This window comes from Cnephaeus nilssonii (assembly GCF_951640355.1).
Source record: "Cnephaeus nilssonii genome assembly, chromosome: 20".
NCBI classification, from domain to species: Eukaryota; Metazoa; Chordata; class Mammalia; order Chiroptera; family Vespertilionidae; genus Cnephaeus; species Cnephaeus nilssonii.
In genome coordinates this window covers 15,918,348-16,206,705 of record NC_137091.1, presented here as the reverse complement: position 1 = coordinate 16,206,705, position 288,358 = coordinate 15,918,348, and the positions used below count along the sequence as shown (strand labels likewise).

Here is a 288,358-nt window from a genome sequence, read left to right as displayed (position 1 = left end):
AAGTAAAGCCGGAATTTTGAGATTAATACGCTGGTGGGGGGTAGGAGGGGAATGAGGAGGGCAGAGGCAGAGTCACTGGCCTCCCATCACAAGGCACTTGCAGTAAATAGTGATGGAGGAAGTGCTCAGTGTTCAGTCTGTGCAAGGAGCCCCTTCACAGAAAGGCTGCCTTACAGACAAAGGTGTTGTCAGCCTCATGATTGTTGGCTCTTTTCAAATGAGAGTACCTTAGAAAACATTGTACCTGCCGGCAAGCCCAGAACATGAGGTTTTGATAAGATGTATTTGCTTACGGTTAAATATTCTCTCAGGACACTCATTTTTTTCTGACTAAGCAGTATTGTTAGATTCAGTGGTACTATTTTGATTGAAAACAATGGAGAAAAGGACGCTGATACTTTATGCCTTTGCATAGTTTCAGGGTTGGGCAGCTGAGGACAGTGTGATGGTGTCACCAGGCAGATGAGGGAGGTAGAGAGAGCTGAACCCGTAGTCAGAATGCTCGGGCTCAGTTCTTGCTGGTGGTGTACTCCATGTGGTCTTGCAGTTACCATATGGAAGCTCAGTTTTTATTTATTTATTTATTTATTTATTTATTTATTTATTTATTTATTTATTTATTTATTTTATTGGGGGACATTGGTCAACATGAACATATAGGTTTCATGTGTGAGTTTCTATGTTATAAGATCTGTATATGGCACCGTGTGCCCACCATCCAAAGTTAAATCTTCTCCTGTCACCTTATATTAGGACCCCTTTCTCCTCCCACCCCCTTTCCTCTGGCAACCTGTGTAAGAGGAACATAGAAAGACCTTCCTTGTCATAGGGTTTACCGAACAAGACAACGTCTGTAAAATCTATACAGGCTCTAAAGATAATTCAAAAGTGAGGGGTCATTGGGTACAAGTCAGCATCCCTGGAGGAGCAGGATTTTCCAAGCTACTGGTAACTCATTGTCCTATAAATTCACACTATTGGCTGCTCCCAGCCCAGGCCATTCTGCATAATACCTAACCAGTACTCAAAACTGTCAAGGTCATCAAACACCAGAAAAGTCTGACAGCTAAGAGGAGCCTGTGGTTATGTGGTATACTGTATAGGATCCTGAAACAGAAAAATGGCATAAGATGAAAACTAAGGATATTTAAGCATGGACTTCAGTTAGTAATAACATGTCAATGTCAGTTCATTTTAGCATATGCACCATTACATAAGATGTTAGCAAAAGGGGAGGCTGGTTGTGGAGTATATGGGAACTATATCTTCATAAATTTTCTGTAAATCTAAAACTGTTCTGCAGTAAAAGTATCTTTAATTTTGTAATAGCATTACAGAAAACCCCATTCACTGATCCAGCCAACAAATATGTGTTGGGTGGCTCACATGCCCACACCCAGTATCTAGGAGCAGGGGATAGAGTGATGAATAAAATAAAGCCCCAGTCCTCCCTCAAAGGGTTTGCGCATCAGTGGCGGGGGGCGGGGGGGAGGTGAGGGGAGGAAAACAACTTAAATATAAATATATTTAAAATTATATCACGTGGTGCTAAGTGCTGTGAAAAAAAAGAGACAGCATAAGAGTGATAAGGATGAGAGATTGGCAAGGTGATCAGGGGAGGCCTCCTGGCAGAGGAGCCCTGAGCAGACAGGAATCATGGGAGGAGAGAGGTAGGCAGACATGCTAATGATACCTCCATGAGAGCATCCTGTACAGAGGTAACAGTGAGTGTGAGAGCTCTGAGACCAGAATGGACCAGGAGGGAACTAGGAACAGTAAGGAACCCACGGTCACTGGGGAAAAGCCAGAGAGGGTCAGAGTGTGAGCCAATGAAGTCGGAGAGGTAACCAGGAACCATATTGTGCAGGGCCTTATGGTCCCACATCATAACTTTGGATTTTATTCTAAGTATGCTGGGAAGCCCCTGGAGGATTAGTGCAGGAGAGAAATATTTTCATTTCCCAACATTTTACTATAAAAAATGTCAATCATACCAAAAAGTTGAATAAATTTTACAGTGATTACACATGTACCCATCACTTAGGTTCTACAATTGTTTTGCTACAGTTGTTTTAGAACATATCTATCTGTCTATTCATCCGTCAATCTATTGTATTTCTTGATGCGTTTCAGATTAACTTTCAGTCACCAGTATAAATCCTCCCAAACACTTGAGCATAATATCATTAAAGTTCAATATGTGTTTATGATTCTTTATATTTAGGATAAAATTTACATATATTGAAATCTACAAGCCTTGCATATCTATTCCATGAACTTTGACAAATATATACACCTGTGTAATCAAAACCCCTTTAAGATGTAGAATATTATATCACCCCAATAACTTATCTCAAGCACCTTCCCAGTCATTCTCATTCCTACCCACTATTTTTTTCAACTTTATCTTATCTAATAAAAGGCTAATATGCAAATTGACCGAACAGTGGAACGACTGGTTGCTATGATGCTCACTGACTACCAGAGGACAGACGCTCAATGCAGGAGCTGCCCCCTGGTGGTCAGTGTGCTCCCACAGGGGAAGCGCCACTCAGGCAGAAGCCGGGCTCATGGCTGGTGAGCGCAGCAGTGGTGGTGGGAGCCTCTCCTGCCTCTGCGGCAGCACTAAGGATGTCTGACTGCTGGCTTAGACCCGCTCCTGGAACCAGGCCTAAGCCATCAGTCAGATATCCCCTGAGGGCTCCTGAACTGCTGGAGGGTGCAGACTGGGCTGAGGGACCCCCTCCCCACCGCCCCACCTCCCAGTACTTGAATTTTGTGCGCTGGGCCTCTAGTTGAGGTATAATTGACAAATACAATGGTAAGATATTTAAAGTGTACAATGTGATTATATGGTATATGGATACCTTGTGAAAGGATTCCACCACCAAGGTACTTTACACATTCATCACCTCATATACTTACCTTCTCTTTGTTGTTGTTGAGAACATTTCAACTCTCTTAGCAAATTTCAGTTATGCAGCACAGTATAGTCATTATGTTGTACATTAGATCCTCAGCCCTTATTCATCTTATAATTGAAAAGTTAGTACGCTTTTACTAACCTCTCCCTATTTACCCCACACATCTACCTCTGGCAACCACTTTTCTTATCTGTTCAATCAATTAGAATTTTTTAAACCCCACATATAAGTAATACCATGTGGAATTTGTCTTTTCTCTGACTGGTTTATTTCACTTCACATAATGCCTTCCAGGTTCATCCATGTTGTCACAACTAACAAGGTTTTCTTCTTTTTTAAGGCTGAATAATGTTCCAGTGTGTGTGTGTGTGTGTGTGTGTGTGTGTGTGTGTGTGTGTGACATTTTCTTTACCCAGTAATCTATCAGCAAAAACTTAAGTTGTTACTATACCTTGGCTGTTGTGAATAATGCTGCTAAGACCACAAGAGAGCATATATCTTTGAGATAATGATTTCCTTTTATTTGGATATATACCCAAAAGTAGGATTACTGGATCACTTTGTAGTTCCATTTTTAATTTATTGAGTAACTTCTATACTGTTTCTCATAGTTGATGTATCAGTTTACATTCCCACCAACAGTATAAAAGCATTTCATTTTCTTTGCATCCTCACCAGCATTTATCTTTTATCTTTTTTTTACAATAGCCCTCCTAACAGGGGTGAGGTTGTGATTTACATTTCCCTGATGACTAGTGATTTTGAGCACCTTTACATGTACCTGTTGGCCATTTATAAGTTTCCTTTGGAAAATATTGATTCCAGTCATCTGCTCATTTTTCAGCTGGGTTATTGGTTTGTTGCTATTGAACTGTATGAGTTTCCTCAGCCACTTTTAGAAGCAAGCTGTGATGATACAGTAGTTCCAATGCCAGCACAGTATAGTCATTTATTTATCCAAGAGAAAGGTATTTATCCAAGAGAAATAAAAATATAGCTGCAACAAAAATTAGTTCAAGAAAGTGTATAGCAGTTACATTGATAATACTCCAAACTGGAAATATCCCAGTTATTCACCAACAGGTAAATAAATTTAAAGACGAGTATATTCATAAATTGGTATGCTCATCACATTAAAAAGCAACAAACTATTAAATCACAGAATACTCTGGGTAAATCACAAATAAATTTTACTCAGTAAAAAAAGCTAGACAAGAATATGCTTATGCTACAATTCCATTTAAATGAAGTTCTTGCGCAGGAAAAGCTAACCCATGATGTAAGTAAATGACTTTTAAAGGAACCCTCACCTGCATTGGGTCAAAAAGATTTCACTCAGATGAATGAAAGCAAGAGATATCTTCCTGCTTTTGAACCCACTTGCTGGATTCTGGATTACAGTGCTCAACAATCATAGACTGAGTGAATAAAGAGCTAAATAAAACGATGTAGGATCTAAAGCATCCTTCTTTGAGGTGGGAACTCTCTGGGATGAGCCCCCTCTCCATCCTGAGAAAAAAAGTCTCCAATCTGAAACCCTTGAGGCAACACCTCCATATGCCATGATTGTTCTGTCTTTATCTCCTCAGACCTTCGCTCAACACCTTTGTTCTTTGACCTGAAACGTGCATGCTAATCTCCAGGCAGTGCTTTCAGAGGCTCCTCGTTCATCTCTGTTCCAGGCACCAACTAGGCTCCAGCAGTTTCTATTTCACAGCAATGATGGGGCTCTCACTCCATGCTGAATCCTTAAGGTAGGTGTCAGGAGACAGAAGGAGATCATACATGGCTATTCCTGGAGAAGGCCATATTGGGAGAGGCATAAAAATAATACCGTGATAAGGACCTGGGTGGAAATAGGAACACAGGCATCTAAACCAGACTGGGTGGGAGGATGGGGATAATCAAATGAGCCTTTCATATGTTTAGTCTGGGGATCGGCAAGTACAAAATGTATTAAATAACATTGGATATAAAAATAGGTGATACCCCATGACAAGCAAGCATGCAAGCCTCTTCTGTTAGTAGGTGTAATGAAACTTAATTAGAATTATCCTTTGTGCAGCTCTTATATCTAAGAGAAAGCCAACATTCTCAGTTCCAGCTCAGTTTTATCTTCCTTTGTTCTTAGGATAGGTGAAATATATTTAGTTTTGAAAAAAAAAAAACAGCTCTTTTTTTGCAAACAAACAGAAAATCACATATAACTTTACCACCCAACCATGTTAACCATGTTTAACATTTAATACACAGTATGCATTTTATTATTCATAGGTGATTATATTCTATAAGGTACGTGGGGGCCTACTTTTGCATAAACTTAATATCACCTATAATTTTCTCAGCCAGTTGATATATGTCTACCTTGTCACTTTAATTGGTTATATAATATTCCATGGCATGGACATAACAAGATTTGTATAATGAATCCCCTATTGGTGAACAGGTAGGTTGTTTCCAGTTCTTCACTTTTAAGACAGTGACTTCTTCATTTTGCCTACAATGGAGGCTTAGCTGGATGCGTGGCCCTGTGTTACTTTCGAATGCCATTATTTAAACAGTTTTGCCCCATTCCCTTCTAATGGGAGGTTATAAATGGCACTGCTTAGCGAACGGAAAGGGTTTCTAAAAGCTCAGGTGCTACCTCGCAGCTGATGCTTGCATATTTGAGCTCACCTAATGCAGGGATCATTAATCAAGGCACAGGACTCAACCCAGGAGGAAGCAGTGGGGGTGGGGTGGGAGGAATGGGACACCTGGCTCTGAGTACAGGTAACCAGTTATCCTTAGTTCTATGACCTTGGGTGCATTCCGGACCCTTTCCAAAGCTTAATTTCACAAGTACCAAGTAGAAATATTAATCCTTCTTTCTTCTGTGGGGAAATCATGAAATAAGGACTGTGGGTAAAATGTAATGAATGTTTGAGGCTATTGATTTATTTATAGCTTTGTCCACATTTCCTGATATTCTTGAAGATATCTAATGCATACAGTAAACCTTTTGGCAAAAGTTAAATTGGTTACTAAACACACAAAAATCCCTTAAACTCTGTCATAAATCTAGTGTTAGGTAATAGGCTTCCTATAGGTGTTAAGATTTTTTTAGGGAACTTCTGCCTTCAAAGGCTGTGGAAGTTTTTCTTAGCCTCACTCATTCCCTAATACAGAGTAAGCCAGCTACCCAACGAGCAGGCATAAATCTAAGTCTCAAAGGAAGGGCCAGCCTCTCAGGGTAATCTTCCCTCCAGTCCACACTGCCGCCTCTCTGTGGGATTTCTTCTGTCTCCCACCGCCCTCATCCAGGCGCTGATGTTTGCACAGTGCTGTCAGACTCTCTTCACTGTTGATGAAACCAAAATGTGGTTTGTTTGAGTCTGAGTTTCTTGTCTCGCAAAACTGAAGAATGGATTCACGGACAAAAATGCTTAATGGAAGCAAAGTTTATTGAGAGAAGCCAGTCCTAGAAAAGGTGCAGCTGGGGTTCCATGTTGCAGTTGGGTGTAGTTCAGCATCCAAGGGAATTAAAGTCTATTAATTAGTCCATGTGTGGAATCCCACATGGCCATAAGCCACGTGGGCACAGGGGAGTGAGTATGTCTCCTGCCATCAACCCAAGAATCTAGCTCCTGGGGGTGGGGGGGGGGGGGGAGTGAGCGGAAAGCTAGAGGAGGCATGCATTTTTATTTAGGGAGTGGATACAGCCTTGCTAGCTCCTGATTGGTCTTTTCAAATAATCCTGCTTTAGCAACATCCTTGGGATTAGTTTATACACCTTACTGCATTGTGATTGGTTACCTGCAAGCTGCTTTTCTTAGCAACAATCCATACATTTTAAAGTTTGTCTCTTGTACTTGCCTTTTTTCTATGCCCAATTGGGTTGTCTAGCAATTTCGCCTAGTTGGGTACCCCAGTTCGATGTCCCCCGCCCCACCAAAAGGTCCTTGTCCCTGTCTACCTAGCTTCCTTCTGTCTCCTCGTTGACACCTAATTATTTTTCTAAGAGAGAGAAATAATCATTGAAAATAGAGAATCCAGTTACTGAAGCCCCATCCAATGGATCTGCATCCAGTGTGACATTTGCTAAAGCTGCCACGCTACATAAGGTCACTCTAGAAATCCAGCTTCATTTCCCTCGTGGAGATAGGCAAGCCCTCAGCCAAATGCCCAGTTCTTGGATCTTGATTTTAAAAGCCACTTAACAACAAGTTCCTCGTTGACCTACATGTTTTCATAACTACTGCCTCATCTACAGGTGATATCTTTCTCTTTGAGTCACCTGCCTGTATGTGCTGAATATTTTTTGCAGCTTCTTGGACACCTAATGAACCTACTTGAAGGCCAAGTGACATGTATTTGGGGAAAACGATCACCCTGCACTTTGCAGGTCATGAATTTCTTTATTATTTGCCATGGCAGGCGTTGCTACCCCAAAAGTTATTATCTATTCAATCTCAGTTCTAACCTGCAAGCAAACCTGTCTAGGAGCCAATTTATTCCTGATATAACAGCAGCTGGGAAGATGAGTTTGCTTGTTTAAAGAGATGAGCAGCATCAGCAATGCTATCAATTTTCGCATGCAGAAATCCCATACATGGGAATTTTTGTAGTTATTAAAAAATCATGCATAGCAATGGTCCTATCCTTCATGGTGCATTTGCTGGGATTGCACATCCATCATGGCTTGTTTCTCTCTAAATGTCCTCGTCTTTCAGAATTTGGTAGCTTTTAGGGTTCTTGCCAAGCACCAAGTTGTGAGACCAGAAAGGTCATGATGCCATCTGCATTTGTCTCTATGTTGGGCCATGAAGGGCCAAAAGGATGCCCTTTGTGTGTGACTTAGCCTCTCTTTTATCAGGTTTATCCATTCACTCACTGATGTAATTGCATTATGCATATCCACAGGCTCTCCAAACTGGGAGGGGGTGTGGGTACTGGATAACATTGCATGATATAGATAACTATAATATTGGCCAAAAAATTTCCACACACACACACGTATGTCCATACACACACATGATTAAGCACACAACTTATTAAATAAAACACACCTGTATTCTAACCCTGTGCTCTGCTTACTTGCTGAAAAAAATTGGGGTCAGTCACTTAGCTTCTCTGAATCTGCTTTGTGTCTAATCTCTAAAAGGGAACAATAAATCTTGCCTCATAGCAACACCTTAATAATTAAATAAGATAGCACATATAAATCAGTAAGCACAAGTTCTGGCACATGATAATGACTCTTAAGTAATCATGTTAAATTATTATTAATTATAAGATATTAATGACAAATATTTAAGATGACCTCCTTTGAAAACAGATGATCTAATACTGGATGAGAAAAGGGCACCGACATGCATGCAATTAACCATTAAACCAGTTGCTAAAAGAGAAAATCTCAATAAAAGGGAAGAAAATGTACTCCGCTGGTGACCTCTGGCTGAGGAGATCAAAGGAGATGGATGGGGCAAGGAGGTATAGAATAAGGCTGATTTAGAAGGATGGGGTATTCAGGGCTCTTAGATTTGCAAGAGAGAGAAACTGAACTTTGACTAATTTAAGCCCAAAAGGGAATATATTGGCTATCATAGAACTGGGAAATCTAGGGTTTGGCTTTAGGAACAATTGAATCCAGATGCTCAAAGGAAATTTTAAGGGCTCTGACATGTTTGTGTCTGAGTTCTAAATCCTTCTGTGTGTCAGGAAAACCATGGCATACTCAAGCCTAAAACTTTATAACTTAACTAGAGGCCTGGTGCACGAATTTGTGCACAGGTGGGGTCCCTTGGCCTGGCCAGTTATCAGGGCTGATAGGGGCCATCTCACCCAGTCCCGATCAGGGCCCATTGGGGCCAGCCGGCCAGGGGGAGGGACCGTGGGAGGTTGGTTGTGGGAGCGCACTGACCACCAGGGTGCAGCTCCTGCATTGAGTGTCTGTCCCCTGGGGGTCAATGCATGTCATAGCTACCAGCTGGTTATCCAGTCTTCTGGTGGTAACAGTCACTTAGGCTTTTATATGTATAGATATCCTAAAGAAAAGAGCCTTTCTCTTACAGAATTCATATATTAAATCTTAGAGAAAACTCTGATTGGCCCTGGTTGGGTCAGATGTCCTTCCTGGACCAATTGTAATGGCCAGGAACAAGAATACTGTGATTGGAAAACTTGAGTCATTTTGGATTCTGTGACTGATGGCCTCACCAGAGCCACCTGGGATGACCACACAATGGTTTCTCAAAGAAACATGGGATTTGTAGAAGAAGAGAAGAGGAAGAGCAGAAAAGCTGCCACCCACCAGGATACAACCACATTTGAAAATAATGAGATTGATGACTGCCATGTTGCTTTCCCTGTCCCTGTCCCAGCCACCTCTTCACATCCTAAATCTTCTTGTCATTTAATAAAGACAGACGCCTGTTTGGGTTAAGGAAGTGAGCCAGTTGGGCTGAGGGAGGAGGGGGAATATATACAGGGAATGGCTCTGTGTGTGGTCTCTTCCATTCTGCTTTTTCTTGTTATTGTTGTTTAATTTAACTTTATTGTTGACAATATTACATATGTTCCCCTTTTTCCTCCACTGACCTCCTCCACCCCCCTCCTAACCCCCAACCCCACCCCCAGGCCTTCAACACACTATTGTCTATGTCCAGGGATTATGCAGATATGCATATGCTGGTAAGTTCTTTGGTTAATATCTCCCCCCTCACCCCATTTCCTCTGATTATGCCAAAGACAGAGCCTACTGGCTTACTGGCTTCTGCCCCTTTCTACCCTCAGCCCTCAGTTTTTTTGTGTGTGTTTTTTTTTAATTTTGTTTTGTTTTTAAATATGTTTTTATTGATTTCAGAGAGACAGGAAGGATAGAGGGAAAGATAGAATCCTCAATGATGAGAGAGAATCATTAATCAGTTGCCTCCTGCATACCCCATTCTGGGGACCTGAACCCACAACCTGGGCATATGCCCTGACTGGGAATCAAACTGTGACCTTCTGGTTCATGGGTTGACTCTCAACCACTGAGCCACACCAGCTGGGCTCAACCCTCAGTTTTAAGGAAATCTTCACACTTTTGCTGATGGCTATGAATGATGTGATTCTACATCTCCAGCTTCAAATTGTGTTCTCTGGTAATGGAAGTCTCTATCCACGTATGGTATACTCCTCCCCTTTCATCATAAACCCTGGGGTGCTTTATAAACATTCAAACTCCAGGACCCCTGCAAAACTTAGTAAATTACAATCTTTGAGCATCTCAAAATACTTTGGAACTCCCTGAGAGATTCTTGAAAAAGCTAAACTGTGGGAACCTTACCCTCTTCATTTCAGTGAGAATAAGAGGTTTGTCCAGGAGAAAGGGGGCATGGAACAGGCTGCTTCCATTGACTCTCAGTCTAAGTCCAGAACCAGAGGAGCACTTAAACGTTAGCGATGGCACAGCCAAATTGGTTAGGTTAGGAGACTCTACTGAAGTTTAGGAATGGAGCTCTGCTTGGGTGTAATGGGCATGTTTCTGGAATGCATTTTGTACCATATGTTTATCTAGGGTAATGCTTTTCAATGTGGAGGTTAAGACCCATTGATGGGCATGGCCATCTTAAAATACAAATGAGTCATAATAGAATATTTTATTCTGAATATTTATTTGATAACAGAGTATCACATTTTGAATAAAAAATGCATTGTGCATTGCAATGATAAGGATTGCTTTCTGAAACTGTTTTTAGAAGTATATGTGTGTGTAGATGTGTGGGGTTGACATGTTCCATATATTTCTAACCATAGGCTATAGTAAAAAAAAAAAAAGTCTGAGAATCATTGAAGTAGAGAACCCCGAGTGCCAGACAATTTGCATTAAGGGTATGCATGTTTCCTCACTAGTACAATTTTACAGATGGGAATACTGCGGTGGGATATAGTAATAAATTCAGGATTGAAAAGTATGGGGACCATAGAGCCCAATCGTCGATAGAGGACCAAGGAGTGAGAAAATAAGTATTGTCATTGCCATAGGTCTACCTAGGTCCTTGCTCATCGTTCACTCTATTATTTAAATCACCTGACCCTCTAGCCTTGGACTTCTCCTCCCGTCCTTTACCCCATGGTGTCCTAAATAGATCACTGGTCAGCAGTTCTACATCTTAGAAGATCTGCACACTAATTGCTATGCAGTGTTGTGCTTACTGCTGTTTGACAGGAACTTGTGAGGAGTTGATAGAGTCTTGTTTGTTTAGCTTTTACCGAAGGTCAGAACCAAGATACACTGCCCTCGCTGGAGAACTGGCATTAATATTCAGATCCTCTCTCCCATATCAAAGGCTCCTTGTTAAGGGTTCTTCCTTGGGCCATCAAAGGCATCTTTGTTTACTGCCTTAAGAATCTCTTCAAAAAATTAACCGATACCTACTTAACACATAAGACTCGGTTGGTGGCAAGTGACAGAAAAAACTAGACTCAAACTGGTTTAAGCAGAGAGAACTCTATTTTTTTTTGTCCAAGTAAATTAAGCATGTGATGGAGAGCTGGCTAGATTCTTGATTAGATCTGACTAGGCACCAATGATGTAACTTTGGATGGGCTTTCTCTCCCTCCATGTTTCAGCTCAGCTTTTCCCGTGTCAAATCCACTCTAGGAAATTATCTCCCCTAATGGTCACAAGAGGATTACTGTCACATCCCCTGATAAGTCATGGGGACCTTTGATTCTCACCAGGTACCATGGACATTGGTTGAGTGACTGCCCAGTGCTGAACCAATCACAATCACTGAGACTATGCAACGTGATATGCTGATTGATAGGATGCTGCATTCAGATATTACAGTGAATCAAAGGTGGATTCCCACCTGCACCCCACGGGAAATTAGGAAGCAGTTACCACGCTAAACTTCAGGCAAAACTTCAGGCCGGTGCTAAAAACTTTGGATAAGGAACCTCTGCCCTTGAAGAGCTTATATTCATGGGTTCAGTCATTCTGGTGTTACTCTGTGTATATGGGGTGAAAGGGTGTGTGTTTTCTATCTACATGCAGGTTCAGGTGCTGAGCACCATGAGAGATCTCTGGAGAAATAGCAAGGGTTCTTCACAAGGGAATTTGTAGTCTAACATCAAAGAAAACATTTGCATACATCATTTGTAGCTTGAATTTAATGAGGAAAAAAGATAAAGTACCATTTATTCTTCTATCTGGGGGAAATTGTGAAAGACAGACAATAAAAAGTTCAAGCCAAGCCTTTCTGCCCGTGTAGGATTTGGGTTTTAAGGGAAGATATATCTCCATGGGTTGGCAAGTGGAGCAGAGAGCAGGAGGCTGTGACACTTGGCACCTGCAGGGGGCAGTATGAGGAAGGAGGAAAACCTGAAAAGGGAAGGGCCAGAGTACTGAATGTCAGGCCTCCGTGTTTAGGTTTTGGAGTCTGTGCAATGAGTCAGTTCTTACCAAAGGGGACATACCAGCCCGGAAGTCACCCTGATAATAGTGACACTGATAGTTTTGTGGGGAGAACATTGAGAATACGGGGGGTTATTAATCCATAGTAGAGATTATGTAAGCATGAATTTAACAGCTGTGGCAGAGATAAAAGGGAAAATGGTTACAGATATGACATCCGATGCAGAGATGACAAGACGTAGCAGTTTCTTAGGCCTGGGAAGCACTGGAAAAAAGGGTTAAAATTTGAATCAACCTCCATCTTTTATGATTGTGAAAAGGTGGTCCTCTGAGTGGTACCCTCACAAGAGGAGGGCCTGGGAGTGAGCATCTCTTCTTTACTAGTATGAGCAGATGTCCTGGTTGTTTGAGTTGATGTCTGGTCAAGAAGGAAGGCAAGAGGGAATTGCCAGGCATCATGGAAGGACTGTTACACAGGCAAGTCCATGCTTTGGATGAGAAGGGTCATGAAGTTTGGAGCTACCCAGAGCTGAGTTGAATTCCAGTTCTTTTAGGCCACTCATCTAACATCAGTTTCCTTCCTTGAAAGTGAGTTTTATAAAACCAATATCTTGGGATTATTGTGAGGTTTAAATGAGAATGTGTACACCATTCCCACTCAAATATATGAGCTCGATATCATTTCATTCTTAGAGCAATACGAAAATGAGGCACTGACAGTACCTTCATTTAATATTATAGGAGGAGACTGGTGAAAGAGGAAGAGAATAAAAGAAAATGAGACTAATTCAAATTCTTGGCAGCCAGCAAGTGGCAAACCTCAGGTTCAAACCCACATGGATCTGAGTGAAAAGTCTAAGCTTTTCATTGCTCTTGGAGTATTAACTTCTTAAATGTCACACTCTTAACATTTTACATAAGACTAAAAATTGCCACTTAAATTAACATATGATATCAGTGTTGTGGTCAGTGAATTAAGTATTCTACCTATCTCTTAGGCCACTCATGTTTTTTATTTGTTTGTTTACCATTCTATAGGTAAAGACATTGAAAGTTAGAGTTTAATAAGTTTCTTAGAATACACAGGAAATAAGAGGCAATCTGAATATTAGGAGTCAATTTAACATTTCTACAAATTCCATGCTGTCATGTCATTTCACACTTGGAATAGCACTTTTACATACATATATAATTAATGTACAGTTATTCTGAATTTATTCTTTACACTAGACAATGAGATGGGCAAGTCAGATGATAATCTTGTTTTGTATTATTTTCAAAGATGAGGAAGCTGAAGTTTCATTCTTTAGTGCAGGCAGTACAGTAAGAGACTAATCATGTATTTGTTTATCTTAATTTTTAAAATTTTAACTGAATTTATTGGGGTGACATTGGTTAATAAAATTATATAGGTTTCAGGTATATAATTCTAAAAGACAGCATCTGTATATTGTATTGTGTGTTTATCACCCCAAGTCAAGTTTCTTTCCATCACCATTTATTCCCCCTTACTGCCCTCCATCTCCCCCAATCCCCTTTTCCCTCTGGTAATCACTGTACTGTTGTCTATGAGTTTTGTTTTTTTGTTTGTTTGTTTTGCTTAATTGCTTCTCCTTTTCACCCAGTTCCCTAACCCCCACCCCTCTGACAGCTGTCAGTCTGTTCTCTATATTTATGAGCATGGTATTTGAAGGAAGGAAGCATTAGCAATATTACTTGATTACCTTGATGGTGTATTATTGTAATAGCAACTCTTTTGGTGGATGGCAGTTAACATCTTTGCTATACAGATGTTCCAGGATTGAAGAAGAGATATACTGATTACTGTCTCCCTCAAATCCTGGGATAAAGATGAAAGTATTATCTTATCCACTTACAGGCCAGTGCAATAAACTAGATTAAAGCAGGAATGAGAAGCCATCCCTCCAAGCTGAATGAAATATGGGTTTAGTGGAGGAAGTTGGTTCAAATGGAGCCTCCTCATACAGACATCTGTTACCAAACAATGTTTTTGTTTTATTCTGTCTTCTTTCTATTATTATTAACTTTGATGGAGAACTGTCATTCTTTCTGCTGCCTTTTGGGTTCTAAAGATGTAGTAAAACTACCATCATAAAAAGATGTAATCCCAATGACCACAATGAAGAGAGAGGAGAATAGGCTGGGCCAATTTTTGGACAAGGCATAGAAAAGTTGCCGATCCCTTAGCGCCATAGGAAAGCGTGAAGAAGCCAACTGTAACCTGCAGGGACCCTGGCAGCAGAGTGTGGCCACTGTACTATGAGCTAAGGGCTCCTGCTTGCAACTTGCTTAAAAATGACTAAATCGTTTCTCTGCAGAGAGTTCAAAACCAAGATTGCAGCTCCATTATGACTTGAGAGACATTCATGGGTGTTGGTGTTAAAAATTCATTCTTTGATCTTGCTACAAATGTGTATAATAAATTCAATTCAAAGCAACTCCTTTTTGTTTCCCCTAAAACCTTAACTTTCTTGTTTAAAGGGTGAATATACTCTGTTACTAGGTTAAGTTGAATCAGAAACCTTCTTTGGTGCCCTATAAGGCCATGTGTAGGCTGGCCTCAAGCCCACTTTCTCTACCTAATGTTGTCCCATTGTCCTGCTTATTTCTTTCCCCTCAGCAATACTGAAATCCTTTTGCTTCTCCCCTCTGCACATGCTGTTCCCTGTGTCTGAACATTCCTTTCCCTATGTTTGCCTGGTTTTCTCCTCATCCAGTGCTTACTCAAAGATACTAGTACCTTCCTTAGCCATCTTCTCCAACCCCCACCTTTCTCCCCACCCACACCACTGACAATAATTCTCTATTGCACCACCCTGTGTAACTCCCTGTAGAAGTATCACTAAGACTGCTGAATTAATCTGTTTACTTTGTAAACTAGCTAAAATTAATCAAATGTAGTATGTCAGCCAATTTCCAGGTATATAGAGTTATTAAAAAATTTGATCGCCCTGGCCAATGTGACTCAGTTGGTTGGAACATTTTCCTCTACACTGAAAGGTTGCAGGTTCGATCCCCAATCAAGACGCATACAGGAGGCAATCAATCCATGTTTCTCTCTCTCAAATCAATAAAAAACATATCCTCAGGTGAGGAAAAAAAAGCACACCTTTGATCTTCATTACACAATGTGAAGTAGGGGGAACAATTAATCCCCCCTTTTTTTTGTTTAGGCTGAGAAACTGAGATTTACTAAAATTGGTTTACTTACCCAATAACCAGTAAGTAGAGAGGCCAGGATTTGAATTCAGGAAGTTTTTATCCAGAGGCTATGCTTTTAATTGCAATTCTATATGCTTCCCAGCCCTGAATATCATTTATCTCTCACAATTAGAAATAAAAAGTTCAGGGATTCTTATAGTTGCATGCATTATTTCATTGTATCCTTATTGAAAACATGCACACATGCATAATCATTCACAAACATGGCTTTTCCTGAGAGCTAGTACATATCTACTAAGATATAACTACATAGACCTACATGCACATATATACATATAACTAAATATACATGTATATAACATAGCACATAATTATGTATGAGGCACAGTTCTATTCATATTAATATTCATAATCCAGAACTCAAAGTCCGACTTTACAGAGGAGCTTGTTTAGCCTTAGTACTCATCAATGAAATAAGATACCATTTCCTACCTCTCTAATCAGCAAGGATTAAAGAATAAATAATACCCACTATTGGCAGGAGGACAGGGAAAGGACTTTGTCCCACTTTAGTGGTGAGAGGAAAAGGCATTTACAGCCTCAGTGCAATGCAAATTCGGCAACATGTTTCAAAGGATTGCAAGTTTACCTTGGCCTTTGATCCCCCCCAAAATCCACTTGTAGTAAATTAACTTTTAAAAAAAGTAAAGAACCAGACTAATATTTAGGCTGAAAATGTTTCACTGCAGGACTGTGTGTGCGTATGTGTGAGCAAAAATAAAATGATGTTGATAATATAAATATCCAACTACGGTCAGTTAGTTGACAAACATTTACTGGGCGCCTACTCTGTGCAGGACTCTGACAGAGGGGAAGGAGATGTGATGGTGGATAAGCAGATGGGATGTGGTCCTTACCTTCTTGGAGTGCACCTCCTCCTGTGAGTGATTAAGAACATACTGTTAAATCCACAACCAGAACGTTAATTAACTATGACAATAACATTATAATAAGGACATCCCAAAGCATAATTTAAATAATAGTGATTGAAAACCTGTGAAAAAAGGATGTGGAAGTTAGATAGTAAATGAGTCTTATTCTGCAAACATTGGTTAGCATGTAGTGAGTATATAGAAATAAAGTAATCAGAAAGCACCAAAATGTTAACAGTGACTATTACTAGGAAATGGAACTAGGAGAATTATTTTCCTAAATTTTCCACCATTAAACAAACAAATGTTTTATTGTGAGAAATGATGCTATTAATACCCAGAAGTTCCCAGTGTAAAAGAGGTGATTAGTACCTTTCCATGGAACTTTCCATTCCCAAGTCTGCTAAGTTTTTGGTCTCTCTGTGGGGAAACAAAAAGTCTGTTTCTTCTGCTGCTCATTCGTTGGCACCTCATCTCCCTGAATGTAATAAAAGCATAATCTCTTTCTAGAACCACCCTAGAGCCTCAACCCCCAGACACAATGAGGTAACCTCAGCTCTCAGCACGCCCCCTCCCCCAGCACTCTCCCCTTCTCTCACCACTGCATCCTGGCTTGATGTGAGTCCATTTGGTCATATACCATGAGCTCCTGACGGGTATGCAAGCATCCTACTTGTAGCTGGGACTCAGAGTTTACAGAATTAGTGAAAGGATTAGCTAAAAGACTCAACCAAGGAAGCTCTGGGGATTAATAAAAAAATAGCACCATTAAAAGAGAGGCAGCTCACCCTGGCTGGTGTGGCTCAGTTGGGTACGTGTTGTCCTGTGCACCAAAAGGTTGCTGGGTCAGGGCACATGCCCGAGTGCTAGCTGGATCCCCAGTAGGGGGTGTGCAGGAAGCAGCTGATTGATGCTCAATGTTTCTCTCTCTCTCCCTCTCCTATCCTCTCTCTTTAAAAATCAGTTTTAAAAAGAGAGAGAGGAAGCTCTGCATAATGCAAAAGTGTTGCTCTCTTGAATAGGTCACACCTGAAGCACAAACCTGCCCTGACCTCTAGCTGCATGAACTTGGGCAAGTTGCTGATGCCCTTGAGCCTTAGCTTCTTCCTATGCAAACTAGCTGTGCAGGGTGCTGAGATGGTTATAAGATAGCAGGGGTAAAAGTGTTTTGGTCAAGTAGGTGTTTAAAGTGTTGTAGTGGCCTGTTATCTTCAAGTGTATATTCACTTTAGGGTGTGGTTGACAATCTTCTTTCACTGCCTCTGTCTTTGATTTTTAACGTCTCAAGTGGCCCATTGGAACTCAGCAGTTTTTAAAGTCTAGGGCTCTGAATAGTTAGTATTTCCGACTGACTTTTATTTCTTTACTACAGGCCCAGTGCACGAATCTGTGCATGGGTGGGGTCCGGCTGGCCCACCCTGATGGGGGTCCATTGGGAAAGGCCAGTGGGGGGTGGAGGGCCCACAGGCTATTGGCGGCCAGCCCCACCCCTGATCAGGTGTTGGGGGCCAATTGGGGACCAGGCTGGTTGGGAGGGAGGGAGGGGCGATCGGTGCCTGGATCTGGCTGGTTGGCTGCTGCAGTGCACGTCATAACCACCAGTCATTCTGGTCATTCTGGTCATTCTGCCGTTCCAGTCGCTGGGCTTTTATATATATAGATTTTAGTGTTTATTTTATTTTTTTCCTCTTTATTTTTTAATATATTTTTATTGATTTCAGAGAGGAAGGGAGAGGGAGAGAGAGAGAGAAACATCAATGATGAGAGAATCATTGATTGGCTGCCTCCTGCACCCCCCACTACTGGGGATTGAGCCCACAACCCAGGCATGTGCCCTGGGACCCTTCAGTCTGCAGGCTGACACTCTATCTACTGAGCCAAACCAGCTAGGGCTCCTCTTTATTTTTTTACATTTATCTTTATTGTTGAAAGTATTACAGATGTCCCCTTTTCACCCCCATCAACCCCCTCCACCCTGCTCCCACCAGGCCTTTTAAATTACAAAATAGCCAACTTGCTTTCAGAAAGGAAGGTTAAGTGTGTGTGTGTGATTTTATTTGTTCGTACCACAGGTTTTATTGTCAAATAATATTGGGCTGGAACCAGGCTCCTCCATTTATAGAGGAGGAAATGGTATAGAAAGAGTTTACTTTTAATTAAAAACAGTGGTCCAGACACCTCAGAGGCATTTTACATAGTCTCTTAATCCTTATAGCGATCCCACATGGAATGTATTGTCCTTTCTCACTTTTTCGATAAAAGGATTTCTTGAAAGTTTGGAGAGGTTTAGAATGAGTCAGTATTAGAATCCATGGGTAGATAATAGTGTGGGGGAAGGCCTGGGAAGGGAAAGGGATGGAAGGGGAGGGGGTCTCTGTGGGGAAAGGGGGACTTCTGTAATACTTTCAACAATAACGACAAATTTTAAAAACATAATCTGGATTCAAACTCAGATCTCTCTGAGTACAGGATCGATGCTGAGAGAAGCCAAGTGAGCTGCAGTCTCAGAACCTAATGTCCAGTGTTCTGTTGGTCCTGAACCCCTGCCTTTGCATTACTCTGCAGCAAAGAAAAGAGGGGTCTGTGACCGACGGGCTCACACTCCTCTTCGCAGACATCCCTTCCATCTATAACCCACCGGGGAGGCACGGCATTAATGAGACGCTGGGAACAAACAGAATCCGTGCTTCCGCTCATGGCTCCGAGACAAGCCGCCTAATTGGGATTTATAGGCGGCTGCGATAAAATCCCTGCATAGTAAAATCCTGAGATTTCTCTGGAACTTTAAAATAATGGCCAAACAAAGCTTTAATGACAGAAGTAATGGGTCGAATATACCTCCACATGGCGTGTGTGTGTGTGTGTGTGTGTGTGTATGTGTGTGAGTGAGTGTTTGTGCTCACATGCATGTATGTGCAGGAGGAAGGAGATGCTGGTTGCTTACACAGGTCAGGTGAAGAGGAGGGTCTGCAAGCTCCAAGGAAGCCTTTGTTCATTTAGACGTGGAGAGGGTTACGTCCAGGCCTCCCACCCACTGTCATTGGAGAGCCATATTGCGGTGTCTGGTGCTCAGTGGTGTGTTCCCCCAGCGCCTTCCTCACCTGATTGCTGAGCCAAAGGGTTTGTCTCCGGAGCCCAGCACAACCTGCAGGATCCCAGGTGCATGCCATCACTCTCTCCTCTGTGGTGAGATGATAGGTAATAACAATGATAATAACTATAATAGTGCTCACTAGGTATGCAAAAGCTTCCTATTAATTAGATCTCAGATTCTTCAACCACCCAACCAGGCAGCTAGAAAAGACCTCGTTTTGTAGCTGAGCAAAGAAATGCTCACAGAACAAGAGTCCGGGATGTGGACACAGTTGTTTCCTGGAACAAGGCTTTCACTGAGACTTAAGACTTTTAGCCACTTGCTTTTATTATGATTTTTAAAAACTAGATATAGACAGAAACAGTGTGAACTATTACACAGATAATCTAGATAGAAGGCCTCAAAGGAAGAGAAGGCGTGTGAGCTTTGCCTAAGTTGCCACGGGGAATTGAAGTGATGGTGCAGGAGACATTGGAAGTGATGACTGAAGGCAGGAATGTGTGTGACATGTCGAAAAGCCTGTGTTGATAGAGCTTATGATATTATGGACCTCCTCCTCCCAAAACTAGCTTTCCTGGCCTTTGGATGTCACAGTCCTCTACCCAGTCACTGAGACCAAAACCATAGGCGTCATCTTTGATTCCTCTATTTCCTTCCCAGCCACAGTTCAACTATCACTGCCCACCATTAGCACCCTGGCCAACCCATAACCATTTCTGACCTCCAGGGCTGCACAACCTCTTGGTTTCCCTGCCTCCACCTGCAGCAAGGTGAGGATCCTAACAAGTAAACGAGATCACTTTATCCTCCGGTTCAAAACCCTGCAATATAGTTGATAGTAGTATATAATTTTTGTTCATTTTAGCTTTAATAATGACACTAGTGGTATATCTAAGAAGTTGTTGTGCTTGGAATATTTAAGATGGGAATATTTAGAGGTGACATTTGATCATATCTGGGGTTGGTTTCAGGGTGATCTGGGTTGAAGACGGTGAATGGGGCCATGGATAGACAAGATTGGCCTTGGAAAGCCAGGTGACTGGTTACACGAACACAGGGTAACTTATGGCACCATTTTACCAATTTGACTTTGAAACTGTCCATACAAAATGTTGAAAGAGCAGCTTCTGATGGCTGCCATTGAAAGCAGAGTTAACTCTGACTGCCCAGCCCTGGCCTGCAATGACAGTTGTGACCAGGACCGACCTCACTGTGTCTCAAAGGGCTTTGCGCTTGTTTATCTTCCTGCTTGAGATTTCCTTTCTCTTAACCTTGAGCTGGTTGCTCCTTTTCAACATGAGAACTCAACTCAATGTAACCTCCATAGATAGGCCTTTTATGATCACTCCAGAAAAAGCATACACTCCACCCCTTCCCTCTCCACTGTCTTACCCTGCTTTTATCTCCTGTAGCATTCAAACTGCCTAAGTGTTTAGACAGGAATTCTTTTTTGTTGACTCACATCAACCAGTGTCACAAGACTTCCTGGTGTTCAGAGTTGTCCAGGACATACTGGTTGAATATTTATATATTGTTTACAGTGATGCTCAGATGTAACACTCCCAGGGGATTCGATTTTTGTTGTCACAATGATGAGAAACACCACTGGCATTTAGGACCCAAGGAGTCCAGAATGCTAAATGTCTTGTAATGCTTGGGACAATGTTCTGTCCAGTGAAAAATTTCCCATCTCAAATACCAGTGATGTCCCTATTGAAAAAGCTAGGGCTGGAGAATGGAGTGAGAGGAGGTGGTGTCGAGGGGCCAAGGAGTATAGAATGAAGTGCTTGGAGGTAAATCAGTCCTGGACCTGGCCTAACACCGTCTTACAGAATAGGAAACTTATTTTCAGAAGTTGTATTCATTTTCTACTGGTGTCAACAGCAAATTACCACAAACATGGTGGCTTGAAATGACCCCAATTTATCATCCTACAGTTCTGTAGATCAGAAGTTCCGGTGGCCCCATTGGGTGCTCTGTTTGGGGTTTCTCAAGGCCAAAGCAAGATGTCACTTGGCCTGGTTCTTACCAGGAGGCTCTGGAGAATGGCCAGTTTCCAAACTCCTCTAGGTTATTGGCCAAATCCAGTTCCTTGTGGTTGTAGAACTGAGGTCCCGGCTTCCTTGGTGCTGTGTGCAGGACACTTGCCTGCACTTCTCCGTCATGCCCACATTTTTTCTCATGCTTCCAGGTGACCACCTCTCATGCTTGGGATCACTCTTCCTTCTCCCTTTAACTCAGCCCTCCACCTCCAGCTGCAGAAAGTTCTCTGCTTTTAAAGAACTTTGTCATTCCACTGCGGCCACTTGGATAATCCAGGCTATCCTCACTGTTTTAAAGTTGGTAACCTTAGTTAGATCAGCCAAGTGCCTTGTGCTGTTTAACATGAACATGGTCACAGGTTTTGGAGATAAGGGCATGGATACATTTGGGAAGCCATTCTTTCTACTATGGGGCTCACTGAATTTTTTTTTTTAATCCTCACCCGGAGATATTTTTTCCCACTGATTTTAAGAGAGAGAGAGAGTAAAAGGGAGGGGGAGAGGGAGAGAGTGAGAGAGAAACATCAATGTGAGAGAGACACATTGACTGGTTGCCTCCCACAGGGACCCTAACCAGGGCCGGGCATTGAGCCTGCAACCAAGGTATGTGTCCTTGACCAGAATCAAACCCTGGACCCTTCTGTCTGTGGGCCAATGCTTTAACCACTGAGCCAAGCCGAGTGGGGCACTGTATGTTTTTAAAGAGGCAAATTAAATGACCTAAACCTGGTTAAATAAGCATTCTGTTCTCTGTGGCTGTCCTTTACCAGGAGGCTTTCTCCTCCAGAACTATGACAGGGAAGCCTGCAGGGACACTGCTGGGGAAGCCATCAGGAGCCAGCAGCTGCCTGTCAAGCCAAATGCTGCTGAGGCCCCAGCTCCAAGCAGGCAGAGCTGAGAGGAAGGGAATGCGGCTGCTTCTCCAACAGCGGGGCTCAGCTGTGTCCCCATTTCTGGGAGGATTTATGAGTGGAGCACATGCCAGGGGGCATGGAGAGCTTTTCTCCCCGAAGCAGATGCCGCTGATCCCTACCCAGCAGCCACCTCACCCTCTTGCACTCCCAGACACTGGCTGCCAGATGGCCGCAGCCAAACCCACAGCTGGAGAGATCTCTGCTGTTGGTACCACACACCCCTCTCTAGGACGGGTTAAAGCCCCGAGGTGGCATGGCAGGGCATCAAATACAGACAAACAGTTGAAATGCATAGGATGTGCCAGGCACTGTGCTAAGTACTTGGCAGACATTCACTCAACCTACACAATATCATCAGGTGGATGGTATGGTTCTCATGTCCATTTCATAGGAGGGGAGACCAAGGCTTGGAGAGGTTGGGTAGCTCACCAAAGATAATAGATCCAGTCATCAGCAGAGGTGGAATTTTTTTAAAAAATATATTTTTATTGATTTCAGAGAGGAAGGGAGAGAGCGAGAAATATCAATGATGAAAGAAAATCATTGATCAGCTGCCTCCCACATGCCCCACTCTAGGGATTGAGCCTGCAGCCCAGGCATATGCCCTGACCAGGAACTGATCCATGACCTCCTGGTTCATAGCTTTACGCTCAATCACTGAGCCACGCTGGCGGGGCAGCAGAGGTGGAATTTGAATGGAGTCCAATAATACATATGATCACAACCTCTAGAATCTCTGATGTTAGACACGGCACCAGCTAAATCTCAAGAGGCCTTTAGCCCTCTTCCCCAGGTTCCATGGCATCCAACCTCACCTTGCACCAGCTTAGATATGCCCAAATCTGAGCAGTTACTATCTGATGCACCATCCTCACTTATAGGTCAGTGGGCCAGAATATTTGCCTCCTGTGGAAGGAATGGCAGGTAAAACTGAGAAGGGACTAATTGAAGCTGACACACACACAAAGAAAGGATATCTGTTGCCAAGAAAAGCTTGGGGAATTGAAGCCAAGTGTAGGAATGATCCCAGAATAGTGTGCAAAGAGGGGAACAGACTCAACACTCACCTTAGGAACGAACACTCAGTGCCCAGTGTGAAGTTGTACTTGAAGGGCAGGAATCAACATCCTCAGGGAGGATTGAGTGCCTACTGTACACCGGAACTGAACTGTACCCATTCCACAGGTGCTCTCATTTCATTCTCACATCATCTCTATGAGAAGCAATGTCATTGCCCCTAATTTACAGATGAAGAACCCGACCCTGAATGATGATGTCACCTATTTCAGGTATCCCGGCTGATGGAAGGCAGTGCTGAGATTTGAACTCAGACAGCTTGAGATGAAAAGTGATTTGTTAAATCCCATGTTTTCTGTTCCAAACTGTCACAGGACAATCTCTGTTTGTTCTTTGAGTGTTGGGGTGACTCAGGGGAGAAACACAATCTGTCTTAGCACCACACTGAAACTGGCATGAGTCAGATGAGCATATGCTTTGTGGAAAAATGCCCACAGATGAGAGATGGTCTACTTCATGCTGGTACACCTGACATAGGATGCATTTCACAAATGATCATTGAATGAATGAACTGACTCACACTGGAAGAGTACAGACAGTGGAGAGATCAGGACTATTGTTGGGTTGCCAAATCAGAAAGAATGTCATGGAAAGCATATGGAACATAATCCAGAGAGAAAGGTGGAATTACATTTGAGATAAAAGTAAGCTGCTAAGTCAGGTTGAAGGTACTGTTAGGTGGAGCCATTTAGGTATGAACTGTGGCTGGGACTTGGATCATTGCTTCCACTTGCTCTCAGATGTCTACCACAGGTGCTGGCTTGGTAATACAGAGGCACCCCGCCTGGCTGGACACATGGCCAGCATCACTCAGGCTGTGTCAGGGAGGTGAAGGGAACAGAATAGTCAAGTCCTCCTGGAAACCTAGTGACTATTATGGTGTGTATATTACAGAGACACATCTGAGTAGGGTATGTGACAATTATTGCCAACAGAATGGGGATTTTTAAGACATCCACCATCTTATGAATGGCCAAGGAACATGGGCTCCCTCCATATATATACTGGGCACTGAATCTATACCAGCGCTGGCAAGTGAAGTTCAAATGTATGAAATTTATTACCTGAAAAATAAAAACAATGTACAAGCTCCATAGAGTTATGAGAGTTAAATAAAATGCACTCAGAAACATTCCTGAGAAGAAGAAAGTAGGAGATATATGTAGTATCTATCTATCGATGTATCTATCTATTTACCTAGTGAATGAGTTAATACAACATGAGTATCTCCAAAGGAACATAGTAGGGATGCATTAAAAGTTGGTTTCCTTTTCTCCCTTTTTTCTTTTCAAATGATCTCTTGTTCTAATAGCTATGAATGACTACTTTGTGAACTTAGGGACATAAAAAAATCATTTATCATACTCATAGATATGTGTCACAGTCTGTGACAAGTCACAGCTGGGATGGGACACTTCTACTCAACAATATTCTGAAGAATCTCAAAGGCTGGGGCTGGAATCATCTCAAGGCTTTGTCACGTATCTAGCTGATACGTCTTTATCATATATGATATCCAGCACTAGGTCAGTACTGGCTGTGGACTGAAGCTTTAGATGAGCCATGTAAACAGCCAGACTGTCTACAGGCTGACTCCTCAGTATGGTGGCTGGGTCCCAGGGGCCAGCATCTTGAGAAGAAGACAAGTTGACACTGTACTCTGTTGGTCAGAGCAGACCTTCCCACTCACATTCAAGGAAAGGGACTAGTCTCCAACTCCTGATGGAAGTGGCAGGCTATAGAAGAATATGCAGAACTACAAATACTGCTGTGACCATTTTTTTCCCCAAAATAAAATCTGTCCAAACTCCCATGGTTACCATCCATCTGATTTATTATTTTTAAAAAGATAGGAAAACATGTTTCTTACATGAACCTTGTGTCAGTATTCTAGCATATCTAAAATCTTGGCAAAATTATATTCTGAAATTATGAAGAAAGCTTGGGTTGGAAATGTGTCTTTATTGCTTCCCATTTCAATGTCATAGACACGCCCAACCTTAAAAATGGAAAAGTAAAAGGATAGATGTTTATTAAGCAAGCACAGGAAGTCCTCAAGGAGTCTGTAATGGTTTTGCATAATATGCATGTTCTCATTCTCCCGTGTGTTTGGATATTTACAGCTGTGTATTTATTTCTACTCCAAACATAACAGTTAGGAAAAACAGATAACTAGGCCTCCCTTTGGCTCAATTTCTTCATCTGTCAAGTGGAAAAGAATGGAATACATAAGCAGTGCACAAGGTACAATCTTTGGCATGCTAATTATGATAACATAGAAAGGGTACTGTGATCAAGCAATTTAAACAGTGTGACAGGATTTTCCTTAAGAGTTCTCAGAGCCTGTAATATTTTCCTCAGAACCTTTTTTGATCAAGGGCTTTCTTTTGCAAGATCATCTTAGAGGGCTAGAGGTCCCTGGACTTTGCATTGGGAAATGCTGGGATGGGTCAATCATTCTTAATTTGTGTTTCTATAGAGCACAGTGTTACAGAGAACAGTCATCTTTCCCCCAAAGGACAGGGAAGGAAATGGAGATAATTCACTCAATGTTTTATGTCAGTCTCTTTCTTTATTTCGATCCATTTTGTAATCCATTACATTTTCCTCTTCTAAGATACAGTTTGAAATAGCATTTTTCTCAATCTTGCTTTTTAGTAATAGTAATTGCCATGTATTGAGCCTGTATCATAGGCTAGCTCTACCTCAAACACTTTGCATTAGTGACTTTATTTAATTCCTTAAATGATCCTAAAATGCTAGAAATGTTACTGCCCCCATTTTTCAGATGATGAAACTGAGACTCGGAAATATTTAGGAACTTGTCCACGTTCCGAGGTAAGGGGCAGTGGCAGGATTTAAAAATGAATTAGGTTCATACCTGGCAGTCTGGAATTTGTATCACACAGCTATCATTACAAACATAATGCATGGGTGAGCCTTCACACCTCACAGAGGACTCATATTTTGAGTAAATTGCCTTATGTTCTAGCTCATCCTGCAAGCCCATTCCTGGCCATTTCCAACCTTCTCATATTGTACATCTTTAAACTGGATGATGGTGAAACTGATCATTGTGTATGTGGCTGCTGCTGAAAATGAGAATAATGGTGGTGGTTCATTATCTTATTGTCATTCATTGATTGTTATTATTATTTTATCATTGGCTGTAGAACCTGACTGTTATCATTGCCTTTTTCATGTCAGTTATGACTTTCTTCCTCATCTGAAATTCAAACTCGTTCTCTTGTTGTGTGACTTTTAGCAGCTGTGGAAGAATACCGCATCTGACCCATCTTGGCCACGGGACATTTCCTCTTGTGCTGGTTCCCCACTGCGGTACCCTTGTTGTTCAGGTCCCACTTAACATAGGTGCACTGCTTTGGTCCCAATTCCCAATGGGGCGACTGCAGGGTGTTTCCATAAAGAGTGCTATCAAGGTATAACCTCATGAACACAAGGGTGAGAGTTGGTGCCAGGTGATCAACTTACCAAGTATTTATTGACCACTTACTATGTGGTGAGCATTGTGCTGGTGGTACATGGATGAGCCAATCTCTGCCCTCATGAGACTGGTCGTCTGGTAGGGGAGACCAAAATTGGTGCCATACTCATGTAAGTCAGTTTATAAAAACAAACTGAGATGAGCAGTATGAAGTAAAGGAACCAGAATTCATGAGCCTATAAACCAAACAAGTCTGATTTTTTTCATGGGGCCTGAGAAATCTTATTTGAGAGAGTAATCCTATAACGATCTGAAAAACAAGTAGGATAAATGAGGTGAAAGTGTGAGACATCCCAAAACTGGAAAGGAGGCAGCATGTGCAAAGGCCCAGTGGTACACTGGAGCATGGACTTTGCAGAGCAGAGGCTGACGATTGTGGCTGGAGCACAGGGAATGTGATCTAGCCCATTCCTCCTTTTGCATGTAGGGCCTTGTAGGCTAAGAAAATGAATTTAGTGCAAGAGCAGTGGGATGCCCTGAAGGTCTCAAACAGAGAACTGAAATGAACTTACTTGCATTTTTAACAAAATCAATTTGGTTGCAGCCACAAGAGAGAAGTAAAGGGTCCCAGTTGAATTTAGGGAGACCAGTGAGGAGGCTATTACTCTAAGTCCAATAGAAGGCTGCTAACAGCTGATCTCTAAGGGCCTTTCTGTTCTTATATCAGGGTATTTTATGTTTATCCAGCAGAAATTATACACAGTATTGGTCTGCATTTATTTGAACCAAACACTAAGTTTTATTGAATTTTTATACTATTCCACAGGAGACAGGCCTTATTTGAAATGGGGCTGCCCACGCTGTCATATTGTCTCTATAAGTAGGGGACACTTTATTGATTAGGATTGTTCAAGAAGCAGCCTAGTCAATCAATGTTTTACAAAGTCAAGCTGTCTGGGGTGTGAGATGTGTGAGGGGTGTGAGATGTGTGAGGGGTGTGTGTGTGTGTGTGTGTGTGTGTGTTCTACTTAATGAAATAGAAATGCCCTTGAGGAAAGATGGAATAGAGGAGAAGGGGGAAGATATACATTTTTGCAGGCAATGTTATCTACTGGTTCACTGAATAAATATGTATTGAGAATATTTCTTGAGTTTGCACTGTGTACTCACCACTGTCCTAGCCTCTAGGCTTAGAGTGGAATGAAACAAGTATTCTCTCTCTCTCTCTCTCTCTCTCTCTCTCTCTCTCTCTCTCTCTCTCTCTCTCTCTCTCTCTCTCATTCTATTTGAAAAAAATGCAGGGTTTGGATGCAAACATTTTCAGCCTCACAACCTTGAATAGATCTACTTTCTGAGATTGATGAACCTTCTCTATAATTTCAGGAGAATATACGTAAGGATTTTAAGGACAATATCTAAGGATCTTCTAAGGATTGAATTTACAAAATTCAATCACCTAACTCAGTATCTGGTGCATATTCTCAAGATTAAACTAACTGAGGTTCCTAAAGTGAGATTGTCCCATAGTTGTTTTCGGCATCCATGTTCATGTTTGGCAATAATTTTAATGACATTAGTGAAACTCGATCCTCTTTTGACTGTGAGATACTTACCAGTTTTGGATAGTTTATTACTTTAAAAACTCCCACAGCTGGAAAACCAATTTCAATTTATGATTCCAGGTTATGATGCAAAGTGCTTTAAATCATACCAATATTGTGTTCTCTCCCTCTTTTTTTGGTGGTGGTTGTCCTCTCCCTCTTTGTAATCTTGAAGACTCTAGTCAAAAATATATGCGCATGTGATTATATGTGCAAACATATACAAATACACACAAACTCACACACACACACAACACACACTCACTCACACACACACACACACACACACACACACACACACACACACCAGCTGGTGGGGACATCCTTGATTTTTGCAGTGCTTCACATTTTGGATGTATTATCAAAGCACTAAAGTAATTCCTGAAGCCTTGAAATAGTGTGTTGCTGGCAATTTAATCCCCACTCTATCCACTGCCTCTGCCCCAGGCTGTAAAAAAACCACACACTGTTCATGGGTAATTTCCCAGTCCTTCCTGCTGCTAACAAAATGGGTACTTTCTTTAAACCAGAAAACACACTGTCTGGCATCGCTCACTTCAATCGGCAATGGGTTCCAAGTGATCAAAGTCACAGCCTGCGGATCCACAGGTCCTGCCTTCTAAAGAAAGACTCAGTGGTCTGTAATTCACAGGAGTTTACCCACCAAGGTTTGAATACATTCACTCTCACTAGAATATGCTCGGCGAAGACCACATATGCCCAAATATAAGTCGATCTTCTGTTTCCCAACCCAGAAAGATGTGACTCTGATGCATCAATGTAAGTTATTGAATTGATTTAGTCACAGATTCTTTTATCATTCCCCTAGAAGATCAGCCTCTACTCACCCTCCTTCTAGATCAGTGTCTTTGTGTCACTGAGCACAGTTCTGTAGAGCACATCCTTAGCACTTCCATCATGTTAGCTAAATGGCAGAGATTTTGAGCCTCTGTGTGACAATGTCCCTTAGTCCCAGTAACCACTCCTGGAATATACTCCTTTGCCCTCTGGGCTTCTACATGTCTCTGATTAGCTGTATTTCTGACCTCCATCATGTAACTACTTCCTCTATGTCTTTTTAAAAATCATCGTTAAGAGGTTTGTTTACAACAGTATCTAAGCTTACAGTTGTGAGGGAAGAGCCCCAGGAATAATTGCTAAATTGTGTTAAATCCCTTGCCTTTTTCTTCCTTCCTTCCTTCCTTTTTTCTTCACCACCCCCCTCTTTGTTTTTTATTTTTAGCTGATTCTGCCAGTGACCTCTTTAAGCAATCCAAACTAGTATTGATTGAGGTCCTTTCAGGCTAATGTGCAGTACTTTGTTCAACCTGCAGTAATTGAGAAAGTGTTCTGTAATGTGGGATATTTTGTTAGGATGCAAATCAGAATCTTCCAGTAGGGTGGGGTGATGTTTCTTGGGCAGGGAAAAAAACATTTCTTACTATGTAAACATTATGTCTCAGTGCATAAATACCACTATACCTCCTCCCCACTTACCTTTGAAAAGAATCATTATTTTTAAATATGTTTTGATTGAATTTAGAGAGATAGGAAGGGAGAGGGAGAAAGGGATAGAAACATCGATGAGAGAGAAACACTGACTGGCTGCCTCCTGCACACCCCCGACCTGGAGCTTGCACCCCAGGCATGTGCCCTGACCAGGAATTAAAGCAGCCACCTCCTGGTACATGGGATGATACTCAGTCCACCAAGGCACACTGGCTGGGCTGAAAAGAATTATTTTCAAAACTTCATGACATTCTTTTGTGTGGAGGCCCAACCTCCAACTTTCAGATAGACAACCCATTTTATAAGCTATTCTGACTTACCTTACTGTGTAAATTTTTCTCTTTAGCATTCACTATAGGTTAGGCATTGGGCTAAATGCTTATCATTTATTTTTCAAATCTCACTATGTGCTCACAACAGTCTACATTAGAGAACCAGAAAAATGATCTCTGGAGGGGTCAACAAATAAGTGGACCCACTCTTACTGTAAGCCAGATTTTAGACAAGACTTGATTTATTACTTGATCCCCAAATGGCTCACTCTTAAAAAGAGAAGCTATGATGATTCTTTGCTCGTAGGTTTCTTTGGAAAGCTTTAGACCTGGCACTAGTTAACTGGAAAAAAAATGTCCAGGTCTCCATAGGGAAGGACCCTGTAACAAGATGATGATTTTTTTAAAATTTCTTTATTGATTAAGATATCACATATTTGTCCTCATCCCCCCATTCCCATCCCACACCCCTCCCCACACATGCCCCCACCCCCCTGTTGTCCTTAACCGCTGGTTAGGCTCATATGCTTGCACACAAGTCCTTTGGTTGATCTCTCCCCTTTACCCCCACCCTTCCCTACCCCCCCGCCCCCCGAGGCCCGACAGTCTGATCCATGCCTCCTTGTTTCTGGGTCTGTTCTTGTTCATCGGTCTATGTTGTTCATTATTTCCCCTAGATGAGTGAGATCATGTGCTATTAGAAATACACTTATAAGAACCGAAAATGAGACAAGCAATAATTGTTATGGTGACAGGCAAATGAATCAGTGTGTAGTGAGTTTCTTTCTGGGCCAACAGTTCTTTTGAGACCCAATTTCAATGTCCAACAGTTCCTTATGTGTACATGTCAGCACTGACATTTCAGTTCTGGATGGTGGACAAATGGTGGTAATGCAGGTCCGACTCTGTCTGGTTTGGTCCTGGACAACCTGCAGTGATGCACAGCTGCTAACTGCTAGTATGGGAAGGCCACATCAGCGTCTTCCGTCTCTGGACTGCTTCTCTTCTGTCTTCATGGCTGGAGTAGTCCTGTCGATTCCTCTCTGTTGCTGGAAGGATGATGATATTTTTAAAAAGCTAAGGGGAGGGCAGTTTTGGGCGACCAGGCCGGCAGGGGAGGGCAGTTAGGGGCAATTGGGCTAGCAGGGGAGCAGTTAGATATCCATTAGGATTCAAAGCAAAGTAATTTTCTTTAATGAGTATATACTATAGTAACGTCCCCCAGAGAAACCTATGAGCATTTCAGAGTGTTTGTGCATCTGGAGAAATGGGACTGTCCAGACATTTTAAGGACAGATGCACAAACACTCTGAATTGATACTGTTCCTCAGAGACTCAAAGAATCCCCTTCACCATTGCATAGAAAGAGATTCCTGATTCATCTCTAATCTTCAACACCTCCTGTAGTGCTTCTTCTAAGATATGGGCAAGCAAAAAAGTTTCTTTCTCATCCATGTTCTCAGGAAAGTGTGTTCCATTTCTCAAACCACAGTATTGAAATTTCTTATGTCTGCCATCTCATCCTAAAAAGGGAGGTTCTCATCCCAGCGATATCAACTTATTATTTTCCAATCCTGAGCAACCTTCTTGAATGAATCCAATTGTGGGAGACTTAAAAGTCTCCAAAAAAAGAAGTGAAGAAAGGTTCTGAAACTAAAGGCAAAATAACAATGTCTTTAATTTCAGAATAATGTATTTAAATCCACTTTCACCCAAAAAGAAACAACAACAACAACAAAAACAGAGCATAGTTTGCTCCTCTTCATATAAGACGGTGGATAAACCACTTCATTTCTTTTAAAAAAATATTTTTATTAATTTTAGAGAGTAAGGGAGAGGGAGAGAGAGATAGAAACATCAATGATGAGAGTCACTGGCTGCCTCCTGCACACCCCCTACTGGGGATCAAGTATACAACCAGGGCATGTGCCTGGACCAGTAATCAAAACATGACCTCCTGGTTTATAGGTCGACCCTCAACTACTAGCCATGCTGGCCAGGCTCACTTCACTTCTTAATGAAATTGGTTCCTCATCTATGAAAAGAGGTAGATAGACTCAGTTACCTGAAAGTTCCCTCCCTCCTCCAAAACCCATACTCTTATTTCCCTAAGACCATGATCGGCAAACTGCAGCTCGCGAGCCACATGCGGCTCTTTGGCCTCTTGAGTGTGGCTCTTCCACAAAATACCATGGCCTGGGCGAGTCTATTTTGAAGAAGTGGCATTAGAAGAAGTTTAAGTTTTAAAAATTTGGCTCTCAAAAGAAATTTAAATCGTTGTACTATTGATATTTGGCTCTGTTGACTAATGAGTTTGCTGACCACTGCCCTAAGACATTAAAGAACTTCCTTGACACATTTTTGAAAACTGTGGAATCTCCAAAACAGTGTGATTTTAATGTGTTGTTGTTTTATTTTGCACATGGTGTACATCTACACCTTTTATTCTCTTATAGCTACATGTCACCATGAATTTTATATTACTTTTGAATCTCTTCACATTTGAATCAACCTCGATGTGAAATCTTAGCTTTTTCAAGATATTCATTAGGATTCAAAGCAAAGTAATTTTCCTGCCAAGGTTTCTCCCTTTGCTATCTTGTCTTTCCATTAGAGGCTCCATTCAGTCTGTTGTGGAACTGGGACAGCGTTTATTGGGTTGCCCCCTTGCAGGGAGTATTAAATCATTGGCTCTCCTTTCCAATGTATTTGCACACAAAGGCCTAGTATGAAGGTTAAAAACCCATCTTGATATTATCACTTGGGTAATCAAAGAAGTAATTACAAAAATTCTCTTGGAAGAGAGGCAGCATGGTTCAGCCTCAGAAAGCAATTTATTTGCTTTTTTAAAAAAAAAAATATTTGGCACATGTCCATGATTAATTTAACATTTACTCAACACAGCAATGAAGGGGAACCTCTTTTTATTATAGACAAGTTATTACAATCAAGTTGAGGAATGATTGCATATTTAAACATGTGCTTATATCATAGTTCATATGCTGAATATATGAATTACTAATTAAGACAACTGTAATGTTTAGGGCATGGTAAATACTCCCCAGTGCTAGCTTTCTGTTTTAAAACTTTCTGATGAGTCACTTCCCACTAAATCATAAATCCATAAAATCACTGGACTGGCAGGAAGCAGTAAGAGCATCGGCTCCAGAATTTTCCAAAGTGTGCTCTGTGGGAACCCTGGTGTTCCCCCAAAATGACTCAAGGCAAACAGAAGAAGGAAAAGGAAGGAGAACGAAATGAAGTTCCTTGGCCTGCTTCAACTTGAGCAGCCCTTTTATGTAGTTTGACGGCTATGCTACCATAGAAGTAGTATATGTTTCTCATGCCACCATGCCAGTGGGCTTCTGGGTATACAGTTGGCCCTATGTATCCTTGGGCTCTGCACGTGGGGGTTTGACCAACCTCAGATTGAAAATATTTTTGAAATGTTACATTGTTGCTGATGTTTACTGTGTAGTTGGGCCTACAATGGTTGTGTGTAATTATTGTCATTATTCCCTAAACAATACAGTATAGCAACTATTTATATAGCATTTATATTTTACTAGAGGCCCAGTGCACGAAATTTGTGCATAGGGGTGGGGAGTGTGTGTCCCTCAGCCCAGCCTACACCCTCTCCAATCTGGGACCCCTCGAGGGATGTCCAACTGCCCGTTCAGGCCCGATCCTGGTGGGATTGGGCCTAAATGGGCAGTTGGACATCCCTCTCACAATCCAGGACTGCTGGCTCCCAACCACTCGCCTACATGCCTGCCTGATTGCCCCTAACCGCTTCTGCCTGCCAGCCTGATCACCCTCTAACCACTCCCCTGCCAGCCTGATTGACACCTAACTGCTCCCCTCCTGGCCCAATTGCCCCTAACTGCCCTCCCCTGCCGGCCTGGTCGCCCCCAACTGCCCTCCCCTGCTGGCCCAGTCACCCCTAACTGCCCTACCCTGCAGGCCTGATCATCCCCAATTGTCCTCTCTTGCAGGCCTGGTCCCTTCCAACCACCCTCCCCTGCTGGCCTGATCACCCACAACTACCCTCCCCTGATGGCCATCTTGTGTCCACCTGGGAGCAGCCATCTTTGACCACATGGGGGTGGCCATCTTGTGTGTTGGAGTCATGGTCAATTTGCATATTACCTCTTTATTATATATGATTAGGTATGATAAGTAATATAGAGTCTATTTAAAGTAGAGGGGAGCGCTGACAGGTGTGGCTCAGTGGTTGAGCATGGACCCATGAACCAGGAGGTTACATTTTTATTCCAGGTCGACGTTCATGCCTAGGTTGTGAGCTCCACCCACAGTAGGGGATGTGATTCTCTCTCATCATTGATGTTTCTATTTTTCTCACCCACCCTCTCCCTTCTTTTCTGAAATCTATCTATTAATATAGAGTCATATATATATACGAGTCATATATATATGAGGATTGTGTAGATTATCTGCAGATACTAGCCATTTTATATAAGGCACTTGAGCATCCATAGATTTTGGTATCTGCAGAGAGCTCATAGAACCAATACTCCATTAATACCAAGAAATGATGACTGTATTTGGACAATAGATCATACTGGGAAGTTGAGGGGAGGGGAAGAAAGAAAAGCAGAATTGTCTATCTCCTTCTGTTTGGGAGCATTTTATGTTAATGGTTGAGTGTCCCTAATAGCTCCAGCTTCTGAGTTCCTTTCTCTGTGGAAGGAGGCAGCCCCTCTCTGATTCTAGCTCCCACCATATAGGTCCACCTCCTGGGTTCTATTAATACTCCCTCCTTCTTCTCTTTGTTCCCTAGGGATGGTAGCAGCTTCCCAGTGTTGCTAAAATCTCTTTTGTTGTTTGCTTTTTTACCATGTTTTAGTTGGCTTCTCAACTTTCATCACTTGTGGTGACCCATTAAACCTGTATACCTTGCCTTGAATTAAATTTGAATTGCCTAGGGTGGTCTCTATTTCTAAATTTGATGGAGTCTTGACTCATAACATTGGAAAAACATATCTGGAGACTAAAGCAAAAATTTAAAGCCCCCTACTGACTCTCTGTCTCAGAGAATAAGCGTAAAATAACAAAAGGGGTCCAGTTTCACCATTTTAACAGGTGTAATTGTTATACCTATCCAGTGGAAAAGTGAAAAAGTAGGAGAAGAGGCAGAGAGACAAGTCTATTTCCCACCTGAAGACTAGGAACACAGGTTGAGTCAGCACATTAGAGGGCAGAACAGGAAAAGCCATGAACTTCATCTCTGGGCTGAGAACCCACTGGTATACAAAATCCAGGGTCTCATTATCTCATCCATCAGGTAAGTCATCCCCCAGGTGAGTCCTTCCCTTTGAAGGACTGCGTCACAGGGAAAAGAGAGCACTCGCAGGCTTACTCACCACACCATCTTTGATGGAATAGAATGGCTAGCACCTTCCCTCGATAGAAAGCTATGGTCTGGAAAATTAATTCCTTCATTCTGGTAACTGGGAATCCAGGAAAAAAAACTGGTGTGGCTGAGTCCAAAGAGAAAGTAAACTTTAATAAGAGGGAGAGTTCAATAAGATTCAGTGTTCCAGAAACCTCCAGTGAAGATAACAATTGAAAATTAGTTATTGGATTCACCAACTAGGAGTGCTTTGATGAGTTTTAATGAGCAGCTTCAGAGATATAATGGAAGCATTACCCAGACTCCAGTGCCTTGGGAATTGAAAAGTGAGGAAGTGATTCCAATGTGTTTGGACAGTTTTTTAAAGTGGTTGAGCAGGGAAAAGATATACACGGGTGAATAAATCAATGGAAAGAAAACTAGGGAGGATATTTTTTTAATTAAAAATACTTGCCTATGTTTATATGCGGATAGGAAGGAGCCCACAAAGACACAAAAGGTTGAATGTAGAGGAAAAATAGGATTTATTGATGAAGCAAGGTCATTCAAGGGCTAAAAGACAGTAGGATGGAAATAGAGTGGACAGGTGAACCATGGAAGGAGGAAACTCGATTCTTGTCTTGAAGCCAGGCAGTGAGAGGTAGAGATAAGTATAGATGCACTCAACTGGGATGAATGCATGTAAACACCCTCAATCATTTCCCTCTTAAAACTCATTCATGACACATATTATTGCTATTCAAAGATCTTGATTACTATACAAAATCAAAATAAAAACTTAGTAACATCAGTAATGTTATCTTAGTGATTTGATATGATTCCAGCCAAAGTAGAAATATTCCCAATGTCACCTGGTGGAAGAAGTCACTGTCCCTTACAGCTTCCCTTAGCTTATCTGACCCCATAATTTCCACTGATGATGGTAGTCCTGAACCAATGTTGGACAGAGAAATCTGCTTCATTGGCCTATTAAACCAACAGTTTCCATGATGTGCAGGCACATTTGGGAGTTACACAAAAAAAGTGGTTCCATGAGATAAACCATAATAAATGGTTTACTTTACTGCAAAATATATGGCATGCCTCATTATTTATTGACTGTCTCAGGAGAATTCCACAAAATGTGCTATTCCCCACCACTGGACCATAGAAGATTCCAATTAGTGGCAATGACACATGATTCCGGGAAGCATGACTTTGCAGTGAAGTTTTGCAGACTGTTCCACTTCTACCTCCTGAGCCTTCTATGTGAAAACAGTGATGTTTCCACTGGGCTCCAAGAGCATTTCTTGGGATGCCATAAAGCGCTCGTGTTGTAATGCCGTTGGCACACTCTTGTTCACACAAGATGGGAAGTGGTGACTTGAGCACAGGAATTGTTCTATCCCAACTATCAGAACCCCGCTTCTTCCATAATCTCTGCTTCAAAGATCTCTATATTGCTATTTATTAAACAGAAAACATCCCAAGAAGAATGGCTCTATTGAAAATAGCAAACCCTGCAGCTGTGCTCTCCATGTTAATTTCTTAAGTCAAAAATCTTAGTGAAGACCCTGGTTGGGTAGCTCAATTGGTTGGAATGTTGTCCTGATACACCAAGGTTGCATGGCAAGTTCAATCCCTGGTCAGAGCACATGCAAGAAGAAACCAATGAATGTATAAATAAGTTGCACAACACCTCTCTCTCTCTCTCTCTCTCTCTCTCTCTCTCTCTCTCTCTCTCTCTCCCTCCCTCCCTCCCTCCCTCCCTCTCCTCCTTCCTCTCTCTTTACAAATGAAATCAATCCATATTTTTAAAAATATATTTTTATTGACTTCAGAGAAGAGAGGGAGAGATAGAAACATCAATGATGAAAGAGAATCATTGATTGGCTGCCTCCCACATGCCACAACCCAGGCATGTGCCCTGACTGGGAATTGAACCATGACCTCCTCGTTCATAGGCTGAGGCTCAATGAACTGAGCCACACCAGCCAGAGCTATATTATTTTTTGTATGGTGTGCAATCTTTCTCTCTGTGCATATCCTATATAACAAAAGCCCAGCAATCGAAATGGCGGAACGACCAGACAACCAGAGACTAGAACAACTGTGGTCCCTCGCCCCAGCTGGCCCTGCCCCCCAAGGGGGACCCCCACCCCAATTGGGGGTGTGGCTGGCCTGAAAACTGCCTGTGGCCCCAGGCCCCAACAAGCCCCGCCCCCCAGCAGGGACCCCGCCCCGATTCGGGGCCTCCATTAGGACAGGCTAGCAAGCCCCCACCCGTACACTGGGCCTCTATCCTATATAACAAAAGGGTAATATGCAAATTGACCCTAATGGAGGAATAACCAGAAGGACCACTCAACCAGTCACTATGAGGAGCACTAACCACCTCTTGGTCCCTTTCCCCGGCTGGCAGATTTCGATCGCCCAATGGTGAACAGGGAACCAGGGTGGGTGGCATCGAGGGGCAGGGCCAGCTGCGGGAAGCTGGGGAAGATGACACTGATCTCAGGCAAGGCCTAGGTACTGTACCCGCACACGAATTTTGTGCACCAGGCCTCTAGTATGTGTGTGTGTGTGTGTGTGTGTGTGTGTGTGTGTGTGTGTGTGTGTGTGTGTCTAGAGGCCCGGTGCACAAAATTCGTGCACGGAGGGGGTTGTCCCTCAGCCCAGCCTGTACCCTCTCCAATCTGGGACTCCTGGAGGGATGTCCGACTGCCCATTTAAACGGGCAGTCGGACATCCCTCTCACAATCCAGGACTGCTGGCTCCCAACTGCTTGCCTGCCTGCCTTCCTGACTGCCCCTAACCGCTTCTGCCTGCCAGCCTGATTACCCCCTAACCACTCCGCTGCCAGCCTGTTTTCCCCAAACTTCCCTCCTCTGCCTGCCTGGTCACCCCTAACTGCCCTCTCCTGCAGGGTTGATCACCTCCAACTGCCCACCCTTGCAGGCCTGGTCCTTCTCAACTGCCCTCCCTTGCAGGCTGGGTGCCTCCCAACTGCCCTCTCCTGCTGGCCATCTTGTGGTGGCCATCTTGTGTCCACATGGGGGCAGGATCTTTGACCACATGGGGGCAGCTATATTGTGTGTTGCAGTGATGATCAATCTGTATATTACTCTTTTATTAGATAGGATAGAGGCCTGGTATGGGGGGGGGGGCAGCTGGTTTGCCCTGAAGGGCGTCCCGGATCAGGTGGGGGTTCCCTTGGGGCGTGGGGCGGCCTGAGCGAGGGGCCTGTGGTGGTTTGCAGGCCGGCCATGCCCCCTGGCAACCCAAGCAGAGGCCCTGGTATCTGGAATTTATTTTCCTTCTACAATTGAAACTTTGTAGCCTGGAGCAGAGCCAAGCCTGGGGCTCCCTCCGAGGCTGGCAGCCATTTGTGTTGGGGTTATAATTGAAACTTTGTTGCCTTAAGCAGGTGGGCCCTGCCAGGGTGTGCGGAAAGCTTTGCTTCCCCTGTTGCCGCTGACAATCCTGGCCTGCTCTCTCAAGCTCCATTCTGCCGCCATTTGTTTGAATTTGTTTACCTTCTATAATTGAAACTTTGTAGCTTGAGTGGAGGCTTAGGCCTGGCAAGGGCAGGTGGAAAGCTTGGCTTGCTCTGTTTCCTAGGAAACCTTGCTCTCTGTGGCTGTAGCCATCTTGGTTTGGGTTAATTTGCATGCTCGCTCTGATTGGATGGTGGGCGTGGCTTGTAGGTGTGTCGGAGGTATGGTCAATTTGCATATTTGTCTATTATTAGGTAGGATATAGATATATATATATATATATATATATATATATGTGTGTGTGTGTGTGTGTGTGTGTGTGTGTGTGTGTGTGTGTGTGTGTGTACTAGAGGCCCGGTGCACGAAATTCGCGCATGAGTGGGTGGGGAGTGTCCCTCAGGCCTGCCTGCACCCTCTCCAATCTGGGACCCCTCGAGGATTGAGCCTAAACGGGCAGTCGGACATCCCTCTGACAATCCAGGACTGCTGGTGCTCAACTGCTCACCTGCCTGCCTTCTTGATTGCCCCTAACCGCTTCTGCCTGCCTGCCTGATCACCCCCTAACCACTCCCCTGCCAGCCTGATTGATGCCTAACTGCTCCCCTGCCACCGTGTTTGCCCCTAACTGCCCTCCCCTTTAGGCCTGGTCACCCCTAACTGGCCTCCCCTGCAGGACTGGTACCCCCCCCTCAACTGCTCTCCCCTGAAGGCCTGGGTCCCACCCAACTGCCCTCCCTTGCATGCCTGGTCCCTCCCAACTGCCCTCACCTGCTGGCCATCTTGTGCTGGCTATCTTGTGTCCACATGGGGGCAGGATCTTTGACTACATGGGAGCAGCTATCTTGTGTGTTGGAGTGATGGTCAATCTGCATATTACTCTTTTATTAGATAGGATAGAGGCCTGGTGCATGGGTGGGGGCCAGCTGGTTTGCCTGAAGGGTATCCCGGATCATGGTGGGGGTTCCCTTGGGGTGTGTGGCGGCCTGGGTGAAGGGCCTATGGTGGTTTTCAGGCCAGCCATGCCCCCCGGCAACCCAAGCAGACCCAGGCCCTGGTATCTGGGATTTATATATCTTCTACAATTGAAACTTTGTAGCCTGGAGCAGAGGCCTAGGCCAGCTAGGGCTGCAGAAGCTTTGCTTCCTCCATTGCCGGGGGCAACCCTTGCCTCCTGCTCTTTCCAGCTCAGTGGCTGCCACCATTTCTGTTTGGATTTGTTTATCTTCTATAATTGAAACTTTGTAGCCTTGAGTGGAAGCTTAGGCCAGCAACGGCAGGCGGAAAGCTTGGCTTCCTTTGTTACCGGGGAAACCCAAGCCTCCCTCCTGCTCTCTGTAGCTGTAGCCATCTTGGTTGTTTTTTTTTTTCATATTTGCTCCTGATTGGCTGGTGGGCGTGGCTTGTGGGTGTAGCGGTGTTAGGGTCAATTTGCATATTATTATTTTATTAGGTAGGATATATATAGCCTAAAGAGAGGGCCAAATTTGCCCAAGAGTGCACATCTAGTACAAGGAGGCTGGTTATACTATAACCGTTATAGTGTCACAACCCACTTAGCTACCTGCTTCCTTTTATTGGTATGGTTATTTTAGTTCTTGGCATTGATTTCTCCAGGCAAAACAGCCTCACCAACTTATGGTTCTGTTATAAGTGGAAGTTCAGTTCTTGGGGTGCCTGAGGGAAAGAATTTCCTGAGGCCCCCAATGGGAGGATGAGGTTGTGTGGAAAGCTTTATTGATGATGTAAATTTAAAGGGTCCCATCTCTCTCTGGCTCATTATGGAAGAAGTCCAATCTTATCTTCAGCAGGCCTGGAATTAAGACCACTGCTGAGAATTTCTTCTCCATATTAAACACAGTCCAGTCCAGAAGCTGGCTAGCTTAGCTTGTATCCCAGCTGCAGCCCATTGTGTGGGGAGTCCACACAGCCCTGGACCATTTGAATACTAAGACCACTTGGCTATGGAGCGAGAACAAGCGGACACACAGGCGAGTGTGGGTCATGGATCACGCCAGAGAACAAGTGAATAAGAACACAAGGACAAAAGCAAGCAAAGGAGAAAGAACTCTGTCTGGGGATTTTAACTTTCCAAGATTTTGCCCATTTCTGATGGAGTCCACCCCCAAGCCAATCCATTGTTCCCCAGGCTAGAATGACAGGCAAGCACCCTGACTTCACTGCACATGAGCTTTTCTCCCCCTCTGGTCCATCACCCTGATCGCAGGGAATTCACTGTGGATGCCTGGGGAATGGAAACTTGCAGCTTTCTGGCGAAGCTGCCCAGATAACCTTGCTTATAATGGCTGGCCTGCCCTTTGCTCTCTTCCTATTAGAAATATTAACTAGCTAATTATGACAATAACAGTTCCATTTCAGTTCTTACTTCTTGACTGCCATTCACATATGAACCATTTCTAACTCCCCTATTCTTTAAGTAAGTGTCTTATTGCATTTAGGGCAAGACAGATTTGTAAAATAAAACAAAAAAAAAAAAAAAAAAACACCTCAGCACCCTAACCCCTGGGTTGCATATTTGTTATAGGTAGCACCCCTTTTCTAACATGACTTTCAGTCATGGTCCCCAAATATCCTGGTTCCATCCTAGTCTTTTTATTTAATTACCTGGAGAAAACAAGTAAATTTGTGTCTGTTTTCTCACTGTAAAATGAAGGAATAGAATGAGAATAGTTCCAAGTTTCCTTTCAGATCTATTAAAAAAAACACACACTATGATCCCATTACTTTATTTTATTTTCAAAATAGCCAGTCCCTCTCTAATTATAGCAATGTATGACACATTTTCTCTTTATTCATTCACTGCACAATAAGAATGTCTAGATATTATTAAAACTTAAGGACATTCTGTGAAAGCAACTCGAAGTATTTAAATTCTTGCTATACATAAAAAATAAAAAATCTTATCTCCTTATTGCAGTTTGCCAAAGGATTTCCATTTTAAAACCCAACTCCAGTCTGACACCTTCATTAACCACGCAGATGTGTTTGATGTGTTCTTCCCCTGTGAAGAAAAAAAAAAAGCTCCAGTTTCCAACCAGGCAGGAAAGACAGATTGAGAGTGAGGCCAAAGAATGAATGTTATTAATGATCGCCGCCTGGTTGTGTATACATATCTCAGCGCACATCCTGGGGGATTCATTTTCACTCCATCCATTTCTATTACAGTCCTGCATCGTGTTACCACCTCATTATCTGTCGGAGAGACTGACTCAAAGTGAAGTTTAACATGCTGAGCATTTGGACAGCAAAGACTAAGAATTTATTTTTTTTCCCAAACAGGAAATTCCTGGGAGGTCTCAGGCCACTTTCTTTTTATCGTTGACAAGTTGGTTTTGATATTTGAGAATGTAGAGATCAATACCAACTTGGCCGTCAAAATGACATGATAGAAGAGATTCAAATACCGTGCCAGGCATAATGCCTCGTGCCTTTGAGACACATGCTTGATACTTTGCAACAATTTCCCAGTGTCCCCACGGCGGGGGGGGGGGGGGGGGATCCCCTGGAATGGCTTTAAAGGATTTAAGGAAAGCATGTCTACCCAATTCTAGACCGGACCCACTCACAGCCCTTAGACCTGTGTCCAGCCTTTATCAAAGGTAGTATTAGGGGTCCACAAGAAGTTTCCACTATTTTAAATGGCCTGAATAAGAATGGGATTTTATTGACATTCAAGCTGCCCAAGGCGATGAAAATTCCACATTCCTTTACTATTGGGAAGTTTCAACAAATCATTTTAATTACTCTGGATCTCTTACACAGATCAGAAACTGTACTGTAAGGTAACTACTAGGGCCCGGCCAGCGTGGCTCAGTTGTTGAGTGTGGAACTATGAACTGGGAAGTCATGGTTTGATTCCTGGGTTGTGGGCTTGATCCCTAGTGTGGGGCATACAGGAGACAGCTGATCAATGATTTTCTCTCATCATTGATGTTTCTCTCTCCCTTCCTCTCTGAAATCAACAAAAATATATTTTTTTTAAAAAAAAAGAAGAAACCCTGACATAAATTATGAACTTTAAGTAATAATAATATATCAATATTGGTTCATCGATCATAGCAAATGAACCACACTGATGTGACATCCTATCTAATAATAGACAAATATGCAAATTGACCATAACTTTGCTATGCCCACGATTGGCCAGGAGACGCAGGGGGGCGGGACACGGGGTGGCCGGGGTGGCCGATTGGGCCGGCGCGAGCTCAGCGTCTGCACCATGGCTGTGCTGCGGCACAGAAGGGGCCTCTGGGGCATCGAGCTCACGTCCCGCCGAGGACCATCAAAATCAGGGGAGCTGGGTGCCTGTCCGCTCAGGCACCAGGCCTTTCAGATGCCTCTGCTGTGCCAGAGGCTTCTGAAAGGCCTGGTGCACCAGCGGACAGGCACCCAGCTCCCCCGTGATCGAAAGAGAAAGCGTGTAGGGGACCCTACACGTGCATGATTTAATCATGCACTGGGCCTCGAGTGTTAATAATAAAAGGAGACTGTATGTAAGTGGGAGTGTCTGAGGTGGCATGGGAAACTATCTGAATTTTATTCTGCATTTTCCTGTTAAACCTAAAACTGTACTTTTATTTCTTTTTTAAAGAATCTTTACTGTTGAAAGTATTTCATATGTCCCTCCCCAGCCCCCATTGACCCTTTCTAGCCTGCCCCTACCCCAGCCCCAGGCCTTCACCACTCTATTGTCTGGGTCCATGGGTTATGCATATATGCATACAAGCATACAAGTTCTTTGGTTGATCTCTTCCTACACCCCACACTCCCCTGCATTTCCTATAAAGAAAAGTCTTCTTTTTTTTTTTTTAAAGGAATAATTTATTGACTTTTAGAGAGAAAGAAAGGGAAAGGGGGAGAGAGAAACTTCAATATGAATGTGTAGTAACATTGATTGGCTGCCTACCAGAGATGTGCCCTGACTGGGAATCGAACCAGCAGCCAGTTGGTGCAAGGACAACACCCAACAATTTAAAAATAAATTATATTTATTTAAAAATTAAAAATAGGCATGTATTAAGATTATAAAAGAAAAAATGTCTCAGTCTGTCTTTGAGCAGTACCCTTCCCCACTACATTTTCTCTAAGGCAGGCTATCATTTTGTGACAGTGTTTTGTCAGAATTCTCTGTTGACTTTATCATGATCCTTACGAGTTCTTTTATATGTGGTAGCAGTATTCTTTCACTTGTTCAACCTGTATATGCTGAAATATCTTCTGCACACGTCTCCCCAGTAGGTGTAATGAACACATTTCTTCCACTTTGCTGGAAGCAGGAGTCAGCGAGTGTCGTGAGGATAGCATGCTGGAGGGACATCTGGCGCCCAGTCTGTGCAGGGGCCTCAGACATGGGGAGGATGTGGTCACAGGCACCTAGGGAAGCAGGCACCTCCCACTGTGCTGGTAGGATTCGTGTATATGACAGACTCCTGAGTCTAGTGGCTAACAGACAAAAGAATGTTATATTTAGCTAATGTAACATACAATTCAGAGTGGTAAAATTGTCTCTCTTCCTTCTCTTATAACTCTCAGTGCCTCTCTTCTCCATTCCTCTTCTTCTTTTGTCTGTTTTTATTAACTTTATTCCCATTCAGATTGTCTGTTTGGGCAGGAAAAAAGATTGTGTCACTCCTTGTAGTATTATTTTCTCCATTTTCCAAGTGAGGAAAATAAGGTTTAGTGTAAGTTCGCATTCTGGGTGTTTTTTTTTTATTTTTATTTCCTTCTATTTAAATCCCCTTGCATATATACATTAGATTCATAGAAAAAAAAAAGGGATTCTGAATATGTTTCCACACCTTTATATAACATTTTGAATAGGATTTTAAGGACAGAATAATCTTCAGTCAAATGAATGTAACATTACTTATTCTGAGAGCGTTTAGGTCACTCCCATTTTTTATGGTATTGTAAATAACACTCCAATAAACATCCTTGTTTACAAAAGAATGGATCTCTGGTTACGCTCGCCAGTGAATTCTTAGGAATAGATTTACTAGATGAACATGTCTTAGTCATAACATCTTTTTCCAAATTTTGGAAAGGTTTCCTAAAAATAGCGCTGCAGCTTGGTGATACTGTGGATTATCATAGTTTTAAAGTATGGTTTTGGGAGGGATTGCTGGGTTAATGAAGGAAGAGCTGATAATATAGTCAATTACATTGCTTACTAATTTAATTTGACTTTTATTTCCATCATAAGCTCATCATAATGCTGCTTTTAGCCCAGCTGTGTGGCACAGTGGTTGAGCGTCAACCTATGAACCAGGAGGCCATGGTTCGATTCCCAGTCAGGACACATGCCTGGGTTGTGGGCTCGATCCCCAGGAGGCAGAAGATTAGTGATTCTCTCTCATCAGTGATGTTTCTATCTCTCTCTCCTTCTCCCTTCCTCTCTGAAATCAATAAAAATGTATTTTTTTAAATAATAATAAAATAATGCTACCTTTAACAAGTGAATCCTGTTTAAGAAAGAGTCCAAAGCTATAAATGTTATCACTGACTTAAAAAAAGAAACTGAATCCCTATTTATTTTTATCTACTTTACTTATAGACAATACATATTTTAACTGTAAATATTTGATAGAATTGTAGGTAAGCCATTTTAACATGCAAATCACAGAGCAATGGAAACATTCTCAAAACATCCTCTTAGCATGAGCTTCTTTCAAAAGCATTATTTCTACTTTGTCATGAATGGAGAATAATATGCTTAGAATGAGGTTTACCTTAGATGTAAGGTAATGTAAGGGATGCTGATTTCTCTTTACAATCATTTTTGAACTTAGAGAAATATGGTTGCCAGAAGCTGGCGGGTGGGGGAAATGAGAGGTTGGCAAGAATATAAACTTTCTGTTATCAGATGAGTAAGGTCTGAGGACCTAATGTATAGCATGGTGACTGTCATTGATAACACTGTATTGTATAACTGAAATTTGCTAAGAGAGTAAATTACATGTTCTCACCAAAGGGGGGGGGGTAGTAAATACATCAGGTGATGAATGTGTGAATTAATCTGATGAAGAATCTGCCTATATCAAATCATCACATTGTACATGTTAAATATTTTACAGTCCTACTTGTCAATTATGCCTTACTAAAAAGCCAGAAACAATAAAAGTAGATTCAAAATATGTTATCCAAAATGTCTGTGAATTTATAATTAAGATGGTTAACAGAAGAAAAATAAAATTAGTACCAATGTAAAAATATATTAAAAAAAACTGCTTTATTTTTGTTAGAATTTCAAGTGTTTTATAGTTAACTGGCATTTTGTCTCATTGCCAGGATGTTTCTCTCCTTTTGTAACTAGTTATTCATCCACCTTGAATTATTTGAATAAGGTTCCCATTTGGAAATGATTCTAAATTTCCAGAAAAGTTGCAGAGGTCGATCATACTGTTTCTCTTACAGATAGTCTTCACTCACTGTCTCTTCATGGTAATGATGTATACAACCCTTTATCAACGCTAAGACATCCATACAAGATGATTACATACATTATAGACCTTATTTGGATTTCATGGGTTTTTCCACTGTCCTTTTTCTGTTTAATAACTCCATTAGTACAGAATCCAAATACTATATTGCATTTGGTCTATTTTTTGTTTTATCGAATTCTTCATAGATTGTTAATACGCTCATTTTAAAGGTGGCTGATGGAGCGGATCCTCAGAGCGGTGGTTTCTTCTCTGGTCCTGTGGTCTACTTCTGCTTGCCTTGTTAGTATTACCTTCCATCTATATTCTCTTTTCAGAAATTTTAAAAATCCCCTTCTTTTTTTAATGGATTAATTTAGTCAAATTCCCATTAGAGAATCCATAAACCTACTTAACTGGACCACCCTAAGTCCCAGGACTCCACACAATGGTAATAGAATAATTGCCAACCTTCTCAAGTGATTAAACTCTCATCCCTTCACAGGACACATCAAACATGTTCAGGACCTGGATGCTCTGGAAGATGGCGACTAAGGGTACTGGCTTCCTTCAATGAGTAAGTACCACACAAGTATTTCTCTTATGTGCTAGATGAATGGACACAGGTCCAATTTAGATACATGAATACAGCCCTAGCTAGTTTGCCTCAGTGGGTAGAGCGTCAGCCCAGGGTCTGAAGGGTCCCAGGTTTGATTCCCATCAATGACATGTACCTCCATTGCCAGATAGATCCCTGGCCCCGGTCGGGGCTAGTGTGCGAGGCACCCAATCAATTTGTCTCTCTCACATGGATGTTTCTCTCTCAGTGTCTCTCTCCCTCCCTTCCACTCTCTCTAAAAATCAGTGAAAAAACATGTTTGGGTGATGATTAAAAAATAAATAGGTACATGAATACAAAAAGAGATTACAGTATTTTCTTCCCATACCTCCGTGGATTTGCTGGACCCTGGAGAGATCCTGCCCTCAAAGAAGACTCCCTGACTTCCGCAGGCTTTGATGATGCTGGAGGAGGTGACATTGCCACAGGGGCTGGCCTGCTGGAGCCCCCACCCACAGCCTCCCTTTCTAGCCATAGCCTCTCAGGATGCCTCCTTGTTAAACCAGGCTCAGGAGCTCATGTGTCTACCCTGAGTCAGGAGGAAGGCTCCTGAAGTATGACACCCGCCGTGTCGGGGAGAGCAGGGCTCGGCTGCGCGAGGTTTCAACTTTCAGCAGGATCACCGAACATCTGTTATTCCAAGTCGGACTTGATTTTTGTGTGTTTTTGTGGGTGTGTGTGTGTTTTTTTTTTTGAAACCGCCAGACTTTCAGACCCTACAATACCCGCTTTCTTCCAATGGAACTCTTTAGCTCCTTTTATGGGGAAGTTTAATACTGCGAACATATGGAGGGTCTGAACGTCTGCCAAATGTTTTAAAAGACAAGGTTATAAATACCACGGCAGCGAGCTTTGTTCCTTAATGTATGACTCTGTTACTCGGAGTCAACGTGGAAGATACATCAGGACCTAGAGCTGGCTGGGCATTAACTCGATGTTTCTGGCAAGTATTCCTAGCATCTCATTTGACCGAGAGGAAGAGAAGTGGTTGCTCTGAGGTAGCATTAACAGAATGCAAAGGAAAAAAATATATAAAAAGCCAAGAGCAGAATGATAGCTTTACTGCGACATCTAAAATGTAAATACCATACACAGTCCAATTTTCTTACCAGGTAATTGAAGCTTAAAGAGTTCTATTGCCCAGGGGGTTGGAGATTATGCTCGTGGCCACTCTCCTCTCCATTGGCAATAGGTATCTCTCCGTTTCCTTGGTGATGGATCCCCCTCTCCTACCCCATGTTTAGTCCTTCACTAATTCTCAGCACCCTATTCTCAATGTCTCTCTGCCCAGGTTTGGGCTCACCTGCTCCTGACTCAGGTCCAGACCCACTGCTACATTTCTCTGTGGGAGCAGGGGCCTGCTCACCTACCTGTGCTGTCGCCAGCATCTGACAGAGCTGGTCCCGGGTGTGGCTGGGTTGACAGCTGGACGGACCGTCCCCGCTTTCGCAGTGTGTGATGCATTGTGTCAAGACTGGGCCTAACTTGTCTTTGAGGCGAGGATTCTTGGGAGAATAAACCTGAGCCTGGTATAAGGAAAGCCCTTTGCATGAACTTTCCAGATCACTAGGGTGATGCTTAATAATTCACGGCCTTCTCACAGTAAGTGCACTTAGTCTCCTGAATGGCTTAATGTAGCTGCCAAAGAGTCCAGGATCTGCCCGGACAGAGCTCATTGATGAGGCAGGATGTGATTAAGGGCAGAGAGCTAAAAAGAAATCCAGAGAACCTCCCTGAGACCATCTTTTCATCTTTCACTTCCTGGATGAGGGTTATTATTATAATTTTGGCATGCCATCTTTGCCTGAAGGTCTCCATCTCCACAATCTGACTTGCCTAGAATGTTGATATGGGACTCAAATGACATAGGGCCTGAGAAAGCTCACAGGAACCTGAAAAGTGTCCCTGTTATTTGCATGAATGAACTGGGTTTTGCTGGAGTAACTAAGAACCTTCAAATCTCAATGGGTTACAAACACAATTTAATCTCTCATACATGATATATGTTGCCTCTGGGTTTCTTGCCACCTTGTCCCAAGTGTCTGCTTCATTCCAGGACCCAGGGTGCTTCTGTGTCTGGGATGTTGTTTTTGGGTAGTGAAGGGGGAAGGTGAACCTCATGAAGGTTCTTAGACCTTCTGCTCAAATAGTGCCAGGTGTTATGTCTGCTCATAGTTTGTTAGCCAAAGCAAGTCATGTGAACAAACCTAACCTCAATTGGGCAGGAAAGTCTACTCATCTCATAGGAAAGGGAACTAGGACAGGATCTCACAGGGCTGGGCCTTGTGGAGAGGACAAGTGACTATTTTGAACAAATAATGCAAGTATAAAACTTGGGTGGAATGAAGATCCAGTCATGTCCCTGGGAGATATTCCTTGGTTTCTAAATAGCTTATTTAAAAAAAACAACAACAAATTCTCTCTTCTCTGCCTTACCCATTGCCCTTGAACAGTTATCCTGAAGAAGTCTAGAAAGAAGTAGATTATCTGAAATTTAGTAGACAGGGAGGTCATAAAAGATGAGAGATGTTTCTAGAGAAAATTAGAAAAAAAATAAGGATTGAAAAGGAGAAAAAGAAAGAATAAGACATTGAACATGACACTTCTGTCACCAGAATTTGTGAAGATGTATTTCATAGAATGAGATGAGAGGTAAATTCCTAGTGAAAGCCAGAACTCACACACCTGAGCTATCAATGACTGTAACAATTTACACTAGGCTCTGGGCCTCTCTGAACCTTGGTCACTTTGTTATAAAATGAGAAGCATTCAGGCAAGTGAATCTCATAAGTTTCAATGAGATCATAGATATGAAAGTATAAATCACAGAATGATCAGACAGAAATATGAAAGCAAAATACTTTTTTGGGGGGTTGTTTATTTTTTCCTCACTCTAAAAATTTATCATGATAGGCTGACCCAGTAACAGTCATTCTGTCCCTCCACCTACCCAGACTCCAGCCACCTGGTCATCCATCCACTTGTACCATCTATATTTCCCTAAGTCAGTAATTTAAAAAATTTGTGTGTTATATGCCATTGAGTTGACTGGTTCACAGAGTGACTGACTCCTATGGTGACCCGATGAATGAGTGATGCCCACCGTGTGCTGTCTTCCACCGCCCAGCTCATGCCTATGGTTCTGTATGAAGGCAGCCCATCTCATACGTGGTCTTCCTCTTTCCCTGCTGCCTTCTATTTCCCCCAGCATTATTGTCTTTTCCAAAGAACCCTGCCTTCTCATGAGGTAACTGAAGTAGGACAGTTTCAGTTTTGTCATTTTTGCCCCCAGCGATTTTTCAGGCTTCATTTGCTCTTGGACCCACATACTCATCTTCCTGGCGGCCAGGATAGCTATAGCGCTCCCCTCCCACCCCATATTTCAAATGAATCCTTTGTCTCCCCATCAGCCTTCTTCGCTGGCCAACTTGGCATCCATGCATAGTAATGGGGAATATGAAGATGTGGATGATCTTAGCCTTGGTCCCTAATGACACATCTTTGCTCTCGGTGATCTTTCCTAATTCTTCCATTGCTGGGCCTAAGAACCGGTATTTTTTAAAGCTCCCATGGTGATTCTAAGGTCAGCAAAGACAATGTAACTGGGCCAGGTGATGTGGAAACTGTTCCAGGTTGAGTATGATCCTTATTAGAGTTTGGCAATAGGGCAGGCTCTGCTAACCCCGTATCACAGTCTTTAGATGCAGGGGTAGCTCTACCTGCCAATCAAGTCAAGTTACTTGTTATGCTTTCATGATCTCCCTCTTTCCCCTTTCTCTCTCTCCCCTCCCAACTCCCTTCCTCTACCACTTTATCCTCTGTATCTCTCCTTCTTTACCTAGCAACCTGACTCGCTCCTGCTTCAGATATGGTTGCTTCCAAGATCTGGAAAATGGTTGTTGCCAGCAATAAACCCCTATCCTCAAATTTATGATGCAGAAGGAAAGGAAACCCTTGTAATCCCATAGAGGTTCTTTGTTTTATGAAAGAACCTGCTTGAATCAGCTGTTTATCATTCATATCCGCCTCTGTAGAGAGACAAACAATGCAAGACAATGTGCATGCAAGAAGGATCTTGTAAGATAGTCCCTTGAGAACCAGGTGGCATGGTCAGGTACAGGTCTTAGTGAACCAGGACAAGCACAACAGCTGGCCCCTGAAAGTACCTGGGATATGTAGTGGCCATTACCACAATGAGCTCCCTATGGCCAATGAGAATTTCCCCACTTAACAATCCTCAGTGACCGTGGTTCAGCACTGTCCACCTCTCCTGCACTAACCAATTAATATGAGCTTCCCTCTCCAACTCCTTGGATATCGCAGGACTTGAGGAACCCCAGATTATACTCTGTCACCCCCAAGTTAGGAGGAGCCTGAGGTACATTGGCACGCTAGTTGATCACCAGCAGTGCAAAGTTTACTAATAGAATATCACTTTGATTGTTTTCATTTCCCTCTGCCGTGGCCACCTTGGGAATTGCAGAAACTGAACTGTTATAATTTCCTACATACATTAAAGAATTAAATGCAAAGTAAGTTAGGTTATAGTGCAAGTGTTATGGGGAGAATGTTATTTTTTAAATGCATCAGTGGCTTCCACACAGTGGGACCTTAATAAATGTTTAATGATGGCTATATTAATTTACTTTCTATAATTGTTTCTGTCGTTAAAATGCACTTCTACCTTCGGGAGGAAAATGACAAGTGATGCCTGGTGGGGAGCACGTGAGGAGAGTTAAGATGTGGGAACAGTGAGCCACTGTTTGTGGTGCAAAGGGCATTGTTTTTCTCACCATGACAAAACAGCCCAGGACTTTGCATTTCCAAATCCCTTGCCTAACCACACATACGTTGTCTGTGTAGAGACTGCCAGATCCAACCAGTGGGACCCACCACCATCTAATCCATTGTTTTCAGGGCTGAGGTTTGGAGTCATCAGTGAACAATACTCTTTGTGGGTTATTGACCCAAATAGAATTTCCACTTCAGATCAATTCCCCAAGCATTTTCAGAATGCCCCAGTGAACAAAGAAGGGTGCCAGGTGATGTAGGCAATGCAGAGATGAAATTGAGAGTGTTCTTGTTTCATTGGGAAAGAAAGATTTTTGTGAAGTTGACTATAAAGCCGGTTATGAGTTTTTCTGATGTGTGTGTGTGTGTGTGTGTGTGTTGGTTGGTTTTATATAGGCTCACATTCAGACAGCGTACAGACACTGTGTTTTTGAGTTACACTATCAAACATCCATTCAAATTAATTAATGCTCCATGCTAAGCTTAATCACTTGATGAGGACAACAAATTCTGACACAATGCTTGAGAAAATCCCTTAATTCCTCATCTAAAAATATCAAACACGGCACTGTCCTCTTGTGATAACCTGCACAGGCAAGTAGTCAGTTTCTTTCTTACTTGTTCCTTTTTTTTAACAACAACATAACTGACATTTTGAAAAAAAATATTCTTCAAATTATGAATTGTCAAAGAAACGGGAAAACTGGAGAGAACTTTCACACCTGATCAAACATTATTTACTACAATCCATTGAAAACAATTTTCCAACTCTGACCAGTGTTCTCAGTGGTTAGAGCATCAGACTGTAAACCAAAGGGTGGTGGGTTCGATTCCTGGTCAAGGGCACATAACTGGGTTGCATCTTCAATTCCCTGCCTTGGTCGGTGCACATTCGGGAGGCAACCAGTCGATGTGTCTCTCTCACATCGATGTTTCTCTCTCTCTCTCTCTCTCTCTCTCTCTCTCTCTCTCTCTCTCTCTCTCTATATATATATATATATATATATATATATATATATATATATATATCTTCTTTCTCTCTCTTTCTGTCTCTCCCTCACTTCCTCCTTCCCTCCCCCCTTCCTCTCTCACTAAAATTCAATGAAAAAAATATCCTTGGGTGAAGATTAACAAAAAACAAAACAAATTTTTCCCCAACAAACAGGGATGTGTGCTGTAATTTATATTGCTGCTATCCCTAGGGCCCCAGGGCCACATCTTGTGGTACATGTTATTCTCCTCCATTTTCCTGGTAATTAAGCTTTTTAAGATACTAGTGTGTGGAAGATCTGAGGCTAAGCCTGCGTCTCATTTGTTTGAAGTGTTTGAAGAATCCTAAATAGCTCTGCATATCTGGTCACACAGATGTCTATGGAGATATCTGAGGCAAGAATGATGGGCAGCAGCTGGCGTTAGGAGCTTTACACATCATTTCATAATGTTAGCAATGGGAAAACACTAGAGGATTCTAAGCATGGTTGTGATCAATGTGTGTTTGAGAGACATCACTCTTGTGATTAGCCAGTGGACAAGATGGATTGGACAAGATGACTTAGAGGCAGGAAGAATGTGCGCAGGAAGATCAGAAGGGAGATATTTTGTAAAAGCCCAGTGCAGATGAAAAAAGGCAGGAGGATTTGAAATTTATCAAAGAGGCAAATGCTATTGGATGTACGAGACAGCGGAGTGTGGGGCTGGGAGATTCGAGGGTGCCAACATAGCAACAGGAGAGACAGAACCTGGACTCTCCTGCTTCATCTTGTTTTCCTCTCCCATCAGGGATTCTTAAAGGTGCTGTGATCCCTGGGAAACATGTTCATGTGGAAATAGAGAGACGTACATGGGAACCACAGCCTGCATGGGGAATGTGGCCCCTCATTCTTATTAATTCTTATTAATGGCAAAAGCTAGGACCTGAGCACAAGTTAAATAAATGAAAAAAGAGGGGAGATGCTGCCTTCTTGTGGGTTATTGACCCAAATAGAATTTCCACTTCAGATTTGGGACTATGGAAGTTAACCTCTATATTACACTCATGGTCAAAAAGCCAGAACTCAATCCCGAGCAGTAGTAATAATACAGTTAAAATTCGGTGTGACAGAACTGTTAAGAATACTTACATGGGTTTGTGTATTTAACCACTGAAACAATTCTAGGAGGTAGATATCATTATTAGTGTTACTGTTATGTGTAAAACCAACGAATTTCACATTAAAAATCTTGCATCAAAGAAATTGCTTGACAAGGAACAATTCACCACTGAGAACTCAGATTCTAGTATGACTAAAAATGAGTTTGCCAGCCTTAGGAGACATGAGAGTAACGAGGATAGAAAGTGAGGAGAGGTGGGTGCCAATTTTATTTCTACTCCAACCTTACAGCTTGAAAATTCTTAAAGACTCAAGAATTTGGGACCTTGAGTTTCTGACAAGAGATATTAAGAAATTACACAAAAATATCCTTTAAAAAATTTGAGGAATGTATGATTTAATGAAACTTATTTGCTAACACCAATTGGTCCTTTGTGATACCCATGCCCATGTTACCATTCATTTCACACTGCCTTAATCATGTGTAGCACTCAGTTCCACTGAACCAAAATTGAGCCTCAGGATCCTTCTTAACACAGTGCCATTGCCAATAAACTAGCGTTGCCACATAAGATGGAACTTGCCACCCAAAGGGTACAATACCTATCTGGTTGAACATGCAGTAAATAGCTTTCCATAAAGGTATCTCCCTTACGTAGATCTGAAACCACAAATGTTTCCGCAAATTTTATGGATGACATTTGTACCAAGCCATGAAGAAGTGCTCAGAAAAATGGAGTATTTTCCACAGTTGTCCTGTTTAGATATAACCACCTCCACACCCTTTATCCTCACACTGTTCAAAGAGAAAGACCTGAGAAAATTCTCTGCTGAGAAATCTCATTCAGAGGCTGAGGATCTATTTATAGGCTGGAGAATGAATAATCATGTTAGCTAGGCAGTAGGTGTTAGGTTAGAAAAGGAAGCCTGTATTCTAGTGTGTTAATGGGTCAGCAGACAGACACCGGGACCCACCATTGGGGACCGCTGGTCCTGCTGCTTCTCACAGTCCCCACAACATGTGGGAAAACCCCAAAAACAAGCAGCATGCTCCCATCCAGTCTCCGAGCTCATAAGAGGTGGTCTGGGGCATGAGAAGAGACTGGAAGCTGAAGCCAAATAAGTAAGGATTCATAAACTGCTTATGCTATTTGTGACTTGTTCTTGGGAACAACAGAGCGGTGCTCCCAAATCACTAAGGAAATGAAAGTGAGCTGGCATTCTGAGAGCATGAGAGCATTTGGAGCATACGGTCTCTGGCTGCCTGGACACCACGACGTGACCGGAACCTGGTTGATAGTAACGTATCCAAAGGTAAAAGGTTCCCACCCAAAAAGGCCAGAGGAAGTAATCTAGCATGGAGACCTAGACAATGAGGGTCACAGCGCCCCCAGTTGCCAGTGTCTCTGTAAAGACGGCTGGAAGGGGAGAAGTCTTTTTTGACCACTGCTCTTTGAAGATGTCAGGGTCGGAACATTAATATGAGAACTCAGTGACCTTCTAAAAATGCATTCAGATAACATCTTCCAAGGAAATGAAAATGTTCCTAAATCCCTAAAATGATTTTTTTCTTTTTATCTCTCAAGTCCGAACTGTACATTTCAAAGTGGGAACTTTGAAACCAAAATATCGGATCGCATATGAAAGGCTACAGCTCACTTCTTGAAGAATTGCCCTGACTGGGTTGTTCTAGCAGTAAGAACAGGTTCTTTTCATCAATACTCTTGTCTAGAAGCCAACATTTTTATGCTGAGGAGGGCAGGAGCACTTTGAATCCCAGGGGAAACTTTTCTGACTTTAATTTTTAATTAAATCGTTTCTTGCCAGCAATAAAATACTTTAGGGAAAGGTCACCCACAAAAAAAAAATCATCATTTTTAAGTGGAGCCAAGAGAATGAGGGTAGGGAGTGTTTAAATTCTTCTCTAATTTTCTGTAATACTTTTAGAGAAGGAGGCAATGTTTCACTTGAAATAAATTAACATTTGTCGATTACCTACTGTGTCCCAAATACTGTGCCACTTATTTAATACATTTAATCATCTGTTAGCATCTCAAGACCCCCATGAGGTTTGATCCTAATTTTATCCTGAGTTTTCAGGTGAGAGAATTAAATGTGGGTGATGTTACAACATACCCCTGGTTCCAGAACTAGGAGGGGGAAGACCCATGAATTAAACCTCAGGTTTAGAAACTGAATGCCCACTTTCTCAGGCAGAATCCGTATCAGCGAAGGAACAAACAAAAAACATTTGAAAAAAAAAAACACACACAAAACAAAACACACAACACAGACACTTAGTAATATGTACACCTAGAATCTGATAGAAAGTCAATTCCCTGAACAATGTCCCATGACATGTGATCATCAGGCCCACCTCTCTTCTAAAATCAGACACTGTAATCCACTGGGTCAATGTAAGCAGCCGATCAATGATTCTCTCTCATCATTGATGTTTCTATCTCTCTCCCTCTCCCCTCATCTCTGAAATCAATAAAGATATAGTTAAAATCAAATAAATACATAAATTAACAAGTATAATAAAATCAGTTGCTATAACCAAAGGGTGATAGCAGCTTGGGCAGAGAAAGGCTAATGTGACTTCATGGGGGGCGGACAATCTCAAAGAGACTCCACTGAGTTGGCATCCTCCCAAGGTAGATAGTGATATCTCCACCACATTCTCAGCCAAAACGTGCACCATAAAAGCAAGCAATACCAGGTCAAAAATCAACCCCCCACACCCCTTTTTGTGTGTTTGTTGCTTGTTTTACAAGGACTGAGTCCCATGGTACAAGAAGGTTGGGGTAGGGCCACCGTCCTCATCATGAACCCCTAAATATTAATGACCTAAAGGATTGCCTTCAGGAGTGCAGATAATCTGAGAAAAGCTTGAATGCTGGCCCTTCACCTGGGAGGCAAGGAAACCAAGGGTCAGGAAGTGAGTTACCAGAATTCACAGAGCAAGGGAGAGTCGGAAGGGGCGGTTTCTTCGGCTGCCTTAGAATATTCCATTTCCAGGGAGATGCGAGCACATTTCCTGGGGGACTAATGTCTCCTCTTCATTCTGCACTGCGTGCAGCTGAGATGATCTGGTCCCTCCTGATAACAAAGAGCAGCCACTCTCCATCGACTGCCAACTATCCATTTCAGAAGCAGCGGGGGTGGGGGGTGGGGGGTGGGGGTGGGGGGTGTTTAAATACAGGAGTCACGGGCACATTTATGTATTTTCCATATCAGAAAATGACCTTGTTAACTGTCACCTTCCCACCCAGGCATCTCCCTCAGCACAAAATATATTAAGTTTATGGACAGAAGGTATAAATATAGTCACTAACCACTCATTCCGCCAGCGTGGATTAATCACTTGTGAGCACAGCACCATAATTCAATTAAACGCAATTCACTTGTACACGTCTTTGGGAGGCAACAGGAGGAAAGGGCAGCAGACCCAATTTCAAGTCCTGGTTTCACTGTTTCCTGACTGCCATATGAGGGCAGACACAGAAGCTCCATAGGCCTCCATTTCCTGGTCAGTAAGAGGCTGGGAATAAGTAATGACCTCACTGCCTGTGGCACAGAGCAAATGAGCTCTGGCCGCACCTAGGGCCGGGCATGCAAGTGCTTAATAGATGTTTCCTAAATGCATGGATGACTTTTTTTAAAAGACCACTCTGGATTGTTTTTTCTTTCTTTCTTTTGGTGATTCCCTCTGTTTCACGGATACTTTGGGTATCTTTCTACTTGGGGACCTGCGTTAAACTTTCAGAGAATCTGTTAAATATGGAAGAACACACGATCTGCATCTCAGGGAGTGGTGAGGAAGTGGTTGAAAAGTGTGATCCAAGTTCTTTATTTAAATTACTGTTTATTAAACAGATGTATTTTGCTTCATTAATTCTTATCAAAATATTATATCATGTGTAATGTTGTTATTCTTATATTAGATGAGAAAACAGGTTCAGAGAAACTCAGCAGTTTCCCCCCCAAAAAAATAATCAACTAGCAAATGGCCAAGCTTGGATTCCAACCCAGCCGGACCCTAGGACCTCGATCTTTGTCTCAAAAGGGACCTTGGCACCAGGCAGGCAAACTAATGTGGATAGTTGGGCTTAGCAAGTAGATACATTTAATCCTTCTGATCTTGACATTGTTTTGAAATCACTTTTTTAAAATCCTGATGTTCTCTGTGAAGTGGTTTCATTGGCCCCAGTCCCTCTGAAAATTATAATTGGGAACTCGGTGTTTGTGTTGTTCCAGGGACTTTTCCAAGACCTTGACCTCTCAGAAGTCATTTAGACCTCAAGCATCCCTGCAAGGTAAGTACCATTATGATTATCATCTTACAAATGAGGAAACAGAGGACCAGGGTGGTCAGTGGCTGCAGTGACCACCCGGGGAGTTGACTTTCTCACCCAGATCTTTATACCTATACCTGCTCCAGTGGTGTTTCTGGCGGCACCTCACATCCCACTGTGGATGCAATCATGGAACCCACAAGAGCTGCCCGGACTGCACTGTAGCTCAGGTGCAACCCCACAGGCAGGTCCTTGTTATACCTGGGACTTGGAGGATATCAAATAAGGATGAAAAAATCAGCCGCCCCATGTCACCAAAAATATATGGTGGTGCTTTACCATCTTTCCTGGATTTGACAAGTCTGACCTTTAGACATAGGCACTGCCTGCATGCCCATGACCTACATCTGCCCCCTATTTGAGTGGGTACATGCTCAACATTAATTGCCCAAATGGCTCCATGCAAAGAACAGCAGATGAATTTGAGCAGCCAACCATCCAACAAAGAAATTTCCATTAATATTCACAGAACTTAGAGTGAAGGAGAGCAAAGCTTCAAATCGATGCTGGTTTTAATCTGGTGGTGAATACATTCCGACTCGTCTTGGTGGGGGTAGAAGGAGGGGGCAGGGAAGGATGGAGACTATTTTTTTCATGCAATCAAAACACAGTGCCTCCCTGGGCTCTGGCATGGATGTAGCCAGGCTCCATCTGCACCATGACCTTCAGCTTAAGGTAAAGGCTTCAACTTCTTTAAAGACCTGAATGTGTCCACATGCTACTGTAGCATCTGAGTAGAAAGTAAAAAAAAAAAAAAAAAGGTGGGGCGGGGGGGGGGGGGTAATTCCCAGATATTCTCTTCTTGTATTTGGCACCAAATAGCAAAAGAAAAGCCTCAGAGATAGATTGCATTTTTCCTTTTATATCTACACATTTTTGTAGGGCATATCAAATAGTACGCTGCGGGAATCTGTTTCTGGTTTGAATGAATAAACTAACCCATGATCAGTTTGCTGTTTCACGTAGCAGAGTAGAAAATAGCCAGGAGGCACAAAATCTCAGGGCTTCATATTATAACCCACCTTGCCATGTAAAAAATAGGGTTATTATTTGGCAGAAAGAACACAGCTTGTTTGTAGAATGGATAAGGGACAGTTTGTTTTTTGTCTGTTTGTTTTTTGTATTGTTTTTTAGTATGTAGAAGAAATTTGGAAATATTTGTTAAGAGGAAGAGAGCATTTGGGAAGAGCAAGGACTGGGAGTCATACACATTTTCTGTTTATTAGCTGTGTGACCTTGAGAAAATTACAAAACCTCTCTGGGCTTTGATTTGAGTGTCAGGGAGGCTAACATGCTCTCTGTTGCTGCTAAGGACTAGTGAGATGGCTTTTGTAAAATCTCTAAATATTAATACCCAGTAACTCATATTGACCCATGATTTTGTAACTGTTCTAAGATCTTTATGTGAAATAATTCACTTTAACTACAACAACCTAACCCTATGAGATAGGAACTCTCGCTCTACAGAAGGAGAAACTGAGTCAAAGAGAAGTTAAGATACTTGGCTTGTAAGTGATAGAGCTGAGATTTGATTCCAGGCAACCTGACTCTGGGATTAATGTTCTCAACCACTGTACAATATCGCCAATAATGTATAAGTGATTTATAGATGCCTGCTGTCTCGGGATTATCAGAGTCAAGTTCTAGCCAAGTTCTCCTAACGAGTTCCCTACAATCAGAATGCATGTAGGCGTGACCCCTAACTGTGGCTCAAGAAGTCCAGACTTGTGATCCAAACATTTGATGTACCCTAAGCATGATTTACCTGAAAAAGAGGGAAACTACAGAAGAGAAGTGGAAGTCCTGGGCTTTGGAGTCTATATTTAGGTCTGAAGCCTGAGCTTACGTATCTGCAGGTCCCGGGGAGTAAGATGAACCTTAAAAGTAGCACAGTTCAATTAATCTTACTATTGGGGTGGTTGGGGGGAGAGTCACAGTAGTGATTGCAAAAGTAGTAATAATAGTATATGGTAATTGCAATAGTATTCCTAGTAGTAGTAGAAAAGTAGGTGTATTAGTTTGCTAGGGCTGCATAACAAAATACCATAGATAGGTGTCTTTTATAGTAGAAATTCAACCTTAACATAGATAAGTATGTATGTATAAGGAAAAACAAGGTCTGTATAAGGTTTGATACTATCTGTGGTTTTAGGTATTCACTGGGGGTCTTGGAACTTACCCTGTGGATAAGGGAGTGTTGCAGTAATGATGGGCATGAAAGGATATTGGTATTTTAATGGGTGGAGATGAGAAACACAGTGAACAGTCCTATATAGAGGGAAAGTTACCTTGAATTCTATAGGACTTTTGAAAGCCCACCAGTATTTAGGTAGATTAAGAACTCTTTATAATCATAGGTACCTGGAGTCAAGGCCATTTTACACATGCAAATGTGGCAAAACCATATTAGTAACAGGAATACTCCTCTTGGTATATGTGTTGCCTGTATAACCAACCAATTTCAGTGCCTACTATTAGCCATGATGATTTTGTGCGTGGATCTTACTACTTCATTATATCTTCTTATAATGTCATGTCAGACATTATAACAACTTATGGAAAATAGTTGTTAGTGTTATAACATTACTATTTAACTTATGGCAAGTAATTATTACTTTATTATAATGTACTTTCTTTCATTTCTTGTCTGTATTACAATTAGGGCATTGCATTGATTTCTTTAAAGAATTATGTATGTAGACAGTTTATATTATCTATGAATTTCATTTCATAATAATAAAGGAAGTGTTATATAAGATTTGTAATAAAAAGAGGCATTAGAGCAATAAGATTCCAAATAACTACACTCATCCATGCTCCCAGGATTAGAAAAGTGACAAGCGGCTAATGAGTCAAATTATCAGACACTGGAACTTGAATCCAGTCCATCAAATCCAAATGAAGAAACTGAGTCCAAGACAGGCTGAGTGACTTACCGAGGTCACAGAGTCAGAATTAGAACTTTTGCATTGTAGAAATGGACACCATGTTAAAACTCTGACTCTGTCCTGGCCGGCGTGGCTCGGTGGTTGAGTGTCAACCCATGAACCTGGAGGTTGCGGTTCAATTCCTGGTCTGGGCACATGCCTGGGTTGCGGGCTCCATCCCCAGTGGGTGGGAGGGTGTGCAGGAGGCAGCCAATCAATGATTCTCTCTCATCACTGATGTTTCTATCTCACTCACTCTCCTTTCTTAGCTGAAATCAATAAAATAAAATAAAATAAAAAGACAGCAACAATAAAAACCCTCTGACTCTGAATAGGGTTTCTCCACACTGGTTTCCACAGGAATCTCAGCACAGCTGAGCACGAATACAGGGGCATCGGGTGTGTGGGGAGGAAAGCAGACTTAACCTGACACGTCTCTTTTATCAGTTTCCTTCCAGAGGCTGGTGGTTTTGTTTGTTTGTGGCCCCAAATTAACTTTTCACGTTTACTCATTCAGTGTGGAGTTCTATGAAGGAAGAAGATAAAACACAGTAATTAGCTTATTGCCCCGCAATTATTAAGAGCCTCTGATGGCTGTCCCCATAGGAACCTCCCCTTTGTGTACCACTCTTGGAAGGAAATGTTACCTGGACTTAGTTTTGCTTTCACTTGTTTTATAGTAAGTCCCATGATTTTCCCACCAAAAGATGTGTCAGGGCCGGCAGCAGCACCCTCCCCTGAAGTTTAGATGAAGGAACGGAGTCCCTTCACCCCCATCACCATGGCTCTGAGAAATATCTCTGTAAATAAAGCCATTGTCTGACAAAGCAAATCCCATCAGAATCTGCAGGGATCCTCCAACACCTCGATGATAGAATCCAGATTCTTTAGAATGGCATTTGAGCCCCGCCCTATGATATGATTCCCACATTTGTTCAGTTTCATTTCCCACCTCATCTCCTCCAGACCAAAGCCAGTCCAGCCACACTAACTGTAAAAGATCCTTTCCACATCATGGCCTGTCATCCAGACTATTCCCAACGCTGGGCGTCCTGGTCTCCTTGGTGAATGTACACTCCATATTAAAGACCCAGCTGAAGTGGGAAGTGATACTATTTCATCTCTTTTCTTACCTCTCCCCTATGGGTCCCAGTGTCTCCCCACCATATCTCTTCTTGCCTTCGAGTGTCATTGGTGAGCCTATTTCTGCTGATCCCCATCCAACCACATAGTGGATTTTTCAAAGGGAAATGCTTATGGTACTTGTATTCCCAGAGACTAGGGTTGTCCTCAGGACACTGCATCTTAGTGATGTGCAGTGACTAGTCCACAGTATAAAGCATTTGACCTCCTTATACTTTCAACAATATAAGGTGTGTTTTCCCTTTCTGGCGGCCTCCTTCTTCAGTCCACCACAAATGAACTGAAATTTATCTAGTCTGTCTGCACATAACTCTTTCTCATGGATTCAGCACTTAACATGAGGAGAGAGAATTGATACTGAAGAACGGGGAGCAGTGGACCAGGGCTGCCTGTAGAATCTTGTAAAAAGTGTAGTCTCCTCAGAAAGGATAGGCTAGTAAGTCTGCCAGGTTTTGGGGTGAAGGTTTTTTGAGTTGGGCGAAAGGAAACCTTCTGGTGAGGCCATTAGTGCTTTACCAGTGAACCTGGTGCCAGAGTGGCCCTCCCGCATCCTGCTTCAGCACCAAGGCCGACGGAGGAACTGAGAGTAGTCGCCCTCACATGCATAGCTGGTGGGAGTAGCAAGTGCTGCAAAGCTTCAGCCCGTGTGGCTCAGTGGTTGAGCATCGGTCTATGAACCAGGAGGTCATGGGTTCGATTCCTGTCCAGGGCACATGCCTGGGTTGCGGGCTCGATCCCCAGTAGGGGGCATACAGGAGGCAGCCAATCAATGTGTCTCTCATCATTGATATTTCTATCTCTCTCTTCCTCTTCTTTCCTCTCTAAAATCAATAAAAATATATTAAATATATATATATATTAAAACCCTTCCAGGGAGGAACTTGTACATCTGTGTGCAGAAAATTGTATTAATAAAGATGTGAAGATATTTATTCTAGAAGTATTGATATTAGGAAACTCAGGAAGTAATTAAAAGTTTAACAATAGGGATTAATTTTTGTAAATATCTACACGATTAAATATTGTGAACCGTTACACACTGTACTTTTTTTGCAGTGGAGAAGGCCTATTTATTTACTTATTAATTTTTTTATTGAGGTGTAATTGACATACATTATATTAGTTCCAGCTGTACAGCATAATGATTCAATATTTGTATATATTGTGAAATGATTACCACAATAAGTCTAGTTGGCATTGATAATCATATTCAGTTGCAGAATTTTTTTCTTGTGATGAGAACTTTTAAGATTCACTGTATTAGCAACTTTCAAATACATAAGACAGTATTATTAACTATAGTCACTATGCTATACATTACAGCCCCATGACTTATTTATTTTATAACTGAAAGATTATACCTTTTGATTCCCTTCACCCATTTCACCCACCACAAACCCATACACCCCCGCCTCTGGAAACCAACACTCGCTTTCCTGTATCTATGAGCTTGGTATTTTGTTTGTTGCTGTTTATTTGTCTTTAAGATTCTACATTAGTGAGATCATATGGTATTTGTTTTCTTTCTCTGTGTGACATATTTTATTTAGCATAATGCCCTCAAGATCCATCCATGTTGTCACACATAGCAAGATTTAATTTTTTACAGCTGGATAATCTTCTATTATATGTGGTATGTCATAATTTATCTATGTATACGTCAATAGACACTTAGGTTGTTCCCATAGCTTGGCTATCCTATCTAATAAAAGAGTAATATACAAATTAACCATCACTCTGCTACATACATCCACAAGCCATGCCCACAAGCCAATCAGAGTGAGTATGCAAATTAACCCCAACCAAGATGGCTGTGGCCACAGAGAGCAGGAGGGAGGCTTGGGTTTCCCTGGCAATGGAGGAAGCCAAGCTTTCCACACACCCTGGCGGGCCTAGGCCTCCACTCAATGCTACAAAGTTTCAATTATAGAAGGTAAATAAATTCCAACAGAAATGGCGGCAGCCACAGAGCAAGCAGGAGGCTTGGCTCCGCTCCAGGCTACAAAGTTTCAATTGTAGAAGATAAATAAATTCCAGATACCAGGGCTTCCGCTTGGGTCGTCGGGGGGTGTGGCCAGCCTGCAAACCACCACAGGCCCCTCACCCAGGCTGCCCCACGCCCCAAGGGAACCCCACCCTGATCTGGGACACCCTTCAGGGCAAACCAGCTGGCTCCCACCCCCACTCTTTTATTAGATAGGCCTCTATCCTACCTAATAAAAGAGTAATATGCAGATTGACTATCACTCCAACACACAAGATGGCTGCCCCCATGTGGTCAAAGATCCTGCCCACATGTGGACACAAGATGGCCACCACAAGATGGCCAGCAGGGGAGGGCAGTTGGGAGGGACTAGGCCTGCAAGGGAGGGCAGTTGTGGACGATCAGGCAAGCAGGGGGCGGGGGGAGTTGGGAGGCACCAGGCCTGCAAGGGAGGGCAGTTGAGAGGGACCAAGCTTGCAAGGGAGGGCAGTTGGGGGTGATCAACCCTGCAGGGGAGGGCAGTTAGGGGTGACCAGGCCGGCAGAGGAGGGAAGTTGGGGGCAAACAGGCTGGCAGGGGAGCAGTTAGACATCAATCAGGCTGGTATGGGAATGATTAGGGGGTGATCAGGCTGGCAGGCAGAAGTGGTTAGGGGCAATCAGGAAGGCAGGCAGGAGAGCAGTTGGGAGCCAGCAGTCCTGGATTGTGAGAGGGATGTCCGACTGCCCGTTTAGGCCCGATCTCACCAGGATCGGGTCTAAACGGGCAGTCGGACATCCCTCGAGGGGTCCCAGATTGGAGAGGGTGCAGGCTAGGCTGAGGGACACTCCCCCATGCACAAATTTCGTGCACCGGGCCTCTAGTTGTAAATAATGCTGCAATGAACAAGGTGGAGCACATATCTTTTCAAATCAGTGTTTTCATTCTCTTTGGACAAGTACCTGGAAATAAATTGCTGGATCACATGGTAGTTCTATTTTGTAATATTCTGAAGAACCTCCATACTGTTTTCCATAGTGGCTTCACTAATTTATATTCCCACCAACAGCGCATAAGGTTCCCCTACTCCACAACTTGGCAAACACACACATCTCTTCTATTTTTTATAATAGCCATTCTAACAAATGTGATGTGATAGCTCATTGTTTTGCTTTTGGTTTGCATTTCCTTGATGATTAATAATGTTGATCATCTCTGTATGTACCAGTTGGCTAGCTGTATGTTTTCTTTGGGAAAATGTTTATTGCTGTTGAGTTATATGATTTCTTTGTGTATTTGAGATATGAACCCCTCATCAGATATATGGATTTAAAAATATTTTCTCCCATTCAATAGGTGGCTTTTTCATTTTCTGATGGTTTCCTTTGCTGAGCAGAAGTTTTTTAGTTAGATGTAGTCCCACTTGTTGGTTTTTGCTTTTGTTGCCTTTGCTGTTGGTATAAAGTTAAAAAATAAAATCATTGTCAAGACCCATGTCAAGAAGCTCACGGCCTGTGTTTTATTCCAGGTGTTTTTATGGTTTCAGGTCTTACATTGAAGTCTTTAATCCATTTTGAGTTTATTTTTGTGCTTGGTGATTGTCCACTGTGTGTGTTAATTCATAATAACATAATACCAACAACTAGCTAAGTTTTAAACATTAGCCTTTTTATTAAATTTATGATAGAGTAATTGTCATCCCTGTTTTACAGACAAAAACTCTAGACCAAAAAAAAAACACAAAACAACAATGAACATGCAAGGGTTTGCCTACCATTACATGGCTGGGTGAAACGGGTTTAGACCCAGACGGGCCACATCAAGAAGTGTGTGTTCTTCCCACTTTAGTGAACTGCTTACAGTAAGACCATTAGTGACACGTGAGTGCTCAGGCTGCCGAGTTACATGACACAGATGACCATAGGTACATGTTTTTCATTAAGACCATGAAGGGAAAATAGAAAGAAGGAGGAGGAGGAGAAAGAGGAGAAGAAAATAATGAAGTTTGGGTTTGATTAAATGCAACTTGTATTTTCCTTTTATTTTACCGCTCTTCCTAAAAGTTCTACAATGTGCATGCATTACTTATATAATGCAAATGTTAAAATAATATAGAATGAGAAAATATTCTAGTTAGATTATAATATTCACATATGATGACCCCCACCTGTCATTGTTAGGCAGAATCCCCGTGTGCCTGCTGCATAAAAGTAGGCAAGAAGCCCCTTCTCAGAAGGGACCTGACAGCGGCTAGTTCCCAGCAGGCCCTGCTGCACCTGTAACAGCCTCACAGAATAAATAAAGCAGTGTGTCAGGAGTGATGGGTGGTCAGTGTGACAAATGACCCAATCTGGCTGAAGGTGGTAGCAACAGAGAAAAGCCATTAGCTTTGGTGATTAGAAGGGTATTGACAGCACCGTGCCAAAAATCCGTGGGTGATCAGGTCCAGAGCCAGACCACAGGGCGCAAAATAAGACAGAGAAACAAGAAAAATGTCAGCAGGTATGTACCTCTTTCGATCAATGGGAGAGTAATAGTGTGTCGATTGACGTGTTGCCCAAGTTTCTCTGAAGGTTGCTCATTGCAATTCGACAATCATTTCAAATCTCTCAACTGCACATATGCATATGCCTTTGACAGGAGGTAGAAATTGGTGTGAGTGGGTTCCAAAGAAAGGGCCAAGAATGAGCCGTGTTGGATCGCCACCTTAAGCGCCTGCTAATTTCAAAGACGGAGTGAATTTTTTAACCTTTCCATGGCCTCATCTTGAAAAACGGGCTCTGATGGTCATTAAAGGACATGGTGTGGATTCACTACTGATTTGAGTCCTTGTGAACAAAACACTCTTATGCCACGTAGCTTTCCAAGAAAAGGCCACTTCAGGAAAAGCAATCGCCTGCCCTGGGGGAAGTTAAAGAAGAGAAGGAACCTGGGGAGAAAATAGCTCTTTTCAGATGAAACCTGGATCCCTTGGTTTTCACCAGCTTCTCCACCCTAACTTATCTAAACTGGACCCATTGCCCTAACTGGTTTGGCTCAGTGGATAGAGCATTGGCCTGCAGACTCAAGGGTCCCAGGTTCGATTCCGGTCAAGGGCATATACCTTGGTTGTGGGCACATACCCAGTGGGGGGGTGCAGGAGGCGGCTGATCAATGTTTCTCTCTCATCGATGTTTCTGACTCTCTATCCCTCTCCCTTTCTCTCTGTAAAAAATCAATAAAATATATATTTTTAAAAATAAAATAAACTGGACCCATTTTTCTCCCGGGCCCCACAAGCTTGGCCCATCTGCCTTCCTTCCTTTAAGTGGCCGCCTCCAATTTAACAGGCTTATTGGCATTCTCAAGTGAGCCTTCCCCAGAACCGAGCCATTTAAAGGTCTGCCCTCATCTCATTAGAAATTAGTTTTGAATATCTTTCAGTATGCACAGCATTCCTCAGCTAGCCAAGTTAGACCTCCTTATTAGACTAGGAAGAATTTGCGTTTTAATTAGTTTTACCTCTGCTATACGAAGCCCATGGAGATTACTACACTTAGTAAAATTTAATTAACTTGACAAAAGATCCTAATTGTTTTTGTGCCACTGGTCCTTTGCAAGGCTAAAAATAATGCCCTCCAAATTAAGCAGCCACCACAAAGCTTCATTCTGGTGCCCTATATTTAAAAAAAATCCAAATCATAATTCACAGGAAGCGTTTCTTTGTCAGATACCAAGTTTTCCATGCATAGGCAGAGATTTACAGCCCCCTCGGGAAGAGCTATGCAGGGGTGAGGATGAGTGGGAAATGGGTAGGGAACTCCCTGATTTCCTACTCCCAATCAACTTCATTCTTGTGGAAATGAGAGGTGGAACATATTGATTTGTTCAACTCCTCAAAGACTCAAGCAGACATAATATATCATGTGAATTAATAATGAAGGTGTATAAGTAAAAAAAGTACTGAATGAACATATATCCATTCATTCATTCATTCATTCATTCATTTATTCTTGTAATGTGCATTCCTCAAGTATGTTTGAGGTCAGGTGCTCACAATGGAAATGTCTAATCCCTTAGAACCCTGTGTTTTGCAATGTCATTCTAAGTGTGCCTCTTCCTTTGTCTTCTGCTCATTCCAGCTAGCATGGTCAGCCTTCAAAATCAGCTGCAAATTTTGCTCACTCCTTTGTGTCCCTAAAGTGTTTTGTTTTCTCATTCTGATTGTACTCACTGTCTTGGAAGAAAGTATCATGACATTGTGTGTTACTGTTATGGGCTTTGGTTTGTTGTTTTGTGGCACTGCAGCAAAACCAGGTTTTAGCCTGGTTACTGTTTGACTTTGTTCAAGAATATCTACTTTGTGTTTTAGTTTTCTCTTTGGAATGAAGAAATGATCATCACCTCTCCTTGGTGGAAGGATTGAATGAGAATAAAATTAAAAGAGATGGCCCAGCAGGTGTGGCTCAGTGGGTGAGCATTAAACTATGAACCAAGAGGTCACAGTTTGATTTGATTCCTGGTCAGGGCACATGCCCAGGTTGTGGGCTCAATCCCCAGTAAGGGAGCGTGAAGGAGGCAGCCAATCAATGATTCTCTCTCATCATTGATATTTCTATATCTCTTCCTTTCTCTTCCTCTCTGAAATCAGTACTATCTATCTCTATATATATATATAAAATCCTAAGCAACTGGCGGACCAGCCCACCGGCAGACAAGCGGCAGCTATGACATGCACTGACCACCAGGGGTCAGACGCTCGATGCAGGAGCAGAAACCACAGACATGGAAACATGGAATAGACTGATGAATCTCAGAGGAAAAGGGGGAGGAGGGAGGACAGGAAGAGATTAATCAAAGATCTTACATGCATACTAAAGGCCCGGTGCACGGATTCATGCACCAGTGGGGTTCCTCAGCCTGGCCTGTGGGGATCGGGTCGAAACTGGCTCTCCGAGATCCTCCGAGGGTTCCAGATTGCGAGAGGGAGCGGGCCAGGCCAAGGGACCCCACTGGTGCACAAATCTGTGCACCGGGCCTCTAGTATGTATATGACTCACCGCTGTGTAGTCATAGTGGCCAGAAGGTTGGGGTACCCTGAGTGACTAGACCTGGGTCACATGTCCACACTCAGGGGGACAAGATGCCGTGAGTGTCAGCCAGAGCAGAGCTACATGACATGGAGGAGGGGCAGGTTCCAAGGAGGGTTTCCAGAGTGGGAGGAGCCTAAATAATATCAAATGGACAAGATTTGACATAGAGTTGAATGAAGCTCAATATTATGAGTGTCACCACTAAGAGCCAAGTCAGTTCTCTCTATCCCAATCCTACCAGGCCTACTTCCTTCCCTCCTTCCACGGGCCACCATATTGCTTGAGAATGTACAGGCCTTATGACTATCTCCATTTGACTTATGGTATATGTTGGCCTGAAAATATCATAGTCATCATCATTATTATTTATGTAATGAACACAAGACTATACCTATAGCAAAAGTTGTATCCATCAAGTTTAACTTTAAAAAATTATGATGAGGATGGAGCATTTCAAATGGCCTTAGTTTCACTTTGTTGGAGAACCAGGCCATTCCTTCATGTGCTGGAATACTGTGGCTATGTCCAGAGATTCACTATCTTTGCTCTGTTTCTATTGTGCTACCTCCACCAATTTTTTTTTAACTCATCAAAGACTCTGAATTAATGACTTGACTCAGAAAAAGTATTCTACTTCGCTGGTCAGTGGTGGTAAACTGCCTAAAATATTTTTCCCCATTTCTAAAATGGTAGGCTCCTCCCACTCTGGAAACCCTCCTTGGAACATGCCCCTACTCCATGTCATGTAGCTCTGCTCTGGCTGACACTCACGGCATCTTGTCCCCCTGAGTGTGGACATGTGACCCAGGTTTGGTCACTCAGGGTACCCCAACCTTCTGGCCACTATGACTGCACAGCGGTGAGTCTGTCACCAGCCTGGATTGTGCACTAAGTTTCCATTTCCTTCAGGCTCAGAAAGTTAGGTAATGTAAGCTTGGAGCAGAATACACCCAGGTGCTGCTTAATGACAATTTGATCAGTGTCTACAGCAGTGGTGTCAAAGTAAGATTATAATGGAGTTGAAAACTTTCAATTGCCTAGTGACATCACAGCTGTTGCAATGTCTTAACTCAATGCGTTGCTCACATGTTTCCGGTGAAGCAGGGGAAGCAAACCCACCACTCTGCTAGTCATATAAAAGTACTGTCTACTGCCCAGCCGGGTGTAACTCAGAGGTTGAGCATCGACCCAGGAACCAAGAGGTCACTGGTTCGATTCCTGGTCAGGGCATATGCCCAGGTTGTGGGCTCAATCCCCAGTGGGGGTCATGCAGGAGGCAGCCAATCAATAGAATCATTGATGTTTCTATCTTTCTCTCCCTATCCCTTCCTCTCTGAAATCAATAAAAAAATATTTTTTTAAAAAAGTACTGTATACCATAGTTTTACTGTAACTTTCCTATGGGTAGATATGTTTTGATACACAATTACCATTGTCTTATAATTACCTATAGTATTCAGTTCATTAACATGCTGTACAGGCTTGGAGCCAAGGAACAATAGGCCGTACCATATAGCCTAAGTGTGTAGTAGGATATACCATCTAGGTTTGTGTAAGTGCATTCTAGGTTGTTCGCACAACAACGAACTTGCTTAACAACACATTTCTCAGAATGTATCCCCATGGTTAAGGGACGCATGGCTGTGTTGCCTGCACCTCTCTTTGCCAGCTACATGGAGGATGCTTACTGTATCTACCAAGTAGAAAAACCAAAGGCAACCTACTAAGAGAATCAAAGCTAAGACACGGAGAAAGGGAAAGAAGGAAAAGAGACCTGGAGAGAAAGAGAAGGAGATGACAATATTCTTGAAGTCACTGGAGACTGGCTCCAAACCCAGACTTTCTCATTATGTGCGAAAGGAAATGCTTTTTCTCACCCCACCCCAGCTTAGCTTGAGTCCCTTTGAGTCGATTTCTTCTACTTGCTACTGAGAGACCTTTTCCTCCATTCCTTGGTGCTTTCAACCCCCTGTGTCATGCCTTCCTCCGAATTCCTTACCTTTCCTCAACAATGGCATAGCCAGTTCCAAAGATCGGCTGCCACGAGTGCCCAGTTTTATGGGAAGCTAGGTTAAATCCTGAGTGGCCTTGAGTTTCACTCTTCCCCCTGTCTCCAGCCAAGTACGGCCAGACCGCAGCAGATGGATGTGGTTTCAGGGATTTGCTGTGTGCTCCCTGATGAAGTCTCACAGGGTCAGCCTTAGAGAATCTTAGTATCTTTCAGCCCTTAGTATCTTTCAGGCCTTTACACATTCAAAATTAGCCAGACATAAAAGTGGCCTCTTCCAAACCACTGGGCTCCACAAGTCAGATTTCTAGCTGAGAAGCAGGCTTCTTCCTCCAGAAGCTGGCAGACCTTGGCGGTCTCCCCTCTACAGTATAAGAATGAATTTTGGACCGTATTTTAAACGGAATGAAGTCATCTTTGTTATTCAAATACCATATATTTCTAAGGTCAGCCATTAGCACGCTATTTATGATCTTTGACAAGCACACATTTTAGCACAGGGAGACGTGTATGTGATTGATATGATATCCATATTCATAGCCACATCTGTGTCTCCCCTTATGTCCTAAATTTCCCAGCGATCAGAGCTGTAACTCTTCTGGTATTATAGCAAATTAATTGTCCCCAAGCCTTGTTTAGTCTATCCACAGCTATTCTTATGGAGCAAAGCTTTAATGATCACCTACTATGTGTTAACACAAGGTACCAGTACCACAACAAAGATTAGTGGGACAAATCCTTGCTTTTAATTTATACTGTGCACAGTCTGCCCACTATTTCATAGTCACATTTTGTGCTTGTACTTTTTCTTCTCTCATTGACGCCCTTTGATTCCTCACATGCATTTATTTGTCCAAATCCTTCCCAAATTTCACATTCTATTAAGTCATTTCTGATATCCAATGTGGAAATGAGGTTTCCTCTTTTATTCTAAATTCTCCTAGCATAATAGTTATCTATTCCTTTTAACATTTAATAGGTTTGATCTTTTAGAGGTTTTTTTTTATGCATGCTATATCTGCAAATAAATGGTTCTATTATACACATATATGCCTGCATATGCATATATTCTACAGACAGTGTGTTTAGGTGAATGTGTGTACTAGTATATCCTAGGTAGTGCTGACTATAGACACTGTCCTTAGTACCAAGTGTGACACATTATCGGTGTTCAAAACATAAAAATCAAAGAATATGTAATGACCATACGAATGACAGACTCAAACTCCCCTTGAGCATAAAATCCTTCCTGCTAAAAATGGCTCATTAGACAAAGTCAGTTCTCTGAGATGGTTGAATTTTCCAACAAAAATGCTGAGGTCTGTTTGCACCGGACAGGATGAATGGCTTCCCTCTGGCTCAAGTGTCTGACTGAGGGGGTAACATCGCAAGTTCCTGTAATGACCACTGAAAAGGATAGTATTGATCTCTGAAATTGGCAGAGACATGTCCGATAGATGGAATATTCATTTAAGAAAATTACAAGGATGGATAGCTCAAAGGTCCTCAAGAGAGATGACAGGTTGTAATTTCAGTATATGGGCTGCTACCCGCTAATGAAAAGGGAAAGGGCCCCCTTGTCACATCGGGCTGATAGATCTTCCATGTGCCTCTTTATTGAACATAAAGCCACGCAAGCTGTCAGCAGCAGTGGCCGGGGCATCCTAATCTGAGAAATGGGGTAAGGCTCACTTTATTTGTCAAAAGTGCTATCTGAAAAGAAAGAGGGGAAAGGCAGCATTTGTTAAAAGCATGAAGCATGCGCCAAACTTGGCCAGATGCACTTCCACAAATGCTGTCGAGCTCAGAGCCACAAAAGTTTCATGAGGCAGACACTGTCATTTCTGCCTTCCAGATGGAAAAATGGAAGCCCCCTGGGGTGGCAGGGCATAGCGAGGCCCTATAGATGTAAGGGGAGATTGCGATGGGAACCAGCATTGAATTAATTCGGAGGCCCATCATCTCACCACTGAGCCATACGGTGTGAAGACACCTGTGAAAGGCAATCCATTGTTGCAAGGGCTGAGCCCAGAAAGAGCATCTTGACCCCTGGCTGGATCTGCCACTGTCCTTCTGGCTGACTTGGTTCTCTCAGCCTTGGTCCCCTCATCTACGAAGTAGAAATAATATGTGTTAGAAAGAGAGTTAAAACAGTGGCGGATTCTTGAAGCTCCTACACATCACACTTTCAAATGTCATAGTATTTTACTTACTTTAGGATAGGGGACTATTTTTTTTCCTGTAAAAATAAGGAAAATGCCACATATTGGAGAGAGGGCTCTTTCTTTTAACTTTTTGTTATTCATCTATCTAATTCATTTATGATCCGGTCCATTAACTTGAACACTAGGCTGGGAATTTAACACTACCTTCATCTCCTGGAGATGGCAGAATTAATTTTGGATTCTTAGTTCCCCCAAAATCCATGCTTAAAGTATCCTTTAACTCCACTCACTATGAAAGGTACAGGTAAACAACAGATAGCCCATCCCCATCACACACACACACTTTCTGAGTTGTTCTAGAGGAAACCAAGCAAGTTAGACTCAAATAGAGCTACACTCAAATCCCAATCCTGCTACCAAAGCTGTGTGAGCTAAAGTCTTCAAGCTAACTCACCTTCTGAGGCTTGGTCTCCTGATTTCTAAAATGGGGACATTATCTAATTCACAAGTTCATCCCAAGTATTAAATGGATGTTATATGTACATAGCCCCTGTTCTCTAGCACATAGTAATGACATGCTTACTAGTTTAGTTCGTAGGTGGCTCACACAGGTTCCTAGGTGTTAGTCTATCTGAGTGTACACAGGAAACACATCTTTGGGAGCCATCCTGAAGTTTATGTTTCTTACAGACACGGACTTCATCTGAATTAAGTGCCATCAAAACAGTAGACCAGAAGGATCATTCACGCGTGAGCATATACTGTGTGGTGGTTGGGAGAGTTTCCGTTGTATGATTTCCTGGGCACTGGGGGGCAGGGAAGGGGGTTACGAAAGAATGAAGGATGACAGAGGCAGATACAGGATTGTATAAGCATGAAAATTGTATTGCAAATCATCCCAGTCTTTTTGCCAATACTCAGCTATCTATTGCTCTTTTCTTTGGTGGGAAGGGCACATCCTTGCTCCATTTAGCTGTCACTAACCAAAGTAATTGAGGAACTTCCTTTCCCCATAATAACCGTGGGGATGGAATTGATGATAATAACAGCAGTGCTGCTCAGCTATTGCTCTCATTGGGGGCAGACAAGGATGAGTTAACTGGGGAACAAGAGATGGTGCCTGAGCCCAGGCTGAGGGCACAGAGGAAGCTCTTAGTAAGTACTTGTTAAGTAAATGAAAATGAAATTAATATGTTGACTGTAGTCAAGGGACAGTGCATGGGATGTCACAGTGCCATTCCAGGTTCTCCATCCTAGGTGCCTTCAGGGACAAAAGGAGGATCCCCTTTGCATGGGGAGGCCCTGGCAATGCCACCTACTGAATCCTAGACAGAGGAACAGAGCTGCATTCCTCTTAGGTCAGGACCTTTAACGTTAAGGCAAAAGATGTTATATGTACATAGCAGAGAAGGGAGAACCTGGAAGTGCACTGAGGAAGAGGAGGAGAAGGGGCCGGACCACTGAGCCCATGCTTTGTGCAGGCCTGTGCCAAGCAGGTGCCACACATTACATGGTTGATGGTGGGACCATCAGGAGGCAGGGTCTGGATCACAGAGAGAGTGGGATTTCCCTGAGTGCATGACTGGGAAGATGGGAACCCAGGCTTCTGACATAACAGACATACCTATGTATGTATGCCTTGGGGCTTGCGTGTGTCTTCTCGGGGTAAGCATGCCCTTGGATTCCAGGCCTTGGTCCAAGAAGACTGCACTCATTTTTAATTCCTTGGGGATTTTGGAAGTGACCAGAGACAGTAACCAGCCCCACTCTGTCAGGCTGATAAGATGGGAGATGGGAGTGAGAGAGAACCTGAGGGCCTTGTTTGTGCATTTCTGGGCAGGGAGACTGGATGGGGGTGGTGCAGCTGGTGCTCGTTGGCCATTGCTGGTGAAGGAAGAGGAGAAACGGTCTCTTGATCAGGGCTTGTCCTGCAGCGCCCGCCTCCTGGGACCTGGACTGCAGACCTCGCCATGGGAGCAGGGCGCTGCCAATAAAAGGCCTCCTCTGATCCACTCTGTTATTTCTGGAGCCTCCACCACTTTTGATCTGAGGCCATGCTGGGAAGTCCAGCTCCAGTAACTACCGATGGAGGTGATTGCTCATCTTCCCTCCCCGTCTTTGCCCTCTGTGTTAGCCCTCCTGCATTTTTAAGATACTGAAATATTGTGTGTCACAGCATTTTCTTTAAATAATAAATTCACAGCAGCAAAATTGGAACAGCCTCCAAAGCACCTTTCTTTGAGATGAACCTTGGCTTGATGTATTACAACATTTAAAGCAGGCATTCCGCACACAAAGGACACATCGGGACCTGCAATGATTAGATACATATGAAAAAGAACAGCAATGGGATGGCAGACACCCTCTCTGACCTTTGCTTGCCACAGTCAATACTAATCTTATTCTTTTTTAATGACACCCACCAGCTCTGGCCTAATGAAAACGTTCCCACTCTGAGCTCCTGTCAGGAGGAGCATGCACCAGGATGATGCATTCGTCCACATCTGTCACAGACAGAGGTGATCAGCACATTGGAAAGGACCAGCCTTTGTAACAATACATGCTTCTGTTCCACAAACTGATGTTAGCTATCCCCACTTGGTGTTCATGTCAAGGGCGGTATCAATTATGGCAAGCCCATGAAGAATATGATTCTTGCCCTAGCCGGCTTGGCTCAGTGGATAGAGCATCAGCCCCTGGACTGAAGGGTCCCAGGTTCAATTCTGGTCAAGGGAATGTACCTTGGTTGCAGGTTCTGGTCAGGGTGTGTGTAGGAGGCAACCAGTCGATGTGACTCTGTCATATTGATGTTTCTCTCTGTCTCTCCCTCTCCCTTCCACTCTCTCTAAAAAACAATGGGAAAAATATCCTCGGGTGAGGATTAACAAAAACAAACAAACAAAAAAACACACACACAAAAAAGAAAGAAAAGACAAGAACGTGATTCTTTGTCCCTGAATTAATAATGTGGGGGCAGCTTCAGAGGCATATTTCTGTTCTGCCCTTTTCATTTACTTTAATGTATAGTCAGACATGGGAAGGGAGTAGACAAAACCATCTCACTCTTTGGAGATCGCATACAGTGCACTGGTTGACACTTCAAAATCAAGACTGTTGGTCCTTCTGAGCGAATGATGGCTTCTTCCTGTTGTGCCCTTGCATTTTAAGGCACCTTTGCAATCTTCTAATAACTTATCATTGATTGGTTTAGGGAATTGCACCATAATTGAAAACTATCATGTCTGAAAGCTATTTCAATTAGCCCTTCTACATGCATTTAGCAGCCAAGCTGCTGCAGACACAATAAAATAAATAAATAAGTGGGTAAATAAGCGCATTAAGTGACTTGCTGATGGCGATGTTCTATTTCAGAACCCGGAGTCGCCAACTGGGGCTGGAGGCGCAGTTATAGAAAGACTAAAAATGGGGTCTCAATGTGACTTCAACTTCAGGCCAGAAAAGAGAGTGGTTTTTCACCCTAGTCATCATACCCCATTGAGTTTCCTTTATTCAGTTACCCAGCTGCTGTTTCAAAAATAAGGTCTTCTGGACAGGGCTTATTTTAGGTTCAGAATTGTGGATTCTTTGCAAAAACTTAAAGGAGTACGCTACCCACAGGATTGTTCCACATCATGGAGTGGGGGATTGAAAAACTATGGAATAATGCTTCAAATTCAACTTTTAAATAATTCTGATTTCTTTCCATTCGGGTGATTATTACAGCAATATACAGCTGTGTCATACCTCACAGCTGTACCTTGAAATGTGTTTACTATATGTAAATTATACCTCAATTGAAAACAAAGAAGTATTGGAGAGAAAGACTTCAGTTTACCTAGATGCCTGGCCTGCTTAGCGATTTGAATGTGGTACCTGCTGATTAAGAGAGCCACTCACTGCTGGTGAGGACACAACCATTTCCTCACTTCATGTTGAAAGAAGATCATTATCATGTAACACCTTCTATATTCATGGCATTCATTCAAAAATGAACCAAACAAAAGGGTCTCAAATTCCGGAGGGGGGGGAAGAGGGGGGGAGAGAGAAAGGGAATTGGAAAACTCTTGCCAAGACAAAAGACATGAAATTGTAAACTTTGTAGGTCTTGGGGGTACATAAAAAGAAAGGAAGGAAAAAGAGAGAGGGGTGGGGAGTATAAAGCTGAACCTGTTTATAATGTGTTTAACCAGCCAATTACACTGTTAGCCCACAAAGACAGCTTTCTCTCAGAACACCGCTTCGCTTTTCCTTGTTAGTGGCACTAATTTTCCTCCAATTTGCCAGTGTTTCCTCAAGTTTTGTCAATCATAAGCATTTTTCAGAAGACTGAGATGGGAAGTTAATGGTTTACTCTGAAAGAGACCAACACGGGGAAAAACAGCTGCAGCATTTAAACATCGATAGAGAATGTCAGCGGAATGAAGGAGCAAGCAGGCGATTAAAGAGAAGGAAATGCTCACAGAATGAAATTCTAACGCAGGGAGTTCTCTAATTTGTGGATCTATTGAGAATTGTCTAAACACGCTCCTTTTGATCAATAAAAATCCCGGTGCCATTTGCATTTCCTCTGAATGTCTCCACACTGGCTTCTGCGATTGAGTTTAGCTGAGTTGAACACAAATGAAGTCCAGGCAAAGCCAGAATACTGAAGGGCCGTCCCTGTAAAACTTTGATCTCAAGAGCAGAAATGATGTGGGTCTTAAAGATGGTGAATTGAAAAGATAAAAGATACTTAGAAGAATTCTAGTCCAAAAATTTCCTGCCCCAGACTGTCTTTTTTTGCCTTTGAAATCTGGAGGAGAATGGAACACCGATATTTAAGTCTCCACATAAGGCAGTGTGGCATATGGGAAATAGATGTGGGGAGAAGGGCGTGTGTTTAACCAAGCATTTGCCAAAAAGGACTGCCTGTTCTTAATTATTTTTGTTTATTCTGAATTCCTTAAGTTATCGAGTCTGTTCCTGACAGCATCAAATAAATGACCTTCTCTGAACGTGAAATTGCCTCAGAATGCGATACATTCGGCTGTCATCTGCATTGACATACTAACCCCAAGGTTCATTCTCTGGGGCGGGGGTAAGTGGGGTTTCAGGACAGTGGATAATGTCTGTTGTTTATTTGATTTAAGAAGAAATTTCAAAAGCAAAAAATTATACAAGCTGCACTCATTTTCATATGAAAGGATTTCTCTTGGCTTAACCTGCACAGTATTTTCAAACCCTTCTCATCCTTCCCATCATTGGATGGTGTGTGTGTGTGTGTGTGTGTGTGTGTGTGTGTGTGTGTGTGTGTGTATGTGAGCATGCTCTCAATAGCAAATTTTCTTCTTAATTTAGCTCTCTTTTTGCTCCAGTCTCCTGCTTCACTTATGAATTAAGATTCGAATCCCACAATTCTATTGCCATTAGCTGCCCTGGGTAAAAAGCCCTGCCTTCGTTTTGCGTCTCTGTGAAGGGCCTCTTCCTGTTTTGTTAATCAGAGAATAAAACTGCACAAGGACTATGTAAAATAAAGCCTGTTGCATCCTCTTTGGGAGTGAAGGGGAGATTGGTCAGGATGTCTGCATAAGGAAGGTAGGGTTAGCATACACCTAGGAAAAGGTTCAGTTGGGCAAGATAGTTATAAGCCCCAAAAGCTGATGACTGGGGGCCTCCAGGGACCCTCTCAAAGTGAGAAGATGGCACTGGTTGCCCCAGAGTGCTGGGACATTCATGTGCATTGGCTTTCATTAGAAATTACAGCAAGAGAAGAAAAGAGATCAAATTCTGGTTATTGTTGACATCCACAGTTGAATCTATAGACTTTTTCAAAAACATAGAAAGACATCTTTCAAATAGAACATTTGTTTCAGAACTCTTCAAGAAACACAAATACTGAGGTAATGCAGTCCCATGTATGCGAGTCACTTGATGTGCGCTACGGGAAAGACCATCCATTCTGACAGCAACGTGTAGAGGAAGATTTTGTTGCTACTGTTGTTACGTGACAGCATCTGATTTGATAATACATTAAGACCCATTGAGTAGTCTCTGAGGAGTGTGGTTTGAGGCGTTGGGGTGGAGGAAAGCCCAGCACAAGTAGTCATTGATACACCCAAGTGATGTTTTCACTATGACTGAAATGGTAACCATGAGCCCATCTGACAGCCGGACGGACTAGACCTCCATAATGCGTGTATTGAGTAGGGCAATGTCTCAAGGGGACCCCCAGATAATGATGTTGACATGGTTTCCGAGAAGGGTGATTCTACCCGACCCAGGAGAGAGCCTGAGTAACAGTTTCCCCACATCACCCATTTTCATTATCATCCAAAAATGCCTTCATGGTTGATTGTGCTGAAAATGATTGGTAAAAGCTGGGATGAAATTTTTATAAATTATTCTGATTTATCTTATGATGGACATGGCTGGCAGCAAAGCCTTCCATTAATCTGAAATTGCTTTCTTAAATGGAGATTCTTAAACACACACACACACACACACACACACACACACACACACACACAAAGAAAGGATCCTCTTAATGCTGGTGTGGAATAGAGGGCCTTGAAATCCTGTTACTCCTCACCCAGCATCTTCTATGCCTGACATTAAAAAATTGTCATTGCTGAGAAGATTCAAAAAGGGAAGTTAAAATTTATTTATAAATGTATTCATTCTGCAATTTGAATACATCCTCCTGTAACAATTATGCTAAAAGCTGGGGATACAAAGATGATTAAGACTTCCTGCTCTCAGGAAGTGAAAGGAAAAGACCCATAAATCGACATTTATAACACAATATGATTACTTCTATAGTGTGTATGTGTGTGTGTGAGTGTGTGAGCATGCACATATCAGATAAGAATGATGAATTACTTAAAATGCAAAGGATAAAAGGCTATAAGATCACAGACTATGGAGTTACTCAGATTTTGGCTGGAATGCACCAAAAACTTCAGCACATTGAGACAAGGATGCTCAATGGATGTATGTTAGGACAGATGAAAGGAAGGCACATGCCACAAAACAGCTAACAATTCTGAGAAAATTATTTGCTCTAAAATATGATGCTTCCTGGAAATAAAGTTCCATAAATACTACTGCTACTTGAATTGTAAAGACACATGGAAGCATGTCCACAACCCAAGCTGAGTAACTAAAGTTCTTTTTACACTTAAAACCATCCAATCATTGTAAAAAGTAGTCAATTTGCCTCTCTACTTAGATGCCGGGAGACAGTTCCAGCATGTCATAATTGCAAGAGTTTCATCGAAAGGTTGATGGAACTTGGGGACTCAATAAGGGCTGAGTCACATATGTTATCGCCTGCTGGAATGGCTAAAGGCATTTCCCCAAACCTGAAAAGGATGATTGCTTGCTGCCAAACAGTTCAGGGCATCTTAATCTACATGTTATTGCCTCCTGTTGGCCAAACACCTGAACAGCCGAAGGCAATTCTCATTCTGACAATAGACTCTGTAGAGAAACCCTACCCTTTGATGTGTGAATCTCCACCTTACCTTAGGACAAATTGTGTTAATAAAAAGCAAGGGGTCCTGAGACAAGGATAACTTGGTTTCTTTAGCCAGGTCCTCTGCCTCCCCCCCCCCCCCGTCACCCCCAACAAATGCCCTTCAAAATTATGTTTCATCTCTGGACTCTTTTTTAATTTATACACAGCCCCTTCTCCAGATTGCTGAACCCTTCTAGATGCCAGATCAAGACCACTGGCGTTAAATGGCGCCCAACATCTGGCACGTAGAACCTAAACTGGTTGAGAAAAGTTTGCAGGTAACTTTTCTCAACCATTTTAGAAACCTTCGGAATTAGGCATCTGAACCCCTACGACTTACTTTTGGACTTCATTTGAGAAATGAAAGACAAAGGTGTTTTACATTATAGAAGATCCTTTTCCCTTAATGGGACCCTTGGTCGAGATTCCACAAAGGAACCATCTGTCATAATTGTAAGAGATTCAAGCCTAAAATGCAGAGTATTGATCCTAAAATATTATGGGGAGTGTTTAAAAGGCAGAAGAAACTTCTGGAATCTTATATTTTGAAGAGCCCTTAAAACAAGAATCCTCCATTGCTACTAAGACCATTGTCTAACATTTTCTTAAAAACGTCCAGGTGCATGGGTTCCCATTATCTGCTAAGACAGGGCATTTGACTTGTTTGGCAACAGCATTGATAGACAGTTCTTCTTTGGAGATGGCTTTTGTCTCTCCCAGTTCCAATCCCACCTAGAAGGAGGGTGACCTCTCTTTATCATGACACACATTCAGGGGGAGAAGGTGGCCATCACCCTCCCTCCCCTGACCCCAGAGTAGTCTTTGAAGTGAGGGAAGAGCTCCGGAAACAAGCTGCAAAGGGTGGTACTTCAACAAACCTGAGAGAGAGAGAGAGAGAGAGAGAGAGAGAGAGAGAGAGAGAGCGAGCACAATTATTTTGCGATTGGTCAAATCTTGGACCGAAGGTACACGGAAGTGATTTTCCTGGGAGGCGAACAATAATGAGAGAAATGGGTGTTGCTCAGAGGAACTACAGTGCTGATATGGATGTTTCTCCAGCAAGCACATGCACTTAAAACTCCTTTCTTCCGGTGCCATTCTGGTCTTCCATACATAAATGTTTAATTCTCCATTTTGCCATCCATCAGCCCGCTGCTCTGGGAAGGGTCTGGGGATAAAAGCTGCCTCGTTCGGTCTGCCTGAACCTCCAGATGCACTCAAAGCTCCAGAGAGATTCTAAAGAGCTGCTGTCAGGAGGGGGCCCTTGATTAATGACTCCCTGGGACATTTTGACACCCCTGCATGGATGGGAGAGATAAGAGCCTGGCCATGGCTGCCAGAAAGTGCTGCCTCAGAGAAGTGAGGCCAAGGTCAAAACCATCGGGAAGTCCACTGCAAAACACAAGGCTCCAAGTTTCCTCTGGGGTGTGTGTTGGCCTGCAAAGGCCAGGGAGAGAGCAGAAGATCATTGCATAGTACTCAAAGACAAGCCAGAGACAAGACAGATGGTGCTGAAAGGGAGGCCAGAGACAAGAGGGGGCACCCACAGATTGCTGAAGCAGGAGGCGCCAGGGATTCGTTCTGGAATGCAGGATTGCTTCTGTCAGAGGGAGGACTGCTTTGTGTCACCAGCCTGTGGGTCTGCTGACTTGGAAGGGGGGCAACCTGTTCAGTGCAGGAACACCTCAAATTACAGGACTTTGTGATAAATTGCAGCTCTAAGTTTTCAAGACCTGGAAACAATCTTCTCCATGGTATGTGTCCGCACCCAGGAAGGCCCTCTGGCCTCTCACATAAAGTGTACATGTCAAGCCAGAAATACTGCTTTCACGGACACACTCAAAGCAGCATCAACTCCCAGAAGGGGATTAGCAAGAAGGTGTCTCCACGAATTCACCTCCTGAATGCTTTCCCCTCCCCCATCATAGCTCTTCTCTCCGTGCTGCCTTGGCCTAGGCCTTTAGCATTCACAGCTTAGATTAGCACAGTGGACCTCTGTTTGGCCTCCCTGACGTCTCTCCTAGTATCATCATAGCTAGTGTCTACAGTCAGTGATCCTCAGAGGTTAGCAGAGCAGGTGTGGGCAGGCAAAGGGGTGGCGGGTGGGGAGAGGAAGTATATAGTGCGCATTCTCATATATATATATATATCCTCTATAATCCTCTATAATAAAAGTGTAATATGCTAAGTGTACAACTGATCAGTTGATGGTTTGGTTGACAGTCGCTATGACACGCATTGACCACCAGGGGGCAGACGCTCCGACCAGTAGGTTAGCTTGCTGCTGGGATCCGGCTGATTGGGACTGGGCAAGAGGGCTGGACATGCTCTGGAGCCCTCCCGCGGGCCCCATCGGCCCAAATCGGGACTGAGGGAAATAGCCCTGATTGCCAGCCAGGCCAAGGGACCCCACCCATGCACAAATTCGTGCACTAGGCCTCTAGTATATATATTATAGATTTGAGAGAGAGAGGAAGGGAAAAGGATAAAGAGATAGAAACATCAGAGAGATAGAAATGTCCATGAGAGAGACATCAATTAATTGTCTCCTGCACACCCCCTACTGGGGATCGAGGCCACAACTGGGGCATGTGCCCTGACCTGGAATTGAACCGGAGACCTCTTGGTTCATGGGTCAACACTCAACCACTGAGCTACACTGGCTTGGCCAGTGAACATTCTTTAAATATGATCCAGTTTAAATAAATATGTATATATATGCACATGCACCCATAGGGCATATAAGCACATGCATATGTTTAGATATATGTGTGTGTTGACATAGATATATAGGGACAATATCTAGCTAGCTATCTGGCTATCACTCTGTTGCACCCTGTGACTTTAGATGTTTCCTGTCATCATTCTTAGACATCTATAAAAAGAAAGGTCCTGATCATAGGATTTCTTAAAGGTCTCTCCTGGCTATAAACTTCTCAGACCTTTTGTGGTTCTGAGATGACATATTTGTCAGAGAGAGAAAGTATTGACCTTTAACTTTATTGCCAGGTACTATAAGCAAGGTCCCATCATTCATTCAATAAATACTTATTTACAGATTAGGTGCTGCATGAGATGCTAGGGTGACAATGGTCAGGACAATTCGGTGTCTACTTGAGAGTCTCACAGTTTATTGGAAGAGACAAGCAAGTAGATAGGCCAATTTCAATACAATGGAGCAATTTTGGAACAGGGGGTTATTCAGGGTATTAATTACCCCCCCCACCAAAACAGAACATACCCTCTTGAATAAGCCAAATGGAATATGGGAAAGCAGATACTGATTTTAGGAAGTAGTTTTGTTCAAAGAAAACAGGCACTTAAAAACAAATTTTAGCAGTAGATAGTTTAAACCAAACTACTAAAAATTCTCTTGATATTACTTTTGAATAATTCTCTTATTTTGGCTGAGTGGTCGCCATCCCAGCTGAGCCTCCCTCACTTCTAGGTAAACTTGTGAAGGTGGCAAAGGGAGCTGCACTTTGAGTGGTCAGAGCTCCCCGTCCAGAGGCCCAGAGATGGTAAAAATGCCTCTTAAGACCATGCAAGGGGTGGTAGAAAAGCCCAAGGGAGCAAGTGTATGATTTCTTATTGGACCATCCAGCCCCACCTGGTTGGGAAGGTGAGGCCACTTCTAATGCATCCTGTAGGGCACACACCCGAGTCCTCCAGAGATCCTGCAGCTTCTGGCTGGAGAACTCCTAGCTCCCACCCCTAACCCCCTAGGGGTGAACCTGTGGGTGGCAAAGCAGGCGCTAGCTCACACAAAGCACCCGTGCTGTCTGTCATAAATGGCCAGACTTCCTTCTAGCTCACTGCTGAATAGTATTCCATTGTATCTCTACATACCACTTCTTTTTTTGATCCATTCATCCATTGGCAAACACTTAGGTTGCTTCCATTTGGCTAGTGGAATAATGCCTTAATAAACATGGGAAAGCAGATACTTTTTCAAAACCCTGTTTTTATTTCCTTTGGGTACATACCCCAAAGTCAGATTGCTGGACATAGAGTAATTCTGCTTTTAATTTAGGGAGAAGCTCCGTACTGTTTCCATAGTGTCTGAGTCAACCTGCATCCCCACCAACAGTGCACAAGGGTTCCCTTTTCTGTACATCCTTGCCAGCACTTACCTCTTGTCTTTTTGAGGATAGCCTTTCTGACAGGTGTGAGGTGATAGATAGCTCATTGGGGTTTTGGTGTCATTTGCCTGATGGTTAGTGATGTTGAGCATCTTTTCATGTACCTGTTGGCCAATTATATATATTATTTGAAGAAATGTCTATTCAGTTCCACTGTTCATTTTTAAAATTGGATAGTTTAGATTTTGTTATTGGATTGTATGAGTTCTTATATATTTTGGATAGTAACTTTTTATCAGATATATAGCTTGCTATTGAATAACTTCCTTAATATTAATTCTTTGGTTAGTGCTTCAAAGGGCTTGAATATTTTTGTGACTGTTGATGTTTTGTATATTAATTTCCAAATGCATCCTTTGGGGCACAGTAATTTCTATAGATTTTCATTTTCCCACACAGCATAACAATTTACCACTTCACAAATTTAAAAGTTTAAATTAATTCATTTTTCTGTACTTGGTTATATAACAGATGAAAAATTATTTTTTTCTCATTTCTGATTACAATTTGTTCTTTTTTGCAAATTATTCTTTACTAATATATCCATTATAAACAGGGGTGGTTTTTATTATAAATATGTATAAATCCTATAAGTATTTTAGATGTCATCACCTTCACTGATGATTTTAAGAATTTTTTTCTGAATTTGATTTTTAATTATTTTGTTTTATATTACTGTAGAGTAAATTTTCATTTTATGAGAGATAAAACTGTTGGATTTTTCCCTTAAGAATTTTTATCACTTCAAAATTTGCAAGTATTTTCTCCTCAAAAGATCTCATAAAGTGTCAATTTTATTTTAATTTTCTGTGCTTATATTATTTTATATATAAGCCCTTTATCCATCAGGAACTTATATTAGTATATGCAGGGTGCCCTAAAAAATGTATGCACACTTTAACAGCTAGTAGGTCAATTTTGAAAATGAAATGTACTTTAATAAACACTGCCTTTATAATTATTCAAAGTGTGTATATACATTTTTTAGGAGACCCTATAGTTGCAAAGTATATATTTAAATTTTTATTCCCTGAAAAATTAGCAAATTTTACAAACATCATTTATAAAATGGCCTCTTCCCTTCCATTGCACATTGATATGTTGGAAGTCATATGGGTAAAGAGCACATATAGGTTTTCCCATTTGTCCCACTGACCCATTTGTCTGATTTTGTATAAGCTGCAAAATAATAGTTTTATATCCCAGAGAGCTGGCATCTCCTTATTCTTTAAATCATTACTGGACATGCATGTGTACAAATGTATTTTTAAAATATATTTTTATTTATTTCAGAGAGGGAGAGAGAGAAAGAGCTAGAATAATGAGAGAGAATCATTGATCGGCTGTCTCCTACATGTGCCCCCTATTGGGGATCCAACCCACTACCTGGGCATGTGCCCTGACCAGGAATCAAACCATGACCTCCTGGTTCATAGGTCGACTCTCAACCACTGAGCCACACTGGTTGGTCCAAATGTATTTTATAATAATTTTACTTGGTTGGAGGGCATTTCCTTGTGATGTTCTATTTAGGACAAGCTGAATATATGAATTTACTGGTAGACAAAAGGTTCAGTAAGCAAATGGCTTTTTGCACACAGTGGAATTTCATAACAGAGCCACCTCTTAGGGATCAAAGGCAAAGGCCTGGGTTCTAATAGTGCTCCCTGAGGACCGAGTCTCTTGTCAAGCAGAGATCTGGGTAGGAGAGTTATGGAGAAAAAGCATGAGATATTTATTTCCACTTTCCAACAACAACATTAAACAAACAGCGTAATAACAAACCGATGACTGACACTGGATTTGGATTCCACCTGCAAACAAAGGGAGCAGAGCCTCTCTAACCGGGAAAGGGAGGGGTGATTATGCAGGACAGTCACGTCAGGGGCCAGCCTTTCCCCTGGCTCAGTTCAAATATTATTGCGTTTAAATGTCAGCATATCACCATTGTGGGCATGTGTACTTATTAAAACTCCTCTGTCCTGAGACATTTCCAGTGGACACCTTAGAGCGCAATACATATTTAAATTTTAATCACAACTCCCAGAACAGGGAAACTTGGGTTCAAGCTGAATTGTCTGTAAGAAGAGAACTAACTTTGACTAAGATGCTCCCATGGGTGTGGCCCGGTGTCAGGCACCTCACATCCAGGGCCACATTCAATCCTCCTGACCTCTCTATGCCAGAGGGATGTTTCTAAGCTCCCGTTTTATAGGTGATGAAATTGAGTTGTAAGTTTGGGTGCTCGACGTGGGCCTTCGAGAATACCAGAGCACTGCCCCGCCCATTCCTTGCTCACAGGTGTCTTTAATGGCTTGTTAACTGCAGAGAAGTCTTTCCCACACGTCTGAACGCCTCTGAGAAGGAGCTCACACCTCTCTTCCAAAGGATGGTTCAGGCCATTCCGGGCTGGCTCTGGGCTGACTGTTTGAACACAAAACAGCCAACAAACAAGAGCAACACTCTCTATTCGAAGAGACCTAGTGCCCTTAGAGCAGGGGTGGGGAACCATTTTCCTGCCAAGGGCCATTTGGATATTTATAACATCATTCCTGGACCGTACAAACTTATCAACTTAAAAGTTAGCCTGCTATATTTGGTCAAACATTTAATTAACTCACCCTTATGCCTTGGCAGGGCCAGACCAAGTGATTTCATGGGTCTTATATGGCCTTCGGGCCAGATGTTCTCCACCCCTGCTTTAGGGTTCTGATCCAGGCTCTATTTAAAGTCAAGTAAAACAAAAATTTGTGTTTCTCTGCAAAGATACAACTTTGAGGATCAAAGCGACTAATCATTGCCCCTGAGTGACATCCTCACCATTTCATGAGACAGGGAACCTGGCACCTGTTGTGCTATTAGGGCCACACCCTTCATTCAGGGATACCAAGCAAATCTGGTTTCCCCCAACCGTCAAGGCTTTCACTAAAATATCCCCAGGCCTTACCCTGAGCCCAGGGGAAGCTGTGTCCTCAACATCTAATTCTGAGATCTGTGTGTTGCAGGAACATGTCACCTTTCCTTTTTTTAGAATTTCAAATCATCGTTCTTTCATCTCCTTTGCAACCTCTCAGGTGACAGAATCTCAGTGCCTTGTTTGAGCCATCAGAGCCCCTTGGAGAATGGATAGGTGACATGTCCCTTAGCCGGCCTTCCTGAAATCTCATTCTCTTGGCTGTTTGTGAGAGGAGTCAGGGGCCAGGCCCTTCAAGGGTATGCCCCCTAATGAGGGTCTGCAGTGACAGGACCCAGGGTAGGGGGTTGATATTGGAACAATTGACATCTAATCAGTGTGGAATTATTTTCTGAGTCCAGCTGACCGCACATTTTTCTTTGCAGCTGCAACTTCATTAAACAGGGGAGTGAGTTTCCAACAAGAAAAGGTCAACATTTCCATTCGGGCATTCAGACATCTCCACGATGGGTCTGAGGCTTTAGTGTTCTATTGATTCGGCCATCCCCATGCTGAGCACAGAACTCTGCCCAGAATAGATGGGCTGCGTCAATGCATGCTCACCAGTGGGGCTATTTATTTTCCATTTGATTCGCAGGGCTATCAAATATTGAAGTTGAGGGGACCGAGGTAATTCCACTTCACCATAAATTTGCAAGTGAGACTTGACTTTCACAACTGATACCTTCCTGAAACTAAAATTCAGGGAGAGAGCTTGGAAATAACCATGTTTTCTCCTGCATGCATTCAGTCCATGTTCACCAAACACCCACTCAACATAAAAACGCTCAAGTAGGGATCTCCAGAGGAGACACTGACTCTGTCTGAAAGAAACTGCTGTGGTTAAGTGACACAGAAATATAAAGCACTGTTGCCCGGCCAATGTGGCTCAGTGGTTGGACATCGACCTGTGACCCCAGAGGTCACATGTCTGGGTTTCGGGGCTCTGTCCCCAGTAGGGGGTATGCAGGAGGCAGCCAGTCAATGATTTTCTCTAATCATTGATGTTTCTATCTCTCTCTTTCTTTTCCCCTCTCTGAAACTGGTAAAAACATATTTAAAAAAAGAGAGAGAAATGTAAAGCACTGTTGATCAGGGACGAGGGGTCTTTGATTTGGAACATAACAGAGATGGGTAGCATTTGCACATGCAGTGATAGAAAGAATTGTCCATCTGTACTAGTTCACCTAAATTATTTTAATAATGATAGCAACTCCTCAAAGTAATTTTATACTTTTTGTAAGCCTTTGTGGCATTTAATTGCATCCTGATAATGTTTTTTATTTTAAAAGGCTATCTTTATATTATGCAAGTAAGTTTCTTTGCTCCACAGCTTAAGCTATAAGATAGATGTTGGTTATCCATTTTTATAAACCCTTTTTTATTTTTTTAATATTTTTATTTATTTCAGAGAGGAAGGGAAAGGGAGATAGAGACGTCAATGATGAGAGAAAATCAACTGGGGATTGAGCCTGCAACCCAGGCATGTGCCCTTGACCAGAATCTAACCTGGGACACTTCAGTCTGCAGGGCCATGCTCTATCCACTGAGCAAAACCGGCTAGGGCATAAAACCCCGTATTTTTAGAACTTTGTTTTTCCTTGAAATTTTCCTTTTTTTTTTTTTTTCTTTTTTGTGGAAGAGAGAGGAAAAGACAGAGAGAATCATCAAGTAAGAAATACATCAATTGGTTGCCTGCATGAGTCCTGATCAGGGCCCAAGCCTGGGAGGATCCTGAAACCAAGGATGTGCTCTTGACCAGAATCGAACCCGGGACCCTTTGGTCTGCAGGCTGATGCTCTATCCACTGAGCCAAACCAGCTAGGGCAAGTTTTCCCTTTCTAATTTCCAAAAGAGTGTTTTGGCGTCTTAGTGGATCGCATCTGTTACACACACACACACACACACACACACACACACACACACACACACACAAGATGTCAGCTTTTCTCATGTCTTGAAAAGTTTGTTCTTCATGTTTTCCTAGTCTTTCCATTTCAAGATAACTTGCTTTATTGTTAAATATATTTAATTAGCAGTAACTGTATCAAATCAACATTATATAAAATGATTCAATTACCTATAGTAAAATCACCCTAATTTCAAGGGCCATGTGCAAACCTCTGAATAAAATGCCTTCCCTTTACTTAGTAAATATTTTTAGATCTTCAGCATCCATAGATCTCCAACATCTTGGTTAATTGACTTCATAGGATTTAAGTCTTTTTTTTGTGTGTGTGTGTGTGTAAAGAGAGAAGGATCAATTTATCCCTCTTAAAGTGTCCTTCTTTTTTGAACTTTTCTTTAAAGATGGCTAAACTTGGACTTTGCTGATTCAGAATTTAATACCTATGTTTAACATAAATTACATATGCCATCTCTTTCCTTGAACAGACTTATGACTATCCAGTGAAAGCATAAGATCAGTGTGAGACATGACTGATTCTATGTATGTGAAAGTCATGTCACGGGAGGAGGAGAAAACCCTGAGTAACTCACTCTTGTCCCTCCTGTGCTGCGATGTGGTGTGAGTTACAGTGGCAACAGCTCTGTCTGCCCTTCATGTTTGGAAGCTGGCCATGCCTGATGCATTCACAAGCTATTCTGCCTGGCCCCAAACATGCTGCCCCAGGTGGGCTCAGGAGCAGGTCCTCTGGCCTTTTCTGCATCTCACCATTTAGGGGACTTTGGCTCACTCTCTGGCAGTGCCTCTGAGGAAGGCACCCTTTACCTGGGCAAAGCTGTGTCTTGATGGTGACTCTATGCGTGACCTCTCTACAAGCTCATGCTCCTCTAGCTCCCTTTCCTCCATCCCTGAGACAAGCCCCTTCCCTGAAATCCACACAGGGCTGCAGAGACATGCTAGCAAGGCATGGAGAGGTTGTGCTGAACACTTTATTACAGTGAAAAGAGGTACAGCCTACATTTCTCTTCTGTGGGATACAGGACACACTGACCATCTCTGCAGAAATCAGGAGGTTGTCTCAGCCTGCTTCTTGCCTCTTCAAGATGACTTCTTCTCAAGGTGATTGATAGCTAAGGTACCCATTTCCTTAAAGAAACACTCTCCACCCTTCCCTCCCCAGCACACACTGCAGGAGTATAACCTGGCATTGCCTCCCATGAGACCTCACCACAATACACAGACATCAGCACATTCTCAAAGGGTGAGTACTCAATCTCATGCCCACACGTGCATGACCTCAGCCTACACCAGTTCTCTCTCTCTCCTCCTCGACGGCTTCAGAAACTCTCACTGCCAACATTTTCTTCACCAGGATCAAAGGGAAAGCCAACTTTGCACAGTAAACTGATTTGCTCCCTCCATCCTGTCTCCCATAATTAGCCACCACTCATCTTTCTTCCTGCTTCCTTTCGGTCCATAGTCCCATGGGCCTTGGACATACAAATTAAAGTCAGCAAACATTGCCTGAGTACCTGAGATGAACCTGGACCTGAGTAGGCACCATCGGTGGAACTAACTTTAACAACAGAGGTCAGAGGAAGGTTCTGAATGGCACAAGGGAGAGAGTAGCCTGTATTGACGGGAGAAACATGGGAAGGTGTCAGGAGGTGGTGAAGTTGGCTATGGAATGAAAGTGATTCTCTAAAAATAAACAACCACTTATTAATTAGGCACAAACCAGGAATATTCTCTATGTGTACATCATTGATATGATTTTATTTCCTATCATCCCTTGGGTGATACTCAGTAGCTCATTCCATTAATTCCTACCTAGAGACTCTGGCATACTCTCTCTGTGTCTTAATATTTATATTTCTAAGACTTCCCATAGACTACTTGGAATTATGAATAGATGAAGAAGTCTTGCAAAGCAATTTGGCATTCATGGAACAAGAATTTTAAAACGTTCATGCAGGGTTATTACGAGCCAGCTATTCCACTTCCGGAGATCTACTTAAATGAAATAACCTAGGACATAGGGGAAAATAAATACACATAATATATTTATAGAAGTATGTTTATCACACCATAGTTTTCCATTCTATTATATAGTAAAACTAAATGGATTATAAGATGAATTATTAAATGATAGCACATCCATATGATGGATTTCTATGCAGCCATTAAAATAGTGCTTTTGGAAAACTGGTAACATTAAAAAAAAATGCATATGAGCCGGGCCGGCATGGCTCAGTGATTGAGTGTGGACCTATGAACCAGGAGGTCACGGTTTGATTCCCGGTCAGGGCTCATGGCCGGGTTGTAGGCTCGATCCCCAATGTGGCGCATGCAAGAGGCAGCCAATCAATGATTCTCTCTCATCACTGATGTTTTTATCTCTCTCTCTCTCCCACTCCCTTCCTCTCTGAAATAAATAAAAAATATATATACACATATATTTAAAATACATATGATATATTGTTAGGAGAAACATGCAAGTGCAGGAAAATGCATAGAAAAACTTGCATGTGACATAGGCCAGAAGCAAAGAGAAGAGTGAGGGACAGGAAAGGGGCAGAAATGTGGACACCCAGAGTCAGTGTGAACTATTTTTACCCTTTGTGTCTACTTTCATGAGTGGTGTAGGGACTTTTCGAATGGAAAGGCTTTTTTTAATGTATAATGTTTGCAGTAAATATTTAAAGGCACTTTTTTCCTCCTCCTCCTTGCCAGGGTGATGTTTTGTGCATAGCCAGCCAGCCAGATGTCTCCATTTGCCTCCCTTCCTTATCAGGCAGGATCCCATAAACTTCCCATATGCTTGAGGCTTCTCAGCCCACACAGGCAGCATCAGACACAGAGGCCGGCTCTCTCCCCGCCTGGTCAGGGTCATTTCCGCCCAGCCCACCCGCAGAATACAGAGAGTCTGGCAATTTTAATATACAGTAAACATACATATTTCTGTAACTTGTCTGGTGCTCTTGACCCCTACGTGGTGCTAAAGAGAAAACTCCAGTTCCTTCAATACACACTTTGTTCTAATCCGGCCGCATGCGCCATGGTTTGCTTTCCCACAGGGGGCAGTGCTAGCACATCATAGGAAGGTCTCTGCCCTTCCACTCAAGCCTCCTGCTCTCCCAGCAGCGTTTGCCTCTGGATTTCCATAAAGGCCTGCAACCTGTGTTTAGCCATGACAGTGTGCTCTTCTCACATCCGATGGCCTCTTTCTTACCTTTGGGATGGAATGCTGATTGTTGCCCCAGGTCTTCCACCGTCTGCAACTCTCATGACCCCTCCACCCCCCACCCCCACCCCTGATTATGCAGCAGGAGATTTCATCCCAGTAACTCAGGTTGCCCAACAGCCTCCTCCACCCTTGGGTCTACTGCTAAGATGTGCAGACACCCATAATCTGATATGCCTATCTTTCCTGCCACTTTCTCTCTACCGTTCCTTCCTCTGGAACAGTGGTCGGCAAACTCATTAGTCAACAGAGCCAAATATCAACAGTACAACGATTGAAATTTCTTTTGAGAGCCAAATTTTTTAAACTTAAACTTCTTCTAATGCCACTTCTTCAAAATAGACTCGCCCAGGCCATGGTATTTTGTGGAAGAGCCACACTCAAGGGGCCAAAGAGCTGCATGTGGCTCGCGAGCCACAGTTTGCCGACCACGGCTCTGGAAGAACTCCAGCATGGGCAGTTTCACTGTGTCTAGTTAATCAATAAACAGATATGCATTGAGTGCCTGACCTATGACAAGAATAGTACCAACTCCATGGGAAATTCAGAAAAAGAAAAATGGATGCCCTTACCCTCAGAGAGTGAGGAGTCTAGCAAGGAAGATAGATAAGTGTGGTTAGCACCTAAACCTAAGGCATAGCAGGTGAGTGCTGCAGGGGAAGGAAGGAAGGAAGGAAGGAAGGAAGGAAGGAAGGAAGGAAGGAAGGAAGGGAGGGAGGGAGGGAGGGAGGGAGGGAGGGAGGGAGGGAGGGAGGGAGGGAGGGAGGGAGGGAGGGAGGGAGGGGAAACTAAGATTTATTAAACCCCTTTCAGATGCTAAGCACATAGAAATCTGCTACAGAGAAATGAAGTCAAGGGTTTGAAAGCACTAGATAAACACTTTCATAGAAAGAACAGAAAGATAAATGAACACTAAGTCTGTGGGGGAGGGGTGAAGTTGGAGCGGAGTTCCAGCAATCCAGACTTAAGAGATCGAAGTTTAGATGGATAAAGCAAAGTGATCAGGGAAGCAAATTGAGATCGTGTGTGGACAAAGCATCCACTGTTCCCTGCTTTGATGTGTTATGGACTTGGTGGGGGAAGAAAATAATTCCAGGACTTCTAAAATGATGGAGTTATGAGCTTGGTGGTCCCTTTCCCCAGCACAAAACAATTTAACTGGTGAAATTATAAAACATAACACACAAAAAAAACCGCAATTATTTAATGTGTCTAGAAACTGTCCCAAGGACATTTTCCAGTGAAGAGATACATATTCAAGAAAGTTTGCTAAATTCCATTATGAAAAGCAAGAGTCGGTGGTGTACAAGCCAAGACCAGCTTCCTTTCCCCAACCCCATGGTATAAAGCTCTACCCTGAGCCCTCCACTCTGGACAAGGACGCCCAAGAACAGAGGTCCCCTCCCCAGCTCTCAGTGTGTGTCCCCAAGCCCCACGTCGCAGGCTCTGTGCTCTACTCCAATATAGGCTGGGAGGTGAGAGGCTGTCTCTACCCATCCATCCCTCTCTCCTAGGGGGGAAGCTCTATTTTAGGGGAACAGGTCAAGAATGCTTCCCTCTCACACTGGGGATGAGCAGGACTTCTTGTGCAAGCCCGCCAGCCTGCACTGGCACTGCCCAAAGGGATGATGGGAAGGGGCTTTTATCCCTTGTATTCACAGAAGCAGTAACCTTTCTGCACCCCCACAGATGCCAGGTGGGCCTAAGAGTCATGAATGGACATATCAAGACAGTGTCCCCTCTCATGCTCAGACAGGAGACCTTCCCAGTCACAAGGGGGTTGGCACCATCCTCAACTGTCCTTGTCCCCAAATCAAGTGTTTACATTAATTCCTCTCCAGGAAGTATTGGCCTAGCCGTTGCTTAGACTATGAAGCAGATGGAGTGGAGTTTATAGTTCAATCAGGAATCCAAATTAAAGTCGTTGGCTTGTTCTTAATGGGATTAATGGGAGTTGAGGGCTCCATCCTGGCAGCTGGAGAAGCCGCCTGGCATTGGCAGGAGGCCTGCCCGGTGTTAAGTACACATAGGTACGCCAAGCAGCTAAGTCCCCACTCGTGGGACTTCCGGTCTGGATCAGGAAGCCTGCTGGGAGGCTGGCACAGGATGCAGATGCTCTTGTTTATTAAGGCCAGAAAGTTTTGTGACCTAATTCTTCCTTTTTTCCCCCTTTATTTTATTAAGCTGTAAGTTCTGATGGTCTTTTCATTTTAATTATTTTTAGCATATCCTTTCATGCTTAAAGTGTTTTTTTGTTTTTGTGTTTTGAGTTCTCTGTCATTATGGACTTGACACATTATATAAACCCTGGAGCTGTTGCAAGCTGCGATGGCTCATTTTATGTGTCAACCGGGCTAAACCACAGTACCCAGATATTTGATCCATCATTATTCTAGATGTTTCTGTGAAGATATATTTTAGATGAGACCCACATTTAAATTAGTAGACTGTGAGTAAAGCAGATCACCTTCCATAATGTGGGTGGGCCTCATCCAATCAGTTGAAGGCTTAAACAGGAAAAGACTAATGTCCCCCAAAGAAGAGGCAACTCTGCCAGTAGACTGCCTTTGGACTCAAACTGCAACTCTTCCCTGGGTCTCCAGCCTGCTGACTTACACTGCAGATTTTGGACTTGGGAAGCTTCTACAATTATGATAGCCAAGAAATCTCAGTCTCTCTCTCTCTCATATTTATATCCTGTTGGTTCTGTTTCTCTGGATAACTCTAATACAGGAGCCATCATTTCCTCCACATGGAGTAAACATAAAATATATGCAAGCACACATGAATATAGTTTGTAAATTTAAACTATAATCAAGATCCGCATACTAGTATAATGCTCTATACCAGTGATGGGCAACCTTTTGAGCTTGGTGTGTCCAACTTCGCCAAAAAACTGAGCATAACTCGGGTAGTGTGTCACTTTGAGGAAAAAACATTATTTCGCAAATGTTTCATCCTCAGGAGCAGCAAATGTTTCATCCTCGGCATGCGGCCCCCTCAGCGGCCGCGTGTCATCAGAAATGGCTACGCGTGTCAGTGCTGACATGCGTGTCATAGGTTCGCCATCACTGCTCTATACTGACTCCACCCACTCCCATTTAACAAGATGTCATAGGCATTTATCATGTCGACATATTACTAAATCATGTTTGAATCATTACTTTTAAAAGCTACATATATAACCCCCTGAGAGAATGTGCCACAATGACTTGGTCCATATGGTGGTGCTAGGCATTGGGCATTTACTAGTAAGTTGCTTCTGATACCATTGACCATCTAGTGATATACACATGTACATACTTTTCTATGCTTGGATGACATCCCTGGGTAAATTGCTCATGTGACAATTTGGCTCATGAAACACACTGCCAAATTAATTTTCAAAAGAAGTATACCAATTTTCATATCTGCCAACAAAGCATTAAAGTGTTGCCCTGGCCAGTGTGGCTCAGTTCCTTGGAGCGTCATCCTTTGTATCAAAGGGTCTCCAGTTCGATCCCTGGTCAAGATACATGCCTGGGTTGTGGGCTTGATCCCCAGTTGGGGCAGGTGCAGGAAGCAACTGATTGATGTTTCTCCCTCTCCCTCTCTCTCTCAAATCAATAAAAGCATGTACTTGGGTGAGGATTTCAAAATAAACAAACTAAAAGTGTTGGTTTCTCTGAATTCTTACCAGTGCTAGTTTTAAAATTTTAACTGTTTTTATTTTGGTTTCATTGAAATATAGCAGTTCAAATGCTAATTTAGTTTGGTGTGTACGGTATTTATTTGATTACTAGCTGATGGTATTTTATACATGGTTTTCTGGCTTGTTGCTAGTCAGTTGCATTTCTTCTTTTGTGGTTTGTTCCTAATCTTTGCTCATTTATCTGTTAGTACCTTATTGATTTATATGAGCCATTGAGATGTTAAAGGTATAATCCCTTTACCTAAAGAATTTCACATAAATATTTTTCCTTCTTCCTCTTTCGCCTTTGTTCCTGCTGCTCCCACTGCCTGAAATGCTCTTAGACCAGATGTCCTCTGATTAGCTGCTCATTTCCGCCAGGGCTTCCCTCAAATACCACCTTCTCACTGAGGCCTTCCCTGGCCAGACCATAATACTGAGCACTTTCTCCTCCATCTGGCAGTGTCTTCCCACTTCCCCCAGTTTATAAATGTTTCTCTCCTTACCACTTATCACTACACAACTACATACAATGTTAGCTAGAACCATACATGTATTGCCTGATCAGCCATGGCTATGTCTGCCCCCTCCCACCACCAGAATGACCTAGCAGAATACTTTTGCTAAATATTAATCAGATCTGACTCTCCTTATATTTTCTGCCCCACTCGATTCAATTTTTAAAAAGACTGCCAGCCAGGATGTTCTGTGCTTTAGCCTCAAGGATATTTGCCCTGGAGAAAGCAGACATAGCCTGAAGCCAGATAGCTTTGCAAGCGGTTTGCTACAAGATTAAACCCAATGAAGAAATAATAGCAGTGAGAGGGGAGACGTTGAACGCTCCACCTCCACTCTCAGTGAAGACACAGGGGTGTGATGTCCATCTGACTGAGCTGACTCACAGGTCACCCTTTGGCATGACCCCAAGAAACTGGGCATCAGTCAGAGGAGATGGGTCACAGAGTGATTAAGGAAGTGAGACCCTAAACATTAGATAGTTCTACATGTCTTGCACAAGCAAGGTATCTGCTGGGACTACATTTGTGAGTCAGGGCCCAGTCTGATCTTAGTGTGTTTTAGGGGAATATCCATGGAGGAATATCCAGCCCTGTCAAAGTCAAATCTAAATCCAAAGCATGATAAACATACTATCACAGCCTAGGGGTCGGGAGGAAGGGAAGATAGCAGAGGAATTCTTACTCATATATGCATTCCTAGTAGTTTGGAACACTCTACGCCATAGAATATGAAAGGAAGAATTTATTTTTCTTTATCTGTCCCTATATTCCTGGCCCTATTGTTTTCTCTGCACCAATACTATGTTGGAAATCCACAGTGAAAAAACACAAGAGGGTGCCCCACAGGAGGGCTGGGCTGGTTTGCCAGGTCAGCACCATCACAAGGACCTCTCTACTAATTCATGAGAGAAACTTGAAAATTACATTTCCAAGCACTACTATTTCTTTCACCTCCCAGTTAGTGCTTGGAAAAAAAAAGGAAGAAAATTTCATAGCACAAAATAATTTCCAATTTCCTGAGTGCCAAATGAGGTAAAATGTGATTAAATTAAACTCATCAGAAATGTTATAAAAAAAGTATCCTAATAAAAATTATGTCTTCAGATCTAAATATTTTCAAAGAATTGTGTCTATAAAAGAAGGAGCACCATTGTTTAAAAAAATGAGCAAAAATATATCAAAGATAAAATTGCTTTATATTAGAAATGTCAACATTTGTGCAATTCTTGACAAGCTGTAAACCAAAATTAATGTTAGATGCAATAAATAATAAAAAACATTTATGTGAGCAAAAGGAGCTGCAGCCCAGGAGACACAGCCCAGGAGACACAGGTGCAGGTAGCAACCTAAATTGTGTGCCATTGAGGCAAAGGGGAGCTGTCTTTTACAGAAATAGTTCCTGTCCAGGTTCCCAATTAGGTGCATTTTATGTAAATGAAGTATCCAAATTGTGCTTTCTGATTGGTCGGTATAGATGCAAATGAGGATGAGGTCTGTGTAGTTCTGATTGGGCGGGGCAAGTCTCATTCTGTAGGTAGAAAGATGAAACCTAGGTTTTTCTGTAGGGTTTGATTCATAAGGTGGGAATAAGCTGGGCATAGCATTGAAAGCTGAGTTCAATCTGAGATTCTTCCCAATATACAGAGCAGGGGAAGAACGCCCATCAACACACGGTCATTAGACTCTTATTATTCATAAATTCATAAATTTGTGCCCTCGATTCACCCAGGGGAGTTCATCTCAGCAAATTAATTCTTTCTTGGGGTTCACATTAAATGAATCTTTCGTCTCAGGGTTCACAAAGCTGATCCAAGTTTCAAATACCATTTGATGCATAGTTTCTATCTAATTAAAATATAATTCATAATATTGTGAATTTATTATTATTTTTTAGTAAGACATTTAAAAATTATGTTGCCTCTTGCCTTGCCAATATCGTGCTACATATTATAGTCCATGTAAGTGAATTCATGATCAGATAATTAGTTTTATTTAAAATAAATTATTTTTTGGGTGGTAGGAAACTCTTGATTAACAGTTCAATGAAACTAAACTACCATGTGCCCAATTGTACTCTATTGTTGGCTCAGGAGAGAGAAATGAGACAGTGACCTGATTTTGAAGTTTGGATCCTGTGCATGCTCTGGAGAGATGCTAGCCTCTCTGGTCTACAGTTTCCTAGGGTAACATGGGGACTGTAGCATGTACTCTGTCTTCTCAAAGGAATGAGGTCAGTGTTTTATATCTAGGACATTCTCTCCCCCACTGTATGAGCTAGAAGAAGTCTCGCTAATTGAAGAAAAGTATTAGTGAGTTAATTAATATTCCCTTCTTATTTTTCAATGCATTTGACATATAAGGATAAGGTTTATGTTTTCTAATTATCATTATTAATCGAACACAAGTCAGCATTACTCTTCAACACCAGAGGGACTCACCTCACTACTGAAATACCCCTTTAAAGTTGGGAGTGAGCAGCGAACCCAATAGAAACACAGTCACTCCTGAGACTTCAACTACCATCTGATGACTCCTACTCACCTGCCCAGCCCTACGTCTGCAGTGAGCCAGCAGCATGTCCATGTTTCTGGTTAGTTGCTAGACCATTCCATCCAGTACACCCGCACCTCCAATCTACATGTCCAACCTAATCTTAATTCAACTTCCTTTCCCTAAACCCACTTCTTTAAAATCACAATCCCAGGTACCAAGATCACAGTCCCCTCAATTTCTTAGGTAAGGGAGCTTAAAAATCACACTGGCATTCTCTGACCAGTCATCAAATCTGGATACATCTGCCGTCATTCATTTAAGAAGCATTGATTGCATGCCTATTAGATTTCAGGCACCAGGCAAAGAACTGGGCATATGATGAGACAAGATCCCTGCCCCACCCACCCACCCCCTTTTTTTTTTTTGCCATTTTATAACTTTATTCGACATTCGGCAGTTAGTTCTCATCCACATGAACTGTTTGTAGATTTTGAAAGCGTGACAGGGACATAGGTGACCAATGTTTGGAGCTTGTTTGGTGAATCTTCCTCCTCATTACATTTTTGGATAACCGCACCAGGATACAGTATGGGGCATTCCTTATTCCTTTGGCCCAGACAGCTTTGTTGAACCCAGTGTCAACGCGGATGTCTGCAGTTCCCATCTCCTTCAGGAAAGATGTCCACATCTCTCTGCGTGCCCGAGGGGCACACTTCTTGAAACCCACTCCCTGGATGCACTTGTGAGTGTTGATAGTGTAGTCTCTGGTCACTACCTCGTTGATTGCAGAACAGCCTTTCCTCTTCTCGCCACCCTGCTTTGCGGGAGCCACTCTGTCCGCCCATGTTGGAAAGGAAGAGTGCCAGGTATTGTGGGAGAGGGAAAGCCCAGCCTTGCCTCTTGAAGCTTCCATGCTGGTGGGGCCGTGAGACCCACAGACACAGGAGAAACCAATGAGCAAAGTTTAAAGAGTTGCAATTGATGCAAAAGACATCAACGAAGGGTGACTTGCTTCAGAAGGAAAGGGGGTGCATTTTATCTGCAGGAGGACCTGACAGGTGGCTGGCGAGCCTGAGCACAGCGCACCGAGAGGAGGCTGGAGTAAGGTGACCTTGGAGAGGTTTGCAGGGTCCTGGCCATGGACAGCAGTGAGGTAAGGGGTTAGGAATTTGTGCAAAGACTTGGGGAAGCTAGTGAAAAGAGTTCAGTGGTGGAGTCACGTGATCTGAGTGGTGTGTTCCCGTGGCTCTGGCTTCTTTGGGAGGAGAGGTTGGAGGTAGACGGAGGCTATGAGGCGGCTGTGGGCTTCCAGGTCAGAGATGAGGAAGGTCTAGACCCGCTGGTGGCAGTGCCGGAGCAGAGAAGCTCTGCCTCTTTGCCGTCCTCAGCTTACTGGATTATGTTAAACCCTCCGTGTACTGCATTTTGACTTTCATTAAGCCCCTCCCGGCCTTCCTCTAGGGCAGTGATGGGCAACCTTTTGAGCTTGGTGTGTCAAACTTCGCCAAAAAACTGAGCATAACTCGGGTAGTGTGTCACTTTGAGGAAAAAAACATTATTTCGCAAATGTTTCATCCTCAGGAGCAGCAAATGTTTCATCCTCGGCATGCGGCCGCGTGTCATCAGAAATGGCTACGCGTGTCAGTGCTGACACGCGTGTCATAGGTTCGCCATCACTGCTCTAGGGTGATATGCTCCTAACCCATCCTCCACACTGCCTGCCAGGTGGATGTGGCTGCTCTTCTGCTCAGGGATCCCCACTTGTCCCTCAGTGTCCTGCAGTCTCTCTGAAGGAGGGGAAGGATGTCTCCCTATTACCCCAGAGAAATTCTGAACACTGCTGACCAGGTCCCGCCTGACACACAGAGCCATATTCTCTGGGCACCAGGATTGTGTATGTTTAGTAAATTTCTCCAAGTGATGTAGATCATCTGCTCTCCTGTGTCCCTACCATTCCCAGGACAAATGGCCTATAAATTTAGCTACACATCAGATCTTTCTAGGACCTGCAGCACTTGGCCTGCCCTCCATTCACGGTCCACATCTCACCATCTCCCATTATATATTTTATTCATTTTGTTCCCTCAATCCTGAAGAAGAGAAAATACCGAGTTAAATTGTTAGAGAGGTGGGTAAGCATAGAAGTAAGTGGGAGACCATAAGACAAGCAGATAGATATTTTGGAACAGATTTGGGAAGATTGAAAGGTGTCAAGGAAGGTAGCAAGATTCATTCTACATCCCTTAACCAGCACAAATGAAGATAAGGCCCTTTAACCAGCACAAATGAAGATAAGGCCCTTTAACCAGCACAAATGAAGATAAGGCCCAGCTGGTGTTGCTCAGTGGTTGAGCATCGACCTATGAATCAGGAGGTCACAGTTCGATTCCTGGTCAGAGCACATGCCTGGCTTTTGAGCTCAATCCCCTGTAGGGGGAGAGGAGGAGGCAGCCAATCAATTATTCTCTCTCATCATTGATGTTTCTATCTTTCTCTCCCTCTCCCTTCCTATTTGAAATTAATTAAAACATATTTTAAATATATATATAAGATGATGATGAGAGAATAAATGAATGAATGATGAATGTAAGCAATACCCACTGCCCAAGGCCAAGAAGGACAGAGAACAGGGCAGTGCCCCTTCTTTTAGCGGAACCGATGTCAGAAAGCAGTGAAATGAGGGAGGCCCACTGAAATTAAGGGTGCTTTTAAGGCAATAGGTTCCAAATGAGAAAGGACTCCACTAGCCGGAAAAGACACTTTATTTCCAAGCTTCTGAGAGGGTTCTACAAACAATAGAGGCTTAAAGTAAAAAAAGAGAAGAGAATAAGAAAAACAAGTATTTTAACTATTGAAAGGAAGACAGCCTTTAAAAAAAATAAAGCCTTAAACATAAAAACATGAAAACAGACTTGTCAAATTGAATCCAAATACATCTGTAGAAAAGAAGATCATCCATGGTGACAGGGTTACTTAGAGCTGCATCCTTGTTTAAGTGCTATTCATACTCCTTGTGCGTGATGTCTTCATTTCAAATTCAATTGGAGAGCGGTGCAAATCCAGCAAAATATTCTTTGGATTACAAAAACTATATAAAAAAATGAACAAAACCGGCAATTATGGCAGTGCAGTATTGAGAATGTGCAATCCTTCGCCGAAATGAAAGATTCCAAAGTGACATTGTCCACAGAATTTATCCCACTGAAGCGTTCAGACAGCTTGATTTAAATGCAAAGGAAGATGGAAGTGCGCACTTTCGTGGAAACATTTCTTTGTATGGATTTCGACTCAGTCATAAAAATAGTACGTAGCAAGATACCAAGAAATGCCTCAGAGAAATTTTCACAGTAAAGTAAAAAGAAGACAAAAAAAAGATTAGTCTAAAAATTGTCTGCAATCCAAGAGCAAGCACGTGCCCCATGTCCAGGGGGGAAGCGGGGCAGCACTTGCAGCATTACTTCCTTGTTCTCCCCCCCTCCCTCCCAGTATTGCTGTGTTTCTGACCTTTGGCCCACCTGAGCAGGTGCGATGTCCTTCACAGATGTCGCTGTCCCCTGGCAGCTGGATGGGACTGCGGGAGACGGTAGGCAAACTCACGCATCAAATGGCAGCGAGCCTCAGAACCCACCAGGGTCCCTGCCCTCATTCTGAGCCCATGGCCCAAAGCCCATTTTAAAACAAAGGTTTGGAAATGAATTGCTCTTTCTTTGACAAAATTTAAAACACCATCTTATTTTAAGAGAAGCTAAGATTAAGAGGAGAAGTGAGCAGTTTTAACCATCAGAGGCATGATGACATCCTGGCAAGATCAAAGGAAGGGAACAGAAGAACATTGGAGATCTGACAACTACTTGTGGCAAATTTATATTTTTGACTCTTCTCACCCCACCCCGAAAATGCTAGGTTGGGGCATAAAATCTACATCTTGGCCTGGCCAGTGTGGCTCAGTGGTTGAGAGTCAACCTAAGAACCAAGAGGTCAAGGTTCGATTCCCTGTCAGGCATATGACCAGTTTGCGGACTTGATCCCCAGTAGGGAGCATGCAGGAGGCAACCGATCAAAGATTCTCTCTCATTGATGTTTCCATCTCTCCCTCTCTCTTCCTCTCTGAAATCAATAAAAATATATATTTTTAAAAATCTACATCTTGAACTTTAGAGTTCTGATCATCTCATTTCCTCTCACAGATTCATCTCTTAGAACTATCGAATTACTGATATACAAGATAAATGCATATGATTTAACAAGTATTGCAAAGTCATACACTGACCTAGATCTTTAGCATCCTCATTTTTCAGAAGATGTGTGCGAAGAGAAGCCAGGAAGCTAACACTGAGATTGTACAAACAAAGCTATGCACGATGTTACAGAATGTTATCCGAAAACATATTTTCAAAACACATTTGATTTTAAATAAACAGTAAAAGCAGTGGACTCGAACAGATCATAAATAGGGTTATTCAAAGATCACAATATCTTGAATTAGAAATATAAAGGGGTCATTAGAAATACTTAATTTTTCCAATGTTAAGAATCAAACCCAGAATTAAAAAAGAATCTTTTTTTATTTCAAAGGTTGCTTCTTATATTGAAGCTCATATTAAAGCAACAGTACAATGTTCATAAAATATAAGTGTGATGCCGTAACATTTCTTACATGTCAGAATACTGATATTTGTATGTATACTAAAAATAAGAACTTTAAAATTGTACAAATAGATACATTAAAAATGACATAGAAATAGGGCGCCTCTCACTGAAACAAGACAGTTATATCTGGCACGTATTAGTTTAAGATGAAAGTAGAAGCAAAAAGATTTACAAGAATCAGCAGTAACAAGGTTGATGCTCAAGAGACATAATTGTACATTGTATTGTACATACATTGTATGGGTTTAAGCTGGCTGAATAGTATATATTTCAAGTTTAAAAATGCACTACGTATAGAGTGTCCATAGTTTAAGGCGAAATTACAGCTCAGAACTGTTGTCCTTTCTAATTTTGTGGAAGCTTCTTTGACAAATAAAAAAAATAAAAGGAAGAAAAAGAAGAAAGAAGGACTTAGATGTTCATAACACATACACGATTCCCCTTCATTGCAAGTTCACCGTTAGGTTTCTCCTTCGCTTAAATATTCCGTACGCCAAGTGGTTTCCCTCCAGCAAAGCTGATAAACAACTTCAACCTTTGCCTTTTTTTTTTTGTGAGAAAAGGTACTTCACAGTATTTACCACTTTGATGTCCTTTCGGCTTTATTAAACGTATCCTCTCTGTAAAATGTTTCTAAGTTTCAAATGAGCCTTTCCTTGATTTAAAAAAATACCTGTTTCCATATCTCCTAGGTTCTCCAGAACGCCAGACACAGTTTTTAAGGCCAAATTTGTATCGTTATTGTTAAGAGTCGTCATCAAAAGTGTCTTTGGAACCGTACAAGTCCGCTAGTTTCTTAAAACGAGGTCCCCAGTTCTGTAGGTAGTCATAGTCCAAGTCTGAATCTGTGGTGGCCGACTCCAGGGAGCTCAGGGACCCGGCCACCGAGCCCCGGCCTTCGTAGCCGTAGATTTGGATGGAGTCATAGGGAGGGGCGGTGGGGTCATTGTCCGCCTCCTGTATTCTCGTGTTGATGAAGTCATCAACATCCACGCTGTTGGGCGCTGGCCGGAGCCCAGGTCTAGGCATGTACTGGTACTCGGGCTTGATGTCTTTGCGTGGGATAAACCCGTTGATGCCATCGGGATTCTGGAGGGTGGCGATATCAAAGGCCTCTGTGTCTTCCTCCCCGCCCCCTTCGTCGTCGTAGGTGATGATGTTCTCTCGGACATCTTCTTCTTCAAAGACGATGAGCGGCTCTTTCTTCTGCCTCCTCAGAGTCACAAACAACACCACGATGACTACAAGGGAGGAGAAGGCAAGTGAGAACAGGTGCAGCCCAGTATTCCTGGGTTCCCTGCCCGGGGGATCGCTGCTTCCCGCAAAGCATAGAACTGGGAACCCGGTCCATGAAAGGAGAGGTTTACCTAGAACCCCCACAGACGTGCTACGTGCCCTCCACCCGCTCTCCCTCTGCAGAATGCTGCCAGGACAAAATGCTATCCAAACACACCGGCACGCTGGAGCTATTTTGAGCTTTTTACAAATGAGTCAGACACTACTTGGAAGTCATCTTCCTAAGAATTGGGAGCGTCCTAAAATATGTGATCTGCAGCCTCTTAAACATGGCTGAGGCCAGTTCCTTTTGGCAAAGGGAGGCAGCTGCCTCTCTAGGTTACGGACGTGTCTGCTCACAGGGCTCAGGCCTCCCTTTGTATGGGAGGCGATGCCCTGCTCCCACCCAGAGCTCCGGGGGTGGGGTCAGCCTGGACCTACTCCCTCTTCATGAGAAATGGTGCTATATCTTCAAGCCACCGTACAGAGGAGGGAACGTTTATAAAGACCCCGAGAGACAAAACTTCTCTTATTTGATTGAATGGAGGAAAAGAGCATCATCTTGAACTCCAGGTGAAGGAAGGGATCCCACTAAGCCCAGGCAACATGGGCGAGTGGGCAGAGCTGCTTCCAGGGGAAGTTCAGGCAAGGTTCACTCTTTATCTGTCGCCTCCTCCCAGGGGGCTTCTCCACTGTTCCATTAGGACACTCCCCCACACTCAGCAACACTGGAGAAGATGTTCGTGGCTGAATGTGGCAGGCGGTTTGAGAACCCCCCTAGTCCCCATCACTGAGATGCAGGGATGAGTGCTTGCACCTGCCCAGACCGTACCCAGCCCCCAGTGCTCACCAAGCAGTGTCCTTCCTCTCTGCCTTGTTCTTGACAACACTTTTGCCCAGACCACTTCCTCTCACTCGCTTTGCTTGGCTGACTCTGTCTTATCCTTCATCCTGGAAACCTTTCCTGGCACCAGATCGAGCTCTTAGCACCTGCTTCTTGCACCAACTTGCCCCCGTTCCCACCATCATCATAATCCTTATCAGGTGGTACACAGCCCTGGCTCCGCAGGTAGCCTGTGAATTTCTTAGCGCTCTTTTGTGTCCTGCTTGCAATAGCCATCCATCCCAGCCTCTTTCACCCACTGGGAAACTCAGGACCTGACCAGTAAGATGCCTCTGACCTTTTGACCTTCCCATTCAAGGTCAGGCACTTTCTATTCTTGTGCCCCCACCATCTTTGGTTCACCGCCCTATGTGCCTCTGTAGTTTATCTGTTCAGGTGTATTTTCCTCCACAGACGATGAACTTATCCATCACTGAGATTTGTCTAGGTCTTCTCTTCAACCCATCCCCCCGCCCAGGGCCAGACATGGGGCCTGGTACCCAGACAATCGTCAGAAACTGTGGAACTGAGCTCACTGGTTCTCCCCTATGTAACTGAACCCCATTCATTCATTCAGCAGCGAACTACACATCGTGAAAAAAGCATAAACTTGGTGTCAGACATACTTGCATTTGAATCTTGACTTTTGTCACTTACAGGTTCTGAGAAGCTGGGGGAACTGATCTACTCTTCCTGAGGCCCAGCCATGGTGGATGTTATGAGCCTCAGTACATTCCTGTTATCACAGATGGGAGGAAAGAGCAGAAGAGGGGTCCCTAGCCCAGTTTGTCAGTGCAGAAAGAGTTCTCAGGGTCCCCTTAAGCCCAGGCATAACCCCAGATATTGCAAATGCTAATTAGAGGGGGAGTCAAGACCCAGTTTCCGGCAGGGGACCTTCAACTTTCCTCCAGTTCCTCGAGAGTCCTTCACACACTGTCATTTGCCTCATGATTATTCTTTCTGCCTCTAATCCTTCTCCTTCCTCATGTGTGGCAAAGCGTTGCTCATATACAAGGTCTCTGTCCATATTCCTTTCCTGCAAAACCTCTGGTGACCCCACGGCACCCCCAGGTGGCTTCTATTCAGTCCTGGGGTGCCTGGCAAGTTGCTTATCAGCCTTCCCCCAAACCTTCTCTAGCTGCTGGTTCATTTGCCTCCCTGTCCCTCCTCCCCCTGCCCACACACACACCATTCCATAAAATGCAGGAGCAGGAACTGCCTGTCTCAGATTTCACCCACAGCGCACAGCCTAGTTCTAGCAGCCAGCTTGGCCTCAGAAATATCTGTGTTTCAAGGACGGGCATCTAGGAAAGCCCTCCCTGCAGGTGCCAGGGGAGCCCTTACCCAGGAGAATGACGATGCAGGCCAGGATGGCAATGAGCGCGCCCGTGCTCAGGCCGGCGTTCAGGATGTAGGCCTCGGCGTTGCAGGAGAGCAGCGCCCCATTCACGTCGCACCCGCAGACCCTGATGGTGAGGGTGTTGGTGCTACTCATGGGAGGGATGCCACCATCGCTGATCACGATGGGAAGGAGGTACAGATCCTGCTTCTGCCGACTGAAGCCCCCACGCCGGGCATACACCCCCGCGGTGTTATCTGTGGGAAGAGGGGAGACAGGGTGAGCTCTCGGAACCAGACCATTTGCATCACAGCCTGTAGGATTGGAGGGTGATCCTCTCATGTCCAAGGTTAACAGTCTTCCCCTCCTGTTCTGTAGTCTAGGTGTCTCGAGACGCTGCAGTCATTTGCTGTGATAGGAGCACAGTATAACCTCTGCAGTTTTGGAACAAAACTCAGAACTGGGCTCTTTCATTGGCAAGATAACCACACCCTTTTTTAGTTGGGTGTTGTCCTTTTCCTCAAATACAAGCAAGTGTGGGCTTCTACCACATAGTCTATGTTAGTGCAGGATGTAAATAAATACTTAAGTGAGTATGAAAACAAAACAAAACAAAACAAACAAAAAAACCCTTCTTTGCACTTTTCCTACTTCATGACAAGCCTTTGGCCAGTTTTTGTGTGTTTATTTGTTTGTTTCTCAGAGATTCCCTGTCCACTCTCCAACCTTGCCCAAACTATGAACTCAATCATGAGTCCTAAAGGAAAATATCTTTGGTAAGAGGGAATACTTTATAAAACCCAGCAGCAGGGTTATAGTTTCTTTGAAAGTCAAGCACCATCCGGCACCCAATTGAACATGCCACCCCTCCTGCTTAAAACGATTCCAGGTTTTCGCTGCTGCCCACACAGCACAGCCCACATGGACACAGTCAGCCACCAGAAAGTGCCTGAATCTGGACCTGGTCCTGCCTTCCAGCCTCACATCCAGCCCCTCCCCACCGGTCCCCATCAGCCTGGCATGCTGGCATGCTGAAGTCACTGCCCCCAGGCACAGCACTCTTCCTTGGCCTCCTGGTCTCTTTGCTGCTCTAATGCTCCCCCCTCAACCCTCCAGCCATTCCTTTGACCCAGGCAGGTGGACGCCTCAGGCCTCCAAATTGAATCCCAAAGTCCTCTCTTCGGGGAGGCCTTTCTAGACCTTTCCCCTCAGCTCCTTTGTGACCTATAACACTGTGTATTCCTGCAAAAATTGGTATCCTGCTGCTCTGTCATTATTTGACATCTCATAGACTATGACCTTCTGGGAGAATAGGGGATTTTATCTGATTCACCGCAGCCTCTCTAGTGCTGGACACACAGCAGACATTCAATCAATCTTTGTTGAACAAATGATGTAACCATTCTGGGAAAGGATTGACCCAAATTCCAGATGTGAGCTTTTACGTGTTTCTCAATCTTTTGTAACCTATGCCCCAAATGCTACCTCATCATTTTCTCTGCATCCCTCTACACCCCAAAAATATTTTTTCCAGGCTGGGGTGCGGGGGGAAGGATACAGATATGATAAGACAGTTGAAGTTTGGAATATGCTCCATCAAATTATACACACACACACACACACACACACACACACACACACACACACACACAGCTCCTCTGTGTGGCCTGCCTCCATTTGTGAGTTAAGAATCAGAAATTTATAGCAACATGAATATCATCATCGACACAATGGCCCAATAGCTAGCAGGCTCTCAATGGATTGACAGTGCTATGAATTAGCTCTTGTCATAGGAAAAAATACCTTAGACTCTCAAAATCGCTTTGATATATTTTAGGTGAAAGGAAATGTAACATGTTCTCGGTGAGAGAAAATACACATTTAGGGATGAGCAGATACTCGAGGTAGCGCAGAAGGTAAGATATGTGCTCAGCTGTTGGCTTGTCATGACAGGTCTCTGCCCTTCGCTGCCAACATCTCAATCAAAGCAGGGCCGAAGAGCTAGCCCTCGTCTCTATAGTTTCTGAATTTTGTGTGATTGACATCCATGACTCTTGTCTCTGGAGAAAAAAATATATATACTGTGGAAAATCATGAAAAAGTTAACATAAACAGGTCAAATAAAATGTTCACTGTAAACCCAGTTTCCTGACAATTTTGACACATTTACTCTAGGGTACACCACTATTCTGTGCTTAACAATTAAAAAATCATTTATATATCTATAATAAATTATTTCAAAATATATTATTTTTTCCTTCTCATAAATTCTTTGGAGTTCAGTAAGACTTTTGCAAATTAAGTTACAATATCTACCCCCCATATTAATGATCTGAAATGTCACTAACAACATCATGAATAAAAAGGAAAATTAAAAATTTAAGAAGGAAAGCACCATAGTAAAATTCCATGGTTAAAGGTACCTCTCCGATATGGGTGAGATCCCCAGTGTTTATCTATGGGGTCCCACCCTGTTAGCCATGGTGCTGGTTTGGAGGGATTGTGAGCTGAGTGTTTTTGGCGCTTTAAACCTGTGGAGGCCGTGATTTAAAATCTGTTCTTCAGTGTGCCATCCATGCAAGACTGTCCCTCTGGATCCCAGCAGGCCAGCTTCCACATGAAAGTAAATGAAAATCAAACACTAATGGGAACCAGGGATCTGAGCAGGACACCAGCGTGTGAATTCAAGACGCTTTTTTACTGTGAACAGCTGAGCCCTCTCAGGCTCACTGAAACGATGGCACAGAAGCTCATCAAAGTACCCAGCTGACTGGAGCATTTAAATCTCTGAGGGACAGATCAGTAGAATCTCGAGAACTCTTGTTTAATCTCTTCTAGTCAAACATGTTTGACATATGAATGTTAAGATTAGCTCTAGAGGTGGGAAATAAATGGGCTGAGGCTCTCTTCTTGGGCATGTGCTAATTATACACTTTAGAAGAAGACTTTGTCCCATCTAGAATGTCCCTTGTTCATCTTTAAAACGAGGACCCTTGCCTGGCTGGTGTGACTCAGTGGTTGAGTGTCGACTTATGTACCAGGAGGTCATGGTTCAATTCCCAGTTAGGGCATATGCCTGGGTTGGGGGCTCAATCCCCTGTAAGGGGAGTGCAGGAAGCAGCTGATCAGTGATTCTCTCTCATCATTGATGCCTCTCTCTCTCTCTCTCTCTCTCTCTCTCTCTCTCTCTCTCTCTCCTTTCCTCTCTGAAATCAATAAAAACATATTTAAAAAATGAGGACTCTGGTTGAGATCAAGCATGCCTTAAGCATGGGATTGTCATTGGAACCAAATCATGTCATAAAAGTCGGTGGTTGTCCTCCATGTTGTGCTTCCAGAGGGCTCAGGGGTCCTACCAGAAAAAGTAACACCCAGTACCGAGATCTTCCAGAGCTGGAGACCCGGGGAAGGGTGAATGTGGGTCAGGAAACGTGTTCCACCAGCCTGGCTGGACACCTAGGTGCTCCATGTGGCTTGAGCAGATAAAATAGTCCCCCTCTAGATCCAAGTGGCCCAAGCACCAATGGAAGGACGCGCTTTCTTTTGGGAGGGACATTCCAAAGGATTCAGTGCTGCGGCCTGTGAGAGTCTTTCTTGTGGTCCACTCTGGCCACTGATCTTTCCCTCAATGGGCAGACACTTCGTGAAAAACAAATCTAGAAAATAAATGGAAAAAGAAACGCACTAACAATAATAACAGAACCCCTATTCTGGAAATCAACCTTGCATTTTAGGTTTGACCACAGATTCTCTTCCATCTAAATTATTTTAATGAGCCAGCCATTCTCAATCTGTATTTAAGAGGGTCCCCTCACTTGGGACATACATGTTTCCAAGCTTTCTGGGTGACCCAAGGGAAAACAAGAGGTTCCATGATGACACATTTTCATGGACATGTCAAATTAACTCCATATTTAATAAAATGAGGCCAAAAAAGTCAAATGTATTTAGTTTTAAATTTCCACCAAGAGATTTCTTAGGGCCTTCTCCTTTATAAAGTTTCCAAAGAGCAAATTTCTTAGTATTTAGGGTCAAACAGACCTGGGTTTGAATCGTAAGTCATCTACAAATTAATTGCTTTGCTTTAGACATACTAAGAAATGCCTTGAATTTCTATAGTCTCATCTAAGAAAGTAATAAATTTAGGGTTAAATTTGATTACATTCACAAAAGTATTTAGCATGGTGCCCGACTGTTGGAGATGTGCAGTAAATATTAATCCTTTTCTCGAATCTCTCCTTTTTGCAGTAGACTAATGAGGAAGAGAGGTTTATTGGCAAAGAAAGGAAAGTGAATTCCTGGAAATGTCAGCTCGGAAAGCAACTCGCTGCCTACATAGAAGGCTCGTCATCAGGTAAGGAAACCGTCTGCGCTCTTCAGTCCTGGGCAGCATATTCCCAAGGTAAGAGAATGCTTCTCAAGCACCGCACTTTTTCATCTTGACACCCAATGTCCTCACCCTTGGCTACAAGCACATAACCAGTTCCATTTTATCCCCCAACTTAGGCAAAAACTTGCAAACAGACCATTAATTACTAGTAGATGTCATGCACAAATTATAGTGTTCTATTAATGGGAAATAAATTCAAGATTCAAAATGTTATGTCTACAACCTGGACTGCTAATCATATGCTGGTTTTGCCTGTGCACTCTGTCATTACACTAACACAAGGTAAAGGTTCCTGATAATAACGGGGATGCAAATATAATGGTTATGAAGACAATGTGGCCCAATGGAGCGATACATACAATTGACATTAAAAAGGGAAAATATAGTTCTGGCCCATGTGGCAAGAGGTTAGAGTGTTGGCCTGAGGACCAAAGGGTCACAGGTTCAATTCCTGGTCAAGAGCAAGTACCAATCAATGTGTCTCAATTGATGTGTCTTTCTCACTTCTCTCTCTCTCTCTCTCTCTCTCTCTCTCTCTCTCTCTCTCTCTCTCCTTCCCACTCTCCCTTCCACTCTAATAAATAAAATCAATGGAAAAAATATCCTCCGGTAAGGATTAACATAAAAAAAGGAGGGAGGGAACTATACTTGAATAACCTGGGACATTTTGGTGATATGCTAAGTTAAAAAAAAGCAGGACATCATGGTTTTTCTCCTCTGCCTTTCTTAAGAATTTCCCAATGTTATTAAAATTTCCAAAAAATATGATTAATTTATCTATAATTTACTCCTGGGTTCTTACACTGCATGCTGTGTTTTTCAACTCATGTATAATGTTGATATAATATATAATTTTTACCTAATGGTTTCAAATTTAAGACTGTTTTCTGAGATGAATGTCTTATGATTACTGGTTCATTGGATATGACTTTTTGTTAAAATATCTGGTTCATAGGATGTGACTCTTGATAGTCATCGGCAAGATGGTTTCCATAATCCACAAACTTTTTAAGGCAATGTCTTCAACTTTTGTTGATGTCACTGGTTATTAAAACTCATCATTTCTTCAGCAAATTTTTAAAAAATAAATAAGGAAAATTATGATGGGGAAATAGTCCTTGATTAGTTACCACTCTTGTATTACACACACACACACACACACACACACACACACACACACACACAAGCAAGCCCCACCACCAACAAACAACAACAAAACCAAAAACCAGGGAGCAGAGCAAAATGGCAATGTGTGGGCACAGCCCCTGTGTATTAACAACTTGAAAAGAGGAAGGGCTGCTACAAAGGATTAGTGCATTCTGCTCTTGCCCTGATGTCATGAGAGTGGCTTGATCCAGGGCTGGCAAGCTTCCCTAAAGCTCATAAGATGCTCTTTCTCACCATCTTACCACCTCTCCTCTGTCCTTCTCTGCCAGGCTAAAGCTTCCCCATGGCCTGACCTGATCAGAGACACTGTAGCTTGTGAGAAAGGCCCTGGGGACAGCAGTCTTGGGGCCCTTGTTTTGAGACGCTTAAAGACCTGAAGAACCTAGGCCAAGTCTTGCTCTTACTTTGTTCACTTCGGACCCAAATCTACCTCCTCTACCCTTTCTGCTCAAACCTCAAGAGACACAGTAGATCTATGTACCACATAAAAGCTCCCACACCCTAAAGGCAGTGAGTTGTGCAGTCACCAGCAGAATAATCATTATTTGATCTCTCTCCTCTGGGCCCTCTCTACTTTCCCTACGAACATGGCAATAGCACTATCGACATGATGGGAAATACATGCATAAGCACACATGTGAAATACATACATAGTGTGTGTCCAAAGTCTTAGTGGAGTTTTAAGCTTTAATAATGTTGGAAGTATGCATGCTAAGCAATGGCATAAGACATGGGTGGATTTTTAGATTTTTTTTAATACTCAGAGTTGGGATGTTTGAAAAATCACTTTTAATTTTTGATGCCAGTATTTGCCATCTTCATTCTGAGGAACTGAAATAATAGATATTTCAAATGATATTTTTAAAGTTTGAGTTATTTATATTTGATATTACTAATGCTTAAAGATGAGCATAATAGCTTGGGCATATATGTTTACTTCCTTTCCTTTCTGAACACCATATGAACTCTCTCCCCACCTGTAGTCAATGCACATAATTGCACATTTCAGTCTATAGCGATTGTTTGAATGTCTATCCTCTTCATGAGACAGTAATCTCCCTGAGGGCAGGGGCCTTACTTGCTGATCTTGGCCCATTTAGCGGTGTTCTGAGTGCTGACAGAATGAATAGCTGGATTATATTCTTTCCTCCACATCTCAGCATCAATATGGCTCTTCCATAGTCAGATCTTACCCGTTCCTTAGCCTGCAGTTCATTCCAGTCTCCACCTCCTCCCCCTTCACTTCTGAACCCAACCTGATCAACACTGCCTATGTCTATACTGTGGATTGTGTTCCTGCTAAATAGCTTCATTGTTTATCTCGTTATTCTTTTCTATTGTTTATGTTGAGTCAGATTCAACTAGGCAACATTTATTGAGCTGCTAATATGTGCAAATCTATTCCTCGTTATTTCTGCACACCTTTCCGCAAAGAATTCTTGAAACTGTGTGCAGAAAATATAATTACCCTTATTTATAGGAAAGGAAATTGAGAAACAAAGAGGGAAGCAATTACTCACAATCACATGGAAAACACAAAACGAGGAGTCAAACTCCTCTAGGTGTCCCTGTATTTTTGTTAGCACATAGCCATCCCTAGAATCCTGACACCATAGCATGTCAATTACATTGGTTCTTTTTTTTTTTACCAAATGTCCCCAATATGGTTATATAATTATTTGGACCCCCCTCATAGCCTATGGGACGATCCAGGTAGACTCAGGTCCCAGAAAAAGAAAAGAGTGGCTCCTAGAAACCTAAGAATTGTATGGCAGAGAGACCCACATTTAACACCTATTCCCACAGCATTTCCTGAAACACACACACACACACACACACACACACACACCAACATGCAAGAGGCAAAAAGAAACCTACCATTTTCTCAATATTTTGCAATGAAGCAAATGCTGCCATGAGGTAAATTCTAGAAGAAGCTAGTTTCAATGTGCTCATGAAAAAAAAAAAAAGTGTTTGACCCAAGACTGAAGGCTGTAATATCTCCCCACTAAATCAAGGGTCTGGGAGAGATGGGGGAGATAAGAGATCAATCAAAGGACTTGTATGCATGCATATAAGCATAACCAATGGACGCAAAACTCTGGGGGGTGAGGGCATATATGGGAGTGGGGTGGGGGGGGCAATGGCAAGATATGTACACATATAATACCTTAATAAAAAAAATTGGGAAAAAAAAATAAAATAAATCAAGGGTCTGCACTCCACTGGGGAGAGGTGATCATGATCTTTTCATTATCACTTTAAAACAGAGGGAGGGGCAACCTATGAGATACAATAAACAGCATTGTAGGAATAATTGCTTATGTGTGTGTGTGGATAAGATATCTAAGTGCTGTGCACTGTTTGTTCATTGTTATAATAGATCTTTCATTGTTATAATTTATCACATCCCTTAGACTCAACTCTCCCTCCACTTCTGTTTGGGATCATTTTCTCCTTGGTGATGGGGAAGGAGAAAGAAATATACCACCTAACTGTTTCTTGGTTCAAAACCTCTAAAGAATTCAGTGGGATATAAACATTTATGATCTTTTAGTGAGCTGAGAAATCCCAGGAGTTAGTTAAGTCAGTGACAGGAGGAAGCCTTGAATGCATAACGTGTGGGATCTATCAAGGAGAACTATGGCTTTTTTTCGTCTGGATGGGGAGGGGCGGGTTCCCAGATAAACTGTGCTCTGCGTTGGACATACTGCAGCAATGAATTTCAGGCAGGAAAGGAACATAATTATTTACATAGTGAAAATGGCAGGGCATTAAAAGACATCTGCCATTCTGATCTGCCAAAAGCAATTAAAGGGGGGAAAAAGTTCCACAGAAATCTGCTTGGGTATCTTCAAATAGTGAAAGTAAAAAACCAGAGGCATATTTGAATGTTATTTGGTGCTGCTCATAAAAAAAGAAATGTACTTAGTTTAGACAAAAAATAGTAAAAGGGAAAGAAAAGGAAAAGATGCTTGCCAATTGATCCAATCAGGGTGAATCTTGGCTGTCTTCCTTACTCAGCCAAATCTGTTTGTCATGCAAACTTTTTGTTACGTTTGTGTTTTTGAAGTTCAAATGAAACTTTGAATGTATCACGTATCAGAGCTCATTCGACCTGCAACTGGACCATCTTAGATATGATTCTTGCCAAATACTTTCATGTGAAGGTCATCTCTCGCCCTGGATATCCAGGGTAACTTTATGGAATTATCAATAGTGGGTGATGTGACATCGACTCCTTTGGAACATTCCAACATCAAAAGATGGGTTGTCTTTTTCAGCCTGAGGCTTATATCATGACATAATAATTTCTTTCATAATAGTAACTAATCTTTGAAATTTCTAAAGCACATGACATGGTATTATTCCATCCGCTCTTTAATTTTAACTCTTGCATTTGGTCAACTCACTTTTCTTAATGTTGGGATGATGCCCCCACTGAGCTCATAGTCTAGTGGGAGACAGGCATGGAAATAATTGCTTAGAATGCAGGGTGGTAAGAAAACTAAGGAGCACAGAGGAGGAAGCCTCTAAGATGGGCTGGGGTTGGGGACACCTAGAAGAGACTTCGTTGACAGTGAGACATGGAAGAGGAATAGGCAGAGGAGCACATTCCCACAGAGCAAAGCACAGATGGGTGAGAGTGCGGCGTATTGGGGAGAGTACAGGTGGTCGGAAGTTTCCGGAGCTTAAGGTTCAAGGTAGCAAGAGAAAAGAGACAAAGGCCAAGTTTATATGGATGGAGGGAGATCACATAATTCTTTGCTATAAAGTGCCAGTTAAATCCATAGGAGATGGCTGGTCAGTGGGTCTGAGTGGTTGAGCGTCGACCTATGAACCAGGAGGTTGCGGTTTGATCCTCAGTCAGGGCACATGCCTGGGTTGTGGGCTTGATCTCCAGGTAGGGGATGTGCAGGAAGCAGTCTATCAATGATTCTCTCTCATCATTGATGTTTCTATCTCTCTCTCCATCTACATTCCTCTCTGAAGTCAATCAATGTACATTAAAGTTGTTTTATTTTTTTAAAATATATTTTATTGATTTTTTACAGAGAGGAAGGGAGAGGGATAGAGAGTTAGAAACATCAATGAGAGGGAAACATCGATCAGCTGCCTCCTGCACCCTCCCCACTGGGGATGTGCCCACAACCAAGGTACATGCCCTTAACCGGAATCGAACCTGGGACCTTTCAGTCCGCAGGCTGACGCTCTATCCACTAAGCCAAACCGGTTTCAGCTTAAAGTTGTTTTAAAAATGCATAGGAAATGGAGAGCCAGAGAGGAATTTTAATTGGTGCGGCATCTTCAGGTATGTCTATTAGTAAGGGCTTGTTTAAGTGGTGGCAAGACTGGAGTCAGCCAGGCCTGTTTGGGGGCCACCATGACCAGCAGGCTCCTCTGTGCACAGGTCCTTCATAGCCATTATCAAAATTAGCTGAACTTTCACAATATAACTAACTTAGCCCCAAGGGCTTTGAGAACACCCTGGCATCAGGGACTATGTCCTAGTCACTGCTACAGCTCACTCCTAGGACACTTCCAGGCCACAGTACAAGAGAACAGCTCATTTGTCCATGATTATGGAGGGACGGAAAGAAGAGATTGCTATAGAAGAACAGGGGAACACCCAGCTTTTGATGGAAGTCACAGTGGCACTCAATGTGGAAGAGCCATCAAGGGCGGAGTAGGTCAAATGAGACAGGGAAGGTGTTTCAAGTTGTCTAAAGAATTACACTTTCAATTTGTTGACTTGTAAGTCCTAAGAGTATTCTTGTTATTATAATAGAAACTTATTGGAAGCTCCTAAAATTGCCCCTTACTGCTCAAATCAATGATCAATGTTTTAGTAGCCAAGTAACACCGTGGTCTGACAGGCCTTCAACGTTAGTTGAAATATATCTATTTTGTATTGGGCAGCACTCAGCCCCGGGGTCCTGGGAACCTGGGATGCGGTCCAATTATGCCAGCTTTCTGTATTCTAGGGCCTCTGTCTCTCAAAATAGCAGCTCAGCCCATGAATTAGATGTGCTGTAATAATTGACAGTTCTTAAAATGAGATTAATTACGTGCTAAATATTCATGTATTAATATTAAGACTGATCCCCTTCTAGAGATAAAATGTTAAGACAGATGTTTAATCTCTAACCCTTGCTCCTTCCTCTCTACTTTATCAAATGATCATTGTTTAAAACAAGAGGTTTAGAAATTAAAAATATTAACTTCAATATTAGGATGTTCCCATTCAATTAGATTATCCAATCATTAGGTCAAAAGACAAAATCAAACTATCTTATTGTTAGAATCCAAAGTTGTGATAAAAATTGGGCATTCATTTCTTAATAAAATAATGGAAAGGAAATTCCCTTAAAACACACATGCCCCACCACACAAATATTAACTATAAATGGTGAAACTCCAGAACTAATATTCCTATTTAAGTAGCAAGTAAAGTGAGAATATCCATTATTATTGCTATTATTGAACACATATTATAAAAGTGCACATTTATCCAATTAGACAAAAAATAACCAAATACTAAAAAAGAATGAAGCAAATTCTCATTAAATTTTTACACTGGTGTCTCCTTAGGAAACCCATAGAAATCAGCAGAGAAGTTGTATCACTTTAGAACAATGACCAATTAAAATAGCTGCAGTTTGTACTAAAAGTAGTCACTTGAAAAACGTAAGTTAAAAATCCACTTCACAACAGTATCCAAATGTAAAGTAGCTAGCCACACACATAATAAGAAATGTGTAGAACAAAATGAAGGAAGCTACAAAACATCCCTGATGGAAATGAAGAAAGAACTGATTCAATGGAAAGTCAGACCATGCCTCTAGAATGGAAGAATGCTTTTAAATATTTAGTTCTTAAATTTAAGATAAACTCAATAAAATTCACAAATGTACTTTTTAGGCACCTTAACGTTAATTCTACATTATATTTACAGGAACAAGGAAACCAAAACTTAAGAAAGAGTACTAAAATAAAAATAATATGGAGAACATATACATCAGATTTTAACATATATGTGTATGCAACCATTAAAGAGAAATACAATACCAGCACTAGAGTTAAGTGGAGAGAATGCGAAGAATTGAAAGCCCCCCAAAATCAGAGATGATGATAAAGATGGTATTACAAAGCCTTTAAGAAATAACAGATTATTACTTAAATGATATTTAGGAAATGGGCAACAATTAGGGATTGTCTATTTCATATGAATAAACGCTGGAAACGGGGAGCATGATGGATAAGAAGGGAAAAATAGGCGAATGTTGATATCCATTTGGGATAAGGAAAGCCTTGCTAAGGATAATATTAAACAGAGAAAAAATGATATAAAAAGTGCACCATTTATACTTGAGAACACAGCATGATTAGAATCAGAAGGGCGTTGAAACATGGAGGAAACCTATGAAACAGCTTCCACAGCTCAAATGTCAATAGCATTAAAAGATGAAGAACTTCACAAATCAACTACAGACTAACGGATACATGTACAATTCCAAAACCGGGTGAAGGCCATGAATAGCAGATTTACAAAGAAAAAAAATTATCAAGACTTATTTAAAACTTCTAGCTTTACTAATCATAGAAGAAATTGATATTTTAAAATGTGATTATATTTCACCTATCAATTTATCAATGATTTAGCAAAATAATATCTAGAGTTGGCTTGACGGTGAGGAAATGGGACCTCACCTATGTTACTAAAGATTATTATAAATATTTCTGGTATATAGTTTGTCAACAAGTATCAAAAATTTTTGATCCAGTCATTCCACTCCAGGAATTTAGCCTAAAAGAATAATTAGATATTTGTCAAATGTATGTGAAAATGTACTTAGGCGTCCGCCCGGCGTGGCTCAGTGGTTGTGCATTGATCTATGATCCAGGAGGTCAAGGTTTGTTTTCCGGGTTGTGGGCTCCATCCCCAGTGTGGGGTGTGCAGGAGGCAGCCGATTAATAATTCTCTTTCATCACTGATGTTTCTACCTCCCTCTCCCTCTCCCTTCCCCTCTGAAATAAAAACAACATATATTTAAAACAAAGAAAAAGAAAATGTACTTACGTAACAGTAGTCAACTGTTATCAGACATTCTTAAGGTGGAAATTAGGAAGCTATTTAGAAGAAGATGTTGACATAAGTAAGTGGGGGAAAACTGGATGTGTGTTTTATGACTGCCTTGTTTAAAGATCAAAATATATGCCAAGCCGAAACCGGTTTGGCTCAGTGGATAGAGCGTTGGCCTGCGGACTGGGGGGTCCCGGGTTCGATTCCGGTCAAGGGCATGTACCTTGGTTGCGGGCACATCCCCAGTAGGAGGTGTGCAGGAGGCAGCTGATCGATGTCTCTCTCTCATCGATGTTTCTAACTCTCTATCCCTCTCCCTTTCTCTCTGTAAAAAAATCAATAAAATATATTTAAAAACAAAAAAACCAAAATATATGCCAAGGGCAAATCTGGAAGGGTGTACAAAATATCAGGATTATTTCTGGACACTATATTACCATCAAGTTATTTTATCATTTAAATGTTTATTTGTTTGGATTTTCTAATTTTCCTTCAAGGAATATGCATTAATTATGCCCTAGAAGAAAATTATAAAACTCTTTGCAAATTTATTTTACCACAATGACGATGGCTATGATTAAAACTGAAGTTGAAGTAAAGTTTGTCTTTGGTTCACACTTTCCCTGGAAACCTAGATTGATTAATTGAATTTCAGGTTCTACCTCTTCTGAAGACTGTTATTATTTGACTACAGGATAAACAAAGGTTTTGCAAAAAGAATTAACTAGAAAAGACATGAGCTTTATATTCGTAATACACTGTGTTATGCTCACTAGCGAGAACCCTCCGACTACTCAAACTTTTCCATTATTTCACTCATTGGCAGCATGAACTTGAGCCTCTGAAGCTTCTGATGTCCATATCCCTGCCTCACCTAGAAAATGAGGATGAAAATATTCAACATGCCCACCTCATAGGGCTGTTTGAGAAATTAAGTGAAACAATGGCCATGGGAGGTTTTATAAATTCATGAAGAGCTAGACAGATGAGAGGGGCTAGTCTCAGCATTTCTTTTGCTTGGCTCATTCCTTATCCATTCCATGTTTCTTGTGTTTTTAGAGATGCCATTGAGTCTGACATTTTCAAAGTAAATGCATCTCAAAACCTAGGCGGATCAGCTCTTCATCTGCCCAAACAGCACCCTTTTCGGTATTAACAGCCCAGGAGGGACTGAAATGTTGAACATTTTTATCCCCATTGTCTGCCTGCAGACTCGTCTCCGAAGCTGGGGCTGTAGAATGGAGCAAGATAAAAGGAATGAAAAGATTTGTGTGTATAAAGATGGCTTTCTCCCTTATATTTCTAAAGAAAGACAACTACCATATGATTTCACTTCTATCTGGAACCTAATGAACAAAATAAACTAACAAACAAAATAGAAACAGACTCATAGATACAGAGCTCAGACTGACAGCTGTCAGAACACAGCGGGGTGGCGGCAGGGTGAAAAGGTGAAGGGATTAAGCAAAGAAAAAAACAACTCATAGACATAGAAAACAGTATGGTGATTACTGGGGCAGGGGAGGGTTGAGGGGAGGTAGAAGAGGGGACAGAGGAGATAAATGGTGAGGAAAGGGACTTGACTTGGGGTGGTGAACACATAATACAGTATACATAAGGTGTATTATATAATTGCATACCTGAAAGGTATATACTTTTATTAATGAATGTTACCCCCATGAATTCAGGTTTTAAAAAGATGCCCTGTGCTTATGTCAAATTTAGGCAAACACAGTCCCAGATATTTACATGGCATAATGAAAGTAAACACTCAAGGAGAAAGAACTGATGCTTTTACCCAGGGTGATATAAACCATTACTGCGTGTTTTCTATGGAAAACAGTCTCAGCCGAGAAATCTGGCAACTCAGTAGGCTATTAATAGGATGTGGAAAGTGATTCCTCCTTTTGGATTACTTCAATATGTAATTACTTTTAGGATCTAGTAGAAAGATACTCTATTAAATGATAATTATATGACTGCATTTGCTTTAAGGTTTCATAATAGCTCTAAACATGGGAGTTTTCATTAACTGTTGGCCATAGTTAATAAAGTCGTTTTTCTTAAAAAGTAGCAATTTCCTGCAAAAGTGGTGGCTCCAATCTAGGATGAGACTCTTATAAGAAAGGGGACACACATTGTGCAATGGGTTGGCTCATCTATGGGAATATAATCTCCTTGAAAATACATGTGGCATCCTTGAAGCACGGGGACAATGTGACATACTCATAACCCCCCAAAGAACAGTATATCTTTTGTAATGTTTCAGGGAGTTAACAGCAGCTGAGTATTATTGCACACGTAAAAGTAAGGAAGACAAGGCCGATGATGGAGGTGATGTTGGCACAGCCAGGAAGTCTAAAAAACACCTGTTGTTTTAGGGAGTGTCAGGATAAACTGGGGATGTAGGCAATACATCCAGCAATGAAGCTCAGATGAGAATTGTGGGTTATACAAACACAGATAGTTGTCTGACCACAGGTATTAGAGAAGACAGGCAATAAAAGAGGTGGTAGCATTTGAGGCATGTGAGAACACCAGCGTTTCCTGGACAACCATGTAGATCACCTCAATAGTGATAAAATTTTTAGTTGTTTGTTGTTTTTTTACCATCATAAAACTGACATAAGCCTAGGCTGAAACAATGTAGTTGTGTAGCAATCCAGGATGAGCAGAAAATAATTTGGGAATTAAGAACATTCCAAGAGTGGATTCTCAGAAGCTCAAAGATGCTCACATATCGTAGAAAGTATTATAAAGCACTGTGTGTGCCATCTTGTTCACCTCAGCTCAGTGAACATTCATGTCCATTACCTGCCAGGGTCTGCCTTCTCTGGAGAGATGCACCTTCCCAAAAGGAAGCAATGTGCTCCTCGCTGAGAATCACTTATCTAGCCCAGGCTTTGCAGAATTCTCTCTTTATGGGGTTTAAGGCGCTCACACATGCACATGAACCAAAGCCAACAAGTACAAGAAAAACCTCAGATGAAATATAACATTAAAGAGCTCCAAGTAATGTTTCTATTTTGAAATGATGGAAATCATTTACAAGGGGAATTAGAGATTGTTTTGTCCGGTTCCTTTAAAATACATGTCTCTCCCTCTAACTTCCTCCACACCCTGGCTGTCCAGAGCATGTCCACCGAGAAAGCACGGCATCAGGAGAGGAATCTCGGCCACAACACCTGGGCCGTTGTACCCCAGAGTCTCATTTAAGATGTGCCTGATTGCCGAAACCGGTTTAGCTCAGTGGATAGAGCGTCGGCCTGCGGACTGAAAGGTCCCAGGTTCGATTCCGGTCAAGGGCATGTACCTTGGTTGCGGGCACATCCCCAGTGGGGGGTGTGCAGGAGGCAGCTGATCGATGTTGCTCTCTCATCGATGTTTCTAGCTCTCTATCCCTCTCCTTTCCTCTCTGTAAAATATCAATAAAATATATTTAAAAAAAAAAAGATGTGCCTGATTAAGAAGGGCTGCATTTAAATGCTCAACTCAGCCCTGACCGGTGTGGCTCAGCTGATTGGGCGTCGTCCATGCACTGAAAGCCTGCTGATTTGATTCCCTGTCAGGGCACATGCCTAGGGCGTGTGTGGGAGGCAGTCCATCAATGTTATGCACTCACATCAATGTTTCTCTCTATCTCCCTCCCTCTCTAAAATTCAATTAAAAATATTTAAATGCTCAAATCAATGCAAGAAGTAATAATAAAATAGGTCAGGTCATCTCCCCCCAAATCCAAGTGGCATGGGGAACGCTCCTGTGCTCTAATAATCAGCCCAGCAGGATGCAGTGGCTCAGGCTGCAAGCTCTAGTCTCTGCGTGCCTGGGTTTAACATCTAGATCCAACTCCTGTGCAGTTGATTGACTTTAATTTTTTTTCTTTTTCAATTACAGTTAACATTCAATATTATTTTGTATTAGTTTCAGACCTACAGCTTAGCGGTTAGACAAGCATACAAAGTGTTCACTGATATTTCCAGTATCCACCTGGCAGCATATGTAGTTATTACAATATTGTTGACCATATTCCCTGTGCTGTACTTTACATCCCCATGGCTATTTTGCAACTGCCTATTTATACTTCCCAATCCCTTCTCTGCTTGTAGCTGATCGACTTTGAACAAGTTACTTGATAATTCTGCACCTAATCTTCCTCATCTTCTAAGTGGAACTAATAATAATAATCCTTAGCCGTGGTGGGCTGAGAGAATTCAATGGTCAGAGTGTGGGAAGGGTCTTGGCATGGTGTTTGCAACATAGCTGCTGGCATTTATGATACCGATAATAGTGGATAATAAGAACGATGATGAAGAAATAATAATACTTATTCAATTAATTTAAGGTCCTATAAGCCTGGCCTCAGTCACCAAGAAAGCAATCAATGTATATCCTAGCACACAGCTAGCACATAGCTGATGAAAACTTATACACTCAGGACCACCTTTTATTCCTATGTCCAATGTTGGCGTTTGTCAGCCTGTTTTACAGATCTGCATCGTCATAGGTTTATTGGAACAGCTGCAGACCAAACTAGTCCGGCTGGGAGTCAAGAAACTTAGTTTTTTTATCCTGGCTCTGCCACCAACGTTGTCAAGGAACTGAATCCATTTGGGTCTATACAACACAAACAATTTGAAGACTTTGCCCTGGGAAGCAGGAAGCATTTGCCTTTCCCAAGTTTCCTGTGGCCACAAGGTACCTTGTCCACGCCCTTCCGGTGGTCATCCCGCAGCCACGTTCAGGGACCCAGCTCTGTACCCATCACACTGCATCCCAACTGTGCATGGAAGAGAAGGCCAGCCGAAAATTTCCATTGCCTGGTAAACTTGACCTAATTTGTTTTAATCTCTACTTGATATCAACATTCATAAAGCCACACTCCGCCCCCTAGGGTTCACCAACCTCTGAAAAAAAATATGAATGAAGTTCTTTGCTATTGACTCTATAAGCTTCCCCACTTGGTTTTGCCACCGCTTCATGATCATCAAAGCCAACAACAACAAAAGTAAAATACCATCAGACTCACTCATTCATAGGCGCCAAATGAGCCCATGCCTCATAATAAAGATGGCATTATGATTTCTCGTTTGCTCTTCACCAGAAAGGCATTAATTATTGAGATGAGGGAAAATACTTGCGCTCTGCAACATAAAAGCCATCTATTTCCCATTTCTATGTCTCTGAAGGCATAGGAACCTTGGTACGAACCTCTGTTGTCTCTGACCGTGAAGTTTGGATTGTGAATGATTTCAGGAGGCAGACTGAAGATAAATCTTGGTCCATTGGCCGTGTCATCCTTGTCATCTGCACTAATTGTAACAATCGGCTGAAAGAGAAAGGTGGCCCATAACTAAATCATGCTGACATTGTCACATCATTTATTTAAAAATTCCCGGCTGGCTAACAAGCCTGGTTTTAATCAGAGAACACAGTTCCAGAACTGAACTGAGGCTCTGAAGCTTTCTTGGGTAGTGGGAGGTATCTCCAGGTGATGCTCTCAAAACCCAAACTCGGCCCGGCCAGTGTGGCTCAGTGGTTGAGCATGGACCTATGAACCAGGAGGTCACGGTTTGTTTTCCGGTCAGGGCACATGCTTGATTCCCAGTGTGGAGTGTGCAGGAGGCAACCTATGAAGGATTCTCTCTCATCATTGGTGTTTCTCTCCCTCTCCCTTTCTGAAATCCATAAAAAGATATTTAAAAAAAACAACAACAACAAAAACCTCACAAACTTGTTTCCCAATGCCTTGCTCGTAGCCAGGGGAGGGGAAAAGCCAAGGTACCTGGTTAGAAAGTGGCTTGGTCTGGTCACTCTCACAGATGAAGCCTTCGTAAGGGGCCGCGAACTTGGGAGCGTTATCGTTGACGTCCAGGACCCTGATGGACACAGGGACTTTGGCTTCCTGATGCCGGTTGTCTGGAAAGAGAGCATTCAGTCAGTGCTAGGCAGGAATGCACGTTGGTCCAAGGTTACTCTTAGGAAGGAGTAAGCGCCAGCCATTCCTCCAGGCAGTGCAGGGACAGGCATTGTTGGCACAAAAGCCATCTGAAACCGGAAGTATGCTGGGACCAGGGTGCGGGGGATGCTCTGGGATAAATGTGAATATTAGTCCAGGAAGAGCCACTTTTCTATTTCTTCTGACTCTGATGCTGAGGTTATTTATATTCTAAATGCTTAGAATACAGCCTGCCACCCCTGAGTGTAGTCCATAGCAGTGGTTCTCAAACCAGGGTTCCCCAGAGCAGCAGCAGAACCACCTGGAAATTCCTTGGGAATGAAAACACTCAAGCCCCAGCCCAGACCTACTGAACCAGAGGCGCTGAGGGAAATCTTTGTTATAACAATCCCTCCATCATATTCCAACACATGATCAAGTTTGGGAACCACTGGTCTACAGGTAAACAAGACGCCACAAATCTTGGCTCTAAGGATTCTGCTGCTCTGGGTTTAAACAAAACTGAGTGACAGGATATAGGGAGAAATCCTTCAATGAAGGACGTGAGTGTCAGGCTGCTCAGGGTGATCAGCTCACTGGCCAAGTCTGCACCCAGAGGAAACAAAAACATCTCTATGTCTTGACTTGTATGACTTCCTAGACAGATAACCAAAAACAAGTTATAAAGATGGAAAACATGTTTATTCTATCTCAGCTGTCTGTCCCTTTCCAGAATATGTGGAATCTGAAGGAATAATAATTGATAAAGCAGAATCAAAGCCCTTAGGAAAACACTTACGGATTTCTGCCGCAAAAACAGAGATGTTGAGCCAGGCGGTTTCCTCTCTGTCCAGAGGTTTTGTAGTTTTAATAAAACCATCCTCTGGATTAATAGTGAAAAACCTGTCCAGGTCAGTATGCCGATCAATTGAATACCTAAGCAGAATGCAAATGAGGCAATTAGAAGAGGCATTCCAAGCAGCTTAATATTTAAGTATTTTCTCCATGCTATATTTAAAGCAACTTTTCCAATTAGTTGCTTGAGCTAGGTGTTTTCTTTTTAATCAAATTTACTTTTCAAACTTTGTACATGAATCTTTTATAGAAATCATTTTGCCGCATTAGAATTCTTTATCCAGTGCAATGAATGAAAGAGCTGTTTAGCATATTTGATTGAGAAGCGTAATGCCATGTTGCATATTTCTCCAGATTTACTACAATCACCCACCATCTGAATATTTATAAAAGTGCATTTTGGGAAGTAGGTCTGCCTTGCTCCCAAATTACTCAGAAAGTCATAAATGTATCAAACCTTTGCCAGATTTTTGCATGAGATATTAAATAGTTTTACGTTTATCTAAATTTATCAGCAAGGATCATTTATGGTCCAAAATAAACCTTTTTCTCATTTAAAGAACAATGTGAACTGCGTTTTGAGCAGATCTATTTAGCTTATTTGCCTAGTTTTAGGGGTCCTCAGGTAGCTCGGTTCTGAATTCCAGGGTGAAATATGCAAAGCAGGCTTGGCCATTCATGTGGAACATTCACACTGCCCACACTTTAATGACCCCAGACTGTGCCGAACAGCACAGCTACAAGGTCTCAGCTACGTCTGTCCACTAGAAAATTTATTTTGTTTCAAACAAAAGACAAAATAATTTTCAAAATATTACTGGAGTATATTTATGGCAAGGTGAGGTGGGAGATGGGGCAAGCGGAAGGGCCGTTATTGAGGTAAAAGGGAAAGGGACTTTCTCAGGGCATGCCGAGCTGTAAGTATCAGAGCCCTGGCTTTCAAGAGTCTGCTGAACTCTAAAGGCCCTTCCTGCCCTCCCCCACACGGACTCCAAGTGGAGAAGATGGTCATGTCAACTCGGGTAGCATGCTGGGCTTCCTCACTGTGTAGTTTCCTGTTCTTGGAGGGCTTAGCTGTGTTTCCCTGAAGTTTACAGAATACCTATGCCTGGAGGCATTCATCGAGGGCCATACAACCGCATATTAGAGGTAGCAAAGCCCATGGAGGTCACAGGGTGTATTATCTTCAATTTACAAATGACGGGATTGGCCAATGGCCTATTTTCTAGTTTCTGGGGGAGCCACTGTTAGAACCTGGATCTTCCGATCCCAGATCCTGTTCTTTGCAGGAGAGAGGGACCATGTGCATCAGGAAGCACCCACAGGAGCTTATCGCTGGGATCACGTGACTGCACAGCTCCCTGTGGGAATGGAATGATCAGGGCCCTCACCCAGAGAAGAAACGGTAGACATTACACATCTCGTAGATGTCAACAGAGGATTAGCAACTGAGCCCTCAGCAGAGAGCCCTACTGAAAAGGAGGAAAAATAATAGAAGATGTTTTGTCTCACCACCAGGAAATTTACTGTCTAGTTAACATGATAAGACACAATTGTAGGAAGAAATGGAAGGATTCCAAGCATTATTCCATACAAGTGAATTGGTTTTGTAAAATCCTAGGTATAAGTTCATGCTCCAGCACATATAAGCTGAGTGATATTGGAAAAGACACTTGAGTTCTTTGAATCTCAGCTTATTATCTTTTTAACTGGAATATGAAGAGTACCTAACTTTGGGTTGGTTTTGAGAATTGCATGACTTAATAGATGTTTAAAATATCTGACTTAGCGCCTGGGCAGGGTTCTGAGACTAGTGAAGACACCAGGTGTGGGGCTGTTGGAAGCGGGAGAGATTCCTGCCAAGGAAGCTAAGAGGAGAGAATATTTCAGGAAGACAGTTGTAAACAAAGGTGTGTCTAATGCTACAGACTGAGAAAAAGAAGATAGGCAAAATGTTCACGCGGCTAAGAGATGGGGTGACACAATAAGGCAGGCGTCCTCAAACTACAGCCCGCGGGCCATATGTGGTGTTTTTGCCATTTTGTTTTTTTTACTTCAAAATAAGATATGTGCAGTGTGCATAGGAATTTGTTCATAGTTTTTTTTAAACTATAGTCCAGCCCTCCAAGGGTCTGAGGGACAGTGAACTGGCCCCCTGTTTAAAAAGTTTGAGGACCCCTGCAGTAAGGCCTTACCTATATGTCCAATAATATGACACAAATTCCTTTAGAGATGAAGATAAGCTATTAGCAAAGTAGGTGGTGAGGATAGGAGACCCAGTGAATAAAAGGAGACCCAAGGGGGTGAAGGGGGTTGGTGCAAGGGGGTTGATGCACTGAGCATCTCTGGATAATTATAGACATGGGAATTGCCTGCATGCACGAAACAGCTACCATTGAAAACATGACCCCAATACCCAGCTGCTGAAGTGGGTCCTGGGAGACAATGAGGTGTAGAGGGGATCAGCAGTTGCTCCACGTGTTTTTACGTCATCACTCTTCTAAAAAGTCGCTAATGCACCTCGATATTCCTGACCAAAGCAAAGCTATTTATAATTCACACCATGAACAGTGTTGAGTAGTTGAAAGGTGTTATAATGACCCTCAGTCATTATGTAATGCATCTTCCTGCACAGGGAGAACTCAGTACGCAAACCTTGTCAGGAAATCTTGTCATTAGTGGCGGCTTGGCTAGAGTAAAAAGCTCAAAGTGGACTCAGGGTAGATATGGACTAACATACATACTTTGAGGAATTCACATCATCCTTCTGAGCATCAGTATTTCCATCACTGGGATCCTAAAGCAGCGAATGCCTCAAAAGGTGCCTATTAACTTTAACTTAGTGCAACAGGTTGGGATCAAGAAGATGCTCAATACAGGGAAATCCTCTTCCTTTCTCACAAGGAACAAGGTTCAAAGATTGAAAGGCAGTGGAGCCCTGGCTGGGTGGCTCAGTTGGTTGGAGCACTGTCGCATGCACCAAAAGGTTGTGGGTTTGATCTGTGGTTGGAAGGCAACCAATTGATGTTGATCTCTCACATCAGTGTTTCCCTCTTTCCCCCTCTCTTCCTCTCTCTCTGAAATCAAGAAGAACATATCCTCGGGTGAGGATTAAAAAAAAAAGGCAATGGACAGTGTTTACGTTTGGAACTCCCTTCTGCTCTCTCGGCATGTTTCTTTGGTGTAAAGAGAAAGATGTCACTGTCCGTGACAATATTTTGTCATGCTCAGATCCATTTACCTTTTCTTTCTAGTTTTGCTGAGGTAGAATTGACAAATAAATACTTGCATATATTTAATGTGTACAACATGGAGTTTTGATAACAGTATACCTTATGTAATGATTACCATGATCAGGCTAATTAACATATCCATCACCTCACAGAGTTACCATCGTGTGTGTGTGTGTGTGTGTGTGTGTGTGTGTGTGTGTAGTAAGAACACGTAAGATCTACTCTCTTAGTAAATTTCAAGTATAAAATACATTAACTAGAATAGATCTCTCGAACTTCATCTTACAACTAGAAGTTGTACCCCATGACTAAGATCTGCACCTCCCCAGCCCCTGGCCACCACTGTCCTGTTTGATTTTTTTTTCCCATCAGATTCTACATATCATGCTATATTTGTCTTTCTGTGTCTGGCTTATTTCACTTAGCATACTTTTCTCCAAACTTATCCACATTATCACAAAGGGAAGGACTTCCTTTTTTAAGGCTTAATATTCCATCATATATATGTACCACATTTTGCTTATCCATTCATTGGTCAATGAACACTTAGGTGGTGCCCATGTCTTGCCTATTGTGAACACTGCAATGACAACGGGGGTGCAGCTATCTCTTCAGGATACAGTCATTTTGAAAACAGTACAGAAATCCCTCAAAATGCAAATGGCAGCTGATATTGTCCTGCAGGTGGACCTTAGCAACCCTGAACTCGACAGACACGTCCTGGCCCTTTGTAAGGATGCCGTGGACAACATGCCATAGTGAGGTGTCGCTGTGATGCACCATGGCGAGCACTGTGAGGTGCATCTAAGTGCAGAGGGGGAAGTCAGCACCCCATAAGCAAGTTGCAAAGAAAGGGGAAGAAAGAACCAGGAGGAAGAACGTGGAAAGTCTGGAACTAAGAGATGCAGTTCTATGTCAGAGAACAGGAAGTAGGCAGGTCTCACCGCAGCCAAGAGCTGGGTGGGAAGAGAGAGTGAGACAGATAGGGGAGAGCAGAGATGAGCAGGCTCAGCAGGAGCTGGATGCAGGGGCTCCAGCAAGAGCCTTGGTCCAAGTAAAAGAGTTGAGATTATTTTTGGGGGGACGATGGGGCATTGGGGACAATGTGATCATCGATCATATTGTTGTTGTTGGACTGAGTATGAGGTGATGTTGGCTATGTTGTAAACTGATTGCTCTGGCTCTGGGATTGATGAGAGAAAGGTCGGGGGAGATTGGAGGTGGGGACACGTGAGGAGGGGGAGGAGGAATCCAGGGAGCAGGGAATCAGGAGACGGCCGTGGAAAGAGTAACGTTTGCTAGAATCCAGGCCAGGACAGTTTTCAGACAACTATGAGTTTCTGTCCTATAAACCTCTTCAATCTGTGACTCAGCCTCCTTCTCAACCACTTCCTCATTAGCCTCGTCCCTCATTAACTCATGTCACTGATGGGAGAGGCGGGATCCTAAACCACAATTCTCTATCTTGCTTTTCCCAGTCACAAAAAACAATGTGCACAACACACAAGCACCCTAAACCTGCCCGGCACTCCGTTACCTCTCAGCAGCAGCTGACAAACAGAAGGCGCTCGCCTGGCCTCCTGTTCGCTGGCTATGCCTCCCGGGCAAGTCACTCTGCCGCACAGAGCCCCGTTCCCCCTCCCAGTAAGGATAACAATTCCTATGAAAGGCAGGGGAGGGATAAATCAGATCACATGTCTGCATACCCAGTGGACTGACTGGAGCATAGGAAGGTGTTCAATAAGTCATAATTACTCTACTTATTTTATAATTAGTATTTATTCTTCCCCTCAGTTCCCCTGGGCACACACGCCCAGCTGAGGCTTACGTCGCCAGAAAATCTGCTCCAGAGAGAAATTATGTAGCTTACACAAACCCATGCACAAAGCGAGCAGCAGGGGCAAAGTTGACGTCCATCTTCTAACTCTTAATCTCGGTTACATGGCATTGGACCTGAGCGTCTGGGACCCTTTTGTAACTGAAGGATGTGGTTTCGGGTCTCTGCAGGGCTTTGCTAAAGCCTCTTGCCTCTAAAATTCCCCATCCAGGCTTTTACGCTGCATCCGTCTGTACCTTATCGGGCTGTTGGCAGCATCAGGGTCTTTGGCATGGACTCTCCCAACCACGGTGCCAGCGGCTGCATTTTCTTGGACTTCGTGGATGTAACTTGGGGCCAAGAACATGGGGGGCTCGTCAGCATCTTCCACTGCGATCTTGATCGTCACCGTGTCCTTGAAAGGCCCGTTGCTGATGAATTTGGGGTCGATGTGCACGTTGGCTGCCTCTACCTTCAGGCTATATGCTCTCTTGGTTTCGAAATCTACGGGCTGACGAGAAGGAAGAGAAGAAGATTGGCAACAGATTCCTTGAAAGAATAATGAAAGAGAGAGGCCTGCTTGTGTTACAGGGCAGAGTGTGCAGTTCCTCAAAGTGAGAAAATCAGTGTCTATTCAATATCCAATTACCTGAGCCATTTGGTCAGAAAATCAGACAAATCAATGACTGAACCTTGGAATACGCTTAATGGGCAATTCTAGGAGCACAACAGACACAGAAGGGGCCCGTGACCTCAACTGTACCTCATTCTATACAGCAACACTAAGGCTGCTCAAAGCCCCTAAAAGTCACCCATGATGAGAAGGAATGAAAACACTACAGAAATAAATGGTATAGACTGTTCTGTAAAGTACTGAGAATCTTGGCAATGAAAATACCCACTGACCCAGCTGGTGTTGCTCAGTGGTTGTGCATCAACCTATGAACCAGGAAGTCTTGGTTCGATTCCCAGTCAGGGTACATGCCTGGGTTTTGGGTTTGATCCCCAGTAGGGGGCATGCAGGAGGCAGCAGATCAATGATTCTTTCTCATCATTGATGTTTCTATCTCTCTCTCCCTCTTCTTTTCTCTGTAATCAATAAAAATATATATATTTTTAAAAAGGAATACCCCAGTATGATGCTGATTTTTAACATATCCATCATGCTTCTTAATCTCCCTTTTCAGAGACTGTGTTGTAACTCGCTAGTCAGACGGGAATGACAATTTGTTTTGATTGTGCTCAATTCTAGAATACCTTCTATTTTTAGCAAGTCATAGGCAAGTAAGAATTATGCTTCCATGTTATAGGAATGTACATATGTAAGAATATCCATTTGAAGAAACACAATTATAAACAACACAGATGTTACAAAGATATGAAAAAATAATTGGGAGTAGCATTGGAATGGCTGTAGTTACTGGGAAATGGATGGAAAACACCCTCATTCCGAACGAGAGGCGGTACAGTGAATTGATGGGCAGAGGATGAAAAGTAAAACTGCAGCAGAGAACAGAGCCCTCCTGCCTAGGAAACAGGGCTTTCTAATTAGCAGTGTGGATGATGCTAAGCTACCAAATGTTTGCAAAGTCTTGGGTCGTTTAAGGCAAACAGCTGTCTGCCACGCTGTTGCCTCTGCCCAGCACACTTCCTTTGAATAGGCGGGCAACCATAGGGTTGTCATTCTACAACCTCCAAAGGAAGATGATCCGGCTCCAGGAAGGTTAAACACAGTCCACACCCTGGACACTTTCCATCATCTTCCCACCCTCCTGCTCCCCAGTCCAGGACACTCCCTCTTCCTGGAGCAAGACCTGCCCCCAGCTGCTCGGCCATTCTGGAGCTTTATCCTTCACTGGGTTACTAAGCTGCAGAAAAAGATGATATTTCTAGGCTGAAGGTATGAGATTGCTGATGTTTCTCCAAAATCTCTGGGTTATTAGATTTAAAAAAAATATTGGAAGATGATAGTTCTGAGACCTGGTAGGTAGAACATTTCTCATCTCAGGTAGCTGGGTGCTCCTAAAGCCGAACCTTTTGATTTAGGTGTAGGCACCTGCCCAGAGCATGTTCCCAATGGCAAGCCCTGTGGGCATTAAGGCTGGTGCCATCATGCTGCAGTTGGATCAATGCTTTTCGGAAACCAAGCAAAATGGCCCAAATCTCTGCACACATTGGTCTGGAATGCCCTGTTCTACATTGGTGAGGTCTGACTAAGTTTTCTGGTGGTCTGTCCACACCTCATGGCCTTGGCAAGTCCTCCTCAGTGCCCCCAGACAGATCAAGGTGGTCCATTAGCTGCCCTCTGCAGCCCCTCACCTCCCACCCCCGGAAGGTGGGGAGCAGCCCAAAGGGCTCTAGCGGATCTTGTGGATATTTGCTCATCTTTGCCTCCCCGATGCCCAGGAATGACTGTGCCAAGTGATCGTATGCACCCATAATTCTGACTAAGTGGGGAGCAGGGCAGATGGGTACCATTTCAACATTTACCTAAAACATGTCCCCTGCCTCCTTCCAAAGGAGATTTAACGTCACTTCCCACATGCACATTTATATCCATGTTATGAGTAGTTGAAATAAAGCTAAATGAGGCAACACTGTATATGAGCCATAAAAACCTTACTACCCCCTCATTTGCTATCCCACCTCTGAAAACTCTCCCTGGGGGATGAATTCAAGAGAATATAACAATATTCAAAAAGGCACGATGTTTGTTACATAGTGTAGAGGGTTATGTCTAATCACCCACAAAACACCAAATCCCACTATGAGATTTTATCAAGGAAATAATGGCCCATCCGTAGGATGGGATGTCATGTAGTCATTAGAAATGATTATGCTTGGTATATAACAACATGTAAAATGTTTACTTTGTGACACTAAGTTAACAAATCTGATAACCCTATGATTGCAGATGTGTGAAATGTTATATATCCACATCGATATGCATGTGGGCAAGGAATCTAAAGAAATACTTAGACATCAAAATGGCTTTATTAAAGTGGGGAATATTTAAAATGTTTTCCAATGCTGCTCTCACACTGTTTTACATGGAATTTATTTAGTTGAAAGTAAATAACTCAGAAACAGTGCCAGGGTATCTCTTTGATAAATAGAAGCCCCACTGGATCAAGGGTGTTGCCATGAACAGATTGGATTTTGCCCCGGAAGTGGACCAGCCAGTGAAAAGTCTCACCTTCATTTTGCATCGGTTCTTCTTTAGCCCACCACCCAGAGGCTGTGTGAGTAGCCTGAGGGCAGTTCTCTCCTCTGCACCACTGTAACCTGGAGGCTGTTGCTTCCTAAGCTCTTCAATGAATGAATGGCTCTGCCTCCTAAATATCTCTTGAATTCTTCCTCTTCCCTTCCTCGGCCTTCTCCAGTTCTTTATAATTTCTCCCTTGAGTTCCAACGACTGTTTTGCAATGGTCCCTCTTTATCCATCTCTAAACCCTGGAGACTGAACTTATTCAAGTTTCCTAAACCTGTCCTGTTTCTGTCAATACCAGATTCCAAGGAGTTCTTCAGGAGCTCTTTTTCTGCCCTTCCTCTCCTTATCTTTCTGGCAAATTCCTACTCATCCCTGGAGACTCCGCTCAAGATTGGCCCCGATAAGAAGTCGTTATGTCCCTATTCATAGATCTGACCACACATTGTTACAGTTGGTTCTCAACCTGGAGTGATTTTGTGCTAACTTCCCTCAGGGTTCATCAAGCACTGCCTACAACTATTTATTATTATCCTAACTGGTGGGGTGTGCTTACTGGCATCCAGTGAGGAGAGGCCAGGGATGCTGCTAAACATCGTACAATGCACAGAACAGCCCCTGCAAGAAAAATGATCTGTCCCACCCAAAATGTTGTTAGGGCTGAGGCTGAGAATATTTGCTCTGTTGTAATTGTCATTTTATTTCTCTGTCCTGTTAAATTGTGACCTCTCTGTGGCCAGGACTCTGTCTCTTCAACCTCAGATGTCTAGTCTCCCTCACAGGGCCTGCACGACAAATAATAACTCAATAACTCTTGGTAAAAAATGGATAAATAAATCAAGAAATTAGCAAAAAAAACACACACCTATATTAAAGAATATTTTTAAAAGACAAAATATCCCCATTATCTATCCATATCCTTTTATATTATTAAATCATATATATGTCTTCCACAAGGACCCATCATTTTACTCTGTTAAATTCACCTCTCGTTTTTTGTTTTTCTAGTGGACATTTGGAACTTGGTGCTGTAAGTTTAAGGAATGAAAAGACATCTTACTCTGTTTTAAACCTACACAGCAGTGCTTTATAGACTATTATCCTTTTGCTTGGAATAAACACGCTGCATTGGGGGGAAATGTGCAAATTAATCTTATGCGGAGAGCTCATTTGCCATGTGCGAGTTCCATGGGGTGATTTTAATGCTTCAGGATTTTGGAGACACGGTGTGTGTTTATGCCCTAAATACACTGAAGACAGGTGACAACCTTAGCATAACCAACTACCCAATTACTTTGAACAGCAAAGTATGCGAGGCAGAAATCGCTGATGTCAATGCTCATATGTCAGTGTCAAGCCAAAGAGATAGTAACATTAATTAATGCGCTAAGTTGACAGCGCTATGCTACACACAATTCACACGGAGATTCTTCCGGAGGAGAAGCCCAAGGGAGTGATTACCCCAGGCCCTGCGGACACTCCAGTCACTGTCACTAATGTCCATGTTTCCAAGTAGCCAAAGCTCACCCGATTCCATATGCGTTTACAACAGAGCCCCCCCCCCCCCATCTTCTCTTTGTTTTGTGACCCATCATATTTCTCCCAAACCCAACAGTGCCTTCCAATGTTATGACAAGTCAGCCCCCTGGAGGACATCTCTCCTGCCACCCCACTTTTTTTTCAGTCCACCCTCCATTTCTCCCCAGCTACTGGCCTCTTTATTGATTCTTCAAATTATATTTTTAGCAGTGTTACAGTCCTATCTCTTCCATCACACTAAGAAGCTTAATATTCATGCTAGAAAACCAGGTTGAAAATGAATGCTTGATTAAAACCAAGGTAACCCCATCATCCAATTCAGATTAAATGCTCCCCACACTTTGATGATGGAGAGGGGTTGATTTCTCAAGTGGTAAATCAGGAGGGAGACCATTTTAGAATAGACTGTAACGGTTTCTTCACTTAAGTGAGTCCTATCTGGCTGTCCTTTATAAGCCCTTGTGGCCCAGCTGTTGCTAAAATGTCTTGAGAGTGAAGTTGTTCAAGAATACTCTAGGTTTTAACCCCTGCCTGTGAATTCCTAGCTGTGTGACTGGGACGGTGTCAAGTTGTATAGTCTGAGCATGCATGAAGTCTGAGCCCCAGTCTCCTCATAATTAAATGGAGGTCTCCTTGTCCACAGGAATCAGATTATCTACCTTTTTAATGATTTTTGTGAAAGGTAAACAAGGGAGTGTTTGGAAGAGGCTTGGGCTTTCTCTGGCCAATATTGAGTATTGAGAAAATGTTAGATCTTAAAAACAAAGCAAGGAAAAGAACAATAAACTCCCCATTGTCTTGAATTAATTCCAAGGACACATGTTTAGGGACAGTTTAGCATGGGGGAAGGACCATTATTGTTGTTTCTTGGGTTCAATTTTTAAAAACATATGTTTTTCATTGATTTTTAGAGACAGAGAGGAAGAGAGCGGGATAAAAAGATAGAAATGTCAATGAGAGAGAAACTCCATAGATCAGCTGCCCCCTGCATGCCCCCTAATGTGTATTGAGCCTGCAAACCAGGCATGTGCCCTGACCGGGAATCGAACCTTGACTTCCTGGTTCATGGGTCGATGCTCAACCACTGAGCAACACCGATTGGGCTCTTTGGGTTCAATTTTGAGAGAAAATGACAGCAGTGCAATGGAACTTGGGTGTTTTAGATAGGGAAAGTCCTGAGCAGCCCATTTGAACAGACTTGGCTGGGCCAAGCCATAGGGGGAACTTCATACATGCTCAGTGCTGCTTCTCCCAAATGTAGATGTGTCTAGCTGTCTTTCCTTCCAGGGCAAAACTGTGACCAGAGCTAACTAGCGATCTCAGGCAGGCGTCCCAATCTCCCTTGCTGCCGTTCCCCCTCCCCACCCCTCTGGAATACAGTCCTGCTATTTCCCCCAGAGCTCAGAGCTCAGCTGTAAAAGCAGGTCAGCTCCAGATACCCATGTTTGCATTTTTTTTTAACCTTCAACTCCCCGTGTCTGGCCACGTTGCCTTGGCAGGGCAGGCCATACTACTGATATGTCTGGTTCCTCATCCTAACTCACCTTTTTCAGCTTCACCACGCCCTCCTGTGTGTCATAGTCCGTTGTGATTTCAAACAATTCCATACCGTCTCCATCAACAATAGTGTATGCAACTAAGCCGTTTTCACCAATGTCGGGGTCTTTAGCCTTCACTCTCCCGACTTCCTCCCCGGGGACCGCTGCTTCTGACACAGACATCTGGTATACACCTAAAAGAAGAAGACATCTACTCTTATTTTCCCTTTTATTTATTAGCTGTAGGACTTTAGATTCCGTTGAACCCCAATACATTTCTCAAAAGCGTTTGAAATTGAACTTCCTATTGATTGAAAACATGAAAAGAAGCGAATGGATGGAAGAGCCTACATGGCCTGTGTGTCAAAGAAATGTGTTCTACAAAGAATGATGAAACAATCCCAGGGTCTGAAGAGATGGAGTGGGGTCCCCTACCCCACATGAGGAAAGAAAGATTGCTCAGTTACATTTCCCATCAGCAAGTGCTGGAGGGCCATGTCATCCTTAAACATTCAATCAGCCAAGACTTCTTTTCCTTCCTTTCAAGGTCATGACCCTTTCTAACTCAGTATCTGACTTTCCTCTTACTTTACTCCCTTCACCATTTGTTCAAACACTAGCTTACCTGCAAACATTTCCCACAGCGTGACCCTGCCATATATATTTATTTATTATTTATTGGCAACTTATGTGCCAGTCACTGTCTCAGCCCCTGGATACTCAGTAGTCAATGAAATCGTTGAGATTGCTCCCTTAAGGAGGCAACTACCCTAAAGGGAAACATGAAATATGTACACACACTGATGTCAGTGCTGGGAAGAAGGGAAACATGGTAGGTTACGGGGAGGAGCGTAATGAGACAGTGAGGTGTGGACTGTATGTAACTGTGTGACAGCAGGTTATGAATATATGTGTATGTGTGTGCATGAGTGTGTGTATATGTATGCATTAGATGTGTGTCTATGTGTGACGCTATGTGTACTTGCATTAAGTATGTGTGGTGAGAAGGAGAAAGCTGGATAGAGAGATTTTGAATTGGGTGGACAGGGAAGACATCCCTTAAAGAAGGCACCTGAACACCCCCGGAAGACCTGAGAAACACAAACCATGTGACTATCTGGGGCTACAAATGACACACACAGGGAACAGCAAATGGCAAAGACCCTGGGGTGGGAACGTACTGAGTACAGAGCAGCAAGAAGACGGGTGACTGTGCCTTCTACTAAGAGATAAGAGCTGTAGGTAGAGTGGGGCCCAATGATGTAAAAAGGGCATTGTAGGAGGGGTCCTGAAAGTTTTGTTTAGACATAGTGGGAAGTCACTGGCAGGTTTTCCACAGGCAAGGGAGACCTGAGATGGCTTGACCGGCACTTCCACATTCTGAAATTACCCTGCATGAAAGTATATGGAAGTCACGCCCCAGCTGAATGGTTTGGGGCAAGTTACTTAACCTTTTTAAGTTGTAGTTTCCCCTCATGCAGATTTCTTCCTGTTCCAGAACTCTGTCTTATATGTATGCGTATCATCTGGCTTTGAATACTTTCCATTTGGACCAATATTCAACTTAACCCCACCACGCCCTTCACACTGAAGGACGAGTGGAAAGTGGGAGTCCGTAGATAATTTACCAGTTTACATGAAGGTTGAGAAACCTGCTATGAGTTGATTTTCTCCAAATCTCATTTGCATTCATGTTTATGTGATGGTAGGAAGGCCAGGACCTGAATGGCTGCCTGCTAATAATCCTGCTTGGCCTTTTCCTTCCAGACACCAGACAGTTATACGGTGTGGATAACAGAGCATGCAGCTGGTAGAGCACTATATGAGCCTTAAGCTTATTGGGGATGCTGAACTTCGTGCCTGATCAGGCAAAGCAGTCTTTCTCCAGCTCTTTCAGGTCTTCAGGACAAAGGGTGTTGCCTGTAATTCTCTATCTAGCATCTCTCTGACCTAGATTGTTGTCTTTGGAGTCCTTTGAGTGACCATGGTGCCTTCACGGAGCCATATTTGGTTGTCTTCCTTCTTCCCTCATTTGGAATGTCACCTCTCTGGCAATCAACTCATAGGCCCTACCAGCTACTCTCCTAACCTGATGAAGAAGACACACTTACGGTGAAAGTGTACTAGCAGCAGCAGCATCATTATGATTGCACTGAACCTGTCTATACCTAGACAAAGGGAAACAGACCTGTGTTCAAATGCTGCTTTGCCACTTTGAGCAATTTACTGAGCCTTTCCAGAACCCAGTTTTACATGTAAAATGTAGGCTCTTAGAGATATTGCAATAGTAATGACTATTCACTAAATGATGGTAGTTGTACTTATGATTATTAATAACAACCTTTCAAAATCAGTTTTTCTTTCATGTCCTTCAGCAATCCTATATATTTTGTAGAAGGGCGGACCATAGTCCCTCAGATAATAATCAAGGCTAGCATTGGTTGACCACTTATGACAGATGTCACTGTAAGATTTTATACTAGCTCATTTAGTTCTACAACATCCTATTATTTAGATCCTGTGGAATCTGTATTTTCCCAAAATGGCCAAAATGACATCTTCTGTCCCCCATGCTTTTCCTTTAACCATCCTGTTGAAAGGTGGGGTCTACAAGAACTCCACTTACATGTGGGCAGTCTTAAGACTACAGTGGGAATGAAGGACTTTCTGAAGATAGGCCACATAGGCAGGTCAGTTCTGCTTGATGTCCCTGGGGGCCCCCCTTTCAGACCTTATCCAAGCCACTCCATGGAGAGGCCCCCGTGGAGAGGAACCAACAGCCAGCACCACCTCACCAGCATATGAGTGAGCCCCATTGGAAGTGCACCCCCTAGTCTCAGTGAACTATCCCCAGTTGACACTATAGAGACAAGCAGTCTCCTCCACATTTTGCCCAAATTGCAGACTAATGACAAAAAAAACCCCACTATTATTATTTTAAACCACAAAGGTTCCGGGCCGTCTGTTATATAGCAGTCGGTAACTAATTCAGGTACTGCTGTTCCGAGGTTGGAAAGGAGGACACTGAGTCAGAGACGGGCTCATTCATCACTAGATGGCATCACTAGCATCTGGTAAGATACCTAGCACAATCAATTTCCTGTTTCCAGGATCCTGGGACTTTTTACATCTCCTGTTTCTCCTACTAGATCTATTCCATTGTTTTTGTTGTCGTGGCTGTTGCTGTCTTGCTTTAGTTTTTGGCAAGGATGATGTAAAACACCTCCATTTCTTCAGACTTTTTCTTCCAAGCTGAGTAAAGCAGGACTGGGTCACAGAGGATGGCTGGCTGCAGCACCACTGAAAAGCGAAAGCTAAGCCCACTACTTACTCTGTGGAAACTTTGGTGGGTTATCGTTGACATCGGTCAGTGTGATCGTCACTTTGGTTGTCCCTGAGAGTCCACCCATGTGTCCGCCCATGTCCTTGGCCTGGATCACCACGTGGTACTCCTCCTTGGCTTCCCTATCCATGTTGGGAAGGGCTGTTCTGATGATACCTGGACAGGGGAGCAGAAAACATCACAGGCATTCACTTATAAGAGGGGTGGGGAACCTTTCTTCTGCCCAGGGCCATTTGGATATTTATAACATCATTCTCAGGCTTTACAGAATGATCAACTTAAAAATTAGCCTATTATATTTGGTCAAATATTTAATTAACTAACGCTTAATGCCTTGGCAGGGCCAGACCAAATTATTTCGGGGGCCTTATGGGGCCCACGGGCCGGACATTCCCCATCCCTGACTTATAACAACGTATAACCAAAAATGACTAGGTCCCAGGGATGCAAAGGTGAGTGAGACAGAACCTACCCTCACAGAAAAGTTACTTCAACATGATAATTATAACCCAAAGCAGCTGTGCCTGGAACACCAGAGATGTATTTCCAGTAAACTGCCATAATTACTAATACAGCATTGAAATTTTATGTTTTATATATTGCATTTCAAATGCAAGTAACAGCCTCATATTCTCAGGTATATAATAACTGAAATATTTGAGGGTATCCATGACTGAAACCAATTTCTGGACTAACAATAGAATCTTTTTGAAGTCTATCCCTGCATGCAATTCTTGGAAACATTTCTATGTCTGGTCCATATTAGGTTAAAAGAAGAAAGCATATATTTCATGCAATACCTTAAAATGTTAATACTAAAATTGAAAAGAGTGAACCATATGGATTAAAAATATACACAATGCTTATACAAACATTTACTCTATGATTACCTGTCACTGACAATAGTGATAAATTAATGATGTAATTTAAAATACCCCTAGATATTAGCACACGGTTTATATAAAAATCAGGCTCAGTTAAATCTCTTGGGCACGTGTGTGAGCTTTCCCCCTCTGTACCAATGGCAACATTTCCAATGGAAATATGAAGAGCACTGTGGACGCCTTAGGTCCTACCGCTCTCTTACCCCCAATGTTTGCATGTTTCTGGAAACACCCTTGATCTCATAGGGCCTCATTCTTCTGATCTGTAAACAATTTGTTAGTTTCAAACTATGAGACCCTGAACCCAAGAAGGTTGCAAGTCCCCCACCCGTGTTGAACATCTCAAAAGTCGAGATGAAATCCCACATTCATCCTTGGGTAAGCTGGAAAGGCTACATGCAAGTGCTTTTGATGAAACCAAAGCAAGTAGCCCCGTACATTGTGATCTGAAGCACAGTGGCTACAAATAAATGATGGCATAGGGAGGCGGAAATAATATCAAGGAAATGAGCAAAGTATCTGATGGGTGGCCTATGTGCACATATATACACATAGATATATTTGATAAATGTTTAACTGTAACAATAAGTGTGAATTGTTTGTAAACATCTTTCAAATATATGGGGCATATTGTGGAGAGAAGGAAGGGGCTGTCGGGTGTAATATTGTGGACGAGCAGTTTCACAGGGTTTTGGTGTGTAGTCTAATGAGAGGACCCTCGAGTCACACTTGGCATAAATGAAGTGCAACACTTCGGTTTGGGTTGTTACCAGCATTCACTCTCTGGGTGTGCTATTTGTTTTCTGTAAGAAATGCGCAGGAGCGTCTTTCTGATGCTCAGGCCCACAGGGTGTCTATCAGCGCGATGGAGAGACCCAAATGTGCCGCCTCCCAAACGCACTTGCGCATTAACACCCCTGCGCGCACCCTGCACTGTGGCCTCTGGGAGCGCCAGTCTTTATATCAGCCTTCAAGTTGTGTGGCCTCTTCATTTGGATCCACTGTTGAATTTTAAGATAAAACTTAAATATTTTAAGATAAGTTCTTCAATTTGAGTTGACTTTTAAGATACAATTTTAAGATAAAAGTGGCATTTTAAGATTATATTTATTGTTATGACATGGTGGAATACAGATGGAAACAACAGTATACATGGTTCATTGGATGCCAGGCACCTGCACAGTGTTCGATACTCGCACTAACCCTGGGAGGTGGCCCTTTCCATATCTGAGAAAGCAGAGAGTCAACTAGGTTGAGTGAGCAGGTCTGGGCTCCTTATTCACAATGTGTCACAAGCCACAGTGACATTTCAGGGTACCTGTCTGTGCCTCCACCGAGAAGTAGGGCTGTCCTTCGAGGATGCTGTACACCAGCTTGGCGCTGTTTCCGTAGGTGGGGTCATCCGCATCTGAGGCCGTCACCTGGATCACTGACGTGCCTTAGAAATGAAAGGGTGCATTAGCAGCAGTCCCTCGGCTTTTCAAATCCTATTCTAGTTTACAAAGTTTCGTCTTAAAATAAAAAACAGAGATTATTTAATATGCTTTCATTTCCTGGAGTTGAAATGCAAAGTAGCCTGCCTTCCTTCCTTCCTTCCTTCCTTCCTTCCTTCCTTCCTTCCTTCCTTCCTCCCTCCCTCCCTCCCTCCCTTCCTTCTTTCCCTATCCCCCTCTCCTCTCCTACTGTTCCTCCCTCCCTTCCCTTCTTCCCTTCCTTTCCTCTTAATTTCCATACCTTAAAAATGAACTTTCTATATTCATAGTCCGCCCTGCTATGCTTGGTAGTTAAAATGCTACTATGAATATTATTGCAAAAACATTCTAAGACCCATGGCAGTTGAAATATTCAATCGATTGAATAATTAAATAAAAATCTCCCCAAAGAGTATAAGAAGGGGTAATTAGTGATGACTTGCTTTTCATGAAAGGACAGAATGCAGGCCTCCTTCCATCTGTGGCAGAGCAATAAACACATCATTTTATTGTTGCTCTGCATGTAAGAAAGTGGCTGCTCATACTACATTTTAATTAATTCATGGCTATAAATATCACACAGAAGGCCATTCCCTACTGGCCTGACAGTTGCTTCGTCCCACCTCTGAAGGGTGTGGCGGTCAGACCACAGAAAGCACCAGCAGGCATCTGCTGAGACGCAGGCTGAGCATGTGTGGGTCAGAGTGAAAGCAAACCAGGGGGCTGCAGGGAGATGAGAGCGCTTTTCCTAGAAAAATGTGCTCCCTGATTGTCACAGGATCTGAGGGCACGAGGTGTTGGGCTTCGGAATGGCGGTAGAGAGGCAATTTTCAAATTCCTCTGCGCCAGGCACTGTTTGGGGCACATCCCAGGTACCCTGCCCCTGTCCCTTTCTCAGTATTCATTTGCATCCACTGAACTTGTGAGATATCAGCTAGGAGAGGAATGAAGTTTTACAATCTATTTTGAAAACTGGAATATGATTGGAGTAGGGAGTCTACCCCCATCCAGCGAACAAGCAAACCCGAGTTGCTGCCGTGACATTTTCAGCAGCCGGGCCAGGTTCCCCGTGGGAGGCAAGGGAGCGGCTGCGCAGCCTCTGACAACCTTTAATGCACACGGTGGCCGTGATTTCCACCTGGTGTAACAGTAACTCTCACTTTCTTCTAATGACGCTTCTGTGATTCCTGATTTCCTGCAAACAACTTTCCGGAGCTCTTCCCACATAACCAGACTCTATTCTAGGTAGAAGAGCTGTATCAGGGCGAATAGGATCTATTTTCTGCCATCATGAAACAGCTAGGAAAATGCTTAATTTTGTTATGCTTCATTTGCGTCCAGAGCTCCACTAAGTACAACTCTTCGCATTTTACATCCATGTTAGTTCACCCTCCCCATTCTTTACATTACCCTCATTTTATAAGTGACAAAAGGAAAACTGAGAAAGATGTAAGAACTTGTCTGGGTTCCCCTAGGTGGTCAAAGGTGCGGTGTGACTGGAACCCAGGACTGTCTGCCGCAGTCTACTCTCAGGCCATGGGGGAAAGTCTGTGTGTTATTTCCGAGAACCGAGGAGCCCCCGAAGGTGGAAGCAGTGAAAATTCCCCCGGAGAATCCTTTTTGGTGACTGGCCTTTGCCCCCCTGGCTCAACTGCTGACACTACTGTCTCCTCTGTAATGGTTTATTTGATGCCGACTGTTTCTCATTAAGTCCCCAGGTGACTACTGAGAGACGAGGAGCCTGGGCAGGGCCCAGGGGAGAGAAGGTGGTGAGGAATGGCTCAGCCTGGCTTCCGTAAAGTACGAGAGGGGTGACTTTTCCTGGAGGAGGAGTAAGGGACTACTTCTTTTAACATCACAAGCTCCACATGCAAAGTGCAAGGAGCTTAGGGTTCCAGGGTCACTTCTGCATCTAAATTTCTCAAGCAGGTTGATGCCCATCCCTGGTGCTTGGTTTTTCTCATCTGTAAAAGGGTGGCCTAGCCCTGATGACCCTTCAATTCATTTGAGCTCTCAACCTCTGATCCATATAACTAGGCTCACTCCCTGACCAGAACAGCCCTGCTCACTGTCTGAAAGGCAAACCTTTCTTAACAGGGGGCATGTTTCTCAAAAGACCACAACTGCATGCATTCTACAAAGTCAAGTGGAAGTCATTGCCAGGGGAAGGTGGCTGGCTGGGAATCATGCAACGTGTCTTGATGCACGGTGAAAAGACATGCCCACTTCTGAATTATTCTAATAGATGGTGACATAGTGCCATGCTTAAGTGTGTATTCTGGATCCACTTAAAGGGTCAGGTGATCTTGGATAAATTAGTTCACCTATTTCAAGCTTGGGTTTCCCATATGCAAAATATGTTAAATAGGAACCACTTCATTGCAAAGGTGAATCGTTGCAAAAATTAAATGAAATAGTGCATGTACATCATTATCACAATGCCTGCAAGTTACAAATATTACCACTAGTTTTCCTAACCAAACATCAACATGTACTAGTGACTGAATACAGAGTACCTCTAATCCTGCACGACTAGAAATTGTTATTCCCATTTTATAGAGGTGGAAACTAAGGCTCAGAGAACAGATGTAACTAATTCCAAGTCACTCAGCTAAGAATGCCAGAGCAGAGAGGACCTGGATTCAATCATATCCTTCCCACTTCCCCACGCTCCCTCATAGTTTCTAAGTTTAGATGTTAAACCCTCAGGTCCATTTTAAGTGTCTAAGACTACACAGATAAAATTTTCACTTGTTATTCCATCATAGAAAATACAGCCTAAATTCTCCTTCCTGATCTGGGAGAAGGGTGCCTCTCCTCCCTCACCCCCCCCCACCCCCAGAGACCACGCTTGCAGGCAGAACGGGTCTCCCCTGCTGTACGCACCCACATTGGACCTCTCGGGCACGTTGGCATGATATGTCTCGTGCAGGAACTCGGGAGGGTTGTCATTAATGTCCTGGACCTTGACGATGAACTCGGACGGCGGCTCCAGCGGCCGGTTGGTGTCCCTGTCCACTGCCTGAGCCATCAGCGTGTACTGGGCTCTCTCCTCGCGGTCCAATGTCTTGGTAGCGTGAATGTTCCCTGATTTGTCATCAATCACAAAAATGGTTCCAGCCCCTTCACCTGAGAGAATGTATTTAATGTTCCCATCACCAGAGTCAATATCGGAATGAAGCTAGAAAAAGAGAAATTGAGATTTGTAATTCCACGAAGGCTGCACGGGGAGATAGAGACCCACTTCGATGCTGTTTGCTGCAACACGCCATGTACACCACACACACACACACACACACACACACACACACACACACACACACAAACACACAAACACACACACACACACAGGAGAGGAGACGTTCCCACCCCATTTTACAAATGAGAAAATGGAATATTAGAGAAGATAAACGCCTTGGTCAAAGTCACACAGCTGGGAGTGGTGAATTTTTTTAATTCTAAGAATCATGCTCTCTCTCCTTCCTCCCCGTATGTATGTAACATACAAAATATGTACACGTACATATCATTAATATGCAGTTATTTTGAAAGAAATATTTGCATGTTACAAATAATAAAAAACAAACATTTATGCAATAACTAACTTTTCCCTCAGTTTCGATTCCTATTCCTTCATTTTCCCTACTCAGACACAACTGTTGTTACCAGTTTCCCATGAGTCCCCTGTGACACATTCTATCATATGCAAGAAAAGCTATACAGATATGCAAATGCCCTGTTTATTTTTATGCAATGAAGTGCCACAGGGCACAAGTCCCTCTTCCCCTCTGTTGCCCTTGAGGAATAAACTTGGGTGACCCTCCCACCTCTGGACATACAGATTGACCTCCATATACTGTGTGGATGCCATGATCATTTCTTTTAGCAGTTTTCTTCCAAAAGACATGAAAACTACTTCCAGGATTTTGGTGCTACAAACAATTCACAGATTAGACCTTTCCAGAAGACCTGCAGAGTGGGGCATGGTGAATGAGGAAATGGGGCTGGCAGATGGGAAATGGGGAAATGGGGCTGGCTGATAGCCTGAGACACATGCAGCTTCTCAGACCATAGGACGAATCTTAAATGTCTGTATGTTTCCCCCTCCTTTTATAAAGCTCAGGGAAATTGTGGTGCCTACCTAAGTCCACACCTGGCAGAGCCAGGAAGTCACCTAGGTCTCCTAACTCCCTATCCTGTGCTTTCCTGCCTTCTCTCCCCCAAACTCCACATCTGATCTTCCTGTAATAAACTCACCCTCCCTTGTTGTCCAACCTCAATTTCTGCAGCTTTCATCTAAATCTGCCCTCATTCTGCCTTCAGTGGGAAAAGATAAGCATCATTCTCATAGGTTGTAAGAGTAACTGACAGGATAAAAAAACACAAAACCCTCCATTCTACGGACTACATGAAAAAAGCCAGAAAAAAATAAAAAGCTTTAGTTTATTATTATATAACTAGAGGCTCAGTGCATGAAAATTCATGCACTGGGGGGGAGGGGGTGGTTCCCTCAGCTCAGCCTGCCCCCTCTCACAGTCTGGGAGCCCTCAGGGGCGGGAGGCGACTCAGCAATCAGGGAAGGTGATGCCCCATCACACCTCTGCTGCTGCCACTGCCGGCAGCGCAAGCCTCAGCTGGCCCTGGTTACCTGAACCTCGGGCGGCCCTGGGAGGCTGGGCAGTCGCCATCCAAGGCTTGCTTGCGCCTTGGGCCAGCCCTGGGCGGCTGGGCAGCCGCCATCTGAGGCTTGCCTGTGCCTCGTGCTGGCCCTGGGCGGCTGGGCAGCCACAATCTGAGGCTTGCCTGTGCCTCAGGCTGGCCCTGGGTGGCTGGGGGGCTGAGGGGACTGGGGGACTCCAGAGGCAGGTGTGCAGAACAGCTGGGCCTGCCTGGGGGCAGGCCCAGCCTTGCCACACACCTGTCGCCCCAGCGGGGCTGAGGGGACTGGGTGCCACCATCTTGTGGCTGTGGGCGCCACCATCTTTGTGATGATCAATTAGCATATTCCCTCTTTATTAGATGGGACTAGAGGCCCTATGCACGAAATTCTTGCAAGGGGCTCTGCCTCACAGCCGCACGGCTGTCTTGGCCCTCACAGCCCCGGTTTTGTCTAGAAGGTCATCCGGCTGTCTGGTCTAATTATCATATTACACTTTTATTATTATAGATAATAAATTATTATATTATTTTACACTTATTATTATCAATGTCATTTTAATTATAACTCTTATGAAACCAAGGCTTTGAGAGTTTGTCCAGAGTCACAAAACAAGATTGAACACAGTGCTTTGTAAAATTTTTTGTATCGATTCAATTTTTCCAAAAATATCTCATTAATTTTGCAACGCCTCAGTGAAACACCAAATATTTCAGCTCAAGGGATCCCTGTAGGTACATACAAATTTGGCAAGACTCTTGGGAATTAACTAGACATTATTTGATGACCAACTAAAACACTGAAAAGGTTTAAAATACACTGCTAATAATTTTTTCTTGCTTTCGGATTTCAAAGTCACACATAAATTCCTTTTTTTCTCACCAACAAAGATAATCCATACAATTGACAATGATATTTATTAGGTTCAACACAAAAAGCATTTTGGGAAACCATCCAGTGCTATGGAGGGATCCAGTAGCTGAGGCGGACACAGCCAACTCCTGACTCTGCGGACGGATGGCTCCGCTCTGCACAGCACAGCGGGACACAGACTGTGCTTCCAGCAAGAAACCCGCAAGCCCTTGGTTTGCCAAATTCCACGTTCTCAGAGCACCTTAAACCACTTGAAAGTCGTCCAATAAAAGATTATTAGGGAACCAGTCATCTAGTCTATTCCCCCGATTCACTGGAAACTGCAGATCAGCAGTACCTCCAAAGAAAGATGCATAGGATCCAACCACTTTATTCTTTCCCCCATCCCACCCGACACCTGACGCATTCTTGTGTCCCTAGATTTTAAACATCACTCACTACTTCTCTTTCCCCACCTTTCCCCTATGCTTCCTTTTAGTGGGCATGGCTTGTTCCAGAGATCCTGAAGTGCCTGTCCAGGTCCTGTCTCTTCTGCAGCCTTGCCCCCAACACACAGGTACCACCCCTGGGAAAGCCCCATGGCAGAAGTTCTGAACACTTCGTACATAGCTCGCCACGTGATTCAACCCACACAGCCCCTGCCATAGCCAGAGCCCCCTCCTACTCTCGGCACAGAGTCATCTCCTCCATGCAGGGGATTCTACAGTGACCTCCCCATGCTCTCATTTCCCATGTCGACTTCTATCTTGGGTATACTCTTCTCATTTTGGGGTATAAATGAATGAAATTCTTTAGTACATCTCTTTAAAAAAAACTGCCTTTCCCAAATTTAAACAATATTATTGAGACATTAATATGGACGTCCTCCAAATATGCAATTTCATAAATAGGGAATGCTCTGCTGATGTTTGGAGCAGCTGAGATAATCTTATTGAATCGACAAGGCTCAGAAATGAGCGCCTCCCACCTGTTCTTGTCCCTCCCCGCTCCTGCTCATCTTTCTGGCCACAAGTTATTTTCATGGTCTCCACAGAAGCTCCCTTCATCCAACCCAAATGTTGCCATGTAAATTCAAAATCACTCATATTGAATTTTATCATTGCCCTACTCCTCGGTTTAGCTTTTCTAATTGCTCAGGTAAGACCCCTCTGAAGTCACGGGCTCTCTACCCTAGTGTACCCTTTGCCAAGCTCTGCACCCACACACAGCGGGCTTTCTGTTCTTAGGTATGTGAACACTATTAATGTCACTATTCTCTGAAAGACAGTGGCATGTTTTACCGTAAGTGATAGTGAGCAGTCAGTCCTTCAAACATATTTTGGACTCTCTTCCTCCCCTTGCACATTTTAGGTGGGTGTACATGGAAAATGCAGTCTGAGTACTGCCAGGCCTCCCAGCCATGCCATCTTACCTTTGCCAGGCCTTAGCCAGAGGGGATAGAATCCCACCTACTCTATGACACATCCACCCTTGGGACTGGGGACCCAGGGATGACACTGTTCCTGATGGCAAGTGGCACAGGCTCCAGGGAGGGAGATGGGCAATTAAACAGGCATGTGTAATACAGAAAGGAAAGTGATGCTAAAAGGGGTAAAGAGGGTTAGGATACCAAGGAAGGGTATCCAAGTTGGGTTGGGGAGTGGTCAGGAAAATGCCTCCAGCTGGAGAATGGTTAAGTACATAATGACCATTTCCATTCAGTAGACTATTGTGCAGCCAATGGAAAATGTAGCCTTGCCCGGCTGGTGTGGCTAAGTGTTTGAGCTTTGACCTATGAAACAGGAGGTCACGGTTTGATTCCCGGTTGGTCAAGGCACATGCTCAGGTTGCGGGCTCTATCCCCAGTAGGGGGCGTGCAGCATGCAGGAGGCAGCTGATCAATGATTCTCTCTCATCAATGATGTTTCTGTCTCTCTCTCCTCTCTTCCTCTCTGAAATCAATAAAAATATATATTTTAAAAAGACAATAAAGAAAAACATAGCCTTTATGGTATAATGTTAAGTGGAAAACAGAAGTGTTCTCAACATGGATACATCTATTAATTAAATGAAGAAAGGCTGGAAGGATGGCTCCAGGGTTCTGAGTGGGCGGTCACACCATTGGTGTCTCCCCTCCTAGATTTTCTCGGCGATACTCTCCTATTGGGGTGGAGGGAGAGAAACCACTCCGGAACAACAGCAGCCTTACCCTGCCCACGAGCACGGGGTCCGGCCCAGTGTACTCCTCGATCACGAAGAACTGGTTCCAGACCCAGCCTCTCTTGGAGCGCTGCAGCACCTGGCCCTCCTTGCCCTTCTCGTGGTGCCCATGGAACGAGGGTCGCAGGTGGCTCCTCCGCTCAGTGCTGAAGGCCTGGCTGTGGCACAACATGCCCAGGCACACCAGGGCGGCTTGTAAACAGTAGTTCTCCTTCATTTTTGGTTACGTGGTAGGCACAGGAGAATGTGGCTGTCACCCCTTCCACCAACCGTGCGTCGCCTGGCCGATGGTGGCCTCCCGGACGTGTCACGCAGACCTCTCCAGGAGTGGAATGTCTCTGCTCGCTGAGCACATCACGTCAGGGCTTCCCGCTTCCCCAGGCGGCTTCTGCAGGCAGAGAGGGAGATCGGATTAGCTGCACGCTTTACCTCCACTTCATCTCAACCCCATCCCTCATTTTTCACCCAGACTGGACCATGTGAGCCCTTCACTCTGGGTACTGAGGAGGCAGACATGAGTAAGAGATAGTCCTTCCTCTATCACAGCTTCTCACGTGTGGGTGAGATACACACACACACACACACACACACACACACACACACACACACAGCAACCCCTCCATGTCTACATGAGGAGAAAACGTGTGCTGTGGAATCCAGCTGCTCATGTCCGAGTGTCCTTTTGACCACTTACTGGCTATGGGTCTGGGATAAACTGACTTCTTGGAGTTCAGCTTACTTGCTTATGCAATGGGGGTGAGACTCATACTCACTGCAAGGCTGATTAAGTGAGTAATGACCCTAAGTCTCAGCACAGTGCCTGATACACAATAAGCACCTCAGATTTATGTTATTGATTGTAATTGTGTTTGGGTAGGTTTTTGTAATAATAGAAAAACTTAGGGCATCATGGGAGTCCAGGAGAGGAACTTATGATTGATGGAGTCTTGAGTGTGGAGATGGCAGACAGTGGGGACAGTTAAGGGAGACTTCCTTGAGGACAGGATGAAGTGAGAGTTACTGTGATAGGAAGGGAATGGAGTGGATGTCCATGCAGAAGAAACAACATGTCCTAAAGCCCAGACAGAGCTGGTCACAAGTACAGCAGGTCCCAAGACACCCAGCATCTGTGGATACTAAGGAAGCAGGAAGGCAACAATGGACCCGGCTAGATAAGGTCATTCATTCGGGACAGATCCGGAAATCAATGATGGTCACTAAAACATCTGTCAGTGAAATCATGGGTCCGGTTCTCATTGGTGGATCATTGAAGGCTACAGTGTCAATTCGATGGGCAAGATTTGCTTTTGTTGGTCAGACATCTACATGAGAAGCTGAAGATTGTACCTTAACCTGGCAGTGTGTCAAAGGATACTTTATATGCTCTTTCCAACCAACAACATGCCCTCCCTGCTTGTTCCTGCACCCAGTCATGACTCAGCAACTCATCAATAGGAAGGATGAGCCGCTATCACCTTTGCATGGCCCTTGTAGGTGTCTGATCTCTAGTCACTCCAGTCCTCTCCCCAGCACTCTGGTTCTTCTCTCTGGTCCTTAACTTCTGCCTCAGGTCCCTGGGCTTCCTCACTGGACTGAGTCTTTCTCATGCTGGAGACTTAATTCTCCCCTAAGGAACTTCCGTTGCTATTTTCCTTCTCTTAGCACCCCACACTTTCTTCTGGACAATCATCCCCTCTCCCTGGAGTCCCAATCAGACTCCTCATTCCTGGAACCAGACAATCCCCTCTCCCAGCCCCGCCACCAATGTGATGGGCTCTCAGAAAATTGTTGGGCATAGAGGATGACAGATATGGAGGATGACACTTCAGCACTGCAGGTTTAAATGAAATTGGTGAGATTCCCAAGTACTGTATGACTAGAAACTGAATTATTTGCTATCTAGTTTAGATAAAGTGGTTGGGGATGAGGAGAACAGGAAGGAGGGAGTATGAGTCTTGGCATAGTGGCCTAAAGCTAGATTTGGAGATCAGATCAACTAGATTGAAATACCATTTATATATCTTACAATCTAGGTAACGTTAGGCATGCCAACCGGGCACTCTGAGCCTCCACGCTTGCCTCTGAAAGTAGACACGACAAGAATTTCTGCACACACATAGGGCTGGACACAGAGTGGGGATTGGGCACACACTGGGTCTCTTTCTCTCTTCCTAGACTGTGTGTCACACTCAGAAGAAGAAGGAGGTGTGCTTAACTTGCAGAAGAAGATGCCCTGAAGAGGGTGGAGAGGTGCTCTGTCTAAGAGAGGAGTTGAGGAATGAGTCATGGACATACCACAGCCTCTGCCTTTAGTTGTCTAGAAAATAAGGGAATGGGTGGAATTCTAACTTGATGGTGCAGAACCCCTTTCCTTTTGATGGCCTTTAACTTCATCTACTTGAGCCTTTCTGCTTCCTTTCTAATATGGCAACCTGGTATCTGGGGAGGCCCAGAGGTGCAGTTAATTTCAGGTGTCCATTGCTGCCCCCAAAACCACTCTGTGATCTATTATGTTAGTCTCTTTTTGAGGTACAGCAACTTTAATATTTATTGTAGACAGACACTTTGGGATGTGTGGAAGAGAGAGATTAAAAAGGCAGTGTCATCATTTAACAGTTTCACCCTCAGACGCAGGCATTTCCTAAGAAAGGCTATTTCTTGCAAGCCAAACCGACTGTGTGGGAAGAGCACATAGAGGGACCCAGGAGGGATGAGACCCTAAAATGAGGCAATGCAAAGCAACAGGAAGATCCTTGGCTTATGTCCGGAAGCTGGAGGTATGGCCCAGAATCTGCCACTAGCTTTGCAGGAGACCTCATTAGCTCCCCTTGTGGTAGCTCTACCTCATTCTTTCTAGAAGCCATTGGCTGCCATTTTCTCCAATTGGCTTCCAGTTTCATAGTCATGGTTGGAGCTCTGGTGAGAGCTTTTGGAGTATTTCTTCTACGTGCTCCATACACCTGGCTGAGACTCAGTTCCAGGGGACACTCTCACGTTACCAGTTACAATTGAGTCATAGGGATACGTGGTTCTAGACACTTCACCACCTCCCCCTCCTTGGTGAATTGTTGACAGTGCCACCGGTGGTCATGTGATCTTACATCATCTCACCTCCTTTGCTTGAAAACTCTGGCCGCTCTTGCTCCCTCTCTCCCACTAGGTCTGATCTAACCTAGTGAAAGGGGAAGGAATAGGATGGTGTTTCGGTTTTGGTGCCTCTTAGCCCACAATGCATCTTAGTGGCTGGGATTCTATCTTATTCGAGGTATATCTCCAGTGAGTGAGCTCTTCAAAGCAGGCCACTCAGAGAAGGATGAAGTATGACTTGAACCACATACTTCAAGTTCAAACTTGACATTGCCATCATAGAGTCTCAAAAAGAAACAGAAAGGGAAGAACATATGGTGCAGCAAGATCCCTGCCCATTTTACACCATGCCAAGTATTAAGTGTTCATCCACATGGTGATAAATTATTCTCGCATATAAACTGCGAAGTGTATTGGAAAGAAGGGGTTTAATTAAAGTTGATATTTCTGCACCTCTTTCTTCTGGCTGCCATTTTGCTGTAAAGCACAATTATTTCTGACACTAAAAGTGTTGCAACTAGATGACAACTTTTTCTTTTCCTTTATAAAAAATATTCTAGCTTGATACTAATGAACTTAAAAGCTTTCATACAACCAATAAATAATAAGCCCTTTGTTGAAAAGATGAAATGGTGTTTTTTTTTTCTGTTGGAAATACCAGTTATACCAATTTGCTTTTAAAAGTAATTCATTGGACCCATTATTTGTAAGTGCTTATGTGACTATGTGGTATATAAAGTTATTTAATGATCAATCTCAGGTCTGTATGAGATTAACTTTAAGACATGATGTTTTTAATTTCTTCAATTTCAGAAGCAAATTTTACTTAGCAAATGCTTTTTATGGTCATTACATTGTTGTCTAATTTCTATAACAAACTTATGAATAGGTACTGAGAATATTCTTAAGGATGAGGAAACGAAGGCCCAGATAAATGAAGCAACTTGTGCAAGGTTATGCTTCTGATAAGTAGCAGAGCTAGAATTAGAACCCAAGACATCGGGCTTTGGAGTCTGTATTCTCAACAAGTGATCAATACCAACTCTTTCCATGTGTTTAAAGTTCACAAGGAAATGCTATGGACACTGTGATAAAAACAGTGACCTAGAAGCAATCTAACGTAAACCAATATTAGGACTTGATGTCTATTAAAAATATGACTATGATGAAAATAATAACATTTGCTAATTATTATCTGCCTAATACTCTTCTAAGAGCTTTCAATGAACTGAACCATTAGATTTTTACAATAACCCTACACTGTAGTACTACTGCTGTCTCCGTTGTACAGGGAAATAGTCGGAGGCATGGTGAGATGAGGTATCTTGCCTGTGGTTATAGAGCCAGCAGGTAGAGGAGCTGGGATCTGAGCCCTGGATGGTTGGTTCCACAACCTGCATTCTTATCCCTTATAATCCTATTGTAATAAAGGCTCTCTAAAGAGAAACCTGTAAATTCGATATAGACACACATCCCGATAGTCTTATAACAAAAGTAACTTAAGTTTTGGTGGCACCAGCCATGGGGCAGGGGTGAGAGGACAGGAGTAATCCTGTGACTGACCTGTTCAAACCAAACCAGAACTAGGAAGATAAATTATTTTATAGCTCACATCACAACGTAGTGCAGGTCCTTAAACAGCACCATTCAACAGAAGTTAATCTTTGCTATTTATTTTTAGACTCCTTTCAGAATTTCTAAATATATAGGTTTAAAATGATGTGTTCAGGGAGACATATTTGATTTTTTAGAAATGCTTTTAAACTCTAGAGGTCTGGCCAATGCATTCAATGGTAGAATTTGCGGGGATCACACATGAAAATGAATAGGAGACACCCCCCCCTTCCCCTAAGAAGACTGTGGCATTGGTAACAATTAGGAAAATATATCGGTGTTCTAACTAGTTTTATTAAAGACCCCCAAGGCGGTTCTTGCACAGTCCTTCCATTAAAGCACTTTCTAACAGTATGCCAGGAAGCCCACGCAGTGGGGTTGCACTGAAACATATCGCGACTTTATTTTATGATCGGAGCATATTGCTTGGGAGGAAAAATAAATGTTGTTGAAAGTCACGGGAGTAATAACATGACGGGAAAATGGATTTGCAAAACCACCAGCTCTAAGTGGAAGGCTCGCCTTTCTATCTTAAGAGCAGATCGCCCGTCATAAGCGACTGCGCCTTGAGCATAAAACTCTCTTGCGGCGCCTGCTTTTGTCTCCGTAAAAGAAAATGACATATATGGGTGTTTAAGTATATTTGGACTCCTGCTGGAAATTGTTACCGGGGAGAGAAAGAAAGACGGCGGCGCTTAGCAGAAAGCAAGCGGCTTGGGTTTTTCAGCTTCCTCCCCCGCCACAGAGCTGGAAGGATCAGACAGGCTGACCCTTTCTTTTCATTTCCAGGGAGGTAATTTACAGTTTAAGACACGTTATCATTACACTAAGGATATTACCGGGGCCCACACCAGAACTCAAAACTCCATTCTGTGTGTGCAGAATCCCCTTGCTGGTCTCCACTTCAACAAACACAGCTTTGTAACCAATGGGACTCTATTATGCAAATTAGTGCAAGCATATTTTATTCCCCATTCATTTCTCATCACTCAGCACTGAGCGGGGTCTCTCCTTTCAAATCAAATCATAGGAATTATGCTATGTCTGTGGAAATCACCGAGAATGGGAGAGGAAGTATGAAAAGACCGCCTGAATCCCATTTCTTATTCTCTGATTTCTACACTGGGAACAAAGCATAGGCGCAGGGTAATAATCGCTTCTGCTCAGGTGCCAAATACACAGCAGAGACGGCAAAAGGGTCACTGCGTATGTGGCTGCGCACTCTAATACCAACTCCAGATGTTAAAGTTTGCAGCAAACATGGGTCCCTTATCCATGACCAGGACGTTCTCTATGGGCGGGTGGAAATTTGGAAACTGCTCCTATGTAAGTCTGATTCTCCACTTCTGGAGAAGTAGGGAACCACAGGAGGTCAGCATGGGAGATGCAAAGTTTGCTCACAGCCTGGCACTGGGCAGACCTGGGTCCAATCCTGGTTCTATCGCTTAAAATTGAGTAATGATAGTAAGGATAGTAAGGATTATCCTTGACCAGGTGCTTGATTTTTCTAGTGCTGGGCAGTCTACTCAGGGCTCGGTACACACCATTTTGTTGTACTTTTACCTCAACTTTATGTAAATATCACCCATATTTTATCTAGGAGGAAACTGAGGCTCAGAGTGGTTAAGTAAATCACGCACAGATACACCCTGAATCCCTGCAAAGGATGCAATTCAAACTCAAGTGTATGTGGCTGCAAAGCCCATGCTTTGGCTTCACCTGGCTCCCAAACTCTGGGAGGCCATGTTCCTCCTCTTCAGTCCAAGGAGACTGCATTGTTGGTACCCAAGGACCACCTCAGGTCCAACACTGTATCTGGCACTGGATACCGTCTCTGTTAAGATGGGAATGTCATTCTCAGGCTCTCCTGGCCACACAGGATCATAGCAATCCCACTTAAGCCTGCAGACCCCAAATGTATAGAATCATTCAGTGATTATTTATCTCTTCAATTCATTAAATCATCTTCAAAGGATAAGATGGTTAAGTATTGTGTGTGAAATGAAGAACTTATCTGTGCTTTTATTCAGTCCCTAAAGTAGTATTTTTTCTCTCTGTAATATTTTTGAATTTTAATCATTAAGATGAATAACATATACCAACACATACAGGAAGCAATGTAGTTAGCAGTATCATCGCAGACTGTGAATAAGCACTCTATGAATGTGTGGAAAGAGAGAGATTTTATCTCCAGTTTTTCTTTTCCATGAGCTAAAATACCTGAGGGAAGATTAGGGCAAAAATGGCAATGATCAACAGATGAACCGAATGAATCGTCATGTGTGGTATCAAAGCCTAGATGTAGATTTCCCTTTGTCTCAGAGCAGTAAATATCCATAAAGCATACTTTTTTCACCTGCCTCTTCATTCAGCAGTAAATTTCCACAGTGCAGGCCTGGGTTGGATCTTGGGGATACACGGCCATCATGAATCTCTGATGTGTAGACTCTACTTAAGCAATGGTGAGACACCTGCGTAAGCAGATGAATGACGGTATGATGCCATCGATGCCAGCAGGACCACATACAGGACCACAGAGGAATCAGTGGCCATATCTGGGGAGGCGAATCTGCACCATGTCACTCCAGTTTTCCAGTACTTGCTCGCTCCAGCCTTTCCAGGGAAACAATGATGCTCACAGTCTCCAATATCTAGTCCACTGATGGCCAAACCTTATACCGACCACTGATTGTTCCAACCTGTGTAACCTGGCCCAAAAGCATAAGCTGGGTGAGCCAGATTTGCTTGAGACCTTGAATAAAAGAAACTACGAAGCATTTGCCAGTTAATGGGGGAAGGTGATGAGGTGCCTGGGGGAATGGAGTGGACACCAAGTTACACCCTACAGCCAACATTTCAGTGAAATTAAAGTTATGAGCAAGCCAGTCAGAAACCAGACAGAAACAAACATAGCCTTTGCCCCTGGACCATGTGAACAGCAGGGAGAATGGCCTGCTCTCTGAAGACCTTCGTAATCAAGGATGCCCCTCAGCTGCTGTCGCCATAGGGCCCCACCCCACTAATGTCCTGTTCCTGAATTTCTATGTCATTTGCAACGTCCTGTGCGTTGACGGACCATAAGCCTCCTTCCTGTTAGCTTCCTGTTAGACATAACTTGAGTGCTACCTTTTATCATCAAACAGAAAAACTAGTAAACGGCAATCATCATGAGGAAGAAGTTACGTGGTTCTTTTGGTCACGGAGGAAGTGCTGTAGCTGTGAGGACCATTTGTCCAGATGAAGAAAACGTCCTTTTCATCTATGAATGTCCAAGGAATCCTGAGGCAACTGGGAGATAGTGACAACTGAAGTCAAGACACTTGCATTCTTGCAAGGGTTCTGCCACTGAACTGTTGTGTAACTTCACAAAAAAGACGAAGTCTTTCTCTGGGACTAAGTGTCTCCTTCTGTAAGAGAGGAGGCTGGCAATAGCGTAGTAAGGGTCTTCCGTTTCTGCAGGAGCCTGAGAGTCTGTGCTGACACAGAGTGACTGTCCCTGCATGAAGGTTTTCTCCTGATGTAGAAGATTTGGGTCACAGCTGGCAGGGCTGCTCCATGTGCAACACCAAGGAAGCCCCACCAACATCGTATAACAGCAATGGTGCCCCATGCAGCCAGGCAGTGCAGGGCTCTGCTAATGTGCCAGGTCTGGAACCCCGGCACTAGGAATCAGGACTTTCTCTGCTGGACAGCGGCCATCCATTAAGGACTCTAGCAGATGATGCAGGCCTAGCTGTCAGAGGTATGGGGGAGAAACTGACATGAGAAATGGCGGCTCTGACGAAATGGCTGAGAACATGGGCTCGGGCGTCAGATGGACTTAGAGGTTTAGAGCTCAAGATTTATTGCTCACTAGGGTCATGACTCAACTCCTGAGTCCAGGCTGCCATGTGAAAAGGTAACCACCACCAGGACCGATCTTAAAGGAGTGCTAAGATGAAAGGAGATGATGCAAGGAGAGAACTTTGCATAGTCCTTGACATGACCTTGCATACAGTAGGTGATCAAGAGGATAACTCAGGAGTTTCGCCCCTTCAATAAGAATACAAAGATACAAAGTACGTACTATATGCCCTGAGTACACTAATATAACATACTATATATATATTTTATATATATACATATTTATTTAACACCAATATGCAAATAGACCGAACAGCGGAACAACGCACAACCAGTTGCTATGATGTGTGCTGACCACCAGGAGGCATGTGTGGAACATGGCAGAAGTCGGTTGTGGAGGAGGGGGAGGGGGGAGATGGTGGAGCAGGTAAGTGGGGGCGCCAGAACAAGGCGGGGCGCTGGTTGCTGTCATCAGGGCTAGCCTCTAGTGGTTACTGAAAATTCTTTGCTCTCGTGCACCCCAGCCCCACTCGCACCCGCTGTTGGCACCGGCCCCAATCGCTCCGCACCGTCAGTGGGTGTGAGCAGGGCCAGCGCTGTCAGCGCGTGGAAGCAGTGGCAGTGGGAGCGGGGCTGCCGGCAGACAGGACGGGGCTGCGGCAGGAAGGGCTGGGCGGAGGCGCAGAGGATGGGCTGAGACCCGCTCCTGTGCCCACCGCAGCCTCGCAGCCCACAGTTCCTTTCAAGGTGCACGAATTTGTGCACTGGGCCCCTAGTATACATATAATATGCAATACAACAAATAACATGTAATAAAGTACAAGCCTTCCCAAAGACTCCAGGAGATTGTCCATTAAGAGGATATACACAAAATAATACTGTAACAGGGACTGATGAAAATAATGATACAAATATTTGAGGGAAATGAGATAAAATAGACCAGTGTCATCCATTAGAAATATAATATATTGGCCCTGGCTGGGTACTCAGTTGATTAGAGCATCTACTCAGTTAATTAGCATCGTCTTGATACACCAAGGTTGTGGGTTCCATCCCTGGTCAGGGCACATACAAGAATCAACAACCAATGAAAGCATAAATAAGTGGAACAACCAATTGATGATTTTCTCTCTCTCCCAAATCAATAAAGAAAAAAGAAGTATAATGTGTCACTAGTATAATTTTAAATGATCTAGATGCCACATTATTTAAAGCTTTATAACTATAGAAAATACATAAACATATATATATATGTATATATATATATATACATATATATATATATATATATTTAGTCCATTATGCTCCAAATTGCATCATTTCCATATGTAATCAATATATGAATCACAGAGATACTTTGTCTTAAGTCTACAAAAGCTGGTGTGCATTTTAAACTTCCAGCTCATCTCAGTGTGGACCAGCCACATTTCAAGAGCCACAAGGGGCCAGAGGCTGCCATATAGGACAGCACAGAGTAGAGGTTTCTAGAGAATCTCTGAGAGGAGGGTGTGTAGTCAAGGGCACATGCCTGGGTTGTGGGCTCGATCCCCAGTAGGAGGCATGCAGGAGACAGCCAATCAGTGATTCTCATCACTGATGTTTCTCTCTCTCCCTCTCCCTTCCTCTCTGAAATCACACACACACACACACACACACACACACACACACACACACACACACACACACAGACTGTCAGGGAGGAGACTGGAAGAGGGAAACTAATCTGCAATCCTGCCAAAAACCACTTTTCACAAAGTCTGTTTTTTAAAGAATAAACAATAAGAGGAGGCATTATGCCAACCTGGCCTTCATAAGACAAGGGTTTGATATGCTTTTTGTTTTGTTTTGTTTTTTTGAAATAATTACTGAAGCGAGGGCAGAAAGTTCCTCCATTCCCCACTGCTGAGCGCCTTTAGAATTCTGAGAAGTCCTGTCCTAGCCGGTTTTGCTCAGTGGATAGCGAGTCAGCCTGTGGACTGAAGGATCCCAAGTTCAATTCCGGTCAAGGGCAAGTATACCTTGGTTGCAGGTTCCCCAGCCCTGGTTGGGGTGCGTGCAGGAGGCAATCAATCCATGTGTCTCTCACACATAGATGTTTTTCTCTGTCTCTCTCAAAAAATCAATGAAAAAATAGCCTCAAAAATATCCGTGGGTAACCAAAAAATAATAATAATAATAAATAAATAAATAAAAGAATTCCGGGCTTTACTCTAAAGAAGCTGGACCCATGTGTGTGGACCCGCGACCCCCGCCCAGCACGGTCCACATGCATTGGCCCAGCTTCCTCAGCCACAAACAGCGTGAGGAACTCAGGAAGGCAAGCGGCTTCCGATGAGTGGAGGCTAGTTTTCCAGCAGAGTCCGGCAGGGGGGAGGGGGGAGGAGGCTGCTCTGAAGGCCTCGTCCTACTGCATCTCCCCCAAAGTGCCTCACTGTGCTACAGTCAACCAGGCCCTGCCCCCTTTTTAAATGACCTTTTTTATTTGTATCTCTCATATACCAGAGTGCACCCCCCTTATTTTAAAAAGAACACCCCAACAAGAGCTTCATAATGATCTCATTGTGGTTTCAAATCACCCAACCTTTGAAGCCCAGTTGTTTCTTTTCAGAGGTATTAATGTCATTTGTCCAAAGGAATGGGATTTTTTAAAAAGACAAGCATAACAGAAAAACAGTGGGTGACAGCGCACTGGTAAATGCGTGTCCATGTGCGAGAGCCTGCTGACACGTGCGCCCAGCGTCCGACAGGCGTGACTTCCGAAGGCGGCGTCAGGGTCTTGGTGGGTCTCAGATAATATGGTTCACGTACTTAGAATTTCCATAGTCCCAGGTTAACCCGATTGTGAGTGAGTGACAGACGTGAGTTTTGACTTGCCTGGCAGAAACGTCTATTGCAACAAATGGAAAAAAAATATGCCTTATTTATCATTCATGACCGGAAGCATTGCCATAAGGGGACCCTCTCTTCTTCTCCTTCCCCAGGTAGAAATGAGCAGTTCCACTCCTTTGGATCACACTGTCCTTTTAAATAGGTTTTAATGATTTTAGAGAGAGAGAGGGAGAAACATTAATGAGAGAGAAGCATCGATCAGCTCCCTCCTGTATGTCCCCCACTTCGGATTGAGCCCCCAATCCAGGTATGTGCCCTGACTTGAAATCAAACTGCTGATGACCTCTCAGTGCATTGGTCAATGCCGACTGGCCAGGCACATTGTCCTTTTAAATAATTTAGTAAGGGCACTTCCTCTTCCCCAGGATATATAGGGTGTCCCCCCAAAATGTATACATACACTGTGAATGATTATAAAGGCAATGTTTATTAAAATACATTTCATTTTCAAAATTGAGCTAGCAGCTGTCAAAGTATATATACTTTCTTTTTTGGGACACCCTGTATGAAGTCCCCTAAGATGTGGGAGCACAGCGAACTCCTCACTGAATTCTTCGCCATGCGTACGGGGATATGTACAGCCGACGTGGCCTCTGTCCCTCGTGTAGCTTAACATCCAGACCGGTGTCTCTAGAACTTGACTGCACATTAGAATTAACCAGGGAGCTGAGAAACCCCATTGCCCAGGCTTTACTCTAAACCAGTTAAAGTCAATGGAAACCAGGAATCAGTATTTTTGAAATTCCCCAGGCGGTTCCACATTGGAGCTTGAGAACCACTGGTCTGGGGCCCCACTATCCAATATGGTAGCAACCTAGACGCAGGCGGCTTTTTAGACATAAATGAACTAAAATGAAATAAGACGGAAAGTGTACTTCCTCAATGCGCTAGTCCCATTTCAAGTGTCCAACAGTCATTTCAATCCCCGGAAACAGTCCTGTGAGTCATGTTGGTGTCAGGCACTGAAACACCCTCAGTGGAAGCCTAGGACGTCTGTCCCATGAAGGAAGGAGTGGGAGGAACCCTGCACCAGGCAAGACCTGCTCACTGCACCATGTCCCATAACCTAGATCCCTTCCCCTGCGCGGGAATTGAGGGGCTGGAGGAGGTGTGTGGCTCTCCAATGGTAGGCAGCAGCATGTCCTGAAACATTAAGGGATACGGGGCTATAATGGGTGGGGATGGCTAAGCCGACCAGCCCCTCACCCCACAGCAAACAGATTCAGCTAAATGGTGCTTTAAAAAGCAGTTCAGTGGCATTAAAAATGATAATAATAAAGAGAAAAGAAACCACTCCTGAGATCTTGATACTCACAGATTTGCTGCCTCAGTCCAGTGGTGGGTTAGTAAATTCCTGCCTCGGTGCCCATAATCCCCGGTTTAGGGAGGAGGCCCTGGCTCAGGAGACTGTGGGGCCACTGACAACTGATAACTCACTACCCTTCTCTGAGTCTGTTTTTTATTAGGCAAAAAGTGCCCAGCCTCCCGGGCTCTCAAGTTAACGTGAGGGTCTGATGAGGTCATGAATTGGGAAGCCCTCTGTAAAAGCATCCTGCGGGCTGCCCAGGCGAGGGATGATGTCATGCCGACAGCAGAGGCAGCTTACATTTCTCTGGGTACATTTTAAGATTCTACCTTTTAGCCTTTAGCGGTGTAGGTTGTAGATAAATGTAAAGGACCTGTTACTGTAACAGAAAGGAGATGCGATTTCACTCCTTCTCTCTGATAGGGACTTGGATCTGCCAGATGCTGCACATGAGCTCCTTTCATGTACATGGGCTTCCCTTTGGTGGTCCAGGGACGCAAAGGGGTTCTGTAGTGCTGATCTGTGAAGACGCTGCCCTCGGGGTCGCTCCTTGGGGGCGGGAGGTTGCTGGGGAGAAGGGGGCGTGGCTGATTCCAAAGGAAAGCTGTGAGAATATATCAGGGCTCAGAATAAATAAGGAGGCAGAAGTCCCTCTGCAGACGCCACCGGGGTCTCCACTGTCCTTGACATGGGATGAGAATGGAGCAGCCCTGGGGAGGGCGGGCCAAGCTGCCAGGTGTAGTCACAGGAGATGGCATGGGCTTTCCTGACCCGGAACATGCCAGGAGGCCATCTCTGCAAACCTCTCATTCTCCATCCAGCCTGTGCCTGATACAGTCCAGGCCATGCGGACGGGTACCTGAGGACCTACTATGCCACAGACAGTATGCTAGGTGATCTACAGACATTCTTCATAACCTCTGTCCCTCAGCATCCACAGGAGTCTTGTATTACTGCCTCCCTTGTCCAGATAAGAAAACAAGGGCATTTCATCTTCAGAGCCTTCAGTGTAGCTCACGTGTTTAGTTAGCGCCGGGAATGGGGTTGAAGCCAGACATGGCCCATTCGTAAGCTCCTGCCTTTCCACCTTTCACACTGAACTTCTCTGTAATTCTCCTGTGAAGGTTTTAATTTTTTCTTTCCGGGGATGCACAGCACTCAGTTACATTTTGTTCCACATAGCAACCATTTAAAAAATCTTCGTGGAGACCAGGGTGTCTGCAGCCGTTCAATGCTATGAATTCCCCGAAACATGCTCTTTGCCTCCAGGAACTCACAGGCTCCTGGAATTTTTTATTTTAAAATATATTTTATTGAATTTTTACAGAGAGGAAGGGAAAGGGATAGAGAGCCAGTAACATCGTTGAGAGAGAAACATCGACCAGCTGCCTCCTGCACACCCCCTACTGGGGATGTGCCCGCAACCAGGGTACATGCCCTTGACCGGGACCCTTCAGTCCGCAGGCCGATGCTCTACCCACTGAGCCAAACCAGTTAAGGCAGGCTGCTGGAATTTTTAGAAAGCAGGTATTTCACCCAAGGGTCTCGCATCCTGCACTTCAAACACCACCAGCTCCTTTCATGTTTCCTGAGAGGAACTGGCCCTGCCTTCCCCAGGTGTCCGCCCGCCTGCCCAAAGCTTCCCAACAGCCCTTGAACGAATGAATCGCGTTCTTCAAACCTCTCCCTCTGAACGTTTTCCACATCCAAACAGCATTTTGCTCTACACCCTTCACTGCCTCAGCCTCCAAAGGTGCTAATGACTAATAAAGTGCGAGCAGCGCAGGGAACTGTAGGAGGGCAGCCAGACAATAAATATCCTCTAACAAAAGGCACCGGCCAGACAGGAGGCAGCTCTGGGAGATCTCATGAGCTAATCATTGTGGGAAAGATTAGGTATGTCGCTCACGGAAGGAGGAGTTAGGTGGTGGGAGAGGCAGGTCCCACAAATCAATATTTCCTCCAAGGGCACAGAGGTGAGGCCCCGAATTATTCTCTGACCGGAAGAGCGGCTGTAACCCACCACTGCTCACACCGCCGGCCTCTTCCAGGCCCGCACTGCAAAGGAGATCCAGTCCTGTTCTCAACAGCAAATGGAAAGGAGCCAACACTAGCTTGTTTTCATTTGTTCATTACAAAATTACATAAACAAAATAATATCAAACTTTGGAATGGGTTCATGGAGCCCCAGTGTGGCAAAGTCCAGCGGGATGTTTCCTCAAGCAGGCATGATGTCTCCCTGGGACATGCATGGACAGCTGGGGCTGGGCTCTGCCCTCACGATCAGGGATCTTACACCCATCAATCAAGTCCCTCTCTCCAAGAAGATGTTACTAGAGGGCAAATCTGCAAGCCGAGGTACCACCGGTCAGGTGGCAAGCAGCCTCCAGCATCACTCAGTAAGGAAAGCCCCTTTGGACCACAGCTGCCCCAATCAAACAAGAATCAGACCAAGAAGGAACGAGAAAGCAGTTATTGTAAGTCATGACCTTTGCCATCAGGACTCACTGGCTTCCTGGCAAGAAGTTCAGACAGAATGCCTACTCGTGCATCTCCAGGATGGCTGCCCACGAGGCCACAGAAACACGGCATAGTCTCCTGGTCTGGGATCTCTTCCTGCTTCTGAACCCAACCATGACCCTGGCAACCCTGGGCTTGAGCCCTCCGCATCCGCAAGGTCAAAGTCTTCATCGTCTGTCTCTTTCAAGTCTAGATATTATAAAGATCTACTAACCTCCAGCCAACGGGATTAGGCGGTACAAACTGGAAGTTACAGAATCGTCACAGAGACAGAGATGACAGTGTGGGGAATGGAGTCAACGATATTGTGATAGGTCTGTATGGGGCCAGGTGGGTGCTTCAAGCATGGGGCGGGGGGACCCCTCTGTCAAGTTCATGATTTTCTAACCCCTTTGCTGTACATCTGAAACTAATACTGAATAATATTGAATGCAACCTAATTGAAAAATTTTAAAACATTTAAATTAAAAAAAATCTAGCAACCCAATCGAGCCCACCAAGAACTCATGAGGTGGGAGTGGGGTGGAGATTCAGAATTTGAAAGCTAGCTGATTTGACAAATGTACACACACAGAGTCTCCAATAACTCCAGGTCAAGTCAGCTCATTAAAATCAAGGATAAATATAAACAGTAAGCGAGGTCAAGATATCCTCAGGGATGGCCTGGGCAGTTCAAGAAGAAATGAGATAGGACCTAGGTCTGGAAAAAGTGGGGAGGGGGGAATTTTGAAAGCCATGAATGAGAATGGCATTGTAGCCTCTCCTCTCCTCTGAAGTCATGCTCTCCACACCCCAAGCCGATGCCTTTTTCCCGCTCCCCCCACCCAAAAAAAAAAAAATCTGGTCCTTACTGTGACTGTTACTCTCGGAAATGCCCAGCTGGACTGCCTAGGGCAGGGGTGGGAAACCTTTCTTCTGCCAAGGGCCATTTGGATGTTTATAACATTATTCACGGGCCATACAAACTTATCAACTTAAAAATTAGCCTGCTACATTTAGTCAGACATTTAATTAACTCACCCCTATGCCTTGGCAGGGCCAGACCAAATGATTTTGAGGGCCGTTTGAGGGCCGTATGTGGCCTGGATGTTGCCCACCCCTGCCCTACAGCATGAAAAGTATCGGGAGTGCTCCCTGGGGCTGCCGCCTTGTGGAGAGAACCACACGCAGCTGAGAAGGTTGTTCAGTGAGCACAGAACCAGGAAACCTGTAACCAGAAAGATCTGTTGGATACATTGCCTCCTGTGCCATCTTTCCAAGTCTATGACGGGTCTATAACTTTTCTTTGTAGGAATTTGAGATGGTGAAAACTCAGGGCTGCTCAAGAATGAGGACATGGGTGTGGCAGGAAAACGTAGGTCAATGGTAGACCACACACAAATAATAAATAATAGTTTTAATTATAACATTTACTCTTTGGCCAATGCGGGTGAAGAGAGCTTGTGTTCGTATCTATGCTGCCGCATGCAAAGATGGGAAGTCAGCCGACCATGCAGACATAGCCAAGTGTCCATAATTTGGGTGTCCCTCAATGAACATAAATGGATTCTGCTTGAGGCATTCATTTTCCATCTGAATGCATTAAGCCCTTAGGACTTTTAGAAGCAGCAGACTGAGGCCTAGGTTGGGTGTGTGACTGGTGTGAGGATAAATAAAACGAAAACAACCACCTCTGTCCCACCTGCAAGGCTTGGTGGGGGGGGGGGGGCGGGGGTCAGGGAGCGAAGGGACAGAATCGTGTATTGCGTAGCTACCATGTTCGACCTTGAACTAGAGCACGAATGATCCTTCCTCCTTATAGTTGTGTGAAGTCGACCAATGAAACCAGAATCAGACAACTTCAGTTCCCCAACTTCTGACATCAGATAAAATGGCATAACCCAAATTTGACCCCAGCCACAAGACATGAGCCCAAATACATGTGCCAGGCGTTCTCTAAATCCCCAGCAAAAACAGCTTCGGGAAAGTGGCTCCTGGTAGAACAGACGTGGTGCCTATGCAAAGAAGGGGATTAATGTCTGCTGATTTCCCCTGATGTGTACTGCATGTACCAAATCACAGCCCTCTCTGCAAAATTAAGGGCATTAGTTATCTCCTCATTCAGCCGGAGTGGCATTATACTTGCAGACATTCCTAGCTGCGCTGAGGAATATCAAGTTTTTACAAAATCATTCATCAAGAGGTGAGACCTCACCGTGATTAGCGCTTCAATAAGAAGCCAGGGACTAAATGGAGAATAAGCGCGCCATCGCAGCAGCAGCAATTAGGCATCTTCCAGGCAGCCACGCTTTTTCTCAGACCAATCGAGTTAAAGCAAACGAGACATATTTCTTTCCTTTCTCCCCCACCCCCCTGCTGTGAAATAAACTGCCTTAAATAACTGATGAGCTGCCAGTAAACCTGTTTTTTTTTTAGGAAAAAAGTTTTTCCATTAAGTGAAGCTTAATTAAACAGAGCACAGGGTAATAGTTCTTCCACCTAATCAGGGATGCGCCCCGCTTACATCACCTACTTGCGGGGCTTGGTCAGGGAGGCCTGTGATGAGACCCCACCAGGAAACTAGAGGGGGGGAAGCACATACAGACTTTAAGAAATCACAAGTCACTTTGCAAAGCAGTGGATGGATTGGAGGTTTTGCATTTCTCTAGCTTGTTCTCAGAGCAGTGTACACGTGGCTGCATCTGGACTGGCCACACGGAGTTGGCTGGTCACGTAGGGTCCTTGGCATCCAGGCAGGTCCTCGCCATGTGAGGAGCATGACCAGGAATTCTGGCTGCTCACATAGAATTACCAAGGGGAGGTGGCAGAGTCTGCAAAGACTTGGCCATGCTGGGCCTGACCTTGGAGGCCTGGAGGTGAGCAGAGTGAGGGAAGTGCTGGGAGGTGGACTGCTGAGCTGGTGGCAGGGGCAGAGGCTGCTGGGAGCCCAGCTGGACAAGAGAGAGAATACCTGTCAATCAGAGGGGGCGTGGCAGCATTCGGAGGTTTCCCGGTCCCCTCTAGGAGGTAATGTGCCCAGGGCTTTGTGAGCATTATCTCATTTACTCCTCACAACAACTCAGTAAGATGTGTATTGCCATCTCTATTTTACAATTGAGAAAAGTGAGGCTCAAAAGACCTTTGATAATTCAGGGCAATGCCGCCCACCCAGTGGAACCACCGAGCTGCCATAGCCCACATTGTGCCCACTACCTGCTGGCATCTGCCAGAAAGTCGCTATCAGTGGGGTTACCGATATTTAAATCAGAGTGAAGGCACAGCCATCAAACCCGTTTGCTGACAGTTTATAGCTGTATGTTTAAAGAGGCATAAATGCATTTCGAATACCAGTAGTATGCATCCCTAATTTTCAGTACTGTTTAGGCAATGCCCGGAGGAGATCAATTACAGTCATTCATACTTCGCGGCACTCTGCAATTCACAAAGGGCCCTCACTCAGGTCAGCTCGGTGTACCCTTCGGCCCCAGAAGGTAAGGGTTATTAGTATCCTTGTTTTGAGGGTGGAGTGTGAAGGAGTAAGTCATACTCCTCTCGTTCATGTTCAGAGATATTTGTGAAGATGAAGGCTGCTCTCGGAAAAGCTGAGAATCCTGCCCCAGGAAAGGAAAAAACTTGCTTGAGGGGGAACGTCATTTCCGTTTGGGAGTGGACAGCTCCAAAGTCCGCCTCAAAATAGATGTTTGCCCGTCAGCGTGGCTCAGGGGCTGAGCACCGACCCATGGACCAGGAGGTCAGGGTTCTATTCCTGGTCAGGGCGCATGCGGGGTTGCGGGCTGATCCCCAGTAGGGGGCGTGCAGGAGGCAGCTCGTTCAGCTGAGCTGGGTGCTTTGTGTCCAGGACACAGATGATTAATAAATAGCAGCTGATGACGAGGTCGTCCCACAGTGACTGGGTGTTTATTCCTCGCTGAACACTGTGCCGAGCGCTCCACGGGCTTTGTTCCGTGAATCCGCACACAGCCCCGTGAGTTTTGACTGTGGTATCCCCGCTTTTTCAGTGAAGAAATGGATGCTCCAAGAGACCAACTTGCCCAAGGTCACCATTAGTGACCCTGGCCATCTGATGGTAGAGCTTTCACTTTTCACTGTTGGATGTTGAGGTGGCGGCCCAATTAGCACAGCCTTCCTCATAGAAGAGATAGTCTGTGGTGTTTGTGTATTTCTTTTCTCCACCCCCAGGGCCTTGGTTTTCGCTGTGGCCCCTGCGGGGTCAGAAATGAGAGGTGCACTTGACTCCAGGCTTTTAACTTCACTGTCCCCAGGACTCTCAGAGGCGCTGAATCTGACACTGCACCTGCTTGGAGGTGTCTGCTCTGTTCCTCCTCCTTGGGGACCACATTTTGCAATTAAAGAGATTGATTTTTTTCCACAGCCGGCGTGGCTCAGTGGTTGAGCGTCAACCTATGAACCAGGAGGTCACGGTTTGATTCCCAGTCAGAGCACACGCCCAGGTTGCAGGCTCGATCCCCAGTGTGGGGCGTGCAGGAGGCAGTCGATGAGCTCATTGATGTTCCCATCTCTCCTCCCTCTCCCTTCCTCTCTGAAATCGCATCCAGTTGTCCTGATGGAGAAGTTTAGGGGTCGCCAGAGAAACGCAGACACAGCTCGTTAGAGCCACAAGCCACTGCTCACCACAAGCCACGTTCAATGGCGCCATCTCCTCCCCTGCTTCCCCCATCTCCTCCCTGGACAACCCTGACGAGCACCCAGGGATTCTCCCAAGACAGGGTGCTTGCAATTTTAAAAATGACTCAGAACACAAACCCCTGAAATAGTTCCAGAAAGATCACCCGGGAGGATGGGGCCACAGGCAGTGGTCCAGGTCCAGAGGGGGGTGAACTCTGAGGGGAAGAAGGGTCACTGGGGATGCCGACATCTCAATGTGTGTGTGATCACCCACTGCTCCTCTCTCGGTCGGAAATGACTTGGAAAACGGGGAGTTTGAGATGAGAAGACGGAGGGCTGAAAGGAAGAGGCAGGACAGGCAGAAATGATGTCTGTAAAAACTTGGGGTGAAAGGGAAAACACTGAAATAGAATGAACCGTGGCCTTGGGTTCCCGACCATTAGGGAGAGAGGGAAGACCTTCCAGGGGCCAAGCGAGTGGCCTGTGTCGTGGGCATCACACACAGAAATCCTGACGCTCAGGCTGAGGCGGGGCCTGCTGTTACAGCCACGCAGCTCCGTTTTGTATTTGAAGTATTCATTCAATTTCCCTCGCCTCGTGCCACTTCCCAGCTGCGGGGCATCAGGCAAATGACTCCATTTTTCTCAGGCTCCCTTTGCTCATCTGAAAAACAGAGATGAACTGCTCCCCAGCACAGGGCCACGGGGTGGGGGCCCAGTGATATAAAGACATCAGCCGGCACGTGTCTGACGCACAGTAGGCTTCTTCCCCTTCCCACTTTTTCCTCTTCTCTCCTGGATCCATGAATAACTAGTCTTCGAAATAGAACAATTCAGCCCCCGCCTGAAGCTTGGAAGCCTGAGCCCAGATCCTCACTTGTCTGCGGAGCCTCTCCTTGCAGAAAGTGCCCGATGCCAGCCCCCGCACACGTCCCTGCATGGCTACCTGGGCCAGAAGCGGCCACAGTGAGGAACCCTGTGTGGCTCGCGGGTGGCTGGAGAGGGTGAAAGCTGTTTCCGCCGCTGTCATTTTGCAATGGCAGTCTCCCCCAAAAAGCCCGTAAACACACCTTAACACCAACATGCACATTTTCTGTGTGGTAATCCTCTCCTGAGGGTATTTTTCCCATTGCTTTTCAGAGAGAATAGAAAGGAGGGGTGGGGGAGAGGAAGGAGGAGGAGGAGGGAAGGGAGAAAGAGACGACATCGAGGCAAGAGAGACACATAGACTGGTTGCCTCCCACACGTGTCCCACCCAGGGTAGGGATCAAACCCACAACTCGGATGCATGCCCTTGACCAGGAATCGAACCCGAGACCCTTTGGTCTGCAGGCTGACACTCTAACCACACCAGCCAGGGCACCATGCACATTTTTTGATTCACCTGTAATCAGTGATTGCAATTCCTAGATTTTCAGTGGAAATGAGAAGCCCAGAGTCAAGCTCCTCCCCTTGACCCCAGTTTACAAATAAGAAAGCGGAGGCTTAGAAAAGAGGCAGAACCTGGCCAACCTAGCGCTGTTGGAAGGAGCATCATTCAGACAAAACCATCTCTGCAGACTGGCTTCCTTCCAGGGCCCCGATGAGTGGCCGCCTCCAGCCCAGCCACCCAGGGAAACTGGTCCAGCCAGAGTGCGGCATTGTGGGCATTACTGCCGAGGTAATCCCCAGCTCTGTCCTGGAGGTACCCAAGCAAATGGGGCTGCCAGTGATTCTAAGGACGAGAGTAAACATTTGTTGAGTTGTTACTATGTGCTGGGAACTGTGCGAGGTATTTCACATGCACTAGCTCACCTGATCCTTGCAACAGCCCTATGAGTCAGAGTAATGCCCCCTCCCTAAAGATGTCCGCACACCAGCTCCCAGAACCTCTGCATGGGTTCACTTGTATAGCAAAAAGGACTTTGCAGATGTGGTTCAATAAAAAAAAAAAAAAATACAACCAACAAAACATGAGCAGGAGAGAGTACCTGTTCTGTTCAAAGCCACACAGTGAGAGGCAGAACAGAAATGTGACCCAGGTCGGCTGGCCCTTCCCGTGACGCCACTCCTGCCCCATGAACTCTGCTCCTTCTGTATTCCCAGGGGCCTCTGCACAGGCCCCAGCCTCCTGCAGAGAGAGCACCCTGCCCATGCAACCAGCTTGTGGGCCAGCAGAGCCCTGGCAGGTCGGGGCAGGGGCAGGCTGAGCCTGCTGCCACCTTCATAAGCCAGCTCCACAGGAGGTTGGCACATGCTGTCAAAACCTGGCTGCAGCCTGGCTGGTGTGGCTCAGTGGTTGAGCGTCAACCCATGAACCAGGAGGTCACGGTTCAATTTCCGGTCAGGGAACCTGCCCTGGTTGTGGGCTCAGTCCCCAGTGTGTGGCATGCAGGAGGCAGCCAATCAATGATGCTCTCTCATCATTGATGCTTCTATCTTTCTCCCCCTCTCTCTTCCTCTCTGAAATCAATAAAAACAAAACACAATAACTTGGCTGCAACCTGGATTGCATTAATCATGGCCAACCTCTGTCCCCACAGCCCCACATTTGGACGCATCTGGATATTTGAAAGTGTATAGACCTCTGTACCGCCATCACGACCACCACCCCCCGCCCCGAGTCCTGTTTAGGGAGCCCTCCCTGTACGACAGGCCTGGGTCAGGCCTGGGTCTCAGTGTGTTAGAGGTATAACCTCCTTCAGGCATCACAAAACCCTTATAGAGCAGACACTGAGGATTGGATGGTTGTAATAACCTAAGCATTCACATTTTTTAAAGTGTTCTTTTAATTCCTTTAAAGCTGACAAAACTGTCCCGAGTTGAGAAAGAGGACGTCTGCCGCTTGGGAAAGATTTCCATTTCATTCATTCCCAGTTCCTTCTTCCTCCTGGAAGATATGGTTTTATTTGCACTTCCTGAATGCGGCCAGACAGTGGGGACTGCCTGGCTCTGGGCTCTGGGCTCTGGGCTCTGGGGGGAGGCGGCCAACGCAGCGTTTGTTTTGATCTCAGTGGTTAGGTGAATGCCTCGAGATTCCTCCACAGGCTGTTTCCCAGGGTGCTGTGATTCCGCTGTCTCCCCGGGAAAATAACCCCAGTGCAGCCGCATTGACAAATCCTGAGTCAGGTTTCCATCCTGTCCAACAGGATGGGAATTTGACCCATTATGTACATGAGTAAGCTGAGAATGACATCAAAAGCTCTCTTAGTCACCGCAGGGGAGATAAGGATGTGAGTGGCTTTAATCTAGACATGTGCTGTACAGTAGAAATAAGCATCTACTTCTGCGGAGGAGGAAATAAGCCAACATTTACTCATTTAACGGCGGAACACCTCATTCTGAGACTTGGACCCCACATTTCACCGAGACATCCGGCTTGCACTGCGTGAATAGGATGCATGTAAGAATCCAGGGAGAGGCAGAGCCCCAAATGGGGATGGAAACACCCTGAATACCTGAAAAGAGAATGCAGCCTGGGAAAATAGACTTGGTCTCCTATCTCTAGGTCCCTTTTCCCCTGAGACACCCACCTCTGCAGCTGCACACTCACCCATACCGTTCCTCACAATGTGCTTAAGATCAGATAAGAGAAAGGGCGAGGGCACCCTGCACAGAGAAATCATCCGTATCCTAGTTGTCATGTATTATTATCATACTAGAGGCCCGATGCAGGAATGAAGATTCGTGCAAGAATGGGCTTTCGTTCCCCTGGCTGCCGGCACTGCCTTCGCTCTGGCCGGAGCAGCCTTTCTGCCTTCCCACACTGCCCAGAGGCCCAGAGCAACTGGGGTGGTGCGGCACGCCTGTGTTGTCGCCATGGCAATGACGCAGGCCTCCCGCCCCATCCCCAGCCGCTCAGCACCTGTGTATGCAAATTAACCCGCCATCTTTGTTGTAAGAGGCTCGGCCCCTGCAGCCCCGGCTGCCTCACGGCCCTGCCCACTGGTTGTTCAGGAAGGTCATTCTGCCATCTGGTCTAATTAGCATATTAGCTCTTTATTATATAGGATGGCTAGATCTGTTTTTCTTTAGGCACCAGGCGGCTGGTGTGGAAACATCTGAGCACTGGGGCCACAGGGCCAGAGATAAAGTCCCAGCCTCCTCTGTGGCTTCTGGAGCAAGCCACGAATATCTCACTCTTCATTTCCTCATCTGTAAAATGGTTATATGTTTCCTCCCTAAGGGTGCTAGTCTGCCCACCCCTTTTGTCTATTCCATTAAAGCCCGATTCTTTGGACATACAATAAAATTTACTATAATTTTACTGTGTAGAGTTGGTAGAGTACTTAAAGAACACCTTTGAGATATCCAAATATCATAAATTCTACCCTTTTAAAGTGCACAATTCAGTGGGTGTGTTCTTTGGTGTGTCTGCAAAGTTGCATATCCATCACCACTATCTCATTCCAGATCATTTTGCTTACCCGCCAAAAGCAAACCAGTAACCGTTAGCAGCTACTATATTTAGAACGTAGTTTACTAACCAACTTCCTGCTATTCTTCAAGGGCTAAGAAGTCTCTAACGTCCACCCTGAATCACTCCTGGACTTAGGGTCAGCACCAAGTGCCACGCATTTGGTGCACACCCCTCGGTGGCCCTCAGATTGACAGCTGAAATCTTCCTGGCTTCCCCAAATAGATGGTATGTTCCCAGAAGGAAAAGGCCATGTTTCTCGAATGTTCTTTCCCCGGCACCTTGGCCCAGGGCTGAGCACACCAGCAGGTGCCTGGTAAACGCTTCCCAAAGGCCGGCGTGTTTGTCATCTGACGGCTCCTTCGAATGCCGATGCCTCCACAAGCTATCCTGTTCTATGACCATCCTCCCCAGAGCATGTGCTGTTAATGCTTCATCTTAATGAGCCTTCCAGTCGAGTTTAGCCACGGGAATCATTATAGCAGCACAACAATAATGGCCCATGCCTTGCTATTGTCAGAAAACTTCTCCCTGCAACAGGAGCCCATAGTTGAAATAAACTATCTCAATGGGTACAAACACCATTTGTCAAGAACAAAGTGGAGTAAGTGCTATTTCAAAAATTCATCGTAATGGGCTTTATACACATGGATTATTGCAACCTGCCTCCAGTTGATATCTGCTCAAGCATTTAAGTGCAGGGCTATTGTTCTCAGTGTTTGCCTGAGGGAGACCACTTTGGGTACCAGGCTGCACGTCCACCCCAAGTTTCCAGAGGATGACAGATGCGCGTTCTCTCCTGGCGGGAGACGGCCAGGCAGCTGCAGAGGCCGAAGGGCCCTGTTAGTGCACAGACGCACACGCAGGGAAGCCATCATGCAGCTGTTGGCATCCTGAGAGTGGAATGATCCGGAAACCGATGCCACTCAGACCTAAATGATGGCCCAGGAGGAGCTGAGAGAGTGAGAGAAAGAGAGAAAAAGAGAGAGAGAGAGAGAGAGAGAGAGAGAGAGAGAGAGAGAGCGCGCGCATGAGGAAGGGAGGAATGTCTGAAGATTATGCTCAGCCACAGCCAGTTTGGCTCAGTGGATAGAGCGCCGGCCTGTGGGGACTAAAGGGCACTGCATTTGATTCTGGTCAAGGATACCTGGTTGCAGGCTTGATCCCGGCCCTGGTCAGGTGCATGTGGAGCAACCAATTGGTGTGTGTCTCTCTCACATTAATGTTTCTCTCTGTGTCTCTCCCACTCCCTTCCACTCACTCTAAAATCAATGGAAAAAAATCTTTGGGTTATAATTTAAAAAGATTCTGCTCAAGATGGCAGCATGGAGGTGCCCACACTCCAGCCCTCTGCCCCATGCAGTTTTCTACGGCAGGCAGAGCCCCAGCCTTCAGATCCCTGAACAACCATAACGGAAACATTCGACAGTTAGGTGTGGCTTAGTCATTCATTCCAGACATATTTTCTGAGCTACGACAAGTGTAGAACGACATTGCTCTGTTTTTCCTTTTTCTTTATTAAATCTTTATTGTTGAAAGTATTATAGATGTCCCCCCTTGTTTCCCCATTGACCCTTCTAGCCACCCCTTCCCCACCCCGCTACCGCCTCAGGCCTCCACCACCCTATTGTCTGTGTCCATGGGTTATGCATATATGCATACAAGTTCTTTGATTGATCTCTTCCCACCCACCCCCACCTTCCCTCTGAGATTCCACAATCTGTTCCATGCTTCTGTGTCTCTGGATCTATTTTGTTCATCAGTTTATTTTGTTCATTAGATTCCACATGTGAGTGAGGTCATGGGATACTTCGTCTTTCTCAGACTGGCTTATTTTGCTCCACATAATACTCTCCAGGTCCCTCCTGGTGGGCATTGCTCATGACGCTGAGGGTAGAGGGGTGGGCAAGGCAGGCAGGCCATGTCTCTGAATCTTGGGAGCCTTAGCCTCATGGGGGGAAGAGAAGATAAAAAGGAAAACCAGGAAAGGGAGTAGTATGATATTCACACATTGTGATGAGCGGTGTAAAGGATTAGACAGATGATAAAATGTCATATAACTGTGGGGGAGGGAAGGTGAGGCTTTAAAGGGTGTGATGTCAGGAATGGCCCATCAGGGGACATCATTTTGGCTGAGCCCTAAAGGATGAGAAGGAGCAGGACAGGAGGAGCGGGGGACTGAGGGAGCAGGAAGTGCCAAGCCCCTGCAGCTCAAAGGGGCTGGGCCGCTCAGGGGACAGAAACAGCCGACTGGGTGAGGGAGAGAGGTGGGCAGTGGCCACCTAGGGAGGGCCCTGGCCACACAGTTCGGGTCTGGGTTTCATTCTGGGTAAAAGGAGATATTGTTGAATACTTTTCAGGAAGGGCTATGGGCAATTGCCAATAACCTCCCATTTCCATCTCTGTCCCTTATTCCACGCTGCTGCAGACTAAATCAGACCCATCTCAGAGAAGAAGAGACCTGAGTTCTGTGTGTCCAGAGGTCCTTTTCCGTCGTTCCCCTCAGTCTCTCGGTGCCCCGCGTGGCGCTAAGCCTCCAGGGAGCAGGCACTGAGTGACCACAACGAAGGAACAAATGACTCGGGTGTATGCATGTGGACCAAGAAGGCTTGTTGCAAAACATTCAGTAGAGCGTGTGGCAGGTTGGGTTCTCTGGGAAGCCAACTGTGAGGTGGGGGGGTCACTGGGGACATTATTAGGGCGTGACATGAAAACAACCCACATGGAGGGCAAGGAAGGGAGGCAGAGGGGATAGGGAAGGTGAGATGTGGTGCAGGCCCAGCACCAGCCTCAGACCACCCTGCATGGTGCTCCGGGCTGAGGATGGCCCTTCAAAAGGATCTCAAGTAGAGCTGAGAGGGCCAGGCCTTGACTGATGGGTCATCAGATGTGGGCTGCCCCCGGAAGTGGCTGAGGTGAAGCACTGCAAGGGAGGCAAACCCCGAAGGGCAGAGAGCTGCAAGTTCCCTGCCCAGAGCCCTTCCTGTGGCCGGAGTGCCAGTCCCCCAGTGGCTGGTAACGGGGCCATGCAGAGCAGTGTGCAGCTTAGAAACAATTCTGCCTACACTGGGATCTACTGCTCCTAGCGGGTCTTGCTTCTCCTAAAAGTTAAGTCTAGTTACCATCCCTCGCCAGGCATCACTCTCATCTTTTTCATGACAAGAACTCTTTCGATCTGTTCTTTTAGCAATTTTCAAATATACAATGCAGTGTTACTAAGTATAGTCACCATGTTGTACATGACACACCTAGAGTTAATTTCATAGCTGGAAGTTTGTACCATTCGACCACCTACTTTTCCCACCTCCACACCCGTCTCTGGCAACCACCAGTCTGTTGTCTGTATCTGTAAGTTTGTGTTCGTTGCAGTTTTGTGTGTGTGTGTGTGTGTGTGTGTGTGTGTGTGTGTGTGTTCTTAAGATTCTACATATAAATGATAGCATATGGTATTTGTCGTTCTCTGTCTGACTTATTTCACTTAACTTAATGCCCTGGAGGTCTGTCCATGTTTCGCAAATGACAAGATTTACTGAGTCCCTTCTCTTTAAAGGCTGAGTAACACCCCATTCTTATATAAGACATCACATTGTCTTTATCCACTCATCCACCCATGGACACATAGGCTGCCTCCATGATTTGGATATTGTAAATAATATCCAGATATTATAATGTACAGATGTCTTTTCGAGTTAGTGTTTTTGTTTTCTTCACATGGATGCTCAGAAGTGGATTGCTGGATCCTATGGTAGTTCTATTTTTACGTTTTTGAGAAACCTCCAGACTGTTTTCCACGGTGGCTGCACCAATTTGCATTCCCACCAACAGTGCACAGGGGGTTCCCTCTTCTCCACATCCTCACATAGGAATTCTTTCATTTCTTTTAAAGTCAGAAGGAAAGTCAACCTACTAGGGCAGAAAATTGTATTCCTCTTTACACCAAAGCAAGCATAACACGCAGTATCTAATATTTTTATGGAAAAGGGAGCTTATGAAAGAAAGGTGCCTGGGACCCAGGAAGGCATATTGAGATGCCCGAGGAGCCAGGACACTCAGGGGGCAGAAGTGGCACACTGCCTCTCACCAAACCCTGGAAGCCCACCTGGAGGAGGGGGCCCTTCTCAGCACAGCCAGACAAACAGGGACAGAGACGGAAACCAGAGCGAAGCAGCACAGTGTGTTCGGGGACCAGCAGCCATTGGGTCTGGCAGAATGGCATGGGAGCTTCGGGGATGAGAGGAAGTGGGAGCTGGGTCACGTCAGACGCAGAAGCCAGGCGGAGGACCCTGCAATTTATCCTGTGATGGGCCGCACGCCGCCAAAGCTTGGGGTGTTAGATAGGAAAGTCATGCCACTCAGATGTCAGAGAAATCATGCCGTGGCTGGTGGAGAGGCCTGGGGAGGACAGCATGGAGCTGGTCATAGGCCCACGACCCCAGGCGCCAGCCACCCTGCCCTGGCCATTCCAGCACGAGCCCAGGCCGCTCACTGCCACAGTGGGGTCCAGCTCAAACCCTTGACAAGAGTGACACTGAACAAGCAGCCGAGGCTTTTTCTTTCTTGGCCCAAAGCATGGTGTACACGGGTTAGGGGCAGTGAGTGGCCATCCTCCTGGGCCCATTCTTCCAGTGGAAATTCTGAAGAGAAACCGGGACTGCTGAGATGTGCACACCAGTATCTCTTACGGACAGACACCTGGACTGCAGGGCACTTGCTGGGCATCCCATTAGAGAGGCACCTTCTCACTAGCCCTTGCAAATATGCAGACGATTTAAAAAACTAAAAACTGTTTCTGTAGGGGAAAAAGTATAAGAACTGTTGCTATGGCAACCTAACGGATTCTGGGATGGTGCTTAGGTTCCCAAATTCAGAGCCCCTTAGAAAGATGAACTTATTGGCCCCTCCACGATTTTCCTAAAGCTCCCAAATGGCGGCTTCTAGCCGCAGCCTTCTCGATCCTCAGCAGACACCATCAATGTTCATGTCCTGCTACCTGCTCTGTCAAACTGCCTGGAGCTCCGAGGCCCCCACAGGGCACAGGGTAATCTGGGTTAGGAGCCCCCAGAGGGAATGGTGATTCTGAGGCTTCGGAATCCCAGGGGGCCAGGGAGAGCCGCCGGGCGATGGCCTGATTTTGTCCAGAAATACTCTGGGAGCAGCTGGGCCTTCGGGATGCAGCCAACTTCAGGAAACAGGCAGATGTAGTAGGGGGTCCGGGGACCCCCCTTAGGGGCATATGAGTGCTATGAAAATGAGAAGTCCGATGGCCTTATTCACAGGTGCACCGTGGCATGAGCACAGAGGGAGCAGTTCCGGAGGGTGTTTAATGAGTGAAGGAGTGATGAATGGCCAGGAAGTTGTTCCTCAGAGATTTCACCCCATTATGCTCGGGTTCGACTGCTTCATTCAGTCAAGATCTGGAGCGCCCCGCCTGCAGAGAGCATGCACGTGGCTTGGCACAGAGCACGAGAGCGTGCCCCCCAGGCTCTCGGGAGTATTGGATGCGGGAATGAATGGGTGAAAACCATCCTTGTGGGCCCAGAGGCAATGGCTGGAAAATGGTATCAACACAGTCTTCTTGGGTTACATCCTGCCTGTCAGTGTTCAAAGCCCCTCTCGCGCTGACCACAAACAGTCCTCGCCAGGTAATGCGTGGAGGGAGTGCGCCCATAAGCAAGCCCTGCTCGGGCGCTTTGATCTTTAGAAGAGGGAACCCTACACCAGCCTTTGAGCTGCCCATGGACTCTGACAACAGAACAGAGGAGGCACACAATCTCCATGGCCAGTTGGTCGGAAATGAAGTGATTACATTTCAATCGGAAGGTCTGTTCCTACCCCGGGCCACTGGGCCTCGAGGGCAGGTGCAGGGAGCCTGCTGGCTTCACCCAGGACACCAGGATCTCACTGAGTGAGCGCCTAGAGACAGGCAAAGACCCTTTCCCAGAGATGAGTGCGAGGTGGATATGAACTGCCCCTGCCATCCCTGTCCTGGGTGTGCATTTGCTGCTATGGCATCTCAGGGAACTGTCACAGACAGGAACATGTTCTGTGTCAAGTCCGGATAATGGACAGCCATGCTATGCCTTGATTAGGGACTGAAGTCATACACATCGTGGCGCGGAACATGCAACAATAACTCTAGAAAGGTTGAACATCATTTTGTATTGCTTTTGCAACTTTTCTATACGCTTAAAATGTTTTAAAGTATCCCATTTGCATTTTTTAAAATTTATCTTTCGTATTGAAAGTATTTTACCCATTGGCCACCCTTCTACCCTGTACCCTTCCCCAGCACCCGCCGGATCCCAGGCCTTCCCCACACTACCGTCTGTGTCTATGGGTTATGCATAAATGCATACAAGTTCTTTGGTTTAAAATCAAAAGAGAGCAAGCAAAACAAACAAGAGGGAAATTACATTTTCATGTTAAAAGCAAGAAATAGAACCATGTGCACAGCAGTGTTCACGCTGGGTACCATGCACATGCATGGGTGTGTTGGAAGAGACTCTAGGATTGTGTGGTTTTAACTGCCCCTCTTAGCATCTGTGGAGGGTCACATACAAAACCTAAAATAGTAGTTGCCTCTGAAAAGGAAGTTCATGGACTAGATCAGCGATGTGCAACCTTTTGCATCCCATGGCACACATAAACTAATTACTAAAATTCTGCAGCACACCAAAAAATACAGTTTTGCTATTCTGACAAAAAAAAAAAAAAAAAGAAGAAGAAGAAAAAAAGATAGCCCTAACCGGTTTGGCTCAGTGGATAGAGCGTCGGCCTGCGGACTCAAGGGTTCTGGATTCGATTCCGGTCAAGGGCATGTACCTTGGTTGCGGGCACATACCCAGTAGGGAGTAGCAGGAGGCAGCTGATTGATGTTTCTCTCTCATCGATGTTAACTCTCTATCCCTCTCCATCCCTCTCTGTAAAAAATTAATAAAATATATATTTTTAAAAAGATATAATTTTGGTTCATCCACACTAGACGGCTATTGTTGTGTTGGCTGTTATCATCATCATAATCATCATCATCATCATTATTATTATTATTATCATTATTATTTGACAATGTCAGAGAAAAGAGGTCAGTGCCCCTAACTAAACAGCCAGGTACTGCATGGTTTAAAAATTCTTGGGGCACACCAGTGTGCCTGCCATGGCACCGTGGTTGAAAACCGCTGGACTAGATACTAGGGAATAGAGGCGACTTCATTCTCTGCAACCCTTTTTTCACCTTTTGAATTGTAAACTATCTCCATCTATTTAGCTATCTCATCTATTTCAAACTAATAAAAATGAAAACAAAAAAAACCACCTAGTCAGGACAATCACTGGCTCAAGAATTTCTATACTGTTCTTTTGCCTGAAAAATCCTCCCAGATCTCCTAGTAAACTCCTAGTCATGCTCCATGTGTAAACCCAAAGGTCACCTCCTCCCTGAAGCTTACCCTGATTTCCTCTATCAAAGTCAGCCCCTCTGTGCTCCTGCGGCCCCTGGAAGCTGTTTAGAGGAAACCCTGTGCCTGTGCTGTGGTTATTTCTCTGCTGGCCTGGCTCCATCGTAAGAAGGGGGCTCTTAGAAGGCGTAACTTGACGTTTCACTGATGTATTCCCAGATGCGGGTGCATTTGGTTCCTTGTTGTCGCCCCAGTGCCTAGTCCAAGGGCTACAAAAGGAATGGTTCTCAAGAGATGTGATGAGTGGACACCCCCAGAGTTCCGCTTTCCTCTCCCGTGCACTTCCTCTCCCTCAGTGTCCACATTCAGCTGCATACTGCGCACTAGCCAGCAGGCGCCAGGACTCGTCTAACTCCAGAGGAGAATCAAGACACGGCCACCCCAGAAGGACTGTAATAGAGCTGCCCTCCAACCTGGAGAAGACCGGAAGGCGGGATTAAAAACGAACTGGAAGAGCTAGTGCTTAGGAACGGAGGAGACCTTGGCTCTACCCACTGTTAATCACGTGGCCTTGGCAAGTTGATTAACCTCTGAGAACCTCAGGGTCTTCATCTATGAAAGAATATGATGGCTGCCCTTACTACGCAGAGTCCTGGGGACATCACTAAGGTCAGGCGTGTGAAACACGGAGCGGAGTGCCTGGCACACAGCACGCTCATTAAGCATCAGCCCTCACTGTGACTATCAGGAGGGGTCTCTGCATTTTGTCCATCGTCAGGTAAATACAGTGGGATCAGAGAACCACACTCTGGTTCTTTGAAGGTTTTCCTTAGGTGCCGATCTGGGCAAAGGTATTATATTCCCACCGCCTGGCACGCGAGAGCTTCCTGTCATCCTTCCTGAGCTGACGGCAACAGCCACAGTCACATCGGACCCACTGAAGGTCTGCAAGGTAGTCAGCCCGTGAGCTGCGTGTCTGTTTGTAATTCTGGTGACAACAGCGACAGACAGATCCTCGGCCTCTTTCTCCACAGTGGCCCACATCCCAAAATAGGAAACGTGCGTGCACAGACAGACCCAGCGGGCACCGGGCTAGGAGGCAGGCTGCCAACATTCCCGACTGTCAGGGGCAACGCAGGTGAGCCAGCCCCTGGCGGCTCTCGGGGATGGACTTTCATGCAAGTGAAAGGTAATTGGTAACTTGTGACCAGCAGCCCCTGCGGATTCTCACTCAGGAGGGTCTCCACGTGTGTATGCTTTTCATGAGCATGAGGACAGCCTCTTCTCCCTTCCTGTCATTCAAATCTGTGCCCCGTGCCCTGTGGAAAGCCCAGCAAGACAGCAGGCATGAGGGGGCCCTGTCCTGTAGCTACTCAGGTCCGTCCTCCCTGCTCCAAGGAGGAGCCTAAGGGAGAAAAGTGCCAGGAACGGAATCTCCAGTGAAGATTGCCCTGGAATCAGCCAGAGAGTGAGCTGTCCTGTAAGCCTCAAGCACTTCAGCACCATGCGTTCAAAGTCTTGCCTGGCTGGCATGGCTCAGTGGTTGAGCATCATCCCATGCACCAAGAGGTCACAGGTTCCATTCCCGGTCAGGGCACATGCCCGGGTTGTGGGCTCGATCCCCAGTGTGGGGTGTGCAGGAGGCAGCCGATCAATGATTCTCTCTCATCATTGATGTTTCTATCTTTCTCTCCTTCTCCCTTCCTCTTTCTCTAAAATATCTATTTTAAAAGAAAGTATTTTCTTTCTCTCTCCCTTCTCCCCATCTTTCTCTCTCTCTCCCTTCTTACTTAGATTTTGAGTGGTTTATACAAAGCGAATTGACTGTAAGTTTTCCCAGGAAAGGGAAAACACTTCTTCAGCCCTGACCATGAGTGTGGCCCGGCTCAGGCACCTGCTCACACAACACTAGCATCGTAAACTGACTTGGGGACCAAGGATCGGAGTCTTGATCCCAAGTCTTTGGTTAGTTTTGTTTTGTTTCTCCAAAACCTGACAGCATGATCACAAACAAGTCCTCTCCTCCTTCCAGGCAAACGAAATCCCTCTCTGTAAAGTAAGAACCTTATCCTGAAAGACCAAAAGGCCATCCCATCCATACCAGGCTGTGGTTTCCTGCTTTGTTTTTCCTTGTTTTGCTTTTCTTTAAAGGTCCTGCAAAGCATTAGGATGGTTTACCTTCCTCTCCTTGAAATGAAAGCTACACAGAACCCTTCAAAATAGGCGGTTCTTCATTACTAAGTGGAAAATAAATGGAGCAGATTTCCTAGAAGAGAAATTACATTCAAGCACTTTCCACTTAACTTCTGACTCGCTTTCATTGCTACCGCCTTCTAATTGTCCCTATTATCTAGAGAAATGGGAAATGTCAGCCTCGTGTCCTGTGGAGGAACTCAAAGGGCTGAGGAGCTGAGAGACACGTCTGACCGTCTGACCGGGCAGGAAGGAGATGCTCCCCCTTCGCGGGCACAGCCACGGGAGGGATGCCTCTCCTCTGCTGGGGCCTTGGAGCAAATGAGGGCAGAATATGCTAATGCACGAGGAGGCAGGCACACAGCTTCCCAGTCCCACGGGCGCATGTGCAGGGCCTGCAGCTCTGCTTCCCACGGAGCATGTTCATTCATTCCTTTATTCCCAGCCCACACACTGACCAGAGCACGGAAGACAGACCTGGGGTGGGGGTGGGGGCTGGGGGACAACCTCCAAATTGAACTCTGTCCCCAAGCAGACCCACAGTATAATGTGACTGTAAAACACCTGGGACATCACCCAAGATCTCTGGGTCCTCGCCCCAGGGAGGACCGTGTGCGTGACAACAGCTTGCGTGGGCTGGAGCAAGAGCCTCAGGCCTCACGTGGAGGAGATGTCTTTTGTCAGGAATGTAGCAAATTCATTTGGAGAGAAGGCAAAAGAGGGAATGAGGAAATGGCACAAGATAGAGGCTTTTAAAGTCAGACTTCCCAAGAATAAAAATTTCCATAGTTAAAAAAAAATGTGGATAGAGGGAAGTTAGTCATCTTCTCTAAAACTCAGTTTCCTCATTTATGAAACCGTGGATATTAAGAGTACCTCTCACATGAGGCTTTTGCAAGGATTGAGGGAGGTGGTGCCTTTAAAGACCGTAGGTGCCTGGCATACAGTAAGCACTTAATACCTACTAGCTTCCATGACTGTGACTTTTCCTCGGTGGTAACATCAGTCCCCTTTCCTCGCTTTGTGTGCAAAGTATAAAGTCTCTATCCAGATGCTTAATAAATATTCACCGAGAGCCTATATGGGGTGCGATACAGGGCTTGCAACTGGGAGAAATGGTGCTCCCGAAATAAGTTCCGACCTCAACAGCCACCTGGTCCAGCTAGGAAGACAGACAAGTAAATAGACAAGTACAAGCCCATGTGGACATCGCCGTAAACGGTGTCATCTCTGACGGACGGGTGCGTTGTCTATTAGACACCCATAGCTCAGTCTTAGGGATCAGGGAGAACTCCTTCGAGACAGTGAAGTCCAGGCTAAGATATAAAGTGAGTAAGATCTAAAATGAGAGAGGGTGTGGATTTGGAGGAATGATGGTTGTGCCATGTGGTAGGTCCCAGGGCGGACGTGAACGGCGAGGGCTGGGTGTGCAGAGTGCCTGAGGGACGAGCCTGGACAGCAAAGCGGGGCCCCTTCCTCGCAGGGTCCGGGAAGCTTGGTCAGGTGTCCAGACTCTATCGTGGGAAGGGATTAAGTGGGGAAATGACATACTATCTGGGCTTAGGGACAGTCTGTCGCACACGGAAGATGGGTCACGCTGGAGCTGACGAGGGAGCAGTAACCTTGGAGGTAAACAATCTGTTGGGTGGCGACGGCAGTGTCTGTGAGAAAGAGGGCTCGGTGTGTATGCGAATGGGGGTAGTGGGCTCGGAGAGAAGTCGGAATACTTCAGAGATCATCAGAGAGTAGAATCGAGAGGAAGAAATTGCTGTCGGAGGTAAGGGATTGCGAGGCAGGTAGGGTTTCCGTTCATGGTTCTGTTCTGGGTGAATTCTGAAACGCGGCGCACAGGAGACCGTGACGGTGCAGAGGAGGAACGCACAATTTGTTGTTTGAATCTGCATTTAAGGTTGGGCGTCCATGTGGAAAGGAGCGATAGACATTAGGGCGGACGGAACCCGAACGGGTGGGGAGTCACGCTGCTGTAACTAATACTTAACTTTCTCTCCGGACACTTGGCCATTCCGTAACAATAGCGCATTACCACCAAGCAGCAGGAGGAGGGAAATGGATTCAGAGAACCCTAAAATATAAGAACTGGTGGAGAGCCTACCAGTGGTCGGCAAACCGCGGCTCGCGAGCCACATGCGGCTCTTTGGCCCCTTGAGTGTGGCTCTTCCACAAAATACCACATGCGGGCACGCACGTACAGTGCGATTGAAACTTCATGGCCCATGCGCAGAAGTCGGTTTTCGGCCTGGACGCGTCTATTTTGAAGAAGTGGTTATAACGCCGAGCCACACTCAAGGGGCCAAAGAGCCACATGTGGCTCACGAGCCGCGGTTTGCCAACCACTGGCCTAGCCCAACCCCCGTCGTGGCCGCGGAAAGCGCTCATTCACCTAAGGGGGCACAGACAGGGAATGGCAGGGCTGGGCCTGGTGGCTGATGGTCTAGCATTCTGTCTTTGGAGGCCTAACAGGTTCAGCCTGCTAGCAGTCTCTCTTCCTTTTCGGATGTAAGCCACCTGGTTCATTTCTAAAGAATTCTTTCGCCCCAGCCAGTGTGGCTCAGTAGCTGAGCACTGATCTATGAACCAGGAGGTCAAGGATGGCTTCCCGGTCAGGGCACATGCCCGGGTTTCGGGCTCCATCCCCACTGGGGTTGTGCAGGAGGCAGCTGATTGACATTTCTCTCTCATCATTGATGTTTGTATCTCTCTCTCCCTTTCCCTCCCTCTCTTAAATCAATAAAAATACATTTTAAAAAGAGAATTCTTTTCAAAAGAAGGAAAGGGGGAAATAGCAACTTGGCAGTCATCTTAGTCTACCCAGCTGAGTCCTTGCTAAAGAATTATAACCCCCTCTAGTTCCTTCTCCTCTGACTCTCCTATCATCCAAAAACTACCATCCTTGTATGGGCACATGGTAGGTGTTCAGCGAAGAGAACCCAGTAACAACAGGCGATAATCACATTCCTGAAAGTCCAAGAAAGCAGGGCTTCTCCGTCTCCAGTTCTATTTTGGATTTGGTGAAGGTTCAAACTGAGACAGGCTTAAAGAGAGGACCTGGTAGGCACCCTCCCCCACCTACTCCCATTGCAACGTTCGAATCACTCAGTAACGTCGGTCCCTCTTACCTTTTTCACCCATTGGACACTTGCTGCCAATTTCTGTAACACACTCCACCCATCTGATTGGTCCCTCAACAGATGGCAACAGGAATGATCGTCACAGCGCCACTTAGCCGAAAATACAGTAATTTCTGCAAAAAAAAAAAAAAAAAAGTGAATGGATGGTTAGTAACCTAGAGGTGACACTAATAAAGTGGTACACTATAAGACACAGGTGCACAATAAGACAGACTTTTCTCTTAGAAGATAACAGTCCAGGTGTGGAGCAAGGGATGTAAGCAAACCATCCCAGTTGTGTGCAAAGTGGGTGACATGGGGGTGACATGGGCCGAGAATCTACAGGTACCGTAGGATGGTGTGTTTAGCCATATGTGCATTTGGTACATGAATTACAACAATAAAAGCAGCTGTACATCCAACTTCTTACAATATGCTGTGTGCGTCATAGGCCGGGACGGGGGGATATAAAGACTCTCAGAGCCAGTTCTGCTAGAACCCAGGTGTCATTGGAATCCAAAGCAAGTAATCTTCCCTCCCAAAGTGAGAAGTGCTTCTCTGCTGCTGCCAAATCCTTGTGGAATGATAGGCTCAAGGGCAAAGCATGACAGTGGTGGAAGCGACGACAGGAGATGTCGTGGCCGTGCTAGCAGATGAGAGCACTGGGCTGACAGCTGCAATTCTATATGGAGACTACATCCCCACGCCCTCCCCGCACTACCCCTCACTCTGGAGCCTATGTTGGGTGTGTTCTGTCTAGATTCTGGTCTGATTCATCTTCATATCTCCCTCTGTGTCTACCACGTTTCCTAGCCCAGAGCAGCTGTTCAATGTATATTTGTTGAGTGAATGAACAGCAGAATATGGAATGTCTGAACAGTTCTAGTCTTTGAAAATGAAGGCACTGAACCTTCGGGGGCAGATGGTGGCTGGCATGGCTCCCCCACTCCAACAAGCATAAAGGATTTCCTCAACATCCTTGAACATTTAGAGCGTCAACCTTCTGGGACCAACTTGGCCTGCATTAAGGGCTTAAACAGCTTCTTACTTTGACTTCATTTATTACACTTTTTTTTCCCAAGTCCACTTTTCCTTGTTTCCACCTAACAACTCCTCACATACAAGACCTTCTCCAGGACAATAACAACAATAGCAACAACAAGCAAAAAACCCTTCTTGATGAAGGGCTGAAGGTGAATGAAGTCCAAAATATGTTCATAACACTTTGGTTTGGTGACTGAGGCAAGAACAATAAAACTGTCCTACTGTGTGCTAACCCCAGGGTGTCCAGGACCAAGTAGCACTGAGATTATTTCCAAATGCACAGAGTCATGGAGAAGAAGCGACACAGGGCAGTTCATACAGCAAGGAACTAACGAGGAAGGACCCTCCTTTGCAATCATGTCCCATGTTGTAGCCATTCTCCAAAAATTGCCTCCATCCCCAGTGAGCCCCATCCCCATATCCTCATGCATTCATCACCACCTCCCAGGTGAATCTGAGCCGTCCCTGGGTAACCAATGAAATGTGGCCAAAGGCACACAGCATGGTTTCAGAAGCTGAGTCATAGTTAACCTTGTAGCCCGTCTGGTGCTCTTGGGAAACTCGCCCTGGGAGAAGTCAGCTGCCAGGGCAAAAGTCTGAGTACTAGACCTCCGTGCTGGGAGCGAGCTCCAGCTAGCCGCGTGGAGAAGCTGCACCAATAGAGATGCCCAGGCATCCCTAGCCGGTACCGGCATCCAAGCTGAGGTGCCAGATGGTGAGTGAAGACGCCGCCATGGACCTCCAACCCAGTCAGACCTTCCTGTGTCTCCAGCCATCTGACTGCACAGCATGAGAGACCCTGACACGAACCATCCCGACGAGTTCACTCAACTACAAGAGATCATGAGTTGTTTCCATAAACATTTCGTATGTTGCTCGGAAGTGAAAAAACTAAAACACTATAAACATAAATAGAACAGCCATTTGATTGGCCTCGCCACTGTGTTCTCTTTAAATACATGTAACCACTCTGAGTACCACGTAACCCATCTCCCCGCTCCGCTCCGAGGGGTAAGACTCTCGCTCCAGGTGGTCGGCCAGCACCAGGCAACCAGAATTCAGCCCTGCAGCCCTCACCACTGCCTTTCTTCTGTTTAACTTCCCCAGACAGCTAATAATACAGCCGTATCTGTAGCCAGTGTGTTTTTAAAAGTTTACGTCTCAGGTCTATAAAAACGAATTGAACTCCCACTTCCCCTTGCATTCTTTCCCCCCTGCAAAATGTTTCCCATTAAACTCCTTTCACCCAAAGCCTGCAAAGATGCTTGAGGTCTGGAAGGAAAGCAAAAATAGATGGGTGGCTTGTCTATGAGCTCCGGTTATCGAAAACACGGAAGGAAGAGGAGCTGTGGATTTTGTGGGACATGTTGGTACACGACTCCATGTTTCCTAGCAAAGGGGGAACAACGAGCATAAGAAATCTAAGTGTTTTTGTGCTTTTAGCAGAATTGATGGGGGGAAGACTCACTGGGTGGGCAGCCTGCACACCTCTTCCTAAATAGGCATTGACGGTTGGAATGTTCATTTCCCCTCCTCTCCCCCCATCTCACGACTCCCCGAGACCTGGAGTCATGTATTCCCTTCTGAGCCAGAAAAATACAACCCCACATCGCTGCATGCACCCCAATCTTCTCAGACGACTCTCCCCTTCATTTCCCAGGTCCCACATGCCTGTGGACCCTCTTTGTACAGGCCACAGCCCTCTCAGACCCTCCCGTCCTGTGTGTACCGCCCACGGCACTGAGCTTCTTAGAGGCACAGATGGCACATGCCATATATTACTTCAGAGAGATTGAGAAATCAGGAGAAGGAACACCATGAAACCAAGGGTGTAATTGAGATGAAGGAAGTACTTGGCGAACACACAGAAATCAAAGAGAAAACTCAGGGGAGGATGGAGGCATGATTGCAGCAGATTTATTTTGCTGAGTTCGGATCCTGTAGAAGGCTTGGCACACGCAGGGCTGAACTGGATTAAAACAGTCCCCACCCCTCACATGGTTCAGGATCCTTAGGCCACTAACTGTGTGCACGATGCTGGTACAGGGATGACACTGGGTGATGGGTTAAGAAGGAAAGAATTGACCCTGAGGGAAGCTGGGGAGCCCAAGGAGACAGTGACAGCTCCATTTCACAGATGAAGAAACTAAGGCTAAGTGATAAAGCCTGAGTACATAGAGCAAGGGAGCAGCACAGCTGGACTGAGTCATTACCAAGTCCCCTTCCTTCCTGCCAGCTGTAAGAACCACCCAGGAGACCTGCTTTCTAGGGTAACTCACACCTGTTGCTCTGGGATGTGTCCACAGATAATTTCTACTTTGGGGTATAACAACACAGCAGGGGATCTCAGGTATTTTGGTATGGAGTTGACTGAAATTATCATTCAACTAGAGGCCTGGTGCACAAAATCCGTGCACAGGTAGGGTCCCTAGACCTGGTCAGGCATCAGGGCTGATCAGGTTCCCCACCCTCCCTGCCTCCTCCTTCCTTCGTTCCCTCAGGGCCCCACTCCTGCCACGGTCGCCTGCCATGTTCCACGCCGCCCCCTGATGGTCAGTGCACGTCATAGCAAACAGTCGAACCCCCAGTCTCATGGTCCAACTCCTAGGGGACACTTTGCATATTAGCCTTTTAGATAGATAGATAGATAGATAGATAGATAGATAGATAGATAGATATGTTACTATTAAGTAAACAAATGAAATATCCGATTTTGGAAACTTATTAAGCAAAGAAGTCAAGCCATGGCATACACGTCCCTGCCATTGAGAAATACGGCCTTGTTTTCTGGTGTCACGGTGTTTTCCTTGCTCTGAAGGCCGGAGCCGGGCAGCATGTGGGCAGCAGACCCCGGAGCCCTGCAGATGGGGCTGTCCTTCTGAAGGTGTTGCATGTTGCCGATATCGTCAAAGGGAATGAATGAACCCAATGAATAAGCACCACTGCATGGTTTTTCTTTCCTGTTTTCACCAAAGTTCCAGAACCATATGGTGAAGCATATTTTGTAAGACAGATTTGTAGATTATAATTTCTTTTAATGGGGGAAGCAGTAGGCTGTTGAACGTGAGGGAACAGGACTTCAATTCCATGCTTTGCCTCTTCCAAGCAGTTTCACTTTGGCCAAGCAAGAATCCTGGGGGGCTCAGTTTCCTCACTACAAAATGGGGATAATAACTGTTTTGTAGGATTTTTGTGAGGAATAGTGATGATACACGTAATACCTCATCCAACAAGGCCCTCAATAATCAGTAGCTGTGATTATGAAAATGTATAGATTGTGCTTTTTTCCATGGGGCATGCTGAAAACATTAGTTTTAATTTTTATTGTATGTTAAATATTCACAAAACGCTAAGCATTTATATGGAACTAATATTCATATATTTGCATATATCACTATGCAATCACATAATGACTACTAATGTATAGTATTTTCCACACCATTCCTGTTTCTGATGAGGAAGCTGAGTCTCGAAGTTTACCAGCTCAGCTTCGATCTGTAGATCTGTGCTCCCGCTAGGATGTTAAGGGCTGCCCGCTGCCCATCGCTCACGCCTCCCTACAAAACCTCCAAGGCCAGCTACTCCCTGTCTGTGCAGGGTGACGCCCAATGTCCCACTGTAATTACAACATCCAAGCCGAGCTTCTGGGCTCCAAATGGATTTGACACAGTGGCCCTTTAAATCAAACTCTCAACACGATTATCTGTATTTCTCTTTAGTCGTTTTTCTAAGTAAGCCATGCCTTTAGAGGCACCTAATACAGAATGACAACCTCTGCCGTTTTGCAAAGCACCAAAGGACGGGCTCATTGTCACCATGGTAATTACCGCACAATACCTGACGGCCAATGGACAGTCCGGAGGCTCAGGCAGCAGCTGAATCCGGCATTGTCCGGGCCCGATCAAAAGATTAGAAGCCCTGAAAAGCCGGGGAGCGGGATCTCACAGCCCTTTCGCTGGGCCCTGAAAGGCCCATTGTGCCGCCACCATAAATTCTGGGCTCCCCGGGCACTTGACAACTGAAGCCGGGGACAATAGAATTCTTGTGTCCAACAACACACTCCTTGTCCAGTGCCAGTCTTATCAGCCACATTTACAAATGTCTTTCGTTGTACCCAAATAATTCCCTATTAGAAGAGCTATTGGGAGCAGAACTAAATAAATATTCACGGCCTTTGTAATATATTTGGGAAATGAATAAACAAGCAGTCATCTAGCATATGAGCAAACCTCCTGCTACTCTACGTTTTATCACTATTTCTCGCCCAAACGATGGTGTTTCCCTTTTTCCACTTGGACATATTAGCAATTGCAAAACCGGAGGCTGAGGTTTTATTCACCACCTACGACATACCACCAATAAATATCACCTTGGTGTTTCTACATGCTTTTTTTTTTTTTTAAATTAGTCTTCCCAACAGCTCTGGATGGGGCTGGTTTTATTCCGTCCCCCACCTCCAAGAAGAGAAGGGAATTAAACCTCAGCGAAGTTAAATAACTTGCCAAGATAACAAAGCTAATTAGCAGCAGAACGGGAATTCAGATCTAGATTTCCCTTGCCCCACAGGCTCTGCCTTTCCCACTCTGCCAGGAGGATCTCTCTCCTGAATAAGAAAAGGATAAAACATCAGATTAAGGGGGAAAAATCTAAGCACATCCACTGTAAAAGTCACAGAAATACGTGGGGTCTAGTTATATTGTTAACAGAGCCTGAGAACTCTTAAAGTAGAAGGAAAACAAAAGTCTTTCTCCAAGAGAGTATATTTTATTTTGGCCCTAGAATGCCAGAAATTTTAATTTAAAAAAGGGCGGGCGGGGCGGTGGTTAGGTGGCGAGCAAACAAAATAAGTATAACCAAGCTTCAGGGAAGTTTCGGAGACATCCATACAATCCATTGGTCAAGTTTTAGAATTCCTGGGGTAGACCGCAAGCAAGGCACACACACTCACATACACGCATTTTATTTTACCTATTCGTCTCCTTGCTGTGAGTAAATAAATACCTCAACATTTGACAGTAATACAGATGGACAAACAGAACCTCCTATTTTTATATCCTCACCTGAGGATATTTTTCCCCATTGATATTTTTAGACAGAGTGGAGGGGAAGGAGGAGAGAGAGAGAAACATTGATGTGAGAGACACATTGATTGGTTGCCTCCCACACATGCCCCAGCTGGGACCAGGGATGGGGATGGAGCCTGAAACCAAGGTGGATGGCCTTGACTGGGAATGGAACCCGAGTTCCTTCAATCTGACGGCCAATGCTCTAACCATGGAGCCAAACTGGCCAGGACAAAAACTCCCTTCTTAATGAAAGCCACCTTCTAAAAGGATGCCCATCCTTACATTTATTTAAAAAAAAAAAGTGGCAATATTAAAACTCTATATGGTTCCCTGTCAGGTCCGGAGATGTCCACATAGGTAAGCGCAGCTCATGCCCTCTCTCCCGGCTCTGCCCCAGCCACATTCCTGCCTTCCGGCTCTGCCCCAGCCGCATTCCTGCCCAGGGAAGGCCTGCTGTTCCCAGAGCCCCGCCAGCAGGCTCCACACCTCTGTGCCCCTCTGCACCTCCAGTTAACTCTCCTCCCGCTCACTGAAGTGTCGCCATGGGGACCTTCCCCTCACTCCAGGTGGACAAGGAGGCCGTGTACCCTATGGCCCCTGGGTAGAGCCTTCTGTTATTATTGCTGTCTGCCCCTCCCCACGTGGCATCCAAAGAATCTCGCTCCTTCAAGACAGAAATCACATTTTATACTGTTTTTCTCTGGTCTGGGCCAGGACACTGCTAGCTCTCTACAGGGCTCTGCAAATTGGAGAACTAGAGGAATGGTAATAGTTAAACAGAACCACCACAAAGCTGTATTTTTTCACATTTTAAAACACTGAAATCATTGCTTTTTTATCTACTTGATATCAGATGACCAATGTAAAATCTGTCATTTTATAACCGTATAACAGGTAATTTTTAAAAAAATATATTTTATTGATTTTTTTACAGAGAGGAAGGGAAAGAGATAGAGAGTTAGAAACATCGATGAGAGAGAAACATCAATCAGCTGCCTCCTGCACAACCCCCCACTGGGGATGTGCCCGCAACCAAGGTGCATGCCCTTGACCAGAATGGAACCTGGGACCCTTCAGTCTGCAGGCCGTCACTCTATCTACTGAGCCAAACCGGTTAGGGCTAACGGGTAATTTTTTAAGGACTATAATGAGGTACTGATTTGGCCCAAATGATTCATCCTTGATTGAAGCAAGGGCTAGCCTTTGGGTTTGTTTTCTAAGTGAGTTAAAATCAGTAAAACAGGCTATCGTTTTGCAAGCAGCTGACTACTAACAAGGCTGGGTAGACTAAAGGTACTTGGTGACTGGCAGGTGTTTGTGCAAATACTGAGTCTGAAAAAGCATGGCCGGTCTTTCCCAAATCCTTCAGATGCCAAGTGAAGCATTTCATCCCCTTTGAGGGTGTGTGGGCATGACATCAGCAGTGGACACGTGACGCCAACTCTTCCGGCTCCTCTGTACCTCCAGGAACGAGGTGTTCTTCCAAACAGGCAAACGTGATCACTAACAGTGTGAGTCAGCAGTGTGCCAGGTCCTGGGCTAAGTACTTCCCTGTGATACATAATGTGGTCTTCTAACAATCCTGTGCCAGGCAGTGAGCCTTTATTTATGTCATAACTAGGAACCTGCGCACAGGAAGGGTGAGTAAGCGCCAGTGAGCAGTGAAGCCAGGAGCTGGACACAGCAGCTTGAACCTACAGCAGCTCACCCAACAGCTATTCTCCACTGCCTTCTCCAGACATAAATGGGGACCCTAATTTATGTGATTTTTTTTTAATGGCTAAGGATGACATCACTTTACCAGGCTGCAAACTACAGACAGAGTGAGATAGGGAGGAGAGAGAGACACAGGAGAGAGAGAAAGAGGTTGAGAGAGAGAGAGAGAGAGAGAGAGAGAAAGAGATCACTAGTGAAGCACCCCCAAAGGAAATGAAGAGCAGCAAAGACCTTTGACTACAAATACACACACACACACACACACACACACACACACACACACACACACTCTTCACACATTGGACACTCATCTCTGGAAATACTTAAACTGCATTCAAATCCAGCAACTTATAAAATCAGTGTGACAGAGTGCCGGGGTCAATTCCATGGTCAATGGGGTCTTTCCTATTCCGGTCTGTAGAACTCTGTGGTTGAAGCAATAAGGCCCCAGCTGACAGCAGCCCACCTCCCATCAGCGGGATCCTGAGGACCTCGGGGAACGGGGAGCTGGAGGACCCAGGAGTCCGTCCCTCTCCAGTACTCCACAGGAATCTGCAACGTCACGTGCTAAACCTGGGCCACAACGAAGGCGACCTTTAAGAGGACCTTTAAGAGGACAGGGTCCTATGGCTCTCTAGACATGGCCAGGGTTCACCGTCCCTGACAGGATGTTCTGGTGTTGGGGAGAGCCATGGGACCCTGTCCAGGAGCCAAACCAAGTGTTCCTGTCACCGGGCAAGCAGGGAGAGCAGGGCCAAGCCGCACAGTCAGACAGACCTGGGGAGGAAGTGCAGGCCCTGCCGGGGGTGGAGCTCCGCGTCCAGTGGGCCTTGCCCCCGGGCACCACCAGCTCATGACTCAGGGCTCTTCCTTTGTCTGTAACATGGGCACTGCGATGCCTCACAGCGCGGCGAGGGGGTGGGGACAAAGGAGATAACGCGTGCCGATGACGTGCGTACGCTTTTGGTTCTGGCACAAATTGACTGTTCGCCGCCAATTAGTATCATCATCATAAAAAATGTATCAGTTTTCTGTTGTAATGATGCAATATTGAGAAATATAAAGAGGCCCATGCAATGCCTGGTACCGTAGGAGCTAAAAAAATTACTGTTGTGATGATGATGATGATGATGATGATGATGATGATTGGCATTAAATGACAGTGAGTCAGAAAGCACCCTTCAGTTCTCTGTCCATGCCGACCTGGGCAGAGGAAAGTCTATGGCAGTGACTCCAGAACAGGTCTCTGCTGTAATGCGGAAGGCAGGTTTGGGCTCACAGTAAACTCAGTTCTGCTGTTTGGAGTTTATCTGTTTTGGGGTTAGACAAGAAGTGCTAGTTTCCTATCAAGGATGGAATTTTCTTTGAAATATTTAAGAAAAGCAGAACGGGTCCAAGGAAAATAGTAAGTAAATAACAGCGTGGCTGGTGGCCAGGTTTTGCGAAGACAAACGTGAGTGACTGTAGGATGGGGAACATGACCCAAAGCCCTGTAATCATTTCAGGGACTGAGAGACGGAGGCCCCGGCTGGAAGTGGGTGAGGAGGGGAGCCCACAGAGCCCGTGACTCCCGTACCCCAAGGTCTCTCTGCAGCACCCGCATTCATACCAGGTGTCGGGGCTGGTGTGTGAGGGCCTGTGAGGAACGACCTCGGTTCTCTTCCAAGGGCACAGGCAGACTTACAGGGAGAGACAAAAGCCAGGCCCGCTGTGGTGACAGAGGCGGGAGCAGAGTCTAATTCTCCAGAAATCTGGGTCTTCGTGGACGAGAAAATAGGTTGGATACTCGCCAGACACAGAATCTACAGTGCACCCCTCCCGGTGATTCACGTTGTACACGCATGCATTTTGTGTGCACCCTGTTTTATTCCAAAGGCTGTCTCAGAGATGCCTGTGGTGCAGAAACACACAGCCCTGCTTTACATAATGAAAGTGAGGGAAGGAGAAAGGTGATCCCGCCCGAGGCAAGGAGCAGCATCCTCAGAGTGAACATGAAGGCAGGAGAATGATTTGGCATTCAGAGCAGCGTGGGCACAGGGAGGGCTCTCAGGTCGCTAGCGGGTGAGGGAAGGGGCTGGGGGACCACGCAGGCTGCAAGGCAGCATCCTTCTCCCAGGAGGACAGGAGCCAGCCCATCCCTCACACGCTGCCGTGTGCTGCCTCTAAACCCTGGGCCTGCCATGCCACTCCTGGCTTCAAAGCACCAAAGGTCCCCTGGGTGGGTCTCCTCTCTTTTTAACAATAGCCATGCCCCCTTTGTTCTTGGTCCTGTGCTTAAATGGCTCATGAAGGAGGACAAACCTGACAGAGGATAGTAAAGTACCCGGCCACTCAACTTGTGGGGATTTGAACCCAGGCAACTGGCCACCGGAGCTTCCCTTCCTAACCAGCCCCGCCCCTCCCTGCTGGCTTTCAGCGTCACCTGGGCCAGCTCCGCAGGAACCAGCCGTTCGTGCTCAGTGCACCTTATTGTCTCTCTTCCCGCCCTCGGCTCCCATGTCTGCCTTTGCATGTTCCTCTTCTCTTCTGTATAAACTTCTCCTTGCCCTTAAAGGACCTGGCCAAATTGTTACCTCCTAACAAACCACTTCCTTCCCCAACTTCACACACACACACACACACACACACACACACACGTCACCATGGTATCCTCTCTCTCAATCAATGTTTCTTGAGCATCTGCCATGTACGATACTGGTCACAACACTAGAACATCCAGCAGAGAGGGCTGCTGTTCACACAGCGCTCTCGCCCTGTGGTAGAGGGTCAGGGTTAGACAGTGCACAGACAAGGAACGGCAGCCAATCCGTGCCTTTCCCTAAGGACCTCCTCAATGCAACACATAGGCCCCGCCCAGAGCCGATGCCCTGTCAGTACTCGATGGAATGAGAGGCACTGCCCACTGCTCACAGCCCTCTGTCGGTCATTTAGGCCTAAGTCCTAGGACACCTTGTTGCTCTAGGGAAGCATTTTCCCCATCACATGCCTGTCACCCCCGATCCCCTGGAGCTCACGAAGGGGCTCCATTGTCAGCCTCATTCACAGCGCCCACGGCACCTCCCGCATCATCTGCCTTTGCTGCAAACCGGGAACACAGGGCCCAGACTTGAAGTTGGAGAGACATCACACCTCACAGGACATGAGTGCCAAACGGAAACTAGGTGATGATCTAGCCCAGTGATTTTACTAACTGTGCTTGGCAGAGACGGGGTATTCAGGAGCACCCCAAAGGCCGCTACAGGGGCGATGATGGGTAAAGGCAGTGTGGGGGAGCAGGTTGTGGGATCCCCACCTTTCCTGCTTCCTCATATGTAATCCACAGGAGCTCTGCTTTATTTGTTTGATATATATTAGGGTTTAGGGTAAGATTCTATTTATAAAAATCAACATGGAATCCATGGAATAGAGAGGAAAGAAATAATAAATCCAGGGGTTCAATGACTCCTTTGACTTTTTATGGGACCTCATTCTGAACAGATGTGCATGTTTAGATATGGACAGATGTAAAAACAGCAGACAGATGACTAGACAGGGACAGAGCACGCATGTGAGAGGAACAGATTCCAAATTAGGAAGCGGAGGGACAGGGTGTGGAAAGGGGGGTATTAAAACAGTCTTGGGATATGCCTTCCGGGGAGGCAGAGGCCTTCCTAGTCCTACCCCTCTACAACTTGGCCTTCTCTGCAGCTCTGACTACTCATTCATTGAGTCTTCCTCTCACTTATGCCATAAGTATGCATGGAGCATTCCTATGTGCCAGTCCCTTTGCAGAGACAAACACATAGAATTGGGGCCCATTTTAAAGAAAGACAGAAGGAGAAAGAGAGGGTGGGAGGGGGAAGAGAAGGGGAGGAGGCGGGAAGGAAGGAAGGACGGAAGGAAGGAAGGAAGGAAGGGAGAGGAGAGAAGAAGAGAGAAGAGGAGGGGAGGGGAGGGGAGGGGAGGGGAGGGGAGGGGAGGGGAGGGGAGGGGAGAGGAGAGGAGAGGAGAGGAGGGGAGGGGAGGGGAGAGGAGAGGAGAGGAGAGGAGAGGAGAGGAGAGGAGAGGAGAGGAGAGGAGAGGAGAGGAGAGGAGAGGAGAGGAGAGGAGGAAGGAAGGAAATGAGGGAGGAAGGAAAAGACATGGCAATTTCAAGGTAAACTAGCCAATTGAGTGGGGTCCTGAGATTCCCTGCCTTCCCCCTCTTCTCCAACACACAGGGGGCCAATGGCTTATCCCAGGCAAATGCAGTGTTGTAGAGCAAGTGGGAGAGCAGAATGAAGAGAGCTCCCCAAAATAAGACATGACTACAGAAAAGGGAAGGAGAGATGATGGCATGGCTGGATCTGAGGGACGTCTATTTTAGTGCCCTAAAGAAGAGGGTCCCCGTGACCTTGCCAAACGCCCTCTCCACTTCTCTCCAAGTCCAGTGTCTGCCTGTCTAATTGTCCTTCCCGGAGAAGTTCATGGACCAGGTTTGCTTTCCGAAGCAGCTAGTTTTTTTTTGTTTTGTTTTTTTAAATATTTATTTATTAAATTGATTGGGGTGACATTGGTCAACATGAACATACAAGTTTCAGGTGTGGGTTACCAGATCTGTATATTGCACCCTGTGCCCATCACCCAGAGTCCAATCTTCTCCTGCGCAGTCAGTTTTAAGCTTTTATCACTCTTGTTGTTTTGTCTGCCAGTTAAATGCCACCCTTTTCAAAGATGAGGAAAAGGATCCCAGCAATTTGGAAAGAGGCTTGCTTTTAATGTCATCGTAATGGTCTAAATTTTAAACAATAGAGGAAGAACCTCCCTCTCCTTGAAATCTGATGCTGACTAATTCTAGGCTTTTCTATGAATGTTTAAAGTATTCTTGTTTTCATTAGGGAAATACAGCATTCAAGCCTTGACGAGGTGTTACTCATAGGAAATGACTGACTGGAAATGTAGAACCTTCTAGGTATTGCAGATCTTTTATAATCCCCTCACCCAGATTCCCAATGAGAATTATATCCTTTCATTCTCCAAAAGTCAAAATCACTTTGTCGTAATAGGAACATGTTTAAATAAGACACAGAGTACACCCCTGCACAGGACAGCAGGCCTCCCCAAAGTGGAGATAATGTGACTTGTAGAGCAATGTAGGATATATTGGCATGTTTCAAAATGGTTCACTATGAAATAAAATATAAAGGTTGTACACTAGCTGTAAATCCAATTATGACCATAAAAAAAAAACCACAAAAAAAACCCACCACAAATTCCTAAATTGAGTACTGCGAGGGAGGAGAAAAACAAGGACAAGCTGAGTCCCAGTGAATTTGCAGGTGAATTTTTCCCTTTCTTCTTCCTCATTTCTCTTATAATCTTTGAACAGTATTATGTGCCGTAGCCAGAAACGTGTAACTTTATACAGTCTCATCATGCTGCTGCAAGGTCTCTCTGGCAGGTACGGGAGCCGGCCACACGCCGAGTGAACGAGGGGGCGGGTCAGGGAGCACCCTCCGTCACCGTCCCACAAGGCCAGAACACCCTCCCGTCCCTAACGATGCCAAATAAGCCGGCCAATGTTTTCCAAAATAGAAACAGGAAAGTAGGGCATGATACTGACTGACGGAACCATCGACGTGTCAGATTAGACACTGAAACTATCAATCTGATTCTAAAATACTCTCTGGTATAATGCACCGTGTGCCCACTACCCAAAGTCAGATCTTCTCCTGTCACCTCATATGAGGGTCCCCTTCTCCTCCCACCCCCTTCCCTCTGGCAACCACCACTCTGCTGTTTGTGTTCATAAGTTTCCGTTTTATATCCTACATGAGTGAAATTGTATGGTTCTTCCCATCAATTTAATAAATAAAATTTAAAGAAATGTAAAATACTCTCTGCTGTGGGAAAATCCAAGATGGGAGGTCAGCAACTACCGTACAGATAGCAGGAGGTTCTCCCCGGAGGCCCCTGCCTGTCACTCAGGTCATTCTTCCCACACACACCTGCTGACACCTGCATGAACCCGGGGCTGTGCCGGAGGCTCGGGGGACAGCGGAGCACTAAGTCAGACCCCTGCCCTTAACGAGCTTGCATCATAACCCACTCTGGCTGCTCTCACCTGGATAGAATTACCCGGAAGATCTCTTGAGGTTTGCTACCTACCCCAGACGACATCAGCCAGTGACCAGTTAATGTGCTGTGACCAGCACAGCCGGGCCGCACGTGGGGGTGCTGAGTTCAAGCTCAGACTCTGACACTGTGTGACTCCAGGCGAACCCCTCTGCCACTCAGAGCATCTATTTCCCCATCTGACAGTCAGGAGGTGACGAAGCTGAATACTTAGCTCGAGGCTCCATTATTCTATGGGGTGACAGGCTCATTTGTACTCAGGGTTTCCCGGTACTTCGAACTAACCTATAACCAGAGACTTCAGGCAATAATGTATTATACGTATATTTGAAAGTCACTAAGAGAGCCGATGTTATTAAGTTCTCAAGAAAAAAAAACAAAACATTCTAAGTATGTGAGGTGACAGATGTTAAGTAAACGAATGGTGGCCATCATTTTGCAATATATACCTACACGCCATCATTGTGTTGTGCACGTTGGACTAATACAGTGCTATGTCTCATTATAGCTCATTAAAACTGGGGGAGGGGCAGAATCCACAGAACATGGTGAGAACACTGGGTACTCTCCTGCCCCCAAAAGCAAAACCTACCCAGCAGGAAAGCAAGGGAAACCTACTCACTGGGAGTTGGTGAGTGATCTGCATGGGAAAGTTTTAGCGTTGGACAATCCTGAGTTCAAATCCTGCCACTGCTTTGCGCTTCAGTGTGTGACTTGGAGCAAGTGACTCAACTCCACAAGTGCCAGCCTCCTCTTGTCAAAGGTGTATCTCTCTTACCTAACTCCCACGGTTGAAGACGAAAGGAGGGCATGAGGGCACCACTCCAAACACACACAGGGTGCCCAGTAAAAACTCCCCAAATTACAAGGATGGTTCACGAGAATACTGTACACCGGAAACTCCCGCTGAGGCATTTCTCGCTCACTTTTCTACTCCCAGCACCTGGTATAGGTCAGTCACATAGAAGATGCTCAGTAAATAAATAACTGTGAGCTCTGATTAGCGCCTGCTGATTAGAAGCTCTGATTGGCAATTATGTATCTATGATTAATTAAACATGAGAACGCAGATTGGTTATTACCTTATAAATACAGTTTGTCTGGAGGGACGCTCTTGCCAAGTGCAAGGGGAGATGGTGTGGAAAGGTCACTGACGCCCGATGCACCAGCCTCCCACACAGCGTCGAAGAGCAACGGAGGCAAAGCCAAGTGCGCGAGTCACGGCCCAGCAATGCGGGCAGGCCCGGCTGTTCTGGCAACTGTCCTGACTGAGCTCTTCAGCCATTGAACAAGCAGTTCAAAGGGTCCTGGGAGTGACTCCGCCGTGCCCTTTGGCAGAGAGAGGCAAGCAGAGCCCACACCAAGAGCGGACAGTGTGAGAACCTGTGCTCCGGGAATGTGCTCCAAGTAAGAAGTGAAAGGAGCTCAACGCAGGGAAGCAGCAAAGCCCACCAACTACCCAATACAACAGCCACGGGACCCGTGTCCCAGGGCAAGGCCCCAACACAGCAGCGGAAAAGGTCAGCCTTCATTTAGGCAGGTGCACGCCCCCACACACACATTCATTACAGACATACATGCATGCACACATACATACTTGCACAGGCATGCATGCACACATATAGATATTCATGCATAGTCATGCATAAACACATACAGACACACATGCAGAGACACACATGTGTGCAGACAGACACATATGTGCATACACACAAACATACACGAACACACATTCAAACATACATGCACACACATATAGACATACATACACATATGTGTCCACTCTCACATACAGGCACTGAAAAGAGGTAGAGGTGACTCTAATGTAACAAAGTCCCCTTTGGGTCCCAGGGAATAAACAGTTGTGATCCATTTACTACGATGGGGAGGGGCGACGTGGTGGCTCTCTGTAACTGGGTCAGGCACCAATTGGTAGTCAGCTCCACAGACCCGGAAGATTTAATGAGGAGGAGACAAAGACAGAGGATGGAAACAGTGCCCAAGAGTGTGTCCCAGACCCCGCGATCGGGCAGCGGGGCCCAGCCCAAGGCATCTCTCTCAGACAACATTCGGAAGGCCTGGCATATCAGGTCAGCCGGGGTAACCGAGCTGGAATTAAAAACAAACCCGGGATTTGATGGAGATCATGACCGGAGTATAAAGTACAGAAACAGTGAACAAGTACAGAGGTGCAGAGTGGGCAGCTGCTACCGTGGGGGCGGGCCATGAATCACACGGCACTTGCGACCTAAAGCTTGTGTCCACAGAAGCCAGGCCCCTTCGCCCAGATCCCTGCACCACCATTCCCATCCAGGGTGTCTGGGCAGCGTGGCATCCTGGCACCTGTGCACACACGGACAGATGGAGAGGCCGGGCTGGTAAATCAGTGCCTACTCACTCCCTGGCGAAGGGCGCCCAGCAGCAGCTGGCCACCTGGAGTCTTCCTCCAGAGGCAGGATGCAGCCTGGACAAGGCCCCTCCCAGAGCCACCTCCCGCTCCGATCTTAGGGCGCCTCCTGTGGGGCGACCACAGGCTGCAGGGCCTGGGAAGGGTTGGGCCCAGCTTTGTTCTGACAGCCCAGCGAGGTGGCCTCCCAGGAAGCCCAGAGCGGCAGCCCTGGTCCCTGGCACCGCTGGCAGCCCTGTGAGTGAGCCGCTGCGAGGAGACACCCCCCCACTGCTAAGGAGTCCCTCACACACACAAGCCGGAGAGACAAGTGTGGGCACCGCCGCCAAGCAGGTCAAACAGAGACACAGCCGGGGCAGAGCCGCCGCCTACCTGGGCCCCCAGAGGCTCCCCGCACCCCAGGGAGGACCCTGAACTATGTTTCCCCTGGAACCAATGGCATCTTCTCCTTCCCCGCCTCCTGGCCTAATTAAAAAGAAAGCGCAGCCAAAACTGTATGTACATTTCTAAGAGGCAACTCCCCTCATCTAGTACTCTCATCTGTTTTCCAGAGCATTTTAACATAAAAAGTGTAAAAAGAGACAGATTTTCAGAATAAAAAAGTTGGCAACCCCAACACATTTGGGGGGGGGGGGGCGGGGAGCATGCATACATTTGCTTTAGAATGTCGGACACCGTGTTCGTTCCTTTTATATTATTTTGCTGAGATTTGTGAAGTAGCGAAGAGAGTGCACTCTGGGGCCAGCGTGGATCTGAATTCCACCTCCCGGAGCTACTGGCTGGATAACCTCATTCATAAGAGTTACCTATTCTGTGCACTTCCATCTCCTCCTCTCTAAAGTGGAGATTAAAATGGTGCCTCCCTCCTGGGGTTCTGGTAAAAATTAAATAAGTTAATTCACGTAATGCAGCATATGGCGAGCCCCCTGTCATGCGAGGTTCTGCAACCATTATCCTCACCGTTAGCATGGTCTGTGTTCAGCAGGCGAACTGAACTTCCATGTTCGGGTTACAATGCTAGATTACAACCTGTGTATAATTGCCGTGTTTGAAAATCCAATAATACAGAGGTATGCAGTCCCAAATGGAAAGGACTCAATGCAATTTCACTTGCTGGAAATTCAGAATATTTACAGAAACCAAGATAGCTCCCAGGCCTTCCCCAGCAGTTTCTCCTGCCCTCTCTTCCAGAAAGGAGAAGATTGCTGATGTCCAAAATATGTATCTTTACATTTAAAAAAAAAACCCACACACATATTTTTAAATATCGCATTAAATATTGCTTACGTTGATCACTGCATTTTTTGGCACCCTTACATTGTGGACGCGGAGTGAGTGACTCACACACAGCCTCCTACCCCTGGCCCCGGCAGGGCGGGAGGTCCTCCTCTTTCCCAGCATGCCTAGAGCAGGGCCTCTGCCCCTGTGATGGGCAAGGTACCTGGGGACCTCGTTATCATGCAGGTTCTGCCCCAGCAGGTCTAGGGCAGGGGCTGCTGCCCAGCATATGGAGCGAGTGCCCCGGGGACGGCTATGCTGCTGCAGAAGGCTTTGGGCGCTGCGGAGAGGAAGGAGAGACCTGCATTCCATTTTGGAGTGTCTCTTTGATGTCATGGTGGTTCTCAGACAACCTGGAAACTCTTTCATTATTCATGGGAGCCGCTGTTGGTAAATCTGCAGCTGAGTCCTTGGACCCAGAGGCAGGGAACGTTTGTTGTTCTGTTTTGTTCTAAATCAAACGCACAGGAAAAAAGCAAATACCCATTGACTCCTGGTGACTGCCCTTAGGGAGTTCGTTTAACTTTCTCTTCCCCTTGTTCCTGTGCCCGGCTGTGGAGGCAGGGCCAGGGATGTGACAGGGGACAGGGCTGGGCATGGGTTAGCGCTGCAAAAACACCCAGGCTCCAAGGGGGTGGAGTCGCTGAGGAGGGAAACCAAACAGGCCTGGTCAATACACCTGAAATCACTCTTTCCTGGCCCTTCAACAAACATCCAGGGAGGAGCGAGAGCCCAGTGCTTTGGACCTAGGAAGCTGGGGTTCAGAGGAAGGCCCCATCACTGACTAGCTGTGCGACCACAGGCCAGTGACTTAACCTCTCTGAACCTTAGTTTCTCCATCTGGAATGTGGTCCTAATGGCGTGTACTTTATGGGATTATTGCTGTGAGGTCATTCATATACACCTATTTAAGACACATGAAAAAAATAACATTGATTTCCCAAAGTCCCCAAAAAGCACCAAGACGTTGAGCATTAAGAAGAAGTTCACATGGATGTACCTGTGTTTCTGACTGTCCCTCCTATAGCTCCCAGTTCAATTCTCAGAGTGTGCGTATGTGTGTGTGTATATATAGAAACAGTATTTTTCTTACAAACCTTTCCTAGATATTGTACAGAACAGTGTACAAATAATTAGGGAAATATTAAATCATCTTCTATTCTTGGTTAGTTAATATATATTATTAAAATGCATGGGGAGCCTGGATGGAATGGCTCAGTGGTTGAGCATCGACCTATGAACCAAGAGGTCACGTTTAATTCCCTGGTCAGGGCACATGCCCAGCTTGTGGGCTCGATCCCCAGTAGGGGTTATGCAAGAGGCAGTCGATCCATGATTCCCTCTCATCATTGATGTTTCTATCTCTCTCTCCCTCTCTTTTGCTCTCTGAAATCAATAAAAACATATATTTTTTAAATGCATTGGAATAGCTTTGTGAAGTGAAGAAGGCATCCCTAAACACACTCAGTTCCCCATTCCCCTCCTGGCATCCTGCGCCCTCTAGCCCAGAGCACTATGTCCTACACAGGTGGGTCCCGGCAGGAAAGAGCTGATTTATCCCCCAGACGGGAAAGCTTGTATGTCTGGCAGTCCTCTCATCTCTCCATCGTGTGGGGGTGTGCATCGCCAGGCTGATCTACCAGGCAGACCAGACTAAAGGGATGAGGAAAAGGGGGCCTGAGAAAAACGGCGATGCACCATGCCTTTCATTTCACCAGGGCAGGGGGCAGAGGACCAGATAAGCTCGCTTGTCTCTGAAAACGACACAGCCATTCAGGCCAAGGAGTATAGCGAGCCACGTGAGCCAGTGGCCTCTCAGACGACAGTGTCCAAAAGCCCTTGTGAGGGGGACCCTCCATCAAACCCTGTGCCCCCGCCCGTGTCAACAAGCCCCCCTGCATGCACACAGGCATGGCTGCAAATTTTCCTCTTCGGGACACTATTGCTGTAGGCTGCAGGCCACTGCCAAGAACCCTTCTCCCGTCGGCGATTTCTCTGTCTAAACAGGATTTATGATGATCCCTTGGCAAGGATCTTTGAATCACTGGCTCTCACAGGATAGCAAAAGAGTCTTTCAGGAGAATCCACCTCTAACAAGCAACACATCCCCGAAGACTTATCTGTTTGGATGAAACAGACATTGTTGCCCTAGCCGGTTTGGCTCAGTGGATAGAGCGTTGGCCCACGGACTGAAGGGTCCCAGGTTCAATTCCGGTCAAGGGCACGTACCTCAGTTGCAGGCTCCCCGGCCCTGGTCAGGGTATGTGCAAGAGGCACCCAATCCATGTGTCTCTCTCACATCGATGTTTCTCTCCGTCTCTCCCTCTCCCTTCCACTCTCTAAAAATCAATGGAAAAATAGCCTCTGATGAGGATTTTAAAAAAGATGAAAGAAACAGCCACTGCAAAGCCAGTGTAGACCACCTGGCCTCAAATGGGCCAGCTCTATCCCACAGAGCTGTGTGGCCTTGGAGCAGTTGCTTAACGTCTCTGAGCAAGCTGTCTCACCTATGAAATGGAAGTGGTGAGGTCTTCTTGAAGCTGTCATGAAGGCTGCATTGTTGCTGTGAGGTAATACATATACGTGTGTGTATGATATACAGACAAGAACATCACTTTTTCCAAAGTCCGAAATAAGCACCCAAGAAGTTGAACATTAATAAGAAGTTCCATGGAGGGGCCTGTTTTTCATTTCCCCCTGGTGTCATCGAGTCCTGTTCCCGGTAGCCCCACACCTGGTTTATGGGTGGGGCTTAATCCACAGTCCCTGTTCTTTAGGGTCAAGGACTGGCCCACTGCCTAGCGCTCTGCCTTCGGGAGGACCCACGTGACTGGTCGCAGGCAGCATGGGACGAGGATGCCTGTGCCTCTGAGAGTCTGCCAAGGAGCTGCCTCCCGCCTCGAGGAGCAGTGATTGCATTTCCGTTAGAAGAGCACAAATCCTCCCTCACCGCTCCAGCACTTGTTAAGCTCAAATTTTGTTTGTACCAATTCTAGGCAATTTTCTGTGATTTATCTCCGACCAGCCCGTCTTCCAATTCCTGCAGCCCCGCCTGAAAGGCAGGGATTGCTCTTTCCTCTTTCAAGGACCAAAGAGAACACCCTCCGTGCCGGAGCTCCCTGAGCCCCTCTCCACCTGGAGAAGCTGTCAATCACTCCACACGGGGCTCCCAGCCTGAACGAACCCAGGACCTCAGCGGGTGCAGACAGAATAGCTCCCGCTGATCCAGTCCGTCCTGGGAGTGTGTGCTATTTGCAATCATAAGGACGCAGGGAAAACTCTTGTCAACCCCCCCTTCTTCAAGGGGCAACGAAGACTCAAGAGAGTCTAAGCAACGCCCCAGGAGCCATCTAGGGAGGGCCGGGGCACCAATGAAACCCAGCCCTGCCTGGCTACATGTTCCCAAGCTGCCTATCGCACCACGTCGTTTCTAAGTAGAAAAAACAAACAATAAACCGGGGGCTCTCATTCATTAGCAATCACTCCATGCAGAGGTCTTCTAGAAGCAAGACGCCCTCCGACGTACCCACCCACCCTACCATTCCAACATACGGACCCCTGAAAACCGCTCCATCTCTCTAAATGTTTGTTTTCTCCGCTGAGAAAAAAAAATGAGTATAAGCATCTTTATTGATGATTTCACACGGATAAAATCGGATGATGGAACAAAGAGCTTGGCACCATGTAACAGCTCATTGCACGTGTGTATTTTCCGTTCGTGGCTCCGGAAAACAAACGTTTATTATCAGGCTCCTGTGGCAGAAAGGTGTGAATTTAATGTAAAGGGAGTAATTAATAACAACAGAAACAGTCTAATTAAAAGTGGCACCCTCGTGCAAAAACGTGACAGCAACTGAGAAAAGGAAAAATAAAATTAGCCAATGCTACATCTCCGCCTCCCCCTCCTCCCCTCCCCGCCCCCCATCCTATCCTAGAGTCCCTTTAGTCAAGTCAATGAGAAAGTGAATTACCAGGTCCCTTAAAAGGAACTGTACAGACTTTGCCACCAACACAAGATGCCTAAAGGAGGAAATCCTTTTCAATTAAATACTGTCCTTACAAGGCTAAAAAAACCCGGCAATATCAGGTTTCCCAAACACTGGATGGGACGTGTGAGACAGCGAAAGTGGTATCGTTCCTGATTCTGTTCATCTCCAAGACTATCCATCTCTGCCGCATCCTACCTCTTCCTGCCAAGGATAAAGCAGACTCTTCTCCAATATTTCTGGTTCTGTGTATGTGAGACATGCATCTGTCCGCATGATCTGTGTGCTGGACACCCACCCGTGCTGACTCCGTTCTCAGATCGGGAAACACGGAGACGTTTCGCTTCTTTCTGAAACAGAAGGTGGCAGTTACGTGGATCCTCAGCTTCTGGGACGACAATCACTTGCTCTAGCCACGGCCATCCCACCCCAAGCAGACCCATTCTCCGTGAAAGCAAACGATGCCGTCTTCTGTGCAGGCTTCTGGAAACTTCTTCCATGTGCATAGATCCTGACCATCTATAAAAGCCAAAGCCATGTTCCTGACACTGGTGGTGGAATCCGGGGCGCTCAATCCGAGGTGGTGTTTGTGTACAAGACTTGGCAGTTTCTTGCCCCAGCTCTGCAGTTTGCGTGGGTAGAAAAACAATTCCCAGATCCTCGCTGGTGAGGAGACAGGCATGTATTCACTGAGCGCCAAGCCTTCTGCCTTCTGCTCGCGACGTGGGATGCCTCGGCGTTCCTGCTGGCAGCAGGCGCGTTTAATACATGAGTGGCCGCAGCACATTGCAGCACCGCGTCAGGGGAACACGACTTCGCCCCTCACAGAGGCACAGAGTCCTCAGAGGAAGCCATGGACTCCCACACGGAAATACCGCCAACCAACACCCCCCAGCACACGGCGAGAGACTCATGGTGTTTTCCAGAACTTCCCAGAAACTTACATTTTTTAAAAATATTTTTTTATTAATTTCAGAGAGGAAGGGAGAGGAAATGAAAGAGAGAAACATCAATGATGAGAGAGAATCATTGATCGGCTGCCTCCTGCACACCCTATACTGGGGATCGAGCCCAAAACCCCGGCATGTGCCTTGACCGGGAATTGAACCATGTCCTCCTAGTTCATAGGTCAATGCTCAACCCTGAGCCACGATGGCAGGGCAGAACATTCCAGAAACTTTATAGGATGCCATTATCAATCTCAAAATACAATGAATTCTAATCGGATGGGCATTTGGATCGATGAGTCATCAAGCATTTACCAGGCGCCGCTTTCTGCTGAACTTTGCGCTGGACATGGTGGGATGGGGCAGACAAGAAGCAAAGGGGTCCTGTGTTGGGATCCTGGAACCACTTACTCAGACTCATTCCAGATCCCCACAGCGCAAGGGAGAAGACGGAAGGCACAAAGCGGAACTAAGTGTCGTCTGGGGAAGGTACGGCAGAAGCTTGACTAGCATCAGGGCCACTGATGCCTGCCATGATCACCCAGCTGTGCTTCGTCTCCAAGCTTCACCTCAAGTCCAAAATGAGCAAGATTTACATGCAAAGTGTCGTCACCCCAGCTTGGGATGCCTACGCTTGTTCCCGACTGAGTCATAAGTCAGGGTCACTAAACTCAGGAATTTTGACAAAGCCTTTCATGTGCAGGGACTTTGTGAAATTCATCCAGGTAGCAACTCTTTTTGAAAACTATATTTTTATTGATTTCAGAGAGGGAGGGAGAGAGAGAAACATCAATGATGCGAGAGAATCATGGATCGGCTGCTTCCTGCACCCCTTCCCCACACTGGGGGGTCGAGCCCACAACCCAAGCATGTGCCCTGACCGGGAATCGAACCGTGACCTCCTGGTTCATAGGTCAACGCTCAACCACTGAGCCACACCAGCCGGCTAAGGTAGCAACTCCTAACCAGCATGGACTATGTCATACACCTGCACAACGGCACATACAATAGATCGCCTTATCTGCACGAAATTTACAAATCTAATGAGCGATGATTATTAGAGAAAAGGTGGGAAGGAACTCCGGCTATAGGATCGCTGGTCAAGAAAAGCCTCTCCAACAAATATATTTAAAGGGTGGGAAGCCTTGAAGGACTGGAGTGAGTGAAGAGAAAAGAAAGAGTATTTTTAAGTATGTCCATTTTTTTCCCTACGATGGTTTGCTTTGAATTTTCTCATAGAGCAAACATTGCTTCACCCCTCTCCCCAGATGTTGTCTGAAAAGCATTTACACATGTATTTATGTGTATGCTTTTACTTTGATTCTTGTCATGGAAGTCATCATAACTTGGTCCATGTGCTTGTGTGGGTGTATATGTGTGTTTCCCAATCAGCTGTGTGTCTCCCAGATTCTGGGATTGGGTTCTGATGCTTAAACTCCTTAGCGTGGCCGGAAAATGGAAAGTCCCTTCACTCAGGTGTCTCTCATCTTTCTTCCTTCAATGCAGCCCTCTGTCCTGCATCTGCACGCTCCGGTCACACCAGATCAATCTCATTCCTTCCACACGCCAGGGATGTGTATTCTTCTGTCACTCGCACAGCACATGCTCCCAAAGGTCCTAAAATGACCTGCTTTCCCTTACTCACTGGGCAAATTATACCTCAGACCCTAAAACCCATCTCTCTCCTCCAGCTCTTCCTGCCTGACTCAGCAAGGGAAAGTCACAGATCAGTCTCCCCAAAACCTCGGTTCCTTCTGTATAATGCCCACCTCACGTTGCATTAGGGCCACCAATACAGTTCCTAGGTCTCATTGCGTGATGTTCTTCCGATTACCAGTAACGCATACGGAATGTCAAAATTTTGGAAAATAAAAGGTACAAATGAGAAAATAAACATCCCTGGCCATTCTCCTCCACCCCCCTATTTTTAAACAAAAGATATAGTTCTTCTATCATACCTGACTTAATGATACCCTGAGCGTATATAACCATAAAACATTCTTTGGGAACCCTGCTTCTAATAGTAGCATAATTGCCTGTCAGGATGGACAATGAGCACTATAACCGTTCAAGCCCTTACTATTGAGCTACTCAATAGTTTAAAGTTTTCCTATTACAAGTAACAATGCAACAAATTTAATGGTGCATTAATCTCTGTCCACATACCTGTTTATTCTCTTAGAATGGACGCTTAGAAGTGAAATCGCTGGGTCAAAACAGGTGAGATTTTAAACCTCTATGTACATATGCAGATTATTTTCCAAAAGATATGTTTCAATTAACATGTCCACCAGCATGATAATGGCATGTCAGTTACACACATCCCTCCCATCATAACCATCCCTTCCCCCGCAGATTTTTTTTTTTAAGGCACCAATGCATTTGGCTTGGGTTTCTCTTTCTTTGAGTAGTAACACAGCTGCATTCTTCATGTGAGTATGTATGTATAGTATGTATACATGTGAGTGTGTGTACCTATGTGTGAGTGTGTTTACAGTCATGTACAACTCTGGTAATTGTATGGCTAGAGCCCGTCCCCTATTTTCCATTGGGGTGGTGATATTTTTCTTATCCATTTGTCAGAGTTCTTCATTCACATACTAAAACACTTCTTTAGTTCATATTTGTTTTGAGTATTTCCCAGATTTGCTCTTTGGTCACAAATTCGCTTATGGCATTTTTGAGGTACAAACACGGGCAGTGTAACTTGTCCATCCTTTTCTCTGTGTTTTGGTTCCGTTGTGGCTGTTTATTTACATGCCTGGCTCCCTGATGCACCATGACCTCCATGAGGACAAGCGTTCAAGTTACTCGTCTTTGCATCGCCGGCATTTGAGAAAATGGCAATGCTTAGAAAACAGTCACGACACAGTAACACTTGCCAGACTGCATTGTACTGTATTTCCTTAGGAAAAATCAGGTGTTAAATGATGTGCTTTTACATATCAGAATGCACATATTTAGAATGTATACATATTGAATATACTTAATATTGCAAAAGACTGCATATATATATACTTCTCCATATTCAGTATTTTAGTTTTCTTAAATATTTAAATTGATCTATCAAACCACATATTCTGAAAATTGGTATAAAAATGTCATGGTATTCCAAGGTCGAGCTATTCCGTGTAATGAGATGACAGACTAGCTCACACAAGATAGGTAGGGAGGTCTGGCAGCGTGGCTAGTGGTTGAGCGTGGACCTGTAAACCAGGAGGTCATGGTCCGATTCCCAGTCAAGACACATGCCAGGGTTGAGGGCTCCATCCCCTGAGGGGGGCGCGTGCAGGAGACAGCCAATCAATGATTCTCTCTCATCATTGATGTTTCTATCTCTCTCTCCCTTTCTCTCTGAAATCAATAAAGATATATGTATATTTTTAAAAGACAGGTAGGGTGCACCTGCCATGGGCTCAAATGCAATAGAGACTATCAGAATGCTGGATCACTGGTTGTCTCTCAGGGTATCATTGTCAGTATCAAAACCCGGAACACCCCAAAGGGAACTTGAGCTTTTTGTAGTCTGCAAACCCTGAAGACATCAGATCGCTCAAAAATCTTCACTCGGAACAGATCCTGAAATGAATCTTATCGATTTCAAGTAGCTCTATCGTTTAATGATGGGTCCTGAGATCAATTTGTGTCAAAAACATAGACGTGACCTGTAGTGCAATGAACTCAAGGAAACATCACGCGGAATCTACGTAGGATGCCCGAGAAGGAAGGAAAGGAGAGAGAAGGTGCCGACGACCCTTGATGCCAAGTGCTTCTCCAGTGTTGCTGTTCCCGTTTCAGTCTCTCCCCCTTCCCGCCTGGATGGAGGCCCATCCAGAGGCCATGGGCAGGAGATCCCCACGCCCTGGAGTAGTTCACAGAGCTGTCTACTCCCATGCTTTTCCAGAGAGTTCCGCTCTCTGAGCTATGCCAGGTTACATTCCTCCCCGTGTCACCCTGACATCTGGCAGGTGCAGGGCTCAGCTGCGCTCTGTCTGCCCAGGTGCCAAGGAGGAAGCTCACACATTGAGGCATAATAGCCGTGTGGAGAGGAAGAGACAGGGACCCAGGCCATGGAGCTGCCCGTAGGACTGGGTGGACTCATGAGCCCCTCCTCATAAGAGGGGGGGGCAGCTGGGCAGAAACAAGTGCCAAGCAATGACTGAGCCCAGGTGAGGAGCAGGAAGACCACACCGAGGGGCAGTCACAGGAGCCGCAATGGATGGCTGACATTCCCCTTTCCTCCGAAGTCCTCACCAAAGTCATGGCTCTGCTCGCTTCTGCCTCAACCCAGAGGGGAAATGCAAAGTCCAGATTCAACTGGCTTCCAGAGAAAAGGTCCCTCCGGTAGGAAAGAATAATTTCCAATAACTTCCAGCATCTTCCTCTTACATCCACTCATGTGGTCATCCATTCACGAATTCATTCAAATCTCAACAGCCAATCAAAGTCAGAGCACGTAGTGAACCACGTAATACATTCTGGCATCATGAAGGTCTGAGTTCAAGTCCAGACTCAACCCACACCAGCGTGGAAATTTGGGACAGGCCACTTCACCTCTGACGGGCTGTCAGGGGACAGACATCCCAGAAAAAGGGAATCTTGTGTCATTCCTTTTCCACTCAAACCATATTGGCAACGGAATCATAGCTGAGCCAGGCTTCTCTTTATACAAGTATTCTGGCAAGTCAATGACAAAGGGAAGATAGAATTGGCCTGTCAATATTCTGAGACCCCTTCTGAAGGATGGAGGCATTGGGCATCCTGGTGGCTGACATTACAGAAGGAGAAATCATCAACCTATGTGGCTCTAACGGGAATCCCACATCATCACCAGGAAGTAGTCTTTGCAATGAGTGAAATAAACAAGTACAAACAGTGAATCTGAATCTGGTGGAGACTCCCATCCTAGATCCAATTCCAGACCATTGAGAGCAGCCCTATAGCCATGGTTCTCCATCGGAAGCGATTGTAGCCCTTAGGGGACATGTGGCCGTGTCTGGAGATATTTCTGGTTATCACAGCTGGTTGGCTTTGAGCGAATAGAAATCATAGATGCTGCCAAATACCCCATAATGCATAGGACAACCCCATGACAAAAAAGCATCCTGCTCAAAACAGCAGTGGTGCTGATGCTGAAAATCCCTGGATTGAAATAAATGATTCCATCTTTTTCAATGACAGGGTATGATGGGAGCACTTAGAGATCAAAAGAAACTTCAAAGCCCGACCTGAAGATACAGAAAGAAATCAGAAAACAGGCTGTCTGGCTTGGTGCCACCTGCTCATGTGGGGGGTGGGGTGGATTAAGGTGCTCGCCTTACAGTAATGCATTCGGCTGCACAGCTGGTTTTACTTTCTGTATCAAATTGAACAAGAACCCAGTTGAAAATAATATTAGCAACAAAACAAAAAGCCTCTCTTTCCTCACTTGGGCTAGGACTTGATTAGCGTATAGCTATTGAATTAAAACTTACAAGGTATTACTGGTTATCCAAGTGCATCATCTTTTTCCTGTATGTCCCACAGGTGCACGCAAAATTATTTCTAAACTTGCCCATCCCCGTTGCTTATTGCTGGAGATGACCCACTAACGTGGCACAGAGGTTAAAGTAAAATAAAGCAGCACTGCAGCCCTAGCTGGTTTGCCTCAGCGGATAGAGTGTCAGCCCGAGGACTGAAGGGTCCCGGGTTCCATTCTGGTCAAGGGCATGTACCTCGGTTACAGGCTCGATCCCCAGCCCTGGTTGGGAGCATGTGCAGGAGGCAACCCAGCGATGTGTCTCTCTCACATCGACGTTTCTCTTTCTATCTGTCTCTCCCTAAAAAATATCCTCGGGTGAGGATGAGCAACAAAAAATACTTTGAAAGTAGCATTGCGGAATAATATGGCATAGGTCACCTGAGAGGTCACCCCGTTCTACCCTAGTCAACTCACTCCTGTTCTCTGAGCTTGAGGCCAGCCCCCCTCTATAAAATAAGATTAGTTACTAGGCCTTCTTAAGTGGGGTTGCTGGGAGTATTAGCCAAACAACGTATATAACTCGATTCTGAAAGAGCTCTTTTGCAACATTAAGGGATTAATTGCTGTTTGTCGAGTGCTGCACGTATGCAGGGACCATTCCTTGGAGGCTGGGCACCCAGAGAGGGGCAGTCTCCATCCTTTCCTCTTCCATAGGAAGACCTCGGGATCTATGGTCCACTCCATTCTGTTTCATTACTAAACCCCATCACTCCCAGGCACTACACTCCCTCCCAGTTTAAAATGAAGGAGCTAAAGGTCCGAAAACACATCCGTGGGAATGCACATCCGTGGTTACAAGCCTCGGAACATCCTCTGGGCATCTGCCGGTTACCAAGTCCTCGGCAAACAACGTTCCAGTCGTTGCCTCCTTTAATGCTCAAAATTGCCGTGTGAAAGGAAGGTCCTATCATTACACCCTTTTTCAGATATGAAAAGCACGTCTCCCAGATCATCTTTCCCTTTCTCAAAAGCCTCACAGCTGGTAAACGTCAAAACCAAGATGCCACTGAGCTAGCTTTAACGCAGGAGCCTGCCATCTAATTTAAAAGCCAATGGGTCTCGTCCTGCTATTTTGATGCTGCTTTTAAGAGACCAAACTATTACCTTCCTGGTGGGACCATTACCTGGTTTAAAGGCAGGACGTGCCTGTGACATTGATTCTAAAAAATCTCTTCTTTAAGTCTGTGAGATTTTCTCAAAAGAACTGGGGTCTGAAAGAAAAAAAAAAATGTCTCCTCCTTTACAGAAATTGGGAAGGAAGGTGAACAACTTTATACATCATCAGAATCACCTGGATGGCTTCTCAAAACCACCCCCTGGGCTTCAGGTTCAGAAAGTCACAGGGTGGGCCCCCCAGAACCCATCTCTGAACCCCCTTAGGTAAGATGGATGCTGCTGGTCCAAGGGGCACATTGTGAAAGTCAAGTCAAGATGCATCTCTGTTGGCTCTGGGGAGTCGGAATGTTTATTTACCATTTCTGCGCGTCCATGGGTCTCTGTAACCGGGGTGGGGAAACTCTTTCTTGCCAAGGGCCATTTGGATATTTTTAACATCATTCACAGGCCATACAAAACAATCAACTTAAAAATCAGCCTGCTATAGTTAGTCAAACATTTAATTAACTCACCCCTAATGCCTTAACAGGGCCAGACCAAATGATTTCTCTGGCCTTATACGGTCCGTGGGCTGGACGTTCCCCACCCCTGTGTAAAGAAAGCTGCTATGAAGTAAAGAAGAGCAGAGTAGGGGTGAAGGCTTTCTGAAAATGGCCAAGAGCGAATGTCTCATTTCTCAAACGTTAAAGAGCCTCAAATGACCTGGAGGCTTGGTATAAATGTAGCTCCTCAGAGTTCACCCCCTGCCACACAGGACCCGGGTTAGGGCCTTGAAAACTTCCCCTGGAACAAGGTCCCCAGGTAACCTGGGAGCAGAGGATGTGCAGCCCATCGCTGACTAAAACAAGGACGAGTCCCAGAGCCAAAGAACTTGTATGCGTATGTGTGTAACCCGCGGACACAGACAACAGTGCGGTGAAGGCCTGGGGGGAGCAGGAGCGGGGTGGAAGGGGACCAATGAGGGAAAAAAGAGGCACATCTGTAAAACTTTAACAATAAATATAAATTATAAGTAAAAAGAAAAAAAGAATTCTCATGATCCTTGGCCCATAAGGCCTTGGTTTAGTCTGGAGATTGGGTACCCCTCAAAATTGTATACACTCAGATCCCACAACAGAGAGTAAGAGAGAGAACATGCCTTAGAAATTTTTCTTCCATGGAAACATCGAAGTCAAATATTTGACTTTAGGACCTTCAGAGTGAATTTTAAATGAGAAAAAACACCTATCATTTGAGATGAAAGAAAACCCTACCCCCGTGCGCTCTGGACTCTTTCCATTGACAGCAGGCCTCCCGGTTAGGTGTGAATTGGGAATGCCCCAGGAGATAGGTGTCTGGCAATCAGAGCTATTACATTTTGTACCTGACACAGTATTGCTTCCTCCAACAAGGGCAGCCGCACAGCCTGAGCGATTTCACCGTCTTCACCGCTTTCCCCTTCTTTCAGAACCCAGGGAATTTAGTCTAATGCTTCATGCTTCCGCTTAGTCACTACCACAGGGACCATGCGAGTGACTCTGTGTAAGGAACGTTTGCTGCAACTCAGAGGGTGGCGTCATGGAGTGAACAAGTTGCAGGAAACACGTTTACGTCCTGGACGGAAACCCGGGCTTGACCGCGAGGCGGTGTCAAGCAGCGAGGGGCTTATTAATGCCCATCACCCGCCACACGCTGCTGCTGTGAGCAAATCCCGAGCTCCATGCTCTTCACACTTTGGTTACCAGGCATACAAATGATGGGAGTGAAAACCCCACTGTCGGATGCATGTGAAGAGGGGGATTCGTGTGAATGAACCACCTTAGTAGATGGTGAAGCAGCCTGTTCCCCGTGACATTCTTACTAAGACTGAGAAAGTGAAATGGTAACGAATTCTGCCAGTCCTATGTACGTGGGTCCTCTGCCCAGGGAAGGACTCTCCTTGGAGTAGAGCCTGAGAATCGACTAAAAAGTTTGCGGCCGCGTGTCGCCAGCCCTTGGTACAGGCCAGGTGCCTGTGTAGGAGGACTCCTCGCTGTGACCTTTATTAATGCCTTTTCCTGATTTTTAATCGTAACTGATCCTCACGGAAGAGCATTTCGTGAAAATGCAGGGGTTTATAATAAAGTTGGCTGACTGAATAAGTCAATGATTGGATAACGGAAGGATGGATAATCTTACCACCCTCTAATACCCATCATTAGCTACCATGCTGACTTATTTCTTAATTATTTTAATCTTTTTAATTTTATTTTCCAAAGCAGAGATTGTGGCTTACCCAATTTTTATCATGCATCTGCAGATAAATACTCTACCACAAGCATTTTTTCATATTATTAAAAATATCTTCAGCTCGGGCCGGCGTGGCTCAGTTGGTTGGGTGTCGTCCCATGCACTGAAAGGTTGCCATTTGATTCCCAGTCAGGGCACATGCCCAGGTTGTGGGTTCGATCCCCAGTAGGGGGCCTGCAGGTGGCAGCTGATTGATATTTCCCTCTCACCTGGATGTTGCTCTCTCCTACCTTCCTCTCTCTAAAAAACATCTTCATAAATCTAATGGATGAGTTCTCAAATTCAAGTTGTATGAATGAATTGTTCCTAAAGATTTTTTCCCAAGGGGTAGTCATTTACCATGTTTTCACATTTGACGCCATAAATAAAAATGTGACGAGCATTTTTTAACAGCTTTATTGAGGTACAACTTACATACCACAAGGAATCACCCGGAAGAATATTCTGTCGTAGCTCAGTCTTTGTGTTTCTGAGCATTTCCCTCGCATAGATGTTCTAGGAGTAAAACAACGGAGACACAGGGTCTGTATAGGTTCAGGTTCCAGAAGAACGTTGCCCAATGCCCTCCGGTATTGACTGATACTCCCATCAGCAAAGTATGAGAGTGCTCATCTCATTCCACCCTGGTCACATGAGCAGTGTTTAAGGTTCTGTCACTTTTCATGAAAAAGTCAAGATGTCATCATAGAGTTCAAAGACGGGAATCGCATTTTGGAATTTTTTTCTCACTTCCGATGCACTTTGACTGCTGTAGTCCTTTCCTCCTTAGTTAAGGTGGCGTCGGATGCCTATGGACCTCCCTGATAGAACTCCTTGGTATTCATTAAGGATGCAAGTGACACTCTGAGCCTTACCTAAACCAAGAGAGAGATCTGGACTCCAAGTCCGGGTTCCCAGTCAGGAGCTATATTACCCTAGGTAAGGATTTAACCTCTCTGGGCATCATTTTTCTCATCACTACAAAAAAAAAAAAATAGTTGAAATGAAAGACGATCAGCCGTGGCTGGTGTGGCTCAGTTGGCTGGGCATCATCCCTTGCACTGAAAGGTTGCAGGTTCTATTTTCGGTTGGGGCACATGCCCAGGTTTCAGGCTTAATCCCCAGTAGGGAGCATGCAAAAGACAGCCGATCCATGTTTTCACTCTTACCTTGATGTTTCTCTCTCTCCCTCTCCCTTCCTGTCTCTCTAAACTCAATTAAAAAATCTTAAAAAAAAAAAAGATGATCAAACGAAGGATGAAGAAACGTTATCAGACAACTAATACATCTCTAGGTCACTGAGACTGGGGGCTTCATTTTTAAGAAGGTATGTTACGTCTAATAATGGCCACCTAAAATCAAATTCTTTACACAGTCATAATTTGCTTTCAAAGAAGTACCTGTCTGGGCATACCACATAATTTAATAACACTTTGAATAATAATATATAAAAAAAGATGTCTAAATGCCCTTCCACCCTCTAGTTCTGAAAGCCCTTCTAAAATCTTTTTCTTAAATCTAACAAAGAATGATAAAATAATTACGCATGAGTTACTCTTATGACTTATTCCATTCTCCTGAGGCATGCTGTGATTTTTTTTAAAATGAATGATTTGTAACTGTTAGTTAGCAGCACTTCATGTAACTTTTGATTCAAGTAACAAATAGCATTTCGGTTTTATGTATTCATTATGCCACTAAATTGCAAAGGAAAGGAGCCAATTCTAATGAATTGTAACCATAGTTTCTTTTGCGTATTACATATTAGAAGTGGATAGCACTTTAAATTATGGTACACAAAACAGCATATAATTAATTCTGAATCAAAGATAATGTATTCTTCCTAAATGCAAGTTATTTTAAACTCTCTTAATGAAGAACTGGGCATACGCTGCACGGCACTGTGAAAATGTTTAGCATATGCTGTGAGAGCCAACATTTTGCATTTATTAGTATATTTACTTTCAATAATAATGTATTCTTTTAAATGAACACACAAAAAACTTAATTACTAACATTCTGAATATGGAAAATCCATGAAAATTACAGGAAACTTTTTGGCTCCCCATACGCTGTCACTAAATAACTTTTTGATGACATGGTGAGATTGCAATTTGCACGAGAATGAGAAAAAATGGAAAAGACTGTTACTTTGAAATCACAGAACATATGCACAATGAATTTTAAAATGGAGATATGGAGATAAACATTTCTATTCTGAATACCGACATGTTCTCAGTTTCTATGGAATAGCAAAGCTTAACTGCAGGCCTTAAGTTCCACCTGATGTAGCATTGGGTTTACAACTCCCTTTCTGACATGGTGCTTCTGCTTTTAGAAGAATGTATCCTGGCCCGGCTGGCATGGCTCAGTGGTTGAGCGTCGAACCTATGAACCAGGAGGTCACAGTTCAATTCCTGGTCAGGGCACATGCCCGGGTTGCGGGCTCGATCCCCAGTTGGGGGCGTGCAGGAGGCAGCCAATCAATGATTCTCTCTCATCATTGATGTTTCTATCTTTCTCTCCCTCTCCTTCCTCTGTGAAATCAATAAAAATATTTTTAAAAATAAAAATAAATAAATAAATAAAACACTGTATCCTGAAGGTTCTACATTCTTACAATGGCAGCATCTAACTGCGCATGAGCTCTATGCCTCATTCTAGCTCTATACATTATGACCACCACTTAGAGGCCTGATGCATGAAATTCGTGCATAGGTAGGGTCCCTAGGCCTGGATGGCGATCAGGGCCAATCTGTGGGGCAAACAGCGGGGCGATCGGTTGCGGGGGGAGGGCCCACTGGCACCCACCTTGGCTGGCCTGGGGCCTGCAGGCTGGGGGCAGCTCCTGCATTGAGCATATGCCCCCTGGTGGTCAGTGCGCATCATAGCGACTGGTAATTCCATTGGTCATTCTGCCTTTTGGTCGATTTGCATATTAGGCTTTTATTATATAGGATTATCACCAATACCACTATGACCACCATCAACCTAAAAATGACTCTTGGACCAAACACTTCTTAGCCTTATTCTTCCCATCTCCAACATGACGATACCGACTGTCCCTTTAAACCAGTCATATGATCAGGACAAACCATCCCTCGTCTTTAATCCTTAGAGCTCTCAGCTATGAAATGGCTATACTACGGTCCTTTTTATTTCCAATAAATCTGCCATCCCGCCCCTCCACCCCCACTAGCTTTCCCCAAGTGCCAACAAGAAACACACAATAAAATCAGGTTTTCTAAATTCACAGATGCTTTCTATTCTGGCTTTATTTGGATTTGGAGAGAGAAAAATGTGAACAGTAAAAAAATAAATTACAATTAGCAAAAGCTTCCAATTAAAAACAAAATGTAAAGTTTATTTTTAAAAATTCAAGGATTAGCTTCAGTTTCACATGAATTATTCATCAGAAACAGACAGAACTAGAAGGAATCACTGTTTCCATTATTCTCCAAATATCCAGGTTTGAACTTATTTTCCATGTGTTTCTTTCTCAGGTACTAATGCACAGTATTAAGTAATTGAAAATAAATAAATGTCAAAAGAAAAGAAAATAGTGAATCATATCATCCCTTCACAATTGCTGCTGGTATTTCGGAATGATTCCTTTCTCTCCCCCAGTGTGCGTCTGTATTAAGTTGAAATCACGCTGCATAGAAAACTCAATGGCCTACTTTGTACCTCTTAACATTTCATTGTAAACACAGGTCCATGTTGCTACAGCTTCTGAGGTAATACCTCCAGTGACAATTAGAGTCCATCATAAAAATAGGCCATTTTTTTATTTAACCAGCCTCCACCATTTGACATTTAAGTATTGCCTTTCCTGTTTTATTTCCTATGGTGGATATTTTGTGCATCTAGTTTTTTTAGCATTTCAAGTTATCTCTTTAAATTTATTCCAAAAAAATGTTTTGGAATTAAAATTGCAAAATTTCAACAGAAACAATAATAAACAAAATGTAGACAACAGCAAAATTAGGAAAATGGACATACATGTGAGAGAAAAGTTAGAAATAAAATCCATAGTAATTAGCAATGGACTAGATAGGAGGTCTCAAAGATGGGGCCCCAGGGGCATGTTTGTTCATTTGCCTCTGCTCGGATAACCTAGCAGACAGCGCGGATACCTCTGAAATATGGGGTACGGGAAAAGGGTCACATTTAAAGGTCTGCTAAGTTAAGTTTGGGACAGAGCCTGAGATGTAGCCAGACTTAATTAAGATGGCAGATGATGCTACAAAGTTTCTGAATCATCCCAGGGAACACGTGTGATAGGAGAAGAGATGATGCCTGGGAGAAAAGGCTAAGGGAGAAGGCATGAAGGCTCCCCAATGTTTAAGAGAAAAAGCTGAGATGAATGGCCAGCCACGGAAACTAAGAAAAGGTTTCTCTTTTCTGAGAAAGAAAAGTATCTAAAGAAAAACTAAGACACTGGGGCTTTAAGGAAGCTGGAATGAGAAGGCTATCTCCCCCAAAATGGAGTTGATTGACGATGTGGAAGGTGGATAGACAATTGCTATGTTTAATGCCCTCTGAGGAAACCATTCCACATCCTTCCACTTATGGGGGAACATTTCTTATCAAGGAGGAAGATCCAGTTTTAATGGAAACTACTTTATTGAAATTAATGTCACCTGATTCCTTTTTGCTTTTTTTAACTAGACTACTAGAACATGATGAGTTGCCTATGTGGCTCACATGTGTGGTTTTGTGGGGTACGTCCATGGGACGGCACTGGCTCAGGAGCTATTGTGCTGAAATTTCAATTATAAGCATAGAAACGCTCACAAACAAAGGATTTGGTGGAGAAAATTGAGTTCTTAACATCCTCGGAGCTATGCAAATATAACTCATGCTGAGAGAGAGAGAGCATTCTTCATGTCAATTTTTTTTTTTTTTGAAAGTACAGCAGGAAAGCCTCAGAAGCAAGGAAAAGCTATTCCCTGTCGAATCCAGGTGAGAGTTTTGTGTGGAAGAAGGAAGCCGTAGCTTAGTGGACTTCCCTAGGGGGAACAGAAAGGAACTCATGGGTGTGGAGTCATTGAACGTGGATACAGATCCCACCTGGTCACTCGGGAGCTGTATGGCCCAGAGTAGGATGTGTAAGTCCCCTGCACCTCCACTTCCTCTCTGCCTGGCTCATAGGGTGACAGCTAACACTTACTCAGTACTCACTTGGATCTTTGTAGGTGCCATCAGCATCCTATTGGAACAAATGACACTAAAGCAGAAAGGTTAAGTCCTATTGCAGGGCCACACAGCTTAAAACTGGCGGCAGTTGCTAGGGTCCCCAAAGGAGGAACACAGGAGGCCAAACGTGGTCAAGAATTTGAATCTATTAGGTCATCTGGATACCAGATGAGCTGAGCCCCAAGATGGTGCCAGCAGCCAGGAATGGGGAGTGAGAGGTTTTAAAGGACGCTAGGTGGGCTTTTTCGATGATGGGGAACTCTCTGGGCGGGTCCGGATCCTGGGAAAGTCCGGAGGGGAGAGATAAGGGTCCTAGCAAGTGGAATGTGGCCTAAGCAAAGGGAATGTCGGTTGTGAAGTGGTCTGAAGGTCAGTTCCCAGGGGAAGGGGTATCGATTCAATTATTTGATCAGACCTCATAGCCATGGAGGCCAAACCCGTCTAGTCTGAACCCCGTTAGCACTTGAGCTTTCAATCTCTTCCATTCCCAGGCCAGACTTGTCCTGTTGTCAGGAGAACTGAAGGAGGCAGAGAACTCAAGGCACACACCAAGGTCAGCAAGGAAGGACGTGTAGTTTTAGTATTGTTTCTGCGAAGGCACACATAGTGTTTGTGGACCCAATTACCCACTCTGGGAGGACATGGGGTTTAAATCACTCTGTGCCCCAGGAGGTTAAAAAGCAGGCCCCGAAAGACGAGAAACCCAAGATGACTTTGGGAACTCGGATGTTTTAGTCGTGCCCTGGATCCTAGGAGAACATACATTCAAAAGGTAAACCTATGAAATACGAAGCCAGCAGGAATTCTGGCCTCACAGATAACTAATAGGTTTAAAAGCAGTGTCTACATGTTCAATATACTGAGGGACTTAAGTCTTCTCAGTTCTCCCCCAAACCACATTGGACTACCAGGCCCACCTTTGCGAATCTAGCATCAAGACACAACATATAAATATATAGTATCCTCACCCAAGGATATGTTTTTATTGATTTTAGAGAGAGAGGAAGGGAGGGACAGACAGACAGACAGAGAAACATCGATCTGTCACCTCCTGTAAGTGCCCAACTGAGGATCGAACCTGAAACCTAGGTATGTGCCCTGACTGAGAATCCAACCCATGACCTTTTTGGTGTCTGGGATGATGCTCCAATCAACTAAGCCAACCAGTCAAGGCAAGACACGTTATTTTTTTTTATTTAAGGAAGAGCATACATTTCATAGAGAATGAACTCTACATAAAGATTTTCTTTTCCTTTCTAAAACTTGGCTTGGTTTCTGTAAGGGGCCCAGCAGGCCACAGGGAACGAGGCAGAGGCTGAGCCAGCTGTAGCAGGACACTGGGGAATATTCCTTGCAGGTGAGCTGCTGCCATGAATGGTCCCCAAGAGTCTCCAGGGGGTGTAATTGGGTCCAGCATCCCGGATGCCCTTCATCCACACATCCCCACCACACAAGGTCACCTCACAGTCACAGTCACATCTCAGTAACTCCCCAGCCCGGCACCTCTGCACTCCACATGATTATTTCCGACAAACTCATTTCTTGTTCAATTCGATATGAAAATTAAAGTGGTATTAGCACAATTCCTCACATTTGAGAGCACGTGAATGGCATCCACAGTGCTCTCCTCTCCGCACACCAGCTGAGCCTTGAAAGGAGGAACAGTGCAGGCAGAGGTACCTTTTCCCAAATAGCTCTGCTCTGCCTCCCAGCCAGCCCTGCCAGGGCGGGCACCCTCAGGGGGCCCAGCAGACAGTCCCCTTAACTTTCTCAGAAGAAAGCCATCTTCAGAAGAAAATGCTGATCAAATCGTTTCCCATGCAAATGTGAAAATGAGGTAACAATACTAGAGATAGTATCAATATTTTCAACTTTAAGCAAAGACCAGCAATCCTTAAGGGTAATGTTATTTCTATAAATTGAATCAACTCACATTCCTACCCACAAAGCTTTTCTTACTTGCTTTGTTTTGACACCCCTTAATTTAAACAAGCCAGAAGACAGGTTAGGGAGGCTCTTGACCAGAATGGAGAACATGGTTTTTGAGTTCCCAAAAGCCTCCCATCAATTTTGTTTTCAATCTGAACTTCAAGGGATGCACTAAGAGGGGAATCATACATGTATTCTCTGGGTCAAGCAGGGTGGTCAGAACTTCTTTCTGGACTTTTTAAACAGAGCTCAGCTGTTCTTCCAGATCCCTCCTCTGGGGAGGCGATTTTCCATTCTAACCCTCTTCTACAAGAGAGGAAACTGGAATCCAGACAAGGGAAGCAAGTTGCCACTTGCCCCCCAGAGGGTTGACAACAAAGGGGTGGGTAAAGAGATGGACCAAGAGGTCTACAGATGAAAATGCTCCGAGAATATTAGAGCAGATAAAGAAATGCAAAGCACGGAGACCTTGTGGCCTTGGTCTCTTTGAACAAGACTTTGCCAAGCTGGTGTTTGCAACGACATATGTTTGGAAGTCCTAGCTTCGAGCCACACATTGGGTGTCTCTTACTGTCCCGTTAAAACCCGGTGGAGATGATTCTCACATGTCTCGGAAGCCTGGGTCCTTGTTAACATGCGTGGGAGCAGCTGCAGACAGGCTCTCTTCCCCGACCTGTTCTATACCCTGTCCAAGGTCACGGTGCTGCCCCAGGCAGAGAGAACCCACTGATGGACAAAGACTGTGTCTGCATGTCTTCTCTCAACACCCCCTGGAAATACACTGTAAACCCAGGGTGCCACATACATGTTCCGGTGTGACACTCTTGGTGACATCTTCGATTCATCTAAGCTCGTGGTCGGCAAACTGCGGCTCGCGAGCCACATGCGGCTCTTTGGCCCCTTGAGTGTGGCTCTTCCACAAGATACCAGGGCCTGGGCAAGTCTATTTTGAAGAAGTGGCGTTAGAAGAAGTTTAAGTTTAAAAAATGTGGCTCTCAAAAGAAATTTCAATCGTTGTACTGTTGATATTTGGCTCTGCTGACTAATGAGTTTGCCGACCACTGATCTAAACCAAGGCTGGACAGGGACCATGTCAAGAAAGAACATGGGTCTTGGGAAACACAGCTTCTCTTCTGCCTAACACGTTGTTTAAAATATTCCCCAGTCATATGTGCCCATTAGAGAAAACATACTACTTGATGTCAATCTTTCCATCATGCTGGGGGGAGGAGGGAGGGGGCGGGGGAAGAAGGCCAAAATCTTGGATGCATTAGAAGGATCACAGGAAAAGCTTTCTGGATCTTCCAGGTGCTGAGTTCGAGTGCTTTGCCACTGTCTATCCATGAGACCTCGGGGTTCCTATTTATGGGCAAGGAGATTATCCGTGGGAAGCTGAGTCCCGGGGACTAGGCAAACACTTCAGGACATATCCATTCCCGTTTCCTCTTCCACAGTCAGCAGCTCGTCTCATGGACCTGCCCCTCGAAGCCTCGTAGTTCTGTCTCCCCATCCACAGCCTGAAGCACAGGGAATGAATCCCTTTGTTCACATCCCTGCCGGTCCCCTTATTAACTGCATAACCCCGGGGGACGTTCACTACGCTGAATCTTGGTTTCCACGTTTCATAAAGGGGGATAATTACACAGCTTCTTCCTCCCAGAGACTGTAGTGGGGATGAACTGAGATAATTTATGGAAAGTGCTGAGCTCAGTGTGTGCATATAGTAAATACTCAGTATACAAAAGCTATTACAATTATGACATTACCCTCATCCCCCCGCCTCCCCCCGCACACACCAGTTTCCCTGTCTCAAGTCTCTGCCCTTTCTATCAGTTCTTCTCCATGCTGATGCGGAAATCATTTAATGAAGTATTGAACACACCACTCCCCTGCCCCAGACTCTGCAAAGGCTACCTGGGACCTAGGGAATGACTTTCAAAGCTCTGGATTTCGCACTCAGCAGACTCCACAGAGAGTCCTAACTTCTCACCCTGCAGGCATACTTTGCCCACTATCACACGCAAACACGTTCTGCGTGGCAAAACCGAACCTGTGCATTCCTGCGCCAGTGATGTTGTCTGCACTCCTCTCTAGAATGCTGGGCCGGGACGGTCAGAGAGCACTGAGCCAGGTGATTTGTGGAAGCAGCTTTGAGAGCCAGGCCATTTCAGAGCTGGAGAGGATCCAAAAGGCCACTTTTCAGATGAAGAAACTGAGGTTAATAGGTTTGACCAAGGCCACGTGGCTATTTATCAACAACGCCAGGGCCGTCCTGGGCTGGTCTGCCCAGAGGGAGGGACCCACAGAGCAGCCTATTAAGGGAAATTTGTCAGCAGCTGGCCACAGACTTGCTGACAGGTGACCTTTCTCCATCCCTCCATCCGTAGGAAGTTATGCACCTACTGAGGAAAGAGCACACGGGCGTGCAATGCAGGGCACAGTGGGGATGGGGTTGGAGAGGAGCGAAGAGCTGACAGGATTCCCCAGGACCCACCCCTCACTGCCAAGACGGGTCCTCTCCGGCTGCATTAGTCTCCTAACTAACGCTCCCAGAAGCACCGCCGAGATTTGCTGAGTTGAAGATTCTCTGCCATGTTTGCAGGAGGAAAGGTGATGAATAAAACACAAGAATCACCAATGCATTGCTTGGAAGGCGAGTGTGCCCAGCTCTCACTGCTAAATTACAATTCTTTACTCTAAGATCATAGTACTAATAGCGACAGTTCATTTATGCAGTGCCTCCGAGGTTCCAAGAATAATAATAAAGACACTAGTGCCGTGTCTACAGTGTAAGGCAGCTCGGGAGTGAGCTCCCTGACTATTAAGAGATATGAGGGCAAAGTGTCGTGAACTGGAATGGTGTGCATCAATGAACCCTGATTTTTTTCAATTTGGGTTTGGAATTTAAATGCCGTTTTGCTGCCACTGTTGATGGGATCGTTTATTAAGCCTTTAAAGATGCGGTTAAATATTTAAAACCCTTGAATATGCATGCGTTCCTAAGTAGATAATGGGAAGCAGGTAACCACTGATGTCGCTGCCCCACCAGCCAGCCCCACCTGTGTTTGGTTAGTCGTCCTTGGTTTGGGGTCTGGACTTGTGTCCTCTGTGACCCACCAGAGAGTATCACGTAGGAATGAAGACTCGTGCGTCCCTGAGTTCTGTGCAGCTGGGCGATGACTGGGTCAGGTCTGGGCAAGAAGCTCCATCAGCCTCAAAAGCAAAGCCACTCTACGGTTCCACTCCATGGCCTCGCAGACAGAAGTTCTGAGACCCTGAGCTCCCCCGGAAGGTTTCACTCATGGGCAGGGGGATGCTAATTTCTCCCCAAGGTGGTCAGTAAAGCCGTCCTGGGAGGGAAGGGGCCCACTGCACAGGGAGCATTCGCCACCTGTCCTCGCTGCCCCCACTCGCCCACGGTAAGCACCGCCCACTTTCACCTGATCATCCCACCCTTGCACCAACAGAGGCCATGCTGCCAGGGAATGGGAGCTGTCACCCTCAGGAAGCTGGGATGTGACTGGGGGCCATCTGCCCATTTTAAAAAATATATTTTTATTGATTTCAGAGAGGAAGGGATAGGGACAGAGATAGAAACATCAATGATGAGAGAGAATCATTGATCGGCTACCTCCTGCATGCCCCCCTACTGGGGATTGAGCCCACAACCTGGGCATGTGCCCTTGACCGGGAATTGAACCATGACATCCTAGTTCGTAGGTCAATGCTCAACCATTGAGCCCCACTGGCCGGGCCATGTGCCCATTCCTATGGGGACATCTTTCATCAGTGCCTGGAGAGTTCCTATGTAAGCCAGCCTGGCTTCTTGGAGATGTCTGGCTCAGATCCTCCTTTCTCTCTAGCTCCCCTCAGGTCAGAATCCAATTTGGACCCATGTCCCTGAGTCTGGCCTTCGCTTCCTCTGGATAATACTCTTTGGAATTTTGCATTGGCTGCACACAGTATCCATGGGCCCCTTTCCCAAGCAACCTGCCCTGCCCCTTCCAAGAAACCCTTTGCCCATCCCACACGTAGCTGCTATGCCGTCTGCCACAGCTGCCCCGGGAAATCTCACCCCATCTACTGAGCCGCATCACTAGGCTTTGCCTGGGTCCTACATCCTGCCCAATTCTCGCTCAACCCCAATGGGACTACTCAGTGTTTCATAAAGGCAGCTACCTCCTGCTCCACCTCACACCCCAGCATCTAACAATCATGATTCTATTCAGCACATGAAAGGGACTGGAAAGCTAGACACCCCTCAGTACCACGGTGGGTGAGGTTTCTCACAAGTCTTGCAAGGACATGCAGGGATTTATGTCTTGGGTTTCCTAGTTCAAAGCCACAGACACAGACTCAGGGCAGCACAGTTCCTGCGGGAAGACTAGAGAAGCAGGTGCTGGGAACGCCCAGGAAGGCGGGACGCCTGGGCAGGCAGAACCGCAGGCCAGACCTGCCACAGGACTAGGCGACTTCCACAGGGATTGTGTGTGTGCCCATGGGGTGAGCGTGAGATACTGAATCCAGATTTAACACAAGCTGGAAAGGGGGCGCTGAGGGGGTGGTTCCAGCGTCCAGGAGAGGAGAGGAGCAACTCTGCAGCCCCTCAGAGTTGAAGAGGCCACCTAATGGGCAGGTGGCCCCCAGTGGCTAGCAGGCGGCTCCTCCTCCTCTAGACCGCCCTCCTGCGGGGTGTTCTCCACTCTCAGGAGGGGGTTCCAAGGCTGTGCAGCCAGACCGACCGACAAGCAAACAGAACCACAATGCGCTACAAGGAATGAGGGGCAGGGAGGGCAGCGGTGCGGAACCTTTGTTCCTGCCAAGGGCCATTGGGATATTTATGGCATCCATCGCGGGCCACACAAAATTATCAACTTAAAAATTAGCTTGCTGTATTTGGATATTTATGGCATCCATCGCGAGCCACACAAAATTATCAACTTAAAAATTAGCTTGCTGTATGTGATCAAACGTTTAATTAGCTCACCCCTAACGCCTGGGCATTAATGATCTCTCGGACTTTATACACTCTCGGGCCGGACGTCCCCCACCCCTGCTGTAGGGCGTTGTATTCCAGGGCGTGGAATCACTGGAAAGGCAGGTTCTAGTGTGGCTTAACCAGATTCTGCCCGATTCTGTGCTGGCATTTTTGCTCCGGTTGTTGTTTTGTTTTTACGGAGCGAGATTTGGGACTAAGTAAACCAACCAGAGCACTAGGATAGGAGGAAGGACAGGTGTTCTGGATAGCAGACTAGAGGTTTGCGTTTCAAAATGTTTGGGGAGACTGGGTCAATGGACTGAACCTAAGGATACGAAATATATAACAGGGATAATTTTAACAGCCACCCCATTCCGTGCACTTTTAAGCATTTTTATATATTTATACTAGAGGCCCAGTGCACAAAATTCACGCACTGGTAGGGTCCCTAGCCTCCCTCCCTTTCCCTGGATGGCCCCGCCCCCTGGTCAAATTTCCAGAGGAACTCCCAGTCGAGGGGAAAATTTGCATACTATGCTTTTATTATGTAGGATGGTTTCATGTCAGAGCCACCCTCTAAGGCAGACCCCGTGTTACAGGGAAATTGAGAAGAGCTGACATGGGTGGCATGGCTGGGGAGCAGCAGGGCCAAGCCTGAGAGCAGGGCGGCCTGGCCAGAGAGCCTGTATGGACGCCAGGGAAGGTGCCTCGTCGTGTCTTACTTGCCCAGGGACACAGGGACAAGGTGGGGAAAAGGGAATGAATGGCAGCACAGAAGGAAAAACAAAAAACAAACAAACTGTGGTGCAGAAGTCCTCTGGGTGATGTAGAGGCAAGGAGAGCTAACGTCATGTAGCCTGGGGCTACAACAGACACCTGTGCAGAAGGGAGTGGACAGGCTACTGTCTGGCTGACGACACTTCTGTCTTCAGTCCTTCTGCGGAGGGCCGGAGCAGAATAGATGGGGCGCTCATTCTGGAGGTGTGAAAGCGGGGAGAAGGCACCTGGAAGAAAGCTTAATCTGTGGCAATGTGGCCGAAGAATGACCTCTATTCTGCACAACACGGGAGGCTTATATCAAAGACTCTTGGGAAGACGGAGTTTGGCTCAATCAAAGAAAGTATTTCTAACAGTGGAAGTCCCCAAGACCTGCATGGTTAGTGAGGCTCCAGCCATCAGCAGCTCATGGCAGCCACAACTGGACCACCTGGTGGCATAATGCATGGGTCCAGCTGGCCTCCAGGGTCCCTGCTTACTATGCAGGAGTGCAAGTCTGTTATCCCTTCCCCAAAGCATCCTTGGTCATCAAACCGGATGGGCCATGTCATTCCTGTGGCCCCGTTTGTTCACACCACCTCTGCCACACCTACTGTATGCAGGTCTGGGTTTTATAGACAGACCTACTATGTTCTCCTTGGGTTTTTATAGACAGACCTACTATGTTGTCCTTGAGTTTTTATACACAGACTACTATGTTCTCCTTGAGTTTTTATACGTAGACCTATTATGTTCTCCTTGGGTTTTTATAGACAAATCTACCATGTCCTCCTTGAGGTTTTATAGCCAGACCTACTATGTTCTCCTTGAGTTTTAATAGACAGACTTACTATGTTCTGCACCATGGATATTGTTAGCTTTCTCAGGGAAGGCCCTGGGATTTGACCATCTCCCCTGTGCTCAGCACAAGGCCTTTCTTTAAAGTAAGCAACAAAGAAATGAGCCTGAAACTGAGTTCAATCCTAACCCTGCCAGAGGGCCCTGTGCGGGCTTGGGGGTGGCAAGTTGAGCACACAGTTCTTACACTGTTACCTAAGGACACTTGGAATGGAGACATCAATGGCAGGTGACTGTTAAGGAGGACAGAGCTGAAGACCAGAGTTAAGTGGTACACTCTGCAAAATATCATCAAACAGCCATGATTTTCAAATAATAGAGATTCATGCAGTACCCCACGTCAGTCTCACAATGCTCAATAACATACAGGGCATACCTGTATACACACATGCACACACACACACACACACACAAACCTGTCCACTTGAAACACCTTTAGCTTGCACATAGTGGTAGAAGATGGAGTTAAGACTGCCCAGTTCTTTTTTACAGCTGCCCCTAAATTGCCGTGTGATGGTAGGCAAGCCGTAATTCCTCCCTGTGGGTCCCTCTGGGTCCCTTAGCCTCATCTCTAAGTGAAGGTGGCCTGGAATAGCTAGTCACTCAGTTAATGACTTCAGACCTAAGAATCCTACTTGGCAAAGTGGGACGCCCAGGCCTCCTTGGAGAGAGTGGTGCATGTAAGTGACCTGCAGTGGTTACTGTCCGCAACAAGGAACCGATCTAAGGACCCGGTAGTTAAAGGGGACAACAACAAAATGGAATGGAAGCAGGTGGGAGAGAGGAGGACGGAGAGAGGTCTGGAAACCGTATCTCATCAGATTCACCAAAGCAGTGAGTGGCAGGGCATCCTGACACGGAGGTTAAGTTTGGTGTCAGATGCCTGACTTTGAGTCCCAGTGTTGTTGTGGGATGTCAGGGTGCTGTTTTTTTTTTCTTCCTTCTGTAAGATGCTAGCGACAATCTTCCAGCCCTCGGGGTCACTGTGACTAAGTCTCATATTACAAGTAATGTTCTTAGCACAATGCCTGAAATTAGCACCAAGCTCAGTAGATGCTGGACTTTAATGACTACCTGGCACCAATTTTTAAGTATTTGTAGGAAAAAGGGGAAAAGTGATGGGGAGCAGAGACAAAGGGCATCTATTGGGGGAAAGATACAGAAGAGGGGTAGGTTAGCTCCTCCTTCAATAGAGACTTTAATGAGCAGTTAATGCAGCTCCTCTGGTGTCCTGGGTTCCTGAGAGGGCCTTAGCAGGCTGTCCTGGGAACATTTAAGGAGCTTAGGATGGCCCAGCCAGTGTGGCTCAGTGGTTGAGCATCAGCCTATGAACCAGGAGGTCACGGTTTGATTCCCAGTCTGGGCACATGCCCAGGGTTGTGGGCTTGATCCCCAGTGGGAGACATGTCGGAGGCAGCCAAGCGATGATTCATTCTCATCATCGATGTTTCTCTCTCCCTTCCTCTCTGAAATCAATTAAAAAATAAATAAATATATATATATATATATATATATATATATATATATATATTAAAAAGAAGCTTAGGATGAATGGCAAACAGAAAACCTGCTGAGAAGAGAGTTGGACCAGAAGATCTGGAAGCTCCTTTCATGGATAAGATTTGGGATCTTGTAGGGGCACAAGGTCCAGCAGCCAGCTCAGCTCTCTGGCTGCTCTCCTCCACAAAGCTCTGGAAGCTTGCACTGGGGACATGCGTCACACTTAGAATAAAAACCAGTGGGCTGCCCTGGCCGGTGGCTCGGTTGGTTGGAGCATCATCCCATACATCAAAAAAGTTGTGGGTTCAATTCCTGGTCAGGGCACATACCCTGGTCAGGGCACATACCCAGGAGTTTGATCCCGTCAAGATGCATAGGAGAAGCAGCCGGTCCATGTTTCTCACATTGATGTTTCTCTCTTTCGTTCTCCCTTCCTCTCTAAAATCAATAAACATATCCTTGGGTGAGAATAAAAAAAAAATAACAGAAAACGGGTGAGCACGCAGAGTCCCTGGCTTGGACATGCGCTCTCCTTCCTCCAGCCTCCTGAGCTTAGACAAGTATCGGTTTCCTCTTTTGTAAAATGCAGAGGACAGCACCCTCCCCACTGGGTGGTTGCACAGAATAAAGGAGGCATCAGGGGCAGCACCCGGCACACAGTAGCATTTCAAAAAGTTGGCTCCCTCCCCTCGCCTTCTCCAGACAAACATAAGCAGCTATTTCCTCTCACTGCCAAGCGTACTCAGACGACACAGGAAGGCTGCAGACGGGACACCACTGGACCTGGGAGGGACCTGGGAGGTCCAAGAGCCTCAGAAAGCCCAGCCTGGCTGTGATGCTGGGTGTGAAAACAGTCGGAAAGCCATTCACGGCCCCGTGGGGGTGACTATGGTTTTGCAGGGACCCAAGGGAGACTGTGGACAAGGCACCCGCTTTTCTAGCCGAGTCCAAACTGTCCCCTGCTCAACCACCTGAGAGCCCCAAGCTACATTTACCTGGAAAACAAACGGGGAGTCTTGAAATGGTGATGATTTATCGTGAGACTAAATGAGTCCCTTCCCAATGAAAGCAGACCTTGTGATGAATATCTCAACATCACCTGCTGAGCAAATTTTCCTGAGAAAATATTACTTCCGGGTGAGGACGTGTCCCAGAAAAACCCACGTGCAAAAGGCAACGGGGAGAAGATGCAAAGGTAGGAGCCAGGCTCTTTTCAAAGGCCATCGTTATCTCTACAATCTCGCCCTCCCCCCCCCCTCCCCGCACCTGAATATTTTAAATGGAAGAGGGATGGATCACTTAAATGTATGAAATGATTTTTTAAAAGGCCAGGCACTAATAAACAATTCATCACTAACTGGGAGAGGCCTCGATCGGAGGCGAATGCTCAGTGCAGGATTTCGGCCGAGTGATTGTAAGGAAGACCTGCCACCTGCCACAGTTTGTCTATAAAACGTAACTTCAGGCCTGTTTCTAAGCAGATCAAAGGCCTGAGCATTTCCTGGGTGCTTATCATGAGCTGGGCATTGCACTCAATTCTCCTTCTGTCTTTACAACAATCCCAGGACACAGATATTATTATTAACTCATTTTCTCGGGTGAGGCACTGAGTCTCAGAGAAGTCGTGCTGCTCATTCTTGGCCATGCACTTTGGAAGCCGTGGAGCTGGGATTGAGAAGGACCCAAATGCCAGGCAGGGCTGGAAGCCGGGTGAGGCAGGTGAGGTAAAAAATATAAGGAAATGCCCCCCAAAACTCAGTAATCAAGATAAATAATATTTGAATGGCATATTTAAAAAAAAAAGCAAGATGAATGGAAGAAAATCCAAGATGATTAAACGATCAACATGATCAATACAGACCGGACCTAACTGCACCTGAGCATCTTGGTCTCCCCTCCTCGGCCGAATCCTGGCTCTGCCACTGGGCAAGGCCTCCAGGGTGAAGAGCTGGTCCAAGCCTCAGGGATGATGGACGTAGGTCTGGGCCTGCGGGGTGTGATCATGGGAATCACATTCCCAGAGATCCCAGGTCAGGTGGAGCGCAGTGATTAGATCGCGTATGTCCAGGCCCGCCTTCATCCAAGCTCCATCTTATCAAGAACGAGGGAGCGTGGAAGGCAGGGCTGCTCCTCTCAACTCTCCCTGCTCGCTCTCTCGGATGGAGCCGGAAGAAGACTGGAAAGAGATCTCCATGGGCCTTCAACTGAAATCAAGGAAGAGCTTCCTCCACTCCTATTGCTACGTTAGGTTAGGTGACCATCCTATCGGGGGAAGAAGCTGAGCCCCAAGCCGTTTATTCAAGGGAAGTGGAGACGTACCCTTAACTTGTGAACGACTTCTGGCAGATAAGGGAGTTCATGGAGGAAGCGAATGAAGGTGTTTCCTGGCCTGACACCACCAGGGAAGTTGGAGAAAAAGGCAGTGTGTAGCCAGGCAGTAGAGTAAGTCCCTGGCCACTGCTGACTGTGGCCAGCAAAGCTGTTTGTGCCAACTTTCTGGGTTCAGCACCTCACGTGGTCTAAACGGGGGTTATGGGGAGAGAGAGACAGACAGACATACCAGCATGTGACCTGCCATGGGAAACAGCATCATTAATCTCTTCCCCCCCCCCCCCCCCCCCCCCCCCGCTTTCCGCCTTCACTCTCTTCCTCCCTCTTTTACTCCTATCTCACTTAACATCCCATGGACCAGGTGCTGCCCCCAAGCAGACACCCGGACCAGACAGAGGATGGGAGCAATGCTTTGTCTCAGTAAGAATTCCGAACTCTGCAACCGTCGGCGACTAATTAAACCAAATAACAATGAAAAATTTTGAAGTTAACTAAACCGCCCAACGGTCAGGGAGCATCGGTTTACAAAACACTCTGTCTTACTGTCCGCTGAGTTACTGAATCCTCCCGCCCTTAATCCATCTGCATCGATTCCTGCCTGAGCATTCCAGCTCCCGCTCAGGGCTGCAAGACTTCACTGCTGATTCATGGGGGAGGCCTCTACACTCAGTTAAAAAAAAAAAAAAAAAGATACAAATAAGAATCCACTTACGACAGTACTTATTTTTTAAGTAGAGCTTTCCTCTTCATTATAACATAGCATGCTTTCTTTCCTGCTTTCTCTGAACTTTCATAATGACGTGATCAAACTGTAACAAATATAAATGTGTGCAGCCTGAAATAAGCAATTTAATCATCGGCGGTAATTTCCATATCACTGAGGCGGGGGTGAGAGGGGGGAAGTCAAATGATTAAACTCCAGTGCGTGAGGACCAATCTTGAATGAAATTTTATTCTCTGCTCAAGTTCGGTGTTGGTACTCCAATGTCAAGAACGGGTTAAAGGGAATAGGAAAACATTTACTGTTATATTTAAAACTCTATGCCCCAACATGTGTACCAAAGACCAAACTCTTATTCCTTTTTTTTTTTTTTTTGTGCAAATCAGAAATGGCTTGCAGATGTCTTCAAAACTTCTTGAAGGCATAGGCTATGATATCACAGCAATCTCACTAATATTTCTCTTCTCTATCCATTCCCTTCCCCTCGGAGTCTGAGATGATGCTCTAGCAGGAAAAAAAATAAATAAAAAATATAAAGAACCAGAGCAAACCCTCCCAGATCACTGCCTTGGTGAGAGCTGACCTTATTTATCATACCGCCCAGCCCCCACCCATCTTCTGGTCCATCTCAAATGATAAGATTTTCCAACTGTCTACTAGTAAACTCCAAGGTAGGAGGAAGAGGCTGAAGGTAACGAGATCCGCCCACTAGAAAGATGTAAATCCTGACAAACTGCTGGAGCAGTAGCCTGAACCACAACTAGATTGAATTCGGTCTCTCCGGAGAGGCCCCTACAAGGCTGGCGGTAACAAAGCGGCTTTTCACGGTGCCCTCAAAAGCAGATGGGCCCCATGCAGAAGGTTGGAGAAGGGCGCCATTGCCCTCTAGTGGCCAGAAGTGCAATCTTCCGCGAAGGAGCGCATTTCCAGAGAGGCACAAGGCTTTCAATGTCAGGGTAAAATTATAGCAGAAAGATGTCTAATTATCCTCCCTCGAGTGTTTTCTTTCGTCCTTCCTGCCCATCGAGGAGGCTGCGGATGGCTATCACAGTAATCCTGGCGGGAAAGCTGATTCTTTCTCCTACCGGTGCACCAGAAGTTGCCCAACTTTTCTTTCTTTTGAACAGACCTGTTGATGTGGTTCCTCCAGTGAAACAAACCACACATTTATAGAGACCAAAGATCTGTACATATTTCAGAGGCAGTGCCTTTGCATTGAGAAGGAGGACAACTCACAATCCTTGGCAAATCTAGAAAGAGGGTTCTTGACAAATTAGGTAGCTATGTATGAGACAATAACCGATTTCATAAGGGGGGAAACATCCCAAACACATTTCAATCACTTCAATCATTGGCTGCCCAGATTTTCTAGGAAAAACAACAACAACGAGGAATTCAGCCATTCTTCAAACTTGACAGTTAAAGAAAAAAAAAAGGTTTGCCACCTACTTTCTAACTCTATGAGTCACTGTTCTATCATTCTGATTTAATTATTAGGTATGCCTATATCAAAGGAAAAAAATCGATATTGAAAATAAACTTAAATGAAACGATTGGTTCTTCCACATCTGCCTACATAGGTGTATTGAAATTGAAGGAACCCTAAAGTCAGGTTTACAGATCTGTTTAGATGGTCCTGAAAATAGATTTTAATATCACAGATTAAGGTTTATGTGAACCGTCAACTTCCTAAGTCACGGACAGGCACTGGCAAGGTAAGGAGACACACTCTGCTCACGGGATTGTAGCACGGGCATTGCAAATCCAGCCTCGAGGTCAAAGTCACGGCGTTTCCCACACGAGGGTCCCCAAACCAGAATCTTTACAAAGCAGCCATGTAATTCCATTCAAAGTGGAAGAAAAACCATGAATTATGAAGACAAGTGCATTAAAGGAGCATGAAATTGATCTGTATTCCCCCAGATCCTGGCATGGCTCTCCAACCCTGGCCCTCCTCCTCGCCCCCATAAACAATTCAACGTCCATAGCCACCGCCACCACTGCAAAGAGAAAACCCGAGTTCTGGGTTATCAAAAAAAATAGAGGCCATAACTTTTTAAAATAATTCTCGAATTAGCACAAGATTGCATCTTAATTGAAAACAGAATTTAGGTTTCTAGTAATTTTACCGTCTGGTGTTCTGATAAGAACGTTGAACATAATGGAAGTTCTGAAGTGCTATCAAGATGGTCCGCTGCTTGAGTCAGAACTATTTTAAAAGCCTATCTTCCTAGCAAGCACGAAGCCCCGTTTGAGTAAATCTACGTGCCTGGGCCTCCACAGATTATTCTAGCTCAGTCCTTTCAATGCATCACCTCCTTATTTCCCTTCCCTCAAGGGTGGAGTGGGGGGGGGGGGGGATAATTTCTTTTCTTCAAACAAGGACATAAAACAGCCAACTTATGCAGATTCTAAAGTAACAAGGCAAAGAATGAGAGAAATAATTACTATTAATAAAGCATGGCTGCCGTATGGTTGAAGCATGCAAGTGCAATGTTTCCAAAGCGAGATGTCATGGTAATTCTCACGCAAGCCAAGCGCCCCAGCTTCTGCGATGCCTTTCCCTGGTCTAGACTGGAAAACTCCTCACATTCCTTTGTGCCAGGCAAGATTTCAGAGGTTTGGATTCCAGGGCCCACCGGCCAACTCTGAAACTTTGCATCCGGTTTCAGGGATGAATGCACGTCAGGGACCAGGAGTTTCAGGGTCCCTCTGGGATTGGCCACAACTCGGTCCCTTTGTTTCCCAACTTTTAGCCCTTTGTTCTACCAGAAGGAAGATCAGACACCCCGTAGTTGGGGTTGGGTAGTGACTATTTCTGGCGTCTGTGTCTCCTTATTTGTAGGAAAAATAAACTCCAGGATTAATAAAATGAAGGCCAGCCTCTTCTCTTCTCTCCCCATCGTTTTAGGCTCTAGCGCTCAAACCCCAGCGTGGCCTACAGGGCTGATGAGATGCTGGTGGGTCCCCGCTCCTAAGAAAACTTCTCCATCCCCATCCCCTCCCCTGGCAAAACCATCCATGTCCGCTGCTAGCCTAAGTGATAAAGCAATTGATCCATCCTCTTGCCAGATTAATTATCGTGGCTTCCCTGTGATTAAACTGAAAACTTATTCCATGCCTCATTTGAAACCGATAGGAACGATCAGAAAAGGAAAACAAGAAAAGGTTTTATTTTTAAGGGGGAAATGGGAGGGCAGACAGATCTATACTCTCCTGCAGCAGGATTTCGGGAACAGCCCTCCACCACCATCACCCCCACCCACCCCTTAGGGACGACCCATCACGGAGCAGGGATGCGTTATTAAATAATTAAAAGATGCAATTTCTTAATAACAGTGCAATGGCCCGTGAAATTCCTGCTGCATTATCAGCAAAAGCAACAGGGCTTTTACTAGCATCTAGCAAACCTTCCACCCTGGGAGGGGGGGGGCGTGCGGCACCCCCGACCCCCACGCCCCAGCGAAAGCAGGGCCCCTCGGCAAAAAGGGATAAGGAAGAGCTACCCAGGGGCCTCCCTGACCCCACTTTCTCTGGGGTTCTTTTCTTCACTGCACTAGGCGGGCTCTCCCCCTGCTCCTCCGGGGAGAGGGGGAAAACGGGGCTCTCCTCGCCGCCCTCCGCATCCTGCCGGCTACCCCGCGCTTCCCACTCACAGCTCGCGTTCCGGGGCACAGCTAAGGGAGGAGGCCGTGCGGGCTGGAGAGGCAGGGCGCGCTCCGGGAGGAGGCGTAGGCTGGGCTCGCAAAGTTAACACGGACCGCGGCGGCGGGGTTCGCCAACCCCAAGGCTGAGCCCGGGTCTGAGCCGCTCGCGGATCTCCCCTCGGGCCGGCGGGAGCTGATCAAGGGCCCTCAGTGCTCTCCGGGAGACTCCGGCTGGAGGGCTGGGGCGCGCGCCGCAGTCGGCGGCCGGGAGCCGCAGTCAGCGGACCCAAACCCAAGCTATTAAAGTGCGGGGGGATTGCCGACGCGAGCCGGGCGCCTTCCGCTTTCCGGGGCCTCCGGGCGGTCTAGCACCGAGAGCTGAGCCTCCGAGCGCTCGGCGCGGGTGGGGGCACGGGGTAGGAGCCCTGCAGAGCGCAGTCACGTCGCCGCTTCGGAGAGAGGCACCGAGCGGGCGAGCGGGAGGGCAGTGCCCGGGGTCGACTTTCCCCAGAGACCTGACCGAAGGCTGTCGGCACGTCCGGGCGCAGCTCTGCAGCCTCCCGCCCCAGCCCGGGCACAGACCCTCTCTGCCGCGGCCTCGGCGCAGACCCCGGAGGAGGCCGGAGCGGGGGAGAGGTTGGAGCGCACATCTGGCGCCCGTGCCCCCGGCGCTGCCCGCGCCCACAGCTGGCTCCCTTCTCCCTTTTCTTATTTTTAAACAAATCTTCTCTCATCTCCGCGCTCTCCCTCATTTCCTTTGCATTAGTGACACCTTCTCTAGTCAGACCTCCCCCCCGCCTCCCCGAAATTCTCATCCACGGACCTCCCTCCGCAAGAAGCCCCATCCAGGCGAGAGGAAGGCACCGGTGGCGCGCCTACCTGGAACCCCGGAGGGTGGGCACGAGCTGCGGCCGTCGGTCCCCGGCGCAGGGCGGGCGCCGCGGAGTCAGCCCGGGCGCCAGTCCGGGTCCCATTCACAAGTCGGCGGCGGCTGCGAGCGGCCCCCGCGGCATCTGCGAGCGCCTCTCCCCTCGGCTGGCGGCGGCCGCGGAATGAGCCGCCGAGCGCGCTAGTGGCAGGAATGAGAAACCGGTGGGGAGGTGGCGGGCGGTGGGGGGGCGGGGGGGCGAGGGGGAGGAGGAGGGAGGCCGCCGCTGGGAGGGAAGGAAAGGGCGGGGGGCGGAGAGGAGCGAGGCCACGAGACGCGGCAAGCTGAGCCTCGCGGAGGCTGGGGAGCCGGCCCCGTCCGCGCCCCGCCCCCGGCGGCCCCCGAGATGCCAACCCCTGGATTCACGGCCGCCCCTCCCGCTCCGGGTCGCAGTCCTCCCGCGCACTTGGGGCTCAGACAGAGTCTGGAGCGACTGAAGTTGGGCTCCAGGGGACGCTCAGCCAATCAGGGAGGGCGACGGAGGGAAGCTGGGGAGGGGGTGGGAGCCCCTTCTCCTTCTTCGCCCAAATCCGCTCCAGCTGGCCGGGCTGGGCCCTCGCCCGGGAGGCCTGGATCCAGGGTGGTTTGTGGGGAAAGCGTTTGCCAAGTGGGGGAGGCCATGGGGAGTCGTGCTTCCTCTCTCTGCCGCCCCACCTTTGGCAACCCCTCCACGTCGGCGGCTCCTGCCCGGCCTCCGTCCCCCCATCCCTGGCCATGGTGCTTGGGGCTCCGGCGGCGAAAACTGGGGCGGGAGACTTCGGGCCAGGGGAGAGCCGCTCCCTGTTCTCCCCACACCTCCGCCTCCGGGGCCTCGCGCGCGGAGCGGGGTGCGGGGATGGCTTCGCCGGGGTCGGCTGGGAGCCCGCCACCCTGCGCCCCACGGGGGTGCACTGGCCCCCATCTGTAGTGTCACTTGTTGCCTCAGCCCCCCCCCCCCCCCCCCCGGCCGCACACCCGCCGGGGCTGGAGAGTGTGGTTTTGCAGGAGAGAGGGCTTCGGGGCGCCGTGCCCCGGTCCTCCCTCCAGCCTCCCCTTCGCCACTCTAGCAGGACCCGCCAGAAGGTGGGAGCCCGGCCGCTTCCTGCCCCAGCGGCCGGGCCTTGGGACTCCCGCCAGGGACTTTGCGGGGCGCTCGCGGTTCGGGAGCGGAGCGGGGGGCCGCACATTCCGCGGCCACGGAGGGGAACCACCGTGACTTGGAGGGGACCCCAGGCTGGAACAAGTTTCCAGGGTGGGGGTGGCAGGAAAAGAAGAGGCGGGGAAAGGCGAAAAGCAAATGCACAGAAAAAATGGAATTTGGGGGGGGGGGGGCGATAGAGGAGGTGGTGGGGAAGGAATGGCAGGCCGGCGAGGAACTGTTGCAGGACGCGGAGGGATGAGCGGCGAGCGGGGCCCGGGAGGTAACGGGAACGAGGCCTAGGAATGCAGAGAGCGCCCCGGGCGGCGCAGGGATGGAGCGGGACCCGGGCGCCAGGGGAGGAGGGCCGCCCGCCGCGGGTCCGCGGGAGCGCAGGAGCTGCCCGGGTTTCCGCGCGGCGCGGAGACGTGCGCGGGGCGGGGCTATCCGGGTACCGCCCCGGCCCCCGCCGCCCCGCGCGCCCGCGCGCCGCTCCGCGACGTCGGGATCCCCGAGGCGCCGCGTGCGGTCCCAGCCTGCGCCCCGCGCCCCGCGCCCTGCGCCCTCCGGGTGGCCGCCGCCTCGACCCTGCGCGTTCCCCGGCCAGGAAGGGGGCGCTGCGTTTGCAGCCGCCCCGTGTTCCCGCTACTGGGCTTCCCTCCCCTCCAGCAAGGCCGCCCCAGGGACGGGCCTCTGGGCCCCAGGCCCAGGTACCTCGCACCCCAGCAGCACACACACCGGGTGCGGGGGGCGCTCGAGTCCGCTCAGGCTGCGCGCTTTCCCCGAGGGCGCGGTGAGTGGGCCTGGGCGCCGGCGCCTTCTACCTCCGCAGGTTGCTCCCCGACCTGGCCCCTCCCTCGCTACACCTGCCGCCTCTCCCCCTCTTGGGCCCCGGCTTTTCATGGGCCACGTCCTTCTGCTCTAAGTCCTAAAACTCCAGCTGTCCTAGGCCACCGCCCAGAGTCTCCACACTCACTCTCACGCGGTGGTGCCGGGAGTTCCGACCTCCATTTCCCCTTAGAAACTCGGTTCCACCTGAGCGAGGGCCCCGCTCGGAGATACTTGGATTTTTGCCCTTGACTGGCTACCAATTGTCTGGATTTTCTCATCCTTTCCACGAGGGCGTACGGGGAATGCAGAGCCGTCGTCAGTCTAATTACACATGCACAAAGGTATCCAGGATCTGTGAGGGTTAGGGACATCTCTCTCAATCCATGAGAAAGTTTCATGGGCTCCATTCCGGAGGCAGGTCCAAGGGTGAGCCCGGTCCAATGTGTGATCTGACATTAGCTGCCATTGATCTTCTGCTTTTTGGCTGTCTTTTCAGAACTTATTGAATGACTGCAGTTGTATTTTGTTGGCTGGTTGGTGTGTGTTTTTGTTGTTGTTTGACCATCCCTTTCATAAGTGATAGCCTCAGTGGATTTTAAAAAGTTAGTTAAGAATTGCTTGGGAGATTGCCACTGACTTTGCATAGCCGAATCAGATGGAACCCGGGGTCTTGCAGCGGTCAGTATTCCTTGCACAGCCCAGCAATTTCACCGAGAAAACGGAAAACAAGTATCCACACAGAGACATGAAGACATGTTCTTGAACGTTCAGAGCATCAGTATTTATAATAGCCAAAAGCTAGAAACAAGCCAAATGTATACCAATTGGTTAATGGATAAACACAATGTGGTATGTCCATGTAGTGGAATAATATTCAGCCTTAAAAAGAAAAGAAATACGGATGCATGTTACATCACGAATGACCCTTAAAAGCAGATGCTAAAAGCCAGATGCAAAACCACTTATTGTATGATTCCACTAATTTTCATTAACGCCCAGAAGAAGCAAGTTTATAAAGGCAGAAAGCAGGTCAGTGATTTGCCGGCTGGGGGTATAAACAGGAATTGATAACAAATGGGCATGAAAGAACTTGGGTGATAAAAATGTTCTAAAATGGTGACAATTGTGCAGATCTATACATGTACTAAAAATTATCTAACAGTAACAAAAAAAAAATGGCAAAAAGAATATCCTTTTACACCTTTATTCCCAGATTAACTGTGACCTGTAGCTGAGCCCCAGAGGGAAAACTTTTTGCAAGGTAGTTTTAGAGAGAGGAAAAATGTTAAAAAAAAAAAAAAAGAAGAAGAGTTCTAGTTCTTTTGGAAAGATAACCATACTTCTATTCAGCAAGTTCTATTTTGGCGACTGTTTCGGAGAGTCTTATAAGTGTTAGAGCAAGTTAATTCCCCCCTTTCACTCTTCTAAGTGATTAATTCCTGGGAGCTAGACTTAGGCATTCCAGTTCGTGACATTTTAAACACACCTACACATAGGCACAGTACAAAGTGCACATTACAGAGGGGATTTTTTTTTTTATGACTATGTTAGGATCTGTTTTAGAAATCCATATCGAGCACTTGGGTGGAGTATCATGTGGTTATAGTTTAGATTAAAAAAAGGAAAAGGGGAAAAAAGAAGAGCCCACTGACAGCTTCAATGAAAAGATTCAGTTCATCCAGGCAGCCAAAAGTTTGGGTGTTTATCTCAACTTGTCTCACCTTTCCTTCACCTTGTTCTTTAAGGGAGGAAGGCAGGGTTCACGGTTACTCTGGAGCCAGGATTAAACAGTCTTTAAACAGTCTCTTCTGCTTCCTGCCGGCAGCTTCCAATCCAGACAAAGATAAGGCCCAAACGGGCATGTTCTTGTCTTTGTCCTTGTCGGCAGTAGGCTGATCATTTCCTGTTGGTTCCTTCATCAAAGGTACCCGGCTCTCAGCCCTTTGAAGTACCTGTCCTCAGACTGAAGAGAGCCAGACCCTGCTGAGTCAGTTTCTTGTTTCCACTTAGAAGCTCCAGGCTTCCCCAGGCCTTCTCAGAGCATCCGGCCCTGGAGGCATCCTTTGGTCAATGGTGTAGAAAGGGAGGCCAGACCCAAGCAGGGAGGTGGTTTTATCACAGTGCAGAGAACGTTGAGAAGGATGGGACGGGGATGCCATTTTTGAGCCAGACATTTCAGACAGAGATGCCCGCTGCTGGGTCTGTAGGGAAAAGTGGGAAGACCGTAGGCCTTTGATCGGGGGGGCCCATTTCTGGTTCTGCCACTTCACAGGGGCATCACTTTGGGCGAAGACTTGATCTCCAGGAGACTCAGTTTCCAGTTCTGTAAAAGGGGGCTCATTATCTGTACCTAGACTGTCACAAGGAATACATGTGCCCACATACCTAAAGCAGTAAGCACTGTGCTTAGAGCGGAGGTTCGGTGAGTGAAATGTATTAATTACTGTGATTAATTATGAGGTCTGACTATTATCACACCTTAAATGATCTGAGCAAGAAAGGAGTCATGGTACAATTATGAATTACAATCATGATGGAGATTAATCTTATCTTGAATGATGTTAGTAATAGAACTTCGGGTCAAGAATATTTTGGCAGTTCACAATGTTCTGACTCTATAAGGCCTGTTTAGGGTCATACAGAATTAGGTGTGCCAATGTTGGGGGCAAGGGCCCTGGGTTCATGTCCTAGATCTGTCAGAAATTCATTGAACCACCTTGGACAACTGACTCTCTAGCTCTGAGCCTCAGTTTCCATAGTTGTGAGAGTTGACCTAAGGTAAATTCTGGAGAGGATTCTTCCAGAGCTGAAATTTTAGAATTTTTAAGTCCTCTTTATTAAAATGAAAGCATCATATAGATGCAATTCTCTTTTCTGCCACTAGGAGCAGTCAGTCACTCATCTCAAGCCAAGCCCAGACTCTGGGCATCCTGTCTCTGAAACACACTCTCTTCAACTCAGTCTGTAGTATCTGTGTCTTTCCCCTTCACCTAGACTATAAATTCACCGGGGGCAACGATGATACCCTTCTGGTCATATCTGTATCCCCAGTACTTGGTGTCTTAAAGACAGAAGTACAATAAATATACTTGATTAATTGATGATGTTTAGTAATAAATATTTTGATTAAATTAAGGCCAGTGTATCAGTCAGACATCACAATAATACTAAGTTATGAATGATCCCAGCACTAAGTGTCTTAAAATAGCAATTATGTACTGCCATATATCTGTGGGTTGCCTGATCTAGATGGGGTGGGGCTGGGCCAACTCAGCTCCCCTTCCTGTGTTTGGGCTTGGGCATCTTCTCGTGACACTGTTCACTGTACAGACGTCAGGCAGAAATAAGCACAGCCTCCTGAGGTGTAGGCTTAGAACTGGAAACCATGACTTTATTTTGTTGTCCAAAGCACACCAGTTGGGCAGATCAAAAGTTAAGGGTAGAGAATTATAATCTGCGTTTTCAGTGAAAAACAAAACAAAGCAACTTTAGAGCTGTATGTCAAAGAGAGTGAATACAGGGAAAGGTGAAGGATTGGGACCATTAACACACTCCCCACAGGAAGAAAGAGTTTCCCATCATGCCTCCCTTCTGGGTCATGTTGGGTTGTCAGATCCCATGGGTTGTATCCTATAATCATGAATGCAATATTCTAGAACATTAGAGGAGACAGAGAATCAGAGGGGAATTCAGTCTCATACGAAATCGGTATAATTGTGCCCTTCCTTTACTTTGAGATTCAAAAGTTGGAGAGGAAGAAAGCAAGCAGAAATATCAATGTAATAATGTTGATCACCAGCTTACATGTAAAGCTAAGGATTCTCAAGACATCCCTTCAAAGTATGTATTATTACTTCTATTTTACAGATGAGAGCGTTGAGACAACAAGGATTGCATACACTGTACAATATAATACCACTGGTGAGTACTGGAGCTGGGAGTCCAACCTATTTCACAAGTTGTCCCACTAGCCCGCTTCTCAGTGCAGAGGCTCACACAACAGATTCTAGTCTTGAGTGATGGGGATTGGGTGGGAAAGGGAGAAGTGCTTTTCTCTACACCCATGGCAGGGGGCATCCATCAGATCTTCAGGCACAGTGCCTGGAACGCAGTAGGTGCATGATAAACATGCCTGGAAAGGTAGGAGATGAAAAGGCAAAAGGAAGGAAGGTCAACAGAAGCAGAAAAGGCAAGAGAAAGGGAGGACAATATAAGAGAAAAGATAAGCCTGGCTGTGTAGCTCAGTTGGTTAGAGCACCATCCTGATACACCAAGGCTATGGGTTTGATCCCTGGTCAGGACACATATAAGAAGCAACCGTGAATGCATAAACAAGTGGAACAGCAAATCAATGTTTCTCTCTCTCTCTCTCTCTCCCTCCCTCCCTCCCTCCCTCCCTCCCTCCCTCCCTCCCTCTCCCTTCTTCCCTCCTTCCCTCCTTCCTTTCCTCCCTCTCTCTCTCTTCCCCTTCTTCTCTCTCCCTTTCTCCACCTTATTTTCTCTCTAAAACAAAAATAAATAAATAAAAAAAAATAATTTTTAAAAAAGAGAGAGAAAAGATATAAGCATGTTGATCTATTTGGATAAGCCATCCCTTTCTGTGGTGAGCAGAAATCTCTGGATTCTGAGGGTCATGCATTCCCTGCCCCTTCTGGTGCTCAGACAGTTGCCCAGTGCAGGCCTCCAGGCCATAGCCGCGAAGAGGCAACAAGCCAGGCCATGACTCTCTTGCTGATTTTCTCATCTCTCCCTTGGTCACTCAAGCCACACTTACCTTCTTGCTGTTCAAACACAAGATTCTTTGCATTTGCTTTGCCCTCTGCCTGAAGCATCCAGCTCTAGTCTTTCTCAGGGCTTGTTCCCTCGTTTTGCTTATTTAACCAGGACTTCCCTGGCTCTCCCATCATCAGCTGAGGCACCCACTCAGTACCTCTAGCCCCTCTAGTTTAGCACTTTCTCTCCCCTTAGACTTCTTTATCCGTGTTCATAGCACACACAGGGGTGGGCATGAGTAGGTTCATAGTTGTGAGTAAGCAAAACACAGAGTTTGTTCTATTATTTTTCATTTATTAATTATTGTATTACTGATTATTATTCTTAGCCAACTTTTGCCCACCCATGTATAGCTGCTTGAAATTGCATGGCATATTTTTATTGCCCCGTTTTTATTGGTCATCTCACCCCTAGGATCCAGTTTCAGGAGAGCAAAGTGCATCATCTCTCTTGTTCACTCCTGCATCTTGAGCATCTAACACAGAGCCAGGCATGTGGTGAGTACTCAATAAATATTTGGACAGTGCATACATGAATAGTAAATGCACAAAAGATGCTAACGGAGTGAATGAATCCTAAAACCAAAGGCAGAATCATAAATGTGGTACAGGGTCCCTTGTTTACAAAGGGAATTGAATGATGCCAGTTATTCACCTTGCCAAGATGACTCTTCACCTTCCAAAGATTTCTTTTGAAAGCTGGTTAAAATGGATACCTGTTATCCTCCTTCTACAAATATAATCCTATTTACAAAATGGTGGTATACAGACACCTGTTTTAGAGCATATGCATTTTCTAAAAATGAATTACAGGTATGCCTACGGATCGTTCTGCGTCTGCTCTCTAATACCGGTTTGTTTGTTGTGTGGACTAAGAGCTTGGTTTATTGAAACGTTTCACAGAAGGCGATTTCAGTGTTCGTTTGTGCATATATTTACATTCTTTTTTAAACTTGTGAATAGACTCATTTAAATGTGTTTGCACTCCAGGGGAACCATTGGAAATGTTACTTAAGATTGGTACTGGCTTACTTTGCAAATAGTCTGCAATGTGAACAACAGGATTTAAGAGAGCTCTGTGTTCCAGTTTTTTGTGAATATTGAAACCTTGACTATGGGTGCTGAGCATGGGATGGCAAAAGTCATCCTTACCCAATGGAGAAAACTTTAAAAACAAACAAACAAACAAAACTGTTCTAACTGGTTTGGCTCAATGGATAGAGCGTCGGCCTGCGGACTGAAAGGACCCAGGTTCTATTCCGGTCAAGGGCATGTACCTTGGTTGCAGGCACATCCCCAGTGGGAGGTGTGCAGGAGGCAGCTGATCGATGTTTCTCTCTCATCAATGTTTCTAACTCTCTATCCTTCTCCCTTCCTCTCTGTAAAAAGAATCAATAAAATATATTTAATTTTTTTTTTAATATATAGCAGAGTTAGTTAGGATAAGTGTAAGAGAAAGTATTCCATGGGAGGAAGAAAGTATGGAAGGGAATGGAGAAAGGTGGGATTTGGAGCGTCTGAAGGAGGACCCAACACAGATCCATAAGGCCATTGAGGAAGTTCACAGAGACAAATAATCCAGGGCTCTGTATTGTAGGACAAGAAACGAATCCTGCATTATACCTCAAATGCAATGGGAAGTTGTGGGATTTTTTTTTTTTTTAAGGAGTGATCTGATTGCATTTGTTGACAGAGAGCATTGGGGCTGGGAGTGGATGAGAGCAGGATGGGTGTGTGGATGCGCAGTTTCCCAGGAGGCAGGCTGCTGCCTTGGGCTGAGGCAGGGACAGCGAATAGGGTGCGTGTTCCAGGTGTGCTTTGGACACGGAAGCAGGACTTGCCGTTGAATTGGTCCTGGCAGGTGAGAGAGAGAAAGACGTCAAGGGTCATTCTCATGTGACTGACTGGAGCAATGAGGTAGACAGAGGTGCTTGTTATGAACTAGGACAAGTCTCGGGAAAGGCCAGGTGTGGGAGGTAAGGTTCGCCAACCTGCAGTGTTATGAAACCATTGAGCGCACTAGGATGCTGTCCTTCCCTGTGCCCACAGATGTCCTCCTGGGTCCGGAAGGCCATATTGTCTGATGCCTTTAATCAGTTAAAAATAGAAATCACTCAACTCTGTGCAAGGGACCTGTGTTCTGGACTCTGACTTTGGACAAGTACTTGCCTCACTCTGAGCCACTTCTTGTCTACAATGAGGTGGAGTTCTACGTACCCGGTTCCCTCTCAAAGCCCTGATTATGGATTATGATCACGTCGGGTACTGTGTTTTAGATGCACAGTCTAAAGGGTACATCTGTAATGATCCTGGGTCAGTGGGGGTTCGGTCCAGGGACACAGGTGAGATAGGGCATGGGGCAGTGGTGATGGCTGGATGTCACACACAGGCATCCAGGTAATCACAGAGCTCAGTGGGAAGGTCAGTCAGGTTCCCTAGCATTGTCATTCAGGGCCATTTGTCAACAGTTTATTGCTGTTCATGGCATCCATGGATTCTCCACCTGTTCTCTTTCCTTCCTGAAATGTCCACACCATTGCTATCCCCATCTTCTCCTCTCAGGGGAGAGAGCAGAATCCCGCCGCCCAGAGAGCGGGCTTGGAAATCCAGCTGCTCAAGTTGCAGCTCTGGTTGTGGCCCTCGCTTGCTGTGGGAGAATCCTTTACTTCTGTGAGCCTCAGTTTCCACATCTATAAAATGGTCACAACATCTGTGCCTACTGCAGAGAATGATTGTAACTTAGAAAGGTGGCAGTTCACAGAGCCCGGAATAGAGTAAATACTCAGCAAATGTTTTTCTCCCTCTGCTCTCTCTTCCCCTCCATGCTGCTCTACATTATCTATCATTTTTTTCAGAATTCAGCTAAGGGATCATATATCTCCAAGAAAATCCCCTGACCTTTCCCTTCCCACAGAGAGTCATGCTCATAATTTGACCTTACCACAGTGTCTTATTCCATATGCTTGTCTGTCTCACCCCTGTGTCTCTGCAGGAGATAGTGAGACATCAATAATCATTGATACATCATTGTATCTCCAGCAGATAGGCATATGCCAGATGTGCAATGAATGTGTGTTAACCTCAACTGCCAACCAGGATGTTTGAAGAAGGGTTTTTGGAAGAGGTCATGAGGACCGAAGAGGAGGAAAAGAAATCTCATAGGTTGTAGTAGATTCTCAAGGAAGATTTTGGTGTAGAATATGAAGGAATGAAGGGAGCAAAGAGTAAAATCAGCATCCCTTAGCTACCCCAATTGCACTAACACAGTGGCAAACTCATTAGTCAACAGCGAAATATCAACAGTACAACAATTGAAATTTCTTTTGAGAGCCGAAAACCGACTTCTGCGCATGGGCCACGAAGTTTCAATCGCACTGTATGTGCCCGCCCACACGTGGTATTTTGTGGAAGAGCCACACTCAAGGGGCCAAAGAGCCGCAGTTTGCCGACTACTGCACTGACAGTTCCCTGCTGTGTGACATAGAGTCATCATGTAGTCTTTAATACAAGCACTTCTTTTTATAAAATATACTTTTATTGATTTCAGAGAGGAAGGGAGAGGGAGAGAGAGCTAGAAACATCAATGATGAGAGAGAATCATTGATCGGCTGCCTCCTGCATGCCCCCACTAGGGGTCAAACCTACAAACCCAGGCATGTGCCCTGACTGGGAATCGAATCGGGACCTCCTGGTTCATAGGTCGATGTTCAACCATTGAGCCACACAAGCTGGGCTAGTACAAGCACTTCTTAATTGACAAAGAAATCTTTATCAAAACTTACCATGAATTTGTAACCCGAAGTGCTCCCTTCCTGTAGCTTTGCTCACATCCACAGCAGGGGGAAAATGCCGCCAGTCAGTCTCATTTCTTCGAGTGAGATGAGTCACAGAAGCAAACATTGGAAGATGTTCTACAAAATAATCAATCATCTGATAAAACTGTTTTGGATGTGGCAGCTGTCTAAAATGCAGGAAGACTTTTTTTTTTCCAGCTGAAAGTTTGCATATGTACAAAAGATCCTGGTAGAAGAAATAGAGAGATTTAAGCCAGACTATCAGTGAAAAGGAGGTGGGGTTTCCAAGCAGAAAGGCAGCTGAAAATAGCAGCCAGTCCTTCCCACCCCCTTTCTCCTAACCCTGTGCCTCACTCTCATGCCTAACAGCCAGTAATTGCTTTTCCATGATAAACATCTTTTACTCTCCTTTCGTTAACAATGTGGCTTCCAGGATACTTGCATGTTTTATCTTACCAATGTCTGTCTTAACTATCATGTCCTATATGGAAATCGGCAGCAGCAGGCGTGGCAGCAGCATCCTAACCAGTTGCTAGCAGGGAGGGGCCTTCCCCGTGTCATTGCTGAGTATCATGACACCCATTTTGCTGGTGAGGAGACTCCAGTGCCGGGTGATGAGCTGTGTGTCCATGTTCGTTCAGCCTAGACATTGTGGAGCTTGGGTGGCTAGAGGTAACTTGCATGCCTGGTATGTCTCAGATGGAAGCTGACAAGCATTCCGTCGGATGGGCTGAGAACTTCCTGTAAACTGGACACTGAACATCTCATAATGCATCTACCTCCAGACGCCAAATGCATAGAAGCCTCTCAAACTCTGCCCACCTCCGAATGGCCTTCGCATCATCATCATCTTTGCAGACACTTTCTCCCATGCTAAGAACAAGCGTCCTCCTTCGTGCTCTGGCTCATTCCAATTTAGTCTTCCAAAATTCCGTGCTCAGATGTCCTGCTCTCCAGAAATGTTTTCCCAATATTCCTTACCCTTCCGACTCCCTGCCACCAGAGTGAACTTACCATCCTTCCTTTGTGTTATGTGCACCACGCCGTGGGCCTAATTCTGATATAGTACCTGACCTGTCATTTAAAAATTATTTTCTTCCAAGGCACTATTGCTTTAACAGTAAGGGCCACATTTTATACATCGTGTGTATCCCCAGAATCTACCACATAGCCCTTGGCAAATGGACTACACCCATGCATGCGAGGATAAAATATTAACTAGCATTTCGTTGGATGCTTACTTGGGTCACACACCATTCTAAGCACTTTATGTGTACCCTCATTTGATTCTCACAATATATATGTGAGATTGAAGCCTTTGGCAAGGATCTTTTCTAGCCTGAAGGAGGGAGGGGAAAAAGGGAGGGAAAGACGGAGAGCAGAAGGAAGGGAGGGAAGTGTGTACACAAATACATATGCAGCTTACCTATGCAAACACACACACACACACACACACACACACACACACACACACACCCTAGATCTGTATATTTTGCTTAATCATACACTTGAGAAGTTTCAACACAAAGAGACTGGCAACTTATGTAGCTGCAATTGACAAACACCCGGTGCAGATCACAGGTGGCTCTCTTCGGCCATAGACTGTGCTAGAGTTTTCAGTCCTGGGTGTCACATTGGCATTCGGGACATTGAAGGACTGGCAATGCGAGCCATGTGGAGAAATGATTTGAGGACATATATTTTGAGAAGAGAATGCCCTGGGGGGTCATGATCACCTTGTTCAAATATTTAAAGGGCCATCATGAAGAAGAATGATTGGATTTATCTGGCTTGGCCCCAGTGTGCACAAGACTAGGACTAATGGACAGAAACTTGAAGGAGGGAGAGAGAATGCTGCTAGGTCTGGAGGGTGTCTGGCCAGAAAGGTGTCTGCCATTTGACCGTGTGCTCCTCACAGTAAAGCATTTGGGGTCATTTCTGGTATGGGAATTGAGACTGTATGTCCATCTGACCGGTGCTGTCCTGTTGCCCGGGGGACTCCTGCTGTGGGTAAGGGGCCGTATCACAGGACCACCCTGATCTCCTCTGAGAATAAACTGTATTGGAAACTGTAACAAGTCTAGTTGGAGTAGCATATGCCTTGGACACAGTCTATTTCTGCTCATGTTGAAGCTACTATTACTACTGCCACTACTGCTACAATCACTATTAATAGTCATATAATAGGTGCTACTTGCAGGGTAGCTACTGTCTAAAAGGGCACATATTCCCTGGGCTAGACATTTTGCACTCTGCATACATTGTGTCATTTAACCTGCACGCAGTCCTGGATGGTTGATGCTATCCACTTCGTGCCACAGCTTTAGGGAACTGAGACTCTGGGAGGTGAAGTAATCTGCTCATTATTCTCCAGACAGTAACACTCAAGCCCATGTGTGTCTGACCACAAACTGGTCATCTCTGTTTTGCAGAGCATGGGGGGGGAGGGAGGGTCCGGAGGGTGGGGGCGGGAAGAAAAGGAGAAGAGAGGACATTGAAAGAGAGACAGAACATAAACTAACCCTAGGTGTGAGCCTGATTTATTTTGGGGAAAAGGTGATACTCTGTTCTTGAAATGTTCTCCTTTCTCGTGCTTCTGGCTGTCTGTTGGGGTTGTGTAGATGGTAATGACAGGTTCATCTGTCTGATTCTTTCTCTGAGGAGTCCCCTTAATTCTGTGGCCACTGCCCGCTTCGTAGGAAGTGCTGCCTCACACCTGCCTGTGAATGGATCAGGTTATGTGCACGGCTCAGGCACTTCTTCTCAAAAAGAAGGCGAGGGCCTTAGGTATGCTAAGCGGAATCGCTTGAATAGGAATTGGGAGACTTGGAAGAGGTAGTGGGGAGATCTGGGGATACCGTCACCCCATCAAGCATAATCAAGGTAAACGTGTATCTGAAAGCAATTTTGACAGAGCTCGCCTCTTCCCTCAGGGTCACTTAAACACCCATGTTGGATGAGCTGCTTCAGACAAACATGCCAGCTACAGGGGCATAAATGTCTGGAAGGCACATAAATAGTGCTTGTGCCTGGTTTTCCACTTATGATGTCCTATTGATGTGTCACGCCATCTCCATCCATCTTTCACGACCTACTCCCCCTATGAGGTCTTTTATTCACTTCTCTGATTCCTGGCTTCCCTCTCGAGCTCCTATAGAAGTTATCCTCTGCATCACAACATTAGATTCAGACTCACATGCTGTCTCGTAGCAGCGCACGTGTGTGTGTGTGCGCGCGCAAGCGCATGCATGCGCTTCCTCTCCCCATGCAAGTGGGAAGGAATGCCCATGGAGGTCCTTTACAGGGAATCTAATGTCCACGAATGCACCGAACCTTCACCTTTGCAACTCCAAGAATTCAGTCTTGTCTGAGTCCCAGAAATGGTGATAGAAGCTCACAATCCCAACTGCTTGTAAGGCAATGAAGGCAACAGCATGCCCCAGAATGCCTCCTACGAGGAGCCCCATATGTGTTTCGAAAGAATAAATAACATGTGGGATGGGTGGTGAGCAGCAAATAATACTCCGATCGCCTTGGCAAGGACATCAGAGCTGCTGGAGGACTTACTTTGCTGTGATTGAGCACCTTGGTTGGTTGAGGAATGAAACACTGGGAGTCAGAATCAAGGCAGATTTTTTTCTTCACTTTGTATTTATGGAAGTCCAGTTGACATACACAATTATATTAGTTTCAGATGTACAACATAGCGATTCTATGTTTATATACTGACACTGTGACTGCCGTGATATGACTAGTAACTGTCACCATAAAAGTTATGATGATGTTACTAATAGCCCTGTGCATGAATCTGTGCTCCCGTAGCTCTCTGCGGGGCCTGGCCACTCCACGCCCGCTGCCCATAGGTTCTCCGCGGCCCAGAGGCCCATCTGCAGCTGGGCGTGGAACGCTTGCCTCGTCACCAGGGCAATGACGCAAGCGTTCCGCACCCTAGCCTAGTTGGAGGCCCATCCGTGGCCGGGCGCGAAATGCTTGCCTCGTCGCTGCAGCGACAAAGCAAGCATTCTGCCAGGCCGCTCACACTGCCCGCTCTCAGTGGCCACCCCCCAACCCCGGGACTGGGGGACTCTGGCGGGGCTGAGAGAACTGGGTGCCGCCATCTTGTGGCTATGGGTGTCGCCATCTTTGTGACGGAGTGGTGGTTAATTTGCACATTACGATTTTATTAGATAGGATTGATGATATTCTCCTGCTGTGTGTTACGTTCCCAAGACTTATTTTATAGCTCTTAATTGCACAACCTCAGATGGTACCACTGTCATCAAACTAGGAGGTGATCCCTAGCTGGTTGGCTCAGTGGATAGAGCATCAGCCTGCAGACTGTAGGGTGTCAGGTTCGATTCCAGTCAAGGGCATGTGCTGGGGTTGGGAGCTCAATCCCCAGTAGGGGGCAGCCGATCAATGATTCTCTCTCTCATCATTGATGTTCCTAGCTCTCTTCTTTTCCCTTCCTCTCTGAAATCAGTAAAAATGTATTTTTTAAAAATGTTAATATAAGCAATTTTGCCTCAGCCAAATCTGTCTGTCACCCAGGAATTGTTTATCTCTTCGGGATGATCATATGTATCATTCATTTTATTTTAAGGTGTTTAATCTCAGAGCTTGTTGTTGTTGTTGTTGTTCTGAGTTCTGGAGACAGGAGACTCGCAACTTGTCCAAACCCCACCTACTACTGGCAGCATTCCCAACACGACGTGCACATTTCTTAGGAAAGGAATCTTGCTTTTCTCATGGTCTGCATCCCCAGAATTTCTAGCACAGAAGAACAGCTCAATAAATATGTCCTAGGGTCCTCTCAATGGAAGAGTCAATACTACATTTCACACATTTTTCTACTACAAAAACGTTGCCTTTATAAAGTCTATTATTAAATACATCTTCTTGGGTTCCAGTAAATTAAAATTTTAGCAACTTAATCTGTCTTTCTGGAAACACATTTGTAATTCTTGGTATTCTTTATCCTGTTGTTTGCCGTGTGTCATGCATCATTTTACGATGGTGCGTTTCTTAAACAGAATGCCTATGGGACAAATATTTTTAAAATTCCTTATTAGTACGACCTATGGCAATTAAAGCTTGAAATTAGAATTAAGGATTGTACATTTTGATGCAGGCGGCCATATAGATATATTAACATTGTGGCGAGAGTTTTCTTTGTAGGCACATAGTTGTCATTAGGAAATATACTTCTATTTTGCTTGATTAATTAGGACAAAGGCATAACAAAATATATATTGTGCATGGGAACATGCACCATTTGCAAAATTGTAAGTCATGGATAAGCAGAGGTCTGAATCCAAACATTCTGTAAGAAACTTGCCGAGTAAGTATGAAATTTGCTTTCTGAAATATTTTTGGTAAAGAGAATTTATACACTTAAAACATGAAGAAATACATGCTGAGAACACAATTCACAGTTTAAAATAGTTCTCCTCCCAGCTTTCCCAATCTACCCTGGCTTTAGGTATGTTTAACTTTGGAAGATATTCTGATAATGATACAAAAGAAATAATACATAACACACAATACAAACATAATAATAGCTACTGTTTTTAACTAGTATCCAGACATCCCAAGGACGCCAGGCTCCATGCTGAGTCTCCTTCATGGTTATCTGGTTCTATACTCACAACACCTCTGCCAAGTAGGTACTGTTGTTATTATTATTATTTCTAAAAAACATATATGCAGTGAGATGCACATATCTTAACTATGTAATTTTATACGTTTTGGCAAATGTATACATTTGTCCCGACACTCCAGTCAAGCAGGTAACATTTCCTTCACCCCAGAAGTAGATGCTGTTTTTAGCTCTGACTTCCAGATGAGCAATGGTTCAGAAGAGTTAGTCTTCTCCACACCACACCAGGAGTAAAGAGCAGAGCCGGCAGTCCAACCCACACTCCTCACTCTGCTGTGCCAGGACACCCATGGCTTGGCTTCAGCATTTGTGGATTTCCTTTAGTGTGTGTGTGTGTGTGTGTTGTTTTTTTATTTAACTAGAGGCCCAGTGCATGAAAACTCATGCACTGGAGTGGGGGGGGTGGGGGCGTCCCCTCAGCCCGTCCTGCCCTCCTCATAGTCCAGGAGACCTCAGGGGCAAGAAGCAACCCGGCGATCAGGGGAAGGCAACACCCCCACCACACCTCTGCTGCTGCCACTGCCGGCAGCACAAGCCTCGGCCAGCCCTGGTTACCTGAGCCTTGGGCAGCCCTGGGCGGCTGGGGGGCTGAGGGCGGGTCCGGCCGCACCATGCACCTGCCGCCCCCCAGGCTGGGCTGAAAGGACTGTGGGACCCCCATGGGGCTGAGGGGACTAGCCGCCATCTTGTGGCTATGGGTGCCACCATCTTTGTGATGGTGTGATGGTCAATTTGCATATCCCCTCTTTATTAGATAGGATGTCCATAATAGGTGGGGTTTGGAAAGGAAACAGGTTGGAAGGCCCAATGGGACTAGCCTAGGTGTTTCTAACAGTGATTTTCAAAACTGCTAATTTTGGGGGTATCTTAGCTTTGTAAGGACAGAGATTCCTGCTCCACCTTTAGAAGTTTGGCTCAGTAGACTGGAGTGTGGGCATAGATGCTGTATTTTTTGTAGTCTTCCTAGGTGATCCTGGCGCCATGTATTTATCAGGATAGGCTGTGTAATGATGCGGTAACAAGTTAACCATGAATTTCAGGACCTCATCATATTAATGTTTATTCTTTCAAATGCACGGCTTGGATGACTCTATAAAGAAGATGTTCTCTTTTTATTTTATTTTTTTCTAGCTTTACGGAGATATAATTCATGTTTAACGTTGTGTAAGTTTAAGTAGTACCTCCTGTTGATATGAAACACATACAAGTACCACCATAGGTTAGCTAGGCCCTCCATCACTTCACTTTAATTATCATTTATTTTTTCATGGTGAGAACATTTAAGGTCTACTCTCTTGGCAATGCTCAAGTCTATAATATGGTATTATAAACTGTGATCACCAGGGTGTACATTAGATCCCCCGAACTTATTCATCTTATAACAGGAAGCTTGTATGCTTTCACCAACATCTCCCCACTTCCCCCACTTGCAACCCCTGGGAACCACCATTCTATTCTTTGTTTCTGTGGGTTTGGCTTTTTTAGATCCCACAAGGATGTGAAATAAAGGGAACCCGTATGCACTGTTGGCGGGAATGTCAATTGGTGCAGCCACCATGGGAAACGGCATGCAGGTTCCTTAAAAACTTAAAGACAGAACTACCGTATGATCTAGCAATCCCACTTCTCAGCATCTATCTAAAGAAAACGCAAACAGAATCTTAAAGATATATCTGCACTCCCACATTCACTGCAGCATTATTCACAGTCGTCAAGATATGGAAACAGCCTAAGTGTCCATCCCTGGATGAATGGATAAAGAAGGTGTAGCATATCCATACAACGTGATCGTATTCACAACACGCCCTCTTGGCAGTAACCGTCCAGGATTCTCTGGCTTTGAATCCGCCATTGACCTGTTTGTGTCTTTGCAGGAGAAAAAGAGAAGAGCCGATGGGTTGTACATCAGCCCTTAAACCTCTGCCTGACCCTTGGGTCAGGACTTACCTCCGGCCCCCCCTGGAAGGGAGCTGAGAAACATGGGGAGGTCATGGGTTTTGGAAGCAGAGTGAGTGTCTTTGCCACAGTCAGGTTTTGAGCATCATTCACGCTCTCAGCTTCTTTCTTTGGGAGTTTGTGTCTGTGAGGTGGTGTAGATAAGAGTTACTCTCCCGTTTTCCCAGGAAGCAGTATCTGTACTGTGATGACACGTCTGCACCACGGAGTGCTTTTCCTTGCTTCTCTTTGACCATTAACGTACATGGTGAGTGTGAGGCTATTATTTCATTGATGCGATGGTCCTGCCGGCACCTCTGTGGGTTGTGCGCTAATCCCTCCGAGTTAGCATCCTGTAAGGTGGTCCGAGCCTGGACGGTTTGCATTTCCACCTGAACTTGCTTTCATATGGATGCCAGCTTAACCCCTGCTGAGCCGTAGAAGGTAGCGATTTGTAAGGTCTTAGCCTCTAGTATTTATGGGGTCTGTGACTTAACTTCTCTGATCCTCGTTTCCTCTGGCGTGAAATGGGGGCAATTACAGGTTCTACCTCATGGGGCTGTCATATATATTAAAAATGATAATGCACATAATGCTCAGCCCAGGGTCTGGCATATGGAGAGTTTGCTCTTTATACGAGGATGTCTCTAAGACTGCCAATCTGCCAATGTCTAATATACAGAAACTCCCCTTCGTGGCCTCACCCAGAGAAATGGATCTCACCATTAGCATGCTGAGAGAGAAGCCTTTTCCGTGCCTTCAGATTAATCAATTCCAATTCATTTCCCCACCTTCTTAAAAAGCCAGCGTTGACCCTGCCTTTCAACACTAAATGATGATGATGTGAACGTGAAAGTGAAATTAGCAAAATGATACTTCTCTGTCAATGCAAATCTACCCACTGTAAGTGGGTTGTGAACGATCGTGTCCTCCTCCTCCCCTCCCCTACCTGAAGCTCCCGTGTGATCTAACAACAGGGGCGTGTTAAATCATGCAGCGTAAACTCTTCCCTCAGAGTGGCACGGGAGCTGTTTGCAGTTCTCTGTTGTGACACTGCTTCTCAGGTTGTGCCAGCATGCCTATTAGCCATTTACCTCTTCAGAGTCTGTGTGTATCTTCTTCGAGAAAGTCTATTGAGATGTATTCCCTAAGATTATCTAGGCATGTCTCTGGAGGTCTGAGTTGGATTGGCCTCGAAAAGGTGCTTTCTTGCTTAAATTTGAAAACACTGCAGGCTCCACCTCCCTCAGAGATGTATAACATATAGTGGCACATCTGTGTACGTTAGCACATCCCCCATATGTTCCTAGACCTTCTTAAGTAATATCTGTTTAGCTCTGATCAAACCGACCACTTGCAAAACTCCTTTGGCTGTGAAAACTTTATTTTCCCAAAAAGGGGATGTCTCAAAGAATGATGTATTTGGCAGGATTATGGGCAGGGTGGGTGATAACTGAAGCTGTGGAACTTGGCCTGCTTCTCAGGTGTAGAAAGATAATAATAAAGGAACCACTGCGTGGTCTGATCCATAGCTTATCATCCAGAGAAGTCAAGCTCATAGAAACAGGAAGTGGGAATGGGGACAGGGAAGTGGGAAGTTGTTATTTAATGGGCACAGAGTCTCTTTTGCACAGTGAAAAATTTCTGGAGATTGGTTGCACAACCACATGAATGCACAATCGTACTTAACACTACTGGACTGTACACTTAGAAATGGTTATGATAGTACATTTAAAAAAATATATATATATATATAAAATTGATTTCAGAGAGGGGGAGAGAGATAGAAACATCAATGATGCGACAGAATCATCAACCGGCTGCCTCCTGCATACCCCCAACTGGGGATCTAGCTCGCAACCATGTGCCCTGACCGGGAATCGAACCGTGACCTCCTGGTTCGTAGGTTGACGCTCAACCACTGAGCCACGCCGGCCGGACTAAGATGGTACATTTTATATTACATGTAGCTTGTCACAGTTAAAAATTTAAGCACAAGAAGAAGAAATGGCAAGGACGAGGCACAGAAAAAGCACACCATCAAAAGCAGAGGTGGAGAGTGGAGGTAAGGAACCATCACGCCAAGGAAGGGAAGCGAGGAAACAGAGGGTGGTGAGTGGCAGGGGTCAGCACCAGGGCTTCTGTCTGTCACTGGAAGCAGGGCACATCAAACATGGGGCTGAAACACACTGATTCAACTTCAGGTGCCTTTTCTGGCTCTCCCTCTTTGGGTACGCTCTATGGGGAAAAGGGTCTATACGTATACCATATATTTTTATTAGAAATCTCATCGGTTAATGTACACCTTCGCAGCGCTGATGGACTGGCCCAGATGTGCAGCACATTTGGGATGCTTTTCTAGAAAAGCTAAGACTTATTTTTCTAATAACTCTGTCATCTGCAGCATCTAGTTTTTCCATTAGGACAACTAAAATAGCGCGTGGGATTGCTTTTCTGTCCTGCTACAATAACAGGCACCGCACTGAGCCAGTCACCATGGGATGTATGCAGAGTATGATGTGGCTACAGTGAGAAGAAAATCTCTCCTCCCGCCACACCCTTTTAGCAGAGGGACATTTTTTGACATCTCTTCCATGTTTCCAGGTCAGAGAATATCTTCCCTGGTGTGAAGGGAAAAGAGATCATTTATAACAACGTATGCTGTAATAATGGAGAGTGATCTCTTTGAGGGCAAATAGCATCTATAAATAATCTTAATAAGTCACAAAGAGCTGAGGTCATACTTCGGTTCTAATTAAGCATGGGTTTTTGTTTGTACGCTTTACTTTTTTTTTTTCCCACCTAGACACACACTAGACGCTTCCTTTTGGGCAGGGGCGGGGGTGGGGGTACGGGGGGTAGTCAAGGTAGGCTAGATTAAACTGTGATAATAAGTGGCCCCCAATTCTAGTGACTCCAACGATGGGGGTTCTTTGCTCTCTGCTATGCTGCATGTCCACTAAAGGTCAACTGTGGTCCTGTCCTCTGTCTTCACTCTGGGGCCCAAGCTAATAGCACGATCTTCCTCGAGTTGTTCTGACAACAAGACGTTATTGGCCCAGCTTCTTCTGCTTGGAAGTGACTCATCACTATGTCCACATTTTATTGGCAAAAGCAATTTGGCTTGGCCCTTAGCATTTAACAGGGCAGGCTTAATCTTTTATGGACGGCCCTTGCAACAACAACAGCTACCTGGAATCATTGGCAAAGAATAATCATGAGCAAGTGGTTGGACAAAGGGTAAGAGAGCAAATATCTTTACAGTTTTCCAAGAACTTTACATACTATTCTTTGTCACACAGTCTTGACCCCCAACCCAATGAGATACATGCTATTCCCTCCTCTTTTCTTGTAGATGAGGAAGCCAAGGGCAGGCTCCCTCAGTCACCTGCCTAAGGTCGCAGTGTTGGTATGTGTAAGAGCTGGTGTTTGAATCAGTGCCCAACAAACTCAAAGTCCTTGCTCTTCCTAAGGCAACACGTGACTCCCACACTCATGTGTGGGCAAAGGGAAGCCTCCAGCCCTGTTGGGAAAGCCATGGTTCAGTAACGCAGCCCTTCCGTGAATTGATGCATGTAATGATGGAAGGAAATGGTGAAGTTCTAGAAGCAGAAAGATACTGAAAATGACAAGGTTACTTCCCACAATGCATTTTCCATATGAAAAAAAAAAAGTGAGCCTCATTGACCATCAAAATAAGGCGGGGGGTGGGGGTGTCCAGCTCTTTCAAGGAAAATGTTTTGGTTTTTTTAAAAAATCATCCTCTTTTCGGAGCATTGAAAATAGGACTAAAAACATGTATTTCTAGAACTGAAAAGGAGTAAAGAATTCATATGGAAAAGTTTAATAACAATAAAAGGAAAGAGTTAACCAGGGAGTACATTCATATCAGTGTGGAGTCAAACACTGGACAAGGGAACCCAGTGGTGGAGAAAAAGCAGGCTTAACCCTCTGGAAGGCTATAGGAACAATATTTAAATCTCACTCAGCCCTAGCCAGTTTGGCTCAGTGGATAGAGAATTGGCTTATGGACTGAGGGTTGTGGGTTTGATTCCAGTCAAGGGCATGTACCTAGGTCAAGGGCACATACCTCGGTTACAGGAAACAACCAATCAATCTTTGTCTCTCTCTGTCTTCCCCTCCTTTCCACTCTCTAAAAATCAATGGAAAAATATCCTCAGGTGAGGACTAACAACAACAAAAGCTCACTCAGAGAACTCACCCAATTTTAAGGACATTATTTGAAGCACTAAGAAATTATTTGATACAAATGCTTATCATACGGTAAATGAGAAGAAAAAATGGAAGTAGCCTAAATGTCCAGTGATGGAGAGCTGGATAAGTAAAATCTGACTCATCTGTCTGAAGAAAGTTTACCCCTCCTGTTAAAAGACTCATTTTTGACAAGTTCAGAATAATGTGTGAAGATGGCTTGGCTTTCATGTTAAGTGAAACAATTAGAATATAAATGGAATATATTGTAAGATCTTCACTCTAAGATAAATGACTAGAAAAATAAAAGGATATGCAGTTGGAGGAAAAGATAAGGAGGAAATGTGCACAAATGCTAAATCTACTCTTAAGTGGTACTAGAGGCCCAGTGCACAAAATTCATGCACAGGTAGGGTCCCTAGGCCTGGCCTGCGATCAGGGCCGATTGGGGCCTTCCTTCCCCCGGCTGCCGGCTGCAGGCCGGGGCCTTCATTCATTCCACACTGCCCTCTGGTGGTCAATGCATATCATAGCGAGTGGTTGAACTGGTTGGTCGAACTCCCAAGGGGACAATTTGCTTATTAGCCTTTTATTATATAGGATTAGTGTTTGTGTATGTAGTCTGGAGGACCACAGGTGATTATAGAATAAACATTCACTTGGTTATTCTTCCAGGTGGCATTTATGGAGAGGTAAGGACACTGTGTACACACTTCTAGGCACAGCAGTGAATAAAATCAACCTAACTGCGACCTCGTGCTGTTTATGTTACAATGGGGGGGGGGGAGGGCATAGAGAAACAGATACAAATAAGAGAAACAAATAATCATATACTGGGGTGGGCAAAAGTGGGTTTACATTGTGAGTATGCAGAACAGTTTATGCTTGTGTTATTATTTATCCTTGTACTATATGTTTTTCCATATGAACAACTGTAAACCTACTTTTTCCTTCCCTGTTAATATGTTAGCTGATGAAATGCCTTTGGAGAAAGTTAAATAGGAGAGGGGGACAGGGTGCTTTTGATGGGGGATTATTTTTTACATGTTGGAAAAGATGATATTTGGGTAAAGGCCTGAGCAACGCCGGGCAGTTATCCAGGTAGGTACCTGGAGACAAGCATTCAGGCAAAGAGAACAGCAGGTGCAAAGGCTCTGGGGGTACCTGGCATCTTCTAGTCAAAAAAAGGAAGCCAATTTGAATTGAATGAAGTGAGGGAGGGAAAGTAATTGGAGAGGAGGCCTGAGGGTGGTGGTTGGTGGCAGGGGGAGTCATGTGAGCCTTGTAAAAAGTGTTCAGGACTCTGACTTTTTTTACTGAAAGAGATGAAAAGCACTTGCAGGACCCTGGGCTCAGGTGTGGCCTGGTCTACCTGAAAAGGGTCATTCTGACGGCTGTGAGGGAAATAGATTGGGGGCAGGGTTGGCACAACCAAATCAGGTAAGAAATCAGTAGCTAGGGCAGGGAGATAGCAACAGGGGGCATGAGGAATGTCTGGGTTTAAAGTTCCTGAGATGACCCCGACCGGGTTTGCGTATGCATCGGAAATGGGATGTGAGGACCGGAGAGGACTCAGTGATGGCAGCGAGGCTTGTGCACTGAGACCCTGTTAAGATAAAGTCCTCATTTACTGAGAGGAGATTGCAGAAAGAGCCAGTCTGAAGGTAGGATGAGAGGGAATGGAGAGTTTGGTTTGGGATGGATTAATTTTGAGATGTTTAGTAAAATAGGCAGATAAACACTTGAGTTCAACATTCAAAGGGCTGAAAGAGATAACATGGGGATTAAGTGTAGTGAGATAAGAGTTCCAGGGATCCCTCCCAGGGCACTTCACCTTTTAGAGCTGGGGAGGATGAGGGAAAATGAAACTGACAAGCAATGGCCAATGACATAGGATGAGAACTGAATGGGTTGCTGTATTAGAAGCCAAGTTAAGTTTTTAAAGATGAAAGGAGTGTGTGTCAGTGGCTGCTGATTTGATTTGTACGATGAGGACTAATAAATGACAATGGTCTTTGGCAACAGAAATAATTGACAGGAGCCCTAGCTGGTTTGGCTCGGTGGGTAGAAGGTCAATCTGTGGACTGAAGGGTGCTGAGTTCAATTCCAATCAAGGGTACATGCCCAGGTTGTGGGCTTGATCCCCAATAGGCGTCATGCAGGAGGCAGCCGATCAATGATTCTCTTTCATCATCGATGTTTCTGTCTGTCTCTTCCTCTTCCTTCCTCTCTGAAATCAATAAAAATGTATTAAAAAGAGAAGAAGGAAAGAATTGACAGGAGGGGTTCTAGAGAAGAGGTCAGATTCAAAGCCTCGCTGGCCTCAGCACAGGTGGGAGGGGAAAGAGGAGAAGATGGTGAATGTACATCTCCTTCTCAGAGTTCTGTTGTAAATGGAGGATGCCATACCAGGCAGTAGTTTAAGGAGGTCTTGGTGAGATGGAGAATATTACAGGGTTTTTGTATCAAGATAGGAGTGATAGAATAAATACGGGAAACTTGATAATGCAAGAAAGAAAGGAGATACCAGTAAAAGAGATAGCCTTGCCCTGGTGGGAGAGGGCCCAGGCACCCTGGAGAAGTGAACTGAGTTCACACATCATAACAAGAGCAAAGACGCAGCCTTGTGGATATAGATGCAGGGACTTTGCCGTATGTGTGATGGGCGCAGGTGGAATTTCTCTTCTGCTATAGCTCCTATTTTCTCAGCGAATCAAGAGAAATGATGTTCTTTCCCCAAGTCACGTAGCAATACATCACAGAGCCGTCTGGATTCCAGATCCCAGACTGTGTTCTTTTCATGACACCACAGTGGGAGCCCTAACCTTCTTCAGGGTAAAAACAAACACTTGTCTACGTTTTGGACATTCTCACTGAGTGGGAATATTCTGAAGAGAGGTCATCATTCAATTATCAAAGCTTGAATTGGAACCATTTTTCCTGGCCAGAGGCATCCGTTGAACTTTTCCACTTCTACAACCGTAATCTCTTCACTGATTTCCAAAGCACAAGATTAATAATAATAACCTCATCTCCATAAGCAAGATTATGAGGTCAGTATTAGTGGTACCGCTTTGCAAATTCGTAATTGAAGGCTCAGCAGGAATAGGAAGCTTTATCACCATTGTACCCTGTGCTTCTCGCAGGGTTGATAGGGCTCTCTAAGTAGTTGATCACCTTCCTTGTGAATTTTATTACTTAGTTGGCTTTCAGTTTCCACAAACAGAAAACCCATCTTAAAGGATACTATGGCCATTTCAAGCACAAGACAGTTTAATTCAGTGACTCAGCATCATCCCATTGGACCAGGTTTCTGCCAGCTTCACGTTTTTGCCACCCTGAACTTGTAACTGTCCAAATAGGACAGCCTGGCACAGGCAGCTGGCACCCTTATCTAGAGGCTGGTCTTAGGGAACGTTCCCAGCCTGGGTTTCTTTAGGATCAAGGAAAACTCTCCTAAGAGCTTCCCAGACCCTGACTATAGATTCATCTATATTTGTACCTCTACACACCTAAACCATTCAATTGGCAAGATGAATGAGACTACCATAATGTGATCACAGATGAAGATTTGGATCATGAAGTTGAGGTGGGCTCAAGTCTCTCTAGGGACGTGGCCATTGAGAGGATAATGAAGACAAAAATCAAGATGAGCAAAGAAGGGACATGGGAACCTCTGCCGGTGGGTAGCCAGGCATCTCATGTTCAAGTGGAGGGGCTAGGATTTGAACCCACATATTTAACTTATTTTTCCTCTTCCTCCTCTCCTTTTTTCCTCCTTTTCTCCTCTCTCTCTCTCTCTCTCTCTCTCTCTTCCTCCCCCCCCCAACACACACTTTTGTTCTGAGCATTCTACCAGCGGATGCCAATTAGTTAAGCATAATTTCTGCATATAACATTTTAAATTATCCCATAAAACATAGTCCTGAGCATAGTATAGTCCATCTAAGACTAGTCTAAGGTGACTTCTCTGTCAGGACTTTATTGATTTTGGATGAAAATCATTTTATCAAGTCACTAAAGAATAGATTTCTTATGACTCTACATAAGAAACTTGAAGTCAGATTTGCAGAGGTCAAGGAGCTCATTACCAGCCCTGTTGTTTATCCGAAGGTGACTCTGTATCAGTGAGACAAGGAGTGACCTATCAGTGAGACAAGCAGTGACCGGTTTAAGATCAATGTCAAGTTTTCTGTGTTTTTTTTTTTTTTTTGGTTTGTTTGTTTTTTGTAAAACTAAAACCTATTGAATGGTGAATCAGCTGTATACATAAACCAAAGGCTTTAATATAGGCCTCAGGCTCTATCTGATGGCCATCTCCCTCACCTTGCTAATCCTATGACCTTACCTGCTACTACCTGCTCTTGTCAGTTTCTCTGTGACGTAGTTCATGTGGTCATGCTTTCTGGCCTTTCCAATGACTGATCCTTTGGCTGAAATTATATCACCTTATTATGAAGCCTTCCTTGATTGATGTTTATGAAATAGTTCCTTTACTTTCCAATTCCTGGTATTCTCTAGTCTATTTCCTGGGCTTTATAGCACCAGGCACACTGTTTATAAAGTTGTATTTGTCTTTCTTCCCCAACCAGAAAGTAAGCTTAAATAGGTTGATTTTTTTTCTATTTTATTTCTTGTTATACTCTAATTACTCAGAACAATGTCTAGTATTTAGTAGACAATCATTGTTTCCAGAATAAATGAATAAATTGTAATCTTGGCTTTCAAGAAGCTCCCAGTCTATTTAAAAAATGCATGCAAACCAGTCAACCAATCAACTAACCAACCAACCAGCCAACTAATTGACCAACTGACCAACCCAGCAGTAATCCACCCCTCCATCAACTGGGTCCCACTGCACTAACAGTGTGAGACTTAAGAACATGGGACAGCCCTAGCAAGTTTGGCTCAGTGGATAAAGCGCCGACCTGCAGACTAAAGGGTCCCAGGTTCAATTCCGGTCAAGAGCACATGCCCGGATTGCAGGCTCCATCCACAGTGGGGAGAATGTGGGAGGCAGCCAATCAATGATTCTCTCTCATCTCTCTCCCTCTTCCTTCCTCTCTGAAATTAATAAAAATACATTTTTTAAAAAAGAACACGGGACAGTTAAGCTGGCAGAGATGCATGTGCCGCTCCCCCAGTTCAGCCTGATGTGCTGGACTTAAACTCTCTAATCCTCTGTTCCTCCATCAGTGAATGGATTTCTTGGGGAGAATTAGATAATCTCTGTAAAACACTGTGCACAGCACCTGACACAGACTAAGTGTTCGGCACACATACAATTTTATTACATACTAGAGGCCCAGTGCGTGATTGAAATCGCGTGAGGAGGCACTCCACTGGGGGGCCGGGACCTGCGCCTGATCCACATAGCGCCGGCCTCGGAGTTGTGTCCACTGGGGTGGGGGGCAGGCGCTCCTGTGTGTTGTGTCTCTGCTCCGGCCCGCCCCCAGCCCCAGCCTCCCGCAGCTGCTGGGGCTGGGGGCCGCACACAGTCCCCTCCCGCCCATCTGCACGTGCAGCTCCTCTTGAGCTGTAGTGATGCAGCCTCCTCCTGAGCGGTTGTGAGGACTGGCTAATCCGGCTAATTAGCATATTCCGTGTGTGTGTGTGTGTGTGTGTGTGTGTGTGTGTGTGTGTGTGTGTGTGTATAACAGCTGGATTCAATGAGGGGACAGATGACCTCTGCCTGGGAGTTCAGAGAAACAAAGAAGTGAGCCTAAAAACTGAGTGCTTTGTAGAAATGTATCCATCATTTTAAAAAGGGTGAAGGTATGTTAAGCTCTTAGTTCCTTACAATGTTTTCATATAGAGATGCCATTATTCCTCCTTATCTCTAATAATCAATCCGTGTTCAAATTGGAGTGATTGGTGTAGGAATGGCATCACTTCTCAGGTGCTAAAACACTAGAAAGGGGTGGTGGGGAGTACCTAAAGAAGTATGTTTTGATATGTTTTTCACTACAGTGTTCCTCTTGTTTCACATGCAAGTGGGCAAACACAGCAAAGCTCAGAGCTGTAATTCAACTTAAGTATAATATTATGTAATCAAATATAACACATTTACCTGTGATGACATATTAGGCAAGTGATTTCTACAATATCAACATACATACCATTTTGATGTTTTTCTTGCTTTCAAAGTAGAGAATGCAATGCTTTTTTCTTCCTTGTTGTACATGCATAATATGTAGACTATTAGACCATGACTTGCACAGGGCAGGTGCACAAAGAACATTGGAGGTCAAAGCTGTGAGCTTCCATGGCCATTTGTTTCTGCAAACAATACTCAACTCATGTCAAAGGAAGAGAAATACACACGTCATTTCACTTAGTAACAATTATCTAGGAAATGTTGCATCATCATCATTTTGTATTAGTTCTACTTGTGTTCATGTTAAATGGATGAAAGCTAAATTAAAAGGTGACATTTGGTCTATTTCTTAAAAATTGTGATTTCTCAGTCTTTAAATACATTTCCTCGACTGGTGTTTTTATCTAGACAACCTTGCTATTTTAATGTTATTTAAAATTAAATTTGTTCTCTGGTTCGTTACAATGCTTAGCAAGTTAATAAGTTTATAAATCATAATTAACTACTGTTCTCTGTTCTATTGCCCTTCTGAATTGCTTTCGTTTTGGCTTTTTTTTTTTTTTTTTTTGGTTGTTGTTTTTTTTTTTTTTTCCTCTCTTCCTATGTAATTTGCCACATGCGTACTTTATTTTAAAGTTGAGTATGCCTCATTTTCAAGGTGTGGTATGTAGCCATGCCATGAGTGATACACAGGTGAGTGTGTGGATGTACATACTTACATGTGTGAACATACATGTGTTCATAAATGCTGAACTGTACAGGGAGCATCGTTTTTAAGAGATTCTCCTTCACTCTGTTGGGTGCAGTTCCTGAAACAAGTTGATTCCGGAACTCCATTAGGGACTCCTTATTTCTGTACAATGAGAGGAAGTCAAATAAAGTATAATGAATTATCAAACACTTCAGCATAGCTTTCACATGTTCAAAGAGAGAGTCAGAAGGCCTCCGTCATTAGGATTCTGCTTAGGGAATGCTGTTGAGCTTCATTAGCGTGTGAAACCACAGGGGGCAGAAAGGATTCCTGTAAATGCCCCTTTCTTCCTTTTATCACATCACAGGGATCCTCCCTACTGGATTATCTAGCGAGAGCTGTGATTTTAGCAACAAGGGGTGCAGAGGCAAGTGGTTATAATTAGCTGGTCCTAGGATAGGCCTAATGGTACCAAATGAGTGCAGGTCCCTCCTCGCCCTCTGACAAACCCTACCCTCATCGTCATTCCTGTTTAATGGCATGTCACACACACACACACGCACACACACACACGCTTGTCCATGTTGTCCTTAAACCCAAAACACATTCCTGTTTCTTTTCTAAACCTCTAACTTTCTCTCTCCTGGTTATTAAAAGTTTTCTTTGTCCCCTTTCTTCTTGTTGAAATGCTTTTAAGCTTTATACTGATGCCCCCCAAAAAAATTTAGCGATGATTTATGTTGTGCAATGTATGCAGTTGACCTCAGGCACATTATACGGTTCTCTCCTGTTTTACACAAGTACTGTCTTTGCCTCTGTAAGGTATGAGGGCAGGTGGTCTTCATGTCCTCCAGCCTTTTCTCCACTCTCAAGTTCATGGTGATGACAGCCACTCACTTCTCGGTTTAGTTTGCAGCTTCCTAGTGACGCAAGCCCATGGCATGAGACCATCTTCTATGGCAGTGGTCGGCAAACTGCGGTTCGCGAGCCACATGCGGCTCGCGAGCCACGGTTTGCCGCTCTGTTGACTAATGAGTTTGCCGACCACTGTTCTATGGCAACCCTGTCATTGATGCCACTAGACACCCTTGAAGTTTTCTCATCTGTGAATGGCTGACAGGTCAGCACCTGGAACAGCCCTGTGGGTGCCACCTTCACAGATGAGGACCTTTTAAAGATATGGGATAGCTCTCTTGACCCTCAGGGAGTGAATGCCGCCAGATCTTGGCCTTCCACGACTGGCCCTTGATCTCGTGTACTTGCTTTCTGTCTTAATAGTTCCACACGTAGGTACGCATCTTCATAGATAACTTTACGACTGAGAATTCACATAAATATTGTCCCAAAATGTATGCTTCACATTTGCTTTAAGATGCCAGGTCCCTTCTTGTATGCATATCACAAAAGGGGTCTGTAATGTAAGCCCTGATGATACCAATCATGAGAATGGCTCAAAATGAATTTTTTTTTTAATGCAAAGTGGGAGCAATTCAACATTCTAGACCCGGAAAAGCTCCAAGTGAATGCTGTTCCACATGACAGGAAGTAACACAAACCTAACATGTCCCTCCACAATCCTTTCTTCTGAGGTGGCCAGTGATGCTGACGTTGAGATGGAGAGTGTGGGGTTCTAGTACTGCCTCTCCCACAAATGTTAAGTAAGAAATATTAAATACGCCTCTGGCTTTCTTTGAGATTGAATGTTCACATTTTAAAAAGAAGGAAACATGTTTTAAAACACACACACACAGCCCTAGCCAGTTTCACTCAGTGGATAGAGCGTCAGCCTGTGGACTGAAGGGTCCTGGGTTTGATTCTGGTCAAGGGCACTTGCCCAGGTTGCAGGCTTAGTCCCCAGTAGGGTGCATGCAGGAGGCAGCAGATCAATGATTCTCTCTCATCATTGATGTTTTTATCTCTCTCTCCCTCTCCCTTCCTCTCTGAAATCAATAACACACAGAAATACACACACACACACACACACACACACACACACACACACACACAGAAATATTTTCTAGCTCTTACATTACATGAAGGACCTGAGGTGTCCCATTGGGAAGGCATGGTGCAGGAGGGGAAGAATTTGTTGACATTTATATAATCCACCACACCACATCTTAGGGTTGATATGAGAGAAGAAATGAAATATGAAGTGCAAAAAGAACCAACTGTAGATACTCAATAAGTTCATAAGTTTTAGGTATTATCACACACAGATATCACACATAGTTATTTATCCATAATAATATAAGAAAGAAAGCACATGGTAAATTAAAAGTCTGCAAATTACACTCAATATCTCTTTTTATTCTATTGATTTTTGAATAACACTAAAATCTTCTCTCCAGAGACAGGATAGAGAGGAAAACATCTGTGAAGCCTGCATTCGTCAGGTAGCTTACATTATGCTGTGCTAAGGAAGTGCCCTCAAATCTCACTAGCTTACAACCAAGTATTATTTCTATACACAGTCTGTGACCATAACATGTTGGATGTGGCCTGCACCATGCCATCTGTATGTCAGAACTCAAGCTGAGAGAGAATTCCCTGTTAGGGATAGGCCTGTCTTATGCCAGAGGGATCATAACATGCATGTTGGGATCACACAGTGACTGAAATATAAACATGTCATTTCCACTCGCATTCCATTCACTATGCTAATTACATATCCAAACCAGATGACAATGAGGCCAAAATAGTTACCCCTTGCTAAGGAAGACATAGTAGATATCTAAGAGTCCCATGTCAAAGGAAGCATTAGAGGAGAGAATTAGAACAGGCAGATATCTTCTAGACAAAATCATTTGGTACCAAATACCAAATACATGGATCGCTACTCTGTCATTAATTTTCTTTGTGATGTTAAGCAGTTTACTTAATCTTTCTACCAATGATTAATTTTTTTATTTGTCATAGAAATACTAGACGCTTCACCTACTTTCTAGAATTGGCCATAGGAAGGGATTAAGTGTGAAAGTGTCAACATATTTTGCAAATCAAACAAAATCCAAGTAACCAAAAGTCCAGTGGGCTCCAGGGATCAGCTGCCACCATGTTTACTCACCTCAGGGACCAGGGATTGTGCTAAGACAGGAAGAACCATGATGCTGTAATCTGGCAGTATCTGCAACATGGAGCAAGAAAACAAGTGAAGATTTGCTTCATCCTTTGTGTCTCGGAAGAGTTTTAGTTTACAGTATTGCTGTCAAATAGTGGTTCAGTTGGTAGGCATTGTCCCGTGCATGAAAAGTTGCCAGTTCGATTCCCGGTGAGGGCACATGTCTGGGTTGGATCCCCTCTAGGGGCTGTGTAATGGATGTTTCGCTCTCACATCAATGTTTCTCTCTCTTTCTCTCCCTTTCCCTCCTTCTCTCACTAAGAGCATTATGCTAAGTGAAATAAGCCAGGCAGAGAAAGATAAGTATCACATGATCTCACTCATTTGTGGAATATAATGAACAACATAAACTGATGAACAAAAACAGTTCCAGAGACAGAGAACATTAATCAGAACGTCAAACCTCAGGGAAGGTAGGGGACGGTGGGGATAAGGGGGAGAGATCAACCAAAAGACTTATATGCATGCATATAATCCTAATCAATGGACATAGACAACAGGGGTGGGGGCATGAATGGGGGGTGGGGGGTAATGGGGGAATAAGGACACATATGTAATACCTTAATCAATAAAGAAATTTAAAAAATATTATCCAAGAAAAAAATCAATAAAAATAGTTTTAATGTTATTTCAAATATTTAAAAGAGGATATCATTTTAGATGTAAAGGAAGTCTGACCTTCCATGATCTGTCTTCGGACTTGGATGTGAATGGGACATATTCTAAGAGAGGGCTGACCCCTAGGTCTGACATAAAGCTGTTGGCAAGGCCATGCTCCCTCTGAACGTTCTAGGGAAGAATCTGCTCCGGCCTTTCTCCTCGCTTCTGGAGGTTCCCTGGGTTGTGGCAGCATAACTCCCTTCTTTGCATGGAATTCCCCCAGTGTGCATCTCTGTCCCTATGTCTGAAATCCTCCCCACCCCACCCCCTTCTTTTAGGCTTTATTAACAAAAAAGAAGACAAAGTAAATAAATAAAAAAGAGGGCAGCAAAGTCTCCCTACTCCCGCGATCCTCGTGGTGTCCACACCAGATGTGGAGCATCGGGCCTTCAGCAGCACCCGCCGCCCGCCTTTATTTTTACAAGAACACCAGTCATATTGGATCAGGGCCCACCCTACTGACTTCATCTTAACTAATTCTACCTACAAGGACCCTATTTCCAAATAAGGTCACATTCTGAGGTTCTGAAGGTTAGGACTTCAACATATGCCTTTCTGGGGACACAAGTCAACCCATAACAAGGCCTAACTTAATTTACTGTGTAATTTTAATTATATCATTTTTACTCCCTGTCATTCAGCACCCGTTTCTTTAACTTGGTATCTCTTTGCCAGAAAATGTCTAGAAGGCTCTGAGATCTCAAGATACCAGACTCTAACTTAAGTGCAGAGAGGATTAAAGCAACCGAGGGGACCCAAAAATATGTGGGTAAACAAGGCACAAGAGGCACTGTTCTCCTTCAGCAGCCTTTGGCCTAGGGAGGGAGTCGTGAATGGCAAGTTGAGAGAACCTCTCAGGGTCATCTAGGGGAATCTGCCTGCCCTGTCAAGGGGGGTCCTTCCCTTTGCATGAATAGTTCCAGTGGTAGGAAACTCATTACCTCAAAGGCTGTCTCTTTCATGTTAGGATACTGTGTATTGGTCAGTGATCAGACATTCTCTCTACAGTTGGGCCAGTTCACGTTTAATTCTCTGTGACAAGACGAGGTCATATCATCTACTTAGAGTACATGTCAGTCCCATTCCCTGCTGATGATCTTTATTCTTGACACCTTCAGGATAAATATTTGACGCTACAGCATCCAGGGAGAGAAGACAGCTTGGATACTCCTGGTTCTTTTATTCTTGAGTCTACATTCCAAATTCTTCAGTTCTCAGTCTGAATCACACAAAGGCAAAAATAATGACCCCAGCCTCTCCAGTATTTGGCCTGCTCATTGAACCCAGAGCAAAAGCAGATAGAGAATTAGGATATTCCATAAGGCAAACACAAGCTGTGGCACGTCTACTATAGTGATGGAAGTAGTTTAAAGAAAAAATACCTTTGCATTACATTTAGGAAGACAGGTTAATTATGACATGCTTAGATACCATTAATATAGTATGTGTGGATGCGTATCAAGTAATGATTCAAACCCACACATTCACAAGAAAAATTCCTGCTAGAAATTTACATATATAAATTTGAAAAGTTCATTTCTAAACTATGCTGTGATTTATACTCCCACATTTTGATAATTTGAATTATGTATTAAACACGTACTTTAAAAATACTTGTCATTATAATACGCTTTACACAACAATGTATTATATTTCCTGCTGGGAATTCATTATTAATATATATTTATAGGACACATTCAAATGTATCAAGAAATGTAGATGCATGTATTGGTAACAAATGAAATTAATGAAGCATCCGTGAATGAGATTTTAATTTACTGTTACCTGAAACTTAATAAAACCTTAAGCCTGAGGTATAAATTCATCAAGATACTAAAAAATGAGATTGTGTGTTGTTGTTTTTTAAGGATAGGAGAGAAGGAAGGTTAATGTGTTTCTGCTTTTCTGTTACTAAAGACTTCAATAGGAGTATGACATTGAAGTGACCTACAAAATGAAAGCAGTCAGAATCTAGCCTGGACAACCTACCGCAAAATCATACACACACACACACACACACACACACACACACACACACACACGAAATGGACTATGATAGCTTCAAGGCAGCACTCTGAAGTGAGACAAAAGAGAGATTACCAGAGAATAAAAACACAGAGCATAAAGAATGTTAATTGCAGTATTATTTTAAACACCATATTATAAAATCTCAATGAATCCTAATGAATCAGAGGGTTTGTTTGAGCCTAACAATGGCTAATTACTTCTTAAAATGAAATCAAGGGAGATAAGACAAAAGGGGGAAAAATGAATGAAAGGGTCCATCTTGAGTTTAAAATTCAGGAAATAAAGAAGCATTGCATGTGAGGTCAGTGGAGAACTTGAAAACTGGTTCTTATTTCACCAACTTGGTTAACTCTCTCCAGAGCGGGGTCTTTGTTTCAAAGTCAAGTCCTGAGACTCCACCCTGAGCAATATTTCATTGGCCCCTCGCTCTGCATTCTGTTATTTATTTCCCTTTCTGCCACATAGAAATGGAGACTTAATAAAAGCATATTTTATTTTCAATCTGCTACTTCATGGTTCTTGCCCTGATAATCATGACTCCTCTTTATTGCAAAACAATTTCTTTTTAAAAAAGGCATGCATCTTCAATGACCATATTTATGTGCTGGCTGTTCCCTAAATAATAGCACACTTCCCTTTAGCTACTCCAGCTCTTCTCTGTGGGCTGCGGACAAGGATGGATTGAGTGATTGATGGGCTTCATTGGTGAGCAAGGCTCCTGGTTTGACTCCCTCAGGCCAGAGCTGAGCAGCCTAAGCAAAGTGGAGGGTTGATAAATTACTCAAATATTTTTGCCCACGTTCCCCTTGAAGCCCCACAACCCTAAATAGATCTGAGAACAGAGGAAGAATGCTGATATGATTCCAGAGAACCCAAATCAAGTTGATAGTCCCATTCTTCTCAGAAGCAGAATAATGCCCTCCTTCATGGTCTCCTACAGGAAATACACGTGGTCGTTGTCAGGAGATGGGATCCAGTCTAGGCTCGACTGCGCACCACCCCCTTTACCCTCTCTATGCACCTTAGTTTTCTCACCTATAAAATGTGAATCCACTCTTTCATTTCATCTCTGCCCAATACCTGACAATGGTGTTTCCCTGCCTCCACCAATGAATGAGTGTATTAAGTGAATGAACACAAGAGAAAGTGAGCATTGGTCCTCAGGTCATGCAGCTAGCAAATGGCTGAGCCAGAGTCCCGCCCACTTTGGTGGGGTCCCAGGACACGAGGCTGGCTCTTCGGGACTTGGTCTGACGTTGGAAAGAAATGCACTCTGCTTATCCGGGACATTATCCCCTTCTCTGAAAATGTGCTTCTTTCTAACTCCTGGAATGATCCCATTTTATACCATCTCTACACAAAGAAGTTAAACTTACTCTCAGTTGCTGGTCCTGGTGCAGGGCTAGCTGGCCATCCAGTGACATATTGGTGATCACTGCTGCTTCCTGGAACCCTCTGGCCAAGGGATTAAATGCAGATGGAACAAAAAAAGGGACAGAGTATGTTCTGAACCACATACCAAGGATTACCCAAGGGAAGAAGATGGGAGTCACCCCAGGTCATCCTGGAGTTCGATTTTATTCTCTTATAATTTATATTCCTCTGTCATTAAACCCAAAAACAGGAACTGGGGACCTAGCTGAAGAGAAGCCACGAGTTTCTATATTTTTCCTAAGCTCTAGCCAAACCTTCTGATATCCTTATCCTGTAAATCACATAGGAAACTCTGTCCCTTTTTACAGCATGTGATGAATCCCAAAGCAAGAGCAATCACCACAAAAATGACCGGGAATCGATTTCCCTGTGTCCTCCCTGGGAGAGGCAGAAGTAGAAAGCAAGAGGGTTGAAGGAGCCTGCATCCCTGCTTTGAAAACCAAGTGTTATCTCTGTCAAATGCTTTATCATATCTAGTTAAGACTATATCTATAATGAACAGAAGTTTACTGGTTTAGATCTCTGTGATTGGTTTTTGTTTGTTTCCTTGAAATCCATCCAGGCCATCATCAAACTTATACCTTCTCTGAGTTCCATGCCTGCATGCATGACCTCACTCCTTACCCCACGAGCAGTGCCCTTAGTCAGAAACCTGAGGGTCAGCTTACCTTTACTGCATCCCACTGCCATGTTGGACCCCAGCATTGGCCTTTCCCCCTTATCCATAGTTTCTCCCAGAGCCTCATGGAGTCCTTTTAGCCCTCTTCAGGCCTCCGTGTTGACACCAGAACCGTCTCTTTAAAATCTGACTGGGATCTCTCCCCTTGCTTGTTGGCAAACCTTGAGTGGACAGTTCACCTCCCTACTCTTGTCCTTGTCATTCACCATTGGTCCCCTCCACCCCACAACCAAGACCCTGGAAGGGACCTCTCACGATGATGCGGCCTTTGCTCACGTTATCTCAGCCATCTGGCATGTCTACCCCACCCCCTTGCACCTAGGAGTCCCCTCCTTATCTGTCTTTAACTTCAGCTCCTGTCATCTGATCTGGGAGGCAGTGTTTGTTTGCTTTAGCACATCAGATAAAATTGCACATTAGAGACCTGCCTCTGAACTCAATCATGACACCCCTATCACCACATGGCATTTGTCTGTGTAAGATTCCATCTCCTCCATTGCACAGTGATTTTCTTGGGACAGGAATCATGCCTCATCTAACTCTACATCTCCAATGTCTTAACACAGGGCTTGGTATTTAGAAAGTAGAAAATAAATATTTGTGGGGTAGATAAACAGAAGCACAATTTATTTTCCCAATTTCCTGTCATCTACCTCAGAAAACCCTTTCAGATACTCTCAAAAAGTATTTTCATTGTCTCAGATTTTGCACTAACTCAGACATCCTGTCTATAACACTTATTAATCATAATAACTTTGAAATAATTTCTCTGTGCAAATATTCAGTGTCTCATCCATAACTAAGTGAAATACAGTCTAACATGATCAATCATTATTTTCTAAACCAAAGACCCTATAATTAAGGAGTCGATCAATGTGCCAACAACTCATGTGCCTAGAAATTAATTTTTGTTTGTTAAAGGGCCTTAAAGATAATGGAATATGGGCCCATTGTGAACTGGATTAATAAATTGCTTGTCTCGTTTCACTTGTTCTTTTCTATTTAAATTCTGTGGAAACTCAAAAAGTAGTGCACTTTTATGCCTTTCAAAAAATTTGATGATCAGTAGCTCATCTGGGCTGTTTTTTATTTTGTTGTTGTTGTTGTTGTTGTTTTGTTTTTTAGATGGAGCAATTATTATTCTGGCTATCATTCTATTTACTTGTATTTGATTACAACATGCCTGGAAGAAGAAATGAATAGCTGAACACTTAAGTCTGGCAATGTAGATTGGTTATTTTATTCAGTTTTCTGTTCAACACACACGGATTAAGTGCCTTCTCTCTGTCATGTGCATGTGGCCTTTTCTCTTGTGGAGATGATAAAAGCGGAGGCCTTGAGAATGGGTCTGAATTGCCCGTTTCATAATTAGTAACCGGCCCCACCAGGACCAGACTCCAGGGCCTGTGCTCACTCTGTCACCCCGTCGGTCCATACGCATTTGATTGGAAGGCCCTTGGTTTATTGTTTGATGGGTTCTCTTTGAAACGCTTAAAGCAAGGTAAAGGAAAGCTCAGCGGGGCCAACATTCTCCTGAAAAGATCCATCAGACACATAACTAGAGCGTTTCTGAGCTGCATCAGGACTTGGTAACCATCTCATCCAGCCCTTTCCCTTGAAAATCAGTGACTATCTGCTGCAGTCCATTCATTAATGTATCCATTCAAATGATATTGGTGGAGAAGCAGTGTTAAAACATTACACAAGACAGATTACAAGTTACATCAAGTGAACAGTAATGAGGATATCGGCCAAAGGCAGGGGTTTGGTGCACAGGGTGACAGGGTCTCTGACGCAAGAGTGGTCAGTGTGCAACGTGAAAATGCAGATCCCTGCGAAGAGGAACCCCGAGGAGTAAATGGGAGCACATCAGCAGAACTTGGGCAGCACAAGGAAAGAAGTCCAGAAGGAACTGCAGGCAGGCATCCTTGCCCCTGATAGTGGTGTAAACGGGGCTGCAGAGTTAATGAACAGGGAACTGAAAGGTTTTTTATCAGGAAGATGGTCAGTAGCTCATGTGGGCTGTTTTGCATTATTACACTTAAAATAATGATATAGTAGGTTGAATTTAGTTCTTATCCCACTTTATTTATCAGTTCAATCAATATTTTTAAATTGTTTACTACCCAGCAAACACTGCTATTTAGCAGCAGTGCTTATGACTAGTGGTTTAAGTCACTTTTGGCTAAACAATTTCTCATTGGTGGATGTGCATCTGAATAAAGGGATTTCTTCAGATGCTGGTGGAGATGGGTGTATGTGAGCCAGGACCCCAGGTCACAGTTAAGTCACCTTGCCTTTGGAACATCACCTTTGGACAAAGCCAATATCTTGTTGGGATGTGCCAGGTGTTCCTTTTCTCATTTAATCTTCGTACCATTTTTTCCTATGACAGCCAGATTTATCTTCCAGAGCTCATTTGCATTTTTAAATCATGGTCTTATTGCTGATTTTAAAAGTGAGATATGTTCACTATCGAAACATTTAAAGTATAAAAAACTTCACAACTAAGAGAAAAACAATCACTCTTTTGTGTTGCTGTAGTTCCAGGATCTTAGTATCCCCTTATTATTTACTATGTATGTTGACATATAAACATCATTCATAAATGACTCTGTCATAGTGATGGTACTCATTGAGCACTTCCTGCTTGTTGGAAACTATCCAAATCCACTGAATTTTACTAATTTTTTTTATCTCCACAACAAAACTATGGAATAAATCCTTTGTTTTAGTATGAAATTGCCTTCATTTTACAGATGGGAGGGTTGAGGAATGAGTGTGAATAAGTTGCCTCGGGCCACACAGTTTGTAAGAGATTGAGCCAGACTAAGAATCCAGACAGACCAGCTCATAGTTCACATTTTAACACTGGGACTCACTGCCTCCATGTACAGTAGCCTGTGTTATTGATAAGCCCTAATACATATGTACATAGTTTTTTGGGTTGTTTTTTCTTAGCCACATAACTCTGTAACATAGGTTAAAAAAATATCAACAGTTCCAAGCACAAACCCTCCCACCCTTCTGTTTCTAACAACTGCTGTCAAATCCCTTGGCTGTTTTCACCAAGTATTTACCTTCATATTTCTAAATAATATGCTCATCCTCATATTGTACTTTTTCATTTTTAGTTACTCTCTATTGACTTCCTGGCATGAAGAAGAGATTCAGTACTTTTATAGCCACTTCCCCTTGTCAAACATTTCATCTCTTTCTCCCTCTCTCCACATTCCTAAAAAGCTTTATGTAATCTCTCTCCTCTCTCTCTCTCTCTCTCTCTCTCTCTCTCTCTCTCTCTCTCTCTCTCTCTCTCTCTCTTTCCCCTTTCTGTTGAGCTGGTCAGTTTCCTCAGTAAAGAACCCTCACATTCCCTATAATTCTAAGACGTCTCACCAAAATCACAGGGGTCAAACAAGGAAAGGGGTTTGAGGTGGACACTCACCTTTCACTGCAGACGTTCACTCAATCTCTTTCTTTTTAATATGTTGACTCATTTAAACCCTCATCTGTTCCATTCTAGCCTTGAGGCTGGAGTTTCTGGTTCACTTTCTCTAAGTATTAAATTCACAGCCTCCTGCAGTTGGGAGATGGTGGTCACCTGGTCCCACAGAGTGGAAGCCGTGACAGGAGGACCTGAGCGACCTCATAAAGGCATGAAAGAAACCCTCCTGAGTTCGTTCTTGCAACTAACTCACTTTGCCTCCTGAGAGGATGGGAGTGTCCGACTTCAGGGCCTTTCTCCAGTTCTCAGACGCAGAGTGGCTTGTTCTGGTTGGTCCCCCAGCTACTTCCACTCCACTAAGTCTGTTTTTACTCTCCCATCTGCTTTCTATCTGTCAAACCTATGTCCCCAATTCTTTTCTTCTTTGATTCCCTCCTTTGTTCTCTTGTTATTGTAATAAACTATTGGGAGGGATCAGTGTCTTCTGTCTGCCACGTTCATGGTCATCAAGAAGTCCATAACAATAGTCCCAGGTAAAGACTATTGCTCCATTTTACAGATGAGGCAGTTCATTTATGGAGAATTTATAGTCTACTTAGGTCATAAAGAACGTGAGTTAGCTTGTGAATTAGGTGTTTTTCCCGAGGGACTAGCTGACTCTGGCCGTAAACCTGGGTCCTTTTTACTGCGTTCTCTCCCTCCCTTAAATCTAATCAGCCCAGCCCTTTATTTATTAGTCTGCTCTGAACTGGAAAGTCTGAAGGAGGATATATGTGGTTTCCAAAGCTTCACTCTCACCCCTCCAATGTGTCCTTAATTTATTTCCTTGAAATCCAAATAAATAAAATATTCTATTTGAATGATGTAATGGCCTCAGGCCAGAGCTCCCTGTGATCCTGCTACAAATCTTAAGTTGGTTGTTTCCATAAAACGTCCCTGTCCATACCTCAAAGCCACACATAAACCAGCACTAATCTCTCCGTTTATGGGTTGTGGTATCATCTGCGATGGGTGCATAAATATTCGGGTAAGTGTACACAAAGAGAGGGACCACCTGGGTGACCTTTACTGGCTTCTTTCTCCCATGGAAATATTTTACAAAGCTTTTTTTTCTATCTGTCTTGTGGCAAAACATTGTATGTGAATCCTAGTGGCTACTTAAACATAAGCTAATGGGAAAAATTGCATTAATGCTGATTATCAGATTTATGAGAAATGATACTGATTACTTTTGTTTGCATTTATACATTCTTTGGTGAATCTTTTCTTTCCACCTAGTTATTTCTCCTCAACATTAATTTTTTTTCCAAATGTACAACAAAGTTGAAAGACTTTTACAGTCAGCACCCACATACCTACCACCTAGTGCCTACCAGGGATATTTTACTTGTTTTGTACATCACAAGTCTATCCATTTATGCATCCCTCTACCCGTTATCAATCCATCTGTTTTTTTACACATTTCCAAGTAAATGGTAAATACCTGTATAATTCCCCTAACTATTTCATTATGAATTACTAACCATTTAATATTTATTTATAATATTTATCTTTTATGTAAAATTTTACATACAATGAAATGCAAAAAAAATCTGAAGTGCACATTTATCACAATTTTACGTAGACAGAATTTATGGTTCACTTTTGCCTGGTCTTTCATTTTCTCTACTGGACTCTGTATACTTAAGTCAGTAGATGTTTACTAAACACATCCTTTGTGCCAATCATTAATAATAACAAATGTTAGTATGATGTATGTTATCCCAGCCAGTGCGGCTCAGTGGTTGAGAGTCAACCCATGCACTAAGAGGTCGCTGGTTTGATTCCCAGTCAGGGCACATGTTGGGTTGGAGGCTTGATCCCCAGTAGGGGGTGTGCAGGAGGCAACTGATCAATTATTCTCTCTCATCATTGATGTTTCTATCTCTCCCCCTCTCCTTAAAATAAATCTCTAAAAATAAAAAAAATAAATGACAACATATAGATTTTTCGTATGCTAGACAGAGAAGACAGAGGCTAATTCTCACAGTGGAAATCTGGGAGTTAAGTAACAGGGAAAGCAGTGTTATAGAAAACATTTATCACTGAAGAAACCCATGAGCAAAAGCACAAAGAATGAAAAAACACAGTGTTTAGGGGACAAAATGAGTTGCCTTTTACAGATTGAGCCTGGTGAGAGTGTGCATGTGTGGCTGGGGAATGGGTAAGAGACATAATTTTTCTAAATCCTAAATTCAAACTACAATCAGTAATAAATGAGATGCTTAATGCTATAGCACTGAGCTTAACAGAAAGCCTTTTTACTTCCTCAGCTGGTCATTCCTGAACCAACAATGAGAAATTGACAACTCAGATTTTATTCTCTTTTATTTCATTGGTAAACTGCTGAAATTAGGCTTTAATATATGTGGATATCTGGCAGACTACAAGTTTCCTCCCCAAATGTCTTAATATAAATACGTTGCAGGAGCCAACTGAATTCTAAATGTAAAAATATCACTATCCACTATGCAAAATGCTTTATTACTTAAATAGAACTATAAATGCATTTGCTACACATTGGGGGCAAATTAGAAATGTGAAGATTCCAGAGGAAGACTTCAAATAGTAAGAAAAAGAAAAGAAACTCTCCTGAAATTTGTGAATTTATTACTTTGGATGTGACAGGGTGCAGACCTGTCATCATTCATTCATTGACCCAACATGTGGTGATGACGGATCCCTGAGAGGGGCTGTGTGTGTCCCTAAGTAGGGCACTACTTTCTTGACTATCCAGGTAACTCTATGACTTGTCTGCCCCTACCCAGGTTCAGGATCTCATTGCAGGCCACACCCTCTACCTGGTCTTCCTGCATCATAACTTGATCCATCCATACTGAATGGTTTGCTAAAATACAAACCTGCCCTGGCTGGTGTGGCTTTGTTGGTTGGGTGTTGTCCTGTGTATCAGGAGGTTGCTGGTTCAATTCCCAGTCAGGGCACTTGCCCTGGTTGCAGGCTTGATCCCCAGTTGGTTTGGTTGATCAATGTTAGGCTCTCACCTCTCTCTCTCTCTCTCTCTCTCTCTCTCTCTCTCTCTCTCTCTCTCTCCTTTTTTCTCTCTCTCTAAATCAATAAGATTTTCTTTTCTTTTTTTTTGTTAATCCTCATCTGGAGTATATTATTCCATTGATTTCCAGAGAGAGTAGAAGGGAGAGGTAGAGGCAGAGATAGAGAAACATCACTGTGAAAGAGTCACACTGATTAATAAGCTATTCTTTTAAAAAAGTAAAAATAAAATGCAAACCTGTTTACTCATTTAGTTTAAAAATGTACTAAGCATTCGTACACATCCTCTGTTCTCAACACATCTTGTATCTTCTGGGGTAATGACTACCATGTTGTACTGTTGTGAAATATCTTAAAAAAGGAAAACTAACTTCCTGAGAGAAGAACCGAGTTTGGGCCATTTTTTTTTTTTTTTTTATCTTGAAGTCGTCTGACACACTCCCCACACAGAATATGTGATCAATGAATTTTTCTTACCTTAAGTTCTGTTATTCAGGCAGCGAGTATTAAATTGGTTTAGAACAACATAGATTGTTGAGGATAGAGTAATCTAGAGGAATTCCTTTGGATCAGGAGGGGTAAGTGGAATTTGGAGGAAAGCAGAGGGAGGTAAGAAATCACAAATGGAGAGAGTTTCATATGCAAAGACACAGATGGACCTGAGCAGGGGGCATTTGAGTTCAGCAAGATTGAGCCCCCTTACCACTGGTGTACTTTAGATTATTTTCTTCCCTTCTTCTGGGCCAACATTACTGTTTTAACCTCATTATTTCTCCATGATATTGCAACAGAAGGGGCAGAGGGAAGAATTCAAAATAACCAGAGAGAGGGCTCTGTTTTCCATCAGTTATGCCCATCCACTCATTCATAAATTAAGCCCTTTCCCTCATTCATTCCATCAAATTGCTTTTCCATCAAGTCAACCTTGTATGTCTCAACCTATTTCAAGAAATCCATCCAAAAGAACAATGGATGCCTAATTTAGAAGGAAGTGAAATGGCTGTGTTTGGCTAG

At 44.8% G+C, this 288,358-nt stretch overlaps 1 protein-coding gene and 1 long non-coding RNA gene across 2 annotated transcripts; one reads left to right on the top strand and one right to left on the bottom strand.

The window, feature by feature from the left end:
- Positions 1 to 102,962: 102,962 nt before the first annotated feature.
- On the bottom strand, positions 102,963 to 243,981 carry CDH11 (cadherin 11). Its single transcript, XM_079800070.1, has 13 exons — positions 243,773 to 243,981; positions 189,563 to 189,687; positions 152,548 to 152,946; positions 147,716 to 148,010; positions 144,676 to 144,795; positions 142,462 to 142,629; positions 139,137 to 139,324; positions 133,103 to 133,356; positions 127,741 to 127,877; positions 126,789 to 126,922; positions 126,215 to 126,332; positions 108,371 to 108,622; positions 102,963 to 106,109 (listed from the first exon to the last, which is right to left on the bottom strand). The coding sequence occupies exons 3-13, from the start codon at positions 152,773 to 152,775 to the stop codon at positions 105,613 to 105,615; spliced, it is 2,391 nt and encodes a 796-aa protein (XP_079656196.1). The 5' UTR covers positions 152,776 to 152,946; positions 189,563 to 189,687; positions 243,773 to 243,981; the 3' UTR covers positions 102,963 to 105,612.
- A 1,429-nt stretch (positions 243,982 to 245,410) lies between these two features.
- Positions 245,411 to 251,389, top strand: LOC307116264. The gene is made up of 3 exons (XR_013815199.1): positions 245,411 to 245,770; positions 249,637 to 249,690; positions 250,957 to 251,389. It is a non-coding gene; the product is annotated as an uncharacterized lncRNA (long non-coding RNA).
- The last annotated feature ends 36,969 nt before the right edge of the window (positions 251,390 to 288,358 follow it).

Coding starts and splice junctions, on each gene's coding strand:
- CDH11 (XM_079800070.1), bottom strand. CDS start 152,775: ATGAAGGAGAACTACTGTTTACAAGCCGCCCTGGTGTGCCTGGGCATG. Junction 126,923..127,740: donor TGTTTTTGCGGCAGAAATCC/GTAAGTGTTTTC, acceptor CTCTCTTTCCAG/ACAACCGGCATCAGGAAGCC. Junction 108,623..126,214: donor CACGGTCAGAGACAACAGAG/GTTCGTACCAAG, acceptor CTCTTCCCACAG/ATAACACCGCGGGGGTGTAT.